Source organism: Typopeltis vanoorti, chromosome 2 (assembly GCF_054136105.1).
Source record: "Typopeltis vanoorti isolate ZY-2024b chromosome 2, IOZ_Tvanoo_1.0, whole genome shotgun sequence".
NCBI lineage: Eukaryota > Metazoa > Arthropoda > Arachnida > Uropygi > Thelyphonidae > Typopeltis > Typopeltis vanoorti.
Genome location: NC_143550.1, coordinates 33357904 through 33637723, shown reverse-complemented (window position 1 = coordinate 33637723; position 279820 = coordinate 33357904). Strand labels below are relative to the sequence as shown.

Sequence of the window (279820 nt, the reverse complement as noted above, 5' to 3'; positions counted from 1 at the left end):
TTTGGCATAGATTCCACAAGGTGTTGAATTACATCTACAGTATACCAGACATTCACAAAATAGTCCTTTAACCAGCTCAGATTGGATGGAAGAGAACTTTGCTTCTGGATCTGTTTTTCTAACATGTCCCATACATTCTCAATGGAGTTCAGAGTTGGGCTATGTGATGGCCATGGAAGGTGATAGAAGTCGCTGTCATGCTCACTGAACCACTGCTGAACACTTCATGCATGATGGACAGCAGCATTGTTGTTCATGAAACAACTGTCACCTGCTGGATAAAAAGTCAACATTGCAGGATGGACTTGATCAGTAACAATGTTTAGGTATTCCATGGAGGAGGCACCTGAGTTTCCAGCAATATCAGGGCACCCATTCTGTACCACCCAAACATGCCCTACACCCTGATGCCACTTCAAGAACCTGGAGTTGTGTTTCCATGGGACGCTTAACAAACTCTCTGCCTATGGTCTGTACAGGTGTATTGTGACTCATCAGACTACATGACTTTGTTCCCAGTCACGGTGTTCCTGACACCACTGCAGGCGAACTTTCGGTTCTTTGCAGAAAGTGTTTTCCAAATCATATGCAACTGCCAATACTGATCCTCTTCAATTCTCCGCACATAATTCAGTGAGATGTGGGTTGGGAACAGCCTTAATTAAATGCTTTGGTCCATTACTTCCCATGGGAAGTTCTTAGTACCAAGTTACACCTCTTAGATAAGCAGTGCAGGTTAATTTTCCACTGATTAGACACCTGGAGGATATCTCACCTTTTTGAGAAACCAGTCAGCTCTGCTGTTTTCAAAATTGTGGCTCCAGCCAAATCAATTACTGACCAGCAGTTCTTAAATAGTTGCCTAGAACATGGTGATACATGTGTCCAAGTATTTTGCACTTATGCTGTGTGACGTTTACATACATCCGCATAAAGCTTTCTAATTCAGTGGCTGGTATGTCTACCATGGAGTACAGATGACAGTTGAACAACGTGGGGTTGGGGGGAGGGGGGGGTCGATGTTCCTAATATGCAGATTTTCAACTGCAAAGTTGAAAATCTGCATATAACTTTTGCCTTCCCAAAAACTTAACATAAACAGTTGATATAACATTACTGATAACATAAACAGTTGAAACACATATTTTGTATGCTATATGTATTATATACTGTATTCTTACAATATAGTAAGCTAGAGAAAAGAAAATGTTATTAAGATAATCATAAAGAAGAGAAAATACATTTATAGTACTGTACTGTATTATCCTTGGGTTATTGGTCCCATGCTACCAAACGCATCCCCAGGTTGCAGATAGTGGAATGGCCTCTGGATACAGAGGTTAGCTGTGAATATGCAGCTGCTTATTCACAGCTAACCTCTCAGTGGCATGGTTATCTCTATAAAAAGCCACACATTTCCACTGACAGGGATGCGACATGGCGAGATGTAACCGCCATTCAATAAGTTACAGCCCACTGGAAGTTGGGGCAGCAACAACTTTCATCCTGATAAGCAAATAATCATCATAAGTGACAACAGCGTAAAGGATACTGTGGTAGGCAGATAATCATGCAGATTGAGAAATGGCTAGCACACTGAGCCTCTCTAGAAGGCTATTGCTGGACAAGGAAGGCAAGGGGATACCACCTTGTTCTATTTTTCCCTAGTAAGATAGCAGTATGGATGGACATTCTAAAAGGTAATAAAGTGTACAATAGCTCAATACTTATGCACAGCAAGGGAAGAAGCAAGGCTTCCCAGGTCATAAACCAGTGAAATCCTTGTACATTCATTGGGACGTGGAATGTGAGAACCCTCCTACAAATTGGAATATTTGAAGAGAGAAATTGATAGATTAAAAATAACCATATTGGGAATTAGTGAAATGAGATGGAATGGAACTGGGGACTTTTGGAGTGATGATTACAGAATCATTTATTCAGGTGATGAGGAAGCAAAAAATGGAGTCGCGGTGGTTCTCAATAAGGAATGGAGAAGAAGAGTAATCAACTCGGTAGAATGTAGTAGCAGATTGATAATGGTAAAACTAGAAGCAAAATTTTATTAATAATATTATACTAATATTATATTAGTCTACTAATATACTAATATAATACAACAAATATTATAATAATACAAGTGTACATGCCTACTAGCGACCACAGTGATGAAGAAGTTGAGAGAGTGTATGTAGATATTGAGAATCTAATCAAACTCACCAAAAAAGGAAAATAATCTTATTGTCATGGGTGATTGAAATGCAGTCATTGGTGAAGGCAGAGATGGTAGGTGGGAAAATACAGACTTGGATGCTGAAATGAAACAGGAGATAGATTTGGAGTTCTGCCATTAATTCAATCTGATCATTACTATACCTGGTATGAGGTACCAAAAAGAAGAAGGTATACTTGGAAAATGCCAGGGGATATAGGAAGATACCAAATAGATTATATTATGACAAGAAATAGATTTAAAAATCAAGTAAAATCACGCAAAAGTTACCCAGCAGCTGATATTGACAGTGACCACAATTTGGTTTTATTGAAATGTAATCTGAAATTTAAAAAGCTGTCACAACCAAGCAAAAGGCCCAAATGGAAGATAAATACCTGAAAACAGAGGGAAAAACCATAGAAACTATAAACAGCAAACTGATGAAAGCATTAAAACTGGAGAGAGAGAGAGGGAAAAGAAAAACAAAGAGGGAAAAATGGACTCATTTGAAGGATACAATCATCAAAGCTGCCAATGACTGCATAGGATCAAGGAACAAGCAAATAAAAAAAGCCATGGATCACCCAAGACATTCTAGATCTAATAGATGAAAGAAGGAAATACAAAACCCACCTAAAGGAAGAAAGCAAAGATAAATATAAACATATTAAAAAAAAACATGATAAATAGAAAGTGTAAAGAAGAAGAACAATGGTATACAGAGAAATGTAAAGAAATAGAAGATCTAACAAAGCCTGGGAGAATCAATAAAGCTTATAACATAAAAGGAATAAGCCAGCAAAACAAGATAAGAAGCAATTATAAAAAAATAAACAGGGGAACATACTTATAGATAAGGAAGAAATTTCGGAAAGATTTAAAGTGTTATTTAATTTATATTCTTATATACATTGTCAATTCCTTAAGTGATTTAGTCAAGAAGCCCTAATAGAAACAGCCAGCAATTAAACAAAAACCGCAATAGCAAAAATACATAGAGGTGTAAGACGGGTGCTCTCTTTCACCCATATTATTTAATCTCTACATTGAAGATGCAATAAATAAATTGAAAGAACTAATAGAAACTGGAATTGATATTAACTGGCTACAGTTCGTAGATGATATAGCAGTTAGAGCTGATAACGAAGGCAAACTGAAAGCCACCATGACAAAGATGGAAGAAATTTTCACACAGTAGAGCCTAAAAATTAATTATAAGAAAACAAAACTATGAATTACAAGTAAAGCAAATCCAATGAAAATAAACCTGGAAATAAATAATAACCTAATACAACAGGTATCCTCTTTTAAATATCTTGGAAGTCTTATCACAGAAGATGGAAGAAACCAATCAGATATTAACCACGCTACCGGCCAAGACGTCAAAGTTATCATGGATGCAAAGAGCATATTAAAATTATAATACCATTGATATTACATTGAAATATATGATGGATATGAAGCATATGAGGATATGTATTTGATCCATAACGGCCAGTGAGGTGGTTAATGCACAAATAATCTTACCCAAAGAAGCATTCTACAACAGAAGAAATATTTTTACCAGTAAAGGACTTAGCAGCTAGCTCAAAAAAAGGCTAGTGAAAAATATGGAGCATTGCATTATATGGTTGTGAGGCCTGGACTAACAAAACAAGACATCAAAAAGTTGGGGGCATTTGAATTTTGGTGCTGGAGAAAGATGATGAAAATTAGTTGGACAGAAAGGAAAAGTAATGAAGAAGTTCTAAATATAGTTAATGAAGAGCTGTCAATGAAACACATCAATAAGAGAAGAAAAAACCTAATTGGACACCATCTGAGGCATGGTGCACTGATTACAGAAATAATGGAGAGGACTGTAGAAGGAAAGAGGCCACGAATTTATATATGAAATATTTTTTTCATATAATATTATATAGATGAAATTAATGAATATATGAAGTTATTTATATGTGAAACCAAGAATTTCGTATATAAATAACACAATGATGCTAACCGGCACTAAGAGTTATGAAGAGATAAAAAGGCAGTCACAAGACAAGGTGTTATGATGTGCTGCTATAATTACCAATCTTCGGATTGATGCACCAAAGAAGAAGACTGTATTATCGATACTGCAAGTTTGCATCGTCTGTCTGTCAGTACCTACATCAATATTGTCTTATGCTATACATATTATTAACAGACATCAAAAATTAAAAGATGTGAAAAAGAAATTGATATTTATTTACGGATATAATGATTCATGCATTGATAACAAGGCTGAAGAGAGTCAGGCGCACTCAGTGTAACTTTATAGAAGTGCATTGTAATTTCTGTCTGACTTTTTGCTTTTTCATTTCTCTAAAAATGTTTCTATACAGTACCAATTCTTCCACCGTTTGCTTTAGTTTTAAGGATGCTTGCAACACTTGAGCTGATTGCAATAGCAACAGCAGGTGGCTACGAAATTATTACAGTAATACAGTATATCCTACAGTTAATTTTATGCAGTTATGATTTAATACTGCATCTTTACATTTGTTTACATTTCTCTTGACTGCGAATGGCACCATGTACGGACTGAAGGTACTTACGCACACAAGTAAGTTGTGATAATTTTAACTTTTTATAATAGATTTGTGTATATTTTATGGTATTAAATGTTAAAATAGACTAGCATCTACATATATTTTATGCGTTCATGACACACCTAACTCTTAATTTTTTCGACATTTCTAGGCTATGCGGTTCATCTGATTTTTTTTTTTCAAATTGTCACATATCTTTAAACATTTTCCAATATATTTAATTGAAAAAAATCCACTTATTAGTGGACTTGAGCATTTCAAACCCTCGTTGTTCAAGGGTCAACTGTATATTTAATAATATGCATTATAGGTAGGAATGTGCTGAATATTTGGTTTTGCTTCTGCTGATTAGGTGTGTTTGTCAAATATTTAGCTTTCACCAAATCAGTAGAAAGATTTGGTATTTGGCGAGTCAGAACAGAAAAGTTTTTGTCATAGGCTTCATAATTAATGTGACTAGTTGGGAAAGCTTCCTATTATTGTGCTTGACTGCATACAAAGTCTTGTCATTTACAATAGGCACTTTCTTGGGTGTTTTTATTTTAGTCTATATTATGCAGTCTTAAAAGTTGTTTATATTATGAAATATTAAAATCTCTGTCTTAAAATATTTAAAAAAAAAGTACAGAGTTTGGCTATGAGTAATAAAATAAGCAATATTTTGAATTTTTGCAATTTATATGTAGATTCAAAATTTGCAAAATTAAAATATGCAGACATCAGAATATCTGGGTGATACAGAAAAAAAGGAAGTAGTGTGCACACACCTATGTAATCATGTAAAAATACAATGAATCTGGAAAACAAAACAATGAAATTGCAATATCAAATCACAAATGCGAAAATTGAATAATCTTTAAAAAAAAATAAAATAAAGTAATGTAGATGACATATAGACAAAATCTTTGCATTATACTGTAGCTGAAGTGGGCTAACAGGCCATACTAAACCATTCAAAATAGATTTCCGAGACTAATTTAGCAAACAAATTCTGCAGTACAGTTTTTCAGCACTAGCCACAAGTAATTCATCAAAAGAATTTTTTTTTGAAGACAGAAATATTTATGAAGAAACCAGAATTAAACTACTCCCAGAAACACTGAAAAATTCCTTTTCTACATTATATTTTTTTGCAAATTCGTTTTGATTATTAAATTCAGAATGATTTTCTATTTCACAATTTAAAATATAAAAGTTGTCATATTTTTATTTGGTTATTAAAAAATAAGTGCAATATTTTTTCTGATTTTTATCCTATATTATTTGTCTAAGTAAATGTTCCCTATAAATACAGTTGACAGTTTTATCATCATCATCAAATTACTGCCATGTATCCTCAAGAGGTGTACAGGATATGATAGTACTACATGAAAAAAATTACATCATTACTAACTTCCTATCTACAATTTTCCTCCAAATCAGTCTGTTACTTGTCAAGACTCCAACATTATCAGATCTTATGTTTCTATCGTCTAAGGCAGCGCTTCCCAAACTGTGGGCCGCGACCCCCTTGGGGGCCTTAGGTTTTGTTGAGGGGGGCCGTGATATAATGAAACAAATTTAAAATGTTTTAAGACTAAGTTAGATTTTTTTTTTATTTTAAAGAAACGTATTCAACTTTTATTATTTATTATTTCTTTTTTGTTATTTTTTATATTTTAATGGAAAAATTCACACATTGGTGTTGGTTCACAAACTTTGCTTCCTGCGTATTTCGTCGCTTAATGAATATTACTAAACATTGCTTATTCGTGTGTTTCATTTCACAGCAGTGGTTAATTGTATTTACTTCGAATGCTCTCCAGGGAAGCTCTAAATCTTCCTGTCACTTTCATCATGCGTTCGTAATCAGGGACTGTTGATATTGACTTTATATACATATCAAAACTCGTTTTATATTATCACTGTCATCCGAGATAGTTTTCTGTTACCAATAAAAGTTTCGCATATACTTAACACATGAAAAAAAGCTTAAACAAGTTCATGTGGAGAGATAGTAACTCACTTGCATTGGTAAACAACACCCCTCCCTAATAGTCACTATACTGCAGAGGCAATAAAAACAAGTACTTTTATTATGCCAGTGAATAAGGTATGAGAAGTCTGTGTAATATATTTCTCAACAAATAGTGCAATTAGAAACAACTGGGATAAAAACGCACTAATTAATAAATCACGTCCCCTCATACAGAAACTGTGCTGTATAGACTGAAACAAAACCATATGTTGCATGGGCAAACACAGTAACTAACTAAAAACTATTGTTATTAATTAGATGTGTGTGAGTTCGATTTCCCAAGGCAGCAATAAAATTCAACCGAACGTGTTAAAATTCGTAAAAGTGTTAAAACTAAGTAATATATATATATATATAATGAATGTTATGGCAGTTTCACATATGGAATTTGGTTGAAGAGAGTTAGCATTTCAACTCAATTGTCAGCTATGCTTTTATCTTTCGGTTGCACGATCGTTTGTTAATACCGCACCAATCATATGCATGTTTTAATAACCTGCCTTTGCTGTCTGTTTCGCGTTAGGCTTAATTACCATAAAGGGAGAAAAGTGAAAAGTCACAAAAGAGAAAAATGTTCCTGGTCCGGAGATTCCCTTATTCAGGTAATATTCACTAATTTCATGTTATCAGTCTGTGGTGATATTATTTGATCTAGTCTACGTTAAAAAATTTAACTCTGAGATGGATAAGTGGCTGATAAAAAAAATAATAAAAAAATCCCGCAAACAATCAGAAGACGCAGAAACAGACTTAAAAAAAACACGACAGTATTTCATATTTTCCAGAACAGCCCGCATTGTCTTCAGAACCAAACGGTAAGAGGCAAAAAATGTAATATATGCATTTGATTTTTGCAATATTCGCTGTGTATGTTTTGTATTGAATATATATACAATAAATATTATAATAATATATCTCTCTATTACGATTTTTTTTCGAGGGGGGGGCAGTGAAATATTTTAATTTTTGCAAAAGGGGCCCTGACATCCAGAAGTTTGGGAAGCACTGGTCTAAGGCACTTTGTACCGTAATCAATACACCTATATCTTGATCTTCCTCCGGGTCGGTTTCCTGCCAACCTGGCAGAGAACACTTGTTTTGCTAATCTTTCCTCGCCCATTCTGTTTAAGTGACCATACCACCTGAGATTAGCTCTGCTAATGAATTCCTGGATGTTGACAATGTCAAGTTCTTTCCTAATATCCTCGTTTTTAATATGATATTGCCATCGATGCCATCTGTTCACGCCTATAATCTTTCTCAGGCCTCTCATATCTGTGGTCTCTAGTCTTTGGTTAAGTGTTTTACTTCTGACTCAGATCCATCAGTTAAAACTGGTTTGAACGCTGTCTTGTATATATACAGCTAATTTAGTGTTCCGACTAATTTCTCTCTTATTCCATATGAATTTATTCAATTGACTTCCTACCATACCAGATTTGTTGATTCTGTTGTCTATTTCTATATTTAATTTACCATCTTCAGTAAAAATTGTGCCTAAGTAGCTGAAATGTTTCACTTGTTCCACAGGTTCTCCATTCACAACACAGTTGACATTTTCAATGATTCTGCCTATTTTCATTCTCTTTGTCTTTTTATTGCTGACCTTCATACCATATCTATTACAACAGCTATTGAATTTAGTCAGAGAATCTTGCAGACTTGTAGTGGATTTATTTAGAAGTATAACATCTGCATAAAGCAAAGCGCTGACATTAACATCTCCAATTTTGATATCATGTTTAATACCACTTTCCTTCATAATATGATCCATATAGATAATGAATAACAGAGGGGATAATGTACATCCTTGTCTCACACCAAATTTAACATTAAACCATCTTCCTGTACTTCCTTCAATTCTAACTGCTGACTTACAACTCAAATAAAGACTAAGTATTGCTTAATATAATGCCACCATTGACACCATATAACTGTAGCGTATTGAATAGTTTCTCTCTTGGTACCTTGTCATATGCCTTTTCCAAATCGACAAAACTTAAATACAGATCTCTATTATATTCTCATGCTTTCTCGACTATTTGTCATAAAGTGGGGGTGCTTAAGAGTCAAAGCTGTATAACCGAGAGGAGACCTCCACATAGCCTTTAAAGGAATGTGGAGAACCCACCAGTTCTTCTGACCTAATGTCCAATCCTCACCTTCTCATGGTGCACCCTGTTGGGTATCTACTTGGATACTGAACAAACGAGGATGGGCTGGCAATTTGGGATTTAGCCGACCAAATTGGATATTATGGATCCATTCATATTTTATAGCTATATCTAGAAAGAAACTTAAAAGTTTTGAAAATTTTATCAAAGAACTCTGTTGTTGTTGCTATAAGTCATCCAGTCATTTTCAACTCTTGGCGATTCCTGCGAACAAAGGTTTTCCATTCCACTCGGCCTCTTGTCCTTTTTTTTTTGTCCATCCAACTCTTTTATGATCTTCATTTTCTTCTCATTCCCTTAATCCACCCCAACATTAACTGGCTTTTCCAATGATTTCCAGTAATATGACCAAAGTACATCAACTTCTGTTTAGCAATCATCGCCTCCAAGTAGCATTCTGTCTTTATATTCTCTAAAACCTTTTTTATTGGTCATTCTTGCAGTCCATGGGATTCTGAATTATCTCTTCCACACCCATAATTCAAATAAAAAAATTATCTTTCTGTCATGCTTCTTAATAATCCAGCTTTCACATCCATACATCACTTCTGGAAATACCATTGGTTTGACAATTCTAGCTTTCATGGCCTTACTCACACTTCTATCTTTCGTAATTTTTTCAGATTTAACACTGCCTTTTTTCCCATGAATATCCTTCTTTTAATTCATCTTCACACTTACCATCATTTCTGATTCTGGACTCCAGTAAATCATAACTTTCAACAATTTCTATTTTATCTCGCTCTATTATAAATTCATTTAAATTGCCAGAAGCCATCACTTTTGTTTTTCTGATGTTTAAATTAAGCCTAGCTTTGTTACCTTCTGTCTTAACCAATAGAATCATCTGCTCTAGATCTTCCTTAGTTTCTGCTATGAGGGTTGTATCAACTGCATATCTTAAATTATTTATTATTTTGCCATCAATCTTAATTCTTGCTGATCTTTGTCTAAATCAGCCATTCTCATAACATATTCACTATAAATATTGAAAAGGTAGGGTGACTTGATCCACTCAAACACTGTCTGTTTCTCCAACAGAAGAAGCTTCTTGGCTGTCAGCTCTTATCAAGAGAATTAGATGTTCAGGTATTCCCATTGATCTCATTATAATCCGGAGTCTTGTGATCCATGCAGTCAAAAGCTTTATTTTAAAACAGATGAATACTTCCTTTTGAAATTTTCTTGTTCTTTCCATAATACATCTTATGTTTGTTATTTGATCTCTGGTTCCTCTAATTCTAAAGTCTGCCTGTTCTTGTGGCATTTCTCTATTCGCATATAGCTCCAACCTTTGTGGCATCACTTTCAGCATAACTTTACTTGCATATGAAATTAAAGTGATATCTCTATAATTCTCACAATCTCTGGGATCTGATGTTTTTGGAATTGGGATGAATACTGATGTTTTCCAATCTCTAAGTCAGTATATTTTCTTCCAAACCTGTTGACAAATTTCAGTGAATATATTCAACTACTTCATCCCCACCTGCTCTCAATAATTCCACTGACACACCATCAGCTCCAGGAGCTTCTCCTTTTGGCAGCTGTTCCATTGCTAATATCACTTCACTTTTCATTATCATAGGTTCCTTAACAAATTCTCACTCAATATTATTATCTTTCTTGTACAATTGTACAAATTCTCTACATACTCTTTCCATCTTTTTTTTCATTGCTGCTGCTTCTTCCATCAGACATTTCCCATAATTACTTTTTATGATTTCTAATCTAGAGATAAACATCCATATAACATCATTTATTTTTCTAAACAGATCTCTTATTCTACCCACAATATTACTTTTTTCAGTTTCCTTGCACATTTTGTTTACATGTTTGCTCTTGTCTTTGGAAATCTGTACTCAGTTGTCTAACCCTTTCTTTGTTTCTCTGAAGTTTCATTTTCTTCTTTCCTCTGCTATTTGAATAGCTTCTTCTAAGAACCATTTACAATCTTTCTTTCTTGTTGCTTTTTTAGTCTTCTTTGTTGCTTCTATAACTGTACATTTTGTTTCTTCCCATAGTTCCAATTTTCTTCCTGTCTTCTGCAAACTTTTGAATCTCTTTCTGACTTCTACTTTAAATGTTTCATTTATAGGATTTAAATCAAATCTGATATTGTCCTTTTGTTTCTTCTTAGCCCTTAATTTCAATTTAACTTCAACTATCAATAATTCATGATCTGTCCGTCTGCACCAGGGTGTTTTTGCTGCTTGGCACTTCTCCACCTTTTGCTGGCAACAATATAATCTATCTGATTTCTGTATTCTCCATTAGGTGAAGTCCATGTGTATGATCTTCTTTTGTGTTGCTGAAAGCAAGTGTTTGCAATAAAGCAACTGTTCTCAACACAAAACTCGAATAGCTCCTTTCTCCTGCTTCATTCCTCAGTCCTAAATAGAGATTTCAGAAAGGAGGAACTTTCTCAAATGGCAATCCATCAGCAGAAGTCCTGAGACAGTCCAAATGATGGGAGTTTGCTTAGTAGGCCTTTGTGCCAGACCCGGTCAAAGGCTTTAGAGATATCAAGGGCAACTACTTAGGATTCACCGAATTTCTCCGGCGATGGGTGATGTATGAGAGTAGAACTCCTGTTGATCGTTTTTGGCAGAATTTGTACTGGTGGTCGCTTAAAAGTTGGGTACCTTCGAGGTAAAGTAGGAGTTGAGAGTTTATGGTTTTCTCCATTAGATAGGACTGAAGTGAGTGAGATAGGGCAGTAGATGGTACGATTTATCTCCTTTTTAGGAATGGGTTGAATGTGGGCCAGTTTCTAGGCTTTGGGATATATACCAGTGGAGTAAGAGAGTTCGTACAGACGGCATAGGATAGGAGTCAGTTCTGTTGCACAGACTTTCAGGACAATTGGGGGAATGCCATCAGGGCCAGGAGACTTTTTTGTGTCTAATTTAGACAACAGGTTATGATATCTTTTTGGCAAATGGATACAGGGGGCATTGCATGTCGGACAGTAGGAATGACTGGAGGGCATTTGCCATTGTCAGCTATATGTGCATTGGAGGCAAAGTGTGAGGCCAGGCGGTTAGCTTCTTTTGTAGGTGATGTTGCAATTGAGCCATCTAGGTATGATAGAGGTGGGAGTAGTGTAGGGCAAAAGTTACAACCGATTGCCTTGGCAAGAGACCAAAAGGCATGGCTGCTATTTGGACAGGCTACAAGTTTCCTGCCCATTCAAATTTCTGTTTTAGAAGCATTGATATTTTTCTTGCATCTGTTTCGGGCTTCAGTATAGATGTTGAAGGAGGATGGGGTTCATGATTTGAGCCAATTATGGTATGCCTGATTTTTCATTTGTACTGCATTGGCACATCATTTGGAGAACCAGGGTTTAATTTGGGGATGGCAGTTCAGAGTTGTGGGAAATGTATGTTTTCATGCCAGTGGAGATTACTTTGGTGATACGTTCGGTGCATATGTTTGGACTGCAAGACCGGAAACAATAATCCAACCATGTGAATGAAGCATAGTAGTCTCGGAGGCTGTCCCATTTGGCACTGTTATAATGCCAAACTACTCTTGTGTGGGAGTGACTGTGTAAGTGTTATTGCATGGGGGAGATGAGCACTATGTTGTGGTCAGAATTACCCAGGGGGCTCACTACATTCACTAAATATTTGGAGGGATCATTAGTAAGGAAGAGATCTAGGATATTTGGGGAGTGGTTCTGGTATTCTGGTCAGCTTTTGAACAATTTGTGTAAGGTCATTGGTGATGGCATATTTCAGCATCTCTGCCTGCAGGATCTGTACAACTGGAAGAGGATAGCCAACTGGTGTTATGGACATTAAAATCACTCAGGAGGATGGTTTCGCTGTTTGGATAGTGGGACTTGAGAAAATCAACTTTTAGGAGGAAATGAAAGAGCTCAGAATGATTGGTGGCATTAGGAGAGGGATAGAGATAGCAGATGAATTTCGACCCTCTTTAGCCAAAGAGGGTCGAAGTTGGGCGATTCTAGGTTAGGTGTTCTCTGGCAGGGTATGTCAGAGCAGATATATCCTTTCGACCCTTGGGTCAAAAGGAGTTAAATAGTGTATAGGTCAGAGAGGTTGAGATGGATAGTGCTGGGGGAAGGTGAGATTTGAGTTTCTTTTAAAAAGAGTAGGTGGGGTTTGGCACACTGCGGATGGTGGTGGACACTATTAAGGTTGAAATAGGCCACGGATGTTGGTGAAGTGGATATGAAAGGTTCTGTGACTGCAAGGGTCTTGCACGTTTCCCATGCAGTGCCTGCATACTGGTCTCCTTGGTGGCTACTAGTGGCATCACTTGGTTTTTGCACTAGTTTGGTTTGTTTGTAGTATCATCCAACTGTTGTCTCCATTTTGGCGCTTTTCCTCCTGTTCCTCGGAGCTGGCATCTTTGTTCTCTCGGGGCAAAGGTTAGATCAGGTCGGGCATGTATGCACGACCGGGAGCAAATCCTTTAGCTTGTTTTTTATCGCCATTATAAATTTGGATGTGTTTGTTGGTGTGTCACTTTCACGAGACGTGGAAAGTTCGTTCTGTCCTTTCTTTTGTTTATGGGTCTAAAATGATGGTATTTAATGATATTTTTGGGATTAAAATTGTATTCTCCTGCTAGTTTGCCGACATCTTTTAAGGATTAATCGTTTTCCGTCCGGAAGTTTAGGATAACACCGTTGAGTCTCTTTATTTTAGGCCTCAAATGACTCGTTTACCGGCGATACGATTAATTCATGAAGTTCGTTAGCTGGTATGGGTGCGATTGGGCACTGGTTGCCTAGTATCTCAAGCTTAGTTTCCAACTTTCTGATTTTGGAGGAGAAAGTATCTATCATAGGATTAAGCTGTTGTTCGAGGCTTTCAACTCTCCTGCCTAGGTTTAGTTGCTGTTTTACGGAAGGGGGGCACATCATACAGAAGGAGGGCTGGTTGAGATGGGTAAAAAGCTTTATCGGCGATTCATCTATTTTCGTGCAGGATGAGGTGAATTGAAGTATGCAACCAGTTGCAACAGAAATTGCACATATCTTTTTTTTCTTTCTTTAACTTTAACTTCAGTTTCACAGCTGCAGCACTTCGTGATGTCATTTGGTTTTTTGGCAATCGGCGACACTATGCTGACAGGAATGGAGGTAATCTTCCATTGTTGGCCTTTGTTGCAGCCATCTTTACTTCGCAAGGTAGGCATAACGCTTTTACATGGCTGTTTTTTAATTGTAAAAAACAGCTGATTTAATGGACTAAAGGTACTTATGAGTTGTGCTGAAATAATCAGCTCCTTAGTACCTCTGCTAGTTTTACGCTTAATGCTAATTTTGCACACACACAAAAAAAAAACCACCTGTAATTACAATGAAATGTGGAGCACAAGTTTAACGTAACTTATTCACAGGCGCCACCTATCTAGTTGTGGTATAGTTCTTTATTACACACATATATAGTTCTTTATTACACACATATACATATATAATTACAATGAAATGTGGAGCACAAGTTTAACGTAACTTATTCACAGGCGCCACCTATCTAGTTGTGGTATAGTTCTTTATTACACACACACATACATATATATATATATATATATATATATATATAGTACACAGCCTTGGTGCACCTTTTGGAAAACAGGATTAGTTAGGCAAAGGAAATTCAACAATGAATGAGGAACATGCTTCAGTATAATAAGGATTACTTCAGTGGTGTACATGCTTGGGTCAGAAGCAGAGCTGGGTTTAAGGTTGCTGTGGTCCCTGAGATAGAGGGAGGGCCTTTCACAAGAATAAAGAGCCAAAAGCAGGAGACCTGCATTGTATTTTGGTCTCTTGCCAAAGCACTTCAACCAGGGGAATGAGGCATATGCCACAAAGGTCATCCCACTAAGCATTCTTATAATGCCAGACAGTTCTTGGTTGAGAGCAGCTATGGGTGTTCTTTGGTGGAAGAAGAGATAATCACAATGTTGAGATCTGAATTACCCAAAAAAGATACAACTTTCAAGTATACTTGCAGGAATCACTAGTGAGGAAGAGGTTTAGGGTGTTTGGGTCATGTGATAGTTTTGTGAACAATATCAGGCCAATTGTTATACCTGCTTGGTCTGTGTATTTGGAAAAGGAAAGCCAGCTGATATTGTGAATATCAAAATCTCTAAGGAAGATAAACTCACTGTTAGGAAAGTTGCATTGAAGCCTCTCCATTAAAGACAAACTCCCTCTCAGTTTCTGTATATTATTATTATACAAGCACCTCCATGGAGTTCAAAGACTCATCGTGGTAGACTCAAATTATCCACACAATCTATCATACCTCTCCTCGAACCCTTACAACTGATTCTGGCAATCCATTCCAATCATTCACAACTCTCCAAGCAAAAAATCTAGACCTCGCACCCCTACTAATCACACCTTTATTCAACTTCCTGGGATGACTCCTTGTTCTGGTCCCTCTAGCCAAGTGCTGAAACATTTCCTATAAAACCCTTCAAGCAGCTTATCAATCCACTTTTCTATCAATCAACTTCTGCAATCCACATACTCTCAATCTATCCTCATAGAGAACATTCCACAGACCATTCAACTTTTAGTAACTTGCCTCTGAATTCTCTCCACCACTTCCTCATCCCCCCAAGAAACCCAGAGGACCATACTTTAGCAGAGTAATCCAAATGTGGGCATATCAAGGCCTTATAAAGAGGAATAACAAATTCCTTATCTCTACTTGTTAATGTGTTCTTCAGTACCCAAGTAATCTTATGGGGCTACCTTAGCAATATGTCCTCTAAACTTCTAAACTCTGTTTACCACCACTCCAAAATCTCTAGCTTCATCTATTTCCTGGAGTACAGTGCCATCAATGTGAATATAGTTGCTTCTTCCTGAAAGTTGACTTGCTATAGACCGACAAAACAACTACCATCTGAATAGAAGAACATTAAAAAAAATGCATCTGTAGTCATGACTATAGTAATGGCCTTGCAGACTCATGCTTCACCACAGTAAATTTTGAAGAGAGAAACTGTTTTTAGAATCTTCTGCTGCTTTTAAAAATCAGCCTAATTTGAATAGATATGGCTGTATAAAACTTTCCAAAATGTTAGAAACACCAATACTTCGAGATATCAGTTTACATCCCACACTGCTGACAGGTGTCCATAGAGGGTGCTCTGAAAAGTTCTTGGCCTAGCAATGAAAAAACGGATTTATAATTTCAAAATTATTTTTATTTTTCAACATAACCTCCCATCAGACTAATACATTTATTCTAGCACCATTATCCCATTCCTGTAGTGGTTCTCAGTAAGATCTGCAAAATTCCCCTCTACATTTGCAATCACCTTGATTCGAAGAAAAACGCCGACTAGCGAGAAAGAGTTTTAGTTTTGGGAAGAGATAGAAGTCAGAGGGAGCCAAATCTAGGGAATAGGGTGGATGTTCTGCCAATTCATAGTGCAGATCCCTTAATTTTCCCATTGCCAAAACATGTTTTGGGGCAGGTGCATTGAACTGATGAAAGATGATTTTTTTTCTTTTGCAAGCCGGGTCTTTTCTCATGAAGTTTTTCATCTAGTCTTGTTAAAAGATTGGAATAATATTTCCCTGTTATTGTTTTACCCTTTTCAAGATAATTAATAAACAAAATGCCGATGCCATGACCTTTCCTGCTGATGGAACTGAGTTTGTCTTCTTTGGCACTGAACAACCGACTTCTGTCCACTGTTTTGACTGCTGTTTGGATTCTGGTGTGTAATGGTGAATCCAAGTCTTATCCATAGTAATACATCAATGCACAAAATCAGTTTTATTCTTGTTAAAATGCTCCAAGCACTGTTCAGAGATTTTCATGCAAGTGCATTTTTGATCTGCTGTGAGCAACAGAACCCATTTTGTGCAAAGCTTTTTCATTTGCAATTCTTCATTCAAAATATATTCTACACGTTCTTTTGAAATGCCTATAGTCTGAGCAGTTTCACGCACTTTGACTCACTGGTCATCCAATACTATGTTGTGCACTTGATCAATGATTTCTGATGTTACACTTTTTGGACGTCCTTCACATGGATCATCTTCAAGGCTGGTGCAGCCATGTTTAAACTCAGCAGCCTATTTCTTAATTGTCGAAAACAAAGGAGAAGAGTGCTCATAAACGTTTATGAACTTCGAATGAATTTCTTTTGGCGTAAAACCTCCTTTTACAAAGAATTTTATAACCTCACGATACTCAATTTTATTCATTTCAAGGGATACGGACAACACTTTTGCTTCAGACAGCTGTATAAAACAAAGTACTTAATAGAATGACGTGAAATTTCACCTGGATGCTTATGACAGATGTACCCACCAAGGAAAAAAAAATCTTGCTGATTGCTGATAGTGATGCCATCTATGGTCGAGGCCGCGAACTTCTCAGACTACCCTCGTCGTTAGGATTCTAATCTTTTGTCTACATATTAGTTTTGTGTGTGTGTTACATATTTCATTTTGTACTCCCTGGCAAAGTCTCTGTAACTGAGATGAAATATTGGAAGCATTAAATACTATTTTTAATTGTTTCCTAACCTTCCATTGAACTTTTACGACAATGAAGCATTTAAGCCTTAAAAAAAAAACAGATACATGACACACTGTTCTATTTGTCCAGTTTCTTCCAAATGTGCCAAAATCATGTCATATGCAAACACAGCTATTTGTCCTTTCTGATCATAACCATATATATGACACCATTCATCACCACAACGAACAGCAACATAGATAACTTGTCACAGCCCATTATTATAAATTAAAGTTTCCAAGAAATTATATTCTTGGTTTCATCCTTTATCCAAGTGTAAACAAACAAAGTTTGTGCGTGAAGTAACTTCATGACTGGGCTGCTGGTATATAGAGGCTAATGACTTCACATCAATTGCTTTAATATTCCATAATGAAAGGCACATATCCTTACAAAAATATATAATGCTATGCATTATGGGAAGGGCCACTATCCAGAGTAGTATCAAACCTTTATTGAGGTCTCATTGGTGGAAGCCAGACACAGAAGAGATACCAAGGTTGAAGTAATGAAGTCATATATACAAGTACTCAAAAGGTGTCACACTGTATTACTAAAATACTCTGGATTAGAGATAAAATTACACTTGGCTATAGTATAAATTAAAGATGCCAAGAAATTATATTCCCACTGATAAGACCTCAATAGAGGTCAAAACCATTTTATGTAGCCGCCCTTCCTATAATGCATAGCATTATACGTGTCTGTAAGGATATGTTCTTTGCATTATGGGATACTAAGGTAATTGGTGTGAACTTCTTAGCTTCTATATACAACTAGCCCAGTTGTGAAGTTACTTCACACACAAACTTTGCTTACACTTGGATAAAAGACGAAACCAAGAATATAATTTCTTGGCATCTTTAATTTATAGTATAACCAAGTAAAAAAAAAAAAAACTTTTACCCAAAGTCCATTATTAAGTGTAAACCACTCGATTACTGAATATATTTTTACATCGCAGTTGCATATATATTCTTTATCATGATTTTTTTTCTGTGCTCTTTTCCAAATTCCCAGACTCTACAACCCTTTTCTAAAACCAAACTGCTCTTATACCTTGTTGTTTTATTTAGTTGCCATTTTCCTTTAATAAATCTTTGCACAGTTATAATATTATCATTCCTCTGTAGTCTCCCTTCCTGAACCTCCTTTATGTACTGGAACGATAATACCTTTCATTCCATCAGTATGCTTTATCTTCCTCAATACTTTTTCTCTCTTTCAGCAATCACAAGATATGCATCTCCCTTTGTTAAAAAAAAAACTTGGTTCTTTACTGCTTATATTCTTCATTAGTCCATTTGCTTTTTTGTTCTCATTAATATCTTTTTCCATCTTGTGTAAATTCAGCCCAGCTGTTTATCTTTTCTTCTTTATTTGTATTTATTTTTTATATTACACTTTTTTCCAATTATTAACAATCCTATCAGCATTTCATGTCTTCATGAACTACCAAAATGTTTTTTCTGACCCGACTGCTTTTACTCCCTTGTTTCACCAATTTTTTTTTCCTTTTCTGCTTGTTCTTCCACACAACTCCATGATAATACAATATTTCATTATGATTTCTTAGAGGAAGAGTAATTTAGTAAGTCATCAAGGTGCATAATTTTTTAGTTTCTTTATTATTCATCATCATGAATAAAATAAAGACACACACACACACACAAAGCAAAAATGTGTATAATTTTCTGTCATCATTTTTATCTGCCTTTAATTTATTTTAAGAGGCATTTTCTCAATAAAATTAACACAAAGAATTACATGTAGATTGTAGAGATGGTCCATAACATTAAGTTCACAAATCCTTGGATAACCCTCGACAAAATGAATCTATGGAAATCAAAACAATTATGCACCACACAAATCACCTGTAAGTCAGCATCGATCTTAACTAATGGAAATCTTGATGAGAATAAAGTTATTGGAAGAGCACCTCAAGGTAGCTTTTCACAAATATGTTAAGCCAACCATTATTAAAAAAAATCAACTTCACATAATGAAATGTTTCCTTGTACTTAGAGGAAGTAAAATATATCAGTAAAAGCAAAACAGCACCATACTTCGATGAAATAAATGAGGTATTCAGAATTCATAATTTATTTTAACAGTATAACAACACCCAGCCAACTAAATTATTTAAAAAAATGTTTATTAATTGGCTTATGTTTCGCTTGATTTCTATTCGAGTGAGAAATTCAGAAGTAGTGGTTGGGTGGCAATAAATCTAACAAAATTATTATTCAGGCCTCCATGGAGTCAAAAGACTTATCGTGGGAGGTCCTTCCTAAGAACATAAAGTCTGTCATACCACTCCTTAAACTCATTGACCGTTCTCGCCCTCACCACTCCATCAGGCAATGCATTCCACAGCTTAACCACCCTCCACGCAAAGAAACCACTCCTCACCCTCTTGCTCACAGTTTCCTTTCGTAAATTCCAGGGATGGCCTCTTGTCATCACTCCTTCCTGCTGTTCAACCAAGCGAAAGAACTCCCTCTGTCAACCCTGTAACCACCTCTCTCAACAGTTTAAAAGTCTCAATCATATCACCTCTCCTCCTCCTATCCACCAAACTCTGCAGTCCACATTCCCTCAGCCGATCCTCATAACTATCCTTGTACAATCCTGAAACCATCTTTGTCATCTGTCTTTGTATCCTTTCCACAGTTAATTTATCCCCTTCAAATCCTGGGGACCAAATTGGAGAACAATAGTCCAAGTGTAGTCTGATCAGAGACTTATACAACAGAATGATAACCCTCTTATCTCTGCAAGTCAATGCCCTTCTCATAATTGCAGCAATCCTCTGTGTTACCTTCACCACCTTTGCAATATGTCCCCTAAACTTCAGGTTTCTATCAATCATCAACTCCAGATCTCTTGTCTCCCCTACTTCCTCCAGTATAACCCCTCCCATAGAGTATGCAGCATCCCATCGATGTTTCCCAAACCTCAAGACCTTACATTTTGCTGCGTTAAACTGACATCCCCATTCATTTGCCCATCTATCTAGCTTATTCAAATCCTCTTGCAGGGCTACCACATCTGTCTGCACTATCACTAATAATCCTTCCCAGCTTCGCATCATCCGCAAACAGCTGAATATCCCCTTGCAATCCACTGGCAATGTCATTGATATAAAGGTTAAACAATATCGGTCCTAGTACTGAGCCCTGTGGGACCCCACTTGTAATCCTCTGTCTCCCTGAAACTGCTCCACCATACACAACTCTCTGATACCTATCAGACAGCCAATCCTGAATCCAGTTGACCAATCTGACATTCAGACCCATGTGCTACAACTTAAATATCAGCTTATCATGTGGCACCCTGTCAAATGCCTTTGCTAAGTCTAAGAAAATTGCAGTATTTGCCTTTCCCTCATCTAATGTTCTTGTAACTTTATTATAAAAGGCTAGCATATTGCTAAAACAAGAGCGCCCTTTCACAAATCCATGTTGACTCTCACAGATAACATTACCCTCATCTGCCCAATGCTGTATACGGTCCCTCACTACTTTCTCCAAGATCTTAACAACTACTGATGACACACAGACTGGCCTAAAATTAGACCCTTCCAGTCTGTTACCACCCTTATGCAATGGCACTATCTTACCTTCCTTCCATTCCCTGGACACTTGCCGAAACCAGACTTTCATTGAAAAGCCAGGTTAAAGGCACTGTCAGTTCCCTAGCACATTCTCTCAAAACTCTTGGTGAAATACCATCCAGTCCCAAAGTTTTACTGACATCCAGAGTACTCAGTATCTGAAACACACACTCTTCCTGTACCTCTAAATCTTGAACCGGCCCTATCCCTCTAGCATTAAAACTGACTCCTCTAGGATGAAATATTCCAATAAAGTGTTCATTGAACAATTCCACTATGTCCTCTGCATCACTCACTCTATTCCCATTTTTATCCCACAATATCATTCTTCCACAGTCATTTCTCCTCCTACTGGCCACATAGCTAAAAAATTCCCTAGGATTTTCTTTGAATCTTAGGGCCAATCTCCTTTCATATTCCAGTTTCGCTTTCCTTACCACACTAGTCATTCTTCTGGCCTGTGTCTTATATTCTTCATGCATCCTCTCTTCACCTGTCTCCTTGTATCTCTTCCATAGCCTCTTTTTCACATGCAGTTCCTGTTTAATATTGTGTATCATCCACTTTACTCCAAATTGTGTCCTCTTCTTCACTCGTGGTATACAACTTGCTGCTAACAAATATTCTTTCACAATTTCCCACACACTAATGATATCCCGGCCTTCCAATTCCTCCCTCCATGAAACTTCCCGAAGTTGACTGAATGATTCACTTACCTTCAAAAAACTGGAGTTATGTCTGAAAAATAGAAAACAAAATATTCCATAACAAAGAATTACATTGCTAATTATCATGTATATAAACTAGAATAAAAATCTGCTAAATAGGAGAGGAGAGAGATAAGTAGCTGAGATGATGTGGGATAGATAAAATGACTTTATTACTATACCAGTGGTGACTACAAGCAAACTCATCAAAATAACGGCATATGTCCCACTCAATAGGCACAAAAAAAAAAAAAAAACTAAATTTTTAACTCAGCTTAAAAGATCTAAGAAAATAAGTTAGACCTAATGGAATAAAAGAGGAATACCCATTCTCACCATATCTGTTCAAACCTATTCATAAAAGAAAAACTTAGAGGGCAAACACTCAGCTAAAACAAGACAGTACTATCATTCTCAATAGTGAACACTTGATGGCATTCAGAAAATATGCTTGCAAAGAATCAAATGGCACACACTGAAATAAATTCAAAAATAATATAGCTGCAAATTAAATACTCCCTTTTGCAGAATATGCCAGTTTTTGTTTGTCACCAATATGTAACCTGTATGGATGCAGAAGCTGGGCTGAGTGGTAAAAGCATCTTTAGTATTATGACTTTCAAATTACACAAGGATAAAAACTGGTATATTCAACAATGACATGCACTTACAGGATCATAGTCTAATTAATATCCTATTGTAATAACATGATGCATAGGAATGTAAGATAATTAAATAAAAATATTTAAAAAAAATTGTTTTATTAAATCTTATTTTTACCTTAATATAATTAGACCATGACACATGTACGTGCAAACTGTACATGTTGAATATATACCAGTTTCTATCCTGATTTGAAACTTATACTGAAGATGTCCTTGCTACTAGGGAAAAAAATTTATAGTAATAAAAATACATAAGTTAAATCCATTTCATATTATTTATTATATCAATGTATGGATGTCCAGTTGACTGAGTGGGAAATTTTGATCAGCTGATGTGTGATGACCAGCTTGTGGAAGCCTGGAGTGGCTTGAAAATGTTTTATTTCACTTAGTTATCTATCTAGGTCACAAAAAATAAACCTCCAGAACCCACCCAAGCTACTAATGTTGCTACTATAGGTTTATGTCCTTTTATGGGTTGTGGTTGCATATATAAATAAAAAAAATTATATATATATATATATATACACACCCATATCGCTGTTCAAATTGATACAGCAAGAAGGGGGGGGGGGGAGGATCTTAGAGGTGAAACAGTTGAAAAAGAGCAGGAATACTATTCAGAAACAAGGTGGAAGTTCTGGGTAGAATTTTGCAAATGGTAGAGCAAATGCAATGAAGGCTATGAAACCAGATGAAAAACCTTTATAAAGGTTCTCTGCAATCTAAACAATTCAATGAAAGGTTTCCATAGCTCTTTCCAAACCTTGCATTGAAAAGAGCCATACGACTCAGCAGATGCTACTGTAGACTCAACCCAACCTTCATAAGGACAGGAGATGAGTGAATGTTCTTATCACAACCACATAACCATGATGTCTATTCCATGGTTCATTGTCTTCTAGTTATAACATTGAAAACTCAAGTTTCTTCCAGGAGAAAACTTATCTGCACTGCATTGCCAGTACCATAGGCGGTAGTTTTAAAAAAAAAAAAAGGCAACTAGAATTAAATTTGTTTCTTCTGGTGATCCAGCATCAAGGAAATGGCATGGTTCTGTCAATCCATATGAACTATATGATCTGAATCTTCATAACTTATTTATCATCATCATACGTATCAAGGATTTAGGCCTGTTCCGGCCTTAGAAGTCATCGTTTAAGAGGACGTCCTGGTTTTCTTTTTCCTAATGGTTTGTACTTTAAGGCTTGTTTTGGTAATCTTTCTGTTTTCATTGTATCACAATGAAATTTATTATTTATTAAAACTTATTATTTATATCACAAAGAATAACTCCACTTTCTTCAAGCAATGTTTTTAATAAAAGCACAAAATAAATGTTTAGCGACATTAAAGTACAAGTATATATGTGTTAAAAAATACTTTCAACAATACAAAGATGTTTTTATAACATCACAAAGAATAACTCCACTTTCCTCAAGCAATGTTTTTAATAAAAGCACAAAATAAATGTTTAGCGACATTAAAGTACAAGTATATATGTGTTAAAAAATACTTTCAACAATACAAAGATGTTTTTATAACAAAAGCTTTGAATATACATTTTGGTTTCACAGTGATGCTTTTACATTGTTTTTCATTTCATTTAAATAAAATAGTAACATTTATAAAGATTAAAAAAAATCCCTATTACATGATAACAGAAAAAGGAAAAGTACAACTTGTACAATACGGTGTGAAAACAAAAGTTTACATTAGGCACAATGATATGAACTGCGCTCTCTCCCTCATTTGTGCATAAGCATATATATATATATACACACACATAGACTATGTAAAAGTGAGCATCCTGGTATTATAAACTATTTCATAGATCAGGTCCAAGAGCCTACATGCCCTTACAATTATAGATGCTATCCTCCCATTAGAAATCAAGTAATAATACTAGGCACATCTGAACACATTTATGATACAGTGCTCAAAATCTTAATGAATTTTATTGTTCTATAAGAGAATAATCTAAAGTTCAGTATGATGATATTGCTAGCAATGAGATGACTCTATAACAGTTTGTTAATAATAAATCACATACAAGAATACAAATACAGCTAATGACTGCCACAAAATTAAAAGTCTCGACCAGGGAGCTTGTAACCCTTTCTCATAAAGAAGCTGAAATTTGTTCAAAAGTAATCCCTTGTCACACTGAGAACTCCTATCAACAATGGAAATTATAAGCAGTGTGTTTTTTATATATATAGTACATTTTTCTCAATCAAATCTATATTTAAAAAAGGTTCATTAATCAGATTTTCATCACCCTACTTGAACTGGAAGCCAGGACTTGAAAGTTCAAGTTTGCAATCTCTCACTGAATTAACACAAAATAATACTTTTATATGAAACAAATAATCAGCATGTAAAATGAGAAAAAATGTATTACAATAATAAATACAGCAGTGGTGTATAGTCTAACTGGCTTCTCTTTCCAACATAAAAAGGAAAGGAAATTCTGTCCAATTTGATTTAGAGAATGTTATTTTCTCTGATTTTGACAGCTGTTCTTTTTGCAATGCAGCTGAATTAGAATGATTTTAAATCTCTTATTAAAAGTTAAAGTATATAATTTAAAAATTAGCTACTGATGCAAGCATTGCTGAAAGAGTGGTGAGTGAGAAAAACAGCAAATGAGCTCATTAAAGCAAGGTTTAATGAGCTCTGTGTTGCATGTGACAGGGGAACCTTGCATAATGAATACAGTCCATGGAAGTCTGATGATAAAGGTTAAAATTTGCATGCATAAAGAGAAGAGAAAAAAAAATTAATTTCTACCAAATATAAATTATGTTCATATTTATATATATGTATGAATGCTAGTTGATTTTGGTTTTAATATGAAATAAAAATGATTGAATTTGTAAATTACATAAACATTTTGACTTCTCTGAGACAAAGGATGAATAAACTAAATGACTATGATCACAAATCTTAATTGGATGGAATTAAATCTAACACAAGACATCACAGAAGAAATGTATTTTGATAATGACAAAACATCATTAAACAATTGCAGAAATCCAAATTGATTGACTAAATGGAGAGAATTATGAATGTCAGTATGGCATTTTTTTATATATATATATAAAAGTTATCAGATCTATCTAATCGTTAGACCTGATAACTTGTGGCATAACTAAAAACAAAACTACACAATCACAGTAATAAACTTTAATGGAAATAACAGTCCATCAATGTGTAGAAACAAGTAAAAGAACAGGAATACAAGGTACAACAATTGGTTTACCAATTAAAAATAGTTGCTGCAAACTAGAAATTAATATTTTAATTTTAAAAGTTTGGGAGTTTCTCATTTGATGTAAACATAAAAAACAGTTAATATTAATTTCTAGCTTGCAGCAACTGTTTTTAATTGGTAAATTGATTGTTATATGTACCTGTATGCTTATTGTTTTTACACTGATGATGTACTATTATTTTCAGTACAAAATATTTGTACTTTCATTAAAGCTTATTACTGTAGTTACATGTAATTTTGTTTTCAGGTCTATGATGATTTTAGTTACACAGCATGAGACCACATTCCACTTGCTGAAACTTCGTGTGGTTTTCTAGAATGAGATATCTCTGGTACTAAATATACTGTCAGTTTACCTTTCATGGGCAGGGATGACCTGCAGTTGAATGGATTTGGCATTAAGAGTCTGGAAAAAATTACTGTGGTAAGACCTAATGCATAGAGTCAGGTAAACTAGATCATCATGGTGAAAATGTGTGTGAAAGTTCAGCTATGGTAGGCAAACATGGTAAAGATATGAATGGCATTGGTAGAGGGGTGGAAATGTCCACTTTTGGTTTGGATCTATTGGGTGTATCTGAGAAAGAAAGTTGTCCAACAGGACCAAGCCGACTGTCGATCTAAATAAAAGAAAAAGCCAGGTGGTAGTTTGTTATGACTACACATCAACAAAAAAAAGCAACAAATGGGTTGAGTTTGTTGCATCCTAAGATTGTTGGCATCAGTGAAACCTAGCAATCTGAATCAGACATAACTGAGAATCAAGCATAAATGGTGTATTTTTAGAAATGATAGGAGGAAAAGTACTACTAATGAGATCAGACAACTTGAGTCCAGTTAGGGCAGAAATGCATGAAAGCAATAGTAGTAGTAGTAGTAATGTCCCATATAGCAGTAAATTTGAGGATATCTGGGTGTGAAGGTAACTAGAGTGGAATGTTGCTATAGACTTGTGGGTTTGGTTTGCTGGGGACATTGAAATATGCCAGCAAATTACCCTGATGGATACTAAACAAGTGATCATTATAGTTATTCAAACATTGATTAGATAGAAACCTCATGATAAAAATGAAGGAGAATTTACTGAGCGGTTGCAAGACAACTTTCTTCAAGCAGCATGTAAAAGAAGGAAATCTAGGTCAAAGTGTTAGATCTGATCATAGTCAGAAGCGGGGGAGGGGGTCTCAGTCAAGAATATGACAATTTTACCACCAGCTAGTGACAGTGGTCATGCCATACTTTACTGGGATGTAGCTTATTATACAGCTCTTCCCATTAGGACAGGTTACATACTGAACCACAAAGCTGAAAATTGACCAACTCAGGAGAGTACTATCTCTGGTCCCATGGTGTCCAAATGTGATAAAGATATGAATGACACTGATGCATGTGGTAAAGAGATGGAAATTTATACTTTTTTTGTTTTTTTTTTTTTGTTTGGACCTTTCGAGGTTATCTGGAGAGGGAAAAGAGAAAGTTGATATGTATATTATATTATATATAAAAATAATATACACCTTTATATGATAGGAAAGATATCAGCAGTGCATGGCTGACATCTTTGAGAGAGAGCTTAAATGAAGCAGTATCTGAATATCCCTAGAGTTCAGAGAAATAGGATGGGAATGAAATGCATGTACAATCTTATTAAGCAAGAGATGCATACAAAATTATATGGAAGAAATATTGTGAGAAGAGGAAGAATTATGAAATATTATAAAGCACATCAAAAATGAGGATATTAAGAAAACACTTGTCATTGTTAGCATTCAGGAATGTGTTAGTAGAGCTAATCTCAGGTGGTATGGTCACTTAAACAGAATGGAAGAGGAAAGATTAGCAAAATAAGTGTTATTTGCCAGAGCACCTTAAAAGACAAATGTAAGATCTGATAATATTGGAGTCTTGACAGATAACAGATTAATTTGGAGAAAAATCATTGAACGGAAGTTAGTGTAGCTTTTTCATAATTATCTTACCCCCCCCCGAGGGTACATACATATAACGAATTTGATGATGATAATGAGGCATGTGCCAGAAAAGTTATGAAGATTGTGTGGAAAGCTAAATCAGAGTATGACAAGAATTAGCTATACAGGTTAAAAGCAATTCAAAAGAATTTTCTCATTATGCCACGAGTAAAAATGAACATGGAAGAGTAACTTTACTGAATGAAGATGGTACTCTGGTGTTGGATGAGATTCTTCAATTAATGAGTATTCAACTTTGTTAAGATTAAGATATATCAAACAGGAATATGTAACATGGTGCACAGTCCTACTAGTACATTGAATGAAGAGGTGAATGAGACTGAAGAACTGTTGCATAACCTGGATAAGAATTTGCCCAGATTTCTGCCAAATTGGCTAGGCCTTTGACTTGCACGTATAATTTCAATTTCAGCTCTGGAAAGAGACCACACAAATGGAAAGAATGTATGATAGTCCTGTTGTACAAGAATTGTAAAAAAACTGTGTCTAACTACTGACATCAGTGTATCTTTGGTGTGACAGTGAAGATTTTAGAGTGGTTGGTAAGAATGTGCGTATAGAAATGGGTCATTGTGGTTGGTAAGAATTTGCATATAGAAATGGGTTGACAGCCAAGCTATACCTGCAAGGAACTGCATAGGTTTACTAAAGGGAGGTCATGTTTAGTAATTTGCTCATATTTTATAGCAATGTTAAAACTGAGTTGGATAAAGGGAATGGATACACTATGATACTGTTTGATTTGGCAAAGGCAATTGATAGGATATCACATGAAAGCCTGTTGCATAAACTGGAGAAGATGGGATTAGAATATAGACCTGACACGGATAAGAGAATGGTTAACAAGTATCAAAAAGTAATATATGGTGGGAATGAATCTGTCAGATTTTAAGTCGAGTTTATTTATTTATTCGTATGAAGCTTTCTCCCTCATCCCAATTGGGGCAATTTGAGCCCCCTCATAGGGGGTTAAATATTTATGGCTGTAGATCCTCGTGTGTTCACGGGGCCGGTTTGCCTGCTTGCGGGATGAAAAAACCCTGCTGTCCACGCCCAAGACCGGCTACTTGGCTATGGCTGAGGAAGATCCTTAAGCTCCTCACATCGGTGATGGGAATCGAACCTAGGACACTCCTTCCCCAGGCGTATGGTTGCAAAGCGCATACCCACTAGGCTAACTGCACTGACTTAAGTTGAGTGTATACCATAGGGATCAGTCCTTGTACCACTGTTTAATCTATACATTAATGACACGTTAGGAAGGATCTAACACATACTCAATTGTTTGCTGATGGATTTGGGCAAACAATTGAGTATGTGTTAGTGGTTGTCAATTCAGTGTTAGTAAGTGTAAAGTTATACACTTTGGCATAATAAGATTACCAACAGCATATTATATTAGCAGGGTTATGCTACAAAAAACTGATGGGGCTAGAGATCTTGGCAGTATGTGGATAAGAATTTAAAGTTCACATCCAACATTGCAAAGAGGATAATTGTGATGTTTGAACAAACCTTGACATGTAAGGATATGGAAGTCATTTTTCCTCTTCATAAGACCTCAACCTGGACAACTGTGTGCAGATTTGATTTCTGTGTTCCAAGTGGATAGAGATACTGTGGAAAGGGTGCAAAGAAGAGGTACAAAGATTGTATCGGATTGCATTATTAGATTATCATCAGTTAACAGGACAGTGATGAGCCAGATTTTTCTAGCTCTTATGAGGGTTTGCAAAGTTTGGTAAATTTCCAATAGACGATGACACAGTTCATTCGTTCATACCAGTGTCGGCATGTATTATCTTTTTCATGACCCCTGGCAAAATTTTAGCCACACGCGATGCATAGTTCTTGTTTGGCAAGCATTTAAAATGACTGTGTTTGCATTTTTCATAAAAATGGAGAAATATCGTGCACACATGAAAAATCTGTGTGCACGATAGTCGACTGTCAATCAAAAACGCATGCTAAAAGACATTTCAACGCAATGTTTGGTGATGTTTAATCGCAATTCACATTAATTTTTGCATCGATTCATGACTGAAACTTAGATCCACCACTACATACCTGAGTCCAAGCAGCAGTCAAACCAGAACAATGCCTGGTGAAAGAGCACCAAAAAAGCAAAGACCGTTTTTGTGAGCCGGGAAGGTGATGGCCACTGTTTTTTGGGAGTCCAAAGAAAGAATTATCATGATAGACTATTTGGGAAAGGGTAAGACAATAACAGGAGTCTATTATGCATCATTGTTGGATCATTTAAAAAGAACTAAAGAAGAACTGAAGAAAAAACGGCCAAGATTTGCACACATAAAAGTGGTCTTCATCAAGACAATGCACCGTCCCACACATCAGCAGTCGCAATGGCAGAATTGCACAAATTGAGATTCGAATTGGTTCCACATCCACTGTATTCACCTGACTTGGCTCTGTGTGACTTCTTGTTCCCCGAGCTTAAAAATTTTGCTCGGTGAAAAAAAAAATTTCTTCGAATGATGATGTCATCAAGGCTGTCAATGACTATTTTGCACAATTTGACAAATCCTGCTTTTTTAGATAGAATGAAAAAAATTGGAAACTCGCTGGACCAAATGTGTAGACTTCGGTGGAGATTATGTTGAGAAATAAAGGTGATTTTTTCCAAAAAAAATGTTTTTTTACTAAACTTTTCAAACAATTCTTATACTCCCGAGTGACGCAGTTTGCCTCTTGAAGTGGTGAGTGCATCTTAAACTTATTCATAAAGTTTAAGGGAAGATACGACAGCACGTCTGAGTGATGTAACATTCCTCAACTCCCTGAAGGTTTCAGAAAATGATAAATATATATATATATATATGTGTGTGTGCATGGAGGATTCAGACTAAGACTCTCTGCAGAGCATCAAATTTAATGGTAATGAGTTTCTTCTCATTCGGCCCACCTGCCCACAATGTTGAACAACCTGTGGTGTATGGGATTGCTATTATTAAAAAAAAAAAAAAAACCGAGTTTGACAGGATGCAGAAGGTTGAGCAGCAGTGTGTTCCTTTTTTAGTGGCATCCTTCATCAAAATACAAGCTTGCTCACCAGCAATCAGGATTGAGAGAACTAACACCAGAGCAGGATGAAAAATAATACCTACTGCCTTATAAATTCCTAATGTACCTTACCTTCTTTTATATGACACAAATATTAAATTAGTTTTGCTGCAAGATTTCGACAATTGTCAAAGAATGTCTACATTCAACAGTTGTCATTGAATTCCAATTCAGAAGAAAAACTTGCAGAAATACGTCAAATACTCTACACTATACATGGTGAACTAATGATATCAGCAATGTTAGCAACAATAAAAATAGAATATACTTTGCTTCTCAAAATGGGAACTGTGAATATTGTAATATTCAACCATTTTGTATTTTCATATTAAATTAAAGGTCATAAGGTATTACAAACACATATACACAAATTATATCACTTCTATACATGAACGGCCACAAGGCAAATAAATGCTGTGTATAAGCTATGATGTTACGTGCTGACCTATTTTGGTTAGTTTTTTCTTATTTACTAATTTTTTAAAAAATAAAGTTTTTATGAAAGTTCTTGCTATGAAATGAACAGAACCAAGATAAATGTCAGGAAAATTTGAATAGACTTTTTACTTGGGCAAAGGAGTGGAGTTGTAGTTTTAATATCAATAAGTGCAAGGTGTTGCATTTTGGAGTGAAGAAATATAATATAAGGCTGTGTACTATATCGATGGTGCTGTGCTACAGGAAGTGGATGAGATTAGAGATTTGGTAGTGATGGTTGACAGTAGACTAAAGTTTAGAGAGCATACTGCTAGAGTTACAAAGGCTGCACATCGTAATGCTGCTATGAAAAGAAGTACTCTAACATGTAGGGATAAGGAAGTGACTGTGTCACTGTACAGTATAAGGCACTAGTCATGCTCAAATCTGGTCACCTGGTTTTCAATGTGATGTGGAGACATTGGAGAGGGTTCAGAGGCAAGTGACTAAGACAATATCAAGACTTTGGAATGCTGGCTATGGAGAGAGGTTGAAGAAATGTGGATTAGAGTTTGGTGGATAGGAGGAAAAGAGGTGATATGATAGAAACATTTAAGTTAGTGAGAGGATTTTATCAGATTAATCCAGAGGGGATTATAAAAAGAGTAGAAGGTGAGAGGAGAAGAACCAGAGGTTATCCCTAGAAGTTATGTAAAAGTGTGGTGAAGAAGGGTGTGAGGAGTAGAAAAGGCTGCGGGTTCGAATCCCACCGTGGGCATGGATGTTTGTGATTGTATGTGGAAATGCTAGTGGTGGTCGGTGGTAGATGCCGTTGGTGTAGTTGGGGTCAGTTGGTGGATTGAGAGTTGTAGACGAGTCTTTGGACTCCCTGGAAGCGTGAAAATAATGTTTTCATTTTTTTTTTTCCAATTATATTTCCTAAGCCATTTTTTTTATTGCATGTTTCCTGAAAATTACAAAATAGAGTGTTTTCATTTGTCTTAATTGTTCCAGATAAAAATGCAGCTCTTGGAAACATGTTTTGTCCATATCACTCAAAGTACAAATTACCTTTCCAACTTTATATGCAATTTCCAACTTTATATGCAATGTTAGCTTCATGACACATGAAGTGAAAATAACACTGAAAGCTATATTTATGTTAACACAGTAAATATTATTGGTTATTAAAATCAAATATTCAAACTAAATCACTCGGTCCATCTTCAGCAAAATCAAAACCAACAGGTGAGTTTAAATAGGTTAGAAAACTTTAAAATTCATTAACAATTCAAGGCAGTTATTGCATTCTAGAAATCATATATATATCATCATCATCATCAGTTGCATCAGTCTTGGGACTGGTAGCTCAGCAGCAATTTCCTCCATTCTGCTCTGTCATTGGCTTTCTTCTTAACCTCCTGGTAACTCCTCAAACCCATGCTGTCTTTGACTTGGTCAAGAAAGCTTTTCCTTGGTCTGTCTCTTCTTCTTTCCCTCTCTATTTTGCCTTCGGTTATTCTTTTCACCTATCCCTTCTAATTTTGATCGATTTTATTAGAGTTTTGTTTTGTTAATCTCTCTCAGGACTTGTTGGTTTGATTTTTTTTCTGTCCATTTTATTTTGTTCATGCGATGCCAGCACCACATTTCAAAAGCCTCCAATTTTCTTACATCTTCTCTGCCTAGAATCCAGGTTTCACATCCATACAGTGCAATGCTCCATATCAGTGTCTTTACTAAACTGTTCAGGTGAAAACTTATAGAATGAGGCTTTAAAAAAAATTACTTAATTACAGTTGCTTAGCAAGAATTTTTTAAACTCTTGGCATAAACAAACCATCAAAATAGTTGGGCCTTGGAACTCTCCCTCAATAAGCATTCAATACTTTAAAATAATGGAATTACTTAACCCCCCCCCCCCCAACCAGTTAGGATGTCTATAGACATCCAGCTAAATCTGGATATGATTCTGTAACACCTATTGAATAACATGGATAAGAAGTGCAATTTGGTCTCACTATTTCATCCACATTGGCTGGTAGGGAGGGAGACCTTCCAAGATAACTGGAAGGAGACCTTCATAACACCTTTAAGAAGTGACTGGTCTTCTAACCTAATGTCCTATCCTCACATTCACATGGTGTGTCCCATTAGTAGATATACACTGTCTACTCAATGAATGAGAATGAGCTGGCCATTTAGGATTTCATCATCGACAACCATGGGTCCAGTGCCCGTAGGTGTCTGCTGCCACCTTGATATGATTCTTCCATTGCATTCTATTTTGTGCAAGATGACTCAGTTTGTGTATAGAGTTTCTGCACCATTTGACGATGTCATCGCCCCATTCTCTGTTTGGTCTTCCTTTTTTGTTCTTTCCTTCAATCATTCCAAACAGCAATGTTTTTAATTTTCTCTCATCATTCATTCTACATATATGGCCAAATAGATGTAGTTTCCTTTTGTTTATTTTCTGGATCAGGTTTTCTTTTGGTTGTACTTGTCTGTAGATTTCCTCATTGTTCACTTTCTGTATCCAGTTTATTCTCAAGATCTTTCTATAGCACTTCCTCTCAAATGTCAATATCCTCCTTTCAGATTCTCTCAGGAGTACCTCGCATCCATAGAGCATGCTGCTGAAATTCTAATTTTTATCTCTTTTTTTGGGGGGGGGGGAGGGGTCCAAGTCATGCATCATGTAGCATCCAAGATATGTGAAGTGTTCCACATTTTCCAGTTGAAATCTGTCTATTGTAACTGTTCAGTAACTCCTGTTGTCTGAATATCATTGTTTTAGTTTTTTCAAAGTTGACATTTAGTCCATATCTTTTTCCTTCTGTGTATAGTGTTTGCAATGTCTTTTCCAGCTTTGCTGCATCTTCTTCAATCAGGACGATGTCATCTGCAAAGCAGAGGTAGTTTATTCTCATGCCATTTATTGAAATGCCTCCACCTTCTTTAATCTTATCTAATGTTCTTCCCAGATGTGTGATAATGATTGGTGATATTGGGTCCCCTTGTCTTGTGCCTTGACTAGTGGCAAACCAATCTCCAATCAGTTTAGGATTTAGCCAACCAAATTGTACTCTCTATTGGCCACAAATACACATGGCGGACAACATGAGATTTCATGCCAGCCGGGGTGTTCTCCATTTAAACATAGTTCCTGCAAGGAATCAAGACAAAAAAAAAGTGAAAAGTCATCTACTGGAACAAACTCTAATTCAACATCTAAAAAAGAACAAACCTAAAGTCAGAAGAACTGAAAGAAGAAGACCCAGATCCCAGTGCAGTGATGTAGATAGAGCTTTTGCCACCCAGGGCGGTCCCCGAGTTTGCCACCCCTCTCAATACACACCAAAAACACTACAAAAAGTGAAAATGACACAGGGAAATAAATTAAAACACTATGTTTATTTTTGAAGTAAAAGTTTAATTCCAACATTCTAAAATATTATTTTTCTTGCTTTCCTTCCCCCCCCAACCCCCAACCTACGGCACTGTCTCAGTGTCAATATTGATTCAGTTAGAAATGCCTTAGAAGACCAAAATGTTAGATGCTAATATTAGAGTGCTGACAAGAAATAAACTAATTTGGTGGAAATTGTTTATAGGAAATCAGTAATCATGTAGTATTGTCATGGTAGCCTATGTATATGTACTACAACACCTTTCTTTCTTGTTTGCACCCCATGAGAGTGCAAATCAGAAAATTGAAATTGATGATTCTTAAAATACCATCTGTGGATGAGTCTTCTAGCTTTCCAAATTATCCTATGTTTAGATTCAATGCCAAACTATAGCAGACATGCAAATTGAATCATAACCAATGTTTTCTCTAAGCTGTGTTTCATGTGTGGCCATCCCACACCATGCACAAGACTCAGTCTCCCATTCACTGTCAAAGATGATGCACTTACAAGCTGATCTACTGCTTTGTTACAACTACGACAACAATAAAGTAACAAAGCAGTAGATCAGTAATACATGACTTTTAAAAGTTTTAAGTGTGGTCCTGCCAACATGTCAAAGCATACTATATAGCTCATCACACAATAATCATAACAACATGAAGAAATTTATAGCCACAGGAATTTGTAAGTTATTGTGGCTGAATGACTCAGCTGAAACAGAGATCATGATAACTCTTCAACTGTTAATAGTATTCCTATCCTAGCTTATGACCTTATGTAATAAAGAGTTCAGGTTGAATTCATCATCATCAAATTCCTAACATGTACCCTCAAGGGGTGTACAGGATATGATAGAACTACATGAAAAATTTACATCATTACTAACTTCCTATCTACAATTTTCCTCCAAATCAGTCTGTTACTTGTCAAGACTCCAACATCATCAGATCTTATGTTTCCATCATCTAAGGCACTTTGTACCGTATCAATACAGCTATATCAGGATCTTCCTCTGGGTCGGTTTCCTGCCAACCTGGCAGAGAACACTTGTTTTGCTAATCTTTCCTCGCCCATTCTGTTTAAGTGACCATACCACCTGAGATTAGCTCTGCTAACGCATTCCTGGATGCTGACAGTGTCAAGTTCTTTCCTAATATTCTCGTTTTTAATATGATATTGCCATTGATGCCATCTGTTCACACCTCTAATCTTTCTCAGGACTCTCATATCTGCGGTCTCTAGTCTTTGGTCAAGTGTTTTACTTCTGACCCAGCTCTCAGATCCATCAGTTAAAACTGGTTTGAACACTGTCTTGTATATATACAGCTAATTTAGTGTTCTGACTAATTTCTCTCTTATTCCATATGAATTTATTCAATTGACTTCCTACCATACCAGATTTGTTGATTCTGTTGTCAATTTCCATATTTAATTTACCATCTTCAGTAAAAATCGTGCCTAAATAGCTGAAATGCTTTACTTATTCCACCGGTTCCCTGTTCACAACACAGTTGACATTTTCAACAATTCTTCCTATTTTCATTGTCTTTGTCTTTTTAATGCTGACCTTCATACCATATACCATATCTATTACAACAGTTATTCAATTTGGTCAGGGAATCTTGCAAACTTTTAGTGGATTTATTTAGAAGTATAACATCATCCACATAAAGCAAAGAGCTGACATTAGCATCTCCAATTCAGATATCATGTTTAATACCACTTTCCTAAATAATGTGATCCATATAGATAATGAATAACAGAGTGGATAATGTACATCCTTGTCTCACACCAGATTTAACATTAAACCATCTTCTTGTACCTTCTTCAAATCTAACTGCTGACTTACAACTCAAATAAAAGACTAAGTATTGCATGATATAATGCCCCATTCACACCATATAACCGTGGCATATTGAATAGCTTCTCTCTTGACACCTTGTCATATGCCTTTTCCAGACTGACAAAACTTAAATACAGATCTTTGTTATATTCCTATGCTTTATCAACTATTTGTCGTAAAGTGAAGATCTGATCCTGACAGCCTCTATTTCGCCTGAATCCAGCTTGTTCTTCACCAAGCTTTTCTTCCACAATTCTTCTCAACCGTTTCTCAAGTATACTTGCATAGATCTTGCCAGGAACACTCAGTAGGGAAAGAGCTCTACATTAAGTTTTATTTCCCTTTTTTATATATGGGTACTATTAGAGGTCTACTCCAATCATCGGAAATTCGTCCCTCTGTCCAGGCTTTCTGAACCATGCAGTGTAGCCACTGTAAAACTTTTATACCACCATACTTCAGCATTTCTGGTCGAATATTATCTACTCCTGCTGCCTTTCCACATTTTAAGCCTTTGATGGCTTTTTCTACTTCAAGTATGGATGTGTATTCCTGACTGCATGCCTGTCGAGTGTTATTTGCCACTGTGCTATCACTGCTTGTTTCATTTAGCAATTTTTCGAAGTAATTACTCCATACTTCAAGGATATCTTTTTCTTCTGTTTTCATGTCACCTTTATCATCTCTAACTCCTTTTACAGCATTCATTCCTCCATTTCTAATCTTCTTCAACAACCTCCAGAATATTTTACCACCTTCTTGATATTTATTTTCTATGTTCTTGCCAAAGTCTACCCATGACTTTTGTTTAGCTTTCTTAAATTTGTCTCTGTATTCTCTAAGAGCACAAGCTGACTTATTTGCCAGGAACTTTTGATATGCTTTCTTCTTTTCCTTCACTGCCTCTTTAACTTCCTGTGTCCACCATGGAGTTCTGATTTTTCTATCCTTGCAGACAACCTCATCACATGCCTCTCTGGCTGAATCAATCAGGATTTTCTTTAAGGCTTGGCACTGAATCTGCAAGGTTTGGTTCCTGTTCTCAAACTCTCATTTTTTCTTCAATAATCTTTGTGTATTTTAGTCTACAGTTCACATCTGAGAGCTGCTCAACTTTTATTTGCTTTAAAACTTTCTTACATGTTATTCTTTTCAATATGAAATTCAATTTTATCCTGCTCAAGACTAAATAGTGATCACTTCCAATTTCAAATCTTCTGTACGCTCGGGTGTCCTGCACCAGGGAGAAAACATCACTATCAACAATAACATAGTCAATGAGACTTTTCTTATTCCTTGCCTCTTCTCTCCATGTGAATTTGTGCATATTTTTATGTTGGAACATGGTGTTAGTAATAACCAGTCCATGTCCTGAGCAGAAATCCAATAGGTATTTGCCATTATTATTAGCTTTGCTCTTTTCTCCAAATTTTCCCAAAATATTTTGGTATGTCCGACAATCATTTTTTCCTACTTTGCTATTTAGATCCCCAACAAGGACCAACTTTTCCCTTTTCATTGTGTCAGTTGATTTTTCTAAAGCATCAAAAAATTCCTCCACTTCTACCTTAGTAGAATCTTCTGTGGGAACATAGGCACAAATAAGTCTCATTGTCCAGTTCCCCATTCTCATATTTGCCCACATTACTCTACTTGAGACTGACTGCCATTCAAGAAGATTAGCCTCGTATTTTGTGTTGAATACTATGGCTACTCCTTCTTTTCCTTGATTGTCATTGTCTGAATATAACATTTTGTATTTATTGCTCAGAAAGATCTCACCAGTTTTTGTCTTTTTTGTTTCAGTCACCCCTATTATGTCGATCTGGTACTTATCTAATTCTTCAGCTAGCTCCATTTTTTTACCATTCAGGCTTCTTATGTTGATAATACCGATCTTTAACTCTGGTGATGTTCAGTTGGGGGTGTGCTTTCAGATTTGTACCAGTATAAAGAATGTTTTTTTTTTTTTTTTTGGAATAATTATAAAATTATCTGTCATCCTGATGCATTCACAACCTTGTTTTAATAACCCATCAACTTACAAAGCTGAAAAGTTGTTAATTAAAAACAAGGCATTTGTTTACAAAAAAAAACCCTTCAGATTTAGTTTTGTTTTCTTAAAGAGCAATGCTAAAGATTGTTTGGGGATGAATAACGTAATCTCATGAAAACAGACACTTTTAGAATTTCAGAAATAACAGTATATATAGTCCCGTGATACTTCAAATATTAAGTGCTATTTACATTTTGTAATGTTTTCTTTTTAATAAGGTGAAAGAAATAGTTGAATAAAAGAAACTGTTGAACTATCACATTAAGAGTAGCAATTATCTATAAACTGGATCTTTAATATCTTAGATTCTTCTAAGATAAGTATTTTGCATTCCTGAACCAAAAAATGTTACAACTGCTTAATTATAACACATTTAATTTTGAGTAAGTGTGATGTAAATACATGACTGATGATAATAGTTCCTTGAACCATATAAAAATATAATGACCAACCGTTCACCAGTAGGGATTTTTGGGGGGCTCAAGATCCGGCAATTCAAGACCAGTATATGTCGTGAACATAAAATATTAGATAAAAATATCTCATGAACATGTAAGAGAACTCACCTTTGTTACTAGTGTACACACATATATAGGAAAGGAAAAGCAAGCAAGAAAACTTTTTTTTTCTTTTTTTTTTTATAGAAAAATAAATTCAATCACTTAATTTCATCATTCATTACAATTACACAATGCACACTATAAATACAAGAATCACTGATGTTATTATAAAAGTCTCTTATATAATTCCCAAAGCAGCTTTTAATACACTGGAAAGTTGCTGTATTAATTTGATATAAATAGCACATCATAGTGTAAAGTTTTTTTGGCCTTTTCATAGCTTGTTATAACGAGAACACCGATTTGTGTTATTGTTATCTTTTGTTTAGTTACTGCGACTTTAATACTTCTTTTTTCAATGAATACTTCTTTGCACTTTTTAAAATATTTTTCTAAAGAGTTTTTTATGACTCTAACTCACCAAAAGTTTTTGTAAACTTACAGTAGTACATAGTATTGTCACTGAGTAAAGGATTTTTCTATTTTTTGATAATTTTTGTGTTATTTATTTTTTACGGTCTACAAACCATGCTCTAATGACCAAACATGGAACTTTTCAAGCCACTTCATGCCTCCAGTAAGTGGGGAGGTAGTCTCACCAATGGGCAATGAAATTCATCATTAGATTGTCTTTAGATGGGATCTAAAGACAATCACAAACATCCATGTGAATGGTGGGATTTGAACCCAGTCTGTTGGCTGGAGAGCAGATATGCTAACCACTCGGCCAACCATAGCATATGTTTTGTGTTTCTTTCCAAAACATTATCCCTACTTTACAATTAAAAATGTAACAATGAAATTCTAATATATTAGTAGGTTAAAATGTATAACAGCATGCAATATTTTGTAATTAAATTATAATGTTTTACTTATGATATTAATGTTTCTGATACCTTGCAAATTATTAAATGCAGTGATATGTGATATGAAATGGTGAATAATGGCTTGAATCATTAAATTATAGAAAACAACCTGCTCGTTTTTTCATTTTAAACGTATTTGCATAATTTCATACCTGCATATTTGTGCAATTTCACAAGTGCAGTTACCAGATTATGGAAAAAAAAAAAAAAATTTAGAAGAAACCTCAAAATAGAGCTAATTAGAAACATTAGTTTTATGGAAACCCTACATGTGATTTAGTCCTCCACCTCCTTCCCTTTAGATGCCATATGTCAACATTTTAGTTATATATTTGCCTTACCAGTTTTAAATTTGCCTGCCTTACTAGCCATGTGGATAGCATCTTTGCTCTCAACTAGGATATGGGTTCAATGCATAGATATTAGTGAACGTCTTTAAAGTGGAGGGAATTTCACTGTATGGCTTACTGAAAACCTGAAACAGCCAGTGCTTCAGGTTTTCAGTAAGTTTTTAGTTCTACAGTTTTCAACTGTGGAACTAAAAAAGTTCCACAGTTGATCTCCAGGGCAAGTTTTCCAGATATATCTAATCACACCCATGTACAACTTTACATGAGTGGGATTCATATATATATTGAATGTAATCTCTATATGTAGAGATGATATTCAACATAAAAAAAATGGATGAAAGATAGCTTTGTGTGTGTGTGTGTGTGTGTGTGTGTGTGTATGGTAATAAAATTCATAGATCTGATATTTATAGGAAATGATCAGTCATATACAGACATGCATAATTTTAACATGCAAAATTCCTTTCCCAATCTCCCAAAGTGTCCCCATGTTTTATAAGTTACTGTATTCAATTTTAGTTAAAAATATACAAACTAAATTCTACAAAATGGCAGCTTATGGGAATTATGGACTAAGAGAATGAATTTATAATCAGTTGGTCTGTTGATAAAATAACAAATATGCATTTTCCGTAATAACCGATTTATGAATTTCACTGTTCATGTCAATAACAACTGACTGTGTGCCATCATATTTTCTCCATTCCTGCTGACTATTATGACGAACATATGACACATAATGTCCACAAGAAACAGACTCATCACCCAAATGGACAATGACTGCTACTAATTCATAATGCTGTTCATCAGCCTGCTGTCTTGAATAGTTCTCTAATTTATTAAATACAGGAACAGAAAATGAGAACTGCTCTAAATTCACTGGCTTACAGTTTTTTGTAACTTTGTTGTTATTAATGCTGAAACGTAACAACTGTATTATAAAGTACCTGGGAACTTGGCTGAAAAATGTCCTCTTAAGTAACTTCCTATAACGTGTTTGAGGTAAACCATATTGTCCAGGCAATGTCCATATGTGTTCTCTTTGATTTAGAGGAATAATAGGTGATAAGAACTTATCTCCAGAATCTGAAAGGTTTAAATTCATGACTGAAAGAGGTGTAGAAGTTCTAATAAAGCTATGCTTAGTGTTTAACGGTGTTGCACTTAATTCTAAAACAGGAGAAGTTGCAACTCTGAAAGAAGATTTCACTAAAGGACTACTAACTCTTCTGTGTGTTGTTTTACACATACACATAAGTTCTCCAACCCCATCAAGCACCTCTACTTGTAAGAATTCATCCATGAAAGATTGCAAAGATGCTGAAGGGGCAGTTGCAGGAATAGGCAGAGTCAGAATAGTAAAAGTCTGAACATGTGCATTTGTGAAATAACAACTGCTACACTGATGTATAAGAACTGTTTGTCCCATGAAAGAGTTACTGATTGGTGACATATTGCTTCTCTCATAAGACAACCACTGAAGATTAGAAAATTGTAATAGATTCCTCAGATCACTATCAGAAAGATATGAAAGAGGATTTTCAAGTTTACCCTGCCAAGCTTGATTATTACATTCCCAAGGTGAAACTTGGTTATGATCAACGATTAGTCTGCTAGTCCATCTGCGACTAACAAACAAACTAGTATCTCTACGTACATTCAAACATTGATGAAGAGTGTTAAGTAGCATAAAACAAAATTCTGCTGCATCTTGTTGCTGCTGTTTCTTTCCAGCTTTTGCAATTAATGTTGGAATCATGACACTGCAACTTTCCTGAAATTGCAGCAGGACACCGTGATTATTTTCATCTCTTAATTGAAGCAATTCCCGAAAAAGGTGCAAGAAGTGCAGTTCTTGTGACAATAATGGCAACCTGTTTAGTGCTGTATCGTTCAGACACTCAGATAAAGTTGCAACTAGTTTGGGCTCTTTTGTGAAACAATATACAACAGTGTTCAGAAAGCATAAGTTTTCTCCTGAGCTATCAGAACTAATACAGATTTGATCACAACAGGATGTTAAATTCCTCACAGTTGATTGTATAAAATGCGTAACTATTTCTACAAAAGCAGAGAGATAATATTTTAAAAATAAATAGATTGCAAGACACAAATTTTTTTGTGGTTTAGAATTATATACTGCTACTGGCTCAGCACTTGTTTCAGAATTTGTGCAGGGATTTCCTTCAGAAGCTGAACAGGAAATTTTCTTTTCTGTACTATTATGCAACATTTCTGATTCACTCACAAGCAATTTTATCTTCTCATCTGATGTTGATGAATGAACTGCATATTCTTGTGGGAAATAGTCCCAGTGACTAAACGTTTCAGCCCAGCAGCTGAAATTTTTGTAGATATAATCTACAAATAATTCAAAACTGTCCTGCACTCTTTGAAGTAAAGGATTTATAACAGTTCCCAAAATCACAAGGATGGATTCAGCAACTGAACATATTATAAAAACTTTACTGAACATATGATTCAGAGCATTTCCAAGTATTATTGATGAATTAAACCATATCAAAAATATATAGTTACAGCTTGTTTTGTTTATAACAACTACCAGTTGTTTTATTTTCCCAGTAATAAGTTCGAACACTTCTTTAGATGATAATCCAGTGCTGTAAAAGTAAGCCCAGAAGGACAGAAGCAACCATATACATGGAATAGTATTTTTCCATACCAATGCAATAACACATCCAATAAACAAGAGCTGGGCCTCTGAATACCATATATATTGGCAATCTGCTTCGCTCCTGTAATAGGGAAAAAAAAAAAATTAACTATTGCCATGTAAATCTATACTTAATAAACTTTATTTTAAAATTAAAATTCTCAAAGTTTTTTTTTGACAAAAATATAATATATACACAACCCAAAAAGTTACTGGCCTTCCCTGAATTGCAGTTACTTCCATGCTGGATATAAAGCAGTTATGAAGATGTCTGACAACGTTTGTAGAGTCAGTCCTCAACTTATGACAGGATTTGGTTCTCATGATTTTGTCATAAGTTGGATCACTATATGAATCATAAGGATATGTTGACAATTAATATAACTGCAGCTAAAACGTGTATCTGTTTTGTTATATTCTTTAGCTAATTTTTCTCTTTGTTTGTACTGAAACAATACACTGTGCAAATTATATTATAAAATTTCTGTAAAGTACTGTACTGTATCATAATAAATAATGAAATACAAGTGTACAATTATTCTGTGCATTTACCAATAAAATAATCATATGGAAATGCATGAAGCAACAGTAATTTTCAAAGGCTCTGCTTTATTAATTGGAGAGTCCATTGGAGGAGGCAGGAGAAGCTGGGTAATCAACAAATAATTCTTCAAATTCAGGAAATAAAGCATTCTGAGGATGGTTCACCTCAACACACACTGCAAGGTAAAAGAGGGAAAAAGGAAAATGAGAATGGTTCACTAGCTGCAGAACTAAGGAAGGGTCTGGGCTCTTTTTCAGGGGATGAGATGACAGTAGGAGCAGGCTTCTTTAAAAATTTGTACATTGCATCCAACTTAATCTCCACAGGTTTCCTTTTCTTTTTCTGCATAACCTTCTCTATAGTAAGCAACTTCAGCTTCCATCATTCTGTCTAAATTGCTAAATACTATTCAGGGCATACTATTTCTTAGATACTATGCCCTGAAGACAGCAGTAACACACTGATCAATGAGTTGTAGAAGTAGGGTAGTATTTGGTGTATATGTTAATTGGATGGCCATTCTAAGTACAAGTGGTCAAAAATACAGTCAAAGAGCGACTGTATTTACTGTATTTGTTTAGTTCACTCCTAAAGAGGATTAGAATAACAAGGAAAAGCATCAGTGCTCAAGCTTGAAGACAGTCCTTACTGTGCTTACGTATCATATGCAACTATCCTAACAAATGAGGATGAGACACTTCAGTCTGCCCCAGGACATCTGTAGGTGGATTGCCAGTTTTCTGCCTGGACACACACTGTGTGTGATGGTGGATGCTGGGATCCCACAAGGTTCTGTCCTCTCACCAACCCTGTTCCAATTGGAATCATTTACCACGTAATATGGGTTACGAAAGCCAAGACAATTAGTGATTCCAATTGAAATCACTAGGGCAGAAAGGGTTAAAGAGTGCTGAAGCACTTCAACACCACCAAATTTAAATCAGAACGACTGCCTCTCTATCACCAAGATTTGGGAGTGTCTCATCCTCATAAATGGCAAGCAATAGTGCATTCATCCCTCCCATCTTTTAAATCATATTTATTTATTTCATGTGCAAAGTACAGAAAATGTAAGAGCATACATATAAATGATTAACAGTATACATTTAAAGAAATATGCATTAAAAAAATAGGGATTAAAAGAGGCAAAGAATAAGAAAAGTCTCATTGACTAAGTTATTGTTGATAGTGATGTTTTCTCCCTGGTGCAGGACACGAGAGTGTACATAGGATTTGAAATTGGAAGTGATCACTATTTAGTCTTCAGCAGGATAAAATTGAATTTTATATATTGAAAAGAATGACATGTAAGAAAGTTTTAAAGCGAATAAAAGTTGAGCAGCTCTCAGATGTGAACTGTAGACTAAAATACACAAAGATTATTGAAGGAAAAATGAAAGAGTTTGAGGACAGGAACCAAACTTTGGAGATTCAGTGGCAAGCCTTGAAGAAAACCCTGATTGATTCAGCTAGAGAGGCATGTGGTGAAGTTGTCTGCAAGGATAGAAAAATTAGAACTCCATGGTGGACACAGGTAGTTAAAGAGACAGTGTAGGAAAAGAAGAAAGCATATCAAAAGTTCCTGGCAAATAAGTCAGTTTGTGCTCTTAGAGAATACAGAGACAAATGTAAGAAAATTAAACAGTGTGTAAAACTAGCTAAACAAAAGTCATGGGAGGACTTTGGCAAGAACATAGAAAATAAATATCAAGAAGGTGGCAAAATATTCTGTTGAAGAAGCTTAGGAATGGAGGAAAGAGTGCTGTATTAGAGATGATAAAGGTGACATGAAAACGGGATAAAAAGATATTCTTGAAGTATGGTGTAATTACTTTGAAAATTTACTAAATGAAACAAGCAGTGATGACAGCACAGTGATAAAAAAACACTGACCAGGCATGCAGTCAGGAATACATATCCATACTTGAAGCAGAAAATGCCATCGAAGGCTTGAAATGTGGAAAGGCAGCAAGAGTAGATCATATTTGACTAGAAATGCTGAAGTATGGTGGTATAAAAGTCTTACAGTGGCTGCACTGCATAGTTCAGAATGCCTGAACAGAGGGACGAATTCCAGATGATTGGAGTAGAGCTCTCATAGTATCCATATATAAAATGGGAAATAAAACTGAATGTGAGAATTACAGAGTTATATCCCTACTGAGTGTTCCTGGTAAGATATATACAAGTATACTTGAGAAACAATTGAGAAGAATAGCGGAATAAAAGCTTGGTGAAGAACAAGCTTGATTCAGGTCAAATAGAGGCTGTCAGGATCAGATCTTCACTTTACGACAAATAGTCAAGAAAGCATGGGAATATAACAAAGATCTGTATTTAAGTTTTGTCGATTTGGAAAAGGCATACGACAAGGTGCCAAGAGAGAAACTATTCAATACGCTACAGTTATATGGTGTCAATGGTGGCATTATATTAAGCAATACTTAGTCTTTATTTGAGTTGTAAGTCAGCAGTTAGAATTGAAGGAAGTACGGGAAGATGGTTTAAGGTTAAATCTGGTGTGAGACAAGGATGAACATTATCCCCTCTGTTATTCATTATCTATATGGATCACATTATGAAGGAAAGTGGTATTAAACATGATATCAAAATTGGAGATGTTAATGTCAGCTCTTTGCTTTATGCGGATGTTATACTTCTAAATAAATCCACTACAAGTCTGCAAGATTCTCTGACTAAATTCAATAGCTGTTGTAATAGATATGGTATGAAGGTCAGCAATAAAAAGACAAAGAGAATGAAAATAGGCAGAATCATTGAAAATGTCAACTGTGTTGTGAATGGAGAACCTGTTGAACAAGTGAAACATTTCAGCTACTTAGGCACGATTTTTACTGAAGATGGTAAATTAAATATAGAAATAGACAACAGAATCAACAAATCTGGTATGGTAGGAAGTCAATTGAATAAATTCATATGGAATAAGAGAGAAATTAGTCAGAACACTAAATTAGCTGTATATATATACAAGACAGTATTCAAACCAGTTTTAACTGATGGATCTGAGAGCTGGGTCAGAAGTAAAACACTTGACCAAAGACTAGAGACCGCAGATATGAGAGTCCTGAGAAAGATTAGAGGTGTGAACAGATGGCATCAATGGCAATATCATATTAAAAACGAGAATATTAGGAAAGAACTTGACACTGTCAACATCCAGGAATGCGTTAGCAGAGCTAATCTCAGGTGGTATGGTCACTTAAACAGAATGGGCGAGGAAAGATTAGCAAAACAAGTGTTCACTGCCAGGTTGGCAGGAAACCGACCCAGAGGAAGATCAAGATATAGGTGTATTGATACGGTACAAAGTGCCTTAGACGATAGAAACATAAGATCTGATGTTGGAGTCTTGACAAGTAACAGACTGATTTGGAGGAAAATTGTAGATAGGAAGTTAGTAATGATGTAATTTTTTTCATGTAGTGCTATCATATCCTGTACACCCCTTGAGAGTACATGGCAGGAATTTCATGATGATGATGATGATTAAAAGGCAAAAATGCCACTTGCATAAAATTTTAAGCAAAAAAACATAAAATGTCAATTTCATTCATCCAGTGACTAATATACTTTAAAGCTAAGTAAAGGGGATAAAAATCTCTTATTGTTTTTCAGCCAGTATGCGAAACTCTAAGATCAAAGACTACGATTAACCTCTCATACAGCTTCAGTATTGTGCATATGAGATTTGTTATCTAATTTGTTACCTAAATTTAATTTTTATTTTGATCACTTCATTTTAATTTTGGCTAAAATTATAATCTTATTTTATTTTGTAACTGTTCATTCTGGCATATGGCTCAACTTTGTGATTTAGCTGATGCAGTGATGATGACCAGTTAGTTTCTGGTTGAAATATTTGCAATTATAAAAATTGCAAAATTGCATTTCTTCTTGTGAAAACATCAAATGCATTCTGAATGGAGAACATACAGAACAAATAAAGCATTTCAGGTACTTAGGCACAATTTTTACAAGATTGCAAATTAAATATGGAAATGTAAAATTAGCAAAGTTGGTATGCTAGGAAGTGAATAAATTTATATGGAACTAGGGGGCTCTGCCCCCTGGCGCCCAACCTCCCCATGTTCCAGACCGGTAGACCAGTTCTCCTTGAATTCTGATGACTCGAATTATGAAGACTCGAAAGGGGTTCCTCTCCCCCGGAGCTTAACCCACCCCCCCCCGAGTTCAGGACTAGTAGGTCAGTTTTTGAATTCTGATTACTCGAATTTCGAAGAGGAGGGGGGTTCTACCCCCGGCACCTATGCCCCCGAGTTCCAGACCGGTAGACCAGTTCTCCTTGAATTCTGATGACTCAAATTTCGAAGACTCGAGGGGGATATCCCCCCCCCCGAGTTCTGGACTGGTAGGCCGGTTCTCCTTGAATTCTGATGACTCTAAAGGGGTTCCTCCCCCCCGGCACCCAACCCTCCTGAGTTCCGGACTGGTAGGCCGGTTCTCCCCTAAGTTTTTGAAATTATTTCAAATAACTTGAAAAAAAAACTTGACAGAAAAATGTTACACAAAAAGGCTTATTATTTTATATATATAGGGTAGATAAAAGAGAGAAATTTGTCCAAACACTAAACGAGCTGCATACAAGACAATGTGTAAACCAATTTTAACTTATGGATCCAAGAGCTGGGTTAAAAACAACACTTGATCAAAGACTGGAGACCCAGATACGAGTTCTGAGAAAGATAGCGGAATGAACAGATGGCAATATCATATTAAAAATGAAGATAAGTTGACATTGTTAGCATTCAGGAACATGTCAGAAGAGTTAATCTCTGGTGATATGGTCATGAAAGGTTAACTAAACAAGTCTTTTTTGCAGGAATGGCTGGAAAAAGACCCAGAGGAAGACCAGGGTCTAGGTGAATTGATGCATTGAAATGTGTCTTAGAAGACAGAAATATAAGATCTGATAATACTGGAGCCTTGACTGATAACAGATTAATTTGGAGGAAAGTTTTGATAGGAACTTAGTAATATTCTAACTAATGTTTTCATGTAGTACTATTCTATACATCCCTTGAGGGTACATATCAGGAATTCAATGATGAAGTATCTTATCCATTTGTAGATTTCTGTTTTATTCATGTTATATCTATGATTGTATAATTCTTTTTTCAGTTTCTTCTGATATATTTTTTTGTTGGCTACTAATGTAATGTTATTTATCTTTTCATGATTTGCTTTATCCCAGTTCATCTTGCTAATTTTATCCTTTATTTATTTTTCTCCTGTTACATGAGATCATGAAAAACACGAAGATATTATGAAAGAATTAAACCAAGAACCAGTAATAGAAAAAATTAAAAAATATAAACATAAATGGATGGAACACGTTCAAAGAATGAAAACAGAAAGATTACCAAAACAAGCCTTAAAGTACAAGCCATTAGGAAAAAGAAAACCAGGACGTCCTCTTAAACGATTCAACGATGACTTCTAAGGCCGGAACAGGCAATGCTAGGCCTAAATCCTTGATATGCATGATGATGATGACGATGATGATGAAATATAGTCCATTTCACTTTTTGTCAATTTCCAGTTTGTTTACAGCATTCAACTGGTATACATGGTACTATATCTGAAGTATACCAATTGCACTTTCAGTCATGCAACCAGCAAATTGCTATCCCAACTGACTATATCTGTTTTTACAGCTGAAGAATATGAAGATAATTGTTGAAAATGAATACAGTCACTCTTTCTAGGAATGGATAAAACACCTTCTCTGAAATTTAGTTTTTCATCACATGGAGATAGTGACTACCATTACTTTCTCCAACCACTACAAATTTCTGAGAGCCCTTTGGAAGACTGAAAATTTTGCTGAGGAATCTCCCAGTCTATATTCTCATTCCTCAATTTCTCCTCACACATCCTACATTACAAGAGTTTATAACACGATAGTTATGCTTCTGTATGAAAAATAAAAATACATTAGAAAAATTATTTTTGGAATACCAACAGATAAGTATAGTTTTCCTCAAAGATGACATAAGATGCTCTAATGTAAAGTGGCAAGCAGGCAGGGCAGTGTATATAGGAAGGTTAGCTCTCGAGGCCAGAGGTACTTGGTGCATATTTCTGCTGTTGTTTTTTTCATGATTTTGGGTTTTTTTTTTGTTTATGTTAGAGTGGTGATTTGTTTGTTTCCATGACTATAAATCAGTCTAGCTCTCGAGCACCGAAATACGTACGTTCTTCTATTTTTCTTCTCATGATCATACTGGTGTCAATGGTACCAGTGTTATTTCTTCTCTTTCTGTTCCCTGTGTTGAGATTCCCATGGATGTAGAGGATATTGCCATTATTTCTTCCATTCCATGTTGTTCTCCTGCTTTCCTTGACACGTGTTATTACTCACATGAAAATCTCGAGATGTTGGTTATCATCTGCTTGCTTTCTTTTATTTTATAAGTGACTGTGGCATCCAGATAATATTTTTTTTTGTTTTTTGATTTTTTTTATTTTATCAGGTTTATTTGTATGTAGATACAAATGTAGGGTAAAAGTATGTAGAGTAATATTTTTTGTGTTTTTTATTTGTATATAGATTTTTAACCCTTTTATTTCTAGTGGTTTTGGTGAATAACCACCTTTTTGAAGTTGGTTTCCTAGTTTCTCAGCATACTTCTTGGTAATCAAAGGGTTAAATGATGCTGCATTGTTTGTATTATTGCTTCATGTGTATAATATGTAATATATGACATTTTTTGTTGTTTTTATTTCATTTGCTTCTTTTTTTGATATTTTCAAAATAATTATTTCTAGCCTTCTGCATGGTGGCACACTGGTTTTTATTTTAGTCTAGTGCATCAGCATACAAAAGACTAAAATAAAATGTCACTAACAAACTCTCCACTAACGTCATGTGGTTTAGCTTACATCTCAGCTATCAGGAAGCAGTCTGCTGTCATATAGTTTTACTAGTGTTTGCATCTTTGATCAGCCATGCAACTTTAGCACTTTACTCTTTAATGGACACAATATTCATCTGGGCATGCATTTTATCTAAGTTCAAATTACAGCAGTCTTATTACACTATTGACAGAAAGTTCAACATTTTAGTTCAGAATCATCACTTTTAAAGACTTAAATATTTCAGAATTTTCCTTGAATCACTGAGTTGAAATGGGAATTCTTTATTTTGATGCTCAGTCCATGATGCTAGAATCAAGTTTTTTCCTCTAATCACTGGATGAATAACAAACTTGAACCGTTTTTATATGCATGACACACCACTATGAAATTATCTGAACCTCAACTGCTCAGGCTGCATAACAATTTCTAAGTTTTGGGAAATGATCGCTATTAAATTGTTCATAATTTTTTAAAATATTATTTAATTTTTTTTTCTATGCAACTTTTACAAATGTTCCTTTGAACTCTAATACTGTAATCATATACTTTAGATGCAACTGAAATATGAGCTAGCATATGCATGCTTTATGACTCATTATTTTGATTCATGTTTTGAATACAGTTAACAGTCTGTCTTCCTGGTGATGTTCATGTAATGCTGGCTGCAATATGTTGGAGTTTTTGAATAAATGCTATATATCTTCTGTTACATGTGTAAGCTGCGATAGTTTGAACAAAAGTATAGCCTAATCAGTATTGGGAAAGGTGGTAAAAATACTGGAAGAGCAGAAATCAGGAATGGGTGGTCTGAAAAGTTTTCGGCCTAACAATGAAAAAACGAATTCATAATTTAAAAATTATTTTTATTTTTCAACGAAATCTCATTTAAGACTAATACATTTATTCCAGCGCCATTATCCTGTCCCTGTAGCGGTTCTCAGTAAGATCTGCAAAATACCCCTCTACATCTGTAATCACCTCTTGATTCGAAGAAAAACACTGACCAGAGAGGAAGAGTTTTAGTTTTGGGAAGAGACGGAAGTCAGAAGGAGCCAAATCTGGGGAATAGGGTGGATGTTTCAACAGTTTCAATAGTACAGATCCCTTAATTTTCCCATTGCCAAAACACCTTTGTGGGTAGGTGCATTGTCCTGACGAAAGATGATTTTTATCTTCTGCAAACCAGGTCTTTTTTTACAAATTTTTTCATCTAGTCTGGTTAAAAAATTGAAATAATATTCCTCAGTTATTGTTTTATCCTTTTCAAGATAATTAATAAACAAAATGCTTTTAGCATTCCAAAACACCGATGCCATGACCTTTCCGGCTGATGGAACCAACTTTGTCTTCTTTGGCGCTGAACAAATGGCTTCTGTCCACTATGTGTGTGTGTAATGGTGAATCCATGTCTCATCCATAGTAATAAATTGAAGCACAAAATCTGTTTTATTCTTGTTAAAACACTCCAAGCACTGTTCAGAGATTTTCATGCGAGTGCATTTTTGATCTGCTGTAAGCAAGCAAGGCACCCATCTTGCGCAAAGCTTTTTCATTTGCAATTCTTCATGCAAAATATATCCTATATGTTCTTTTGAAATGCCTATAATCTCAGCAATTTCATGTACTCTGACTCACCAGTTATCCAATACCATATCATGCACTTCATCAGTGATTTCTGGTGTTACACTTTTTGGACTTCCTTCATGTGGATCATGAAGGCCAATACGGCCACGTTTAAACTCATCAGCCCATTTCTTAATTGTCGAAAATGAACGAGAATGAGAAGAGTGCCCACAAACTTTTATGAACTTCAAATGAATTTCTTTTGATGTTAAACCTTCTTTTACAAATAATTTTATAACTGCACGATACTCAATTTTATCCATTTCAAGGGATGCAGACAACACTTTTGCTTCAGACAGTTATATAAAACAAACTACTTGATAGAATGACTTGCAATTTCACATGGATGCTCATGACAAATGTACCAACTTAGAAAAAAAAAATTTTGCTGATAGTGTCACCATCTATGGTTGAGGCTGAGAACTTTTCAGATCACCCTCGTATGTTCTACTAAATTATTTTTCAATTGTGATATCCACAATTCTTTTATATATCATTAAAATATCATAAATCATTAAAATACATAGCCATGTAGTTTTATCAATCATACTGATTCTTACATTCTCTTTTCTTCATTCAAAGCATTTCAAATTTAATAGTTTAAGTAAATGGATTAAATATTGTTATATCGCTCTCTAAATTAGATATGAAATTATTCCAGCTTTCCTCTGTCTTTTCCTGACATCTCTTTTAGTTATGGCTTTCTTTCTGTTATATTCAATCTTATCTTCAATTGATCTGGTTGATAAATACTTCTCTGAAATTATTCTTTTTATAATCCTAGAAATATCTTCATCTTACAATCTAAGACCTCTTTTACAATGTCGTCTGTTCTTTTTGCTACAGCTTTCAAATGTTGCTATTTGAACATAACCACAAATGTTTAAACATACTTATTTGATCGATTCACTAATTTGCTTATTTTCTGGTAATTTTTTTAAATTGCTAATGAAAAAGCCACTTCAAAATCTTTTAAGAAACTGATTATTAAATACTGATTGTTTGCTATGGGCATTCTCCTAGCTGACGAAAACAAAGCTATTTTGGCAATACGCTAAATCACGAACTTTGGTCAATTCTACATGCCGTCTTGTGCACTGCGGCAAATAAAGAATTCGAGAAAATATGGAGTCGACATATCAACAAGTTTGATAAATTAAAAAAGAATTCGACTTCCAAACCAAAACTACCAACCAACACTGTAGTTAACCTTTCTTCGGTTATTTTGAAGCCTAACGCACTCAATGCTCACAACTTCACTATTGCTCCTAGGAAAATACCAGATGGGGAATTGATGATCCAGATTGAATGCAGGATTCGCCACCTTCCAAACCACATTGCCAACAATATTAGACTGGAAGTAGCCTGTGTTCTCACAAAAGCAAGACCACCAAAAACAAAGATATCCAATAGTGAATAGAAGTCTCTACAGGAAATGAAGAAAAACAAAAAATAGTAATCACCAAAGTGGATAAGGGGAACAGCACCATGGTACTCAACCATACTGACTACACAGGTAAGCTTAATGCTTTACTATTAGATCGGGTTACTTACCTCTCTATTAAATACAATCCCACCTCACAAATTAGAAAGCTCCATAGGCTCCTTAAGAAGGTCACTTCTTGGCCTGTGGAGATTACTAACAAGCTAAAACAGTATAACTCTAGACCCCCCCCCCGTATATATGGGCTCCCAAAAATACATAAAAAAAATGTGCCATCACATTCCATAGCGGATGGCACTGATTCCCCCACGTACAAATTAGTTAAGCATTTAGCCAAAGCGCTCACACATAATACTGGCAACACACCATCACACACAAAAAACTCAGCCCACTTCAAAGCCAGTGTAGAAAACCTTATACTCCAACATACTGACATAATGGTCAGTTTTGACGTCTCCTCCTCATTCACAAATGTCCCACTCAAGGAAACCTTAGAGCAAATCCAAGCAAAATTTCCTCCTGATATCTCAGACCTATTTCAGTTAACAATGAACTCAGAATATTTCGTTTGGCAGGAAAAATTCTACAGACAGACAGAGGGGACAGCCATGGGTTCACCACTTTCCCCACCCTTGGCCAACTTCTTTATGGAGACTTTTGAAGAGAAAGCCTTAAACTCTGCCCCACAAAAACCTACCATATGGCTTCGCTACGTTGATGATGTGTTCGCTATTTGGCCACATGGTTCGGATACACTCCTCTCCTTCTTAACACACTTAAACAACCAACACCCCCAAAATCAAGTTCACCCTGGAAAACGAGGAACCTGATGGAATCTTGGTTTTCTCAGTTTAGAGAAAACCCACCCATACAGGCAGATACATTCATCAACAACCCCCCCCCCCCCCACCACCACCACAACAATATGGAGTTATTAAGACACTATTCAACATGGCTAAACTAATCTGTTCAAATGAGAAAGCCCTAACCACTGAACTAAATCGCATCCTTAACACTTTCTCAGCCAATGGCTACCCCACCCTTCACAACAAAGATTACTCTAAATCCATCACCATTCCATTTCCATACATCCGGGGCACCTCGGGAAAAAATGAACAAAATCCTTAAAAAACATGACAACCTCTTGTTACAAACCATATAGAAAATTGGCATCCCTTATCTGCTCCAGTAAAGACCAGCCACTTCCCCTAGACCTACCTGGTGTATACCAGGTTCCTTGCAGCTGTAAATTGTCCTATTCTGGCCAAACAGGCAGGACAGCAAATATCAGAATCTCAGAATAGAAGGACTACATCCAATTTCACCAATACAGCCACTCTGGGCTTGCAGACCATGCTCTGGATACTCACCACAGAATAAGGTGGAAGAAAGCCGCAATAATACACCGCAGCAAGTTCAAATATGAAAGACTATTCATGGAATCAGCATCGACCCTTAGGTACATGCCAAACCTCAACAAATTTAGATGCATGAGACTGCCCCAAATTTGGGAAACATACATCAGGAGAACTTCAGCCCAACGGCCAAGAATATCTAATATAGCCCACTAGGGGGGGCACCATCAGGACTTTAGGAAAAACGGTAGCTTTCCTCACTTTGTTCCTCATTTGCTGTGTGTAGTGCTTGCATGCATGTGTCTTTATCTTAAGTTCCCCTGAAGATGGCAACATGACATTGCCGAAATATTGGAAGTACAGGGTGTTCGGGATAAATTTGACAGTTTCGTAAGGAAAAAGAAAATCTTCTTTGTATCTATTAAATTTAATGAATTGACAAAAAAACATTACAGGCAGAGTTAATTACAATACTATCAACAAGATTTACTCAAAATAACCACCATTAGCATCGATCACAGCTTCAATTCTGCTTCGGAACCTCGAACAAGCTGATGCTACAGTCTCCCTGGGAAGGGCCGCAAAAACTGTTTTAATTTTATCCATTAACTGGGCTTTTGTATTACTGGAAGTGCGATTGGTGTCTTTTTCAACTGCGCCCCATACAAAATAATCCATGGGGTTAAGGTCTGGGGAGTTTGGAGGCCAAACATTTGGACTGGTGAAGTCGTAGAAATTTTCAGATAACCATTTTTGACTTTTCCCAGAGGTGTGGCAAGGGGCCGAATCCTGCTGCCATACATACGGCCTACCATTGGCTACCCTTGTTATCCAGGGCTTGACTACAGTTAGCAACTCCACGAACAAAGCCCGAATTCCAATGCCAGGGTTCTTCAACACCTGTTCCTGCAGATTTGCGAGGAATTCTGCTGTACGAACGCAATCAGATCGTCTGCTAGGGATCTTTCTTCTTGCTACATCCTCGTAGTCACCATTGCAAGTCTCTAGTTCATGCCTGATTGTTTTTACTGTATTCAGGGAGCATTGGGCAGCAGTCGTAATATCCTTATTTTGATGGCGGGCACGAATCATCATGATACAGGTTATTCTCTTCCATGATTCAGGTGGGTTCCAGCTATCCATCCTTTCTGACATCTTGTATATGAATGAAGAAGGGTCCAAACTTTTAAATGAAGAGAAGTGTGTGTTAATACATGTAACTTACGGAAAAATATAATTAATTATAAATATGTCAAATTTATCCCGAACACCCTGTAGTGTTCGGGATAAATTTAAAGTTAAATTTAAAGTTTGTTTTAATTTATATTCTAGTATACGCTGTCAATCAGCGTATAAGCCTTTCTACAAGAATTTAAGAAACTGGCTTTGAAGCAGTCCTTTTTTTTGGTTTCTACATTTGCTATTCTCAACCATTCATAAAGGAAATGAAATTAATGAGAGTAATAGTAAGTGGTCCGCATGGTTATCCTAGTGGCTATGCGTTTCACAACCATATGCCTGGGGAAGGAGTATCCTAGGTTCGATTCTCATCGACAATCCAACAAGATTAAGGATCTTCCTCAGCCATGGCTAAGATAGCCAGTACTGGGCGTGGACAACAGGGTGTTTTCCACCAGTTTATCTGGGGTTTTTCATCCCGCAAGCAGGCAAACCAGCCCTGTGAACACACAGGCTACAGTCAAATGATATAGTAAGGCGAGGAAGGCAACGGGAAACCACCTTGCTCATAATCATTTCCCTAGTATGGTAGCTTATAGCTATCCCCACTAGCTATATGGCTGAGGGAATAGAACAGAAAGAGGTCAGTTTCCAATTCAAAGCTTCCTAAATCAAATTTTGCTAATTTATCATTTATTATTATATACAAGTAAACTGCTACTTACAAACTTTCATGGCACAATTAGTCTGTGCAATGTTCGAAAATTTCATGGACAAATAAATTGCAACTCCACATTTGTGTAAGAAACATGGACCCCGAACTTATGAACATTTTACATTGCTTGAAGGTAACCGATACTGATGACAGCTGAAGCCTATCAACCAAAAAAGAAGTTAAAGAGAATTTAGGTCTGGGAGAGACCTAAATTCCCTTGTGAGATAGATGCCAATACTAAATATATGTTGGTTGCTGCCATAGATAGACTACAAGACCCACAAGAAGATGTGAAGGCCATGTATTAACACAGTGTTTCCTAATCTGGGGTCTGCAGGATAGTTTATTTTCATTAAACTTAATTTTATCATGTTGCTCACACCTGGCCTAATTCATATGTTCATATTCTTCCGAATATCTCCATTTATAACAGTATTGCATTGTCATAAATGACACATTTAGTGTTGTAAAATTGTAATTTATTAAGTATAGTTTCTGGGAAAATTCCCATGTTACTCCTCTTAAACACTATTAATATAATTACGGCTATTATAGCCTGTTTTTGTTTAGGAGTATCCCTTATTTTAATACATTGGCTAACATTACTCAAAAAGGGGTATATATATATTTTTAGGGCATTATGGGTGAGTATAGGCCCAAATCGACAAGGCTATAATCATAGACAAACAAGACAACGAAATAATGCTTAAAATATCCGAAACTATTGCCATAAAATGCGATGAAAATTATATCAACGTCCACCACCCCTACCTAACTTCTGAATGTTGGACGATCCAGAACTTACAAATTAAGCCACGCCTCCAGCCATGTAGTGACCACAAATGACCTAATTTGGCAGATGCAACTTGCAGCCTTGACATAGCCCTACACTCATTCCCACAAGGTTCCGATGAAGGTCAGATGACGTCTGAAACAGTCCACACCCCGTTAACCCGTCCCAGTTTCCACATAGGGATATTCTTCCAATTCGTTCCCCCCCCCCCCCCACAAAAAATGTGACCCTAAACAAAATAATACATATATATATATATTTATATATATATATTTGCTGATGACGGTGCGCTCTATTCCTCCTTTTCAATCAACAAATCTTGTAGTGCTCAAGTGCAGGCATACACCGAAGTTACGCAGTAGGTGGGACCAACAAAAAGCACACAAGTTGAATTCACGTAATTCAGAGTATAATTTTGCATGTAATTTATATATACAAACATACAAAATATTAGTTAATTGGGACCAAAGGTTTACAAAAACACTCATTTCAAAAAATATTTATATTTTTTAAAAATATAATCATAATTGTAGTTTTTCGTACATAAAAAAAAAGAAAGTTATTTCGATGTCGATGGTTTCATAAAATCTAATAGATTCATCTGACGGCATAATGTCTTTTTCTTGTCACGCAAAATTTCTTCATAGCAAGCTAATGATTTTTTTATTCCTTGCCTTGTGGCTACAATTCGTTCCTCGTTAGAATCTATGTCCTCCAAAATCTGTAAACCTTTCTTTTATGATTGTTCTTACTGTGGATTCCTGTAGATCAAACTTCTTTGCTAGCTCACAAATTTTCATTCCGCCTTCAAACTCCTTAATAATGTTGAGTTTTGTTTCCAAAGTCAATGATTTCTTTTCTTGCTATCTGTAGAAGAATCGAACTTTCTTCTTTTGGACGACATTATTATTTTTTTATGTGATAAAATTTTTATCAAGAACATAACATTAAACAATCGCAAGGTTTGTATACTATAAAATTCGTGTATGAATGGAGACCGTGCGAAACATGTCAGTGCTTGTTCACAGCATGTGTGACAGGCGCCAGAAAGATACGACAAGTGGTGAGGCGTGAAGCGGGATGGGAATATGTATATATAAGAAACAGCGTAACTCCGGATTCGCATGATTAGGGGTATGACTGTATTGGAATCTTCAAGATCTTATGACCAGTGACCCGAACTCAGCATTCCTAACTATATCTCAGTGGGACAAGGACAACCTTGTAAACTTCAATGCCACCAAAACTCCTGTGCCAACTAATTAGGAGATTGCTTGGTTCAGTGCCATTCAGTAATATGTGATTTCCAGCTTAAGTTGCTATTTTTAATCTGAAGTTGGTTACAGTATTCGTGTTTTCTATCTCCATACATGCCCATAATTGTACACCTTATCATGAACTGTACACATAACTTTTGCAGATTTGGGTGCAATGGAAAGATTGGCAAGAATTTTTTCTTTGTTCTTCAACACTTCACTTTACAATTCTGATTACTTTACAATTCCAGTTATGTAGGAATATATGGATGGAAAAATTAGTTTTACAGGTGTATTTTTGAATTTAAAAATGATACATTTTTTTGTTTTTCCAGCATTACAAGTGGGTTTGTTCACATAAAACCAATTTGTTACTATTTGCAAATCTGTGTTGACCATATATTGCAGTACAGTAACGAGGGTATGAAGCGCTGTGGCAAGTTTCTAAGTTGCCCTCCCCACACACCCAAAAATGAATAAAATTTTGAAAAATTTAAATGTAGCAAGCTAAATTTTACCAAATGCAAGATGTTAAATACAGGTAACCCTCGTATAACGTGGATGTTAGGTTCCGCAGAAATGCCGTGTTATATAAATCGCATTATGCGAGTCTCAGATCACATAGAAAAAGTATGGTTACGTTCCAAAATCGTTTTTTTTTTAAAATTATATAAACAACGACATATCCAACAAAAATATATTTTTATTTAATTCAAGTAATTCATGTAAGTTAAGAAAACATATAAACTATGAAACAAATACATAGTATACATACATACATCTTCAAGGCCCACCTTTCCTAATTGGGTTGTGGGGACAATAGCTGCAAGAGGAACTTCCAATGGTCACGATCCTCTACCACCAAGCTCAGGTGTTTGGTGAGATTCTCAAATGTGTCCACCCAAGGTTTTGGATATAATCTATCCAGTGAGTCCTTGGCCTTCCACACTCTGGCTTGGCAAAGAGGGACTGCTGAGGGAGTCTCTCTTGTAGCATTCTGACCAGGTGCCCATACCAATGTAACTGTGATCTCTCAACACGGAGAAGCAGCGGTCGAGTATTGACCGTTTATCGAGGGTTTCCCGAATTGCAGAGCTTCTGACTCTGTTGAGTCTTGTCAGCCCCGCAATCCACTCGAAGGAACCTCATTTCAGCCGCTTCAATTCGTGTCCGCATTCTTTCGGTCATTACCCAACTCTCATGACCATAGGTGAGGATGGAGACATAGACTGTATTGAAGACAGCCAGCTTGGCCTTCTGGCTTAATTCCCGCTTCAATACTACCGAACGGCCAAGCTCCTGCAATATTGAGCTTGCTAAGCCAATTCGAGTATCTAGCTCTACATCCGACTTTCCATCATTCGTGAATATGGACCCAAGGTATTTAAACTTCTCCACCTGCCTCATTGGGACTCCACTTACATGTAGAGTGCACTGGGATGGTTGTCTTGAGACCACAAATGTTTCAGTTTTGGCCACACTGATCTTCATTCCGGCATCTGCACAAACAGCTACAAACCTATCCAGAGTCCGCTGGAGGTCATCTGTGGAAGAGCTAAGCAGAACTGGGTCATCTGCAAAAAGCAGACGTCCAATGCTACATCTTTCCATTCTGACATACTCACTGCCTCAGCTGTACCTATCAATCCAGTCCATAAATATTATGAAAAGGAGGGATGACAGAACACACCCTTGGCGGAGGCCAATGGAGAGTGTGAAAGGTTCAGACTTTGTGCTGTTTACCCTGACACAAAATTCTGGGCATTCATACAGGGACTTGATGGCAGCTAATAGTTGGCCATCCACTCCATACCCCTGTACTACTTGCCAAAGCTTATCCCAAGGAACCTGGTCATATGCCTTCTCCAAGTCCACAAAACATGTGTAGACATTCTTGGCATATTTCCAAGATTTCTCAAAGACTTGCCTTAAAGTGAAGATTTGGTCACTTGTGCTTCTACCAGGACGAAAGCCACATTGTTCTTCCTGGAACTTTGACTCAACTATGCTCCTGCACCGTCTTTCCAAGCACCTAGCATACACTTTCCCAGGTAGGCTGAGCAGAGATACCACAATAGTTACTGCAATCCTCCTGGTCTGCCTTCTTGAAGACTGGTATTATTATGCCTGCCTGCCATTGCTTTGGTGCTCGCCCAGATATCCAAGCAACCTGACACACTCGAGTCAGCCAGAGAACACCATCTCGATTTAAGGCTTTTAGCATTTTGGGCTGAATTTCATCGCTGTCAGTAGCCTTCCCCGATTTTATTGCCCCGATTTTTATCAGAGGCCTCAACTGCCCTTGCTGTGCACGATTTCCTCCCTCGAAGGCGGCAGATGGTCTTCCAGAATACTTTGTTTGCATTTGCAAAGGATGAGTCTAATTTTTCTCCAAAGGATTCCCAAGCCTTCTGCTTTGCTGCCTTTACTGCCTCAGCATACCGCAAATGCATCTCAGGTGACCTGACCCTAAGCCATGTTAGGGTCAGGTCCTCGAATGCGGCGGATGGTCTTCCAGAATACTTTGTTTGCATTTGCATAGGATGAGTCTAATTTTTCTCCAAAGGATTCCCAAGCCTTCTGCTTTGCTGTCTTTACTGCCTCAGCAGCAGCTTTTCATGCCTCAGCATACTGCAAATGCATCTCAGGTGACCTGACCCTAAGCCATGTTAGGGTCAGGTCCTCGAATGCGGCGGATGGTCTTCCAGAATACTTTGTTTGCATTTGCATAGGATGAGTCTAATTTTTCTCCAAAGGATTCCCAAGCCTTCTGCTTTGCTGTCTTTACTGCCTCAGCAGCAGCTTTTCATGCCTCAGCATACTGCAAATGCATCTCAGGTGACCTGACCCTAAGCCATGTTAGGTAGGACTCCTTTTTTGCCCGGACAGTTTTTTGGACTTCTTGGTTCCACCAAGGTGTCCTTTTCTCACTGCTCATTACCACACCAAGCCGCTTTCTGCCGAAAGTGCAGAGAGTGCAGAGGCAGTGACAGCTGTTCTGAACAGCTTCCACTCCTCCTCAACATATGCAGTATGCTTGGTAATCTCTTTGAACCTGGAGGAAATGTCATCTGCAAAATTCTTCCTCACAGCCTCATTTTCCAATGCCTCCCATTTCACGCAGTATAGCTGCTTAGGCCTACCAGCATTAATGGTAGCATCTGGTTTCTGAAGCCATAGAGTGCACACAACAAGGTAGTGATCAGTTGACAGTTCTGCCCCTCTCCTCTTTCATACATAGTATAAAAGCATAAAAATTACAAATTGTATTTAAAACTCATTGCACATAATGCATAAATGTTTTAGACAAAATAAAATAGTGCATATTTTAATCTTTCATAGCACGAGGATTTAAGGATTGGTTAATAAACACTGATTTTGTCATGTAATCACCTGATGCATTACTACAAAACAGTTTATCTTTGGAAACTTTGAATCCAGGAGCTGATCTTTCATTTTTCGAAATATAGCTGCGTTTTTGGACTTTTTCCAAAATATAACTCGGATTCATCCACATTGAACACCTGGTCTGCACTATAAATGTTTATAAACTTTGAGAGTTTTTTGTTTAATAAGATTTTCATCCATAGGAATTTTCTTTTGAGGTGCAAAAGAAAATTCCTATGGATTTTCTTTTGAGGTGCAATCTTCTATCGAAATCATTAGAGATTTCTCCATTTTCCCATTAGAATATCGCGTACACGAGCAACGCACTTTGCACTTATCGTTGACTCAGCAATAAACACTTTCTCGGATTTTATTGTCGATTTTGTTTAATTGTTCAAATTGTTGATTGATTTAAATTCAAAGTCCCTGTAAAACTCCTCGTTTTTCTCTATTTTTCAACCGATCCAAGATTTTGAATATTTTTATTCAAGAGAAAATAATTTTGTTTTCAATGTTGGTTTTTCCCTTTTGTTGCAGTTTGTGGCCATTACTATAAAAATAATTTATTACACAAAAAAGCAAGCATTACATATTGTATGTAACTCACCAGAAAATAAAGTGCTCAGCTTGAGATGAACACACTTATGATTTTTAATGCACTTTCCTGGCAGAAACGAGGACAATTTTCAACAATAAACGTTTTATACGGTAAACAATTGAGATATAAGGGGGACCGGAAAGTAATCAAGTTTTTGAACTACATTTTTAATATAAATTTTATTAAAGAACAAATTAACATTATTCAATTCTATAATCGGCATCGTTAATTATAACCTTATTACAATGATCTACTAAGTTTAGAATTCTTTTTTGAAAAAATTTTTTTCTTTGGAGGCAAAAAATGATATCAAACTCCTCTGAACATCATCTTGCAAACGGAAGGTTTTATTTCTTATGCTGTGTTCTAAGGACCTGAATAAGTGATAGTCACTAGGGGCAATATCCGGCGAATATGGAAGATGGGGTAGAAGTTCCCATCCTAATTGCCTAATTTTTTTCTTGAGTCATTCTTGCAGAATGTGGTTTTGCATTATCTTGTTGCAAAATTACCCCTTTTTGATTGACAAGCACAGGAAGTTTGATTAACAATGCTTGATGTAGTTGCTTTAATTGTTCACAGTAGATGGCTGCTGTGATAGTCTTACCTTGTTCCATGAGTTCGTAATGAATAATTCCATGAATATCCCACCAAATGCACAACAGAACCCTTTGTGGATGAAGTCCATCTTTAGGTGTTGGAATTGGAGTTTGATTTGGAGAAAGCCACTGTTTTTTGCGTTTATTATTCTTATACAGCATCCATTTTTTGTCACCAGTTATGATTATGACTCATTCCAAAAGGGGTCATTTTATTGCCTGGTCAACAATGAATTGCAAATCACCCATCTCTGTGCTTTATTGTTTTCTAACAGTTCATGCAGTACCCATACACCCTGTTTAAGAACCTTGCCACTCTTATGTAAGTGCTCTTGGACAGTTGACCATGATGAATTAAGTTTCTCTGCTAATTCTTGTATGGTTTGTTTTGGATCTGATTCAACGAGAGTCTTAAGAGCATCGTGATCTAGAGTAAGAGGTCTTCCAGGTCGACGATGATCAGAGAGATCAAAATTTTTTTCTGCAAATCTCTAAACCATCGCTGACATTTGTTAACCTTCAATACATCTCCATAAGTTGAGCAAATGATTTTGGTAGCCTCGGTACCATTCTTTCCTTGGTGAAACAAAAACAGCATACAATGACGTAAATGGTGCTCTTCAACTTTAAAGTCTGCAATATTAAAAAAAAATCTAAAATTTTAAAAAAAAAAAACAGATTTTTTAAATAGAAAAGTAATGCTAATATTTAAATGAAAATCAAATTTAATAATTTATGTGTTATTTAAGAAAAAACAATTAGCTAAAAATGACCTATTAAAAATAATTGACTACTTTCCGGTCCTCCTTATACATGAATTCTAAAGGGTATTTCCTCTAATATAAATTCACTACTTATAATTACATGCGGGATACAGGCAGACACAAATTTAACGAAGATAAAATTTGATTTTTAAGTCGTGCGGTGAAAAACATACGAAAAGATAAAGGGTTACTACAATTTATAGACTGTGTTTTTATCGGAATTGTCTTGTGTAAGTACTGCGTTCAACAAGGATTACTACAATTTTAGACAGCGTTATATCAAAAGCACGTTATATGAGGGTTACCTGTACTTACTATTAACCCCATCAAAATGAGTTGCAGTGTCTTGCAGAATTTGGGTGTCTAAAGCGTTGTATTGACAAAATTTAAAAATACAATATAAAATACCAGACTTTTATATCTATTTATTTATTTTTATTTTTTATGCTTTGCACCCCAAATCTAGTTGCGCCTGTAGCGGGTGCCTCTTTCACCGCGCTCTCGTTACAACACTGATATTTTGCATTTCATTTACAGAATTTGCAGTGAATACAATGTGCTATCATCTGCAAAAGTGTTTACTTTAATTGATAAGTGTAGGTCACAGAAGTCGTTGATGTAATTTATAAATAGTACTGGCCCAAGCACAAAACCTAGGGGAATACCACATTTTAATCGAATTATTAGTTTTGTGACCACATTTTTATTAAAAGACTGCTTTTTAAAACTAAACAAGTACTAAAAAAATTTCTTTTTAGTACTCACAACAAAACAATGAACTTATCAAGAATATACCAAATTGGTCTGAGGAACTAAAAAGAAATTTACAAAAAGAAACAAGTACTACAAACAAGAACAAGTACTATTATAATTACAGCTATTTTGCCTGCTTCAGTTTAGGAGTGCCCCTTACTAAAAAGGGGCTGTGGTGGTATTTTTGTAGGAGACTATGAAGACTATGAAGCAGGCAAAGAAGCAGGCTAAGAAGACTATGAAGCAGGCAAAATAGCTGTAATTATAATAGTTTATTAAGAGGAGTAACATGGAAGTTTTCCCAGAAATAATATACAAGAACAAGTACTACAAGTATTAAAAAGCAGAATTTTATCAACTGCTTGATATTTTTAATATGTTGCAGAGAGAATGAAATTGTTCCCAAGTTCATAAAAATCAAACGTGCATTAAAATCCAATAAGGCCAACAGAATACACAAAAGAACGGAATTAGCTATATTGAGAGAAAGAAATGCAGCTACTAGAGCAGAATTGTCCAAGATTAACCAAGATACATGTAATATACACAACAAACTTGCCACATCACTGCCATCCGAACTGTGGAATAACGTAGACACTATCATATACAATAAAGCTACAATGGTGTCCAAAAAGAAAAAACGCAGCCTAATTAAAAATTTCAATTCCTTTCTAAAAGAAAAAGAAACGCAAAGGAAACATCTAGATCATTCCAAAGTAGTAATTAACCTCTCCTCAAAAGTTCCAACAAAAGATGAAACAAATCTTCTTATGAAAGGCTTTAATGTAATGCCACAACAAGTCCCGAAAATTGATATCATAGCCCAAATTGAAAAAGGAATAAGAAATGTACCAGGAGATATAACAGATCTGATCCACATTCAAAGCACAGCATTACTATTAAATTGCAAATTACCACCAAAATACCTACAAAAAACAGAATTCACACCCTTAATAAACCCAAATCAGGCAAAAACATCGCCATAATAAAAGCAGGCAAAGGAAATGCAACAGTGATTTTAAACTCAGAAGATTATAACGAAAAAATGAAAAGCATTCTTGAAGATTCCAACACCTACACAGCATTAGACAAAGACCCCACTTGACAAACTCGCAACAAAACCAATGAACTTATCAAGAATATACCATATTGGTCTGAGGAACTAAAAAGAAATCTACAATCAAAACACCCACTAGTTCCTAGAATATATGGAGTGTTCCCAAAATTCATAAACGAGATATACCACTAAGACCGATAGTAGATGGAAGGGACTCTCCTACCTCATATCTGGCAAAGCACCTTACAAACTTGATTTTACCACATATAGGAAAAACACCATCGTTCATTAAGAAAAGAGACTTCATAGAGAAAGTAAAAGATATACACATTGATCTTTCAGACATATTAACGAGTTTAGATGTGGTCAGCCTTTTCACAAAGATTCCAAGAAATGAAACAGAAAATAAGCATCCTAGAAAATCTTTTCCCACAGGACATTGTACAGCTCTATGAACATTGCATAAAAAACATGTTCTTCCTTTATTAAGACAAACTTTGGGAACCAAAAGAAGGACTAGCAATGGGTTCACCCCTCTCACCAGCTCTAGCAAACCTCTATATGGAAAATTTTGAAAATAATGCTCTACAAAACTAGCACATCAAACCAAAAATTTGGCTCTGCTATGTGGACGATATCTTCATCATTTGACTAGGAACAGCACTAGAACTGACTGCATTTAAAGACTATCTTAATAACTTACATCCTAACATAAAATTTACTCTGGAACTAGAAGAAAATAAAAAACTTCCTTTCCTATACATCTTTATAGAAATAAATGAAAGAAAAAAACAGATAATCGTTCTCCATTTATAGAAAGCCAACAAACACAGGAAGAATCCTTCATGCTACTTCACACCACCACTACCACCCCATGCAAAAAATAGGCCTCATAAAAGCCTTAAGAGATAAAGCATACAGCATTCCAAGTACAGAAGAAAAGCGGAAAGAAGAAATACAATACTTAACACAGATCCTACAACTGAATGGTTTCAAAACTAAGACAATTAAGAAAATTCTCAATACAGTACCTACAAAAAACTTAAATAAACAAGACATCAAGAACGCGGTCACCCTTCCTTATATCAAGAATGTAACAGACAGTTTCAAGTGGCAGGAAAAGTGACTTTCCTGCCATCTTGAAAAAATATCAAAATCTCTTCATCCTCTGAAACCTCCATATCACCAAATGAAAAAACCAGGAGTTTATAATATTCACTGTTCCTGTGGCATCTGCTACGTGGGCCAGACGGGGAGATCAGGAGAAATCCACATGAGCAAACATCAAAAGGACGTACAAAAAAATAGAGAACATAAGTCTGGTTTGGCATTTAACACAGCTTCCACCGGTCATGATGTACTCTGGGACAGAACAAACATGTCCTACATTGATAAAAACTGTTTCACAAGAAAATTCAAAGAGGCAGCAAATATGATTAAAATTCCTATGCAATGCAACAAAAATCAAGGTATGGTCAGCATTTATTAAAACTTTACCCAGTTCAGAACTCAGACAAAGTGAAAGTGAACCGACATCAAATAGTATTGTTTCCAGCTAACACGTATTATCGGTTGTATAGATCTGTTATTCGGTTTTTTAACGAACTTTTTTGATGTTCATAATACCAACAACAAATGAACTTGTTTTTTCGCAATTTCTTATAGTTTGTGCTTTAAACTGTTAGTTCTCTTTACCCCTGAAGATGTCAGTTTGACGATTAACGAAACTTGTCGGGTTCGTTTTTTAGTACATGTTTAGTTTTAAAAAACAGTCTTTTTTAATAAAATTGTGGTCACAAAACCGTAATAATTCGATTGAACTTCTTAACCACAGAAACCTCCGCATGATTAACACCACATTTTACCTGAACGAAACTGCTATAACTTTTGTTGATTTTTACTGCTTGTGATCGAGACATTAAATAACTCTTAAACTAGTCATGTGCACTCATTTCAATTCTTTCTTGTCATGCCTCTTTCCACCTTTATATATATACTGGGGGGGGGCTCTGTCCCCTGCCGCCCAACCCTCCCCGAGTTCCGGGCTGGTAAGCCGGTTCTCCACCATTGTTTTGAAACATCCAACAAATTGTTGTCTCATTAAGACAAACACATTGTTTGACATTTCAAAACAGTGAAGAGACAAAAAAAAAAAACGTTTCAAATTTTGGCTTATCTTTTTATATATATAGAATAGATATATATATATACAGGGTGTTCGGGATAAATTTGACAGTTTCGTAAGGAAAAAGAAAATCTTCTTTGTATCTATTAAATTTAATGAATTGACAAAAAAACATTACAGGCAGAGTTAATTACAATACTATCAACAAGATTTACTCAAAATAACCACCATTAGCATCGATCACAGCTTCAATTCTGCTTCGGAACCTCGAACAAGCTGATGCTACAGTCTCCCTGGGAAGGGCCGCAAAAACTGTTTTAATTTTATCCATTAACTGGGCTTTTGTATTACTGGAAGTGCGATTGGTGTCTTTTTCAACTGCGCCCCATACAAAATAATCCATGGGGTTAAGGTCTGGGGAGTTTGGAGGCCAAACATTTGGACTGGTGAAGTCGTAGAAATTTTCAGACAACCATTTTTGACTTTTCCCAGAGGTGTGGCAAGGGGCCGAATCCTGCTGCCATACATACGGCCTACCATTGGCTACCCTTGTTATCCAGGGCTTGACTACAGTTAGCAACTCCACGAACAAAGCCCGAATTCCAATGCCAGGGTTCTTCAACACCTGTTCCTGCAGATTTGCGAGGAATTCTGCTGTACGAACGCAATCAGATCGTCTGCTAGGGATCTTTCTTCTTGCTACATCCTCGTAGTCACCATTGCAAGTCTCTAGTTCATGCCTGATTGTTTTTACTGTATTCAGGGAGCATTGGGCCGCAGTCGTAATATCCTTATTTTGATGGCGGGCACGAATCATCATGATACAAGTTATTCTCTTCCATGATTCAGGTGGGTTCCAGCTATCCATCCTTTCTGACATCTTGTATATGAATGAAGAAGGGTCCAAACTTTTAAATGAAGAGAAGTGTGTGTTAATACATGTAACTTACGGAAAAATATAATTAATTATAAATATGTCAAATTTATCCCGAACACCCTGTATATATATATATATATATAGAGAGAGAGAGAGAGAGAGAGAGATAAAGGTGGAGAGAGGCATGACAAGAAAGAATTGTAATTCATATACTACGAGATAATTACCTGAAACAGCATGAAATGGACAGGATCAAGGGGTTTGAAGGTACTATCTGGTAATAGCTTCAGAAGATATAGTCTATATATTGAGAAATATGGAATTATCTGTCATGAAGGGTTTTAAAATGTTGAACTATAAAGCTGGTAATTATGATAGACTTAGGAGGCATCCTGGAGCAGTGTTATGGCTTGAGAAGTTACAAAAAAAGAATGTCAATAGGGAATGGAAAATGGTTAGAGACTTGAGAGAAGCAGTATCAGACAGCATACCCATGGGCAGAAGCATAAACCAAATGAGATTAAGTGGATGAGTAAAGATATAAGCAAGAAGTGAAAAAAAAAATGAAGTGGAGGGAATATACAAAAAAAGTGATCAGCATACTCACGAGCAGTGCAAAGTGCAGACAAGAGGAATCACTAGTGTGGTAAGAAAGGCCAAATCAGATTATGGGAGAAAATTAACTAAGCAAGCCAAAGTAAATCCAAGTTTTTCTTTACGTTGAAAATCAGAGGAAGAATGACTAGACTATTAAAGGATCATTTTAATGAATGCTGATGGTAGAAAGGTGACAGAGGCAAAAGAAATAGTTCAGTTGTTTAGTCATCACTTTGTCAAGGTATTTGCAGTTGCTGATGTAAGAGATTGATTTCACAATTAAGGTAGATGAACAGTATGTACTCAGCCAATGTGCCAACACAAAAAAAAAGTAAGACAGTTCCATTACATAAAGGTGGCTCCAAGACAGAAGTAGCAAATTACAAACCAATTAACATATCAGGAGTGATGATATTGGACAAGTTGATTAACTTCCCTACCGGCCAATGTGGATGAAATAGTGACACCAAATTGCACTTCTTATCAATGTTATTCAATGGGTTTTAGAGCTTCGTATCCAGATTTATCTCGACATGTATAGACGCCGTGGCTGGTTGGGGGGTTAAAGGTAAAATCCATCAGAAGGTAGACAGGAATACAATACTTTATGGCAGGCAGCAGCATGGCTTTGTAAAAGGTAGGCCCTCACTTAGTAATTTATTAACATTTTATAACAGAGTGACAGCAGAATTAGAGAATTAGCAGATTAGCAGAATTACGTTGTGCCCTTTGATTGGAAAAGGCCCAAGTATGATTCTCGTTGTGACAAGAGGAATCTTTATAGGGATTTTTCAATTGAAGATGAGTTAACTGATCTCATACAGAGGTAGGAGGGTTTTTCCTCCCGAAAACTTGGGTTTCTTTTCATCCCATACAGAAAAATCAGTCCTTCAGAACACACGCAATTTACAGACAAAAACCACTAGTGGTGGTGGTGGTGAGCAGTGGATGGCATTGATGTAGATGATGATGGTAGTAGAAGTTTGATATAGTGGCGGAGAGTTATAGAGTAGGTGTCCTCCCTCGATGAGTCTTGGGACTGCTTGGAGGTGTCACAAAATAAAAGATAAATATACACCATGATACTGCTGGATTTCACAAAGACATCTAACAGAATACCACATGGGATACTAAGGTAATTGATGTGAAGTCATTAGCCTCTATATATGAGTTGCCTGGTCATGAAGTTACTTCATGTGCAAACTTTATATTTAAGGAATTTAAGAGATAAGACAGACTGAATGAATGAGTGAATAAAAAAAATAAATAAAACAAAATAAAGACAGTAAGTTCTCATACAGTCAAAACAATTACTTTAAATTTTTCAGGAAATGACAACGTATACTAAAATATTAATTAAAAAACTTTAATCATTACCTTCCACTATTTCGGCAATGTTACGTTACCATCTTCTGGAAACATAAAACTATGATATGTGCACGCAGGCACTAACAGCAAGCAAAAAGGCTCATTTTGCTTGTTAGTACCTGCATGCACATATCATAGTTTTATGTTCCCAGAAGATGGCAATATAACACTGCCGAAATAGTGGAAAGTATTGATTAAAGTTTTTTAATTAATATTTTAGTATATGTTGTAATTTCCTGAAATATTTGAAGTCATGTGCCAACATATAAGTTTATCTACAAGAATTACAGTTATGTAAAAGTATAGAATTTTCAACTGAATGTTTTGTATAGTGTTTGATGTTATCCCTCAGAGTTGAATTTAAAGAGAACAAAAGAGCTCTTATACAATAATTCTAGAATGGCCATATAGTTATTCTCTATATTTAATAAGAATTTGAAATCTAAATATATATATATATATAATAGTAGAAACTGTAATCTTACAGAGAATATAATCTCCTTAGAGATAATGAAGTACTTTATATATGGAATACAGAGAAAATATAATCTCCTCAGCGAGATAGTGATGTACTTTATATATAGAATTTGTATTTGTTGTACATATTTGCAGTAAATATTTTATTATTTTTATAACTGAATTTCATTCCTTGAATATGCACAACATATTAATTTTTGAAATTAATGCACCATCACAGATATGAATATGAAACATTCTAACCAACTAAAATAATAAAAAAAAATAATATATATATAATACTATCTGCAACTGACTTTAATATAGAGGTTGGATATTGGTGGGGATTACATAATTGAACAGTGGAGTGACAGTATAACATAACTACACAACTGATTTTCAAATATAATAATAACTAGTGCAAGAAGGAAATCTCTGGACATTAAGTAACAGTGTAGTTGTAAGGACATGAGAATTATATTTTTGTTTTTTCACCACTGTCATGGAGAGTTGTGAATAAGTGGAATAGGTTTCCAGACTCAGTTGCAAGTGTATTATCATTTATGAATGATTTCAAAGCAAAACACTGTTCATATTTGGTAATATGCTAGATCTCTCAAAATGAGCGCCTACAAACTCCAAAGAGGTCTCTCTTTTTTTTTTTTTTTTTTGCATAATCTCAACATTATCAGTAATGATGCATCTCACCTTTATAACAATTTTACTATTCAGTCCTACCATCACTATTTTCAAGATAATATCTTGTCACTATTCTTGCTACCTACCAAGTCATTGGTACCAAATGCCCTAAGTGTTTAATGTGCTTCAGCTCTCATCATAACCAAACTGCACTGCACCAATATCTTGAAATGCCTGTTCATATGAGTTGGAATCTTCTTCCTGGAAACTTTATTTTCTTCTCCCAAAATAGAGAAACTGACTGGGCAACATGTACACAAATGATCAATAAAATACACACGCTTAGTCTTAGTGCATCATGTAAAAATGATGAGCAGTTTATATTCATATAATGCTAAATAATACCTCTTTTGTTAGCAAAAAGTCCTCTGACATACAAAAAAATAAGATAAAAAAAAAAGGTGTAGTCTAGAGTAAAAGATAAGCCATATCTACAACACAATGATAAAGAATGCTTTTATTTTCCAGCACAAGTACCTAAAACTAATTGTAAGCTTTTAAAAGAACAAAATTTCAAATGTTGTATTATAGCATTATGCACATATCTATTTGAGAAAATGGTGCACAATGTGTACCATTTTCTCAAATTACAGGCAATAAACTACCATGGATCAAACTACAAAAGTCTCATCATTGGAGGTCCCCAGTGTTATATACAATGTTAATTAACCTGTGCTTTAAACTCATACAGATTTCTGTACCACTCTCAAGCAGTGCATTCCACTCACCAACTATTCCCCATGCAAAGATCTTGCTCCCTGCTCTCACCATCCTTACAGTTTCTGGGAATGATCTCTTTTCTTCCCCCATTCATTGAAAAACCTTTTCCACATTAATCTGATAACAACCCCTTACTACCTTAATTGTATCAATCATATCCCTTTTCTACTCCCAAAACTGTGAAAATAGCATTCTTTCGATCTATTTTCATATCCAACATTCAATTGACCAAAAACCATATTGATCAATCTTCTCTGGATTTTCTACTCATCCTCATGAAACCTTCGTCAAGTTAAATAGAAAATGGAATCCTTTAATCAAATTATACTTAACAATTCTCAAAAAGGTACAGTGCTAAAGTAATAAATATTACACATTTAATATCTGACTATGAAAACATTGAGTAACAGTGGGTTGCAGCAAGTGATGGATAAGCATAGGAGTGATATGATACAGACATATAAATTGATGAGATGGTTTTATAGTTACATAAAGGAGAAAATTTTCAAAACAAGGTTGGAAGGCAAAGAACATGAGGTCATTAATGGAAATTTGAAAATATGCAGTGAGGAGCAATTTTCCTCATGCAAATAGTGAGCAAGTGAAATATGTTGCCAGTGTGTGTGTGTGTGTGTGCACGTTGAGTGCAACATCTGAAAAGGAGTTGAATTAATGGCATTTTGTGTGCGTGACTGATTGTCCCTAAGAGCTGTTTATGTTGGTTTAGATTTTATGTGTAAATGTGTTGTGCATTATCTGATGTTGTGGCCAGTGGGTCTTTAGCTCAATGAGATGCCAGTGTGGTAGTAACAATGTCAGCAGCAATGTTCATTGTTAGATTTCCATGGCGAAGATGCTTTTTTTTGTTGTTACGATATTTTTTGTAATGACTAAAGTACTGTTACTTATTACTCTACAAACAAATCCTGGAGTCAAGACTCATGAGAAATATTAGTTTCACCACTGGTTTCAGTAGTGATGCTAACTTCAAAGCTGCATCACATCTCCCACACGGAATACATTTGTAGTAATTTAGTCTGTTTACAGCTTCACTTTCTAAATTAAAATGATGAAAAATGTAGCTCTTTTCTTTTAGAAAAGTATCACTGTCAAAAACAAAAAGAATTTCTATTAATTTCTCCAAAAACTTTCCCTAAGAACTTCGGCCCGGACTGTACGTTTACAACCAGTGAGAAACAAATGCTGTCATTTCTGAACCACGTGTTTCAGAATCGCTCTCACATTTGAAAATTAATAATAATAAAAAACAAATTATGAGCTTGTAATACAACAGAAAAACTAAATAAATATCACATATTTCATTTGTCATTTTCGAAAGGTGCACGATCATATTATACTACTGTTCGAAATAGCCGAAGCATATAATAATAGACGCGGTTATTTTAAACAATAATTATATTCCATTGCTTACCTTGCTCGTTGTAAAGCACATTTTGCCCAAAAATCGAGTAATAAATACACAATGTATTCAAATAAAATCTGGTGAATCAATCCGAAACTATTCTTCAAAACAGAGAGAACCATAATCAAACAATGTATACAATGGTCAAGGAGTTAGCAAAATTACATTCTAAGGCACTGCCTGCAGGATAATAACTACGTGTTGTCTCACATTCACTTTTGATAAAAGAATATTCTCTGAAAATAGAGTTACTTATCGAAAGCATACAAATAATTAAAACCATTACACCTTTCAAATAAAAAAAATCAAAACAAGAAACACGTTAAAAAAACAAACAAAAGCACTACTATCCACACAAAACAAACTTAGAATTTCCATATTACATAACATTGTTGACTACAGAGGATCACGGGATACATTTTGAGAGAACCATAAAAATGATAGATTTATTATTAAAATTAAGGGGATATTAAATCCCACAATGTTTTAAAACCGAATAAGAAACTCAAAGATATGAATTATATCGCCGAAATGAAGCCTATTGGCTCTTTATATATTTAAGATAGATTTATTTATTTATTTTTATATTGAATTAGTTATTTAATAAATATTTATTTTCTTTGAGCCCGACTTTTCAGAAGCCAAACAAAAATAAGGAAATTATTCACAAATAAATTTTGAAAAATAAGATCCCCATGCGTCAATGTTTATTTGAGGGACGGATGGAACTGTTGAAAGTTTATTTTTCACTTGGTTAGACTATAATAAATTTAGTTTAATCCTTTATACAAGTGTGAGCAAACAAAGTTTGCGCCTGAAAATATCTTCAGAACTGAATATGGTGTCCGACTGAAGAGACCTCAATAAGGATCGAAACTAGTCTGGGTAGTGGCCAATCCCTTAATACATAACATTATACATATCCGCAAAGAGATGTGTTTTGCATTATGGTAGATACTGCGATAGGAGTGTTGTTAGCTTGGTCCACCTTTGCTACGAGTTTTCCGGTGTTGTACTACCTTACCCCAGTAAGGTAGTACAACACCATATTCAGTCGCGAAGATATTTTCTTCGGGAAATATTTTCTTCAGGCGCAAACTTTGTTTGCTCACACTTGGATAAAGGATTAAACTAAATTTATTATAGTCTAACCAAGTGAAAAATAAACTTTCGACATCTTTCTCTAAATCCAGAGTAACTTAAAAAAAAGGTAGCACACCTTTTGGCAACTCCTATAGGTAAAGATGATCTAGCGATTGCTTCTGCCCGGTATCTCCACTTGGACCTGGCTCCCATTGAAGAGACTTCAATAAAGGTTGAAAATAGTCTGGATAGTGGCCAATTCCTTAATGCATGACATTATACACATCCACAAGATGTGTTTTCCATTATGGGAGATACTGGGGTGAGAGTGTTGTTAGCTTGGTCCACCTTTGCTACGAGTTTCCCGGTGTTCAGGGGAAAACTTTGTTTGGTACTCATACTTGGATAAAGGATTAAACTAAATTTATTATGGATGGGACTGTATAAAGAAGATGGTCTGCATTTAAATGGTTTTGGTGTGAGTCAGCTGGAGAGATTGTTTCTGGTAGGAGAGGTAATGACTTTAATAAATGGATCTGAGGTGGTGCAAGGTGATATGGAAGAGCAGAAAAGAAGGGTAGGGAGGCTTACAAACAGAGAGGTGAATATCTGGAATGAAGTAAATGACAGAATGGAAGCACAACACAAACAGCATTTAATGGGGATTGGATGGGGAGACACTTTATGGAACATGTAGATGCTGGATTCAGATGTGAATGTGTGATTAGGCAAAAAAGAATCGAGATGCCCTGGGATGGGATGGGAGAGTTTGGGTATGAGGAAAGTTTAGAATTAGTGAAAATATAGAGGAAGGGAAGGTATTGAAGAGTCACATCCGAGAAGTGATGTTCTTAGGACTTGTAGAACCAGACATAATTTCTTATGTTTGTTTACTAATGGCAGAAGTATTCGAAATAAGGAGAATGAAATGTTGCATTGATTGAGTTTATTCACCCCAAAATTGTTGGTATTTTGGGGAGAATGACATGGTTAGATGAGGATAATATCGTGACAAGTAAAGAGATGAAAGGATATGATATATATTTCGTGAAGAGACAAGTAAAAAGAGTATTGCTATGTTAGCAGATGAGTTGTGCCCATCTAAGGTAGATTTTCAAGGTGCAAGTAGTGGCCACAGTTTTCAGCCTGTATGGTGTGAAGTGGAAGGGAACAGGGTGAAATATTTAGTTGTGTGTTGCTATAGACCTGGTAACATGGAGGTAATGAGAAGGAAATGTATAGACAAATTAGCCTGGCTAGGCAAGAAACGAGTGATCATTATATGTGACTTTAATTATGGTAATATAGACTCGAATCAGAGACTGCATCTTGGGACAAAAAATGAATTTCTGGAGTTTTTAAGACAGTTAACTTGACAGTATTCATTCCTCGTATTAGTTCTCGTATAACCTCTGTTACGAGGGTATACGAGGATCAAGGGTATTTGATTTGATAATCTAATCAGATGATGCTATTAAAAATGGGGTATCAAATTTTCCACCTGTTAGTGAGAGTTACCATGAGACGATCAATTCCAAGGTGCCCAGTCTTTTGAGTCTGTTAGAAAGGGATATGAGTGGAATTCTAAGGCTGGTAATTATGAAAAGCTCAGGAAACAGCTTGCGGCAAGAAATTGGAAAGAGGACCTACATGGAAAGGATATCAATGTTGCTTCGGCCCTATTACTATTTGGTGGGAGCAATCTCAGAATGTATTTCAAAGATCAAGAGCAGGAGTGGAATAGATGACTCGACAGGTAAGATGTGCAGTCTGGAAGAAGAAGGTATTAGGAAGAAACACAAGATGAGTGGTTATAACAACCTGTTGCAAGTACAAATAGGCAGGCGAAGAAGGTGACTCGCTTGATAAGAATAGCAAAATGCAGTGTGAGCAGTAGTTAGCTAATGAGGCTAAAAAACTTCTAGGGAATTTTTTTGTTATGTGACCAGTAGAAGAAAGAATCATTATGGAAGGATGGCATTGATTGGCGAAAAACAGAGGAATGATAACCGCTGCAGAGGATATAGTTGAGGTATTTAGTGAGCAATTTAAAATGCTATTTCATTTCTGCGAATGTGACATCTTGCAGAACTTGAATGCAGTGTTAAAGGAGGAAGAAGTAAGTGAGCAGGAAGTATATGAGGAATTGAATAAACATGATGTGAATAAGGCTATAAGACTTAATACTATACCACTTGTTTTGAGGGAATGTTCCTGGTAGTTAACATCGGCTTTTACATATTTTTTAAACATGAGTCTTGCACTCGGCAAAGTTCCAAGTTCTAAAGGATCGATAAAATGGTAAAATTGTACTGATTGATAAGGGAGGTGATAAGACTAGGGCCTTGAATTATAGGCCAGTCTCTGTGTCTGGAGTTGTGGTTAAAGTGTTAGAGAGATTAATTAGGACCAAGATTCAGAATTCATTTGACAAGTAGACAACAGAAAAATTCTCTTTGGTGACCAGCATGGGCTTATTAAAGGAATAGCAATCTCCTCACTATTATAAGTAACATCGCTCATTGAAAGAAATGCTAATGCTGTGAAGCATTTAATTTTCGTGCTGAGTTCAACAGCTGTTTGATAGCGTAACTTCAAAACAATGGTAACAATTTTGCGATAAAGATTTTGTACCATAAACACCTGTTATAGTTGTTGATGTAAATATGTTAGAAAAAGCGTTGATAGTTGCTTTCTCGAAGTCAACCATTAATGTTTCAGGATCTAATGATGAACATAAGCTCTTTAAGGCACTGAATAATCTGCTGTAAGTTAATTCTGATTTGCCAGGAAGCTAAGCAAAAAGCCGTCATGGAATCATTAGGGGTCTCATGCCAGTCCCAAGGTTGGATATGGGAGGAGGGTCGTGCAGATGAGTGTCGATGCTCTGACCGTGAAGAAAAAACACGATTGTTATCTGATGCCTATATACGATCAACAACTACAACATGCCGGCTCGGATGTCGGCCGGATCAACAAGGTCCATGATACCAATCGAGAGATTAGGGCTTGGATCGAAAAGTGGGATACCGAAAGGAAACAAAAATTGAAACTAACAGAACTATTATCAGTAGGAACATGGAATGTATGCACACTTTGGATGTCAAGAAAACTAGAATTACTTCGCGTAGAAATTAAGAAATATCGATGTGATATACTAGGATGACTGGCAGAGTTGCGCTGGACATCAGCAGGAAAGGTAAATAGATGCGAAGTCATATGATCATGTCATGACATCAAGCAGGAGTTGGTTTCCTTCTTAACAACAACAACAAAATAAAAACTAGAAAGGCACTGTTAGGCTACAAACCAGTTAATGAACGAATCGTAGCAGAAAGATTTCAAGCAAAACATTTAATATAACAACAGTCCAGATATATGCATCCACATCTGACAGCACAGATGAGGATATTGACTTATTTTGCAAATATCTGACAGTGACAATAGAAACAATACCAAAGCAAGATGCACTAATTATTGAAGTCGAATGCCAAATCGGAGTACATAATGATGGTTGGGAAAGAGTCATAGGAAAATATGGTTCGGAGAAAGAAATGAACGAGGTGAAAAAAAAAGTTAGAATTTGCTGTGGACCACGAGATGATGATCTGTAACAAAAGATTCCAGCAAAAGGAGTTTAGAAAATGGACGTGACGATCAAATGATGACAAAATCAAGTACATGATTGATATGATTATGATTAAAGGAAGATGGATAACGTCAGTACAGCAGCGTCAAACTTTTTAAGGTGCGGATATTGACTCGGATCATAGTTTAGTGATTGCAAATATCAAGTTGAAATTAAAACGAAATTACAAATCCCATCATCAGAAACGAAGAAAACAAGAATAAGTGAAGCAGAAATCGAAAGAAAATACAGAACAATGTTAGAGGAGAAATTTAAAGTGTGGACAAAAAAAAATCCGATTCTAAGAGTGAAAGGAGTAATGAAGGCGATGAAGATGCAGTTGAAGAAACATTACCAGAAGAAGAAGAGAAGATCAAGAAAAAATGGATTAGACAAGAAACACCGAAGTTAGTACAGGAGAAAAGAATGCTGAAGATAAGAAGGGATACATTAGAACAAAAAGAGGAGCAATATAGAAGAAAGTGTAATGAGGCGAAAAAAGCAGTCTGCCAGATAAGATGAAATGGTTAGAAGGCCAATGCAATAATATAGAACAGTAATATGGAGAGCATAAAACTAGGAAGGTGTATAAAATGTTTAGAACCATTATTAGAAGGTGTCAACCAAAACAGATCACAATTAAATATGAAAAAGGCAAAGTATTGATGAATAAAGGTAAATCTGTATAGCAATGGACGAGATACTGTCGTGACTTATGTGTAAAAAAACTGGATTTAAATAGCTTTGGGAAACTGACTGAAGAATTGAAACAGATATCACAACCAGGTAATGAGTATGATATGGAATCGCGGACCTTGTTGATCCGGGCGACGTCCGAGCAGGCACGTTGTAGCCGTTGGTGGTATAGGCATCAGATAACAATAGCGTTTTTTGTTTACGGTCAGAGCATCGACACTCATCTGCCCGATCCTCCTCCTTTATCCAGGCTTGGGACTAGCATGAGACTCCCTAAGGATTCCATAGCGGCTTTTTGTTGCTTCCTGGCAAATCAGAATTAACTTACAGTAGATTATTCAGTGCCTTAGAGGGCTTACGTTCATCATTAGATCCCGAAACATTAATGGTTGACTTCGAGAAAGCAACTATCAACGCTTTTTCTAACATATTTACATCACCAATTATAACAGTTTGATTATTTCATATGGCACAAGATCTTTATCGCAAAATTGTTGCCATTGTTTTGAAGATACTATCAAACAACTGTTGAATTCAACACCAAAATTAAATGCTTCACAGCATTAGCGTTTTTTCCAGTGAGCGATGTTACTGATGGATTTGTTAAATTCACGATCCGCAGCAAAAGCTTAATCATTTATGCATAATCTCTTTTAATTTGCACAATTTTTAAATGATATCCTTATGCTCTGTATCATTGACATTCACCTTAATAAAAATTTGCCTTTTTAATGATTTTATAATACCTTTATCATCCATTGATTATTTACCCAAAATAATGCAAAATGTCTTGCAACGAAAATGTTTGCGGCGAATTTTCCTAGAAACGCATTGGATAAGGATGATGCATACAAAGTGACATACTCTATTTAAATTTTGCAAAGGCCTTCGATAAATTGTCACATGCAAGCTGGTAATTAAATCGAACGTATGGGCTAAACAGTAGATTAGTTTGCGAGATTCGAAATTGGTTGCATGATAGGTATCAGCACGTTGTCTATGGAGGAGCAATATCCCAGAACTTCCCATCTGAACATCGAGTGGTCACTTTGTGACATTATGTCACAAAGTATGACATTTTTGTCGCGTTCCTTCTGACACATGTTGTCTAAGACATTCGTCCCTCTAAAATTCCAATAACTGGGTTTTTTCCTTATTATCATAGCCTACTTTCTCTATCCAATCTATATTGCTATAACTCAAATCACCCATAACAATTATTTGCTTTTCACTCACCAAGCCAATTTGACTGAACACTTCCTGTTCATCATTCTCTTCATCCTTTGGCCTATGTGTATAGTGAATGATGAATGGTCTACAACGAGAAAAACTTTAATAAGGCCATTTACGAAGATGCAGCACCGTCACCAGATTAGATCGTTCCCTGAGGCAAATAATTAAATATCGCCCTTGATGGATTATAAGACTAAAATATAAGAAAATCTCCAATTGATATTTTCTTTTTATTACTAGAGAAACAGTAATACAAAAGACTTGTATAATAATATAAACAAACAGCATAATATATACCTGTTTCAGACAAAATATTTGGATAGACTATAAAAGTTTATAAAATTCAAATCGTAGGATACTTTATGGGTTGTTTCCTTAAGTATCTAATAAGTGGGTTCTAAAATGTTTAGCTTTATTATGTATGAGTATAATTTTTATAAAATAAATAAATAAATCAGCTAACGCCTTTTATTCTCTTTATAGGGAGTAGGCGAGGCCTTTATATCCTATCTAGCTTTTGGAGACTAAGTGGACAGTTCAATCTCAACCGGTAGCCAATCAGAGATAGCTAGCCCATGTCTGTCACTAATTATATTCAGCCACCAATGAAGATGCCAGAAAACAAGTACTGCCATCTCTTGGTACATAACCCTAACAGGATATGTTACTGTCTGAAATAATGTGGGTGCTACGGTCGATTTTCTTGAGTTTACGGGATGAAAAACCCGAGTTGCGGAAGAACAAACCCGCTTGCCCGTGCCAGAGATCGACTAAATTGGGATTTTTTTTTTATTATTGAAATATAATAATAATAATAAAATTATTTACATAAATAAAAATTTATTTATGCATTGGCAGTTAAATATAGCACATATTTAACTGCCAATGGGAAATGGCGCCTTATTTTATTTTAATTTACGGCGTTTACCTTGTTGCTGTAATACGGCACCGACCGCAATATGGCTGAACCAGCTTCCTTCTTAACTGGCGCCTTGAGGCAGGCTGCCTCTGTGTTACATCCTGTCGACAGTATTGCGAGGATGAGTTAACAGGTCTCATGTGGTGGGAGAGGAGTTTCCACAGAACATAGGCAATTAGCACACGCGATACACCAGACTAATAGATTAGATGCTTTGGCTGAAATTCAAACAATCCTGACTAAATGCATTTGTTATGCAAATGAAAAATTACAAAAACCTCATACTACGTTAATAGTGAATACTTCCATCCTCCATTAAAATTTCTAGATTTTAGATCACCGATGAGAAAGGTGAAAGTGCATAAATTTCAAAAGTGTGAGAGTTTTCTTCTAAACCATAAGTATGACAGAAAAAAATAGGCAAAGAGCATTTTTATAATGACAGTGACCTTGGGATAACAATATACCTCATGTGGTCAGTTTCATAATTTTTTTTCAGGAAAATTCCAATTGATATTGCACAACAGATATACTTAATCAACCAAATGTCACGTAATACCAATACGAAATGTTTTATTCATGATGTGAAAAAACAAAGAAGAGCATTAAGAGGTAATGCCAAGGGAGAACGTTGCAGATGGATCTGATAGTTCTGTGGTCGGAAGATTCACTGCAGTGTTGTTGAGTGTCAAGTTGAGCATTTTTGGCAAACGATATTGCGGAATATTTATTTCTTTTATACAAAAACAAATAAATAAATTCTCTGTCACCAGTTATTCCCAAAAGTGAGTAGTCGGGCAAGTTAACTTTTAATGGCTGGAGAGACATCAATCTCCATTTCTAATTATTCGTTTATTTATTTTGCTCCTGATATTATAGTAATGTTCGTTTGCTGCATACAGTCAATGAAGAAAGAGACTTTGAAGAGGCTTAATGGTAGAAAGAAAGTTAAAGTTATGCCGACGTTGTTTATGCAGTGCAGTTATTACATCGAATTATAGCAATATTTAAGAAACACTAACTTCTAGGTTTAAAGAAAATTTAAGCGCGAAACAAAAAAAAAAAAAAAAAAAAAACTAAAAGGCGAGGCCGTTTAGTCCTATCTAACTTTTGGAGAGTGAGAGTAGGCAGTTCATTCACAACTGGAATCCAATCAAGGATAGCTGGCCCAAGGCTATCACAAATTTTAAGCAGCCAGTAGTGCTACCATCTCGTAGTCACTAATCCAAACACAATAGTTTTAATATATCAAATAGTGTGAGTTCTACAGTCGATTTGATTGAGTTTACAAGCCAAAAAACCCGAGTTTCTGGGGAAAAAAACCCGTTTGCCTGTGCCAGAGATCGACTAACTCGGGAACCGGTCGAGTAATGGCTTAGAAAATGTTTCTTTATTCGGTGATTAGATTTTAACCCAAGTCTTTTTACGTGTCATCAACCGCCATGGAGTGCAAACGCCATTTCTACTGAACTACACACGTTTTAGACGTTCAAGAAAAGATTCTCTTTTGCTTTGACGATCCTAGTGTTACGATAGAGAATTATGTGATATGAAGTTTTTTTTAATAAACTTTAATAATGTTTATTAACGTTCAGGAAAAAAATTATTAAAGTTTATATTCAAAAAAAAATTTAGATGATATAATTCTCTATCGTAACATTCGCATCGTCAAAGCAGAGTATCACAAGATAAAGAAATCATGAACAAATTCGGATCACCTAAATAACCTGGTTTAAAATTGAAATTCTCATCCTTTCTTAATTCATTATGTCAGTCGCCATTTTAAATGTTCATTGCTAAGATAACTATTTCTCAAATGCAAGAAAATTAAAACTTTTCTGCATAAACTACCTTGTTTAATGAATAAATTTAAAAGGATAATAGTTCCATATTTTTAATTATATTTCTCATAAATTCGCACATTTTATAACAAAGTTCAATTTTTTTATCACCATTTAACCATTTCAAAAACTCTATCCGTTTGTTTTTAATTTAGTTATCTTTTATTGAAATTTAAAAAAAAAAGATGGCATTTTAGAGTACTGAAATGGTGGTAAAACTTTATAAGAAAATGAGCGAATTAATGAGAAAAACATTTCACAACAACAACAATTCTTTGTTATTCATTTATTGAAGATGGTACTTTAAGCAGGTAAATATTTAATATTCGGTTAATAGTAGATATTTTATATTAATTTAAACATAGATCGTTCCCTGTATACAGTATATTCAAATATATCTCAACTCAACACTAATCGACCTGAAAGAATTTCAAGGACACGAAACTTCTATCTAGATCAGTGTTTCTCAAACTTCAGATACCGTGTACTCCATATAATTTTCACTATTACCAAGTACCCCCTTATCAAAATAATAAAAACATCGTCATCATGCATATCAAGGATTTAGGCCTAGCATGGCCTGTTCCGACCTTAGAAGTCATCGTTGAATCGTTTAAGAGGACGTCCTGGTTTTCTTTTTCCTAATGGCTTGTACTTGAAGGCTTGTTTTGGTAATCTTTCTGTTTTCATTCTTTGAACGTGTTCCATCCATTTATGTTTATATTTTTTAATTTTTTCTATTACTGCTTCTTGGTTTAATTCTTTCATAATTTCTTCGTTTCTTTTGTGATCAAATAGGGTATACTTTGCAGTTTATCTCATAAACTTCATTTCTGCTGTTATTAATCTTTGTTTGTCTTTTTGATAGAATAATAAAATCAGCTAACGCCTTTTTATTCCCGTATACGGGGAGTAGGCGAGGCCATTTAGCCCTATCTAACTTTTGGAGACTGAGTGGGCAGTTCAATCTCCACTGGTACCAATCAGAGATAGATGGCCCAAAGCTATCACTAATTAAGCGGTACACAATGAAGAGAGACGGCTCGAATGTGCCGCCATCTCGTGGTCCCTAACCCTAACACAAGATATTTAATGTCAGAAATAATGTGAGTTCTACAGTCGATTTTTTTGAGTTTACAGGACGAAAAACCCGAGTTTCGGGGAGAAAAAACCTGTTTGCCTGTGCCAGAGATCGACTAACTCGGGAACCAGTCGAAAAAAGGCTTAGAAAAATTTCCTCTAGTTGCCGACTAGACTCGAAACCAAGTCTTCCTTCGTGAGGCCAAGCGCTGTGGTGTGCAAACGCCACATCCACTGAGCTACACAGGCTCTTTTGTTAGAATAATAAAATTAGTAATTTTTAAAAATTTAAAATTTTTTAAAATAAATAATAAAATGTAATAATAATTTTTGGTAGAATAATAAAAAAATAGTAAATAAATAACTAAAGTATATTTCATTGTAAATGTCTATTCTATTGTATTTGAATTTAGATGTACACGTAAATGAAAAAAATATGATTTCTTTCAAACAGAATGAAATTTATAAAGTTACTACAAATTTTTACTTAATTTAAATATTTTATCATCAAAGAGAGGAGTGAAAGTGCTTATGGTGTAATAAAATTTCAGAAAATGTGGCTCTATAGTTGTTAATTTCAATCTGAAATGCGGTTCCTCTTCTTCGTCTTAAGATCTACAAGAGCCAAAAATCCAACTTCCTACAGATGTGAACTGGGAAATGGAAAACATTAATCTTAGAGCTTTTAGCCAAAATTATGATAAAGTATTCTCGTTGTATTTATTTTTTAGGATACCATCATTCTAAAAGTTGTTCTTCATCTATTGGCAACAGACCCTTTGGCATAGATTTGTTGATATTTAAAGGGTATCTTATCCGCGCAATATTAATGTCCAATTCACGGAAATTCTTTTCTAGATTCATTTGTAAGATTCGTAAATGCTGCATGATAGTAATTTTCAGATCATCATTATTTTGTTCATTTCAACTTAAAGTAATTCATGAAGACATGGAAACGCGTCATATTCTCCATTACCAACCCGCTTTTGCTAATGTGGAGTTCACTTCATCTTGTATATGAAATATAGAAATTTCTTGTAAAGACATAGAGCACGACCTTCAATATAGTTTATGATTTGTACAGTTTCATCCAGAACTTTTCTTAGTTCTGTGAACATCATATGTGTGCCAAAACCTCCCTTTGTATGCAGCAGAGTGTCGATTTTGCATCTGGTGCAGCAGCTTGAATCCTCGACATCGGTGCGTCCGTGTTTATTCCAATATAACTTTTTCCAATCGAGTTTTTTTTTTTTTTTGCGTAAATAAACATTATTTATATTGTTGCATGTCTATTCTCCTGTTGTATGATCTTGCAAGGGTTGGCAAAAAAAAAAAAGTTGTCATGAAGTTTTTGATTTTTTTTTCCCGTACCTAACGAACACTAACAAGATTTTCAAAATTTGTAATGTCAGTGGATTCATCGACCTGCAACGCATAATAAAGGCTGTAACGTATATCGGATAACAATGTTTGTTTTATATTTTCAGCCATTTCAGTGATTCTTCGATGAACAGTACTATTCGAAAGGCAAATCCGATCAAAAGACCTTTTTGCATTATCTTGATCATAATTTCTGCTATTATTTTTGCTGCAGGCCAGCGGCGGCTCGTACATAAACGCTGCGACACTGCAGCACCCCCAAGGAAAAAATGAAAAAATTAAATTTTGTTTGTGTTTATAAATAATAACAATGCTTACAACATTATATAAAGGCAATACAACATGTTTAAGGTTACAGCTTATGTTTTGACATTGATTGAATAGTTAATAATTGCAATTGTTCGATTAACGCTTTAGATTACGAAACAAATGCACTGTGATTTAACGCAGTGCCGGAATTATCACGTTCTGCAAATTGCAGCTCGACTCGCCGATATTCATTTACATTTGCCATTGCACTTAATAAGTGAATCCGACACTGCTCGTTTGAGCAGTGTCGGATTCACTGCTCGTGTTCGTGGTGAGAGTGAAATATTTTTGGTAAATCTTATTTTATTCTGTTAAAATAACATAATTATTTATTTATTATAGATACAAAGCTGAATTATGACGAGTGCCACTGTTGAAAACAAGGCCGTTTACCTTTAGGTGCATGAGGCACAAGCTGGGGCCTTACTCTCTATGGGGGCCACATTTTAAAACCTTACTCCTCACAAAGAACAATAAAAAAACAGCATAGTTATAGTTGCGAAATAAAATACTTATTTTTAAATATTAAATTCATAATATAAAAACTAGAGGCCGCTGAAAAATTTATGAGGCCTCCCACTTACATTTGAAATGCATTGTTCTTTCTTTGGAATATAAAACTAACAGGAACTCCTGTATTCCATAAAATTCATGAATGTAAGCATACCATTTCTTTGCTAGATGTATATGCACGTCCAGCAAACCTGGATAATATTCTGTCCATCTGTTGAAAGAACATGGAAAAGAAGTGCCGTTTGACCGTCATGTCCATTTGAAGGAGCAATAATCCTTCACGCTGAAAAGAACACTTAACTAGATTACCTGGCGTACATAGTAGCTACGTTCAGTTGCCTACAGCAAGAAACGCAGTTGCTTGCCGTTTGCTCGGTAACCGGAATCTAAGTTATATTAGATTAAATACCTATGAGTTATATTCATTTTGCTGCTTGCTTTTATCGTATAATTATAGTTTTAATGCCAGCGCAAAATAAGAAATCCTTTCATACTTTCTTCACTTCATATTGTATCACTTTGGAAGATCAATGTCACTATCGATTTTTTTGCTAATTATTTTAATCCTAATACATTTTAAAATTCTCCCAGAACTTGATTGAAGATAATTATTTTTGTCAAATAATTATTTTATAAATTTATGAAAATCCGAATCTAAAAATGACCTCCATCTGTTCCAAATTAAGTTTTCTTTTCTTTTTTTTTATTCATAATCTTAGTTCGAAGGTTAGTTCACAGATTGCGCGAAGGTCGAATTTTTAAATTTTGCTTTATAGAGAATCATACGTAAATCTTGAATCATATCATGTAATGCATAATTTTTATAACGTAATCTGTAGGTTTTTGCATTTCAATTTTCTTGGTTTCCCCCTAATCACGCACCAAATCAAAATAAACGGCAGTTATGAAGTCAACTGTTAGTTACATATTTTTGGCTAATTTCAATATTATGCGACAGTTTTGAAGCAGCGATATTTTCCCTACAGTTCATCATTTGAAACATGTGTAGGTGCATGCGTCAAAATGAAATTTTATTTCCAAAATTTTCATAACAGAATTAATTCGCCTTTAATGGCTAACTCCCCACTCCCAAAATTATCACCACACACACACACACACAAATACTGCTAGATAACATGTGCGCACTTTCTTTTTGTTTGAATTCGTTATTTTTCCAAAGTAATTGTACCAGAGAACTTTTAATATTCCGATACCGAAATTAAATTGTGATTATTATAAATTAGCAAATTTTGTATATTTTGTATATTTTTTTCATTTATATTATTTCCAGATAAGTATAAATCGTTAAATTATGTAATATTGAGGAAATTAATATTTACAAAAACAGCTTCATCCTACCAAAGCAATATCAGAATAAAATGTTTTGAACATCTGTAAAGCAATCAGAAAGGTGAAAAATATAATAACAAAATAAAATAAAATAAATTTCTGTGTGTATTCGGCTATTGTTAGGGACTTTTTAGTGCCTTTACTAGACGTGTTCATTTCTTACTTTCTCAATAATTTTCGTTAGCTTACTGACTGTTACTCGAGAAGAAAGGAATAGGTCTATAACCCCCCCCCCCCGCAAAAAAAAAACACATAAATGATTATGTAATACATATGCGCCTTTTTTTTAAATAATTTTTTGATAATAAAAATGAAACCGATCACTATAAATTAAGAAATCATTTTGGTATAACTGTTGTATCAGCCTGTAAAAGATATGTCAGTATTTCTGTGTTAGGATGTCTGTAATCAACAATGGAAAACGAAACAAGATATTCTTGATGTATTCTGCATTACAGCTAAGCAATTTAGTGTGATTTCTGGGGAAACTTTCTCTCTTGTCTTTCTCAACAGCAGTGAGAATAATCTAAGTTTTGCCTTTCCTCCAGCTAAGAGGATTATTATAGAGTATTTAGAAGTAGTAGTAATATTTAGAATTAAAAAAAGAAATAAATAAATAATAAAAATAACACTACTGAAATTTCAGCAGATCGCTGAACAAATGATTTCAAATTGCAAAGAAATAGTACAGAATTAGAAGCTGCGACAGCACAACAATATTATTGGTTTATTTTATTTTATTTATTTATTATTTTATTTTATTTTTTTGTCAAAATGGTAAACTGAAGTAACAAATTTTGAATACTGTCTGAAAGCTTTCAAACCAGTAGAAATTTAAAGTAGTTATGTAATTGAATTCCAGGAGAGGAAAAGGGAAGTAGATGCAGTAGAAAATCTTCAAAATGACAAATTTTGAATTATTTCGTATAGAATATCCTTTCATACTTTTTTTTTTTTTTCATATTATTTTTTCAGCATATCTATTGTGGTTATACTGGATATTATAGTAATGCGGATCCTAAAATAAATCAATAAAATAAAATAAATCTGTTGCAGTTTTAAGCAAAAGACAAAGGCGAAGAGTCTGATAAAATACCATTGGATATAAATTTTTGATATTAAAGACTCACAATCGGAACCCCGAGTAATGCAGTTTAACATCATTTGTTGTTCATAAAAAAAAAAAAAAAAAAAATTCTAAAATTGAAATGTGCGCATTTCAATTTTAGGAACGCTCATTTTCAGTGTTGAAACGAATAAAAAATTATTTAAGAAGCAACTTGCATCAAAATAAAACAAGTGAACTGTCGTTATTATGCATTGAATCAGGTATAATGGACTCGATTAATTACGATGATATTATAGATATATTTGCTAAAACCAAAGCCAGAAAAAAAAACTTTTAGTTATTATTATTTTTAATTTAAATTTGACCTGATTTTTTTAAATACTTTTTTAAAATGCAAATATATGTATACCAATGTTGTATTGTATTATTAAAATCAGTTATTATGGAAATGTTGACTTTTATTTTCAATAAACTAAAAAAAAAAAAAAATACTTATTTTTTTAGTTTATTGAGGCCTCATAATGATATTGCGCCCAGGGCCTCCAAAAGTATAAATGCGGCCCTGGTTGAAAATATGAAAAGAATTATATTTTTTCAATGATCGTTGCACGAAACAAATGCACTGCGATCTAACGCAGTGTCCCAATTATCGCGTTCGGCCAATTGTAGCCAGACTCGCCAATATTCATTTGCACTTGTCATTGCATGTAACAAGTGAATCCGTAGCGACACAGCTCAAACGAGAATTGTCGCTACGGATAAATTGTATGCATGCGCGAGTTATTTCTGTGAGATACGAAACTTTTATTATTGGTGTTCGTTAGTGGTGAGGGTGAAATATTTCTAATAAAACAATTTTTTAATATCGTCCAGGACAATATACTGGACAATAAAACAAATAGACAAACAAAAATTAATAACAGCAGAAATGAAGTTTATGAGATAAACTGCAAAGTATACCCTATTTGATCACAAAAGAAACGAAGAAATTATGAAAGAATTAACCCAAGAACCAGTAATAAAAAATTAAAAAATATAAACATAGATGGATGGAACACGTTCAAAGAATGAAAACAGAAAGATTACCAAAACACGCCTTAAAGTACAAGCCATTAGGAAAAAGAAAACCAGGACGTCCTCTTAAATGATGACTTCTAAGGCCGGAACAGGCCATGCTAGGCCTAAATCCTTGATACGTATGATGATGATGATGATGATTTTTTAATATGTAAATTTATTTATTAATAAATTAGTTACTGATTAGGAAAAAAAAAATTTTTTTTTATTTTGTATATGCAGCACCCGCACTTAAAATTTTCATCGGACGCCACTGCGGCTTGACCAAAGTTTCACCAATTAATGAAATAAAGAGCCAAAAGCGCCCAAAGGTATTGAATTATATACCTGGGTATTGTTCCACCCAGGTATTTGCTTACGCTTGGACTCGCCGAGCTTTTATAGTTTGCTATATTCGGCACGAAACTCTTTGATTTCTATCTTAGAGTTTCTTATTCGGCTTTGAAATAATGTGGGATTAAATATCCCCTTAATTTAAATAATTTTTACATCGCCGAAGTGAAGCCTTTTGGCTCTTTATTTCATTAATTTATTTGTGCACCTCTTTGACAACTCGTAATGAAAAGTACTAAAGCCATTATCGCTACAATCTTGGTATTTTTTGGTCTACCAACTTACTGATGAGACCTCAATAAAGGTTGAACCGGTGCGGGGCGGATCTGGCTTTGAGAGGTTCCACTTGGAGGTAGGTTTTTGCCTGTCTCTGAGTGGGGCCACCGCTGAGATTATGGCTCGCTTGGTGGTGGGGTGAGCTGCCACTGGGTAGAGCCACTGCTGAGAAGTTCTTCTCGGTGACGGGGTGAGCCTGTCATTACAAGCAACGCTGAGTTGGGCGATCTTTTGGGATCGTCTTATTTTTAGAGCCCGCTTCACCTATACATAAAGTTGAAACCGGTCTGGGTAGTGACCTATCTCCCTTAATGTAAAACAACATACATCTTCTATGGGAAGTTTTACATTAGGCTAATACTAAGAACAGTATTAGCTTTAGTCACCTTTACCACGAGTTGCCCGGTATTGTACCACCCAGGTATTTGCTTACGCTTGGACTCGCCGAACTTTATAGCTTGCTATATTCGGCATGAAACTCTTTGATTTCTATCTTAGAGTTTCTTATTGGGCCTTTGAAATAATGTGGGATTAAATATCCCCTTAATTTAAATAAGTTATCGACATCATTTTTTGAGATTCTTTTAGATTTTTTAGTTTATCTTGAAAATTTTCTACAGGTTTGTCCTTGTATTCATTATGTTTAGATTCAAAATGGTGATTTAAATTAGATGGTTTCATGCTTTCATGTCTTTTTAAAGTTTCACCAAAAACGACACATAATGGAATAGGTTCCCGTACCTCTTCATTTCCCATCCATAAAATTCGACATTTTAAGTAATTCATATTGTACTTGCGAAGTTATTTCATCTTCTTCCTAGTTGGTTCGTAAGAGATGCCCGACGACACACCTTTATCAATTTCATTTGATTCAGATATTATCATTATCAACGTCTTCTTGTTGCTTACAGCTACTTGTATCTGCTATATTGCTCTCTTTTGTGCATTTCATAAAGTCTTTAACCAATGATCCATACTTAAGAATCTGAAAGCTAAAAAAAATTATAATATTTATTACATGTATTATAACTTCCGTGCATTATTAAAGCAATTATATTGCTGTAAAAGTATTACAAACCTATTAATTGTTATTTAAACTAACAACAAATTTTTAATATGATAAAATAATGAGCCACATTGATTAACATCTGCTTCACTGTCTTAATTACATCTACTAATGATTTATGTAATTAATTTTTTATCAGGCGATATCGTACCTTCTTCGCGTTGTTGCATGTTTGCAACATACGTTCATATACGAAGCTGAACGAAGATTCACGAGTGGTTGCCCTCGAATTTGCAAATTATTCAATTGAAACAATTATCACAATTTGAGTAGGAGAATTCATACATAATATATAATTTATTGTGAAATATATATTAAAAAAAATTTCCCCTTAATAATGATTCCATGCGTTAATGATGCATAGACGAAAACTACCCTTGAAGATCTTTCACGTACCCCTGGGGATAAACACTGATCTTTGAGAAACACTGATCAAAGTGTGGTACGTGAATCTGATACTCATAATCCTTATATGAGTATATTTTCTCGTGACAGGCCGGAATTCAACTGGCAAATCTCCATACAAGCTTTTTCTTTTGTCAGTTGACCTTATAATTAAACAATATTGGCCCTAAAACTGACAACTTTCATACACCAATAGCCAATTTTCTCTTCTAAGGTCACCCCCCCCCCTACAAGTGGAATTAGATCTGAGTCGACAGTAGCGCCAAATTGCAATGGTGGTCTTTTCGAACGATATTAATGGGTATATCTCTTTACCGTGCTTTATCTGATTCCATTCCACAATTATAAATAAATTAAATGTGTTACCTTACTTTTCGGAAACCAGTCTTACTGTCTGTATTTTGATTTTGTATTTCTGTTTCTATAGATATTTCTACTGCACGTGAAATCACTTTAATCAGAGATTAAAGTATTGTTTTTTTTTGTTGTTGTTGTTCTTTTCGATATCTGGTGGAGACAACAATTGCATTATAGCAATTGTTGTAATATTGTTTGATGCAAACAGACATCAAAACGGGAAAGACACGTCACAACAGAAATGCTTAGTGGAGTAATCAGCATCTTATTTAGCAAACAATAACAGGCTGACAATGACGACACAATGTATTGTGTCGGCATTGTCAGCCAATTACTACTTCCCGAAACATATGCAGGTTTCGGGAAGTAGTAGTTGAGTGGTAGTGGTGGTCAGCGGAGAACGTTTTCCAGTAGAGAAACAGGAGTTTCTTGTAATGAAATCAGCGCAATAGAAAATGGTTTGGAAAGAGACAGTGGGTGGCGAGGAGTGGTAATTATATTCGAAGAATTAAAGAAAGTAGGAAAGAAATGAAAATTGTCCTAATAAAACCGTAATGGTGGTTGTGTATGCTCGAGTGCAAATACCACACTCGAGAATACTTAGGGACGGACTAAGATAATTTTGGGAATAATGCTCCTAAGTTTTTTTAAACATATGTATTCTCTCATTGTAAGTATAAGTATTTTTCAAATTATTAAAAATTCCATAACTTCTACTTATCATTTTTATTTACTTAGATATAATACATAAAAAAGCAACAAATAAAATTAATTACAAACAAAAATTATTGATTTTAGATTGTAATTTTAATTTAATCGGTTACAATTTAGATATAATTTTTTCTTAATTTTAAATCTGAGAAAGCTTTTATTCTTTCACTGATGGATATTTTCTGAGCAACAGCAATTTCGATAGATAACAAGGCTAAAGAATTTAATCTCTCACTACCCCATTGTCGATCGCAAATATGTTTTGATAAGTTTTAAATTGGAAGAGCCTGTGTATCACAACGAATTCAAATACACATACATAAAATAATATCAGAATCCCTAACCTGCGGAGTTTCAGAAAAATAGAAGATAATATTCTGACAGTTAGATGCATATATGAACACTACCAGGCAACACAACAACCATGCCTGTTGGTTGAAGAGTTCAAGACTCATAATCATAAAACTGTCTGCACCTGTTAAAATTGACTGCTCGGTCAGACAGGGAGACCGCTTATCTATGATCCTATTAGCTCTTGCCTTAGAGCCGGTGATACGAGCGATATCGGGACATCCCGGCATAACGGGTACTCATATAGGAGAAGAAGGTAAAACAAAAATACTAGCCTATGCCGACGATGTTACGTTAACGCTAACCACAGCCGAGTCCTTCACGATTGCTTGTAATGTATTTAAATCTTTTGAAAAGGCATCCGCATTAAAACTCAACTTTCATAAATGTCACGCGATGTTCGTCGGCAGGTGGGCAAATAAGCCAACCGTGCCGAACCAAATTAAAATCAATGAACACCTCCCTCTTTTAGGAATCACCATAGGGGACCAAACCCATCATAAAAAACAACGGGAAGTAGCCCATAACAAAATTGTAAACAAAATTTTACAAATGAGACCCAGACAATTATCAATTAGAAGCAGGGCAAAAATATGTACCCAGTTCATACTGTCAAAAATATGGTACCTTGTAGCCATCTTTAACTACAATGGCAATGAAGTTGACAAAATACACAGAAAATGAGGTAAGAAAATTAGTCCAAAAACTCCCTATGAAGTTTTACTAAGAACTCGTTGAAATATCCGTTTCGATATATTATGCAATAACAAAAATGTTTCGATATATTATACAATAATATAATTATTGAAAAAGATTAGAAATAATATAATATATAATATAAAAGTCGACACCAAAGTGACTATCACAATGGAAGTAGAGCTCTAAGAGTGTCCATTTTAGCTCACAAAAGAAATAGCGTGTTTAATATCATTATTGGCTCATTTCCCAGAAATGACAGCGCTTATTGACATAGAGAATTAGATTAAATTTTTCTTATCAGTGAATCTTGTTATCAGAATTCTATTTTATTTATTTAATCAGCAAAGCATTCATATTATTCTGTTAGTAGTCCTTGTGTCATGTTACGATCTAGAGTCAACATATGCTGTCTTTCTGAAAGTATTTTCCATCGAGAAATACAAGGGAGAATTTTTTCGCGGGGGGGGGGGAGGATAATATTCCAATATGGAACTATCTGTTCTTTCCCTATGTTAGTATAATGGCATGTAATTCTCTTTATATACTTCATTCAGTGAATGAAATTATTTAAATCAAGTATTGATCCTAACGAACTTGTTTAATCTGTCTTTCATATGATCGTCGAAATTCTCTCAGTTTTCAACGTTACGGTAAAGAATCTGTTACTTTTAGAAGTCTCATCTACGACAAACTTTCAGAAACAATTTCTGTTGTATTTCATTCTTACTCATAAAGACAATAAACTTGACCAAATTCCAGATTGTCGATGTTTTCAACTAAACAATACGCTGTTCATTATGCTTCACTTATAACTCGGACTTAATAATCTCCTCGTCTTATGTGAAGTAAAAACATGCACACTCAACCATAATGAGTGATGACAGATGAAGTGGGACGTCTACAGGTTAGACACTTTAAAATGGGTTGGAAGAGTTTGATTTGTACAAGAAATTTAAAGACCAAAAAAGCCTTTTAGTTGCTCGATGATAGACGCAGCAGTCAAGCAACAACTCGTAGAAAAATATGAAAATGTTAAATAGGTTAAAAAAAATCGGTTTGCTTTAGACAGGTTTCAACTTCGCTGATCTATATTTAAGTTTACATAAAGAAATAAGGCTTAATGTTGTAGAAAGTTTGAACAAGCGGAAGGTTCTGAGAAGACTGAAAGAAAACAGCGAAAATTTTGTTTTAATCTTTGTATGAATATTCAGAACTTAGTGTAGATTTGAAATTTCCAAATAAGGAGTGCTAAATATTTTAATATATATATCGACGATGTTGTTCCAACAGATTTCACCGCACCAAATGAAGAAAAAAAACTATATGTGGCCAATAAAAACGAATTTTTATTCATTTCCCATAAAAACATCCGGATATTTACCATAAAAAATGGCTCTTCTATACCAACTGAGCTACAGAGGCAACAATGAGAATGCAGGATGCCAGTTTGTATCATGATAGAATTTTCTATCTTCTGTCGTAATGATTTCATAAAATCATCTCTTGATGAGTCCTTAACTCCTTGAAGGTCTCAGATAATAAAATAAAATTAGTAGTGTATCAAACATGCTTCTATTATATTATTGAAAAAAAAAAAAGATCACATTTTATTCAGCACTGAAGTTAATTTAAACGTGTGATGTGGCGCCATCTCTTGACTTTCAGAAAATATATTAAATATTCGGTCATAAATAGTATTAAAAGAAACCGATGCAGATACATTTAATATTTTATCTGTGTTAATATAATAAAGAGAAATATGACATTAATAGGCTGTTTTAATCTCAAGCAACTGCTTGTCTTTCAGACGACAAAAATCTAAAAAATAAAAACCTCGCTACACGCGAAAAAAAAAAAAAACATCTCAAATTTTATTCAAAACCTCGAAGCTCAGTATTCTTTGAAAAGGATGGTCCCTCATTTAATACACACACATTGATGTAAGCAGCTAGTCAAAATATTTTGTCCCCTTTTCTACTTAAATATTTTTGCCGTAATTTGGTTATTTTAAAATGCATTGATGCATAAGTTAGGAATTGATCTTATAGGAAGGAACAAAACTGAATTTTTTTTCAACGATTAGGAATTATTAGGCATATTAATTAAAATAATCTAAATAATTAAACGAATACATTTTTTTTTATAAATTAGATAACTTAAGTTCCAAATGGATGGCATTGTACGTTGCTGTTCAAACAAAATGAAATACTTTAAAATGGAACACGTGCACCAAGATATTAAAATAAAAAATAAAATAAAAAAATTCACAGCAACAAAAATTATATAGAATTTTGTTCAAAAACTCCAACGTTGCGAGAACATCATAAGGGAAACAAGCCGATAACTATTTTTTTTTTTTTTTTTTTAATCTAAGCAACGTTTATACCATTGTTCTTTTGGACTCGGATAGTGTAATCACACACTTTACTTCATCAGCAACCGAGACACGAGTTAGCATACACGTGCTTTATGACTCATTCTTATAATTCATGTTTTGAATATAGTTACCGGTTTGTCCTTGATGTTCACATAATTAAATGATATAAATGGGAGTGTTTGAATAAAATTCTGTATATTTTTGTTACATGCATAAGTCGTGAAAGCTTTTTAAAATATTAAACCAAATTAAATATAATAAATTTATGCACCAAGTATCCAGTTTAATGAAAGTTGTCAGCGACAATCCGATCAAATGAAAATGGAAAACAAAAATAAAAAAATCGGTTAAAAATAATATTCGTTTTAAAATTCGTACATTTCATTTCAGTAAATATCGTGTATTTCATTATTTTTATTTATTATTATTTTTAGTAATTTCAGATAGCAACGTGGAACCAAGAATGTTTGTAATAGCCAATGGAATGATGAACTCAGTAAATAAACTATTACTTAATAACACGACCCCCCCCCCCCCATTTTAACAGCACGCCGCCTGCGAGAGATGCATATATATCATCCAATACAGTAATCGGGTTAATGTTGCCTAAAATTCATCGACTATTCAATTTTTTAAAATCTTTTAAAGGCTGCTGATAACATGATGGGGCCTTTAAAATGCAGAATTTTTTTGGCTCTAAAATACAGGAACCTTTGACAAAATTTGCAGAGGGAATGAGCTGTCCTCTCTACAAATATTTCAGAGGGGGACAGCTCTAACTAGCTGCGGTTTTGAATCCCACTCATTTACATTGAATGGGTCAATATTTCGTATTTGTTTGTAAATGTCTTTAGGTGGGAGATGAATTTCTTCTCCAGGTGTGAGGCAACTCCTCTCCTTATTGGACGCCTGAAGTAGCCTAAAAAAATTATATGTTTGGACTGTAGAATACGAAGGTTTCGCCGATTATGTAAAAAATAAAATTTAAAAACATGCATAAAATAAATCAATAAAAAAAGGTAGATTTCGACTTTGTATGAAATCTTGAGCTTAAATGAAAATTGGAGAGCTGATAGAATTAGAAACATATAGGCTACCAGAAAGAAGCAATAGAGAGGGGGGGGGGGGAAATGGACTGTCAGCGATGTCTGTAATATCTTCTTCAAAATTCTAACTCCATTCAACGGAAGTTTTGGGGAATCTCCTCAGATAGGAGAGAAGTATTTCACATACGAGAGCTGATTAAGGATTTTTTAAAGATCAACAGTTTGATTGAGGAAATGTCTCAAACTCAAGAGTTTAGTTTTTCTGGATGCCAATATAGTTATCGCTCATATTTGTCTTGGTTAAACCAAGAAAGAAAGAAAATCTCTTCTTGATTGTAATAAATGGAACGGAAAATGAGTGGATTTAATCCTTCCAAGCAGAATTGAATTTAGGATTAAGAATTTAAAGAATTGAGAATTATATTTGCTAGATCATCCTTTATATATACTTTATATGTAACGGTTTTAATCCTTCTCCCTCTTTCTCACTCTCGATGTAGTGTCATAGTGTTTGTTAATGCAGAGTCAAGTTAAAAAGAAACTGTATATGCTTAAACTGAAGTGGATAATTGGTTTGTATCAATGAAAACAGTGGTTGCTAAGCTCCGTCTAGAAATCTCTTGTGGTGGATTGACACCATTACGTTGTATTGAGTTAGGATAGAAGCAGTATACAGAATGCGCTTGTCTCATAGAATGCAAACTGCAGTGAGGCCTCTTGAAAAGGCTGTCTAAAGTTCCCAAAGATGCTTTAAGAAATAAGAAGCCGAGTTCCAAATTTCGTGATCCTCGTTGTTTCCAAACATAGTAGTTATTAACACAAAAATCTACGGATTTCTTTGATATTTTGAAAAGATATCTAAGAGGAGTATGTCAACAAAAATCTACGCACCAAACATGCGTGACTAGCAGTATGGGTAAGGTTGAAACCTTCAAGTCAGTTGTCACCAACTTCACGTCGTGTGCTCGGTTTCTCTTTCAAATATTTTTGATTAATGAAATAAACACTTTAAAATGGAGGGAGAATCTGACACTAGTCGGATTGTCCGACTAGTGTCATGACTAGACAAAGTCATGACAATAGTCGTATGACTAGACAAAGGTCAACGAGCGGTTTTGACATCAAAATTGAAACCTTACTTGAAAAAGAAGAAAATGAAAACTAACCGAGATTCACACGTGCTAAGTAAAATTTGTGGACACCGTGCATCGCATTTGGATCATAGCACAATGTTACGGTGAACATTTTGCTTCGATGAAAGTCGGCGAAGAATCAAAGTTTATCAAAAAAGTGACAGGCCATCGACAGTTACGGGCGAAATATCATCGACAGCTTGCTGGAAGCAAATATCTGAACTCTTCCCCCTCCCCCGAGTATATTTTCAAAAGTCTAACAGAAATTTTAAGAAGAAAAGAATTGGTGTCAAGTGAGTCCCACGCCAACTAACAGAAGAAAGACCAGCAAATTAGCTCTCGTAAGAGAAGTACTGAATTGCTGCATCGTTATTAGACCGAAGAGGAACAGATTTTTGAACAGGGTTGTTGATATAGACAGAATATCTCATCTCATTTTCCTTTTCCCTCGCGGTGTGGTTTATTGATCATAGGAGCTAAACTCTTCACAGGATAAGGTGGTCAGCTCTACGCCCCAGTGTATCCTTTGTCAGTAGTGGTGTTGAGTTCTCAAGGCAGGTTTGCTTGCTTTCCCAGGCATATGGATGCGAGGCACATAGCCACTCGGCTAACTGTGCAGATAGACAAAATATGGGCAAGTTATTTTGAGCCACAACTGAAATCTAAGTTACACAATTCTCGAAAGTCTGCAGCAAAATACTTGACATACTCGCCGCTGGAGCCTTCATTTCACATGACTGCCGAGGCCGCATGTTTAATGTGGGGGTACTGATGTTATAAAAAAAATAAATTAATAAGAGTGGCAAGGACGCCCTTTGCTTTACTTTTCTTGGGTCTTTTTTTACTGTCTTTTCTTCCAAACCACGATCACTATGTACTAACACCTTGCTTCCTTGTTTGCCATGAACATCCAAAGGGAAAAAAAAGGGGGGATCCTAGTAGTCTTGCACTATTTTAGCTTCTGCTTCAGCAAAGTGGGCAGTTCTGAATGGCCTGGCCAGGTTCAGCTAGTGAGCTTGCCTGCAAAGGTCAATAGACCCGTCTTATCAAACACAAACCGAAACCGTTTACTCAGGAATACAACACAGCAAAATTAGGCAGCATTGATAAGGCAGAATAAAGATATGTAAATGCATTTTGTTAATGAAATATTTGATTTGACAACAGTGGGCAGAATTTTCGAAATCACCCTCGCATGTCATTGAACAAGGCATAAGTTCTATATTTCAGAAATGTTCGGGATCTGGAAGTATAATTCATTTTTATGTTGAAAGAAACCCCGATGGTAACAAAAAATCAGCAGAAATAATCAAAAAAAATTTGTATTTTAAGTTTTATCTTAATAGGGGAAAAAGTAAGATAGTAAATATCGTGAGAACATTTTTTTTAAAAAAAAAAAAAAAAAGAAAAATCATTCATAGCGTACAAAAAATATCGAAACATTTAGGAGCTTTTTTATTCTTCAATAAAATTTCTATGGTCTGTTTCTCCTCTAAAAATAGATATTCTAAACAACACGATACCAAAACACAGCTTTCTATTCAGTGAAAACTTTGCTTTTCATTCACTGCATGCCATAAAGTTTCTTAATCGTTTTTGCAGAGGAAGTAAAGAAAGTTCAAAGGCTTGCAACATCTCTTGGGAGCAAAAGGAAAATACAGCGACTGTGCTGTAAAAGTGGGACAATGCATCTAAATGTACTGATCATGGAAGAAATATACCTTCTGTCAAATTCGCAGAACTTGGGAAGATACTGAAGATACTGATTTTTTTTTTTTTTGAAACACCGTACGCATGTTATCTGCACTGCGTTTTAAATAAGTTGAAAAATAGAGACTTAATATGTTACAACGATTATCATATTTGACCATACAGATACTGATTTCCCAAAGTATTGCAAATATTGTATCTGCTCCTGTTATTTTTACATGAAAGTTGTAGATAAATATGGAATTTGCTTTACTTTATATTGAAGTTTTGATATTTTAAAAATCGCTATTCTTATGTAGAGTGCAACTTTAACATATATTTTCAACTGTTAATATATCTACGTGAAAATATGACGGCTTTCGCAAAAAAGTAACTATTCAACCAAAAAAATCTGCTTTTTGGAGTGATAAAAAATAAATAAATTGGAGTGTCATCACTTCAAATTTAAAAATCTCCCGAAGACTGATCAAAAATTATTTACTTTTGAAGCTAAGGTTCTTGTAATAAGCAATGTTGAAATAAAAGGCTTTCAATCTAGAGATCTGAAAAGAGGACAGCGCTTTAAAATCATTTCAGTTCTATATTATTAAAACATACGCATCTTCATTCAGATCTTTTCATCAAGTGACAGTAATTGCGAACACTGTAGATAATCTCGCCAGGATATTTCCTCATAAAATATTCGCTCAAGTGAATCTCGATTCTATCATCCCCCCACCATAGTAAGTCATCTCGTAACCATACTATCTAAATTAAAAATTCAACTATATGGAATAATCTCAGATGAAATCTGAGAAGCGCCTTCTATACATAGAAAGCGCTTCAAAATTGTCGTAATGTCGATAAACGTGAACAAGGGAAATTGGGACCGTCCATCTGGAATTTCAGCCCGTGAAATTTTAACTGGAAAATTTAGGGAAAAGAGTTCACAAGCTATACATTCTTTGACTCTAATTGCTTGCTGTGAAAATTTCGATGAAATGGTTGCCCAAGATCGAACCATTTTAGAGAAAAAATGTGACTGGTGAAAAATCCGTGTTTCCGGCACTACCCTGAAATAAAACGGCAAAGCATGAATGGCGATTGCCGATGTCTCCAAGACGAATAAAGGTTTCGACAGCAGAAATCTCTAGTCAAAATAATGCGGACTGCTTTCTTCGACGTTCATGGAATTGTTCATAAGGACCTGGTTCCGAAGGGCGAAACGGTTAAAAGTCAGTACCATCTTGGCGTCACGCAACATCTGAATCAACACATCAGATGAATGCGACGGGAGTAGTACCAAGCAAACAGCTGCGTATTGCTGAACGACAATGCACCTACACATTGTGCACTATAGGCGAAAGTTTGTCGCTTCCAAATTCATTGCATTGTTCAAAGGATTCAGCACCGGCGGACTTTTGTTTCTGTAATTGAAAACGAAATTCAAAGGACATTGTTTTGACACATTAGAGGTCATCCAGAAGAGTGTGACCACAGTGCTCAATGCTCAACCGTTATATGCTTCTACTGGTATTTCGAAAATTTGTATGAACGATGTAAATATTGTATTGAGCTAGGAGGAGATTATATTGAAACAAATAGATTCATCTTGTAATTGCTCTTTAACACTGGGTAGACCTCCCTATGATAACGTTAGCTGCTAACTAACGGCTTATAATATAAAATTTATTTATTTTTCTTCAGAAAATGATCGAAAGTGTGACGAATCTGGATGCCAAAGTCTTCACTGATGAAATACCTTTTGTTTTGAGGGTTCATTGGCGTAACTATCGCGAAATTCCATAATGCGAGGAGGGGATATAATGCTCTCAAGAGATTCTACTTGGTTTTTCCATCGTATTTATCTGGCAACTTGGAAATTGTTCATAACTAGTTCTAAAAAATTAGTTTCATTTTATCGTTTTTTTTTTATCTTACTTATCCTTTAGACTGTTTTTCATATGACATGACATTTCTATTACATAAAGTTTAATTCTACCTGAAAACCCCATTGACTAAATGATTACCCAAAGCAAACACTTTGGTACCAATGATAAGCCGAGTCAAATAATCCTGAAGTAAGTATGGTTTGTTTAAAGCCATTTCGGTCCTGCAATAATAAGCATGGCAGTTTCATAGAAAATAATGTGTTTTCACACTTAAAAAACATCAAACAATCCCATCATAGTGGGATTCGAATAAATAATTTGGTGGTTGCAAAACGGAGATTCCTATCCACTCAGCTATTTAGGAGTTGAATTTTATTTCTGAGCATTTGGCTGTGTTTATCTTAAAGACCTTTCGGATAGGTTTCCATTTTGATAGTCTTTTTCAGTTGTGTTACCAGTTTCTTAACTAGTTCTACATTAGAACCAGTTTCGCATCTACATTAGATGCGAAAGAAAACGAATTTTTAATCTTCAAGCCTTAATAATCCAGGAATGGATTGATGAAAATGAGATACTGTACAGAGGACAGCATGGCTTTGTGAAGGGTAGATCATGCCTCAGTAACTTGCTCAAGTTTTATAACAAGGTGACGGCTGAACTGGATAAGGGAAATGGGTTTACAGTGATACTGCTGGACCTGGCAAAGGCGTTTGACAGGATACCACATGGAATTCTAATCCGTAAATTACAACATATGGGAATGGATATAGGGTTGGTGAGATGGATAGCTGGGTGGTTGATGGAGAGATATCAAAGAGTAGTTTATTCAGGAGTAGAGTCCAAAAAACGGCCTGTGACTAGTGGTGTGCCACAGGGTTCTGTTGTTGGACCACTGCTGTTTAATCTGTTCATTAACGATATAGGGAAGGGTCTAAGTGGGACAGTTCATTTGTTCGCTGATGATGCAAAGTTGGGTAGGGCGATAGTGAATGCAAAAGATGTCAAAGTCTTGCAAGATGACTTAGATAGATTGGAGTTCTGGACTAAGGAGAATGGATGTCAATTTAATGTGACAAAATGTAAGGTTATGCATTTTGGAGTGAAAAGATTAGCAGCAGTATACCACATTGGTGGAACTGTACTCCAAGAGATTGATGAGGCCAGGGACTTGGAAGTTTTGGTGGATAGGGAGATGAAGTTTAGGGGGCACATTGCGAAAGTAGCTAAATCAGCTCATCAACTCACTTGGTTGTTGAAAAATACCTTGACGAGCAGAGAAAAACAAGTTATTGTACTTCTGTACCGAGCCCTGATAAGACCTCATCTCGACTACTGTGCCCAGATTTGGTCACCTCGGTTCCTTCTTGATGGGGAGGAGGTTGAGAGGATCCAGAGGCGAGTGACTAAGATGATAGCAGGTCTATGGAATGAACCATATGAGAACAGGTTGAAGATTTGTGGGTTGCAGAAACTAGTTGATAGGCGGAAAAGGGGAGACATGATTGAGACATTCAAATTGCTAAAAGGATTCTATAGGATTAATTCAGATGATATTTTTGAGATCAGGACTGGTGGTGGGAGAATTAGGGGACACCCATGGAAGCTGGGCAAGAGCGTGGTTAGCAGGGGTGTTAGAGCTGGGTTCTTTACTTTTAGAGTGGTAAATGAGTGGAATAAGCTGCCAGAGTCTGTTGTGGGTGCTATGACAGTGAGCGAGTTCAAGGCAAGGTATGATAGATACTGTGAGAATGTTGAACAGCTGCGTGAACATGATGTTTAGGGCCTCCCTCGATGAGTCTAAGGACTCCTGGAGTAGCCCGTGGTAATAATAATAATAATAATAATAATAATAATAATAATAATAATAATAATAATAATAATAGGGGCGCTCGTTCAGCCATATTGCTGTAGGCGCCGTCGCCGCGTAGCAAGTGCAGAAAGCAGTTTTTCTAAGCTTAAACTGATTATAAACTATTTGCGGACAGCAATGATCCAAGAAAGATTGGTTGGTCTGGCAACTATATCGATAGAGGCGGACATAGCTTATAATTTAAATTTAGAAGAGCTTATAAAAAGTTTTATTGTGCGATATCCCGTTGAGCAAACATTTAATTAATATTATTATGTAATCGTTTTGCATTAATGTTTCTCTTGTAATAAAAACAAAATAGCAATTGGGGGATTTTCTTATATTTTTGTTTTTTCCATCGGGGGGGGGGGAATTTAATTGTTTGCCTCAGGGCGCGATTTAATCTGGTGATCGCCCTGGCTTTGTATCATTTAGTAACGTAGGGTTAGGAGTAGATTAATAGACAAAAATACTACGTTGTAGATATTATATGATGTAACGAAGATGGACTGTCATTGTTACCGTGAATTACATAGTGCACACTGTGTAGTCTCCTCCTAAAAGTCCGCGGATTCATAGCTGGAGGTTTTACGTAATGCTATCAATAATAAAAACTATTTTATATTAATTAATGCAATTTCACCAACAGAGGCCGTAAAAGTCACTCTCTGCTAAATAAGCGCCCTACCTTAAATTAGACATCGGATGTTTGACGTTTACTTGTGGTCGTGTTGGTTATAGTTGCTATATATATATTTTTTAAATTTATTCATCTTCTCTTCATATTACTTGTAAGTTCAAAACTTTAATATAATTATTGTGTGAAAAATTAGAACTATTAGTTATGGTCATTCCAAATGATGAAGATTCCTCTGAATCTGTGCACCCGAATGTTGTTCCAAGAAAGACAGTTGCTTGGACTCCTTATCATGTGTCAACTTTCATTGTCACGTTTTTCAGGTAAGGGAAAGAACGTGTGGAATGAATTGCTTCAGCCTTTTCATTATAAGGAAACGGAACTTATTTTGTTAGGCTTTTAAAAACAAAATATGCAAAACCCTTTTAAGACTGGTGTTTTCTTATTGTTTATCCATTTGAAGTTATTTCCGGATTCTGACCGGAATTAAAATTTCGGGTTGTTACAAATTTTTAGGCCACCCAAGTTTTTGTTTCAATAGAGCCATTTGCAGGGAAATAAAGGGACACAACTTTATAATATGTAATTTGTCGAAATTATGTATAGTAGTAAATCTGCCGGATGGAATTTAATAAATATTTGAAGCTTAGGATGTGCATTAGATGACCATGCGATTCAATTTTGATTTCAGATTTTTGTAGGCAAAATGGTTGATTGTAATTGATAGTTCTACCCCGACGGAATGGAATTAACTTAAATCTAGCGGTTAGGATCAAAAATACTATTTTCCGAATCGTTTCAGTTTTGGTTTCAATCCGACCATTTGTAGTGGCAAAATAAAATTACATTAGCGCAAGGACAGGCAAGAAAATTAGGAAATGACAATCATAAAAAGTTTTATATAGTTATAACCTTGTGCGGTAATATTCGTTATCAGCTGGGAGAGATGTTTTTTGCATGTCCTTTTTTTTTTTTTTTAAACAAATGACTGCATACTTAATTTTTTGCCATTGGAAACTTTGATTCAAAATTTTGATAGTGTTAAAGATCAAATTTCACTCTTACCACAATTCAACAATTCATATCTGTTGAACAACAACAAAATGCTTTAAAAGTGTTTTGCTGAAAAACGACTAAGGAAACAAAATAAACAGTCATAAATAGGGTGTTTTTTAATTGCATACTTGTAAGGTCACAACAGTGGTTGGCATATGTATTGTAGATAAATCTGAGGTTTAAATAGACATTAGGTTTTGATAATCAGGTTATCAACAAAACCACATGACATACACAGCCAATCATGTGATCACATTATAGAAAGAGTTAGGAAATATTGAAGAATTAGGTAATTATTCAAAATAAATCAGTATGAAGAATTTAATCAAAAATTTCAGAAAAAATTGAGGAATAATTTTATAAATTATTCCTCATTAATTAAATAAATTGAATTTAAAAAATTATAAATTAAATGCATGTGAAACATCAATACACTAACCAAAACCCACAAAGTCAGGTACAAAAAAACTACCACAACCTGTCCACATTGAGAGTGAGAGAGAGATCTCATTTCACATCCACTTGCCTTTTTTGATAAAACAGCTCTTCATGCAAGTTCAGATTTTTCTTCTCAGGATGATTTACATCTAACCTTTTGTGACAGAAACACATCACATTTGTAGCCTCCACACCCTCTAAAACACTTGATACCATTTTCAATTTAAGAAGCCACTTCTGATCAGTATAGTTAACACTATATAATTTCAAAACTTATCCAACTGTAAAATACTGTGTCACATTTGGGAGGATGCAACAAAATCATCCAAAAATGTTTGAGGGCATCCATTTATTCATTTAATAGGTGATCTCTCTAAAACATACTTTATCAAGTTTCTCATAAATATCCTGTTTTTGCCGTATGCATTTTCTGTAGATATTTTCAATAGGTACTACTGCTCCAATCAGCTGGCTACCCTCATTTCTCTGTTTGCCTTCAACCATGTAAAAACATTTGGTCAAAATCCATGCAATATTCAGCATCAAATTTAATGAATGATTTCTCTTCCTTTTCTTACTTCTCTATCTGTTTTTTAAATGGCTCCTTCACACTGTTTTCCCCAAGGACTATTACATTCAGCCAACAAGAAACATTGATAGGTTCATTTTTCTCTTCAACCTCATACGTATAGATTTTTCAGCCTGTCACATATGAAAGTAATGTTTAAAAAAAAAAAAAAACTGTTAGGTTAATTATTTTTTAATGCTGTATATACCACCCCAAAATCAATACATTAGCAACAAAATATGTACCCCAATCTTCAGTATGAAACCAAGCACAAAGAAATACCAACTGATGAGCCAGTCACACTTTAAAGTATTGGTCCAGAAAAAAAAAAAAATGACTGCAAGGCCAATACAGTTTGATATTTCACTACTGCAGTTTCTCATACCATATTCAACACCACCTTTAAGAATACTCAAACTTAATCAAAGCAGCGAGAAAGTTACTTTTCTTTTTTTTACTTTTCAAACTCGGTATCTCAGGAGTGATGATAAAAGTATTGGAAAGGTTGGTCAAGAATGGGTGAATAAGAATATGATACTCTGTGACAAGCAACATGGTGAAGGGGGATTGGTCATGCCCTAGTAATTTATTAACTTGTTATATATCAGTGATAGTGGAGTTGAATGATGGGAATGGCTACATAATGATTGCTGGATTTTGCAAAGGCATTTGACAAAATACCACATGAAACTGTTATACGGATTAGAACAGATGAGGATGGATGTGAGGGTGCATGATGGAAGATACCAAAAAGTTGTGGAGAAGTAGGATCTAGGAGAATGTAGGGGACCATTGGTGTGCCTCAAAGTTCTGTGCTAAGGCTACTATTTAATTTGTACATAAATGACATAAGAAGTAATCTGAAGAGAAATATTCAATTAATCCAATTGCTGATGATGCAATTCACTTAATTGAATATTAGTTCTTACTAGAATATTGAATATTAATTGAATTATTAGTATTGAATATTGAATAATAGTTAATCAAGGGAATGTGGAGAGCTTGCAGGATGATTTACATAGGCCGTCAATAAGTACAAAAGACAATGGGTGTCAGTTTAAATGTGGGGAAATGTAAAGTTTTGCATTTTGGAATAAATAGATTACAAGCTGTGCACCACATCGAATGGAACTTTACTCCAGGAAATGGATTATGTTAAGAATTTGGGGGTGATAGTAGTAGATAGTGACTGGCTTGTTGCTTGCAGGATGGGGGGAAGGCAGACCCAGTTTTCAGGAGGAAAAAATCCTCATGTTGTAGATGGGATTCAAACAGTTTTTTTTTCCCAACCAAAGGGCATTGCGACAGTAACAAAGAAAATTGATTGCTAGTATGATGTTAAGTCACTTTAGTTTCTCCTAAGACAGAAAATGTTTATAAGAGAAGGAAATAAAGTATATTTTTGGGTTGGGTATATTTTGGGTATATTTTTAAGTTTTTTTTTTTCTTTTACTTAAGTGTAATAATAAAATGTAGAATTTGGGTTTTTATATTCATTTTACATTTTTATGTTCGTTTATATTCATTTTACAAAATATTTGTATATCCATCCACTTGTTTGATCTTACTCAGAATCCTTGTTGACTAGTGTTTTCACTAGTCAACAAGGATTTCTGTTTACAAGAAATTTAAGAGCATATGCATATATAATGTAAATGTCAGTAAGCATACAAAATTTCTTCCACATTAGTTTTACTTAATGTATATTATGTGAAAAATTATAGTCATTGTTCGAAATAGCAATATACTACTGTAATTTAAATAGGTATGTTTTTTTTTTTTTTTTTTTTAATCTGTTGTTCTGTAGTATCTGATCATCCCAGGTTTATTTGCCCATTGGTATCAGTATATATTATCAGAATTTTTTTTGCTTAACAGAAACAAACTGTTATCACTTTATGAACCTTTGAATTATTTTTTGAGATAATGTTCCATAAATTTGATTCCCTGAACTTTGATACATAAATGATATACTGGTAGTATTAAGTCATTAATATATGGATAACATTTTGTGAGTATTTGCAAAGAAATGACAAATGAGGGGAAATGAATTTTTGGATTCATAGTTTGCAGAAATTTGAAACCATTTTAACACCAGTCACATCAGTTTCATTATTATTATTATTTAATATTAAATATTCTTTATGTATTTTCATTACATTCAGCAACTTACATTATGAAATGGCAGCTATCATGTGCTTCATCTGTCTTTAACGTGATCTCTGCTATTAAAATGTTCCCAAATTCTTGCATATTTGTGAATCCAAAAATTCAATTTCTTTCAGAAGAAAAAGTAACGGTTTAGAAAATCTTATAGAACTTATTATATGAGCAAGATCCTATTCACCATCCTAAATTTTGTAACAATAAACTAACACCAAAAATACTAAAAAGCAATTTTTTTCATCATTAGAATAATAAAGAAATTATCATACATAATGTTTTTTTATGATTGTATATTTTGCATGAGCAGGTTTTTAGCATGCAGAATTGTGAGACTGTGGTGTCTGCAGAGAATTTCAGTGTGTTTAAGGTGTGGTATGATGGGCTATATGTTTGTATGACAAAAGGACCATGTAGATGAGTCTTTGACTCCATGGGGTCTTGAGATAATAATAAGGGGATTGAGTTCATTGCTTTATTGGCTATGATATGGCCTAAGATCATTGGAATTAGTGAAACCTGGCTATCAGAATCAGATATGATAGCTGGGATTGAGTGTAAGGGATATATACTATTAGGAATATATTAGGAGAGGAGGAGTGCTACTACTAATGATATCACAAGAAAATGATGGTAATAATGTCCCATGTAGCAGTGACTTTGAGTCTATCTGAAGTGAAGTGGAGGTTAACAATGAAATATATGGTGGTGTGTTGCTACAGACCTGGTGGCTCAGTTGCAGGGGATAAAGAAATGCATTGCCAATTTAGCTTTCTGGTTACCAAACGAGTGATCATTATGGGTAACTTTAATATTCCAAACATTGATTTTGGGTAACTTTAATATTCCAAACATTGATTTTGGGTAACTTTAATATTCCAAACATTGATTGGGTAGAAGAGAAATCTCATGATAAGAAGGAAGAGGAATTTATTGAATTGTTGTGAGACAACTTTCTCAAGTAGCATGTGAAGGAAGGAACTCGAGGACAAAGAGTTGGATTTGTTCATAGCATCAGAGGAGGTCTCTGTTAAGAATATAGCTATTTTACCACCAGTTGGTGACAGCGATCATGCTGTGCGAAAGCAAAGTATCTAATTGTATTGATGTTCCCATTAGAACAGGTTTCATGCTGAACTACAAAGTTGGAAATTATGATCAGCTTAGGAGAATACTATCTATGGTCCCAATGTATCAGTTACTGAATGGGAAAAATGTCAGCAATGCATGGAAATCAAATCATAGGAAAAAGATGATGTGGAAAGAATATCGGGAGAATAAGAGCGAGAGGAGTTGTGAAATATATAAAGCTCAGGCCAGAAAGTATTGTGAGGATAGCTAAATTGGAGTACAAAAAGAAAGATGCAAGCTAAAGGAAATCCAAAAGAATTTTATCATTATGCTGCAAGCAAAAGAATGAATGAATGAATGTGAAAGAATAACTATATTGAATGCAGATGGTATTCGATTGTCAGAAGCTAATGAGATTGTTAAGTGCTCACTTTGCTAAGATATATCAACCAGGTGTATGTAACATGGTGCATAGTGCTACTGTTACATTAGATTAATGAAGAGTTATGCGCATGAAAATGAGGTTGCAGAGATATATCTGATATACTGAGATGGAATTGCAAGAAGTCAACTGCACATGCTACTCACAGTGGACAACCTGCCAAACTCACAATGTGACTGTAGGGTACTACAAAGGATATGTAAAAACTGCTATATATTGGCTGACATGGTGAATGCAGAGTTCTGGGCATCAGCTGGAACATGAATCCGCACCAAAACATTCAGAACCAAGGCTCACAACATGGGTTTCCATGGTAGGACTGCAATATGCAAGTCCCACATTATCCAAACCAACATGCAGCATTATCTTCAGTGGTGCAAAGAGTATGTGCAGTGGGATATCAGAGCTTGGAAAGCTGTGTTAGGGAGGGACAAATCATGCTACACCCTCTAATCAGCAGATGGATGTGGCAGATGCTTGGCGAGCATCTCTTACTAGAGTGCATAATCCCAACGATGAAATTCAGAGGTAGTGGTATGATGGTATGTCCTGTTCTTCCTTGCCTGGTCTTGGAGCTGTTTGTGGTGCCACAACTCAGAGAGGTATCTGAACATTCTGGTCAGTGCAGTGCTTCCTACTTTTTGTCATTTTTTGTGGAATTGACCATTGTCTTTTTCAGCAAGATAGTGCAGTGTCATAAGGCTGATGTAACTGCATGGTTTGTGGACATGAAAATGTCATCACACTTGACTGGCCTCCACAGAACCTTGATCTCAACCCTATTGAACATCTGTGGGATGAACTGGAGTGCTGGGTGAGGTCAAGGGACATCTGCCCTACAACAGTCCAGGGCCCATTACACATCTACAGGAAGAATTGTCCAAAATTCCCATTGATCACTCTCCTACACTTGTGAAAAGTATGCCCTGTAGAATTGCTGTAGTCATCACAGCAAAAGGAGGTCCTACATCTTATTAAGGTGGACACCATGGCTGTTTGCTCATCACACTATGGTGTCCATTGACTTCTTTCCAAGCAGTGCAATTGGCCACTCCCCATAATGTTGCACAGTAATTGTTGACTTATGGATAAGTGATTTGTTTTAGTATATATTTCATGATATCATTATTTGTTATAAGAAGTATTAATTTTGTGTATGATTGTGTGATTTAGGTTTTGTTTTTGCTAGATTTTGTAAAGTGTACATTGCATAAAATAGCATTGTTCCTGCCACTGATGTAAACAGGAGCAGTGTCAGCCGATGTCAGTGTTCATGAAATCTCTCAGGTAGGAGAGATTTCGTGTGATGTAGTGTGTGCTCAATGTATCGTTTACCAAGACATAATGGTTGTGGTATGAGAGTGAGAATGGAGAGAGGGTGTATTGAAAGTGTATCATGAGTGAGTGCCAGAAATGTGAGACACATATTGGAAGTTGGAAAATGAAGCAACAACTATTAATGTCGCAAGGCATAAAATTGAGTGTTGTAGAGAATGCAGTTGAGGAAGTGAGTGATAGTGAAAGAAATAAATGAGAGTATGGAAGAGGTGGATGAAAGTTATGAGAGAAAATGAATGCCAGTGAGAAAATAATTTTAGGCATGAAAGCAAAGTTGATCAAGATGAGGCAAGAGATGAAGCTCATGTGGAGTGAAGTAAGAATTATAGATACACATGCAAAAGTGAGGAAACACTGTAATAAAAAGTGGCCATGTTAAAGTGGCTTTGTATAGGTATTCAATTATTACAGTCATGATGAATGAGAAGGTGCATAAGATTTGTTTTCCTGGAGGTAGAATGAAGGGAGCAATTGAAGCATTGGATATGAGTAATAATAATAATTATTATTCAGGCCTCCATGGAGTCAAAAAGACTCATCGTGAGAGATCCTTCCCGGGAAAAACACAGTCTATCATACCACTCATTGACCATTCTTGCTCTCGCCACTCTATCAGGTCAATCACCACTATCATAAGTGAGCAGAAGAGTTGGTAGTGGCAGTAGAAACAGATGATTTGCTTGGTAACAAGAAGAATGTAAGAATGGATATCAGGGGATATCCATTGAAGAGAGAGAAAGATAACAGCGTGGTAGGAAAGGGAGTCAGCAAGCAAAGATTATGAAAATTATACTAGTGGAGCTGTGTGAGGAGAAAGGAGTGAATTTCGGGAAACATTTAAGTCTGGGGAGGGGGTTTAGGATTGGTGATGATAGAGATGAATGGCTGGGTGGGTATAGAAGAGTCACATCTGGAGAAGTAGTTAGTGGAACTTGTTATAGAACCAGAGTTGAGCTGCTGTTTGTTTACAAATGCCACAAGTAAATAAGGAGGCATGAAATTGTTGCTTTTGTAGACTTCATTTGCCCAAAATTTGTTGGGAATAAGTGAGATGTCATTGGATGAGAATGACATCATGAATAGAGATTAAGAGATATGATGTTTTTTTGTGAAAACAGACAAGGCAGAAAGGAAGATCTGCTGTTAATTGAATCAGAGGAGTTATGCCCATCCAAGGTGGAGATAGAGGGTTTACAGGATGAAATATTCATTTGGGTGTTTTTGTAGAACTGTAAGGCATTCAGAAGGAAATAAATAATAAGCTTAGCATGATAAATAAGAAAATGGTAATTCATTATGGGTGATTTTAGTTATGGTGATATAGATTGGAATGGAGAGACAGTGTCTGAGCTCAAAGAGAATCACTTTCTTGAGTTTTGAGAGATAATTACCTTAGGTGGTATATAACAGAAGGCAAGCAAAGATCAGGGATCTTGGATTTCATTATCTCGCAGCATAATATTGTAAATAGGATATCAAATCTTCCTCCAGTTGGTGAAAGTGACCATGAATTTGGGTGGTAACCAGTAATGGCTTCTGTGAAAGGGATATATGAGAAAGTATGAAGTTGGGATTATGACAAATTTAAATTACTTGCTGCTTTATCATGGAATGAGGAATTGGATAGAAAGATCAGGAGGTTAAATAAGATATGTGTGTAATGGATGAATGAAGAAGTGAAGCATACAATTTGGAAAAAGACATTATGGAAGCAGCACAAGTTGTGTTAATGAGTTGTATGAGGAGAACAAATAGCAGATGAGAAAGTGATTTGCTTGGTAAAAGTTGCAAAAGTGGAGTATGCATAACAGTTAGCTAATGAGGCCAAAAAAAAAAAAAAATCTCGGAACTCTTTCAATACGTGGCCAGTATAAGAAAGAATGATATTAGCTAGTGAAGATGAAAATGATAACCACTGAGGATGATATAGTTGAAATGTTAAATGAACAAAGGAGCCACTGATAGTATGTGAACAGAAAGCATATGAGGAATATATACTTTCAATTAAAGATTCATCTGTTTATCTGGAGTTGTTAATAGTTAGTTAGAGAAGTTAGTGAAAACCAAGATTCAGAATTAGATTGAATAGCAGCATTTTCCTTTTAATGGACTGCATGGATTTGCTAAAGGAAGATCATGCTTTAGCAATCTACTTGCTTATTATAGTAAGGTAACAAATGCATTGGACAAGGGAGATGTATACACATTGATATATTTAGATTTCGAAAAGGCCCTTGATAGATTGCTATGTGATAAGCTGATGATTAATCAGGAACAGTTTGGGTTGGATAGTTGATGAGTATGCTGGATTGGAGATTGCCTATCTGATAGATATCAGCACGTTATGTGTGTAAGGACAGGGAGGTGTGATATTCCAGAAGTCATTAGTGATGTTCCCCAAGGATCTGTTTTAATTAAACAGGCTGATAATAGCAGTTTTCTTTTTGGACAGCACGGTTTAACTTATATGTTAATATTAGGAATGGCTCAAATGGTGATATGCATTTGTTTGCAGATAATACGAAGTTGGAAAGAACTATGAGAAGTAGAACAGATATTGTAGCTTTGCAAGAGGAGGACTTGAATAGATAGGGTGAATTGGACACATGAGCAGTTTACTTTTCAGTGTTGCAAATTGTGAGGTTTTAAAATTTAGGAAACAGAAATGGAATGCATATTTTAAGATTGGGGGAGTATCTTGGAGAAGGTGGAGGAGACGATGGATCTGGGGGGGGGGTGATGGCAGGACCTAAAAATTGTGAGGGCAGCACACTGGATTATGGTAGTGATGCAGAAGACACATATACAAGTAGGGATGTTATGATTCCATGTTTTAAGCCTGTGAGAGGCTACATATGCATTATTATGCACAGATTTGGTCATCTGGTTTTTCAGAAAGATAAAGAGATGTTGGAAAGGGTCCAGAGAGATGATTGACTATGATGATTTCTAGTCTCTAGAATAATGAGTATAAAAACAGATTGAGGGAGTGCAAATTGCAGAGGTCATGTCTCCTTCCCCTTCTATCTAGTGGTTAGGAGTAGGAAGTGGAGAGACATAATTGCATGTAAGTTGGTAAAGGGTTATTACCAGATTTATGTGGATGAGGTTTTTCATAGAATGAGTTGTTCTCCACTGTTATCTTAGAGAAGATAACAGTGGAAGACCCTGGAATCTGTATAAGGAGGCAAAGAGGTTTTTTGAATGGAGAATGGTAGGTGATTGGAATGCACTGCTGGATAGTGGTGAGTGCAGAGACAGTGAATGCATTTAAGGCATGGTATGATGAGTTGTGTGTGTCAGAATTGAACCTGCAGTGATGAGTCATCTCCACAGTGAGCTGATGATAATATTAAACCAAAATTTTTAATAAATGGCTGTGACACCTTTATCATTCAAGCATTCACCATTTACAGAACACTGCTTCTTCTTTGCAAGAAGTAATTACTTCTATTCCCTTTTCCACAATTCAAGGAATATCAGAATATGTTCTGAAATTCTCAACTTTTAACATTCCTGTTGTATTTCATCTGATCCAGAAAATTTCTACCTTTTTTTCTATAACATCAGGCATCTTCTATTAAATTATCTTTTGTCTACCAGATTCCTTGCTCTTGTGGCCTGTCATATTTTGGACAGTGTAGATCTGCCTCTGTTTATTGTGAAGAACATAAAATGTTCAAGTTTTATAAACCTTGACCAGTCAGATGTTATAGAACATGCCATTTCCACTATACATAGGACCTTGGGGAAAACACAAATATTGCTTAATTGTGGATTCTTTATGGAATGTCTTTATGAAGAAAGCTATGAATTACTACATTGCCCTAATTTAATGGCCTACATCTCTCTCTTGTGTGAAATACTGCTGCTACCTGCTAATTTGTCATTTGTGTATGTGGGATTTGGAAATGTATGCGAGTACAAATACAACCTTTGTGGGTTGCAGAAATTGGTTGATAGGCAGAAAAGGGGTAATATGATTAAGACATTCAAATTACTGAAGGGTTTCTATAAGATTAATTCAGAAGATATTTTTGAGAATAGGACTGGTGGTGGGAGGACTAGGGGCCATACATGGAAGCTGGGCAAGAGTGTGGTTAGCATGGGTGTTAGAGCTAGGTTTTTTACTTGGAGAGTGATGAATGAGTGGAATAAGCTGCCAGAGTCTGTTGTGGGTGCCATGACTGTGAATGAGTTCAAGGCGAGGTATGATAGATACTGTGTTGAATGTCGAATAGTTGTTCTTGACATGATGTTAGGGCCTCCCTCGATGAGTCTGTCGACTCCTTGGAATTGTCTGTAATAATAATAATAATAATAAATAGTTTATTTAATTCTCCTCTGAGATAGGCAATTTTTTATTTATTATTTTTGTAGAACTAATTTGTGTATTTAATATATTATAAGGCCAGAACAGGCCACTCTAGGCCTAAATCTTTGACAAGCATGATGATGATGAATATATTATTGTGTTTTAGTGTATTTGATGTATTTTCTATTGCTAATTTAGGATAATGTGATAAAATGGCTCTGAAAACCTGTCAGAACATTAGACTGGTGTCAAAAGTATGGACTAATATATACACCAGAGACAAAAAACTTTGCTCCACTGAAAAAAAAGCATTGCAACGTGGATATTGACTATAATATTGAAGGTTGAGAAAATAATTAGATTGAAATTTCTAGGTTAAACAAATTATTAATTAACCCAGAAGTTAGAATAAGTTGAGAAATGTTTGGGAAAACTGTAGGAATTAATAACTCCCTGGTTGTTATTCTGTTCTTTTTTTTGTACTGATGATGTCCATTTACATGATGAAAATTTTACTATTAAATATTAAAGTTCACATAAGTCATCCATTTTATTTAACATAAGTTTGCTTGCATTCTTATTTTAAAACATCTATTAGTGATCTGTTCTTGACCACTATTCTTCAACCTGTTTGTTAATGATGTTTCATGTGGTTGATGGGATATTTCATTTTACTCATGATAGTAAAGTTGAGAGTGTTATAAGGTTGATTGTATTTGATAAGGCTGTTTTGGATTTATGGCAAAAGCAGCTAAGGCTATGAAGCTAGTATATTATGTCTGTAAATTCTGATTGGAAAAATTCCCCGTGTAAAACCCCTTTTGGGGTTTGATACGGGGAGTATAAAAAATACGGGAGTACAAATAACGATGCCAAATGTCATCTTTTTTTAGTAAGATTTAAATTGGCTTTTAACTTGGATGAGTGCAGTGAAATTGCATTTTAATAAGCACACTGTGCTTATTAAAATGCAATGTGACTTATTAATGTGACACTTAAGAATGCAGAAGTGTGAGGCTGTTTACTGTGCTGGTGGTGGGTTTGTGCTCCAGGTAGTGAATGAAATTTGGAATCTTGGGTCAGAAAAGGCTGAAGAAAGTGTTCAAAGACCATTCTGCATTACTGCTGATAAAGGAAAATATTGACAAGTGGGGATAAGAAGGTTGCACCTCTGTACAAAGCCATGATCAAACCAGTGCTTTCACATTTGGTTACCTGGTTTCCATTATAACGGACCCTCTATAGCATGAAAAACATCCTACAGAGGGTCCAGGTACAATTGACTGAGGTATTTGACCAAATATTTCAGTCCTGAGATAATATCAGGACTGAAATATTTGGTTATGAGGAACAGTTGAAGAAATGTAAATTGCACAGTTTAGTGGACAGATGGAAATGTGGTCACACAAAGAGACATTTTAATTGATGAGAGGATGTTATGATAATAATATGAAGTGATTAATATGCAATGCTAGAATGTGTTGCAAATATTGTGTGCGAATGAGTTGAAGGTTCCATAGATACATTGCTTGTTTGGTGAGCCCTGAGTATGTTGACTGCATGGAGGTTTATTAACAATAAATTTGTCATGGCATTTGACTAAAGACTGGTTCAGATTCATTTCAGATGATATTATCTGCATACAACAATTAACTCAGCCGAATTCTTCTATTTGAATATCAGGTTTAATATTACTTACACTGATGTTGGTACATATAGATTTTAAATAACAGGAGTGTTAGGGTCACACTATCTTCTTGATATTAAATTAATTCACCTTTCTGTTCATCCTACATTTCTAACTAGCAGTTTCACCTCAAGTATGGAGACATATTACACTGTATAGGGTTCCATTTACTCTGTATTCTTATCACTGACAGTTGTCTCCTTTAATTACCTTGTGAGCATTTTTAAAATCAAGAAAGTGTAGAGTTTTATATTTCCATAATTTTTCATCTGTTTGCCTTAAGACAAAATCTGGTCTTGACAACCACTATATTGTCAATTTTTCTTAGCTTTTTCTCAAGTTGAATGAATCTTTCCTAAATGCTCAGTAGAGAGCCTTCTCTGCAATTCTGACATTCAGGAGAGATATGTCCCGTCAGATATAATTCATGGCATGAGAGAGAAATCCATTTATGGTCTTATTCAGTTTAAGGTAAGTTTTCCAGTCACATACAGAAGTAGCAGGAATTTTTTTCTTCCAGAAACTTATGTTTTTCATACATATAGGCAAACTGACCAGAGACCATACAATTTACAGACAAAAATACACTATCTACCAATTAATGTTTAGACACTTCAGCAATTTACAATCGATACCAGCAGGCAAATCCTAATATAAGGTATGTCCACCTATGGCTTTGATTACCTCCTTCACCCTTTGAGGGAGGCTTTCCAATAATGTGCAGCAGACATCAGGTGGGATTTGTCTCGATTCCATCATCAAAGCAGCACTGGGTTCAGCAACAGATCAAAGACTTGCTGCTCTGGACCTCAATTTATGTTCCAATTTGTCCCACAGGTGTTCAATGGTGTTGAGGTCAGGACTGCTCAGGCCAGGGCAGTCGTTTAACACCCATCTCTTCACACCATTCCATAACAGCTGCAGTTTTGTGGCATGGGGCATTGTTTTCTTGTTGGTAACACAGGTCCATTCCATAAAATCTCCACAGTGTAGGCAGCACCTAATTATCCAGAATATCAAGGTAATGAGCTGCCTTCATGGAACAACCAGTGGTCCCACTCCAAAACAGTTGAATGCACCCCATACCATTATTCCTCCACTACCAAACTTGACTATATTTACCACAGTGTGTTATAACAAGCATTCACCACGCTGCCTCCACACCCACATCCTTGACATCAGACTGGAAACAAATGAACCTTGATTCATTGCTCCAGAGTACTTGTTTTTCCAAGTACTCTGGAGTCAGTGGTCTGTGGTCAGTTGTCCACTTCACATGCTCTATGTACCAGGCCAGACAAGCTGCCTTGTTTGTTGTTGTGATGTTCGGCTTGTGTGCCACTGCTCTTCGGTGGAAATCCAGTAAATGGAGTTCTTTTTATACAGTATTAGTGCCCACCATGGTGTTACTGACACTCTGGAACTCAAGACGGATGGTATGTACCAGTTGTAGTCTGTTTTTGCATGCCACCCGTTTTAACATCCTCCTGTGTCCCTGTCAGTCATTTTTGTCAGCTGCCCTGGGTGTTTTCCTGTACTAGTGATGCCAGAATGTCTCCGTTTGTTGATCACATTGCCAACCATTGTTTTTGGATTCTCCAGTTGAGTGGTAATGGCATGTATAGACATATCCAATGTGACAGCCCATGATGACGCCTCTTTCAAAGTCACAGAGTTCACGTGGTGTTGTCATAACTACAAATGTCTTGTTTAATACATTCACTTTTACAAGTTTTGTTGGGTGAGAAATGTGTTTCTGTTATGCTAAGTTATTCAGTATGCTAATTATGTACTCTGTATTATTCAAAGTGTATTGTGACATAAGAATTGTAATAATGGCAGATATTTGTGTGATGCAGAGTTTAATTGCAAAACTCGGAATCGGACATTTGCATTGGCTGAGAAAAATTTGTGTAAGAGCTCTCATCAGTAAGACAAAAAAAAAGGAGAGAATTTGGCATGAAAGTACAAGATATTGATGGTAAAGTAAGGATGTTGCTACTTGGAAACAAGAAGAGGAGAGCAGAGCAAGACAAGATAGTTACTCTACGAAGTTATGTTTAAAGAATGTTGGAGAACCTATTGGAGTTACCTTCCAAGGATAAGGAACTGTACAGCAAATGTATGCTGAATTAAAGGCTTGAATACATAGTTGAATACATTAGTCTTTGCACCACCTTGTGCAATGGGATTACCATACATTCTTTCCACTCCTGTGGAATCTTCTCTCTTCTGAAACTCAAATTATATAGCCAGGTTAAAGGAATAGCTAGTTCAGCTGAACACTCTTTTAGCACCTGTGCTGATATCCCATCAGTCCCTATTGGTGAATTATTATTCAGTTTGTGCAACAGCTCGGTGAAGTAGCAGTGAGTGCAATGTTGTATACGTCAGGTTGATAACATTTAGCAAAACAGACTCTCATTAGTTGAACAGCCTCTTCTGCATCTGTCCCCCTTGCACCATCTACATTCAATGGAGTTATTCTTTCATATTCATTCTTTCTTTTACTTGCAGCATAATGACAGAATTCTTTGGGATTCCTGTGTAGAGGCTTAAGTGCTGTGAGGACATTATGTTGGAGGTTTAATGGATTTTTTACAACACTCAAAAAGAATTAAAATAGAATTTAATACTTCCTATATTTCGTCCTAGTCACTAGGACATCTACGGGGATTACAAAAACAATTAATGTAACATGCACACAAAAACTTACAATACTAAGCCCAACCATGTGGGTTTACAATACTTACAATGCTAAGCCCAACCATGTGGGCTTAGTATTGTAAGTTTTTGTGTGCATGTTACATTAATTGTTTTTGTAATCCCCGTAGATGTCCTAGTGACTAGGACGAAATATAGGAAGTATTAAATTCTATTTTAATTCTTTTTGAGTGTTGTAAAAAAATTCATTAAACCTCCAACATAAAGAATTCTTTGGGGTTCTCTTTAGTTTGCAGGGCCCATTTCTTTTCCTACTCAGACCTAGCTTTTTGTACAACATTTGTGACTTTTCTGGGCTGCTGCTTATAATTTTCATAACGGACATCATCCTTATTCACACTATTCTTTCCATATCATCCTTTTCTTATGAATCTCTTTCTTGATTAGATTACACATCCATTTTTCTCCTACTCTATTTTACTTCTTGGACACATTGTGATATTGCATCATTAAAGTATATTTTATTTTATTTTTAAATGCTTCCCAAGCGCTGTCAATATTCTTCTCATCCAGCAAACAATATCATTGTGCTGAACTCAGTATACTTCTGAGTTTATCATAATTTCCTGCTTTGTAGTTCAGCATGTAACATTTTCTGAATGAAACATTCATAAACTCAGCCACTTCCCAAGTGAGTACCACATGATTACTGCCACCAATTGGAGGCAGAATAGTTAAGTTTGTAACTTAAACACCCTCTGACACTATAATCAAATCTGACACTCTTTTACCTCAAGTTACTTCTGTCACATGCTGCTTAAGAAAGTTGTCACACAACTGCTCAATAAATTCAGTTTCATTCTTCTTATGAGATTTTCTGCTACCCAATCAATATTTGGATAATTCAAGTGCCCCATTATGATTATTGTCTTTATTTGGTGATGCATTTTTTCATCAGGTCTATGACAACACCCCACTATGTATTTGATCTTCATAGATTCCATCTCGCACTAGATGGAGTCAAACTCACTGTCACATGAAAAATTGTTACTAGTATTAGAATCATAGGTTTCAACACTAACTGGATTCAAGTCATCCGATATCATTAGCAGCATGCTCCCTCTTCTCCTGTCCTTCCTAAAAAATACTGTAATGCACTTTATATCAGTTAGTATGTTTGCTTCTGATAGCCAGGCTTCACTAATGCCTACAGTCTGAGGTACCATCGTATTGTCCATTCATGTACAGATATAATCAAGTTCCTGCATGGGTTTTTTTTTTTTTTTTTTGTGTACTTTTGTCTGTAGTCTGTGCAACACAGTTGGACAACTTGCAGATCTCTGTTATTGTCTGTCTTATTTATAATATTTACTTATTTATATATTAATCTTTGCAGTTGCAAAAGATTAATATAAATATAATATAATCATCCTTCAGACTCACTCCAAACATCCAGAGATTTGCACCAATTCCTTCTACACTGGCTATGCTTTGAGTTGTTTGCCATCATATTCATTTGAAAGCATCTTCATAAACTATCACAGTTATTCAGTGAAATAGTCTGTCTTCATTAATTGCTAGTGGATCTGTTCTATGAAAGTTTCATCCATCATTATTTTATGGAATCTATAGTCAGCTTTTGTTTAAGGCAAATGTCAGTTTTTATACTTATGACTTAGGGTGTCATTGATTATTCATAATATCACAGTATAAACAACACCAAGTAAGTAGTTTTTATGGGTGTTTTTGTTTCTGCAAGCATTGTATAATATAATAAATATCATTATATAAGTAATTATTCACACAAAATTCATTTAGCATTTTCTTTTATATTTTAATATGTGAAGATATAGAATATGAATATCTTCTTTTATTCACTTTTCCCAAGCTACGCATTCTTTCACGTGACCAGAAAGACATTTAGTAACGTGAAAACAACAATTTCTGATGTGTGGAGTCCAACCAATACTTCCTTTCCAGATATATATGATGATGTAAGTGTCTCTTTCCTTTTTTTTAAAATTTATTTATTTTTTTAAAAAATATATTCTCATAGCATGTGAGATCTTCAGATATTATTATTTGTTCTTTACTTCAGTACACATCCAATATTTTTATGAATGCATTAAGTACTGTTAGATAACCTTGTGGTCTGATTTTATTATTTGAAAAATGTTTCATGTAGCATTTTGTTTTCCTTATGTTATTTGATGTAACAAACTAGAATTAGTTTACATTTGAGAACTTCGTTCTTATACCAAATATTTTTGGCCAGTTTCATCCACAGAAGTTTGAGAACATATATATATTTAGTACTCATAGTACTTGGGTATTAGTACTATTGTATGTCCAAGGGTTAAATATCAAATAGCTCCGATAGCTAAATGGCAGTATTAAATTGGATAACGAAAATTATCTACCTCTTCCTACTCATTTTTAGATATCTAATGATATGGTGTATCCAAACCTCACAAGGGCAATGTGATACAAGTCATCTATTTCCATGTACAAGTGGTGTAGTCATAAAGATATTTCATGCACAAAATTTGCTTATGCTTGAATAAAGGATTAAACAAGAATATAATTTCTTGTCTAGTATAATAAGCCAACAGTCTGTTGGTAGCAAAGTAAAGGAAAATATAGGAAGTTTGATTGTTTAAACTTCCTACCACTTTTTGGTTTTACTTATGGCCAGATATTTGCTCCATCTGGTATGTGGAGTTATTAGACCCTTGAGAAAAGTGAGACCTGCCCTTTTATTAGGGCAGGTCTCATTTTTATGCTCTTATACTGAAAATTAAATTTAGTGTGAGATTCAGCCATTTTAAATGTTATTATATTGCTATCTCCACAGAGTTAAAAGACTTATTGTGAGAGATCAGTACTAACCTTTTATATGCACAATGCCTATTCATACCTATCCTTAAACTCATTTGCTGTGGGAACATGCACTACTACTTCTGGCTTACTTCTGACAGTTCATCCCATTCATTCACCAGTCCCCAAGTACAAAATCTATTCCTTCACACCCTTACTAATAACATTCTTACATAACCCTCCAGGAGTGACCTGTAGTTTTTTATTTGTCATGTACTGAAATATTTCTTTGGTGTCAATCTTATAGAACCCCTTTAATAATTTATAAGTTTCTGTCATGTCTTTTCTTTTTCATCTGTCAACTGAATTTTGCAACCTATATACCTTCAGTCTATCCTCATAGGAAGCATTCCATAAACCTGTTATTAGCTTGATCACTTATCTCTGGATCCTCTCCACCAGCTTCCTGATCCCCAACAAATCCATGTGACCAAATCTGTGCATAATAGTGAAAATGTAGCCAAATCATAGCCTTATAAAGAGGTTTAATAACATCTCTATCCTCATTTGTTAATGTTTTTCAACATTCAAGTAATCCTTTGAACTATTTTGCCAACTTTTGCAATATGCCTTCAGAATTTCAACTTTGTCGACAATTATCCTAAAATTTATCTATCCTCATCAATTTCTTGCAATCCAGTACCAAATAATGATGTGTTGTATGTAATCTTTGCAACCTGAAGTACATAACCTTACATTTTGCAACATTAGGTTGACAACTATTATCCTTCACTCACAGTGTCAATTTATTTAAATCATCCTGCTTGATGGATATCTACATCACCATTATCAGCTATTATCCTTCCCAGTTTTGCACTTTTAGCAAACTGAATATCCCTTCCCCTCCCAAATCATTCCGTATATCATTAATGTACAAATTAAAGACTAGTGACTCTAATATAGCTTTTAAGCACTTTACTTGCCACCCTTAATTCTCTTGGATTCCAATCTACCATATACTACTCTAGTGTCTGTTGGTCAATCCCTATCCAGTCTGCTAGCTTCATGTCCATTCCCACTTGCTTCAACTTATATAATAGTTTTCTCATGCTGTATTTTGTCAAATGTCTTTGAAAGTGTCTAGCAGTATTATGTAGCCATTTCCCTTATCTAATTCTGCTATCATGCTATTATAAAAATGTGAGTAAATTACTAAGGCAGGGCTTACCTTTTACAGAGCTGGTACTGTCCACCACAGAGTATTGTATTACTATCTCCCCACTCTTGATTTCTACCTTTAACTAACTTTTCCAATACTTTAACTGATTGGTTTCTAATCTGCTACTTCTTTCTTGGGGCTACCTTTATATAATGAAACTGTCATACCTTCTTTCCACTCTCTTGGAACACATTGATATTTTTCAATATGCTGAGCACCTCCAGTTCATCTATCCCAGTTCTCACATCAGTCTGTCACAGCAACAATTGCAAAATGATTTCTTAGTAATGCTAATATTTCTTCTTCTTCTGTCACTTTCATATCATCAGCACCAAGTAAATTTATCCTTCTGTAATCATTCTTTCTCTTGCTTATTACATAGCGAAAAAAATTCTTTTGAATTTACTTTAGCATCTTAGCTAATTTTCTCTCAAAATCAGATTTAGCCTTCCTGAACATACTGGTTATACTTTGTAATGCTCATGTGCTTGCTGATTACCTTTTTTGTTTCTATGCCTTCCACAGGTTTTTTTATTTTATTTTATTTAAAAAAAAAATTTTTTTTATTTTTAGCTCTTGCTTTTATATTGCTACTCTTCTACTTAATCTCTGTTTGGTTTATCCTCCTGATCCTGGGTATGCAGTCTGATACTACCTCTTTCAAACAATCCCTGACCACTTCCCATGTACTACTGACATTCATTCTTATGACATGACGCTATGCTCTGAAAAGTTTTCTGTGGTTTATATCTGAAGGTAGATAAGGTTGGGTAGGGGATCTACTGTGGAGTAATAGTTGTAGAATCCATGTTGATGGCCTGCGGGTGGTAAAGAAGTTATTATTATTATTATTACTACATCCTCCATGAAGTCAGCAGACTCATCATGAGAGGTTCACTTAACTGACAACATATTTATCACATTAAATTGTAAACTCCTTAACACACTCTGCATTTATCAAAGACAGAATTTATTGGAATCATCCTGATAGCTTGCCAGCACAGCACATCAGGATGATTGCAATAAATTGTAAACTCCTTAACACACTCTGCATTTATCAAAGACAGAATTTATTGGAATCATCCTGATAGCTTGCCAGCACTGAAAGACTGCATAATGCAGAATCTGTGTTCTGCCATTGCACACATTGTGCAAAGGATGCATTTTGTGGCATGCCGAGAAGGGCAGCATCCGTGAATGCATGATGGAAGTGAATGAAAATCTGTTATGTTTTGTTGCTTATCTGCTTCTTACGTAAACACACAGAAAAATTACTACATCACATTACCCCTGGTGGTGAATTTTGGAGATACTTGTTTTTTTCCTTCTCAGATATCACTTCCACATGATGCACAATTATTCCTGCAAAGTTTTGCAGCATTTGGATCACTGGGTAGTGCTCCATAAGGCCTTACTTAAACAGGGATACTCTATTTCGATCATGCTGTACTATATATTGCATGGCATCATATACACCAGTTATATGCTGATGAAGTGCTCATTCAATAATTCCATTGAATCCTTTGTAATGGTTCACTCTGTTGCCATGACTATCTACAGTGTCAACCTGCCATAATTATTAGTTGGTTAATGACTTTCATAATTACTTTCAAGAACTGAAGACAGTGGAATGAGAGTTTGATAGCTGACTTATCTCCATTTTTTTACGGATAAGCCGGATAAATGATTGCTTCCATAATGTTGCATAGATATGCGTATATATGATACTCTGTAAGTGTTAATTCAGAAACACAAGGTTCATATCACAATACATGAGATATGATTAGAACGAAGAGACTTCTAAGTATTCAAATTATTAAGGCATGCAGTGAGGTGTGTATAGTAAAGTAGGAGGTGATTTTCCTTGATTGTTTAAATAAGAGTTGTAGGACAAGACTGGTGATAAGTTATCAACCTTAATTTTAGGTTATGTCCAGATGTGCTCTGGATATGAGAGGTTGAAGGACAAACGTTGCACCCAGTAGTTTTAGTAAGGAACTAGAAGGTTAAACTGTAATAAGCCTGCTTTAGAATTTTTAACAGATGATGTGGTTTCTGTTGTGTAATAAGCACAAAGCTGGGATTTTTTATTTGAGCTTTTATTGAATTTTTATCTTTGAATGCTTTGGCACACTTGAGAATCAATGCTTGGATTAATGGTCAGGGATTTAGTGCAGAATGAAGAATTGAGGCTCTTGTTCTGGCAAGAATTATTTTAGTTACTTGTTCTTAGCAGTTGTTACTTAGTTTAGGAGAATGGAAACAGTAATCAGACCACGAAAAAAAGCATCAAATGTACTGGAAGACTAAGGAAAGGTGAACACTTGAGAATCAGTGCTTAGATAATGGTCGGAGGATTTTGTGCATAATGAAGAATTGAGGCTCTTGTTCCAGCAAGAATTATTTCAGGTTCTGAGCAGTTTTTATTTAGTTTAGGAGAATGGAAACACTAATTAGACCATGAAAAAAAAAAGCATCAAAATACTGGAAGACTAAGGAAAAGTGAATGAGATTATGGTTGCCAAGAGGATAGCTAACATATGCCATGGAAAGGGAAAGGGAAAAAAAAATGATAAGAATTTTGCAGAATTTTGGTAGGCATTTGAACAATTTGTATTTGATCAAGACTGACAGCAATTAATTCAGTCATGTTGTTTTTTGCTTGATCAATCAGGCAAGAGAAAGTGTTTGATTATGAACATCGAAGTGCCTGAGTAAAATATTATTGCTATTTGGGGTTAATTAGTTAGTTATGAAATCAACCTTCAAGATAATCATAGAGGTTAGCTACTCTCATGCATAGGTTTCAGGATTTTTTTTCATCTTGTAAAAGGGGAAAATCAGTGTGAGAGAGAGAGACATAATTAACAGACAAAAATACTGTATAGTGCAGAGGCGAATTCTCCATGCTTGCTGCACAAGCTCATTAATTGAGAAATAAGTAATATTTATTTGTTAATAAATGCATGCATTTATAAGCATTCCATTTAGGCTTTTCTTTTTTTAGCTTGTGCGGCAATAATTGAGCTTTACGTTGTATATCGAAGGCCGATGCTTGCTTGTCTAGTCAAAGCTACCTTGGCTTGCTCGGTTCTAGGAGCTTCCAGGTCCTTGCTGCAGCACTGTGATTTCATGCGCTTGCATAGCCATTTCTGCTCCATTCACGTCATCTTAAATACAGGCCATACGCAGTCAAAGTAGCTCTAGCCAGTGAGCTTCAGCCGGCCTTTACAAGTGTGCATGTTGCTTGGGAAAATTAAGTTACAACCAACTTTTTATGATGATGTTATTGACTAGTTCATAAAGAAGAACCGTAGGGTAGAATTTGTATTCAAGTAGCTAAATTAAAAAAGATAAAATATCATTTGTAAAATAAATGTTGTATTTGTATGATTAAATGTACATAAATTTCTAAATATATAGTTTTAAATGGTCAGTAATTCATTATTCCGCTTATCAGACTTCAATCACACCTCTCACTCCTTGAATGATAACAAGAGCAAGCGTGAATTTCAAGACCAGCATTCGCCCCTGGTATAGTGAGTAGCAGATGGTAGATCATGTAGTGTATGTGTAGACATTGGTCTCCTGTGATGAATCCCAAGACTCCATGGAGGTATCCATTACATTATCATGTAATAATAGTATTACATGATAATAGCAAACTCACTTTTGTTTGTGAAGTCTATAAATGTTCATTGCATTCTTGATTTCAAACCAAAGAGCATTTTCTGTACCATGGAGGCTTTGTCATCACTTAGTTTAGAATTTGACAGGTCAGGGCAGTTACCACTTAAGTCACAAATGTGACTTAAAGTCTTTAGATCAGTTTCTTTTCAGTTATGCTTAGTTTTATTTATATTGTGTATCTTCACTGATACATAGTATAAGATCACAAATTAATTGCAAAACATCCTAGAAATACTTGTTATTATGGAATTGATTGATTACTGGAATATATTAGTCCTGAAATTTTTGGATATATTTTGCTGTGCTGAAAAAAGTTTTAATTGAAAAGAAATTTGCCTTGTATATATTGATGCATGACTATATTATTTTTATATCTGAAATAGCAATGGAATGGTCACCATTTTTATGAATCAAGTGATGATGCGTCTTACTTTCTTGGCACTTTGGATACAATATTCATGGTTTCATATGCAGTGGTAAGTTCAGTAAGCTTAATTAAATTTTTATTCTCTCGTATCGTCTTATTACTATAAATGTTTTATGCTGTATATGAGGTGTAACAAGTTCAAAAATATTGGAAGTTCTGGACCAGTAGGTTCGGCTGAATAGCTTGATTTCCAGTCTTGATAGCTACCTTTTTTATGCCCTATTAGGCGCCTCACTTCATTGTGCCAGTAGTGTGGCTTCTGTCAACATGAATTATCATTACCAATATAAATCAAAGGAACACCAATCAAGCGAAAGACCCGGGAGGAGATGAGCAGAAGATTTTTTAAACCCTTGAAAACATTACAGGCAAACAGTTGCCTAATATGGGAAGCCAAGAAGAATAAAAGCATTTGCACATGCATAATCAGTTGTCATACCTACCGAAACATATATCCACTGTTTTTGTCAGGGATTAGGATGAACTAAAGTCAGCTACTGTAATGACAAAGCTCCACAGAACTGAAAATAGGCATCAGCAACAATTACAGGAAAATTAATCGAAAGACAATTCATCGAAAAAGCAATCCACCAAATAAACAATTCATTGAATGGCAATTTATCGAATGCAATTCATCGAAAAAACAATTCGCCGAAAATTTTTCGATGAATTATGAAAGAATTCATCGAAAAGTCATTTTTCTTGCAAAGTATTGCTTAAAAATGTTCGATAACAATACGGAATCTGTACAATGTTGTCTGTATCATGAGTAATGTTACATTACTCATGATACAGACAACATGAACGTGATCATTGAAACATAATAATTATTTTCTTGCATTTTAGAACATTTAATGTAAGTGTACATACTGCTTCATTGTGCAGATAGCATTTTATCTGTAGAGAAGACATTTCATTCTACAAAATTTTGTCACAATAACTATAGTCCGACTGAAATTTTAAATTTTGTCCAGCCAGAGCAGAATTGCTAATGTAATTTCAGAACTTTTTATGGAAATGTTATGATAAAAGTGATCCATTTGGAACTAAAACTGAACCGTGCAGACAGCTTCTTGTACTGAAAACTTCTGCGAATTCTGCTAAGTCAGCGAGTTATTGTGATACATAATTTCGATACTTTTCTTTGTAGCCGAATATAGCTGAACTGAAAACTGGAACAGTTTGACAATTTTTTGTAAAAGTTTCAAATACCGAATCCGAGTAAAATTTGTCCATTAATAAATGTACTGCCAAGTCAGCGAGTTATTGTAATACATAATTTTGACACTTTTCTTTGTAACCCCGAATATCGCTGAACTGAAAACTGGAACAGTTCGACAATTTTTTGTAAAAGTTTCAAATACCGAATCAGAGTAAAATTTGTCCATTAATAAATGTACGAGGCACATGATTTTTATCAGTCCTCTTCAACTGAAGGTAAGTTAGTAAGCCTAATACGGAGATGACTAGGCTTTACCTCCTGGAAATAGGAAATCAGTCCCACGAACACACACATATATGGACAGGAAACACAATAAGAATCCATATTGTTCTATAATTAATCCTTAGTAAAGTAGCATTACTATACCAATAATCGTTATATTGAGGAGGATGAGGGAAAATAGTATTAATCATTAACATTACTACTAATAATAATCATAAATTGATTCTTTGATGTAAAGATGTGATTAGCCTAGTGGCTTGGCGCTTCGCAACCATATGCTTGGGGAAGGAGAGTCCTAGGTTCGAATCCCGTCGACGACGTGTGGAGCTTAAGGATCTTCCTCAGCCATAGCCAAGTTAGCCGGTCTTGGGCGTGGACAGCAGGGTTTTTTCTGCCAATTTATCTGGGATTTTTCATCCCTCAAGCAGGCAAACCGGACCCGTGAACACACAGGCTACAGTAATAAATATATGGTAATGGGAACCACCTTGCGTCACTATCTCCCTAGTAATCAGCTGCAACCCTCTCAAGAGAGGAAGCCACAGGATCAGAATCAGAAGGGGAGGATTAGGCTAAGAATACTGATGAGTATGTGCGTGGGTATATTTCTGGGTTTTGAGGAGGTGATCGGTGCAGTTTATTTTAAAAAAAAAATAAATAAAAATAAAAAGTTAAAATATTCTCTAGGAAAATAATAAAATAGGAATGATGAACGAAGAGTTGTAAAGAAACAAACCTATAAACCTTTTTGAAGCACACTCATCTGTTGTTATATTTAGATGAGCAGCGGTGGGAAGCTTATTCGACTTCTGAAGGATGCCAGTGGTCAGCGGACCACAGTTAGAAAATACGGTGCTCAAGGAAATTGGAGTTGGGTTGAGTTGTTTTGAATTAAGGCCGAAGCAGCTGGTCTTAAATCACTGCGTGTGTTTTCCTATTCGGTTCGCTTGTTTTTTAACGAACAAGCGCCCTTATTTTCAACGAACGAGGGCCCTTATTAAGCCGTGCCATATCGGCACGGCTTAATAAGGCAATCATTCAGCATATTGCAGTAGGCACTGTTGCTACGCTAACAATTCCTGTTAGCATAGCAATTGTGGAAAGAAGTTCTTCCAAGCTTAAACTGATTAAAAATTATTTGCGAACAGCAATGACCCAAGGAAGATTGGTTGGTCTAGCAACTATATCGACAGAGGTGAACATGGCTTATAATTTAAATTTAGAAGAGCTTATAAACAATTTCATTGTGCGATATCCCCATAGAGCAAACGTTTAATTAATATTATTATGTAATTGTTTTGCATCAGTGTTTCTCTTGTAATAAAAACAAAATAGTAATTGGAGATTTTCTTATCTTTTTGTCTTATAATCCATCAGGGGTGATATTTAATTGTTTGCCTCTGGATGCAATCTAATCTGGCGATGGCCTGGCACCTCTCAGGAGTACAAGTAATTGAGGAAGGGCCGTTGCTCTACAACTCCCCATCTCCACCACTTCATCCACCAACTATGCAGAATGCCATGTACTTATTTTTGTCTGTAAGTGGGTTGAAAAACTCTAGTTTCCATGAGAAAAACTACAGCCACGGTATGAGATGGACTAACTCAGCTTTAGTTGAAAACGCTCATATAAAGTTCCTCTATCATGACGAGAATCAAACTCAGATCATTTCCTATCGAAAAGCGCAATTCTGCCATGTGTACTTTACATATATTCAAGAATGTGTACAAGCATAATATCTAGAAGAGAGTCGTCCGTTTTTACTAATGCGAAGTTATATCATAAAACTCATTTACTCACTGATAATTTTGTTTATACTTCTGCCTCTTTGACAATCAAAAATTAATACTGTTTGTTTTTAGAGAAATGAAACTTCTAATAAAAACATTTGAGATTCAGTATTGTGTTTGTTTTAGGAATTTGCTAACAGTTAGGATTCTATGACAACTAATTAACTCATAACAGTGTTCTCAGACTTTCCTTGTCAGCAACAGCATCTGGGCAGAAATTCAGACATTCACATAATAAATGGTGTTTAACTCATACATGTAAATGAGGGAAAAAAAGTGAAACGTTCATTGCTAATAAGTAAATAACACCTGTGTAATGTAATGGAAGAAAAATCATGAGTTTGCTAATAAAAGATTTCAAAAACTATATTTTCCCCACTTCTAAATAACGTTGATTAGGTGATAATATAGTGCAGTCAACAGTAACAAAATTCCACAAAAAGCAGTTGTCTTTTTATGAAACTGACTTAGATTTACTTCTCGATGTACTGTATTTGTTTAAATGCAAACACCATGAATTTTGGCAAACGCGATTGTTAAGTGAGAAGTGCAAGCGTTCAGAAATGTATCGGTGGTAATTGATGCAATTTTCCTACAAGTTGTGCCAATATTAATTACAGTTTACTTATATTAAATTCAAACTTTTACAAGAAAACATTGTCCATTCCATCAAACGTTAAATTTTAAAAGCTGAATATTGGAATTGTTTTTACTCATTCCATGTTTTGAAATGTGTGCTTCTATCACTTTCAGTCAATTGACTAATTATATATTATGTAAGACATTCATTTGGCTCATTGGATTTACTTTACCACCACTACCTTCCACGGTTCTTCCTGTACAAACAATGTAGACATCTTGTACTTGTAATTCATATCTGAACTACAACTGTTCTTGAAGGTAATAAACAATGTGCGCTGCCATTTGCTTTTACAGACTGCAAAGTGGGGGATATAATGTTTATTCTTATTATTTCCGGTAGCCGTAGTGTTATTCTCTTTGCTTCTAAGTTCTTAGCAGTACACTTCTGCTACATAAACTGAACATACGTATTCGAATCACTTATCTGTTTGCAGTTTTTGCTTTCTTGAAATTTTTTTTTTTTTTTAAATTCCTTATTAGGTTACTTTTAAGTCATGTTAATTCTTGTTCTTCTTCATATCATGGATTTTGGGCCAATTCGTCTTTTCCGGTCTCATCCATGCCATTGCTTTCTTTGTCTTCCCATTCTTTTTTTTTTTTTTTTTTTCATTTATTTTATATCCATATAGTGATGATGAATGGTCCTCCTTATGGTCTTTCATGTGTGCCTTTTTAAATTTTTGACTCAATAGATTTCATGTTTTAACAACATGAAACATTTTAGCTTTCTGAAAATATTAGAATATTTGCAGAACAGTATAATTTATACTTTTTTCATCTCTTCTGATTTTAGACAATGTCAATTTTCAGTTGATTTTTTCCCATTCTATCTCTCTCCCAAGTAAGTTTTCTTCTCTTTTGAGATTTACTGTTTTTATAATGAATGTGAAAATCACAACTGTATTCTGTAATTATGAACCTCCCATGATAACAACTTATTACTAACTGCTGGTCTGTTGCAGAGCAGGACTGAAATTCATAGATTGATGTATTTGATATGAATGTATCATGTCTTTTCATTGGAAAGAAATTGAACTAGAAGAGGAACATTAAAAGAAGCTTTTCATGTGGAAGTCAGTTAGGCAGTCTCAGTGTTTTTACAACTTATACTTCTTTTTTTTTATTCTATATAACATGACAGACATAATTTCTCATTGCTTAATCATTTTGGAATAATCTAAACCATCAATCAACCGATCATCCTATCGACAGGAATTGTGTTACTTTTTTTCCCCTTCTGAATACCACTATTATATTTTTTGTAAAATTAATGAATTAATGGTTCCCTTTATGTCAAATTAATCTTGATGTATAAGTCTTGCATATTTCTGCAGTAAAATATAATGTTAGGGAATGAAAAAAAACAAGTAAAAAAAAAAAAAAATATATATATATACAGGGTGTTCGGGATAAATTTGACATATTTATAATTAATTATATTTTTCCGTAAGTTACATGTATTAACACACACTTCTCTTCATTTAAAAGTTTGGACCCTTCTTCATTCATATACAAGATGTCAGAAAGGATGGATAGCTGGAACCCACCTGAATCATGGAAGAGAATAACTTGTATCATGATGATTCGTGCCCGCCATCAAAATAAGGATATTACGACTGCTGCCCAATGCTCCCTGAATACAGTAAAAACAATCAGGCATGAACTAGAGACTTGCAATGGTGACTACGAGGATGTAGCAAGAAGAAAGATCCCTAGCAGACGATCTGATTGCGTTCGTACAGCAGAATTCCTCGCAAATCTGCAGGAACAGGTGTTGAAGAACCCTGGCATTGGAATTCGGGCTTTGTTCATGGAGTTGCTAACTGTAGTCAAGCCCTGGATAACAAGGGTAGCCAATGGTAGGCCGTATGTATGGCAGCAGGATTCGGCCCCTTGCCACACCTCTGGGAAAAGTCAAAAATGGTTGTCTGAAAATTTCTACGACTTCACCAGTCCAAATGTTTGGCCTCCAAACTCCCCAGACCTTAACCCCATGGATTATTTTGTATGGGGCGCAGTTGAAAAAGACACCAATCGCACTTCCAGTAATACAAAAGCCCAGTTAATGGATAAAATTAAAACAGTTTTTGCGGCCCTTCCCAGGGAGATTGTAGCATCAGCTTGTTCGAGGTTCCGAAGCAGAATTGAAGCTGTGATCGATGCTAATGGTGGTTATTTTGAGTAAATCTTGTTGATAGTATTGTAATTAACTCTGCCTGTAATGTTTTTTTGTCAATTCATTAAATTTAATAGATACAAAGAAGATTTTCTTTTTCCTTACGAAACTGTCAAATTTATCCCGAACACCCTGTATATATATACATACATACATACACACAGGTTGTCTCAAAATTAGTTATTGTATTTTTCAGACGATAAGACGCACCCCAGATTTATAAGACAATTTAAAAAATATATATATTATTATCATAACTTGTACCAGCAGCATTCAGTTCATCTTCACTCCTCTTGTGACTGTCACTTTTTGTATTATTGTCTGAACTGTTATCACTCTTCAAAAACTAAGTGATCTTCAGTACCATCCATCGTGTTACTTATGCCGCATTTTTTAAAAGACTTATTGTCTTCGTCTCATCCGTTCAAAACCGCATACGCTCGCTTCTAACTACTATTGACACCGGTAAAGTTTTGGTATGTAACATGGGGATTCCCACATATGCAGCGAGACATGTGTTTGGCTTGCATCGAAAACGTGGAAATCCAAGACTTACCCAGTATCAACTTACCTTTGGACTATAAAATGCACCCCAATTCTAAGCCAATTTCACTGTGTAAAAAAAAAAGGTGCATGTTATGGCCTGAAAAATATAGTATCTATGAAATCGGACAAATCTATTAAAAACTGACATAATTTCATGTTATTACCTAATTATGATACGAAAACAGATAGATTTATAAATTATAAGTCAAATCTTTATTGAGAACTTTCAACACGTGCTCTGTCTGTATCCTTGCAAATTTCAAATCTATCTATCTATCTATCCTTAGCGTTGCGAAACACATTTTGAAGCATTTCAGGAGTCAAATCTCTATTGAGAACTTTCAGCATGTGCTCTGTCTGTATCCCTGCAAATTTCGCGTCTTTCCTTAGCATTGCAAAAAACATTTTTGAAGCATTTCAGGAGTTATTGTCCTGCATTGCCAACTGAATGCATTCTTTAAGTTCAGCTAAACTATTGATCCTTTGGCGATAAACCTTTTGTTTTTATGAAATCCCATGCAAAGAAATCCAGGGGGTGTCTAATCCAGATAACGCAGAGGCTAAGGTCCTTCAGGTCCAATCCACCTATTCAGAAGGTCTGTTGAGGTATTCTCGGACAGTTAGTGTATAATGACATGATGTTCCATCTTTTTGAAACACACTATCAAGAATGCCATCATCAAGAAACTGTGGTTCGAGAAACTGCTGAAGCATATCAAAATAAATGGTACCTGTTAGAGATGCTTCCTGAAAGAATGGGCCATAAATTTTGGATTTAGTCATTCCAAGTCCCATGTTAACTTTTGGAGATTCTCCTTGCCATTCTATGACTTCAAATGGTTTTTCATTGGACCAGATACGACAGTTGTGTCGATTGACTTTACCACACATGTGGAAAGTCGCCTCATCACTGAATAAGATGTTATCCAATAAATCTGTTTTTGAACTGATCCATAAATTCTGCACACCTTTCTGCTCAATTTGGATAATCCTCTTCATTTAGGGCATGTAGTACCTGAATGTGATAAGCCTTTTTCCATCAGTGTCAAACGCAAGATTCTATGAGCTGTTGTTATGTTTTGAATATGTTATTAGGGTCAGGGTTGTGAAAGGAGATGAAAATAAATTTGACATAATTTAGAAATTTTTACATTTATGACGCATATTAAACATGAGTTTTTAAAAAATTCTTCCAATTTCACTGAAATAGCTGATTCTGGGACACCATGTACGCACACACAAAGTTATATACTTCATGTGTGTGTGTGTGTGTGTGTGTGTGTGTGTGTGTGTGTGTGTGTGTATACACACACATACACGTGAAGTATATAATAATATTTTGAAATTTGAGCACTTTTTTTTTTGTCAACTTCCTGTTTCTCTGACACTTGCATCGTGATTTGTATTCCATGAGACTTAAGGATGGCTAATTGCTGTTAAAAAGCAGATCTTCAAAGTCAGCATCAGAGGATGAATGAAAATGACTACATTGTACTTAGTTATTATTTTAGAGTTTAGTCTGACAGAAGATCCATTTACAAATATCTATTAACTCATCAATTTCCTGATATGTACTCTCAAGGGGTGTACGGTACCATCTGAATTTTTTTGTAAGCAAGCACTGTGTGACATAAGAGACATAGTTTTATGTGTTGGTTTTCCAAAGCTGACTGATAATTCTGAAGAATCGTATATTCAAACAATATGCTATTGTTTGTTGACATTTTGAGTAATTTAAAACATGATATATATTCTATATAGTTGACAAGATAATTGAAAAAAGCTGCTGACAATTATTTACTACTACTACTACTACTACTTATCTTCTTCGTGCCTCATGGCACATAAGACAGAGATCCATTTCTTTCAGATACCTCTGTCGTGAGCCACCAGTTCGACTACTCTCCAGGCTTTTCAGCCAGCCATTCTTCTTTTCTTTTCTGTCATTCTTTGTCAAGGTAATTTAGGGCTTCTCTTTTCCTTTTAAGATCCATGTCAAGGCCACTCTAGGAATTTCTCTGCTGTTCATTCTCAGTATGTGTCCAGTCCATTTCCATCTGTTTTATTATTTCATTGGTGATGTTTTTTTTTTTGCTCCGTCTTATATAAACCATCATTTGTTATATGTTGTGAGGCCAACATATTTTTAATTTATGCAGACATTTGATTTGACAATTATTTAATTTAGCTTCCTGTTTTTTGGTCAACTTCCATGTCTCTAATTTGTATAATACAGCCTTAATTTACTATTGAATTACTATTGAAGATCCTTATTTTGGTTTTATTATGATATTTTGAAGATTTCCACATATTATTTAATTTTCTGAAAGCAGTATTAGCTTTTGTCAGTCTTTTCAGTATTGTATCTACATTTGCTCCCAAGTATATGAAATTCTTAACTTCTTGTATAGCTTGTTGATTGATTGTGATCTGTTTGTGGCATATGCTGTTTAATTTAAGCATGTTATCAAATAAAGTTATAAAATAGATTTTTTTTTTTTTTTAATTTTGAACATGCAATTTTTTTTTTTTAACAAGCTATGAAAAAAAACATTAGTGCAATAATCAGTTATGGACCTCATTCCACAGATGTTCAACCTTAACATTATAACCAGTGAAATCTCTACTGCGTATAAATGAATTTTCTAGATTTTGCAAAATGCTTTGAACTTAGTTTATTTACTTCATTGTGACTTTATAAAGATTGAGCCAGCCATCTCCCAGTGTTGTAAACATCACTATACAGTCATTTCTCATTTAGTGAACTTCTAAAGACAAAATAATTGTATGTTATAGGGGATAGTTTACTCTGTTTGATTTCATTTAGCATAACATTGATTATGGAGCTTTGGCTAGGAGTCTTTGTTAGTTTGTTGTTATAATAATGGAATTATTATAACAATGTTTGTTATAGTGAGTTCACTGACTATAACAAATTAAAAAATAGTCTTAGCCTCAGCCCTAGAGAATATTCTAATGGAAATTCTCTGATTCTCACTCTTAGTTTGTTTCTCTATCAAAGAATACATCCTCTGTCCAAAAGGAAACCGAACTTTTGATAGAAAATAAAACACAGGCCAATTATAATTATTCAAATAATTTATTTCAATCAATATACTTTCCCTCAACTTCGATACAGTGCTTGGCATGGTCAATTAATTCGTTAAATGAGTTTTTTTATATCGGTTTTTGGGATACTGTTGAGGGTCGTGGTTACTGCCGCTTGAATGTTTTCAGTGGTGTCGTATCACTTTCCTTTCATCGGCAAATGAAGTTGGGGGAAGAGAAAGAAGTCGCAGGGTGCTAAATCAGGTGACTACAGTGCGTGATCTAACACACAAACTTATTTTTTGCACAGAAACTGTCTCACAATGTTCGAATAATGAGATGGTGCATTATCGTGCAAAAGTGACCAGCTGCCTGCATCACGATATTCATGCTGTCTGCAACTAATTCTCGCTATCAATTGCTTCAAAACTTCGAGATAAAACAAAACTCACCATTGACCATTTGGCCAGGCAGAATGAATTTTTTGTGGATAATGCCCTTAGAATCGTAGAACCAAATCAGCATTGTCTTTACTTTTGACTTCTCCAAGCGACTTTTTTTTGGATGCCTCTCTTCTGGGTGGTCTCCACTCAGCACTTTGGTGCTTTGTTTCAGGCTCATACTCAAAACGCCACGTTTTGTCACCAGTAAAGATCGTTTCAAGGAAGTTCTGAGTCCTTACTAGCGGTTTTAATGAGGTTCTTGCAGAGTTCAATTCGATACATTTTTTTTGTCGTCGGTCAACTTGTGGAGAACAAATCGGGAATTCAACTTGTGGAGAACAAATCGGGAATTCAATTTACGAAGGCCCAAACTCTCAGTCAAAATGTTGCGCACAGTTGATTTTGGAATCCCAGATTCATCTTCAATCAATCTCATGGATGATTTTGGATTTTCTTTATGAAATCATGCACTTTTTTGGATGTTAGCTTCGCTCAGTCGAGTTTTTGGACAGCCTGGCTTTTTGTCATCCTCAAGCATCTCACAACCATTTTGAAATCGCTTAAACCACTCGTAAACTTGAGTACGGGATAAGCATTCATCATGTATGTTTTTTGAAGCATTTGATGCTTGTCGGTAAAACTATTATCAAGTTTAACACAAAAGTCAATCGCATCTTTCTGTTTGAAACTCATTTTCTGACCATTCATCAAAACACTCTTGGCACTATAACTCTGCTTCTAATGTCAATTGTCATAAACAGTTGACACAATACTAATGAAGGTTGCCGCTTTCAACAACAAAAAAATACAGCAGGTGGCACCACTAGTTTCTTCTATTTTCGAAATCGCTTAAACCACTCGTAAACTTGAGTATGGGATAGTTCGGTTTCTTCTTGAACAGAGGGTGTATATTGTAGTTGAATTTACTATTTAAAAAAAAAAAAAGAAAAAGATAATATAATTTTATATATATATATATTTAAAAAGATATGTTTATATATTTTTTCTTTTTTTTAGGGTTTGTATATCAGTGGTTTTGCAGGTGATAGATTTGATCTGAGGAAAGTTCTTGCATTTGGAATGTGTTCTTCAGCTGTAACAGTAATAATTTCAACTTTTTATAATAGCAACTAGTGACGTTATTATTATTATTTTTTTTTTTTTACTTATGACATATCTATAAGAACTTACACAGCTTACCTGATCCTCAAAAAAAACTACTGGACATTTAATTTTTAAACTCCATTTTAAACTGAATGTAACTTCTTATTGAGTATAGTTTTCTTACTTGTTCACTATAATTTTTGTCGCAGATTTTTAGCATTGGCCAGATCGACAATCCACTGCATGCATCAGTGTATTGTCATTAAGTTCCTAAATGACATCAAAATATCTGTGGTAATTTGTCAGAACCTATGCAATGTTTACATTGTGTAAAACTCTTAATATCTGCCATGTCATATGGTGAGTTAGCAGAATACAGGATCAGCTTGATTAGATGGCTCTCAGATACCAAAAATGTGGAAATCAGAAAAGGTGGATGAATGGATTTTTCAAGAGTTCTGTGTAATACTGAAAAATTTTCTCTGAGACTTAAGTGTTTCAAGTATGGTGTCTAGTGATGTGATAGGGAGACTAACATTCTGGAAAATTTGTGCAAGAGGTACCATTATTACTTATGAAAGAATTAGAAGATTTGAAACTTGATTTGCTCAGATCTTTTAGGTACCATTGCAAGCATTGTACCATTACACTCATTCCTCGTCTTTCAATGCCTGACATGTCACTGTGATCTAGAATCTGAATGCTCCCAAAAATGGAAGCAAAATTGTCTCTGTGAACACCCACCTATCGATGTGTATGTGCACACATACACACAAACAGCTTTCAAAGTAAAATGGAAAACCATTAGAAACTGTCATCATTTAGGATAGTGTGTGGACAGCATGTTGACCAAGGGTTAAATTAGTTGAGGCTATCGACAAGGATAAGTGTTGTAAGAATTTGAAAAAAAAAAAAAAAGACAACCTGAAGTCATCATGATACAAAATTCATGCTGTCAAGCAGGCTGCCCACAAAATTTCCAACTTTGTACACTCATGCTACATTTAACTTGACTTATAATGACATATATTTGGTACCCTGAAGATAGTCATCTATATGGACATCAAACTAATTCAAAAATCAACACTGTGCATTTGTTCAAATGTGTTTTGATGCCTGGGTTCGAAGCAGGACAGGTTTATCCAGAATTGAGGTAGATACATAGAAGACTAAAGTAATTAGTATCCTTGAATACATCATCATCATCAAATTCCTGCTATGTACCCTCAAGGGGTGTACAGGACATGATAGTACTACATGAAAAAAATTACATCATTACTAACTTCCTATCTACAATTTTCCTCCAAATCAGTCTGTTACTTGTCAAGATTCCAACATTATCAGATCTTATATTTCTATCGTCTAAGGCACTTTGTACCATATCAATCCACCTATATCTTGGTCTTCCTCTGGGTCGTTTTGCTGGCAGAGAACACTTGTTTTGCTAATCTTTCCTTGCCCATTCTGTTTAAGTGACCATACCACCTGAGATTAGCTCTGCTAACGCATTCCTGGATGCTGACAATGTCACGTTCTTTCCTAATATCCTCGTTTTTAATATGATATTGCCATTGATGCCATCTGTTCATGCCCATAATCTTTCTCAGGACTCTCATATCTGTGGTCTCTAGTCTTTGGTCAAGTGTTTTACTTCTGACCCAGCTCTCAGATCCATAAGTTAAAACTGGTTTGAACACTGTCTTGTATACAGCTAATTTAGTGTTCAGACTAATTTCTCTCTTATTCCATATTAATTTATTCAATTGACTTCCCACCATACCAGCTTTTCTGATTCTGTTGTCTATTTCTATATTTAATTTACCATCTTCAGTAAAAATCGTGCCTAAATAACTGAAATGTTTTACTTGTTCCACAGGTTCTCCATTCACAACGCAGTTGACATTTTCAATGATTTTGCCTATTTTCATTGTCTTTGTCTTTTTATTGCTGACCTTCATACCATATCTATTGCAACAGTTATTCAATTTAGTCAGAGAATCTTGCAGACTTGTAGTGGATTTATTTAGAAGTATAACATCATCCGCATAAAGCAAATAGCTGACATTAACATCTCCAAGTTTGATATCATGTTTAATACCACTTTCCTTCATAATGTGATCCATATAGATAATGAATAACAGAGGGGATAATGGACATCCTTGTCTCACACTAGATTTAACATTAAACCATCTTCCTGTACTTCCTTCAATTCTAACTGCTGACTTACAACTCAAATAAAGACTAAGTATTGCTTGATATAATGCCCCATTGACACCATATAACTGTAGCGTATTGAATAGCTTCTCTCTTGGCACCTTGTCATATGCTTTTTCCAAATCAACAAAACTTAAATACAGATCTTTGTTATATTCCCATGCTTTCTTGACTATTTGTCGTAAAGTGAAGATCTGATCCTGACAGCCTCTATTTGGCCTGAATCCAGCTTGTTCTTCACCAAGCTTTTCTTCCACAATTCTTCTCAACCATTTCTCAAGTATACTTGCATAGATCTTCCCAGGAACACTCAGTAGGGAAATACCTCTGTAATTCTCACATGCAGTTTTATTTCCCTTTTTTATATATGGGTACTATTGAGAGCTCTACTCCAATCATCAGGAATTCGTCCCTCTGTCCAGGGCTTCTGAACTATGCAGTGGAGCCACTGTAAGACTCTCACACCACCATACTTCAGCATTTCTGGTCGAATATCATCGACTCCTGCTGCCTTTCCACATTTCAAGTCTTTGATGGCTTTTTCAACTTCAAGTATGGATATGTATTCCTAACTGCATGCCTGGTCAGCGTTTTTTACCACTGTGCTGTCATTACTGCTTGTTTCATTTAGCAGTTTTTCAAAGTAATTACTCCATACTTCAAGGATATCTTTTTCTCCCGTTTTCTTGTCACCTTTATCATCTCTAACTCCTTTTACAGCACACTTTCCTTCATTCCTAAGCTTCTTCAACAACCTCCAGAATATTTTGCCACCTTCTTGATATTTATTTTCTATATTCTTGCCAAAGTCCTCCCATGACTTTTGTTTAGCTAGTTTTACACAGTGTTTAGCATTCTTGCATTTGTCTCTATATTCTCTAAGAGCACAAGCTGACTTATTTGACAGGAACTTTTGATATGCTTTCTTCTTTTCCTTCACTGCCTCTTTAACTTCCTGTGTCCACCAGGGGGTTCTGATTTTTTTATCCTTACAGACAACCTCACCACATGCCTCTCTGGCAGAATTAATCAATGTTTTCTTCAGAGTTTGCCACTGAATCTCCAAGGTTTGATTCCTGTTCTCAAACTCTTTCATTTTTTCTTCAATAATCTTTGTGTATTTTAGTCTACAGCTCACATCTGAGAGCTGCTCAACTTTTATTTGCTTTAAAACTTTCTTACATGTTATTCTTTTCAATATGAAATTCAATTTTATCCTGCTCAAGACTAAATAGTGATCACTTCCAATTTCAAATCCGCTGTACACTCTGGTGTCCTGCACCAGGGAGAAAACATCACTATCAACAATAACATAGTCAATGAGACTTTTCTTATTTCTAGCCTCTTCTCTCCATGTGAATTTGTGCACATTTTTATGTTGGAACATGGTGTTAGTAATAACCAGTCCATGTCCTGAGCAGAAATCCAACAGATATTTGCCATTATTATTAGCTTTGCTCTTTTCTCCAAATTTTCCCAAAATATTTTTGTATGTCTCACAATCATTTCCTACTCTGCCATTTAGATCCCCAACAAGGACCAACTTTTCATTTTTCATTGTGACAGTGGCTTTTTCTAAAGCCTCAAAAAATTTCTTTACTTCTACTTTAGTAGAAGCTTCTGTGGGACCATAGGCACAAATAAGTCTCATTGTCCAGTTCCCCATTCTCATATTTGTCCACATTACTCTACTTGAGACTGACTGCCATTCAAGAAGATTAGCCTCGTATTTTGTGTTGAATACTATGGCTACTCCTTCTTTTCTTTGATTGTCATTGCCTGAATATAACATTTTGTATTTATTGCTCAGAAAGATCTCACCAGTTTTGGTCTTTTTTGTTTCATTCACCCCTATTATGTCGATCTGGTACTTATCTAATTCCTCAGCTAGCTCCATTTCTTTGCCATTCAGGCTTCTTACATTGATAGTACCGATCTTTAACTCTGATGATGTTGAGTTGGGGTTTGTTTTCAGATTTGTTCCGGTAGCTGACTTTTCGCTGTTCACCCTGGTTCGCTGGCAAAAACAACGGGGGCCTTGTTTAACTGGGCGACGCCCCATCCGGCATGAAATTTTGTTATGTTGTACCATCATTTTTTTTTATTTTGGTTTAACCAATAAGAAAACAATTTGGTCGGCTAAATCCCAAATTGCAAGCATCCTCGTTTGTTCACTATCCAAGTAGATACCCAACAGGGTGCACCAAGAGAAGGCGAGGATTGAACATTAGGTCAGAAGCCCTGGTCGGTTCTCCGCATTCCTTTAAAGGCTATGTGGAGGTCTCCTCTCAGTTATACAGCTTTGACCCTTAAGCACCCCATCCTTGAATACCTGTATATGAAATTTAATTATCTAAATTATCTGGTTTTATCAATGGACAGACCTTTCAACTTGCATTGCCATATGTTCATTAAGCTTTTATCATCTTTATTCTAACAAGCAATTTTTCATACAGTTGAATTTTTTTTTTTTATGTTAGAAATGAACGAAAACTAATTAAAAAAAAGTTTAATTGTTAATATGCTTAATGTTAATAGGTTCCTTTTTATTTGCGTGACTTAAACTTATTTCTAATATTACTTTTAAGTTTTAAGGAATAAGAGAGAAATTATTCGGAACACTAAATTAGCTGTATACAAGACAGTGTTCAAACCAGTTTTAACTTATGGATCTGAGAGCTGGGTCAGAAGTAAAACACTTGACCAAAGACTAGACCGCAGATATGAGAGTCCTGAGAAAGATTATGGGCATGAACTGATGGCATCAATGGCAATATCACATTAAAAATGAGGATATTAGGAAAGAACTTGACATTGTCAGCATCCAGGAATGTGTTAGCAGAGCTAATCTCAGGTGGTATGGTCACTTAAATAGAATGGGAGAGGAAAGATTAGCAAAACAAGTGTTCTCTTCCAGGTTGGCAGGAAAACGACCCAGAGGAAGACCAAGATATAGGTGGATTGATATGGTACAAAGTGCCTTAGACGATAGAAATATAAGATCTGATAATGTTGGAGTCTTGACAAGTAACAGACTGATTTGGAGGAAAATTGTAGATAGGAAGTTAGTAATGATATAATTTTTTCATGTAGTACTGTCATATCCTGTACACCCCTTGAGGGTACATGGCAGAAATTTGATGATGATGACTTTTAAGTTTCTTCTCTGTACAGTGACTTCTTTATATTGAGAGAGAATAGACAAAGCAGTTTATCATTTTCTGAAAAGAATAAGAAATAGATATAATAGTTTATTACTAATACTCTGTATATAACAGTATAATGTTTAAATCCATAATCCACTGGCTGTTCACTATAGCAAACAAGAGAAACAGTCCATTATTATACAAAGTTCAGTATAATAAATTTAGGCAAAAAAAAAAAAAAAATCCTATTTCCCAATAAATTTGCAAGAAAATATTGGCATGGGAACCATTAAACCCCCCTTTCCCCAGTTATTCAGAGTCTCACGTATTAGTAGTTGGAAGTTGTATATGTTGAGCTCTGAATATGTGACTATTAAACTTATTTCTTTCTCATGTTGTATGATATTTATTATTATTTCTGTAAAAAAGGAAAATAAACCCTCCAGAAACCTTGTTTTTTTGACAGGAGTGAATATGATATATTGTAAATCCACATTAAGACTGGTGCAAACGTTAAAATTTAGTTAGTTGTAGCAACAAAAATGGGAGGGTTAGAGAAGGATTCAACTAGTATGCAACAATATACAGGATTGGCTGCAGATTCTCATTTCAGAATACATGTTTCATTCAGCATGCATCATTTCAGAATACATGTCATTGCTTGAAGAAAAGCGCTAAAAAGAAACAATAATACATACACATTGGTGTTTTATAGCAAAGTAGGTGAGGTCTTAGGATGAGACCTCACCAGGAGCTGATAACCATATCATCTTTCTGTAGATTTGGAGAGGAAACGAATAGAAGTACAGTAAATAGTAAGTGGCACACTTGCTCTCCAGGCGAGAGATTATTTTCATCAATCAGTATTAGAAACCCACTCTGCTTATTAGAGGTCTGAAGTGGTTTGAATAAATGCCATGTTTGGTCTCTAGTGCAGTGTTTTCAGTTTATCTTATCATTTAGTTGATTCAGATATTAATGTACTATAAGATTTGCAACCTTTCTTGAATTGGATTCACATTAAAAAAAAAAAAAAAACATTCAAGAAATGATGAAAAAAAATAGAGAAAACTAGAAATGCATGAAATTGTAAAAATTAACCAGTAGAAAATCCTATCCTACATGGTGGCTACTGAATTGAGCAGTAGGTCAGTTGGTTATGTAAATCATTCAGAGGAGAAGAATGAGTAGTTGATTGCCAGCCAGCATAACTTGATAGTTTTATCTGCAAGAATGTAAAGGAAGAAAATACATTATCGTTTAGGGGATTACTATGGAAATATGCTTTCGAAGCACAAAAGAGAACAATACTCGTTTGTTGGACATGGAAATTAATTCTTTATTTGAAAAGTAAAGTAATTTATTGGATGATGAAACCACATAGATATTTTAAGTCCTGCTTATGAAAAAGAAGTAGTTTGGGTGCTTAATTTCACTATATATATATATATATCAATGCCATTGTCAGACATTGGAGACTCATAGTTTGTGAAAATATCCCATTACAAAGCAATGACCATCTTGGCACATTGTTATGTGCAAGTGATCAGGTATTCTATTCCTGGATGATATGTGTGATGAATAGTCTGTGCACCATTTCAACCTTTATTTATTTAATAGTATTGATTCATAATGCAGCATAATTAGAAAATAATTAATATTTATTAACTTATTTGCTGATATTTCATTGGTATTGTATCCAACATCTTCAAAGCACAAAAACAGTTTGTCACAGTACGTGAAATACCAACAATTTGGTCTAACATTGGAACTAGTTTAAAAAAAAAAAATTGACAGTCAACACAAGGAACTAAAGTCCTAACTGGCACCATCTTTTGTTGGGTAAATAGAGAGAGAAAACAAGTATTAATTTGATCTTAAAATGACTGTCTCCCAAATTTTCAGTAAATTGATACAGCCATACCTGTTAAAGTTTGGAGTATGTTTTAAAACTGCTGATTCATTCCAAAAGCAGTCTCTTTGACTTATGACTTTTGTGTAGCACTTGTTTTCTTCCATTTGGTCTCGTGTGAAGGGGAGAGGAGATATCCAAGTCATGGTCTGCTAGTCCCAACTTGCCATAACAGTAGTGCCGAATGTATTTTTTATGTTCTCCAAGGAAGATGCCAACAGTTCTTCCTGCCTGTCTATAGTAAGCCAGGTTACAAGTACAGGACAATTCATATACTTCTGGATGGATTAAGAAGAGAGTTTGTCCTTAAGTGAGCAGATGAGAGTTACCAATTTGACATATGGTTTTAAGTATGATATGTAGCTGATATTTATTGAGCATTCTAGATATTTTTTCAGATGTACCTTGAATGTATGGGATTGTAACAGTTTTTCTGTAGTCTTGTGTAATAGGCAATGGAGGGAGAGTTCCCTGGAGCGTTTAGTATTTTGTCTATTCTTTGTGAATTATAGCCATTGCCTGATAAAGTTTGATGCAAGTGAGTGAGTGAGTTCAGTGGTAAGAGTATTGTCATCAGAACAAATGGCTTTGGCTCTGTGAGTTTTTTTTTTTTAGGATACCATATTGTGCAGGATTATGTGAATGTTTGTGCAAATATTTCCATGTATGTGTAGGTTTTCTATAAACAGAAAAAGATAATTAAACATCAGGATGGCATGTTTAGGAAAGGCAGATTTAGCTTCCTTTTCCATTGTAAGTGGATTTTATGGTGTTGGCTGTTTAAATGCATTAAAAATATATCTAATGTGTCTAGACCATGTGGCCAAATAGCAAACACATCATTAACATAACACAGCCAAACGACTGGTTTGAGATTATAGCTAGGTTTTCTAAGGGTTCTATGTAGAAATTGGCTAAAGTGGTAAGCCCATTGCTGTCCCATCTTTTTTGTATATTTTCCCTTTGCATGCAAAATAATCTGCATGTACTGTAAATTTAAGTAATTCAAATATATCTGGGAGAAATGTGAATTTAGCAAATCAATGGTTTCAATTAATGGTGCATTAGTAAAGAGTGAAGTAATATCAGAACTAATCATTATATCTGAACTTTCTTAATATATGGTTTTTTAATATACTTTTTAGGTGAACAGAATTTTTAACATAGGAGAAAAAATTATTTGTTACGGGGACTAGTAATTTAGCTAAATATTTAGTAAGTTTGTATGTGGGATTATTTATGTTATCCACAATTGGACATAGGGGTGTACATTATTTGTGAATTTCAGGTGCTTCATATATACTGCCAACACATAAGCCTTTGTACTCATTTCAACCTTATTGCTTGCAGAAAAATTTGATATGAAATTATCAACTGTAAAAATCAGAATTATACATTTCAAGGAAGGGAACCAATTCAAAGTAGTCATCCAGTTGTACCCTTGATATGTAAATTGTGACAGCAGATGAAGAAAATTCCCATGAACATATCTTTAAAAAGATCTGTATAAGAAGAAAAAAAAAATAGCTTCATCTGAAAAGAAAACAAATGAAGTTTAGCTGTTAGTAATATAACAGTTACAATAGAAATTATGAATATTGAATTGCCTTTACCACAAATATTCACTTTTAGCCTTCTAAAGATATATATATAATAGAGCAAGTTTTATGATGAAAGTCTCAACGCTATGTGCTTATCAAATAAAATTTTTAAATAATGAAAATTCTGTACTGGGGTGCTTAAGGGTCAAAGCTGTATAACTGAGAGGAGACCTCCACATAGCCTTTAAAGGAATGCGGAGAACCGACCAGGGCTTCTGACCTAATGTCCAATCCTCACCTTCTCGTGGTGCACCCTGTTGGGTATCTACTTTGATACTGAACGAACGAGGATGGGCTGGCAATTTGGGATTTAGCCGACCAAATTGTATTCTTATTGGTTAAACCAAAATAAAAAATGATGGTACAACATGACAAAATTTCATGCCGGCTGGGGCGTCGCCCGGTTAAACAAGGCCCCCGTTGTTTTCGCCAGGGAACCAGGGCGAACAGCGAAAAGTCAGCTACTGGAACAAATCTGAAAACAAACCCCAACTCAACATCACCAGAGTTAATGATCGGTACTATCAACGTAAGAAGCCTGAATGGCAAAGAAATGGAGCTAGCTGAGGAATTAGATAAGTACCAGATCGACATAATAGGGGTGACTGAAACAAAAAAGACCAAAACTGGTGAGATCTTTCTGAGCAATAAATACAAAATGTTATATTCAGGCAATAACAATCAAGGAAAAGAAGGAGTAGCCATAGTATTCAACACAAAATACGAGGCTAATCTTCTTGAATGGCAGTCAGTCTCAAGTAGAGTAATGTGGGCAAATATGAGAATGGGGAACTGGACAATGAGACTTATTTGTGCTTATGGTCCCACAGAAGGTTCTACTAAGGTAGAAGTGGAGGAATTTTTTGAGGCTTTAGAAAAAGCAACTGACACAATGAAAAAGGAAAAGTTGGTCCTTGTTGGGGATCTAAATAGTAGAGTAGGAAATGATTGTGAGACATACAAAAATATTTTGGGAAAATTTGGAGAAAAGAGCAAAGCTAATAATAATGGCAAATATCTGTTGGATTTCTGCTCAGGACATGGACTGGTTATTACTAACACCATGTTCCAACATAAAAATGTGCACAAATTCACATGGAGAGAAGAGGCTAGGAATAAGAAAAGTCTCATTGACTATGTTATTGTTGGTAGTGATGTTTTCTCCCTGGTGCAGGACACCAGAGTGTACAGAGGATTTGAAATTGGAAGTGATCACTATTTAGTCTTGAGCAGGATAAAATTGAATTTCATATTGAAAAGAATAACATGTAAGAAAGTTTTAAAGCGAATAAAAGTTGAGCAGCTCTCAGATGTAAACTGTAGACTAAAATACAGAAATATTATTGAAAAGAAAATGAAAGAGTTTGAGAACAGGAATCAAACCTTGGAGATTCAGTGGCAAACTCTGAAGGAAACATTGACTGATTCTGCCAGAGAGGCATGTGGTGAGGTTGTTTGCAAAGAAAAAAAAATCAGAACTCCCTGGTGGACACAGGAAGTTAAAGAGGCAGTGAAGGAAAAGAAGAAAGCATATCAAAAGTTCCTGGCAAATAAGTCAGCTTTTACTCTTACAGAATACAGAGACAAATGTAAGAAAGCTAAACAGTGTGTAAAACTAGCTAAACAAAAGTCATGGGAGGACTTTGGCAAGAATATAGAAAATAAATATCAAGAAGGTGGCAAAATATTCTGGAGGTTGTTGAACAAGCTTAGGAATGGAGGAAAGAGTGCTGTAAAAGGAATTAGAGATGATAAAGGTGAAATGAAAACAGGAGAAAAAGATATCCTTGAAGTATGGAGTAATTACTTTGAAAAACTGTTAAATGAAACAAGCAGTGATGACAGCACAGTGATAAAAAACACTGACCAGGCATGCAGTCAGGAATACATATCTATACTTGAAGTAGAAAAAGCCATCAAAGGCTTGAATTGTGGAAAGGCAGCAGGAGTAGATGATATTCGACCAGAAATGCTGAAGTATGGTGGTATAAGAGTCTTACAGTGGTTGCACTGCATAGTTCAGAAAGCCTGGACAGAGGGACGAATTCCCGATGATTGGAGTAGAGCTCTCATAGTACCCATATATAAAAAGGGAAATAAAACTGAATGTGAGAATTACAGAGGTATTTCCCTACTGAGTGTTCCTGGGAAGATCTATGCAAGTATACTTGAGAAACGGTTGAGAAGAATTGTGGAAGAAAAGCTTGGTGAAGAACAAGCTGGATTCAGGCCAAATAGAGGCTGTCAGGATCAGATCTTCACTTTACGACAAATAGTCGAGAAAGCATGGGAATATAACAAAGATCTGTATTTAAGTTTTGTCGATTTGGAAAAGGCATATGACAAGGTGCCAAGAGAGAATCTATTCAATACGCTGCAGTTATATGGTGTCAATGGGGCATTATATCAAGCAATACTTAGTCTTTATTTGAGTTGTAAGTCAGCAGTTAGAATTGAAGGAAGTACAGGAAGATGGTTTAATGTTAAATCTGGTGTGAGACAAGGATGTACATTATCCCCTCTGTTATTCATTATCTATATGGATCACATTATGAAGGAATGTGGTATTAAACCTGATATCAAAATTGGAGATGTTAATGTCAGCTCTTTGCTTTATGCGGATGATGTTATACTTCTAAATAAATCCGCTACAAGTCTGCAAGATTCTCTGACTAAATTGAATAGCTGTTGTAATAGATATGGTATGAAGGTCAGCAATAAAAAGACAAAGACAATGAAAATAGGCAGAATCATTGAAAATGTCAACTGTGTTGTGAATGGAGAACCTGTGGAACAAGTAAAACATTTCAGCTACTTAGGCACAATTTTTACTGAAGATGGTAAACTAAATATAGAAATAGACAACAGAATCAGCAAAGCTGGTATCGTGGGAAGTCAATTGAATAAATTCATATGGAATAAGAAAGAAATTAGTCGGAACACTAAATTAGCTGTATACAAGACTGTGTTCAAACCAATTTTAACTTATGGATCTGAGAGCTGGGTCAGAAGTAAAACACTTGACCAAAGACTAGAGACCGCAGATATGAGAGTACTGAGAAAGATTAGAGGTGTGAACAGATGGCATCAATGGCAATATCATATTAAAAATGAGGATATTAGGAAAGAACTTGACATTGTCAGCATCCAGGAATGCGTTAGCAGAGCTAATCTCAGATGGTATGGTCACTTAAATAGAATGGGAGAGGAAAGATTAGCAAAACAAGTGTTCTCTGCCAGGTTGGCAGGAAAACGACCCAGAGGAAGACCAAGATATAGGTGGATTGATACGGTACAAAGTGCCTTAGACGATAGAAATATAAGATCTGATAATGTTGGAGTCTTGACAAGTAATAGACTGATTTGGAGGAAAATTGTAGATAGGAAGTTAGTAATGATGTAATTTTTTCATGTAGTACTGTCATATCCTGTACACCCCTTGAGGGTACATGGCAGGAATTTGATGATGATGATGAAATTCTGTACTTCACTTATAATACATAAAATTACCACAATTGTCTAGTCAGTGAACAAAAGATTCAAAATAAATCTTTCTCGTTTCAGGACTAAATTATTAACTAGATACTGAAATGTTCATTTCAGTATCTTTTCACAAAAAAACACCTCATCTTAAACACCACAATAGTAAACGTGTGCAATCTATATGGTCAACAACAAATCTCATCCATCCATCTATCTCTTCATTGGATATCAACTGATGCCATGTGGTCGCTCAGATGCTCGTTGATGTTCCACACCAGTCCTTGCTATGTGATTCTGTTGTATGCTTTTCTGGAGGCCTCAACTCTTGTAACTTTACTTTCTATTACCTTTCTGAGAAGGGCTCCTTCCATCCTTTCCATAACTTTCTTCTGTCATTATCATTAAGGAGCCTTAAATTCTACTGATCCTTTTTAGCACTTATCCATTTGTCCACCTTTCAGTATGGTATCCCCAACAGCCTTCTGTAACACATCTCAAAAGCAGTTATCCTTTTCCTCTCAGACTTCCTTAGGTTCTAAGTCTCACATCCATAAGTCACTGTTGAAGAAACAGCTGCATCCAAAATCTTCAATTTTGTTCTTGTAGATAGATCCATCTGTCCAGATTTTAGAAAAGTCTGACTGTTGTTTTAGCCATTCCTGATTTTCTTCTGAACACAATTCTTCACATTAATAATGGATCCCAGATGCTCAAACTTGCTGACTTCCTCAATTCTTTCTCCATTAAGGTACACATTTGTTTCTCAAGAGCTGCCTTGTTTGTATTTCCCTTGAGAACCATAATCTTTGTCTTGCTAGGATTGAGTTGTAGTCCTCTGTTCTTACTGATCTCATTAACTTTGTCAAAATTTCTCCTAGTTCTTCCTTGTTACTGATCAATCTATTACCTATCCTAATTCCTGACATAAGCTCATCCAGTGCTTTATACGTGATGTCCTCAGCATATATATTAAACAAGTGAGGAAAAAGTAAACATCCTTGCCTAACTTCCTTTCCAACGGATCTGATCTTAGGTGCCCTTACCTTTCCTAAAACCTGCTGGTCCCTCAGGCATCTTTGCCTCAACTTTGGCCTCGGTCCTATTTAGAATGAGCTTTAATAAAATCTTGCTTTCATGAGATAATATTAAACTAATAGTTCTATTGTTTTTTCAATCCTTTATATCTCCCATCTTATGTAGTAGTATGAAAACAGACTTCTTTCAGTCTCTAGGTCAAGATCTTGTGTCCCATATCCTTGTAATTATTTGATTACAAATCAAAAACATTTGATTTGAAAAGACATGAAGATAATGTTCTTGTGTATGAGCCAATTTTAAGTATTGATGTGGGTAGATTTGAAAATCAAAATTGAATAATGCAACTTATTTGTGCTCAGGAGTGTCATATGAAACTATGGACACAAGTTTTGAGCCACCAGACAGGGGAAGCTAACATAAAGGAAAAACTAGTTCTTCTTAGAGATCTAAACAGCAGGCATAGGGAATGAACCTCAAATATCTGGAAATGTTAAATGTTTAGGGAATAATTGGAGAAAAGTGCAATGCTGATAATACTGCTAAGCAGTTGCTAGATTTCTATTCAGGATATGTTCGTTTACTAAACTGTCTCATCATGATGATCAAAAATTTATCTGGTGAGAAAACACAAAAAATAAGAATATCTTAATTTATTATTATTTTTTTTAAGGTTGATAGGAAGTGATTATTATTTAGACCTGCTCAGGTCTAAATAATAATCACTTCCTAACAATTAAAAATTAATGATTACTAATTTTTAAATTAATAAAAATGAGTATCACCTTGAAAAGAAAAATATATGCTTGAAAGTTTTAAAAAAGTATCAGTTGGTCAGCTTTTAAGCATGAACTTGTAGAATCATATACCAATATTTTTGGAGAAAAAGTAAAATAGTTTTGAAATCAAGTGCCAAAATTAGAGGCCCAGTGTTAAAATCTGAATCATGGATCGATTCAGCTAGGTAAGTGTGTGATGAAATTATCTGCAAGAATAAGAAAAATCAGATCTTGTTAATCATACAAAAATTGTAAAGTAGCAGTCTTGGAAAAGAAGGAATCATACTGAAAGTTCCTGTTAAGTAAGTCAGTATCTGTGTCAGAGAATATAGATAACAATGTAGAAAGTGACAAGTAGCTGAACAAAATTCATGTGAAAATTTGAATAAGTGTGCTATAGGTCTTTGAGAGTCTTTAGTTAAATAATTGCTTCGACAAATTTGTATGAAGCTCAGCAGTGAAAAAAAAAATCAAATCAAAAGACTGAAAATAAACTGAAACATCAACTGCATTCTCAGAAGTGAACTTAAGGAACAAGTTACACCTTTTAGCTATTTAAACACAATATTTACTGAAGATGGCTAATTAATTACGGAAGCAGAAAATAGAATAAGTTATGCTGATATGATGAAAGCCAGTTAAATCAATTTATATGGAATAAGAGAGAAATCAGCTTGCACTGTACAAAACAATGTTCAAACCTCTTCACATATGGATTAGAGAGTTAGATTGGAAATAACCTATATTTTAAATGTGTTGCTAACAGTCATTAAAATAGATAAAAAATGCCGATTACTTGGAAGCTTAATTTTAGTAAAAAAAATTAATAATTTAATAACAAATGCTATTTGATAAGCATAACACCAATATTATCAGAGTAAACACATGACTAAACACACAATTAAAGAATAGTAAAATGACGTCCACAGTAATGAGTCATGTTTGTAGCTGGTATAAATTGGAGCAATTTATACTGGAACTACATCCAGGTGAAATGGCTGTGGGAAGGGAACTGATGGAGTTTGAAAGCAGCATTGTGATAGGATGCCATGTTTCAGACCTATCTGTTTTGCAAATTATGGACAAATTGGACCATCCCAGGTCAACAATCATCAGTGATACCATACTGAGATAAAAGTGCAGGGAGTGAGCTACAAGTGCTTCCCACAGTGGACGACTCACCATACTCTCTGAACATTGAGCATAGGGTGCTATGAAGAATATGTAAAAACCACCATTTGTGGACTGAAAACATTGAATGCGGAGTTCCGAGCACTGACTGGAACTTGAATTGGCACAAAAACATTCAGAACTGAGACTCACAACATAGATTTCCATTGTAGGCTGCAGTATACAAGCTCCACATTATCTGAACCAACATGCAGCATCGTCTTTGGTGGTGCAAAGAGCATGTATAGTGGGATGTGAAAACTTGGAAAACTGTGCTGTGGAGTAATGAAATGCACTATGCTCTCTACTTAGCAGATGCACGGTTGTGTGGCAGATGTCTATCAAACATCTCTTTACCAGATAACTCCAACTATGAAGTTCTGATGTGGTGGGGTGATGGTATGGTCCTGTTTTTTCTGGTTTGGCCTTGGACCTCTGTTTGTGGTGCCATTGTCGTGACGTTCTATTTTCATTTGTGTTCTAATCTGCCATCTTGCTTCAAGTCACTCTTATTAATAAAACAACTAATTGCAAATTGATCACCGATCCAAAAGTAGGGAAATTTATAATTATACTGCGCCACCCTATTTTTAGATTAGTCTATATAAAACAGTAGGATCAATTCTTAATTAAGTTAGCAGTCTTCTCATTTAGGCCGAATTATTTACTATTCTAGTTGGGGCACCCGCAAGATTCGAATTTTTTATGAACGGTGCAATAAAAGGGAATTCAGGCAAACACAATATTTAGATTAATAAAATAAAACATTTAATATATGATATATAACAAATACAAGAATTCTACTTTTAAATGAAACAATACAAATAACTTAATACATCTTGCTAAGTCACTCATTCCAATTCAATGTTCTAAACTTTAACATACAATTCACAGCTTCAAAATTACAAGCTTTCTTAACTCAAGTTAATAAAACAAAACTTCTCATTTGATCAGTCTGCACATATCTATCAGTTGTACTTAATGTTTAAATTCACAGCAGGCACTAATCAAGGTAGACAATATTCCAAGCAATCTTATTTCGGACCTTGAACTTCGAAGATACGTTATAGTTAATGTTAGAATAAACAAACATGTATGACTACTCTTACCAGATACAATCTTTAATACATCAATTTATTGTGAGCACACTTATGAATTAACTTATTTAAGCTAACGGAACACATTAAATAAAATTCTCCAACGCTTTAACTGAACTACTGTTAATCGCGCTTCACTACTCTAAACAACAGCAATAAGGTACTGATATCTTTCCTTGTTTACTTTTCTCCAACTAGTTAAATTCATTATAATTCTTCTCAGGGCAACATAGAATTAAGACGTAATCCTAGACTAACTGGAACTAATCAGAATTTCCCATTGAATGTCCAGTTCTTTATTTATCCGATTATGACATCAATTTTCCTCTACAACAACAGCTGATCTCACTTGCAGCTGAGTATATGATTCACTACGTTTTTGCTCACTTCTCAACACTATTCTCATGAATTTCTGCCCTAAAGAATTTATAATTTTCCTTCACTTTGCTTGTATCCTACCTTCCTTCAGGTTCCGCAAAACTCTCTCCTTTTCTCTAATTAATTCTTATTGCCTTTCTTTCTTCTTTTGGTTCCAAGGTCACGCACTCTTCGACTCGTGCTTGTTTATTTCATGCGTCTCCATGACAACCAATGAACGCAAACATTTCGCTAATGTAATACAACGCTCTACTACTACATAAGTGATTACATAACGTTAAATTTTTACAAATAAGAATAAACAGAATATTTGAGCTACTTAATCAGCTTTTTCATTACGTATACAATTATTTATAATAACACTTTTTGTTACTTTATATATATATTTTAGTTATCATAAATTTCTACACATATTAATTAATAAATTAATAGTAGGTTTAGTTTAGATTAAATATTTAAATAGTAATCCTTAATTAAGGAACAATAAATAATTTTTATAGAAATCATGATTAATATATAATAAGCAATGTTAAATGTGAATGAAAAAAATAAATTACACAACATAGTTTCATTCACAATTTAACACCATAAACATTTGGATTCTGAGAGGTATCTGGACATTCTGAACAGTGCAGTGCTTCCTACTTTATAGCATTTCTACAGAACTGACCAATATCACTTTCTGCAAAACAGTGCACCATGTCATAAAGCTGCTGCTGTAACTGCATGGGTTGTGAACATGAAGGTCACTACACTTGGTTGGTCTGCACAGAACCCTGAATATTCTTCCTGCACACACAGAACCAGTGTGTGCAGGAAGAATGGTCGAAAATTCCCATTGATCACTATCATATGCTTGTGGACATTATTCTCCATAGTGATTGCTGATATCACTGCAGGTCCTGTATCTTATTAAAGTGGGTGCCATGATTAAAAAAAAACATACATTTTGTTCATCACACTATAGTGTCCATTGACTTCTTTCCAAGTAGTGTATATATATAAATAAACATTGAATGTTTAATCTTTTGAATACTATCCCTTAAGTGTGAGAAAGAGACAGGGAATCTTTTGTATTCAGATTTGCTTTTACATAAAGTCTCAGATTCTTTGAATATTCTCCATAAATTTCCATAATTAAAGAAACTGTAGTGATCAATTTTTTTGCCACCAGTTACAGTGATTATGCCAATATCACTGTGGATATTCAAAGTTCTTAGAAACTAATGCAATTCATTTTTTTTATTCCTGACCTAAACAGATTGACTAGTTTGGCCATGTAGTTAGCATGAACAAGGATTTTTATATACACCAGGAAGAAGCCAAGGATGCACTATCTCTTTGAAAAGAAAAAAGAGTCTGGTTTCCAGACAGTAGAGAAGAAAGTTGAAATGTTTAATTTTTGTAGCACTTTTTTTTTTCTTCTCCCAGAAACATCTGAAACTTCACGTTTCAGAGAATGTGGATCGCATTTACAGAGCTATGCTAGATAGAAAACGCATCATTATAACTGAAATGGTATCAAATACAAGGTGCAGAAACATAATAGTAACTTCAGAATGAATCATACTGGCCACTGAACTAGAAAGTTTTATTTAATACCCTGGTGGACCTCTTTTAGCTCAAATTACAGTACATATGTGGTTTGGCATAGATTCCACAAGGTGCTGGATTGCATTTACATCCACAACATACCAGGTGTTCACCAGTTAGTCCTTTAACCAGCTCAGATTTCATCGAAGAGGATTTTGCCCTTGGACATGTTTTCCAACATGTTCCATACATTTGTATTGTAGTTCAGATCTGGGCTTTGTGGTGGACAGACAAGTCTTGTCTTGCAGGTCCTGTATCTTTGTGGTGGAAGTCGCTGTCATGCTTGCTGAACCACTACTAAACAATTCTTATGTGATGGACAGCATTATCATCCATGAAACAACTGTCATACTGGATAAAAAGTCAACATTGCAGGATCGAATTGCTTGGCAACATTTTCAGATATTCCTTCGAGGACACCTGACCTTCCAGCAATATCAAGGGACCTGTTTCTTACCAACAGAATGTATTCCACACCATGACACCACCTCCAGAGCCAGAATACATAAAGAAAGTTTTACTATATCAGGAGAAAATTTCTTCATTTATTCTAGAACATAAAAATCCACACCTTTGAACAATTAAAATCTAGCAAACTTAAATAAAATCGGTTTAATAAAGCTGGTCTTTCACCTTCCCCATTATAGTTTTTATTAATGCAGTTTGCTTTTCTTTCAGGTTTTCTTGTTTGGTACAGTAAGTGAATGGTGGCATGTATATAACATTGCTTGGTATGTAGTATTTTGGATTTTGACTGGATTATTTCAATCAACAGGATGGCCTACTGTAGTTGCTATTGTTGGAAATTGGTTTGGAAAATCCAGGTAAGTATTCTTTTTTTTTTTTTTCAAGTGGTTTTACCTTTCATTTATTGTGTTTATTCACAAATTCTTGAAATAATCAGTATCCGTTTATTATCTGTGGGTCCATTAACTCATCATATATTCAGATCAACCTTTACATTAAGGTAATTCAGACCTTTAGCTGTGCTTCCCCCCTCCCCCACTAGATCTGTGTGTTGCATATCCTTACCACTATAATTCTAATTAAATCTGTGAAGTGGCTGTGAAAATTCTCTTCTCCAGGAATATTTAAAATATTATGACTTAACTGAGAGTTTTCCAGGCATAATATTTTTTTACAAGATAAAATTTGACGAAGAATAACATTCTTATTATTAAATATGAATTTATGCATCAAATTTTCCCACTTGTGTTTTTTGAGGAAATAGGTCAATTCTAATTAATGAAATATTTCAACAATGGGTAAACTGATAGCTGTAGAAAGCTGCCCTTATGTACCTTAACTACAGAATTGGGTAAATAGAGATAGCAGTATAAATCAGGTAGAATAGATTAATAGGAGGAAAGAAAAGGGAATAGATAAATAGGAAGAGAGGAAAGGGACTGAATATCATAGAAGTTGTTAAGCTCAAAAAGAAGAAAGCAAAGATTTTTGCTAGCTTGGCAATGGAGAAGTGAGAAAGAAAGAAATGAGCCATCTTTTCAATGTTGTCATGGGAACACCTCAGAATTTTCTGAGTAATAAAGAGCATCAATTAATACTTACAACTGATATTGATATTATTGAATCAATTGATAACTGCAGGTATTATCTGGGAGGGGATGTTAAAATATGAATTTCTGTCTGTGGCATGCTTCGAAACTGTACAAGTGAATCCTGCAGTGGTAATTGTATGTCCTGTCACAGATGCAGAGTGATTGTCATTTGCTAGCCTGGTTGGCCAAGTGGTTAGTGTATCCACTCTCCAGCCAAAAGGCTGTGGGTTCAAATCCCACCAAGGACATGAATATTTGTGATCATCTGTGAAAATATTAGTGGTGGTAGTGGGCAGTTGATGGCATTGGTGTAGATGATGCAGTTCGCTGTAATAGATGGATTGAGTGGTGGAGTCTTGTAGAGTAGGTGCCCTCCCTTGATGAGTCTTTGGACTTCTCGGAGGTGTCACATAATAATAATAATATGCAAGCAAGTGCTGTATCTTTTTTATCATTTTTATTTTACTACATGTACTACTACAGCAATTCATGCCTTGGCATTTGTGAATACATACAGTTAGTATTCATAGCTAAAATTTTGCACAGAAGTATTACTTTGCATGTTATATAACTGAGCAAAGTTTGAGACCAGGTTTCCATGTAGCAGAGTAAGTTTCCCTGATAGAAGTTGAGTAAGCGCATTGTAAACCAGGAAGTAATTTTTTATATACAGAAGCATGATCACAAGGAATGCATTATTGTCAGAGATATTCTGATATCAAATTAAATTAAAAGTAGTACAGTAGATATATAACAAACTAGTTGAATTCCTGTAAGAAATTTATGGAGGTTTATGTCAGGTGTAGCTGTTGCTGTGCCTGTGTCTTCTTATTGTCATTGTCAGTGCACATTTCACTCCAAAAGATACAGCACTTGCTTGCATATTATTATTATTATTACATGACACCTCCAAGGAGTCCAAAGACTCATCAAGGGAGGGCATCTACTCTACAACTCTCCGTTTCCAATCCCACCACATTCCATTTCTCATTCCCTTGTTGTTTACTTTTATTCACAGTTCACAGATTGCTCTTCATACTTATTCTTATTTTCATGCTATAAAATATCTTATAAACTTTATTTGCTCCTCTTGGCAACTTATGCATATCAGATACACAATCTCTCATATTGGATATACATAAGACTGTGGTTTAGAGGAATGCTGTTTTGAAGAACACAAATGCATGAAATGAAAGAGGGGGAAAGACAAATGAGTTTAAGTTTGAAGCTGGACAGTAAAGGGTTATTGACCTGCAGCTTATGTTCTTACAGTCTTGGAAGAAAGTGATGAAATATTGGTGTCCACTTGACCAGAACATTGTTCATGAAAAATAGCCATAGAAGGGATAGCAGAAATGGAATGTCTGTGAGAGAGTAATTGGAGTGAATCTGTGAGAAAGGGGTTATCAGTATTTAAAGGGCAGACAGATTTGGAATATGTATAAGGATAATAGTAGTATCGAGAAGTGGTATCTTGAGCAGAAAGATGCCCCTTTTGTGACTGTGAAGGCTATAGATATGTGTTTATGTCAGAAAAGACTGATGGATATGTCAGCCCAAGAAGGGAAATCTGATTTTGCCTGGAGATCCAGGTACTATTAAGGAACGTTTTGGTCAATTTCAACTGCAAAAGTTTGGAACTTGTATCATATAGAATATTATAGGTAAGAAAAGAGTTAGATCATCATTGTGATGGAACCCCATGCCTGGTACTGATAACGTAATTTTTTCAAGCTACTTCAAGCTTTCAATAAGCAGAGTGTTAGTCCCACACTGGACAACAAAAACTATTTACCACCTAGACCGATGAACATCTATGCCATAGTGGGATTTGAACCTACAAGGTGTTGGTTGGACAGTCGGGATGCTATATATTCAGACAAGCCAGCATTAAGATATTTCTTGTAATAAAGAAGACTGTACTTTTGAGTTTTGGTATAATTTAAGTTGACAGTCTGTCCACTCTTTCATGTAGTTAACTGCCACAAGTGTCCATGACCACTTTCTTGTCATCATCTAACTGTTCATCCTTTCTTCACTGAGGATGAAAACTGTTAGGTCCAAGCTACTTACTAAGTATTTGTGTCCTAAAAACTTAGCTGTTATGGTTTGTGGTTCCCACATTGTACACCATGGCATACAGTTTGGGAACTACTGGTTTAAGACATTGGTTATGGAAGATCTTGAAGCTTGTAATGTTAGAACACTACAAAGTTTATCAAATGTGGAGAAGAAATGGTGTGTAGTAGTATCAACCAAATGATGGGCAGGATTTGAGATTGGTGAGAGAAGGCAATGTATTTGTAAGAGGAAAGATAGATGAAAGTTTGGAGACCTGGAGCATTCAGGTTATTGGTAGGAAAATATGAAGAAAGATAGCCACCCATCTACCATAAGTAGTCACAGTACATGATGACTGGCATAGAGAAAACTGATCCCAATTACAAATGACAGAATAGGCCATATATTGTAAAGTTGGTCTCTATACTAGATTGATTTGAATATTGTGGAAATTTCAGTAGCAACTGCACCATTTTTTTAAACCTTTCCATGACATGCATCCAGAAGTAGGTAATGTAAGCAAGATTATTTGGTTAAAGATTGAGTGTCGAAATCCATACTGTTAGTCTGATTGATTTTAGGCCTACAGGTTGAAGCGCTTAACAGTTAATGATTTCCTTCAGTCCGTGGTTACTTTCTTTTATTTTATAAACAAATGTATAGCATCAATACTTGCATGTCTTGATGAAAGAGCACGTTTTTGTGTGCTAATCTTGGCCGTTTTTTTCTTCAGCTCTTCTTTTAATGACGCATAATAGACTCCATCCAACAATGACGCATAATAGACTCCTGTTATTGTCTTACCCTTTTCCTTGGGAATCCCAAAAAAACAGTTGCCATCAACTTCCCAGTTGACAAAACAGTTTTTGCTTTTTTCAGTGCCCTTTCACTGGACATTATCGACTATTTTGACTGCTGCTTGGACTCAGGTGTGTAGTGGTGGATCCAAGTTTCGTCTTCAGTCACGAATCGACACAAAAAATCCTGCAAATTGTGATTAAACATTGCTAAACACTGCCTTGAAATGCTTTTTGCATGCGTTTTTGATCGACAGTCAACAATCATGACACCCATCTCGCACACAGCTTTTTCACGTGCAATGTTTCGTGCAGGATATTATACACCCATTCAGTTGAGATGCCTACAAGCTCAGCAATTTCACGCACGCTCACTCGGCGGTCTTTCATAATGATACAAGGGATTTTGTCGATCATTTCCTTTGTGGTACCTCTGTCGGGTGTCTGGAGTGCACTTCATCTTTGATGGACTTACGACCACATTTAAATTCATTTATCTAATTAAAAGAAACACGTATTAACCACAGTGAAAATTATTTAATTGTAAATATTTCATCCTAAGTATCTTAGGACATCATCAGTACAGTAGTTTTAAACAATAATAGGAATAACATACAGTTAGGGTGCATGATTACATTAGAATCTCATTAAACGTGCATAATGTGCTACAGTAGTACAAAAAAAAAAAAAAAAAAAAATCTGATATAGTTAAATTGTTCAAGTTTGTTATTGCATCAGGTTACTTCACCTGGAAAGGTCAAATTTACAAGCAAGAAGAAGGAACAGTAATGGGATCGCCTTTATCACCAAACCTAGCAAACTTGTTTCTAGAACACCTTGAGGAAAAAATATTCACTTTTGAACCCAAACCAAAAAATTTGGTTAAGATATGTCGACGACGTATTTGCAGTCTGGGATCATCCCGAACATGAATTACAACTGTTTCTAGATAAAATTAACCTTCTTCATCATCACATCAACTTTACGTTAGAAAAAGAATCTCCACAGGGTATCTCCTTTTTGGATTTATACATCCAAAGAAAAGAAGACGGTTCCATCGCCATGTCTTTCGCAAGCCTACGTTTTCAGGTCACTACATTCACAATTCTTCTGCTCATCATCCATCTCAGAAATCTGGCATTATTAAATCGTAGTTTCCAGAGCACACAAATTCTGCTCCTCTGAAGAATCTTTAAACCAGGAATTAGAAGTAATCAAAAATATAGCTATCCTAAATGGATATAATCCTAAAACAACTCAAAAAAATCATCAGTAGTCACTTCTCCACACATCAAACCAGACAGGAAGAAGTCCATAGGATTCCCATACCTTACGTTAAAGGCATCTCAGAACGTCTTTCTAAAATTATGAAGAAATACAATTTTGCCACTACTTACAAACCTATCAACCAAATTTACAACTTGTTACCTTCTCCTAAGGACAAACTCTCACCTCTGATGTTGCCTGGCGTTTATGAGATTCCATGCTCATGCAAATGATCTTACTTTGGACAGACAGGTAGGTCTGTTCAGAAACGCATCTCGGAACAGCAAGACCACATGCGTCTTTTTAAACCGCAGAAATCTGGCCTCTCTGAACACGGAATTGAAAATCCAAACCATAGAATCCATTGGGAAATGTCTAAACTTTTGCATATATCTTTATATAAACATGAATGTTTATACAAAGAAAGTTCTGAAGCTCTACTACACAGATTAAACTTAAACCGCAACGACGTTCTTACTATTCCTAAAGTATGGGAAATTGTCATACAAAATGGTTTTTTTTTTTTTTTTCTTACTACTGTAGCACGTTATGCACGTTTAATGAGATTCTATTGTAATCATGCGCCCTGACTGTGTGTTATTCCTATTATTGTTTAAAACTACTGTACTGATGATGTCCTAAGATACTTAGGATGAAATATTTACAATTAAATAATTTTCACTGTGGTTAATACGTGTGTTTCTTTTAATTATGATTGCACCGCAGGTTTCGTTATTTAAAAAAAAAAATCATTTATCTAAAAATAAATAGTCTTTAATGCTGGTGCAGAGTCCCCATGAACTGCATCTAACTTGGCTTTGATCTGCATGGCTGTCCACTTCTTCAAATAAAAGTGTTTTATCACTACACAAAACTCGTTTTTTCTGCATTTTTATAAAAAAATGCGAACATGGTCATTTTAAATGTTCAAACGAGAACTACATGTCACACATAGCTAAAATTTTGCCAGGGGTCATGAAAAAGATGATACGTGTCGAAAGTGGTATGAATAAGTGAATGGTGGAGCAGAGATGCCGCATCTTGTGCTCTGCTGGCTCAGTCACAATCAGGGAGCACTGATACTGGGTCCAACTCTTGGTATGTCTAAAGTCTTCTTGTAGTATAGGACTAATGAAGGCATCCCTACAGATTGGGGAGGAAGATGATTCTAGCTTGTCTAATCTATTAAACATTAGGCGAGTAACAAGCTGCCTGAGCGACAGAACTCTGAGTCCACCATCCTTCATCCTAGCATGAAATATGCGATATATGAAAATATGGGTGTCCGGTGGCAATCGAAGCCGTGATCTAACAGCAGAATGGACATCCCTGACCATTCGGGATGGTACTGAGACATACCTCCTGCCCAGTACCAATTTATGGTAAAAGTGGGGTAGTAAATAATAGGTTAGAATAAAGAGCCTCTGCTGGGGCTTAAGATGAGCCTTCCTCAAAGATGTAAGCGCAGCTTCTAAGGCTGAAGGGACAGAAGACCTCCCCTTTGGAGTGAACATTATACCTAGGTATCTCCACTTCTCTAGGCTGGTCAAAGGATGCAATGGCCTCCCGTGCATAGAAATGCTGCGTTCTCGACCTTAAGCTTCTTGTCGTGACCAGAAGGGACAAGGGCTAGTGAGCTAGACTTCTCAGCATTAATCTTTATGCCTCTAACATGAAAGAAGTAAACTGCCTGGTCGAGGAGCTCCTGCAAAAGCCTATATTAGTGGAGGCTATAAGAATGAGGTTGTCTGCAAAGGCCATATCATTAAAGGAAGAAGCACCTAGAGAGTAACCAATATGGTTAGGAAGGGAGCGAAGAAACTCATCTATGATACTATTAAAGAAGAGAGGAGACAGAGGATCTTCCTGGTGAGCACCCCGCACTGCGTGAATCACGGTTGCCTGGGATCCTGTCATGATAGTTATAGAGCTACCAGAGTAAAGCTTTAAGGTATAGGATAGAAAGCATCTCCCTTCCTGCTATCCATTGACAGGTGTCCAGAACTCAAAGGATAGTAGGAAGGGAGATGCTATCAAAGGCCTTCTGGAGGTCCAGTGATGCCATATAGAGAGGCTCCAGTCGGCGTCAGGAATCAGAGCGGAGGGAGGAGAGAAGATAGATGTTCTCAGTGCAGCCATCCGAAGGGACAAAGGCTCTCTGCCGATAATCATGTTGGATGAACTTTTTCAATCTTTGGACTAAAATCTTATGAAAAAGTGACAGGAGAGATGGTGATGGGCCTATATTCAGCTGCAGTGAATGAAGTTTCTTTCTTAGGAATGAATATCATCCTGGATGCATGAAAATAAGGCAGGATGACTTTGGTGGAGAGAAGAACATTTAGTAGGTCCTGTAGAATGGGTAATAGAACCTTGCGTAGCCTAGAAACGGTGAAACCGCCTGGTCCCGAGGCAGATGCTGTAGGTGGAAAAGCTGATTTGATTTCTTCTAGAGATGTCGGGCTATATAAGTCTGATGCAGGGATGGATCGCAGTGTCACTGTCTTGTCACAGTCTGGGAGATGTAGAGGTGGAGTGGAGAAGATGGAGCTCCAATACTTCACGAATTTTCATGTTGCTCTTCCAGAAGTGGAGGGGGAAGTGCTTCCTAGGATAGCTTTAGCGCATATCCCTGTTTTTCTTGTAGAGGGCCTGCATTGCTGGGTAGACTCTCTTCCTCTGTTTTCTTTTGGACACTATATTCATAGGGCAGGGCAGAGGCCGATGTTGACGTGGCTCTTGGTGCTCGGAGAATTCTTTCTTGAGGTATTTTTCCAACTTATAGGAGACATCCTGTCCAGAAAGGTGGGTATGGATGAATTAAATTTTGCAAACTCTCATCCCCAGTATACCACTTTTTGATATCTGTCAGCCATCTTCTTATCCACACCAATATTTTATAACTCAAACCGATAGTTTCCAATTCATGCAACAGTTCATGCTGTATTTTGTCAAAAGCCTTAGCAAAATCCAAAAGTATCATGGTGTATCCATTCCCCTTGTCGAGTTCAGTGGTTATGTTGTTATAGAATGTGACCAAGTCTCTAAAACATGACCTTCCCTTAGTAAACCCATGTTGTTTATTGCAAAGTAGAGATTCACTGTCAACCCATTTCTGAATTCGAGCCTTAATCAATTTTTCCAAAATCTTTACCAGCACTCCTGAGATACTAATTGGTTGATAGTTAGATACATCAGTCTTTGAACCACCCTTATGTGGAATTACCATGCATTCTTTCCATTCCTTCAGAATCTTACCTGTTCTGAGACTCATTTAAACAGCCTGGTCAAAGGAATAGCCAGTTCAGCTGAACAATCTTTTAGCACACTAATCAGTCTCTATTGCTGAATTCTTATTCAGTTTGTGCAACAGCTCTAATACCTCGTTCTCATACACCTGTATTTCTTCATCCAATGAAGAGGTAGCAGTGAGCTGAATGTCGCGTACACCAGGTTGATAGCTTTTAACAAAATGTGCACTCATTGGTTGAACAACCTCTTCTGCATCTGTAACCCTCATGCCACTACATTTAGAAGAGTTATTATTTCATATTCATTCCTTCTTTCTTTTACTGCAGTATATCAATTTTAGATAATATACCAGCTGATAGCCTAGTTGCTTCAGCCATAATTCCAACTAAATCAGAATTTCCTTGTCCACTCTTTCATTTAAGATTGTCTTGCAAAAACTGAAATCATCCAAACAATTGATTTATTTATCCAGCTTTGCACCATCATCAGAAATTTTGCAACTAAGATTTGGGCCTAAAATCATAGGTGAATCTATTGATTAGCAAGGACCAAAATATCAAATCCAAGGGTACTAATCCATTCCTGATTACCTGACTTAGGATTACTTCTAAACACAGTTCCGTCATCTACCTGTGAATCATCTTCCTGCCCAACTCATTAGGTAATTAGTAACTGTAACTATGTGGAATATTCCATAAGTAATTGCTGTGTGTGTGTGTACACACCACATGGAGTTTGAATGACCTTGAAATATGTAGTTTGTGATTTTTTATATCAATATATGTATTTTATATATTTTATATCACATATGCAAGAGGCTGCAAAGCCTATAGCAAATAAATGCCAGTGTTCCTAAATGTTGCTAAAAGTTGTGTTTCTCATGTTATATTTACATGCTTATACAAGTTTGTTAAAGCATGTAAAACGGTATGCAGTAATCAGATTTTTAATTCATAAAAGTGTAATTGTTATTGAAATTCATCGTCAGTTATAAAGGGTTTTTATGGTGAAGCAGCCATAGATGTTGATACTGTAAGTTGTCATGGTACAAAGAACAAACATTGATGGCAGAGTTGATGGATCAGAAAAGTAGACATAATTGCAACTGATGATTTCCATAAGTAGAAAGCCAAGCTGTTAATCAGAAAAATTGGCAAATAAATCCGAGATTGCTGCCACTTGAGTTTAATGATGGATTAACATGAACCAAGGGCTGTAATCAGGTGTATGGATGTTGAGTACTGTATCAATTGACTAGTAAAACAGAAGAGAACTTGAAGTTTGTTGCTGCAGCATTACCTCTTTCCAGAATTGTGACTGGAGGACAAATGGCAGATCCACCATTATGACTACAGTGAAAATTCGGTCTCTGGAATATCATCACCCAATCTCACTGATGCCAAAAAAAAAAAAAGTTCAGAACTCAACCACTTGCCAGAAAGTGCATACTGACTGTCTTTTGAGACAGCCAAGCCATCATTCACTGAGAAGAGAAACAATAAAGTTTGTAAAGACATAATGAAGACATTTAGAACGTTTAAACAAAGAATTATTCAGGGTTGTGAGAAACCGCCATTGCTTTTGCAACATATGAGGCCACATTATGTTTGAGATTTAATGGAGAAAGCACACTTCAAGAGATTTATTTCATATCCAAACACAAGTGATACATTAATAAATGATTGGTACAACATTATTTACAGCTAATTAGGATATATTATAAATGAGAATAGCTTAAATTTTAAAGGGCATAATAAGTAAAATTTAAAGGGAATGGTAAACTGTATACAAGTTATATACAATAAATAAAGTCAAATGTTCCTCCAGTATCTTGCGCAATTAACTGCTCTTTCTATGCAAGATGTAAGGTCCTCTTGATGCAGGGTGACTGAAGAAGGGGGACAAGAAAGAAAGTGTGTTCCATGAACTGGGTTGTCTCACACTAAGTTATCAGCCCAATGAGGAAGCCCCATTTAATGAGATTTTGTTTGCGGTCTCTTATCGTTCATAGCCTAAGGCTTTTCTAGGTGTTCCAGTCCAAGTGGGCACCAGGTGAAAGATGTTTAGCTATTGGGATACCAGTATTACTCTCAGGGTACAGTGTATGCCATTGTTGAAGCCTTGTCTCTGGAGGGTTTTTTGGGTGGTTCAACAGTTACTAGAAAGCTATCTCGAGATCTTAGTGTTTGGGGCACTGGAGTCTGGCCAAATAGTGGGGTCCTCATCATTCATTTGTCTGCTTCTTTAGTCAACTGAGAATGCATATCTTTGGATTGAAGGGGGGGGGGCAATACTGACCAAAGTATATAGGTCTCATAATATGTTGGTTTCAGGCATCCTGTTATTAAGTGGCAAATTTAGTGTTGGGTCCAGTTTTTCAAAATCGCAGGATTTGGCCCATACAGGGTAGGCATATTCATCAGGTGAATAGCAAAGGACTAAGGTAGAAGATCTCAGTGTACCAGGCTTTGCACCCCATTTGGAGGAAGTAAGCTTTCTTAGTATATTGTCACTTGCATTAACTTTTGCATTTGTTTTTTCTGTGTGTTTTATATGAAAGAGTGCGATAGAGAATCGCACCAAGGTAGACTGGGTTCCAGGAATGTTCTATATGGGATCCTTCCCAAGAAATGTGTACTTGTTGGCTTCCATATTGTTAAGGTGGAATTAGGCCAGTCGGGGTAATTTATTAGCTAAATATATTTAGCTAATAAATTACTATGCCAATATTTTGTCTTGGTTACCAAGTCATCTTAATGGGCATAGAGAAATACACTTACATGCTGGCATACTAGCAGAAGGCAAACAGATTATTAAAGGTAGCATCCTACAGCCTTAGCTGATACCCTCTGTGAGTGCAATGGTGGAAACTTGTTAACAATCTCAAAATAACAGCCTTCCGTATTTTAGGCAAAGTGAGACAACTGATTTTGTTCAGATTTTGTGAATGTTATATATCTGCCATGGAATTATAACATTTACTAAATCTTAACAAATTTGCCTGTTATCTATTTCTTTGTGCCCATGAAGATGCCTTGGTGACCAAAGCAAAATATTAGTTTAATAATTTATTAGCTAAATATAAATTTATTTATTATTATCTCTAGTTGTGTGTGCGTGTGTGTTTTCTCCATTAAAGATCAGTATGAGCACTAATCAACTTCCAAGTGTTGATACCAGATGTGAGTCACACATACACAAGCACATTTACTTAAGTAGCTCTTGAAGAGATCTGATTTATAGCTATGGAAAATCCTATCTACAACCCAAACTTGCTCCATGGACTTAGTTATTTTGTAAATTGAAGGCACATCTCAAGAGCACATCACATTCCTCATTTTGAAAATGAAGAAAAACAGAGGTGAGAAAATGGTTCCAAAAATAATCTGAATAGTTTTACTCTAACAGCTTAGAAAAACATTGTTACGAGAAAATGTATTGAAAGAGAGGAAGGGAGGGAGATTATGTTATAATCTCTCAATCTAAGAAATAAGGATAAAAATAAAGGCATCAAACTTTTTTTTGTATATTAACCTCACACATGAGAAGTCAGAAAACCTATAATACATTTTGTAGACAAGTGATTCAGGAGAAAGAAGGATCTATTACTGTATTTCTTGCAAAGGTGCAGTGTTGTTTTCATTGTGAATGACTATTCTAAAGAACAGAGACAGATAGAAGAAGGGAAGAAAATAGATGAGAAGTTGGTTTGATATGGATCTTGACTGGTGACTGCTCATATTCTTGCATGATTAGATTAGCAGAGGAGTGGTAGACTAGTTCAGTAGAGTAAAGCATTTGAAAGTACCCATATTGAGGTACCGCTTTCATTTCATTGATATATTTCTTCTGAGTAGGAAGCTGTTACAAGAGAGGATTACTGTTAGAACATCCCTCATATTTGTCACTTGTTAATCATCAGGTTCTAATGTGAAATTGCATCCAAATGAATACATATCCTAAAGAATTATTCCAGTTAAAAAATTTTTTTTAAAAATGTTCTTATTACTTTTTTTAATGGTAATCTCATTCATTAGAAGTTATATTTCCTATATATACATTAGTACTATGGATGGGCAGAAAATTGATAAGGTGGGATTTGAAAACCTGCAAATAGAACTGTTTAGAACTTTAATAACTGATATAAAACTATTTCAAAAGACAGCAATAGAAGGAATGAACAAAGAGCTGTTCATCCTATAGTATATTTAGTATTATAGATGGGCAGAAAGTTGATAAGAAAGAAGAAACTTATTAATATTGGATTTGAAAACTTGTAAATTTTTCAAGTTTATTTTCAAGTTTCAATTGGATTTGAAAACTTGTAAATTGTACTGTTTAGAACATTAATAAGTGATTAAAATTTTTTCAGAAGACAGCAATAGAGGAGTGAATGATTTTCTTGTGAGCTTGAACTGCAAAGAGGTGTTGACTAGCTGTTGCACATGTAAGATTTTAAAGAACTGAGAATTATCAGTGCCAATTCTGAAACAGAGATTATGGAAATGTTTATAAAAAAAAATACAAGTAGCAGAAGCTGTACCTCCATTGTGGTAAAATGGGCCTATCAGACTATGCACCTCAGTCATGTCACAGAATCAGTTGGAAAGGCACCTACACTGCACCAAAACCTCATTCAAAAGTTCAAAGAAGGTTGTCAGATGCTAAAACATCATGTGAATCTAAACAAGAATGATGGATTAGTAATTCCAAGAATATGAATGACCCATCTGCAACCTATCCACAACATGATGGCAGAACCCCAACACAAGAAAACCTTAATATAAAGAGGACTGTAGAGATGTGTTTAACATAGTTTCACCATAAAACTTTATTTCTGTTTAGATTTTTTTATCATCTGTATAGTATTATACTTATGTATAAAAATTATTTTTTTAAAGTAATTTATATTTATGTATAATTTTTTATTTATTTTATTTATTATTATTTTTTTTCACCAGAGGTCAGGCCCAGGTAAACGATTAACAAAGCAATTAGATTAATCCTACTTTTGTGTAGTGGCATGTAGCTTGTGTCCTGTGCATAAGTACATTTACTTGATGATGACCTCAATGCAGAGGTCGAAACATAGAGTGCTATTTTCATAATTAGAAGAAAAGTAATTACCTCCAACGTGTTTTTGTTTCCATAAATTCTTCACAATGAATGCTGATCCCAATCTTAGAAGAAAGAATAGTCATATTTACTGTTTGCAAGACTTGTCTATATTTAGACTAAAAGGCAACAAATAAAAGAAAAGTATTTTTTCTTATGTAAGATAAAGAAAACTGGTATTTTGTGAAGCAATGCCCTATTTTTTTTCATTTATACTAACAAATCTTCACCTGTGTATTGTTTGAATAAAATTTAAATGTGAAGTATTTAAAGGTAACCAGGTGATTATTTATAATGTTATACTGTGCACTTCAAAAATTAAAAGAACTCAGTAGACTGTATCCAGTTAAAAGTCTTTTCATCTCTCATAGGTAATATGCATGCATATTAATATGCCTTGTTAGTTTTTATTTAATACACATCAGAATAAAAAGTAGCATAATTTATAGCTGTGATATTTCAGACAGTTTTTCTTATTAATGATTCTGCATTAATCACTACCTTCTAATGTAAACAATTTGTCATTATGTACTATATTTTCAAAACTTTTTTTGTACATAGAAACAGTTCTTCATATGATTTCAGTTCATTAAATTTATTCTTTCTCAATTCTGTTGTAAATCTGTTTATTTTTCTTATTGTTTATGTAGTCGAGGTTTAGTAATGGGAGTTTGGGGAGCTTCACCATCTATTGGAAATATTATCGGTGCCTATACTGCTGCTAATGTTTTACATTATGGCTATCAGGTGAGTTGATATGAATAACTATCATATTTATCCAAATTTAAACTGGGTTTGTTCTCAGAAATGATATGAAAATCTTTATAAAGTCATATAAGTAGGAAAAGTATATAGAAGTTTCAGGTGGGAGCCCACTCATCATAAAATATTAATACCAGAATCACTTAGGTTTAAAATTTTTATTTGTAAAATTTTTGGTTTAGTTTCATAGCCATTGTCAATACAGTTACAGGAAAACTCTAAAAAAGAACAATTTAACTGAAAGTACATGATATTATGTGCACAATAGGCTGCAGGAGAATAGCTCCATATGCATTAATAGATGTTCAAAATAAATTAATTTAGTTAATTATTTTTAAATATGAGCAAAATTTAATTACAATTAAGGAACACACGAATGGTGAGTATTAGTTAATCTAACTTGCCTAAAACTTTCTCAATTTTGGAAAATTACTTTTGTTCAGGTTCAGGTTGTGAATGAATGAGTGCCTCACAGCTTTCTTTGTAGAGTCTTTCCAGAAGAATGTTACACACAAAAGTTACTTTTTTGCTTTGTTCTACTTAATCCTCTGTTTTGCAGATAAAATGTGGCTTGCTAAACCAGATTTGTTGGGTTTTTTTAAGAGAAATTCATTCTTGATGTTCTTCAAGACCAATTTGTGCAGATCGACCAGTTTGTCCATAATAGCTTATGCTATTATGGACAAACTGGCACACTTGGATAAAGGATTAAACTAAATTTATTATATTCTTCTTAATACAACCATCATTTAATGATATGAAACAGCTACCTCTCACTACACTGAACTCACAGAGACTTAGAAAATAGTCGGTTATACAATTGACTAACTACAGTAAAAACCATTATATTTCGCCACACACACACACACACAAAACTAGTGAGAAGTTCTCTCTACCATGCCCAATGCTAAAGTAAATGCACTATAGCAAACTAACTGCTATAACAAATTAATTACTCCTGTGATGCACAAGTTTCCTATAGTGAGAGTCAACTACATAGAATGGAGCAGCCTATATACATAAATAGACTAGTCAGAGATGCTTGAAATTCAAATTTTGTTTATCCTTGGGTAAAGAATTAAAATAAGAATATAATTTCCTATTAAACATAATATAATGAATATCACTATATAACTGCTGTTATATAATTATCTCATTGCAGATAATTATATAATTCCCTCAAACCAATGCCACAGCATTGGTTTGAGAGAAAATTTCTTTACACAGAGAGAAAGAATTGTAATATATACTACTGGATGTTTGTAAAGTCCAGTGGTATTTTTATATATTTTAATTTAAATTAATTTAATTTAATTTAAATTGGATTTAAATATATTTTTAAGAAGAATAAATATAGTGTTTGGGTATACTAAATAAATCCCAAGACAAATAAACTATTATTTTATTCTAAGTTAAAGACATCGTTTTTCCATCAACCCACATATTAGTACAAACTTGAAGACACACACAAAGTAATGTCCACCTGCTGCAGAGATTAATTAGATTCATAGTTACAAGGTTTGTTCCAGGAAATTCCCAAACTTTTGAATTATATTATAGTGCTAACAAAGCTACTAGCTGCATGCTTCATATACTGCAATCTAGCAGCAACATTGGGAAATAGCCTAGCGAAAACTGCAATGCGATATTTTGCTTAGTTATCGTACTATGTCTGTTTGTGTCAACACATGTTCAGTGCATCTGGCGAATTGTTGTGCTTAAAATGAACAATTTTCATGATCAATGAGTTTGTGGGAAGTTTTACATCAAGTTGGGAAAATCTTTCATGGAGACATGTGAAATGTTAAAAAAAACAGCATTTGGAAATGAGGCTTAAGGCTGGACTCAAACGTATGAGTGGTGGAAACGTTTCAAAGATGGTTGAACTTCAGTTGACGATGATCTCCATTCAGGACAACCACCAACATCGAAAATTGATAAAAATGTTGCAAAAGTCCGTGAAGTCATCCATTCTAACTGCTGTTTAACTGCTTGTGGGGTAGCTGAAGAAGTAAACATTTCAAAAACTGCATGTCATGTGATTCTTGTGCAAAATTTAGGCATGCATTACATTGCAGCCAAATTTCTGCCTTGCTTTCTGACTGACAGTCAAAAATAAAATTAGAGCTGATGTGAGCCAAGAGCTTTTTAGTCGACGAGGATGAAAACTTTTCAAAAAACATTTGGGGATGAGATGCAGGTTTATGGCTAAGACATGGAAACTAAATCCCAATCGTCACAGTGGGTGTCAAAAGGGTCACCACAACCCAAAAAAAAAGGCGAGACTAGTATGGTCAAACATCAAAGAGATGACAGTTTTTTTCAATTCTGAGGGCATTGCTCCCCATGAATTTCTTCCAAAAGGCAAGATAATGAACAAGGAGTATTATCTTAAGGTAATGTAACATCTTAGTGAGGCTATCAAAAAAGGCCTGATGCTTGGAGGGAAAACCAATGGATGCTTCATCATGATAACATGCCCACATCATTCTAATCCATCAATTTTTGGCAAAACATGAAACAACAGTTGTTCCACAGCCCACTTACTCACCTAACTTTGCCCCAGCAGACTTTGTTTTAATATTTCCCAAATTGAAACTGACATTGAAAAGCTAACATTGAGTCGACTGACAAAAAGGATGGACAAAACACTGGCAACAGTGTATACAAAGTGGAGGAGAGTACTTTGACAGTGACAAGGTTGAATAGTTAGAAAGGAAAATATTTTATTTAAAATTCAGGAATTCCTTGGACAAACCTCGAAATTTCTGCAAAACAAGTTTTAAAGCTAAGAAACACCAAATCTTAGCATCCAATAAGTTCAGCATCAATGAGCATTCTGGTCCCTTATTTTTAAGACCTTTTAAAGAGTTGAATTTCTTTAAGGAAAATATAGTTGACCGATTAATCATTTTTATATCCTATTTTTGATGATAATGGATTTTCAAAGCAGAAAAGGTGTGATAATAACATTTACGTAATTAACAAGCTTTTAATATGAGCAACTGTCCCACCATTCAAATGAATCTATACTGATACTAAAAATATATAAAAAGAATATACTTTTTAAAAAAACATGCATGTAAAAGAAACTAAATACTATGATTCTAGATTTCTTAAAATTATTTCCACATAGCTCAAAGATTAACAGCAAGAGCAAAAGCTTTATGTATAAGAAGCTGACCACCCCTTCACCAACAACCCCCGATAAGGCTACAAATTAAATGTCTCTAACATTATTGATTAAATATTATTAGAACTACTGACAGAAGAACATGTCTGAATATTCTTGAATGGAAAAATGATTACATATGTTACATTTTTTAAAGTTATTTATATGGATTTCTTTTAAAATTTATTTAGTATGGAACCAAACAATGAAGCTGAGTTAACATGAGATTGAAAATGCAAAATGTGCAGAACCAAATGTAGGTACACAGAATATGAAACAAACAAATAAAATAAAAAATTGTAAACCAAAAAATTAAATAAAATAAACAAATAAATAAAGAACAAAACAAAAACTTTATTACACATGGACAGCCAGCAATAATGACTAAATCTCTCTCTCTCTTTTAACTTGCTTGGTTATCTCATATTATTTTCACTTTTATAAAGTGAAAATAAAGTGCGATTTCATTGCACTTGAATCTAAACTTGATTTCTGTATATGTTTTTCATATAATTTCCAAATCAAAAATCTGTCACATATTCCCATTTGATGCACTTTCAAAACCCCAGGAAATTGTTATTTATTCCAGTGAACCTTTTAAATAGGGCTGTCCAACTGGCAGCCTGCAGCCTACAAAGCAATTTCTTGTGGCCCACGACGCCTCAAGGAAAGATTAAAAAAGGATGGCTGCCTTATATAAAAAAAACAGAAATACTATATTTACTCGAATATAACTCGCACCCCTGATTTTATTTTACATAAAAAGAAATTAAAAAGTTTTGCATATATGTCGCACATGAAAATGAAGTTTAACCACTTTCACGTCAGGACAATAACTCACTCCCCGCAGAAAACAACATGCCCTCCCCAACTGCCACTATATTGCAGATGAAAGAAAAACAAGTTTTATTGAACAACTGAATAAAGTACAGAGACATTTGCTGTCTATGTAATATCTTTCTCACCATGTGTAATATATTTCTTTAGTGCAATTAGAGACAACTGAGATAAAAACGGTACTAACTAATGAATCACATGTCCCCCTCCCACATTAACAATGCTGTTTATACTCAAGCAAAACCATATGTTGCACCAGCAAACATAGTATCTAACAAAAACTATTGTTTTTAGTTAGATGTGTGCGAGTGCACCCACTAACTCAAACACAGAGCTGCAATAAAATTCATAAATGTGTTAAAACTAAGACATTAGAGTGAATGTTGTTATGGCAGTTTCAGATATTATGGAATTCGGTTAAAGAGAATTAGCGTTTCAACTCAAAAATTGTCAGCTTTGTGTTTTGGTAACACAATCATCTGTTAATACAACACAAATCATATGCACATCTTTATAGCTTCTCTATTTCTATTGGCCTACCATTGCTGTCTATTTCAAGTTCTGCTTTCACTTCTCATTAGTCATTAGTGAAGGGTTGTTCATTACCTATCTAAAATCTTGTAAATCACTTGTAATTTTTACTTGAAATAATGGGAAAGAAGATGACACTATTTGGTTAGTTGACTTTGACAATGCGCACAAGGAAACTGCTCTTAAGGCCGGAAGGTGATAACGAATAGGAGATTCTTGGTAACTCATCCCCATTTTCTGTTTTTTCCTGAAAACTTTAGTTTCAAAAATTCCTGCATATATCTCACACCGATTTTTTTAGCTTTCATTTGGGGGGGGGCTGCGAGTTATATTCGAGTAAATACTGTATTGATTTATTCGTTTTCATACGACATTTATAGTTGCACACAGCATACGTGCTCATATGAATCTAGGTTATGAGTTTATAATTGCCTGCTACAGTCAATCAGTGATCTTTGAAGCACATGTCAGTGCACCGAACACGATTCAACGACAACCTAGCAGTGAGAGAATCCCTTTTTTTTATTATTTTTATTTGCAATAGTATCATGCACTGGTCTACTGTTTTGTGCATTTTTATTCAGACATTTTTATAAAAATTGTTATTAATAATATATTTATTCACCCAGGTAATGTCGCTTTCTAAGACAACAAGAAAAAGAAAAATTGCTGATGAGGGAGAAAATTTCAAGAAAAATGGGAATTGAATAACTTCTGCATTAAAACAAAGGACAAAATTGTGTGCATTATTTGTAATGAAAAAATTAAGCTGTAGTTTATCCAACCTTCAAAACAACTCTTCAATTAAACAATCCTTGTATGTCAAAGAATATAATATAAAAAGGCTCTACGATAAAATTCACAAAGGACAATATTCACGCTTTGAGGGAAGAAAAATTAAAAAGTATGAAGAATTCACTTCAAAGTTAACAACAAATATTTTCAAAAATTATGCAAGCCAATGAATCAGCAGTGAGAGCCAGAATAACCGAAATGGTAGATAATCTGTGTGACCAGTTACAAGAAATATCCACAAACGTACAATGCTTTTCAATTGCACTTGAAGAAAGTTTCGATATTCACGACGTGGCTCAAGTTGCTCTGTTTCTTTAGGCTTGCGACGACAATATGAATGTTATGGAAGAGTTCTTGGAAATGATTCCCATCCATGGAATCACTACAGGGGAAAACATTTTGATATTGTGTGGAGCATTTTGGAAAAATATCAACTTCCTCTGAACAGGCTCATAGCAGTGACAACCAGTGGTGCTCCAGCAATGACAGGCAAAAATAAAGGTTTTGTATCAAGACTTGCAGTAAAGTTAAAGGAAATGTATCCAGACATTTCAAAACTGCAATCTTTCCACTACATTTCATCAGCAGGTCCTGTTCTCCGAAGTATTGGAAATGAGCAGTGTACTCAAGCCTGTGACAAATACTGTGAACTTCATCCAATCCAGTGGTCTCAATCACCGTCAGTTTGCACAATTTCTTAAAGACTTGGAGCGTGAATTTGAAGGGCTACCTTATTACACAGAGATTCGTTGGATATCTTGTCATAAGATTCTAAAAAGCTTTTTACTTTTAGAGGAGATCAAATTGTTCCTAGAAATGAAAAATGTTGCATGATGTTGCATTTCTTAATGATCAGACATGGGTACTAGATCTAGCATTCTTAGTTGATATTACAGGACATTTGAATGATTTAAATGTCAGACTTCAGGGGAAAGATCAGTTAATACAGTTTAAAACAAAGGACTGCTCATAATATGATGCACTGGCAAGTTTTAGATGTAAATTAGTTTTGTTTCAAAATCATTTAAGAGAATATTCTAAATTACTTTCCTATGTGTGAACATCTGAACAATAAGAATCAAAGTTTTACCTTTTCTCAATATTGTCCCAAACTAGAAAAGATTAAAGAAGAATTTGATAGGCGATTTAAGGATTTTAAGGAGTAAGAAGAAGTTTCTTCGTATTTTACAGATTCTTTTTCCTTTAAATTTCAAAAAAGCTTCTATCTGTATTCAAATGGAACTTACTGATTTCCAAAATGATTCCATTCTAAAAGTGAGATACCAAGAAGTTGGTGTTCCAAAAATACACAGTTATTCATCATCATCATCATCATCAAATTCCTGCCATGTACCCTCAAGGGGTGTACAGGATATGATAGTACTACATGAAAAATTTACATCATTACTAACTTCCTATCTACAATTTTCCTCCAAATCAGTCTGTTACTTGTCAAGACTCCAACATTTTAGGTCAAAAATATCCAGAAATAAAAAAGTTTGCAGCAAATGCTTTGTTATTTTGGAAACACCTATTTATGTGAACAATTGTTTTCATGTATGAAAGGTAACAAAACAGCCCACAGATCAAGATTAACAGACATCAATCTTTCTGCCATAATGAAGGTCGTATGCTCACAATCTTTAAGTCCAAATTTTGGCAAGTTGGTTAACAATAAATATTGTCAAGTGTCAGGGAAAAAAAAAATACTACAATTAAATTACTTAAAATTACTATAATTATATTATGCAAGTATATATATATATATATATATATATATATATATATATATATATATATATTTTTTTTTAACCTGAAAATATTATCATTTTTCCCAAAAATATTTTCATTAACATTTAAAAAATTCCCCAAAATATAGACTCCCCCCCCCCCCTTTCAACATCTTTCAAAGATGTTGAAAGTTTATTTTTCACTTGGTTAGAATATAATAAATTTAGTTTAATTCTTTATCCAAGTGTGAGCAAACAAAGTTTGCGCCTGAAAGTACTTTCAACATCTTTCTCTAAATCCAGAGTAATTTATTAAAAAGGTGGCACACCATTTGGCAACTCCTATAGGTAGAGATGACCTCGCTAACGCTTCTGGCTGGTATCTCCACTTGGGCCTGGCTCCCACTGAAGAGACCTCAATAAAGGTCGAAACTAGTCTGGGTAGTGGCCTTTTCCTTAATGCATAACACTATACATATCCGCAAGGAGATGTGTTTTGCATTAATGGAGATACTGAGATAGGAGTGTTGGTAGCTTGCTCCACCTTTGCAATGAGTTGGCCTGGTGTTGCACCACCTTACCCCAGTCCTGAAGATACTTTCAGGCGCAAACTTTGTTTGCTCACACTTGGATAAAGGATTAAACTAAATTTATTATATTCTAACCAAGTGAAAAATAAACTTTCAACATTTAAGAAGAATATATTTTATTCTTTCAACATATTGTATGTTGAAGTTTCGTGCCAAGAAGGTGTGTGCGCTCTTTATTATTTTTTTTATTCTTGTTTTTTTTGTATCATTAATGATATACAATAATCTGCTGTTTATCCAACCTTCAAAACAACTCTTCAATTAAACAACCCTTGTATGTCAACTGGCTTCTCTGTAGAGCACCATGTAATAGTACTTCAGTTAACTGAACTCGCCATCCTGGTAATTGAAAGGGCAGATAATTGGTAGATTACTGTATGTACAGTATACATCATAATATTTTATAAGCATTTCATGTATTTATAACTTCTTTTTTTTTTTTTTTTTTTTTTAACAGTATGCTTTTCTAGTTCCAGCTGCAATGACATTTGCTGGAGGTATCATTGTATATTTCAGCATTATTCCACACCCTCGTGATGTTGGTGAGTTGTGTTTTTAATTTATTATGCATAATGGCTTTTCCTTATCATATTAATATGAGAATTAACTGATTTAATTCCCATATTATATGGGAATATCATTGACATATACACTAGACCTTTTAATGGTCTGTTAATATGTTAATAGACCATTAAAAAGAAACAGATATATACAGTGCGATTATAATTAAAGTTCACATTTTGAAAGGCAGTAACTGGGTAACTACTCAGTGGAACGATTTCGCACAAATACAATTGTTAGTTCTAAATTTTGCCACTGGGGATGATACATGGCACTGTGGTACATGTAAATTATGTATGATACTCCTGTTATGCAGTGAAATGCTGCGATTGTAACATTTATGGAAACGACAAACGTCCCCAATGATGCATGCTTCAAAAGAAACTTCTGTAAAAGCAGGTAGCTGCGGAATGCTTCAGTTCATTGCCTATGAGCAAACGTGTTAAAGCACAATTTTGACATTTCCGAAGAATCATGCACTTCTCACGAAGTTGTTTTACAAATAACAGCTGTACCTTGATAACATTTTCAAAGTTTAGAACATTAACGGGATTAAAAACGGATCCTATTGACTGCAAATGATTTAACCCTTTAACTGCTGATTTTATATTCTATTGATATAGTCCCATGTGCTGAATTAATTTTACAAAAAAATTTATAAATAAAATCAATTAAAATTCTTACTGAAGTAAGAAGTCCGGACAGCATCATACATTCTTGAGGTGTCCAAACAATCAAGGGGTGTCCACTTGATTATGCAAATTACACATGTTAATTTATGTAGAAATTAATCAAAATATATAAAGAGCACTATTATTTACAACACAGTTATTACTAAGCCTACCAAGTGCCAGGGTATGAAAATCCTAAAAATTTAGCATGGAATGATATTTTTCAAAACAGGGCTATACACAGAGTCCAACATCACATTTGGTGCACATATACTGGCTCTCATGCCGCTTCTTCTGCTCAAGAGTAGTATTGGAACAGAAATAACAAACTCGAGCTACATTCTTCTTGTTCTTCTTCTCAGTAGAGGGTACAAGAGAAAGGAAATGCCTTTCTTTGAGATGCAGTGGTTGATCTCCAGGTGATGGACGTCCTTTTAACCTCCCTGTTGTTCTGGGGGATATGGTATTTTTGAATTATTTCCCTGATAAGCATGAGTTGGTAGTCTGCTAAGTTTGTGTTTTTTCCAAATTTTACATTATAGAGACAGTGAGAATTTAGAGTAAGGTCATATCCAGAAGGTGGAAAAATAGTTTTTTGTAATAGCTAGAAAAATGTAAAGTTCTTGAGGGGTGGTGTATTTCCACTGCTTTAGTCGTGAAGATGGTGTAGATGGTCTATTATTTGTGTTGAAGGTATGAAACTTGTTTGTTTTGTCAGCTATTGTTGTCATTAGTTCTATGGTAAAAAATTGTTCAAAAATATCTAAAGCTGAAGAATAATCAGTCATATTACCTGTGATTATTCCTGAATTACTGCTATCAAATTCATGTACACTTGGAGTAAATGCATCATCACACCACTTGAACAATACATCTTCGGTACGCATTCGTTTACGCAAGTTTGTATCGAGACTTTTGTCACTATCTTGCTTGCTTGTAACACTTACATCACCAGGATCTTCTTCATCTGAAGTACACAATTCACTTAACTCAGACAATTCTTCTCCCGACTCATTTGTTAACAATTCGTCAATTTGATCATCAGTAAGATAACGCGGATATTTACCGGTGATGCCATATTGTGACATCACTGAAATCCCTGCAGTCACGTGGTTTATGCATCGTGCTGCATATGATTAGTTGCACCAGTTCAAATTTTTCTCTTTAAATGTCATACAAGGACTGAAACCCAAATCAAATAAACTTCAGTTGGTTGGCAATAGATGGAGGAACCTACCCACGAAGTTTGAATATCTTGCGACGATTCTTTCCATACTAAAAAATTGTCTGAATATGGGAGGTGTGCCAACCATACATATACGGGCTCAGCAAAGCAGGGGTGTATTTCCGAGCCCGTAATAATACGTTCTCAGCAGTTAAAAGGTTAAGCAAAATGATCTAGAAATTTGAAGAGAAGTTCCTTACATGTCAAATCTGGCAGAGGATGAAAGCCCATTGAACAGCAGACAGTAGAGGAAGTAGCCACAGCTTTAGAGGAAGAAAGGTGGCATATATCATAGAAAGGAGTAGCACATAGTGTATTGTACAGTCTTGAGACAAACCCTTAGGTACGGTTGACAAAGTCTTAAGGCAAATTTTCCACTGTTATCCTCACAAGATTTCCCACATTCAGCAACTGCTCAATCCTGACCAGGGTGCACGAGAAACATTTTCTAGGCTGATGAAGCTCACTTTCATCTGGACACTGCTGTGAATATGCGCAACTGCAACCGTAAACCCACACATTATGCGACTTCATTCCTTGAAGGTCACCATTTGGTGGTTTTACAGTGGAATTTATTATTGGACCTTTCTTTTTCAAGCAGCTTGGTCCTGCTGGTCTTGTTATCTACACTGTTAATGGTCAGCAATATGTATCTCCTTAGCCAATCATTTCAACAGCATCAGTACCCAGATATAACAGTTTTTATGCAGGATGATACCTCTCCTCACATTGCCATCCCTATCTGAAGCAACTGCTTGACACATTTTACCAAGGACAGAATCATCAACTACCATTTCTGTACGATGTGACCAGTGTGCTCGCTGGATCTGAATCTGCTAGTTGTGGGTGTGGGGACATCTCAACGATTGTGCATCATTTCCACATAGACAACTTAGTGGACCTCAAGACAAGCATTACATGCAATATCCACAACATTTCAAGTGAAACTATGTTCTGTGGTTGAACATGCAATTTTGTGATTTCTGCACATTGCTGATAATGGAGGACAGCATATTGAACATGTTGTTGTGTAACCATTTTGAATTACCCTCTGCGGTAATGCAGTGTCATGTATCATCCTAGTGGCAACATTTAGAACTAATATTGAATTTTGATCAAAATAAAATTCCATGACTGCACACATGTTAAATATGAAATCATTCTGCTGAGTTGTTACTTAGTTACATCCTTTTGAAATGTGATCTTTAATTATAATCACCTTGTATATTATTTCCCAAATTGTCCAGTCATATTGGAAAATTCATGGTGGGCAGACCAGCGGTAAAATGGGACAATGAGATAAGATGTTATGGACATTTATGGTGGAGAGATGCACAAGATCTGCATGGAGAGACATTCGTCTAATAGTGGACTGATGAAAGCTATTGATAATGATGATGATTGGAAAGTTAATTTGCTGGTCAGAGTGTTGAATAATTAAGAGAGAGAGAGAGAGAGAACTGCATTTGTGCATTTGTAATTGTTTTGTTGACATGTAGTAAAATACATGTCAGCAAAACATAATATTGTATTATATCATTAAAAACTAGTATAATACAGCATTATGTTCTGCTTTCATTAACTGCACTAAACACAGAGTGGCACTTTCAGGATTTCTCATGTGGATGGAAAGAACTACTTGACAATTTAGGGACTGTTGAAAAGAAAAGATGCAAAAATATTGACTTTTACTAAATGCCTTTCTAGCTTTATTTTAATTTCAAAAACCTGAAAAATTACTTTTCTAGGCCATGTGAAGCATGTTAAGAATGGATACTCAAAGGGACAGAGAATGAATGTTAAGAATGGGACAGTTGTGGAAAAGATGTTATTTTTTCATATTAAATGTTACTGTGCACTATCAGCATATTAATAAGTCCTGATTTTCGATTTGTGTGCCTAATAATTAATGAGCAGGTACAATCCTCTGAATAGGATGGTTGATATACAGATATAAAGAAAATAAGACTACAATTCATGTGGCTAAGTAGTTAACTATTTTTTACTCTTTTTTGAAAAAATCTTTATATATTAATGCTAATCCCACCCACAAAAATTTGAAATTTATAGCACTTTTTTTATTTTATGTAAGTGGGCTAAGAATTAGGTAATCCAGAAACTCAGCTCTAGAGACCCAACATGTTACTCTTCAAACCATTTCAGGTGTCCAGTAAGCAGGATGGTGGTCTTGTCCCACAAGAACATATAACACCTAAGTATGACAAGCCATAATCAAGCAAACTTAAATTGGAGGTGGGTTTAGGGTTTTCATGGAAACTCAAGTCTTTTACTTTGCAGAATGCCTTAATCAAGATACCGTCCTTAAACATTAGAGTTGAGCTAACCATCTTATGTTATCAAAAATTGAGTTTATGAAAGTTCTTTAGTTAGGTTTAAAAGGCAATCATCTCTAGTATATTAATTAGTGATAGTGTGTATTGATTATGTTTTTTTTTTTTCTTCCAGTTGGTTTTCTTTTTACATTATATATATATGTTTCTCCATTAGGGCTTCCTGATCCTGATGGAGACTCTGAAGATTTGGAGCCACTTATTAGAAAAGAAGAATCTTCTGTTGTTGAGAGTGGGAATGACAAAGAATTCATCATAAAACCAAAAGCAATAAAATTTTTAGATGCTTTCCGCTTGCCAGGAGTTCTGCCTGTAATTTAATTTAATTACTCCACTTTTTTAAAAAAACTTAAGTTTTTTAATTACTCCATATTTATATTTATGCAAACATTTTATATCTGTTTATTATATAAAAAATTATAGAGATAACCACTCATCGAGTTGACATCTGTATTAATGTCATCATCAGAAATACCATATACGTCTGAACCGGGGGCGAATATTCTGGATATGCTAGGTGTGCAGTGCTCATCCATGAAATATCAGTATCACCGATACTATATTTTTGCATTTATTCCTGTTAAAAACTCCCTTAATTGTTTGCAGACTTTGCGTGATTCCTAAAATTAAACACAATATACTAATGCTTCATTGCCCTCTTCATGAGGATAATGAAGTATTAGTGCTTCATGAAGAGGGCACTTTTTAACATGTAAACATTGCATCACATTCGCATTAATAGCCTGGGTATGCTTTCAAAATGCATACGCCTTTGAGCCCTTTGAAAAGATGTAAAGAGAGTGCAGCAGATCAAATTCTTAGCGTTTTTAGTATTTTTAAACTGCTCAGAAGGCAAGGCTGGGTGAGCTCACCTAGCAGCTGTGATTGCTTGTGCTAACCAATCCAGTTGAAAGTTGTCACGAGTTGAGTGCTTTCTGTATCTGATAGCTATATTACGAACAACTGTTACACATGTTTTCTGGAACTGAAAATTTGAAAGTGGATGTTAGGAGAAAAAACCTAAATGTTTCTCTTGCTTGTGCAGTATAGCATCTGTTGAGGTTGCAAAATCTTGTAACGGTATAGAGACATTTTTATTCTAGTCTTCGGAAACAACAGACAGTAAAAAATATCTATTCCTGATTAAAAATGAATATTCTGTGTATTATAAGCTGTTGTTGATCTACAGAAAAAAATGCCAGCATATATGAGATTGATAAGAAGACAAATGAAACCGCTGATACTAAAAAAAAAAAAAAAAAAAAAAAAAAAAAAAAAAAAAAAAAAAACCTAATGAATGTAGGATTCTTGAAAGTGTGGATAATTCCAATAATGATTTAATGTTATGTACACTGAGTCTCAGTAAACAAAAGAAAATTCTTGGAAATCAGAGCGAAATATACACAAACCAGAGAAATACACATAACACGGGCAACAAATTTTACAAAATGATTTGCTGCTCCATCAAACCATATTTATTCTTGCCATACTCTCCGTCTCCTCGTAAGTTTTTTTTTTTAATTATGCCATCATAAATTCATTTATTCATGTCTAGACTTTATAGGATCGTGCTATTCGTTCTACCCAGCAACTTATAGGACACACATATCACAAATGTTAATTTTTAATAATCCGTTTACCATTAATGAAAGTATTTCTACTCACACTTATTCTTTCCTTTCATTTTCTATTTTTAAATGTCTTATAAATGATGGTTCACATATTTTCATCTTTGAGTAATTCAAATATACCAACCAAATATAGCATTCTCCTCCATTGTTGTTTTCTAATAAATCCTAAAACAGATTGTTCCCCCCTCACTCTACTCAGAAGTATTCAAAGTTATCCTGCAATTAATTACATTGGACCAATTAAGACGAGTGCTGATGCACCATGCACTCTCAAAACTTTCATACGTCGATAAAATTATACAAATTATAATCGTAAAAGTGAGTGAGATATACCTTACACCCTCGACTATGGGACGTTTTTTCTGTCATAGAATTTAAAATTTTATTATGGGTTGGCCTGTTTCTGCCCACGCTGGGGTAGTCATAGAACACTTGTTTTATTGCAGCAATAAAGCATGTGTTCCTGTTTTTTGTTAATCTTTTTCTGATTTGTGAAAAATATGTTCATTACTGTTGTGAACAGCAACCAGTTTGTTTGCCCTCTGTGTCTAATGAGTCACTGAGTGAAGTGTGAATTGTAAATTTATAGTGAAACAAATTTAAACAGAAAAATACACTTTTAAAAGGTAAGTGTATGTAATTTAATATTATTTTACTTGTTAGTTTTATGATTTTTTTTGCTTTTAAACTGAAATAATTCAATTTAGGATTTTGGAATTAATTAATTAGTTGATTTTTAATAAAATATGCCAGTCATTTTTTTTATATATGAAATTGTGCTAAAAACTGTATTAATTCTGAATACTTTTTTCCAAGAATTAAAGATCGTTAAAATTGATGTAAAATGAAAATAATGTATTTATAGTTTACATCGACAAATAATTACTTTAAAAAAATGCTAAAGGACGTTTATTGATGTAATTATTTAATTACATTAGTAATAATAAAAATTTATTGATGTAATTATTTGTCTCCAAGTTTGCCCCACCTTAAATTTTCTGTGGACGCTCATGCATACAGACAAATTGCGCGAAATTTGTAGCACGGGTTGCATAATGACAGCACACCCAACTGAAATGGGCACGTGATGCCACTGGTCTGAACATTAACCCACATAAAGATTTACTATAACTACCACCTTGCTCTTTTGGTCTTCCATTGACTCCAGCCTGATCTCGGAAGATAGGGAAAGAAGAGGGTGGGGAAAAAATAAATAAAAATGAAGTAAATAAATAACACAACTTCTTTAATTTGAAACTACATCAACAGCTATCAACTAAGACTTGTTTTTCTAGTGTCCTCTTCTTATGGATCTTGTGATTATTAAGCAAGAGATCCATAAAAACAGGCTGATATGGAAGGAATATTGTGAGAATTAGGGTGTGAAATGTTATGAAATATATAATGCAGGCCAGCAAAATCAGAAAAAAATTGTACAGTAAGGCTAAGTTTGGAGCTTGAAAAGAAATGAGCTGTGCAGGCTAAATACAACCCAAAAGAATTTTATTATTATGCTTTCAGTAAAATTATTCTTTCTTTTACTTGCAGTATAATGATAAAATTCTTTGGGTTGCCTTTAGCCAATGTAGCTAATTTCTTTTTGCTCTCCAACTTAGCTATCTCTTCATCCAATGTATTGCAGGTACTGTGCATCACGTTATATATACCTGGTTGATAGATCTCAACCAGGTATATATAATAATTGTTCAGATGATGAGTGTTCAGCAAAGGGAGCACTCATCATTTGAACCAATCTCATCTGCTTCCAGTGGTACCCTTGTGCCAGAAGCAGATGCAATTGCTCAAATGATGAGTGCTCACTTTGCTAAACTCTATATATAACTTGGTGCACAGTTCCTATGCTACAGATGAAGAGATAGAGGTGCATGAGGAGGAGGAGCTAGAGCTTGTTGTATAATCTGGATAAAAATTTGGCTATAGGGACAGATGGTATGTCAGCACGTATGTCAAAAGAATGTTTGGCCAGACTGGCTAGGCTTTTGACATATTTGCATGATTTGAGTCTCAGCTCATGAAAGACACAGGAATGGAAAAAATGTATGATAATCCCATTGCATAAGGGTGGTGATGTATATAACTGTTAACCTATCAGCATCTGTGGAGTGGTTATGAAGATTTTATAGAAGTTGGTAAGAACTAGCATACAGAAATGGGCTGACAAAACAAGCTGTACTTTGAAAGGAACAGCATGAGTTTACTAAAGGAAGATCATGTCTGAGCAATTTGCTCTTATTTTATAATAATGTTACAGCTGACTTGGATAAATGGAATGGATACACTTGATACTGTTAGTCTTTGCTGAGACATTTGATAGGATATCACATAAAAGGAAGTTGCATAAACTGAAGAATAATATGGGATTAGAATATAAGCTATTAGATTCGATAAGTCTGTGGCTGGTGGATAGGTATCAGAAAGTTTTTTTTGGGTGGGGGAAGAGGGGTGAATCTGCCAGATTTAAGGTGACCTATGGTATACCCCCAGGAATCAGTCTTTTGGAGCATTTTTGTTTAATGTGTATATTACTGATATTAAGAAAAAACGGACAGACGATGAGCAGTTTTTTGCTCATCGTCTGTCATAATGTAAAGATAGGAAGGGCAATCAGGGATGGTACTTGATATACAGAAAAACAGAGAAAGGGTTAGATAATCGAGTGCAGATTTCCAGAGAAAGGCCAAGAAAGATAAGGAAAAAACATCTAAGCAAAAGGTGCAAGAAAATTGAAGAAAGCAACAACATTATGGGTAGAATAAGAGATTTGTTTAGAAAATTAAATGATGTTACAGGGAAGTTTATCCCAAAATTTAGAGTTGTAAACAGTAATTTGGGAAAATGTCCTATGGAAGAAGCAGCAGTGAAAAAAAAAAAAGATGGAAAGAGTATGTAGAAGATTTGTACAAGAAGGATAATAATATTGAAGGAAAATTGAAAGGAGAATTTGTTGAGGAACCTGATAATGAACAACAAAGTGATATCAGCAATGGAGCAACTGCCAAAAGGCAAAGTTCCTGCAGCTGATGGAGTGTTATTAGAATTACTGAAAACAGCTGGGGATTAAGTAGTGAATATCATCATCATCATCAAATTCCTAACATGTACCTTCAAGGGGGGGGGGGGGTGCACAGAATATCATAGTATACTACATGAAAAACTTGCATCGTTATTAACTTCCTATCTACAATTTTCCCCAAAATCAATGTTACCTGTCAAGTCTCCAACATTATCAGATCTTATATTTCTATCTTCTAAGGCACTTTTTACTGTGTCAATCTACCTACATCTTTGTCTTCCATTGGGTCTTTTCCTGGCAACCTGCTAGAGAACACTTGTTTTTCTAATCTTTCTTTATTTTTCACTTGGTCAAACTATAATAAATTTAGTTTAATCCTTTATCCAAGTGTGAGCAAACAAAGTTTGCGCCTGAAAGTATCTTCAGGACTGGGGTAAAGTGGTACAACACCAGGCAACTCCTTGCAAAGGTGGAGCAAGCTACCAACACTCCTATCTCAGTATCTCCCATAATGCAAAACACATCTCCTTGTGGATATGTATAATGTTATGCATTAAGGGAAGAGCCACTACCCAGACTAGTTTCGACCTTTATTGAGGTCTCTTCAGTGGGAGCCAGGCCCAAGTGGAGATATCAAAGCAGAAGCATTAGCAAAGTCATCTCCTCCTATAGGAGCTGCCAAACGTTGGCATTTGTTATTGCTGACCTTCATACCATATCTATTACAACAGTTATTCAATTTAGTCAGGGAATCTTGCAAACTTGTATCAGATTTATTTAGAAGTATAACATCATCTGGTAAAGTAAAGAGCAGAGATTAACATCTCCAAATTTGGTATAAGGTTTAATACCACTTTCCTTCATAATGTGATCCATATAGATAATGAATAATAGAGGGGATAATGTACATCCTTGTTTGACATTTGACACCAGATTTAACATCAAACCATCTTCTTGTGCTTTCTTCAATTCTAACCCCTGACTTACAACTAAAATAAAGACTAAGTATTGCTTGATATAATGAACCATTGACACCACATAACTGTAGCCTTTTGAATAGCTTTTCTCTTGGCACCTTGTCATATGCCTTTTCCAGATCTACAAAACTTAAATACAGATCTCTGTTATATTCACCTTAATTTCTCAAATATTTGTCATATAGTGAAAATCTGATCCTGACAGCCTTTATTTGGCCTGAATCCAGCTTGTTCTTCACCAAGCTTACTTCCACAATCCTTCTCAACCATTTCTCAAGTATGCTTCCATGAATCTTACCAGTAACATTCAGTAGGGAAATACCTCCTGTAATTCTTGCATTCAGTTTTATTTCCCTTTTTATATATGGGTATTATGAGCTCTACTCCAATCATCTGGAATTCGTCCCTCTATCCAGGCCTTCTGAACTATGCAGTGCAACCACTGTAAGACTTTTATACCTCCATACATGAGCATTTCTGGTTGAATATCATCTACTCCAGCTTCCTTTCCACATTTCACACTTTTGGTGGCTTTTTCTACTTCAACTATGGATATGTATTCCTGATTGCATACTTGTTGGGTGTGTTCTTTACCACTGTGCTGTCACTGACTGTTTCATTTAGCATTCTAATTTCTTTTACAGCACTCTCTTTCCTCCATTTCTGAGCTTTTGCAACAGCCAGCAGAATATCTTGCTACCTTCTTGATATTTATATTTTATGTTCTTAATGTCTTCCCATGACTTTTGTTTAGCTAGTTTTACACAGTGTTTAGCTTTCTTACATTTGTCTCTGTATCCTCTAAGAGTACAAGCTGACTCGTTTTCCCCAGGAATGTTTGATATGCTTTCTTCTTTTCTTTCACTGCCTCTTTAACTTCCTGTATCCACTGTGGAATTCTGGTTTTTTCATACAATGACGGCACACAAGATAAGTGATGTGAAGTAATATAGTCTCTATATACGAGTTGCCCAAGCGTGAAATTGCTTCACTTGCAAACTTTGTTTGCTTACACTTGGAGAATGGATTAAACCAAGAATATAATTTCTTGGCATATTTAATTTATAGTATAACCAAGTAAAAAAAAACTTTCAACATCTGTCTCTAATACTGAGAATTTTAGTAATAAGGGGTGACACCTTTTGGTTATTTATATATGGAAATTTGACTTCTGCATTACTTCAACCTTGGTATCACTTCTGGGTCTGGCTTCCACTGATGAGACCTTAATAAAGATTGAATGGAAAAAGTAGAGATCTGTTCTGGACCATGGAGACTTCCACCAAATTTTCTGTTGATCTTTTCAACTAAATTCCAGACTCTCTGTTCGGATTGGAATAATGTTATCTTGAATTGGTATATGTGGTTAAAATTCAAACAAGCAGTAAAGCAGAATATGATGAAATGGAGAAAGGAACAGGCTTTCCTCAAAAGGAAAAAGTTGAAAGACCTGTATAAAGAGAGAAAAAAACCAACACAATGGTATAGAATGTAGCAACATGATTAGAAACATTAACATAGAGATAGAACCGGAAAGACAGAAACAAGTAGAAGAAAGAAATTTTAAGATAAGAATACAGCAGCACTTAGTAGATAGCCCTTCTGCTGCATTCTTCAATTGACAATTCACAAAATTTTGCAAAGAAAGGACTATCACTCAAATCTACGTTGATGGAGAAGACAGGTCCACCACTCAAGACATCCTTGACTCCTCTCAAAAACACTACAAAAATCTGTTTGAAGACAATAGTACTGTTTGAAATTATAACTCTTGGAACATTAATGACTTTTCTGTTCATATCCAAGATGGGCTTGACAGACCCATTACAGCATCTGAAGTTACCACAACCTATAAAAAATGCCAGACAAGAAAATCCCCAGGACCTGATGGTCTAGTGATAGAGCTTTATTGTGAGGACTGGGATTTTATTCTTCCCATTCTAGTTGCACTGTTTAATTCCTTTCTCTCATCTGGACATATACCAAGTGAATTTGTAGTAAGCCATGCTGTCCTCATTCCTAAACCTCATAGAGATCACACCTAAATTAACAGTTGGAGACCTATTTCTTTATCTAATGACTACAACATATTTTTCCACATTATCAATAACAGGTTCAAAGTGGGAATGAGATAAACATAATTAAAAGCACACAGGTGTATGGAGTACCAGGTCGAGTGGTAGAATTTAATCTTTTTCTGCTATGTGATCTAATCTGCTTAGTTAACACGAAAAAGCAGTTGCTGGCATTGCTATCAGTAGACCTTATTCAAGCCTTTGATCATGTCTGGCTTCCCTTTCTATTCCACATCCTCCAGCAAATTGGTGTAAGTAAAAAAACTGCTATCCGTTATCAAAGGAGCCTGTACCAATTCAACTACCTCACCCCCCCCCCCCCCCCTCCCAATTCAACCATTTCTCGTGGTTGAGAAGGATTGTGTCGCTGTCTCTGTCCAGGCCTTCTGAACTATGCAGTGCATCCACTGCGAGACTTGTACCTCCATACTTGAGCATTTCTGGTTGAATATCATCTACTCCTGCTGCCTTTCCACATTTCAGGCTTTTGATGGCTTTTTCTACTTCAAGTATGGATATGTATTACTTAAATAAAAGAGCCCCTTTGGTGATGTAACATTACTTAAATGAAGGAAATAATGTGGGATTTAATATCCCCTTCATTTAAATAATGGATATGTATTCCTGATTGCATACCTGTTGGGTGTTCTTTACCACTGTGCTGTCACTGATTGTTTCATTTAACAATTTTTTGAAGTAATTACTCCATATATCAGGGATATCTTTTTCTCCAGTTTTCATATTATTTTTATCATCTCTAATTCCTTCTACAGCATTCTTTCCTTCGTTTCTCAGCTTTTTCAACATCCTCCAGAATATCTTGCCACCTTCCTGATATTTATTTTCAATGTTTTTACCAAAGTCTTCCCATGACTTTTGTTTATCTAGTTTTACAGGGTTTAGCTTTTTTACATTTGTTTCTCTAAAATACAGTCACACCCCTAGTTACATAAGTAATGCATTCCGTAAACCTTTACGTAACTCAAATTGTAGATAAGTTGAAATAATCAGTATAATGGTATCTGTTTCTGTGTCACATCATCGATTCAGTGAGACGACAATTTCTCCATCTCTGATATCGGGCCCAGCCTCTTCTTGTTAATAATTGTGCCCTTCAATGCTACTGCACCTTTCGTGCTTTCAACAATGCAAACTTTATCCATCACTATTGTATTCACTGTCAAAATAGGTCGATTTATTTCCTGAGCTATTGTTGATAGAATATTCCCACCTTCATACATATGAATTATTTTCAACTTTTCTTCTAAAGTAATTGCAGACTTTTGTTTTTTAGATTTATTACCAGCACATTCGGTTTTGTATTTGATTCCATTTTAAGGGTAAAAAAAAACGACAAAACTAGCAGTAATAACAAGTAATTGAGCTAACCGTGCAAGGCATCTACTACTGTACTGCAATAAGGCTGTCAAAGACACACCTGATCAAAGCCGCAAATGTGTCCATATGCACTAGTAGATTTATTACATAGCTGCAAATTTATGTAAGTCGCATGTTACGTAACTTGGGGTCCTACTGTACTCTAAAAAAAAAAAAAAAAAAAAAAAAAACTCAAAAATATATTCTGTTTTGTCCAGTCTGCAGCTACCAAAATTTACTTGCTCTGTACGAGTGAATAGGCATTTTTGTAGAGCCCTGTATATGTGGGTGTGTATATGAAAAAAATAATAATACATTAAAATCATCCATGCATTTTTTATTTGCCCAAATGGGACACAGAAACCAGACTTGATTATTTAAAAAATAAATTGTTAACTCTTTTTTTTGAAATTGGTTGGCATCCAGTCTCTACAAATTTCAAAATATTAGTGTTATGTCATGTTTCAAATCTGACTGGTATTATTGCTTGAGTTCCTAAGTGAATATTTTCTTTAAAAAAAAAAAAATAAATAAAGAAAGAAACTAAGTGAAGTTTTAAGGTTAAAAAAAAATTCTTCCAGACTAGGAAATGTGCCTTATTTGTGCCAAGTTAGTTCATCATCATCATCATCAAATTCCTGCAATGTACCCTCAAGGGGTGTACAGGATATGACAGTACTACATGAAAAATTTACATCATTACTAACTTCCTATCTACAATTTTCCTCCAAATCAGTCTGTTGCTTGTCAAGACTCCAACATTATCAGATCTTATACTTCTATCGTCTAAGGCACTTTGTACCGTATCAATACACCTATATCTTGATCTTCCTCTGGGTCGGTTTCCTGCCAACCTGGCAGTGAACACTTGTTTTGCTAATCTTTCCTCGCCCATTCTGTTTAAGTGACCATACCACCTGAGATTAGCTCTGCTAACGCATTCCTGGATGTTGACAGTGTCAAGTTCTTTCCTAATATCCTCATTTTTAATATGATATTGCCGTTGATGCCATCTGTTCACGCCTCTAATCTTTCTCAGGACTCTCATATCTGCGGTCTCTAGTCTTTGGTCAAGTGTTTTACTTCTGACCCAGCTCTCAGATCCATAAGTTAAAACTGGTTTGAACACTATCTTGTATACAGCTAATTTAGTGTTCCGACTAATTTCTCTCTTATTCCATATTAATTTATTCAACTGACTTCCCACCATACCAGCTTTGCTGATTCTGTTGTCTATTTCTATATTTAATTTACCATCTTCAGTAAAAATCGTACCTAAGTAGCTGAAATGTTTTACTTGTTCCACAGGTTCTCCATTCACAACACAGTTGACATTTTCAATGATTCTGCCTATTTTCCTTGTCTTTGTCTTTTTAATGCTGACCTTCATACCATATCTATTACAACAGTTATTCAACTTAGTCAGGGAATCTTGCAAACTTGTAGTGGATTTATTTAGAAGTATAACATCATCTGCATAAAGCAAAGAGCTGACATTAGCATCTCCAATTCTGATATCATGTTTAATACCACTTTCCTTCATAATGTGATCCATATAGATAATGAATAACAGAGGGGATAATGTACATCCTTGTCTTACACCAGATTTAACATTTAACCATCTCCATGCACTTCCTTGAATTCTAACTGCTGACTTCCAACTCAAATACAGTCTAAGTATTGCTTGATATAATGCCCCATTGACACCATATAACTGTAGTGTATTGAATAGCTTCTCTCTTGGCACCTTGTCATATGTACAAAATAACATAATGAGTGATCCTGGTAAGATTTATATAATTTCTCCATCTCTAATAATCGGGATAAGGCTGTCAAAGACGCACCTGATCAAAGCCACAAATGTGTCCATACGCGCTAGTAGATTTATTACCTAACTGCGAATTTACATAAGTCGCGTGTTACATAACTCAGGGTCCTACTGTACTCTAAATAAAAAAAAAAAAAAAACTCAAAAATATATTCTGTTTTGAGTACCAGTCTGCAGCTACCAAGATCTACTTGCTATGTACAAGTGGATGAACATTTTTGTAGAGCCCTGTATATGTGGTTGTGTATATGAAAAAAAATATATGTGAAAAAAATAATAATACATTAAAATCATCCATTCATTTTTTATTTGCCCAAATGACACACAGAAACCAGACTTGACTTCACAAGTATACTTGTGAAATGATTGAGAAGGATTGCAGAAGGAAAGCTTTGTGAAGAACAAACTGGATTCAGGCCAAATTTTTACTATGCAGGAAGCAATTACCCATGACGCTACACACTAAATATATCCTATAAATGTATTTTTTGTTTTGTTAATTACATGTTCTCTGGCTGTCTGCCTGTTTTATTAGTGGAATAACTCCTGAAAAGTGTTCAAGAGAAATGCCCTACTTAACCAGAATAAAGACCTTTCAGTTTGATTACAGTCAAAGTAGACAGTCTTTACTGTGATTCACTACTGGAACTATTTCTAAGCCATTCTTAGATTATTCTGGAGTAACTAACTTGGCGGGATGCTTAAGGGTCAAAGCTGTATAACTGAGAGGAGACCTCCACATAGCCTTAAGAGGAATGTGGAGAACCGACCAGGGCTTCTGACCTAATGTCCAATCCTCACCTTCTCGTGGTGCACCTGTTGGGTATCTACTTTGATACTGAACGAACGAGGATGGGCTGGCAATTTGGGATTTAGCCAACCAAACTGTATTCTTATTGGTTAAACCAAAATAAAAAAAAATGATGGTACAACATGACAAAATTTCATTCCGGCTGGGGCGTCGCCCGGTTAAACAAGGCCCACCGTTGTTTTCGCCAGGGAACCAGGGCGAACAGCAAAAAGTCAGCTACTGGAACAAATCTGAAAACAAACCCCAACTCAACATCACCAGAGTTAAAGATCGGTACTATCAAAGTAAGAAGCCTGAATAGCAAAGAAATGGAGCTAGCTGAGGAGTTCGATAAGTACCAGATTGACATAATAGGGGTGACTGAAACAAAAAAGACCAAAACTGGTGAGATCTTTCTGAGCAATAAATACAAAATGTTATATTCAGGCAATGACAATCAAGGAAAAGAAGGAGTAGCCATAGTATTCAACACAAAATACGAGGCTAATCTTCTTGAATGGCAGTCAGTCTCAAGTAGAGTAATGTGGACAAATATGAGAATGGGGAACTGGACAATGAGACTTATTTGTGCCTATGGTCCCACAGATGCTTCTACTAAGGTAGAAGTAAAGAAATTTTTTGAGGCTTTAGAAAAAGCCACTGTCACAATGAAAAATGAAAAGTTGGTCCTTGTTGGGGATCTAAATGGCAGAGTAGGAAATGATTGTGAGACATACAAAAATATTTTGGGAAAATTTGGAGAAAAGAGCAAAGCTAATAATAATGGCAAATATCTGTTGGATTTCTGCTCAGGACATGGACTGGTTATTACTAACACCATGTTCCAACATAAAAATGTGCACAAATTCACATGGAGAGAAGAGGCTAGGAATAAGAAAAGTCTCATTGACTATGTTATTGTTGATAGTGATGTTTTCTCCCTGGTGCAGGACACCAGAGTGTACAGAGGATTTGAAATTGGAAGCGATCACTATTTAGTCTTGAGCAGGATAAAATTGAATTTCATATTGAAAAGAATAACATGTAAGAAAGTTTTAAAGCGAATAAACGTTGAGCAGCTCTCAGATGTGAACTGTAGACTAAAATACACAAAGATTATTGAAAAGAAAATGAAAGAGTCTGAGAACAGGAATCAAACCTTGGGGATTCAGTGGCAAACTCTGAAGAAAACATTGATTGATTCTGCCAGAGAGGCATGTGGTGAGGTTGTGTGCAAGGATAAAAAAATCAGAACTCCCTGGTGGACACAGCAAGTTAAAGAGGCAGTGAAGGAAAAGAAGAAAGCATATCAAAAGTTCCTGTCAAATAAGTCAGCTTGTGCTCTTAGAGAATACAGAGACAAATGTAAGAAAGCTAAACAGTGTGTAAAACTAGCTAAACAAAAGTCATGGGAGGACTTTGGCAAGAATATAGAAAATAAATATCAAGAAGGTGGCGAAATATTCTGGAGGTTGTTGAAGAAGCTTAGGAATGAAGGAAAGTGTGCTGTAAAAGCAGTTAGAGATGATAAAGGTGACATGAAAACAGGAAAAAAAGAAATCCTTGAAGTATGGAGTAATTACTTTGAAAAACTGCTAAATGAAACAAGCAGTGATGACAGCACAGTGATAAAAAAACACTGACCAGGCATGCCATCAGGAATACTTATCCATACTTGAAGTAGAAAAAGCCATCGAAGGCTTGAAATGTGGAAAGGCAGCAAGAGTAGATGATATTCGACCAGAAATGCTGAAGTATGGTGGTATAAATGTCTTACAGTGGCTGCACTGCATAGTTCAGAAAGCCTGGACAGAGGGACGAATTCCCGATGATTGGAGTAGAGCTCTCATAGTACCCATATATAAAAAGTGAAATAAAACTGAATGTGAGAATTACAGAGGTATTTCCCTTCTGAGTGTTCCTGGCAAGATCTATGCAAGTATACTTGAGAAACGGTTGAGAAGAATTGTGGAAGAAAAGCTTGGTGAAGAATAAGCTGGATTCAGGCCAAATAGAGGCTGTCAGGATCAGATCTTCACTTTACGACAAATAGTCAAGAAAGCATGGGAATATAACAAAGATCTGTATTTAAGTTTTGTCGATTTAGAAAAGGCATACGACAAGGTGCCAAGAGAGAAGCTATTCAAAATGCTGCAGTTATATGGTGTCAGTGGGGCATTATATCAAGCAATACTTAGTCTTTATTTGAGTTGTGAGTCTGCAGTTAGAATTGAAGGAAGTACAGGAAGATGGTTTAATGTTAAATCTGGTAGGAGAGGAGTTTGGAATAGTTTGTTGTAATCAGATTATTTGTTACAGTGCAAGTTGACTATACTGTTTGTGATACAGAACATCTAAATTACAAAAATAAAATAAATATACAAGGCGTTAGCTGATTTTTTTTTTTTTTTTTTTTTTTTTTTTTTTTTTTTTTTTTTTTTTTTTTAATTATATGTATTTTGTTCCATTACAGTATGCACTGTCTTATGCTTGCCTGAAGTTGGTAAACTATTCATTCTTTTTCTGGCTACCTTTTTACCTTCACAATAAATATGGATGGGAAGAATCAAAAGCTGATGAAATTTCCATATGGTATGATGTGGGTGGAATTGTTGGTTAGTATATATACCTTAATAATGAATATATATTGTCTATAAATTTCATAATTTTTCACAAAGAAATATCCATTTAAAAAAGAATACTAGTTTGGCAGTATCTCAGATACCAAATTTTTAATAGTTTTAGTATTTTTAACATGACAGTCATATTCTGTTACTTATATGGATGGTTTCTATAATGCATTCTTTCTACTTTGTGATGCTTATTTAACAGTAAAAGATCAGTTATAGCTTTATAAATCAAATGCTAGCACATGAATTTTCATTTTGTAGTGGATTGCTGTAAGGCATTGATGCTCAGAAGGAAGAGTTTAAGATAGTATTCATCTAACACATTTCTGGACTTAACAACTGTGATTTTATTCTTGATGCTACTTGCTTGACATTTTCATTTACTTTTTTTTTTTTTTTGGATGAGAGTTGCTTTTTTTTCTTCCAGATCTTTCCATTAGCTTACATAAGAATATTTGTATTATGAGCAATTGCATTATCTTCTGCAGATTGCCACCTTAAAAGCATATCCTCCCTATTTGAGGGGAAAGTACCACCTAGACATCTAGGTGGTCATTGTCTCTCATCACCTGGTGATGGCATCACTCTGCTTTTTGAAGGTGTTAACTGCCATATTTGTTACTATTGCTTATGGCACTTTTTTCTTCCAGATCTCTCCATTAATTTACATCAAAATATCTGCATTATGAGCAATTGGGTTATCTCCTGTGGATTGCCTTAAAAGCATATTTTTTCTAATTGGGGGGGGGGTGCCAACTAGACCTCTAGGTAGTCATTGTCTTTCTTCACTTGGAAATACTACCACCCTGCTTTTTGGAGGTGTTAAGTGGATACTGTCGTGTTTCATCTCCAGAGTAGGATCTTCGGTTTCTGTCCCCCTTTTTTTTTCCCCATATGCAGTGTGCAGGTTATACCCTGCTGCGTATGTCAACACTGTTATTATTGAGTTAGGGAACCAGTATCTCTTTCATTTGAGGGTACAGCAGTAAAACAGTTTTCCTCATGCTGGCCATCATATAGTATATGGGATCAAATCCACTGGCAACACATTGTAGGCTTTCTTATCAGCTGGTGCTTCCTTATCTTACTACTGTTGCTTACTCTGCCAGGTTGTGCTTGGAGGATGTCTGAGTGTGCAGTGTGTGTATATAGCAGTGTGCAGGAAGCACTGTTTCCTTCTTTATATCAATGACGTTCTCTCTCTCTGACTTGAAATCCTATTCATAGTTTTGCTGATGTACTCTCTATCCCTTTTCAAGAAACCCAGTGTTATTCAAATGGGGAAAGCTTCAAGAACCACCATAACTAATGATTAAACTTAAAGCCAATCTCCTCACAATTCTCAAGTGGGGTGAATACAACTTAATAAAGTTCAGTATAAACAACTCCCTTACATCAGCTGTCTGTCTGTCTTAAGTTTCTTCCATCAACTCCACCATATAAGATAGTCGTATAAATATTATATATCTGCAGATGTCAAAATATCTGCCATAAAAATAACAAAAAATTCAACAAAACAGTGCAAAAAAATAAAAGCACTCCCTCCACAATATAACATTAAAATTTCTTCTTCATTTTGCCAGTATATGAAACATAAACATTAATAATATACACTACCACCTACAGACATCAAAGCCCAATTTTCTATTCCTAACTGAGTCCCAACTGCTATCTTCCATGATTACAGTCCACATCAACTGTCCCAATGAATGAAAGTCCTAATTCCAGTAAGGATTATTTTGGTTATCAGATGTCATCTCAGTTGGTAATGTTGTAGTGCCAAAGGATATAATGCCAAGATTGGCTGGAAGGATAATCTATAGAAAAGGAGTTTAGGATAAGATTATGGTCAGAGTTTCCAAGAGCAGAGCAAATGTACACAGTATATATGCAGGGAGAGCTGGTTACGAAAAGGTTCAGAGTGTTGAAAGAATGATGACAATTCTTTGATATTCTGGTTGGTAGGCTAATTATTTGTGATAGATCATGACTGATGGCAAATGATTTCAACTTTCCTTTTGGCTTAATCTGTTCAGTTAGATCAGGCATGGGCAACCTTTCCTAGTTCGGGGGCTAAATTATCATTCTGTCTCCGCGTCAAGGGCAGGACCAAATTATTAAATAAAATGAATTAAAACAAGTTGCTACTTCATATTTCATTTATTAATATAATGCTTTGGTATAATAGGGGTGACTGAAACAAAAAAAGACAAACTGGTGAGATCTTTCTGAGCAATAAATACAAAATGTTATATTGAGGCAATGACAATCAAGGAAAAGAAGGAGTAGCCATTGTATTCAACACTAAATACGAGGCTAATCTTCTTGAATGGCAGGCAGTCTCAAGTAGAGTGATTTGGGCAAATATCAGAATGGGGAACTGGACAATGAGACTTATTTGTGCCTATGGTCCCACAGAAGGTTCTATTAAGATAGAAGGGAGGAATTTTTTGATGCTTTAGAAAAAGCAACTGACACAACAAAAAAGGAAAAGTTGGTATTTGTTGGAGATCTGAATAGCAGAGTAGGAAATGATTGTCAGACATACAAAAATATTTTGGGAAAATTTGGAGAAAAGCTAATAATAATGGCAAATATCTATTGGATTTCTGCTCAGGACATGGACTGGTTATTACTAACACCATGTTCCAACATAAAAATGTGCACAAATTCACATGGAGAGAAGAGGCAAGGAATAAGAAAAGTCTCATTGACTATGGTTTTGTTGATAGTGATGTTTTCTCCTTGGTGCAGGACACCAGAGTGTATAGAGGATTTGAAATTGGAAGCGATCACTATTTAGTCTTGAGCAGGATAAAATTGAATTTCATATTGAAGAGAATAACATGTAAGAAAGTTTTAAAGTGAATAAAAGTTGAGCAGCTCTCAGATGTGAACTGTAGACTAACATACACAAAGATTATTGAAGAAAAAATGAAAGAGTTTGAGAACAGGAACCAAACCTTGGAGATTCAGTGGTAAGCCTTGAAGAAAACTCTGATTGATTCAGCCAGAGAGGCATGTGGTGAGATTTTCTGCAAGTATAGAAAAATCAGAACTCCATGGTGGACATAGGAAGTTAAAGAGGCAGTGAAGGAAAAGAAGAAATCATATCAAAAGTTCCTGGCAAATAAGTCAGCTTGTGCTCTTTTAGAATGCAGAGACAAATGTAAGAAAGCTAAACAAAAGTCATGGGAGGACTTTGGCAAGAACATAGAAAATAAATATCAAGAAGGTGGCAAAATATTTTGGAGGTTGTTGAAGAAGCTTAGAAATGGAGAAAAAAGAGTACTGTAAAAGGAGTTATAGATGATAAAGGTGACATGAAAACGGGAGAAAAAGATATCCTTGAAATATGGAATAATTACTTCGAAAAATTGCTAAATGAAACAAGCAATGATAGCACAGTGGTAAAAAATACTCAACAGGAATACATATCCATATTTGAAGTAGAAAAAGCCATCAAAGGCTTGAAATGTGGAAAGGCAGCAGGAGTAGATGATATTCAACCAGAAATGCCGAAGTACGGTGGTATAGCATTTTGCCTTACAGTGGCTGCACTGCATAGTTCAGAAAGCCTGGACAGAGGGACGAATTCCCGATGATTGGAGTAGAGCTCTAATAGTGTCCATATATAAAAAGAGAAATAAAACTGAATGTGAGAATTACAGAGGTATTTCCCTACTGAGTGTTCCTGGCAAGATCTATGCAAGTATACTTGAGAAATGGTTGAGAAGAATTGTGGAAGAAAAGCTTGGTGAAGAACAAGCTGGATTCAGGCCAAATAGAGGCTGTTGGGATCAGATCTTCACTTTACGACAAATAGTCGAGAAAGCATGGGAATATAACAAAGATCTGTATTTAAGTTTTGTTGATCTGGAAAAGGCATATGACAAGGTGCCAAGAGAAAAGCTATTCAATACGCTACAGTTATATGGTATCAATGGGGCATTATATCAAATATGGAAATAGATGTATTTGAGTTGTAAGTCGGCAGTTAGAATTGAAGGATGTACAGGAAGATGGTTTAATGTTAAATCTGGTGTTGAGACAAGGATGTACATTATCCCGTCTGTTATTCATTATCTATATGGATCACATTATGAAGGAAAGTGGTATTAAACATGATATCAGAATTGGAGATGTTAATGTCAGCTCTTTGCTTTATGCGGATGATGTTATATTTCTGAATCAATCCGCTACAAGTTTGCAAGATTCCCTGACTAAATTGAATAACTGTTGTAATAGGTATGGTATGAAAGTCAGCATTGAAAAGACAAAGACAATGAAATTAGGTAGAATTGTTGAAAATGTCAACTGTGTTGTGAACGGGGAACCTGTGGAACAAGTAAAACATTTCAGCTATTTAGGCACGATTTTTAGTGAAGATGGTAAATTAAATATAGAAATAGACAACAGAATCAACAAAGCTGGTATGGTAGGAAGTCAATTGAATAAATTCATATGGAATAAGAGAGAAATTGTCATTTACAAACAAGTTAAACAGCTGGGGCCAAAGAACAGAGTCCCGGGGCATGTTACTGGTTACCCTTCTTTCTTGAGACACTGCTCCATCATACCCAACCTGCTGGTATCATTTAGAGAGCCAATCTCTGATCTATCTAACCAATATACTATCTGTTGCCATCCTCTGCAGCTTGTATATCAGCTTATCAAGGGTAATCTATCAAATGCTTTTGTAATGTCCAAGAATATCACTGTATATGATTTTCCTTTATCTAACACACCCATTACCCTATCATAAAATGCAAATAAATTGCTAAACAGAACCTACCCTTTACAAATCCATGTTGACCATCATAAAGAATGCTATGTCCTTCAACCCAGTCCTGTATTCTATTCCTAACCAATCTCTCCAACACCTTGACCATGACTTCAGTTATACAGGCTAATCTGTAATTGGAAAAACCTGTCATAGAACCATGCTTGTTGATTGGTACTATTTGGCCTTTTTTCCACTCCTTGAGAACCCTACCAACTGCAGGGGGTTTCATTAAAGAACAAGGTCAAAGGCATAGCCAACTGTTCTGCACATTCCTTAAGAATATGTGGTGATATGTCATCCATTCCCACCTGATTAACATCTAACCCACCCAACTCCTGATGCATTTCCAATTCTTGTAATACGTGCCTTCCTGCACATCATTTGCTCCAGTATGATATTAGCTGATAAAGTGCTTGTTCAATAATTTCACTATGTAATCTTCCTGCTTTGTCTTAATCTTATATCTTATAGGCTTTAAAATGTTGTGAAATGTCAACCTGGTTGGCCGAGTAGTTAGCATATCCACTCTCCAGCCAAACGACTGTGAGTTCGAATCCCACTGTAGGCATGGATGTTTGTGACTGTCTGTGAAAAATACCAGTGGTGGTGATGTACGGTAGATGGCATTGGTGTAGTTGTTGGAGACAGAGCTGTAGAACAGGTGCCCTCCCTCGATGAGTCTTTGGACTCCCTGGAGGTATCACATAATAATAATTATAATGTCAACTGCCTTAATTGTCAGCTGCCGCCATTTGTTATGTTGTACTATATTTTATTTGCTCACACGCTGTAGGCTAATAAATTTATTTGTTTTCCAACTGTGCCAGTTAGACTATATATTGAGTGTGAGATTGTAAGATTCTAAGCTGAAGACAAAGCAGATATTGTTCTTATTCCCCTCTAACTTTAATTTTTACTTGATCAGTCGTGGCTTGAACTAAATCACTTTATTAAGATAGATAGACAACTTTTCGTTACTCAATCGCATGCAGGTTTGAATTTTTGGAGAATGCATTGACAAAATCAGTCCAATGTATTGTTCACAAACCATTTAATTAAATCAAGAATTCTTATTGCACTGTTCGATCATTTATACAGTTTTTGTATTTGTACAGCACATTTATACAGTAAAATCACAATTCTTAATTACAAATGTTTCTAAATTAGGTTTAGTTCTACATTTCTACTTAAAAAAAAAACCAAAATACAATTTAATACATCCTACTATTCATTCTTATACAATGCGATGTAAAGCACACATTGAATGAGTCTAAATCAATATTAACTTACTCTACCTCATACAATACTTTTCTTACTGTTATAATTATTAACTTACACAATCTTATCGTAATTATTTACGTCGTCACAGTTGATTTACGAAAGGAGACACACTTGATGTGAATTTATTTGGAATTATTACATATCTAGGTACTTACAATGAGTTGCATTGTAAGTCTTTACAATACTCTCATTCATGACTGTCCATTACACAATTCTTTTGTTCACACGATGGTGTTCGCTTTCCTTCTGCTGGCTCGTTCTTGATCTCCTGCTGAATTTCTTCTTTGAGTTGTTGATAATTCTGTTAATAACACCTTATTAACAACTACCTCTTATGAAGTTATCACCACATCCAAAACATTAAAGCCTCTAGTTGCTTCGGTCACATGCTGCTTAAAATATTTATCTCTTAGAAATTTAACAACCTTGCTTTCCTTGTTCCCATACTCTGTTCTCCTTCCATTCTATTTTCTTGTAATTAAAGTCTCCCATCAGGATCACCTTCTTTTTACATGCCAAATTAATTTGCCTAAACATCTCGCAATTAGTATTCTCTGCATTCCCTGGTCTATAACAGCATCCTATATTTCAGTTATTGCTGAAAGGATTGCGGTCTTTTTCAATATATCCTCTGAACTTCAACTCTCTGTTTGCCATCATCCCTAAGCCTTGTCAATTTCCTACAGTCCAGTATTATCAATGTGATACATATGCAACCTTTTCAACATGAAGTGCATAACCTTGCACTTTGTAATATTAAATTGGTAATCACTATCCTTTGCCCACACTGTCAATGTATTTACATTATAGTTCAAAATAAATCCTATCTTGACAGAGAATTCCACATGTTTAGAAACTTCCCAGAAGAACACTGTGTGGTCACTCCTACCAAGGCAGAGTGTCTATTTTGGTTATGGATATACACTACTGGGAAAGAAGTCAATGGACAACCCCATGGGCAAGGTGTATCTTGCCATGCAATGAGTCACATGTTTATAGATAATGCTCCTAAGTCAGTGCAGCTGTGTCCAGGTGAAATGGCTGCAAGAAAGGAACTGATGGAGTTCGAAAGAGGCATTATGATAGGATGCCATGTTGGAAGTCTATCTGTTCAGTAAATTGTTGATAAATTGGATCATCCCAGGTCAACAGTCAGTTATATCATATTGAGATCAAAGCACAGGAAGTCAACTGCAAGTACTACCTGCAGTGGATGACCAACTGCACTCACTAAATGTGAATGTAGGACAATATATAAAAACTGCCATTTGTTGCCCAACATGTTGAATGCAGAGTTCCGGGCTTAAACTGGAACATGAATCTGAAAAAAAAAGTGTATACAGTGAGACATGGAAGCTTGGAAAGCTGTGTTATGGAGTGACAAATCATACTACACCATCTAATGAGCAGATGGATGGGTGTGGGTGTGGCATATGCTAATTGAACATCTCTTACCTGAGTGTGTAACCCCAATCATGAAATTCAGAGGTAGCAGTGTGATGTTATGGTCTCCTGGTTTGGTCACCATAGCTCAGTCCTTATAGATGAAGCCCTTTGGTCAGAAAGATCTGAGTTCGATTCTCATCAGTGATGTGAGGAACCTTTATCTGGTCTCTTTCAACGAAAGGTGAGTTAGCCAGGCTCATATAGAGATAGGGTTTTTTTCCTGGAAACTTAGGTTTTTCATCCTCCAGAAAATGATCTGGCAAACTGGCTCTGTGAACACACGCATCTACAAACATAGGACATGCTGGGAGGCATAGGGCCAACCACCTTATCCTTGAGACAGTTATGGCTGCGAGAATAAGAAACCTTGACACCGTAAAAGGTAGAAGAGGAGGAGGATTAAGAAAGAAAGAAAAACTGATGTGCATGAGAAAAATGGACCTGGTTTAGCATGATGGATTTTGTAAGATGTAGTGTATATTCTATGTATTCATTGTCAAGAGTGAATGGGTTATGGTATGAGAGCAAATATTGATAATATAAGGAAAGATAGTGAAAGTGTTCTGGAGAATGTGGAAGTAGAGAATATTAGTGCACACAAAATATGAATAAGAGCAGAAGTGGCTGAAACTAACAATGAGGTGACAGTAACGAGTGAAATAGCATGCTTATGCGACATCTTTCACAAGACAAAACAGGAACAGAGCAACTGGAGAAATGATTGCCATGTGGTTCTGCAGGCAGAAGAATGAAAGAAAAAGTGAATGGGGAAGTATGAAAGTGTAAGAAACCGGAAATAAAGAGAGGATATTATATGGGGATTCAATGATAAGAGATATACTAAGTGAGAAAGTGATGAAACATTTAGCAGGTGCAAAGGATGAAGAATGCTAATAAACTTTTAATTCGCAAAAGGGAGAAGTGAAAGAGCTGATTTTTATGGCAAGAACTAATGATTTGAAAGGAAAGACATAAGCAATGAGAGGGAATATGCAACTGTAGTTGAAAGAAGCAAAAATGAAGAACAAGGAAATAAAGATTGTGAGTCTGCCGCCTTGGTATGATAGGACAGAGTAGAGAAGAAAAGCCATGATTGCTAATGAGTCAATTAGAAGACTGTGCAGAAAGACTGGGCAGTTTATTGATGTATAAAGTGAATTTGATGGACAAAAGAACTTGTAGATTCTTGAAGGACATTTAAATGGAATTGGAGTTAGATGTTTGGAGAATGTTTAATGAGAGATTGGAAGTGCAAAACCAGGGAAACTAGAGATTGGGGGGGGGGGGGGGTGCATTCAAGAATATATTTGGACATCCTTGGGATAAACAAGCATGGTACAGAAATGATTTATGCAATGCTGAACATGATCTCAGCTTTCTGATTTGAATGGTAATGACATAACACAACGGTAATTGTGGATACAGGGGGGGGGATGTTGAAATGCATGTACACGAATGCCAGAGGTATCAGAAATAAGGGAGAGTAATTTTTGGCATTGATCAGCTTGACTTGGTCAGAAATTATAGGCATCAGTGAGACCTGGTTGACAGAAAATTATAGCTACAGGGATAGAATGTAAAGAGTATTGCATTTTCAGGAAAGACAGAGGGAACAGGACAGGATTTGGGTACGGCTAGTGATAAATAAAACCAACTAAAGTTAAAGAAGATGTTAGGTGTGGGAGAGATAATTCATTAGTGACTTTCCGATGTGAGACAGAGGCTAATAGGATAAAATATATTGTTGGTTGCTGCTATAGACCAGGGGGTGCACAGGAATATGCAGATGCTATGCATCAGCAGATTTACACAATAAGTACAAGCTGATCAATTATTATGGGAGACTTCAACTAAGGGGACATAGACTGGAGTGAGGAAAAGGGGCATGGCAAGATGGAAGTGGAATTTATACAGTTCCTAAGAGATAATTACCTGAAACAACATGTTATACCAAGCAGGTTATCTTGCTTTCCAAGGAATATATATCCTGCTTGGAAAGAAGTCAACAGGCACCACAGTATGAGGAACAAACAGCAATGACACCCACCTAATAAGAAGAAAGACCTCCTTTCATTGTGATAGCTGCAGCAATCCTACATGACAAACTTTCCAAAAAGCATACAATAGCAATAAATGTGAATATTGGACCATTCTTTGAGTAGGCATGTAATGTGGTCCTGGAATGTTATGGAGCAGATGTCCCTTGATCTCACCCAATGCTCCACTTTATCCCACAGATATTCAATAGGGTTGAGATAAAGGATCCGTGAAAGCAGTCAAGTGTGGTGGCATTCATGTCCACAACCCATAGAGTTGCAGCAGCAACTTTATGACATTGTGCATTGTCTTTTTTATTATTATTATTTCGGGCGACTCCAGGAGTCCTTAGACATCGAGGGAGGCCCTAAACATCATGTCCACCTAACTATGCGATTACATTCTCACAGTATCTATCATATCTTGTCTTGAACTCGTTCACCGTCATAGCACCCACAACAGACTCTGGCAGCTTATTCCACTCATTTACCACTCTAAAAGTAAAGAACCCAGCTCTAACACCCCTGCTAACCACACTCTTGCCCAGCTTCCATAGGTGTCCCCTAGTTCTCCCACCACCAGTCCTGATCTCAAAAATATCCTCTGAATTAATCCTATAGAATCCCTTTAGCAATTTGAATGTCTCAATCATATCTCCCCTCCTCCGCCTATCAACTAGTTTCTGCAACCCACAAATCTTCAACCTGTTCTCATATGGTTCATTCCATAGACCTGTTATCATCTTAGTCACTCGCCTCTGGATCCTCTCCACCTCCTCCCCATCAAGAAGGAACCGAGGTGACCAAATCTGGGCACAGTAGTCGAGATGAGGTCTTATCAATGCTCAGTACAGAGGTACAATAACTTGTTTGTCTCTGCTCGTCAAGGTATTTTTCAACAACCAAGTGAGTTGATGAGCTGATTTAGCTACTTTTGCAGTGTGCCCCCTAAACTTCATCTCCCTATCCACCAACACTCCCAAGTCCCTGGCCTCATCAATCTCTTGGAGTACAGTTCCACCAATGTGGTATACTGCTGCTAATCTTTTCACCCCAAAATGCATAACCTTACATTTTGTCACATTAAATTGACATCCATTCTCCTTAGCCCAAACTCCAATCTATCTAAGTCATCCTGCAAGACTTTGACATCTTCTGCATTCACTATTGCCCTACCCAACTTTGCATCATTAGCGAACAAATGAATTGTTCCGCTTAGATCCTTCCCTATATCGTTAACGAACAGATTAAACAGCAGTGGTCCAAGAACAGAACCCTGCGGCACACCACTAGTCACAGGCCGTCTTTTGGACTCTACTCCTGAATAAACTACTCTCTGATATCTCTCCATCAACCAACCACCTATCCACCTCACCAACCCTATATCCATTCCCATATGTTGTAGTTTACGGATTAGTATTCCATGTGGTATCCTGTCAAACGCCTTTGCCAGGTCCAGCAGTATCACTGTAAACCCATTTCCCTTATCCAGTTCAGCCGTCACCTTGTTATAAAACTTGAGCAAGTTACTGAAGCATGATCTACCCTTCACAAAGCCATGCTGTCCCCTGTACAGTATCTTGTTTTCATCAATCCATTCCTGTATTTTTCCCTTGACTACTTTCTCTAAGACCTTGACAATGACTCCTGATATGCTGATCGGTCGGTAATTTGCAACCGTAGTCTTGGATCCTCCTTTATGCAGTGAAACTATTTTCCCCTCTTTCCACACCTTCGGGACTAAGCCAGACCTGAGACTCAGATTAAACAACATGGTCTTGGTGAAAGAAAATTGTCAGTTCTGTAGAAATGCCACAAAATAAAAAGCATTACATTCCAGTTTGTTCAGATACCTCTTGGAGTTATAGTCTCCTGGTTCTTTCATGGTGCTGACATGCATGGTGGCTCATGCATGTCAGCACCATGAAAAAATGCTTTCCAAATGATATTTCGTATTAAATTTCTGAAACACACCACACACTCATTGGGTGATGAATCACTCAACTTGATAATCTAAAGAAGCGTTTCCCAAACTTTTCCGACGACGGAACGCTTCACAAATCCTGAAATTTTCACGAACACCTTGGTTATTTAGTAATGTATCAATTAATAATTAATTGTTAATTCAGCTGATTTTTTAGTATTAATTGATTGCTTATTAATTAATAATTAATTTAACATAAACATCATTAAATTAATTTGTGCTGATTTTCATTGACATATCCCATTCTTATCACCAAAAATTTATAATATTATAAGTACCTATGAGTGAATGCAGACTTTTGCTCCTGTGTGCTGGTAGTTTTCCCCTCCTTTTGTACATCCTGGAGATCGCTTTGTAGGCTGGTGGTGGATGACTCACTATCTGTTGCGTCACGAACACCTTCAATAAGAGATTTCTTAATACTAAAATTAAATAAAGTCCCTCGTCTCTTATTCATATTAAAATTTAAATCTTCAGGCCTATTACTTTTAAAAAATCACGGCACTACAGTTTTGAAACTTTCACCCTACAATACGAACTTGCGAAGAAAGTATTCAGTATTACTAAATTTGAGAACCGGATACAGACTACCTTAATCTTCAATTTTAGTGGAAAAATTTTCTTTATACTTCCTTGCTGATTGGTCACTAACATTTGCAACACAGATTTTATTTCTTTCAGTTTTGAGAACAGAGGACACGCCACCCATTGTTGTAATCGGCTTGCAAGCAATTTTTATGATCGTTCATAAACAGCGGTATTCTCTTTTCCCCGTTGTTGAAAGATTTCGATGTGTGAAAATTGATGAAAATTCATGAATATTTCCTTGTTTAAAAATATGCCGCTTGGTCACTGACATTTGCTACACAGATGTCATTTCATTCAGTTTTGAAACAGAAGATACATCACCCATTGTTGTAATCCACTTGCAGGCAATTTTTATGACCGGTCATAAACAGCGGTATTCCCTTTCCCAAATGTTGAAAGGTTTCGATGTGTGAAAATTAACGATAATTCATGAATACTTCCATGTTTAAAAATACACGACTTGGTCACTAGGCACCACATTTGCTACACAGATGTTATTAGGTGTTCTGGGTCTGAGCTTTTCGACATATTCACAATATTATTCTCCTCAGAATATTTCCACTATAAAATATTTATTCATGAAAAATACTTAGAAAACTAAAATGACAAATTCCAGGAGAACTTCTCGCGGAACACTTGTTCACTTTCTGCAGAATATAGTTTGGGAAACCCTGGTCTAAAGTAAGATCTAACCAAATTTAATTCATCAGATATTATCTTTCTAGCACACACACCACTTGACCTGTTAACAGTTAGCTGATTATTGTAAGTTCAGCCTTGTTTTGAATTTTCCTAAATTGTTATCATCAATGATGTATTGTTTTATTCTGTCCAAATTTTGATTCGTATGATCAGTAACTATTGTTTAATTGTCTTTGGGAATGTGGCAATGTTAACATGCTGCTGTTGAAGCTTTGGTAAAGATATTTGTAGAGACTTCGATTGCAAGTTTTCCCTCATTACTATTGTTGATATACAGTTACTATTTAAAACCATCTGCTCTAACAGTTTCCGAAAAATACTGCGTGATGTAAAATTTAATGTTGTGAAGATGATTTCATAGAAAAAAATTTTTCCAAAACGAAGATGTTCATGTTTATAGTGCATGAAAGCAGTGCATACAGTGATGTCTAAGTGGCAATTATTACAACTGCTTTTCCTTAGCTTACTCCATGGCAAGTCATTGATTTTCAGTTGTTTTTTTTATTAATATCTCATGATACTCTGAACATTTATTTTTGTAGGATCACGAGAGGATTAAGAACATGAAAAAAAAAAAAAGGCACTAGTGTCCATTAGTGGGAGAAGGGTTAGATAAACTGGGAGGCCACATTTTTTGGGGGACTTAAATTTGCTGTATTTCAAACCAGCATCCTATGAAAACAAGCTAAAAAACACACACACTGGAAAATACTTATGTGAACAATCATTTAATCACTATCATCATCTATCCCAACAATATAGTATACTCCAAAATACAAAGCCAGGACTATGTTCCAATGATGCAACTCTTGCTACAGAATTCAGCTATCTTCATTCATTTAATCCAGTGACTATAATATCTATACAATAGAAAACACAGCACATTACTATCACAGTGCTACTTACAAGTCATTGCAAGTCTTTTATACTATCAGACTGTAGTAATGAAGCTCATCAAATTTCAGTGTCATCATTAATTTACAAATAAATTTTGGAGACAATTGTTTGAAGACATATTCCAGTAGCAGCTTTAAACCCTTCATTTTATCCACCATTAAGGGTGATATAATAGGATGCTAGTTACTTGAAAAAATTATCTGTATATTGTAGTGTGACAAGTTGTTTGTGATTTCAAGATGCTGATTCGAAATTGAGTGGAATGTTATTAGTTCAATCAGTGTATTATTCATTTTGTTCTTGAGGTTTTGTGTTTAATGCTACTATACTTAAGACAAGTAAAATCCACTGTCTGAACTTAATATATGTTTGATTCATATTAAACATGCTATCAGAATTGTACATGTCCTAATTATAGGAAATGTATTTGTATGCGTATTTATTTATTTATTTATTTTTTAATCTCTAGGTAGTATCATTGGAGGATATGTATCTGTAAGTATTACTAAGCAGCCTGTAAAAAGGTGAAATGTGATTAGTTTATTTTAAGTGCATCATATAATCTTATCAGTCCTTACATTCAGTAATAACTTAAGATTGAATTAGTTTCCCTTGCTAAAAATAATATGCATTTATGAAATTTGATCGAGTAGGTTAGAGCAGTGGTTCTCAAACTTTTTACCTTTGAGCCCCACCTAACAAAAGAGAACTGTCAGCCTCCCCCCAACTGGTTTTATTTATCAAATTAGAAGTCATACTAAGTTTGATGTTTTATTCAGTTTATTTTGTGTTTTCTACATACTATTTAACAGTGTTTGACACAAAATAATTAAAGTATCACAATATTAGGCCTACAATAAAAATTAGTTTTAACACTTGCAATTAACCAAAATATGTATTGAAATGAAACAATATTTAACTAACAAGTATTTAATTTTTCTCTGTAAAAATAATAAAACATTTAAATGTCAAAGTCTAATGATGTGATTGATGGGCCTGCTTTTGAGAACAAAGTTATCAAAACGTGGGGTAATATCAGAAATGGCCACTTTAAGTCCTTTAGCAATATTTAGTCTTGAACGATACTTTGAGAGCTGGGTCAGAAGTAAAACACTTGACCAAAGACTAGAGACCGCAGATATGAGAGTCCTGAGAAAGATTAGAAGCGTGAACAGATGGCATCAATGGCAATATCATATTAAAAATGAGGATATTAGGAAAGAACTTGACATTGTCAGCATCCAGGAATGCGTTAGCAGAGCTAATCTCAGATGGTATGGTCACTTAAATAGAATGGGAGAGGAAAGATTAGCAAAACAAGTGTTCTCTGCCAGGTTGGCAGGAAAACGACCCAGAGGAAGACCAAGATATAGGTGGATTGATACGGTACAAAGTGCCTTAGACGATAGAAATATAAGATCTGATAATGTTGGAGTCTTGACAAGTAACAGACTGATTTGGAGGAAAATTGTAGATAGGAGGTTGGTAATGATGTAATTTTTTCATGTAGTACTGTCATATCCTGTACACCCCTTGAGGGTACATGGCAGGAATTTGATGATGATGATGATGATGATGACGATACTTTGACTTCATAGCTTCCAAAGCAGAAAAGCCTTTTTCGCATAAATAAGTTGTTGCGAAATGAATAAGGATCTTCAATGCTTTTTGGCTCAAAGTTAGGAATTCCTTGCTGATATGTATCCAGAATTCTACAAAGACAATTCCTTAAATTTACTTTTCAGTGAAGTATCACTAGGGAGATTGATGAGTTGTTCTTGCTCATTTACGTTCAGAGATGATGGCCCAGGTGCATTTTCGAATGGGTTTTTAATCCATTTAATTAGAATTCATCAAAATCATCACAATAGTATTTTTTGAAATGAACTTTCAACATTATGAGATGAAGTAGGCAGCTTTTTATCACTATTGGAAGCACTGGATTATCAGTGTCTTGTACCATTGACACTAGAGTGGGGAACATGTCTAGCGTGTCACTTTCCATACTGTGTCTCCAGAGCTCTAAATTTCTCATGAATGCCTTAACTTAGTCATTCCAAGAAAGTGCAGTTGCCTCATTCCTTTGAAGTGACGTGTTGAAAATATTCAGTTTCTTAAATATATCGGTGAGGTAAGTCATTTTCAAAAAAAAATCCTTATTGCTGAAACCGTCTCCCAGTGAGTGGTTTTCCCCCATTTAAAAAACAAAGCACCTCATGTCTTAACTCAAACATTCTCTTTAATACCTTGCCTCTTGAAAGCCATCAAGCATTACTAAAAAACAACAAAGCAGTGTGTTCGGCACCCATTTCTTCACACAGCATTTTAAAAAGTCTAGACTTCAGAGGATGATGTCAGAGACTTCAGGGGTGCTTAAGGGTCAAAGCTGTATAACTGACAGGAGACCTCCACATAGCCTTTAAAGGAATGCAGAGAACTGACCAAAGCTTCTGACCTAATGTCCAATCCTCACCTTCTCATGGTGCACCCTGTTGAGTATCTATCTGGATACTGAACGAATGAGGAAGGGCTGACAATTTGGGATTTAGCCGACCAAATTGTAATTCTTATTGGCTTAAACCAAATTACAAAATGATGGTACAATATGACAAAATTTCATGCCGACTGGGGCGTTGCCCGGTTAAACAAGGCCCCCATTGTTTTTACCAGGGCAAACAGCGAAAAGTCAGCTACTGGAACAAATCTGAAAAAGCACCCCAACTCAACATCAACAGAGTTAAGGATTGGTACCTATCAATATAAGAAGCCTGAATGGCAAAGAAATGGAGCTAGCTGAGGAATTAGATAAGTACCAGATCAACATAATAGGGGTGACTGAAACAAAAAAGACAAAAACTGGTGAGATCTTTTTGAGCAATAAATACAAAATGTTATATTCAGGCAATCACAATCAAGGAAAAGGAGTAGCCATTGTATTTAACACTAAATACGAAGCTAATTGAATGGCAGGCAGTCTCAAGTAGTGATATGGGCAAATATGAGAATGGGGAACTGGACAGTGACACTTATTTGTGCCTATGGTCAGACAGAAGGTTCTACTAAAGTAGAAGTGGAGGAATTTTTTGAGGATTTAGAGAAAGCATCTGACACAATGAAAAAGGAAAAGTTGTGGATCTAAATAGCAGAGTAGGAAATGATTGTCAGACATCCCAAAATATTTTGGGAAAATTTGGAGCAAAGCTAATAATAATGGTAAATATTTGTTGGATTTCTGCTCAGGACATGGACTGGTTATTATTAACACTATGTTCCAAAATAAAAATGTGCACAAATTCACATGGAGAGAAGAGACAAGAAATAAGAAAAGTCTCATTGACTATGTTATTGTTGATAGCAATGTTTTCTTCTTTTTGCAGGACACCAGAGTGTACAGAGAATTTGAAATTGAAAGTGATCACTATTTAGTCTTGAGCAGGATAAAATTGAATTTCATATTGAAAAGAATACAAAAGTTTTTATTCTTTTCAATATTCAATTGTAAGAAAGTTTTAAAGCGAATAAAAGTTGAGCAGCTCTCAGATGTGAACTGTAGACTAAAATACACAAAGATTATTGAAGAAAAAATGAAAGAGTTTGAGAACAGGAACCAAACTTGAGAGATTCACTGGCAATCCCTGAAGAAAACCTTGATCGATTCATCCAGAGAGGCATATGGTGAAGTTGTCTGCAAGGATAGAAAACTCAGAACTCCATGGTGGACACAGGAAATTAAAGAGGCAGTGAAGGGAAAGAAGAAAGCATATCAAAAGTTCTTGGCAAATAAGTCGGCTTGTGCTCTTAGAGAATACAGAGACAAATGTAAGAAAGCTAAACACTGTGTAAAACTAGCTAAACAAAAGTCATGGGAGGACTTTGGCAAGAATATAGAAAATAAATATCAAGAAGGTGGCAAAATATTTTGGACGTTGTTGAAGAAGCTTAGAAATGGAGGAAAGAACTAAATGAAACAAGCAGTGATGACAGCACAGTGATAAAAAAAAAAACACTGACCAGGCATGCCGTCAGGAATACATATCCATACTCGAAGTTGAAAAAGCCATCAAAGACTTGAAATGTGGAAAGGCAGCAGGAGTAGATGATATTTGACTAGAAATGCTGAAGTATGGTGGTATAAAAGTCTTACAGTGGCTGCACTGCTTAGTTCAGAAAGCCTGGACAGAGGGACGAATTCCCGATGATTGGAGTAGAGCTCTAATAGTACTCGTATATAAAAAGGGAAATAAAACTGAATGTGAGAATTACAGAGGTATTTCCCTACTGAGTGTTCCTGGTAAGATATATGCAAATATACTTGAGAAACTCTTGTGGAGAATTGTAGAAGAAAACTTGGTGAAGAACAAGCTGGATTCAGACCAAATAGAGGCTGTCAGGATCAGATCTTCACTTTACGACAAATAGTGGAGAAATCATGGGAATATAAGAAAGATATCTATTTCAGTTTTGTAGATCTGGAAAAGGCATATGACAAGGTGCCAAGAGAGAAGCTATTCAATATGCTACAGTTATATGGTGTCAATGGGGCATTATATCAAACAATACTTAGTCTTTATTTGAGTTGTGAGTCAGCAGTTAGAATTGAAGGAAGTACAGGAAGATGGTTTAATGTTAAATCTGGTGTGAGACAAGGATGTACATTATCCCATCTGTTATTCATTATCTATATGGATCACATTATGAAGGAAAGTGGTATTAAACACGATGTCAAAATTGGAGATGCTAATGTCAGTTCGTTGCTTTATGCAGATAATGTTATACTTCTAAATAAATCTGCTAAAAGTTTGCCAGATTCCCTGACTAAATTGAATAACTGTTGTAATAGATATGGTATATGGTATGAAGGTCAGCATTAAAAAGATAAAGACAGTGAAAATAGGTAGAATTGTTGAACATATCAACTGCATTGTGAACGGAGGACCTGTGGAACAAGTAAAACATTTCACCTACTTCGGCACGATTTTTAGTGAAGATGGTAAATTAAATATAGAAATAGACAACAGAATCAATAAAGCTGGTATAGTAGGAAGTCGATTGAATAAATTCATATGGAATAGGAGAGAAATTAGTCTGAACACTAAATTAGCTCTATACAAGACAGTGTTCAAACCAGTTTTAACTTATGGATCTGAGAGCTGGGTCAGAAGTGAAACACTTGACCAAAGACTAGAGACCACAGATATGAGAATCCTGAGAGAGAGAGATTAGAGGTGTGACCAAATGGCATCAATGGCAATATCATATTAAAAACAAGGATATTATTAAAGAACTTGACGTTGTCAGCATCCAAGAATGCTTTAGCAGAGCTAATCTCAAGTGGTATGGTCATTTAAACAGAATGGGTGCGAAAAGATTGTCAAAACAAGTGTTCTCTGCCAGGTTGGCAGAAAAATGACCCAGAGGAAGACCAAGATATTGGTGGATTGATACGGTACAAAGTGCCTTAGACGATGGAAATATAAAATCTGAAAATATTGGAGTCTTGACAAGTAACAGACTAATCTGGAGGAAAATTGTAGATAGGAAGTTAGTAATGATGTAAATTTTTCATGTAGTACTATCATATCCTGTACACACCCCTTGAGAGTACATGGCAGGAATTTGATGATGATGACTTCATAGGTTTTATTTTGATAACATTGATGGTTTTTACAATCATCTGCAACACATCATGAATAGGTGGACTGAGTTTTTTAGCTGTCAGAGCCTCCCAATGTAATTAACTGCTTTGGGAGCACCAGTTTTAATTTTTGCTTGTAATCCAGCACAGACTCCAGACATTGAACGAGCTCCATCTGTACATATACCAGTGCACTTATCCATTGATATATCATTTACATTAAAGAAAGCATTAATCATGTCAAAAAGACTTTCAGCTGTTGTTGTTTTTAAGATAGGCTCACAGAAAAGCAATTTTTCTTGTATATTACACTCATCAACAAAACGAATGTATGCAATCAAATGAGCATCTTTATAAATATCAGTCGCTTCATCCACTTGAAGTGCAAAGCAGTTGTTATGCAACTTTTCAATTAACTGCTGACGTAAATCATCAGAAATATCTGAAATTCTTCTACAAACTGTGTCATTAGAGAGGGGAATATTATTTTTCAATGGGGTGCTTAAGGGTCAAAGCTGTATAACTGAGAGGAGACCTCCACATAGCCTTTAAAGGAATGCGGAGAACTGACCAGGGCTTCTGACCTAATGTCCAATCCTCACCTTCTCGTGGTGCACCTGTTGGGTATCTACTTGGATACTGAACGGACGAGGATGGGCTGGCAATTTCGGATTTAGCCGACCAAATTGTATTCTTATTGGTTAAACCAAAATATAGAATGATGGTACAACATGACAAAATTTCATGCCGGCTGGGGCGTCGCCCGGTTAAACGAGTCCCCCGTTGTTTTCGCCAGGGAACCAGGGCGTACAGCGAAAAGTCAGCTACTGGAACAAATCTGAAAATAAACCCCAACTCAACATCACCAGAGTTAAAGATCGGTACTATCAAAGTAAGAAGCCTGAATAGCAAAGAAATGGAGCTAGCTGAGGAGTTCGATAAGTACCAGATCGACATAATAGGGGTGACTGAAACAAAAAAGACCAAAACTGGTGAGATCTTTCTGAGCAATAAATACAAAATGTTATATTCAGGCAATGACAATCAAGGAAAAGAAGGAGTAGCCATAGTATTCAACACAAAATACGAGGCTAATCTTCTTGAATGGCAGTCAGTCTCAAGTAGAGTAATGTGGACAAATATGAGAATGAGGAATTGGACAATGAGACTTATTTGTGCCAATGGTCCCACAGAAGGTTCTACTTAGGTAGAAGTGGAGGAATTTTTTCAGGCTTTAGAAAACGCAACTGACACAATGAAAAATGAAAAGTTGGTCCTTGTTGGGAATCTAAATGGCAGAGTAGGAAATGATTGTGAGACATACAAAAATATTTTGGGAAAATTTGGAGAAAAGAGCAAAGCTAATAATAATGGCAAATATCTGTTGGATTTCTGCTCAGGACATGGACTGGTTATTACTAACACCATGTTCCAACATAAAAATGTGCACAAATTCACATGGAGAGAAGAGGCTAGGAATAAGAAAAGTCTCATTGACTATGTTATTGTTGATAGTGATGTTTTCTCCCTGGTGCAGGACACCAGAGTGTACAGCGGATTTGAAATTGGAAGTGATCACTATTTAGTCTTGAGCAGGATAAAATTGAATTTCATATTGAAAAGAATAACATGTAAGAAAGTTTTAAAGCAAATAAAAGTTGAGCAGCTCTCAGATGTGAGCTGTAGACTAAAATACACAAAGATTATTGAAGAAAAAATGAAAGAGTTTGAGAACAGGAATCAAACCCTGGAGATTCAGTGGCAAACTCTGAAGAAAGCATTGATTGATTCTGCCAGAGAGGCATGTGGTGAGGTTGTCTGTAAGGATAAAAAAATCAGAACTCCCTGGTGGACACAGGAAGTTAAAGAGGCAGTGAAGGAAAAGAAGAAAGCATACCTAAAGTTCCTGTCAAATAAGTCAGCTTGTGCTCTTAGAGAATATAGAGACAAATGCAAGAATGCTAAACACTGTGTAAAACTAGCTAAACAAAAGTCATGGGAGGACTTTGGCAAGAATATAGAAAATAAATATCAAGAAGGTGGCAAAATATTCTGGAGGTTGTTGAAGAAGCTTAAGAATGGAGGAAAGAGTGCTATAAAAGGAATTAGAGATGATAAAGGTGACATGAAAACGGGAGAAAAAGATATTCATGAAGTATGGAGTAATTACTTTGAAAAACTGCTAAATGAAACAAGCAGTGATGACAGCACAGTGGTAAAAAACATTGACCAGGCATGCAGTCAAGAATACATATCCATACTTGAAGTAGAAAAAGCCATCAAAGGCTTGAAATGTGGAAAGGCAGCAGGAGTAGATGATATTCGAACTGAAATGCTAAAGTATGGTGGTATAAGAATCTTACAGTGGCTACACTGCATAGTTCAGAAAGCCTGGACAGAGGGACGAATTCCCGATGATTGGAGTAGAGCTCTCATAGTACCCATATATAAAAAGGGAAATAAAACTGAATGTGAGAATTACAGAGGTATTTCCTTACTGAGTGTTCCTGGCAAGATCTATGCAAGTATACTTGAGAAACGGTTGAGAAAAATTGTGGAAGAAAAGCTTGGTGAAGAACAAGTTGGATTCAGGCCAAATAGAGGCTGTCAGTATCAGATCTTCACTTTACGACAAATAGTCGAGAAAGCATGGGAATATAACAAAGATCTGTATTTAAGTTTTGTGCGATCTGGAAAAGGCATATGACAAGGTGCCAAGAGAGAAGCTATTCAATACGCTGCAATTATATGGTGTCAATGAGGCATTATATCAAGCAATACTTAGTCTTTATTTGAGTTGTAAGTCAGCAGTTAGAATTGAAGGAAGTACAGGAAGATTGTTTAATGTTAAATCTGGTGTGAGACAAGGATGTACCTTATCCCCTCTGTTATTCATTATCTATATGGATCACATTATGAAGGAAAGTCGTATTAAACATGATATCAGAATTGGAGATGTTAATGTCAGCTCTTTGCTTTATGCAGATAATGTTATACATCTAAATAAATCCGCTACAAGTCTGCAAGATTCTCTGACTAAATTGAATAGCTGTTGTAATATATATGGTATGAAGGTTAGCAATAAAAAGACAAAGACAATGAAAATAGGCAGAATCATTGAAAATGTCAACTGTGTTGTGAATGGAGAACCTGTGGAACATGTAAAACATTTCAGCTATTTAGGCACGGTTTTTAGTGAAGATGGTAAATTAAATATAGAAATAGACAAGAGAATCAGCAAAGCTGGTATGGTGGGAAGTCAATTGAATAAATTCATATGGAATATGAGAGAAATTAGTCTGAACACTAAATTAGCTGTATACAAGACAGCTCTCAGATCTGTCTTGTATACATTATTTAAAACTGGTTCAAACCAGTTTTAAATTATAGATCTGAGAGCTGGGTCAGAAGTAAAACACTTGACCAAAACTAGAGACCACAGATATGAGAGTCCTGAGAAAGATTATAGGCGTGAACAGATGGCATCAATGGCAGTATCATATTAAAAACGAGGATATTAGGAAAGAACTTGGCATTGTCAGCATCCAGGAATGCGTTAGCAGAGCTAATCTCAGGTGGTATGGTCACTTAAACAGAATGGGCGAGGAAAGATTAGCAAAACAAGTGTTCTCTGCCAGGTTGTCAGGAAACCGACCCGGAGGAAGACCCTGATATAGGTGTATTGATAAGGTACAAAGTGCCTTAGATGATAGAAACATAAGATCTGATAATGTTGGAGTGTTGACAAGTAACAGGCTGATTTGGAGGAAAATTGTAGATAGGAAATTAATAATGATGTAATTTTTTTCATGTAGTTCTATCATATCCTGTACACCCCTTGAGGGTACATGGCAGGAATTTGATGATGATGATGATATTTTTCAATTGTTGTGCAGAAGAGTCACCCAACATTGTTGATACCATGTCAGTCGTTGCTGGGAAAATAAGTGTTTGTGCAATTGTGCTGATTTTATACCTCTTAAAGTTGACTTTATTATGAACACTTGATCATGAAGCGTTTCCTGAATAGTGATATAAATGAAGATACCAGTGCTCCTTCAACTAGTGGTGGGAAAGAAACTACTCTGTGGAAAAACACGTAGCACTCAATTAGATTATTACAGATGCCATTTAATTTGAAAGGAACTATTTCTTTCAAGATGCTCTCTAGGGATCGGATAAAAATGAAAATAATTCAAAGAAGTCTGGCTGAATGTGGTCTTATAATCATTATCTTCCACATCTTTGGCAAATTAATTCAACCATACTTGTGGTTAGGGAGGTGCTTCATGGTTGATGCTGATTCTGAAAATATTCTCTCAATCTTGTAGAAACTTCTGTGAATCACAGTTGTCTTCTTCCATCTAATCATATGTTCAAGATATCTAGAGTATGGTCTTCAACTCCTGACTTACCATAAAGATGATTACAAATGTAGATTTTATGTTTTTCAAGGTGGATTTGTTAACTGACAAACAGTTTGTCCAAAATAAGCTAAGTTGCTTGCGCAATAAACTTTATAATCCTCAGAATGTGCAAGAGGATGAAGCTGATACTTTAGGAGAATGGGTGAAGGTTGTTAGCTGGAGATGGGGGGAGGGAGATTTGAAAGTGGCATGGAGATTATATTTACAAATAAACTTTAGCTTTTCTTTTTTAGATGTAACCTGAATATTAGGAATGGGGATAGTTTTGCTACAGTCTTGTGTGAGATTGGGACATACAGCATTTTGTCAAGTTGTGGCAATTAACTAAACTCTTGCAAATGTTCTAGTTCATTGGTAGGAGCTGTATATCATTCTCTGTAGGTAAAGTGCATTCTTGGACTTTGGCTGTTTAAATTGCTAAAAATGTATCTAAGGCATATCATGAGACCAAACAGCAAACACATTATCGTCTGTATAGCACAACTAAATGGTTGATTTTTGCATAGCTTTATTGAGTGCTTGGTTTTTAGAAATTCCATGTAGAAATTAATACCCTCTTTCATTCCTGTAGTTAATTTCTGTATGGAATTTGTAAAAAACCAAGCACTCTGCATAACTACTCATAACCAACAACTTCTTTACACTATGTAGATGAGTTTGCTGTTAGCCTCGTGACCTAGACACGTTAGATATATTTTTAGTACATTTAATTGATTTCATCCAAAAATACACTTCACTATAGAAAAAGAAACTAACATCTGTCTTCCCTTACAACTAGCTACCAAATGGCTCATTATCCTTGTCTGTTTATATAGGAACTCCCCACACATACACTAATATACTTACATAAACAATTGCACAATGACCCATCCCATTAATGTACGCTTTGAAACACATATGGAACTAGGGCTAGTTATTTGAATTACACAGTTCTTGTTGCTGAACTGAGGTTCCTTCATAACACTTTTAGCCAATGCTAAAATGCTTAAATAATAAACAAAATACAAAATAGTCAAATTAATGCAGCTAGCAAGTCTGGCTACATTAATTTGCCAAAGATCTGAGAGACAGTCATTCTATATCTGATTTATCATGATTTCTATGAATTAACTTTGTTTTTGGCAGCCCCTAGAGAGTGTGGCATTAGTTTCTTTTGATTGTAATTTGTGCTTTGAAGATGCAGGTTAAAAATACAATGAAATATTAGTAATTTCAGTAAATTATTTATTTTCTTCTGGTGGTGTTTATATCGTGAAGCACTGTTATGAATATGGAATAGAATGTCTTTCTGCACATGAGGTAGAATGGTTTTTTTCCCCTCTTAGGGAAAAGAGAGTTCAGCACAAGATAGAAATGAGGAAAGATTGGTGATTGAAAGATTAGTAGGAAGAAGTTACTATAAAGAAGAGCAGAAAGAAAGTTTTTCTATTAAAAGCAGATAAGGTTTTTTTTTTGGTTCAAGGATGCTCATCTTCATCCTGAACACTCATAAATGCCACTTAGTAAATAATTTTCTCACTTCTGAGCATTCTTAGAAAGCTGTATAATATAGAATATTATGAGCAATACTCCTCATATTTTTTGAGCACACTGCCTCTGCATACATCATATGTCAAATAGTTTGCCATGATAACTGTGCACCTGTTTAACTTGGTACCACAGAAAGAACTTTTTATTTCTGTTATGAATTGCAGCAGCTCATTTCAACCACTGTGCCCATTACCAGAGAAATATGCCAAAACTGAGCATGCTGTACTGCCAGTAATTGATTTCCTCATGGAAACCTTAGTGCCGAACTGAACTTTAAACATCAGGTGCACCATTTGGTGTGTGTACATATATATACATGTGTGTCACTTTCCAGATGGAATTCACCAATTCCCTCATTAGCTTTACAGATCTGTAGTAATCTCCCCCCATTACCATGCATCTTCCTCTCCATACATTGACAAATTTACAAATACAGTATTTATTATTGTATTATTATTTTTTATAGAATAGATTATCAGAAGATTATATATACATTTATGTGATTGAATTATTTGCACATACTGTCATATTTTTTAGGACAAAATTGGTGCACGATCCCCTGTTGTTGGTTTTTTGTTATTGTTGTCTCCTGTGTCTCTTCTCCTTTATTATAGTAAGTAAATATTTAATATTTTTTCATGATTGAATTATTTGCACATACTGCCATATTTTTAGGACAAAATTTGTGCACGATCCCCTGTTGTTGGTTTTTTGTTATTGCTGTCTCCTGTGTCTCTTCTTCTTTATTATATTAAGTAAATATTTAATATTTCTACAGCTTCACAGTTAGGGATCAACAGAATGTAACAGTAGTATGTGATACAACTTGTACTGGCTATATTACTTTCCAGATTTAAAATGGAAATTATTAATCATGTTCTCCAGAGAGTCCACTGACTTATAGAGGAAATTGTTTTTGCTATTTTCCTTGATGATGAAAAGAGCAAAAAAAGAATTATTCATTGCTAAAACTATAGTTTTCTTGTTAAAGAGGAAAACAGCACAATGAAAGAATTAAATACAGATTTAATATTTAATGATTCCAATGTTTCCTATTTATTTATTATTTATTTTTTATTTTATTTATTTGTGTGTATGATCACAATCATATATTATCCCAGATGGTGTCCCTCTATGATAGAAATTAAATAGTGGAACCATTAAGTCTGAATGTGAGCTGTAACCGAAACCTAAGCTTAAATGCATAATTCTTGCTAAAGAATTTTCATTGATATGTCATTTGCTGATTTGTGAGTGCTGTTTTCAGAAAGGAATTCAAAGTTCAGGATATAATTAATGCTTAGAAATTCACTTTGAGAATAACTGAAAAATAGTTACACATAGCATTTTCCAAACATCAGTATTTTGTTGCCGAAAATTCATGCAGATATTTGATGTTAGTATGACTTTGTTTAATTAGAAAAAAAGTATATTTGGAAAGGTCCAAATATATTTGTTTTCCTAATTAAGAAAATTATGTAATTATTTTAATTACAATTGACTTATAAATATATATAGAAATATTCTACTGAAATTAAATTGTGGTATCAATCAGTTTGTCCTTTACTTCTCTGAGAGTGTCATTTGAGAATTCCATTTTACTCTCATTTGAGAGAGCTAACATGTTGAGAGAAGGAAAGCAAAGTTTATCTGTACTGGCTTTAGTATATGTCTTTTTATCTTGATTTGTTCTTATTTGAGTGTTGTTTTTGACTCATAGTGGACTATTCCCCTGTGATCAAAGAAACACTAGCATGATCTTGAACTGCAAACACGACATGCGTGCTGTTTTCAGACATTGTGAACTTAGGGGGGGGGTTTCCACTGCATGGTGTGGCATTTTGTTTTGGAATCGTACTGGAAGCACCAGGTTTCATCACTTGAAATTATTTTCAAAAACATGCTTATCTGCAGAAAGATCAGTTGCAACTTGAAGCTGCTGCTGCTTTTGTTTGTCTGTCAAGATCCGAGGCTCAAACTTCGCAGAAATCTTTTGCATACCCAGTTCTTTAGTTAAAATTACCTTGATTGTTTCTCGATTCATTTGCAATTCATCAGCCATTAATTGCACACTTAATCATCTGTCTTCTTCAAGTGTTGTCATGGAACTTTTTTCTTTCTTTTGCTGCTCTGGAACATTTATTTATTCAAGCCAGTCCAATCCTTAATGTCTTCAAACCACATTCTCCTAGGTCTACCTCTCCCTCTTTTTCCATCCACTTTCCCTTCTAATTAGATGTCCAAAATATTTCATTCTTTAATTATTTTCATTAATGTTCTTTTAATTTTTGCTTTCTTTAAAACATCTTCATTTTCTCCATCCATGATATTTTCAACATTCTTGTGATAGTTCACATTTCGAAAGCTTCTCATTTTTTCTCTGCTTCTTTATTTAGAGTCCATGTTTCACTGTTGTAGAGACTTGACCAGATATAGTATTTTATTAATCTTTTCCTTGTGTCTATGTTAATGTCTCTGGATGTTAGAACAGTTTTCATATCAATAAAGGCTTTTCTTGTTATCACTATTCTTCTTTTTATTTCTTTAAGGGAATTTTCTCCATCGGTAAACATTTGCCCCAAATATATAAAAGACTGAACCTGTTCAATTTTCTTTTTGTTAATTTCTTTTTTTAATTTCTTATTTATTGGTTCTTTTGATATAATCATGCACTTTGTTTTTTTAGGTTAATAATTAATCCCATGTCTAAGCTTCTGTTGTAAATTTCTGTGACTAAGTTTTGATGATCATCTTCAATTCAGCTATAAGGACTGCATCATCTGCATATCTGAAGTTGTTGAAGTTCCTACTCCCTGACTTTACACCCTTCAATTCTGAAATATCTTTAAAAACTTGCTCACTATATATATTATACAGTAAGGGTGATAAGACACATCCTTGTCTTTTTAATTTCAAAGTTTTTCTTGCTATCTCTATTCAGTCAGAATATGCATTTTTATATCTTATTGAGGCTATTTGATTCCAATATATATTTGTAATTATACGTAAATCTTTTCCTTTTAACCCATTATTCTGTAGGATATGTATTAATTTCTTGTGATCTATTGAATCAAATGCTTCGGTGTAATCAATAAAACAAAGATATGCTTTTCTGGTTATCGAGGCTTCTTTCACATAATGTTTTCAAATTGAAAATTCCTTCTCTTGTACCCTTTGTCTTTTTGAAAACCTGATTGAGTGTCTTCTATTTCTATTGACCAAGTGCCTTTTATTCTTTCTAGGATTATTCTCAGTAGTAATTTTGTAACATGGCTTGTTAAACTTATTAGTCTATATTCTGAGCATTCAAAAGTTCTTGGAATTTTGGGAATAGTGACAAAGATGGATTTCCTTAGATCATCAGGGATGTATCCTGTATCATAGATGTTATGAAAAATGACTTTTAGGTCATTAAGTGTGTTTCATTTACTTTCTTTAACAATTCAATAAGGATCTGGTCAGGGCCTGGTGTTTTACCTGTTTTCATTTGACTTAGAGCATATTCTATTCATATGTAATTGGTCCATATTCTGTATGTCTGGTGCATCTGTGCAATCAGAGTCAGAAGATTATTAAATATTCATTTAATGCTAATTGAATTATGTTAAATTAACTATTCCTTCATTAATAAAATAAATTTGTATCCAATTGGCTACTAAGCCTGACTGTCCAATCCTCAACAAACAAACAAATTGCATTTTTGAATCCTGCATGAGTGTAGATGTTTATGAATTCAGCTAGATGATTTCCATCATCTCATTTTTCTAGCTCCATCCTGCTTAATGGAGACATTTAATAATGAATATTTAAATCATCTGTCAGACCATACCAATTCTCATACTGTTCACATTTGCATCCATCATTTCTGTTTTTGGCTGCCTACTTCTGGGATCATTGTTCACATCTTCTCACCCACCTTTGAATCTCTTATGCCACTCAAAGACACTTGACTTTTCCAAAGCATCCACACCATATGCCACTTTCAACAGTTCCACCATTTCAGTAGCAGTTTTGCCCATTCTCATACAAAATTTGATGTTAACATGCTGCTCCAAATTTTGATCATTTTTACATCAAAGTTTACACTCAGATCTTTTTTGCAATAGCCAACTAGCAAATGACTATTGGCTTGAGGTTTATGCATGCATTAGTTAAAACATGTGCAAAGATGATTACTCATGACTTTAATCAAATCACCACATGGGTGACACTATGTGGCTGTTCTAGGAATTAAATTGTCGCACCTTATACAAAGAAACATGTTACACTACAGTCTACATGGTATGCTAAAGTTAAATTAATTTGGTCAATCATTAAAATGACTGGCCTGACCTCTGGTGAAAAAAACCTAACTACATCAACACTACAGCAGGACTGTAGTGTTGATGTAGTAAGGATTTTTTCTGTTCTGTTTTTGTCTGCTTCTGTTCATCCATCAAGATCGGAGAACACAAACTCTGCCAAAATCTTTCACATCTCCAATTCTTCAGTTAAAATTACCCTGACTGTTTCTTGATTCATTTTCAACTCGTCACACACTTAATCGTCTGTCAGACCGTACCACATCTCGCACTCCGTTCATATTTGCATCCATCATTTTTGTTTTTGGCTGCCCACTTCTGAGATCATCGTTCACTTCTTTCCCACCTTGAATCTCTTATACCACTCAAAAACTTTTTCAAAGCATCCACACCATATGCCACTTTCAACAGCTTTAAATTTACATTCACATTCAACCCACTTAAGTTCTTCCAATTTTCCAGCATACACTGAGCAATATTTTCAATGCTTATTGGCTGCTATCCATACTGTTTTGTTCTAATTTATGCCTGTACTTATAAGAGTAATTATGTGAGAGCATGTTGCTCTCTAGCTTAATTTATTTTTTGTAACCAAATGGATAATAATAATAACAAGAATGTAGTGTTGATGTAAGGTTTTTTTCGACCAGAGGTCAGGCCAGTAGTTTTAATGTTTGACCAAATTAATGTAACTTTAGCATACCATGTAGATGTAGTGTAGCTTGTTTCTTTGTACATATGTGCATACACCAGATGGTGATCTTAATGTGAAGGTTGAAACATCGAGTGATTATTTTGGTTTATGTTAAACTGAAGTTTTTACTTTAACACGGTAGTTGTTTCCATAATTTGTATAATGAATTTTGATAACCGTGTAACCATGGAGGAAAGGGTTACTTTTATTCTCTTGAACTATTTGTGCAGAAATGGACATGGAGAAAATTTAAAAAATCAATGAAAAGAAAAATCGTATTTTTTTTGTGGAGATAAAGTTTATCATTATTGTCAATTTCTTGATATGTATCCTCAACGGATGTTCAGGCTACTGTGACAGCACTACATGATTAAATTTATATTATTATTAATCTCTTATCCACAATTTTCCTCCAAATTAGTCTATTACTTATCAGCACTTCAATATTGTCAAATCTAACATTTTGTGCTTCTAAGGCACTTCTGACTGAATTAATCCACCTAGGTCTTTCTCTGGGTCTCTTTCCTTTTTTCTTTTCTTTTTTGATGCTATCTGTTTCACTCCTCTAATTTTTCTCAGAACTCTCATATCTGTAGTCTCTAGTCTCATCAAGGGCTTTATTCTAATTACCTCTCAGATCTATAACTTAAAACTGGTTTGAACACTGTATTACTGCTAGTTTGGTGTTTTGGATAATTTCTCTTATTCCATATAAATTTATTCAGCTGGCTACCCACCATGTCTGCTTTGTTTATTTGTCTATTTCTAAATTTAACTTGCATCTTCACTAAAAACTGTGCCTAGATAGCTGAAATATTTTACTTGTTCTTTAGGCTCTCCATTCAGAATGAAGTCGATATGTTCGATGTTTCTGCCTATTTTCATAATTTTGGTCATTTTATTGAGATTTCCATGCCAAATTTGTTAAAGCTGCTATTCAGTTTAGAGAATCCTGGAGACTTGCGCTAAATGTTAGACTTGGTGCCTACTTTATTTTCTCTAAGTAAACTCTGTTATAGATCCCCCCCCCATAGATTCCTTGTAATTTTGTTCTCTCATGCTTCGGACAAATGGGATCTTCTATTGGGAAGAAGCTGCAAGTACGTCAGTCCTACATTCCATATTATAAAAACTCCAGAAGTTGGTCTTGCTTGGCAAGGAGTCCACATTGACCATGGTATCTTCTGGTTCAAGACTTCTCTTTTATCAATGCTATTTTAAATTTGGGCACTTATTCAAAGAATGCTAAAGCATTAAGGCATTGCCCTGACTTGAACTGGAATGATTGTTTCCTTTCCAAAAATTTGGGAAGGTCTGATCTTTATTGTAAACAATAACTACCTTTGTTTTAAAAATCATACTGTTTATCCTTAACAACCGTATATCTGTTGGACAGTACCACTCTAGCATGCAGCTTATTTCTTTTGAAATCCACTTGTTACTCTAGCTGTTCTAAATTGACAGTTGCACTGAAGATTATCTTCAAGTTTCAGATTGAAATATTTGTTACCATATATAACTTTGGGTCTACATGTTTTTATATTGTGTTTTTCTGTCACAAGTGCTTCTAAAAACTTGGTTATCGATTTCTATGATTTCTTTAGTCCACTTGTAATAAAAAATATGCTGTAGTAAATAACTTTTTTTTCATCTTCTGTCACAGTCATATAATTGTATTAAATTTTTAATATCTTTAGCATTTTAAAATGTGACAATAACTTTTTAAAAACATTCATCATAATATTTTTAATATTATTTTTTTTTTTTTTTTTATAAGTTGCTCCTAGTGATATAGTAGTGAATGCCGTCTTTATGAGCATAGCAGGATTCTTTGTTGGAGGAGCATCAAATCTTATAAGTACTGCAATTTCAGCAGATCTAGGTCGACAGAAAGAGCTGAGAGGAAATAGTGAAGCTCTGTCTACTGTGACAGGAATTATTGATGGTACTGGAAGTGCAGGAGCAGCTATAGGCCAGGTATAGTTCTAATTGGTGTATTTTTAGAAAGAAACACCTCTTTTTACAGTTCAACCATTTCACTTTTATATTTTACTTATAATGAAACTTCAGAATAAAATTTTTAGTTATTAATATAATTACGGCTATTATAGCCTGTTTTTGTTTAGGAATGTCCCTTATTTTAATACATTGGCTAACATTACTCAAAAAAGGGTATATATATATATTTTTTTTTAGGGCATTATGGATGAGTATAGAAGGCAATATGGCAGAATAAAAGAGGTGGAAAAAATTTTGTACATACCTTGTTTTTGGTTCTATGATGCCTTCCAATTCCAAGATCTTTCTGAAGGTTGTTTATAAATGGGGGGGAAGCGTTTTGATGCGGGGAAATAAATAAAAATGCCGCGTCAAAACACACCCCCATATTCCCCCCTCTCTCTCTCTTCCCTCCCATCCCCGTTTTATAAACAACCTTCAGCAAGATCTTGGAATTGGAAGGCATCATAGAACCAAAAACAAGGTATGTACAAAATTTTTTCCACCTCTTTTATTCTGCCATATTGCCTTCTATATTCACCCATAATGCCCTAAAAATATATATATACCCCCTTTTTGAGTAATGTTAGCCAATGTATTAAAATAAGGGACACTCCTAAACAAAAACAGGTTATAATAGCCGTAATTATATTAATAGTGTTTAAGAGGAGTAACATTGGAATTTTCCCAGAAACTATACTTAAAATTTTTAGTTTTCTATCTATTCTTTCATTTTTTTCTAGCTTCTGATTCCTGTGATTGAAAAGAAGTTAAGTTGGAAATTTGTTTTTTATCTTTTTATGCTTATGGTGAGTGAATATTCTGTTTTTGTATTTTGTTTTTAATGGCTTATATAAGTAATTGAAATGAAGAAATATGTGTATAGCTCAAAGTAAGCATTTTACTTGATCATTAATTTGGTTTAGCCTCTTTAGTACAGTGGTTAACGATGTCTTTTGGTTGGAAAGATTTGGATACGATACAAGAAACTTTTATAAGATTTTCAACTGAAGGTGAATTGATAAGGAAAAAACTCCACATCCTCATATGGATGTGGAGTTTTTTCCTCACAGAAAATAATTTTTCATCCCACAACACAGAAAACCAGCCAGAAGAACAGTGCAATTAAGCCAGTCCTTGCAGATCTCATTAACCTCATTGTTGCAGTAAGTCCTGTCTCATCTTCCTTTTTCCTGTTAAGTTTAGCCTGTCACAGTCAATAACTTGGCTTCTTTGAAACCTGATTACTGCTCATGATAAAGTAGTCAATCTTATTTGCATTGTCTTCTATGTCTATAAATTGCATATGTTCTTCTAGCTGAATTTGCTGTTTTATGGCATGAAAAACCAAGTTTCTGGAAGGAACATCCCTTACACATTCATATGAAACTGGCTAACTTACTTTTAATTGAAAAGCTTTGATAAAGGTTCTTTACTAGATGGGATTCAAAGCCAGGTCTTACCAACCAGATGACATTGTTGATACCAACTGGGCCATGGAAACTCAGTTAGGTTTCTATGAAGCCAAATTACCTGGCAATAACAGGCCATTGAGCATAATGTGCTCAATGGCATGTTATGAAATTAATAGATGAAAACTTCTTTTCATCTATCACTAAACTGATGATCATTGCAAAATATGAATTATATTTTAAATGCATTTATTATATGCCAAGAAAGATGATATATAAAAAATGCATTCAAATTATGGTATGGTACAATAAAAAAAAAAAAAAAAAAGAAAAAAAAAGCAGTACTGAACTTCGACTGCATGCACATTAATAGAAGAGCACATCTAGAGTCTCTGCCATTACATTTAGCTGTAGCAATAGTGTTGACATTGAAAGGAAAGAAGTTTATTTTTGAGCATTATTTTCGTTCATACAGAGTTCGTAGAACAAATGGTCCAAGCCTATGACATATAAATAAAGATATGAAGAAATTATATTCTTCGTTGGATCCTTTATTCTAGTGTAAGCAAACAAAGTTTGCTCATGAAGTAATATCATGGCAGGGCAACTCATATATAGAGGCTAATGACTTCACATCAATTGCCTCAATCATTGGCTTCTATACAGGTTGCCATGTCAGGAAGTTACTTCATGCAGAAACTTTGTTTTCTTACACTTGGATAAAGGATGAAGCCAAGAATATAATTTTTTCTTAGCATCTTTAATTTATAATATAATCAAGTGGAAAAACTTTCAAAGCCTATGACATGTTTGTGAGCAGTTTGTTCATCGTTTCCATAAGCATACCCCAAGCAATAGTGTCGTCATTGCCTTAATTGAGAGATTCCGACATAGCACAGTGTTCTGCCACTATGCAAAAGGCATTTAGGGAGACCTTGAACTGTTAGCACAAAGGAGAATCACAGGCATGTATGCTGAGAACCAGTGTTACAGTCTCCTAAACACAGTCAATGCCAAACAGCAGTAAAACTTAGGATACCCAAGGCAGCACTGTAGAAAATTCTTAAGGAGCTAGGTATACCTTTTCGTGCATCATTGAGGTGGGTCAGTGTTTAACAGCAATGGATTATGCTGCACAATAGACATTAGCCAGCATGCACAGGAATACTGTGCATGCTGGCTAATGTCTATGGAGATCCATCCTTCCTCCATGTTTGGATCTTGGATGCAGCTTATTTCCATCTAATCGGTCATGTAAACAGGCAAACCTACAGATTTCTTGATTTCTCGAGAACTGAATTTGTGAGAAACCTCTTCACAGCAAGAAGGTCACTGCATGGTGGGTGGTTTCCAGCCATGGCATAACAGACCCTGCTTTGCTGAAGAGGGTGGTGTAACTATCACCTTGCATAGTGAATGCTACATCGTGAATGTGTTGGTTCTGTTCACTCAGGATTTGCATGCAAAAAGCATTCCATTTTGTGCACATATATTCCAACAGGACAGATCAACCTGTCACACATCATGTGGTTCTAGTGCCTATTTATCAGAACACTTCCTCAGGAGGCTTATTTCGAGGTTCACAGAATTCCATACCCTTCACTTTGTCCTGATCTCACATTGCTTGATGCCTTTGTTTGGTGTATTGAGGGAATGGGTATTCCACCATGACCTGCTTTCAAACCTTGATAAACTAAGGGATAAAATTACACATGTCCAGTAGATGTCCCAACCGTTGTTCTCCAAGATGACAGAACCTTCGCATGTGCAAGGAACCTGTCTTGAAAAACAAGGTGCCAATTTTGAGCACATAATCTACTGTCATTAATGCTTTATTAGACCGAGATTCTACTGATATATGTGGATTCACATATCATCTGATGTAAACATATTTCTTTGTTAATAACCCATTTATTCCATAACTGTATAATTCATATTTTGACTATTAAAATATCTGTTAAGTTATGTAATTTAAATAAATTCCTATCCTTTTAACATTTTTAACACTTGTTTTTATGTGTAGAATTTCTTCAGCCATGATGGTTTGTGTGTTTTAAATTGATTAATATATATCATAAAATGATGACTTTTTTTAAGTAAGTCATTATTTTATGATGTATCTCTCTCACACACACACACACACACACGTTTTTATGTGTAGAATTTCTTCAGCCATGATGGTTTGTGTGTTTTAAATTGATTAATATATATCATAAAATGATTACTTTTTTTAAGTAAGTCATTATTTTATGATGTATCTCTCTCTCTCTCACACACACACACACACACACACACACACACACGCAGGCCACTAAAACCTTTATGGAGATGTATGTAATCATCACTTACACTGGTCAGTAATCATCAGTAGTATTGATCACAATAGGAAAAACAAAGGATCTTTCAGAGTTCGATAAAGGGCTTATTGTGGGTGCCGATCTGGCTGGAGCCAGGATTTTGAAAACAGCAGAGCTGACTGGTTTCTCATAAGGTGAGATATCCCAGGTGTTTAATCAGTGGAAAAAATAACCCACATTATTTGTCTGTCAGGAATGAGATCACAGTCATCTGAGTATGGACAAACAACTTTTGTGCAGCAATTGACCGAAACATTGAATGAAGGCTCTTCTTGACCCATATCTCACTCAACTATGCACAGGGAATTGAAGAACATCGCATTAGAAGTCGCATGGCTATATGGAAACTACCGATTTCTGCGAAGAACTGAAAAGTTTGTCTGCAGTATTGTCAGGAACACAATGACTGGATTGGAAGACTTGAAAAAAGTCATGTGGTCACCGGTCATGGTAGGTACACCTTGTTCTTGTACCAGAATCAGGCAGGCAGTTTGGCGGGAGTCCAATGGAGTAATGAACCCAACTTGCCTCATATAGTATTTGAATGGTAAACACAATTGAAGGTTCTGGAGGTGGTATCATGGTGTGGGACATGTTTTATTGGTATAAAATGGGTCACCCAGATATTGCTGGAAGGTCAGGTGTCTTCCACGGAATATCTAAACATTATTGCTGATCAAGTCCATCTCGCAATGTTTACTTTTATCTAGCAGATTATAGTTGTTTAATGGATGACACTGCTACTGTCCATCGTGTAATAATTGTTCAGCAGTGGTTCAACGAGCATGACAGCAACTTCCATCATCTTCCCTATCCACCACAAAGCCCTGATCTGAATCCCATTAAGAATGTATGAAACATGTTAGAAAAACAGATAGGGAGCAAAGTCATTCTCTTCCATCAAATCTGAGCCAGGTAAATTAAATTAACTTTTCACAGCTTACTCATGTAACAGAAATTATATAGAAATTATTCAAAAACTTCAGTATTTGAATCAGATGAATCACGATAATGAGTCATAGATCATACGTATATTAGCTCGTATCTTGGTCACAGCTGAAGTATATGTTATTATACTATTAGAGTTCAAAGGTAATCAAATAGTGTAATAGCATAATTTATTAATTAAAAAGATAACTTATGAACAGTAATAGTGATCACTTCACAAAACTTGGGTATTCTGATCGGTTCAGATTTGGACAATTTCATAGTATTTTACACATTTCAAGGAAAAGATGATCGTATTTGCACTTGCTGGAATGGAGTTTTATCTCGTTCCTAAGAACTCTGTGCCTGTTGTCTATGATGTGAGAAGCAAGGCCAAACATTGTTGATTCCAAAAATGTAATATAGTCATTACATTTTCACATTATATTTTTCAGTTCTAATCAAGGTTCTGCCTTGATTAGAACTGAAAATAGGAAAATTTCAAAATAGGAATGATGACATGAGCAGGATACTTGATGGTAGGAAGGAATACAGTTTCTGAGCTGGTTTGAAGGAAGCATGTAGATTGCATTTATGAAGAATCCTTGCTATTTGTTCTGAGGAAGTTCCTTTACGGTGAGATATTGAAATTCTTTTCACATCGTATTTTAGTCTGGTAGAAGGATAATTGTCAATTTTTTAAATGGTAGGTTTGTTGTATTCATTACATATCAGATTGCTTGTAATTTTATTTAGTTCATCTAACGAAAGGGGATGTGCTTAAGGGTCAAAGCTGTATAACTGAGAGGAGACCTCCACATAGCCTTTAAAGGAATGCGGAGAACCGACCAGGGCTTCTGACCTAATGTCCAATCCTCACCTTCTCGTGGTGCACCCTGTTGGGTATCTACTTGGACTCTGAACGGATGAGGATGGGCTGGCAATTTCGGATTTAGCCGACCAAATTGTATTCTTATTGGTTAAACCAAAATATAGAATGATGGTACAACATGACAAAATTTCATGCCAGCTGGGGCATCGCCCAGTTAAACAAGGCCCCCGTTGTTTTCGCCAGGGAACCAGGGCGAACAGCGAAAAGTCAGCTACTGGAACAAATCTGAAAATAAACCCCAACTCAACATCACCAGAGTTAAAGATCGGTACTATCAACGTAAGAAGCCTGAATAGCAAAGAAATGGAGCTAGCTGAGGAATTAGATAAGTACCAGATCGACATAATAGGGGTGACTGAAACAAAAAAAGACCAAAACTGGTGAGATCTTTCTGAGCAATAAATACAAAATGTTATATTCAGGCAATGACAATCAAGGAAAAGAAGGAGTAGCCATAGTATTCAACACAAAATACGAGGCTAATCTTCTTGAATGGCAGTCAGTCTCAAGTAGAGTATTGTGGGCAAATATGAGAATGGGGAACTGGACAATGAGACTTATTTGTACCTATGGTCCCACAGAAGGTTCTACTAAGGTAGAAGTGGAGGAATTTTTTGAGACTTTAGAAAAAGCAGCTGACACAATGAAAAATGAAAAGTTGGTCCTTGTTGGGGATCTAAATAGCAGAGTAGGAAATGATTGTGAGACATACAAAAAAATTTTGGGAAAATTTGGAGAAAAGAGCAAAGCTAATAATAATGGCAAATATCTGTTGGATTTCTGCTCAGGACATGGACCGGTTATTACTAACACCATGTTCCAACATAAAAATGTGCACAAATTCACATGGAGAGAAGAGGCTAGGAATAAGAAAAGTCTCATTGACTATGTTATTGTTGATAGTGATGTTTTCTCCCTGGTGCAGGACACCAGAGTGTACAGCGGATTTGAAATTGGAAGTGATCACTATTTAGTCTTGAGCAGGATAAAATTGAATTTCATATTGAAAAGAATAACATGTAAGAAAGTTTTAAAGCGAATAAAAGTTGAGCAGCTCTCAGATGTGAGCTGTAGACTAAAATACACAAAAATTATTGAACAAAAAATGAGTTTGAGAACAGGAATCAAACCTTGGAGATTCAGTGGCAAACTCTGAAGAAAACATTGATTGATTCTGCCAGAGAGGCATGTGGTGAGGTTGTCTGTAAGGATAAAAAAATCAGAACTCCCTTGTGGACACAGGAAGTTAAAGAGGCAGTGAAGGAAAAGAAGAAAGCATACCAAAAGTTCCTGTCAAATAAGTCAGCTTGTGCTCTTAGAGAATATAGAGACAAATGCAAGAATGCTAAACACTGTGTAAAACTAGCTAAACAAAAGTCATGGGAGGACTTTGGCAAGAATATAGAAAATAAATATCAAGAAGGTGGCAAAATATTCTGGAGGTTGTTGAAGAAGCTTAAGAATGGAGGAAAGAGTGCTATAAAAGGAATTAGAGATGGTAAAGGTGACATGAAAACGGGAGAAAAAGATATCCTTGAAGTATGGAGTAATTACTTTGAAAAACTGCTAAATGAAACAAGCAGTGATGACAGCACAGTGGTAAAAAAACACTGACCAGGCATACCATCAGGAATACATATCCATACTTGAAGTAGAAAAAGCCATCAAAGGCTTGAAATGTGGAAAGGCAGCAAGAGTAGATGATATTCGACCAGAAATGCTGAAGTATGGTGGTATAAATGTCTTACAGTGGCTGCACTGCATAGTTCAGAAAGCCTGGACAGAGGGACGAATTCCCAATGATTGGAGTAGAGCTCTCATAGTACCCATATATAAAAAGTGAAATAAAACTGAATGTGAGAATTACAGAGGTATTTCCCTTCTGAGTGTTCCTGGCAAGATCTATGCAAGTATACTTGAGAAACGGTTGAGAAGAATTGTGGAAGAAAAGCTTGGTGAAGAACAAGCTGGATTCAGGCCAAATAGAGGCTGTCAGGATCAGATCTTCACTTTACGACAAATAGTCGAGAAAGCATGGGAATATAACAAAGATCTGTATTTAAGTTTTGTCGATCTGGAAAAGGCATATGACAAAGTGCCAAGAGAGAAACTATTCAATATGCTGCAGTTATATGGTGTAGATGGGGCATTATATCAAGCAATACTTAGTCTTTATTTAAGTTGTAAGTCAGCAGTTAGAATTGAAGGAAGTACAGGAAGATGGTTTAATGTTAAATCTAGTGTGAGACAAGGGTGTACATTATCCCCTCTGTTATTCATTATCTATATGGATCACATTATGAAGGAAAGTGGTATTAAATATGATATCAAAATTGGAGATGTTAATGTCAGCTCTTTGCTTTATGCGAATGATGTTATACTTCTAAATAAATTCGCTACAAGTCTGCAAGATTCTCTGACTAAATTGAATAGCTGTTGTAATAGATATGGTATGAAGGTCAGCAATAAAAAGACCAAGACAGTGAAAATAGGCAGAATCATTGAAAATGTCAACTGTGTGGTGAATTCAGAACCTGTGGAACAAGTAAAAAATTTCAACTATTTAGGCACGATTTTTACTATAGATGGTAAATTAAATATAGAAATAGACAACAGAATCAGCAAAGCTGGAATGGTGGGAAGTCAATTGAATAATTTCATATGGAATATGAGAGAAATTAGTCGGAACACTAAATTAGCTGTATACAAGACAGTGTTCAAACCAGTTTTAACTTATGGATCTGAGAGCTTTGTCAGAAGTAAAACACTTGACCAAAGACTAGAGACCTCAGATATGAGAGTCCTGAGAAAGATTATAGGCATGAACAGATGGCATCAATGGCAGTATCATATTAAAAACGAGGATATTAGGAAATAACTTGGCATTGTCAGCATTCAGGAATGCGTTAGCAGAGCTAATCTCAGGTGGTATGGTCACTTAAACAGAATGGGCGAGGAAAGATTAGCAAAACAAGTGTTCTCTGCCAGGTTGGCAGCAAAACGACCCAGAGGAAGACCAAGATATAGGTGGATTGATACGGTACAACGTGCTTTAGACGATAGAAATATAAGATCTGATAATGTTGGAGTGTTGACAAGTAACAGACTGATTTGGAGGAAAATTGTAGATAGGAAATTAATAATGATGTAATTTTTTTCATGTAGTACTATCATATCCTGTACACCCCTTGAGGGTACATGGCAGGAATTTGATGATGATGAACAAAAGGGGATCAGAAGAACAGAACATATGAGCTCTATATACAAGACTCTTGATGATACTTATTTTTTGTGATGAATGATGACGGGAAGATGGGAAATCTGAATTGAAACTTAAATCATTATTTTTTTAGTTTTCCCATCCCTGCTGCTGACTATGAGTCATCTTTAAATATTGCACAGTTGAAAAGAAATAAAATGTCTTGCTTAAACATCAAAGGAACAATAATTCCTCAAAAATAATGTGTATATTATATTATTTATGTATTTAATTTCTTGTACATGCATTTTAATTGATTGGTATTAATGCAGATCTTGAAAGTATTTTGAGCAATGTTTGTTTCTCTTTTAGACTGTTCTCACCTTATTGTGCATCATTAAGATTGTATACCATGATCTTCAGGATCTCTATAGGCGACGAAAAACTAGAACAGTATTAGCCAGAAATTTATTAGTTAATGCTGAAATAGGAAGCTCCAGTGAATGCCATAGTAGTTAACTCTAACTCATAATTAAATTTTTAAACTGTAAAGAATTTTTTAAATTATTGTCTGGACATGCGTTTTCTACATTTTGTATATATATATATAAGTGTGTTTATAACTCCTCACTCTCTCTCTCACGCATACAATATAAGATGTATATTCTCATGGGGAACATATTCTCTTATAGTAGAACTGAAGAATAAAATTTTCTTATTTTACTTTTGTTTAATCGCTATCACTTTTTTTTATGAATTACGTTGTAACGTAAAAATTATTTTTGGACGAAATGAAAACAAAGTAGTGAAAAAAATTCTACAGTATAAATTCAAAATGTATGAATATTTCCTTGAAAGCTTGTTTCAGTATGATAAACCCACTAGGTTACAGGGATATTTGGATCTTTCTGGATGAATAATTTGGCCACAAGTTAATTGAGACCTGAGTTCAATTACTATTTTAGACAAGAAGTTTGCTACACCTTTTTTCCCTCCAGAAGTTTGCATAATTTCACTCGATGTCATCAGATGTCAATATGACCACACTGTACCTCGGTGTGGTGCCTCATGAATTCTTGCCAGATTTTTTCTTGAGTCCTCGACTCACTGAAGACCAGTCACTCCAGACAAACCATCTATTCTTAATCTACTACTCCCCTCCCACCCACCCCTTTTGTTTTTTTTCTTCTTTTTTTTGGAACTTTACTCTTTCTTACTGTCTGGAGAAGTCAACCTTCATTCTTTCTATTTGTCCAGGTGTGGTTGTTCAAGTTAATCAGTTTTAGACAGATATGGAAACATTTTTCTCTTATGATATCCCCACTCACCCACACGCATACACAGACGCAACATAAATACTAACAGTGCTGCACAGAAAACATGCATTATCATATAGAGACTGTGTAGACTATATGCTAATCAGTTTCATATTCAAAATTCTGTATTAAATTAAGCAGTAACAAAGTATTAACTTAATACATGAAAAGGAAGAAGATTATGACTTAATTTGTTAATTATATTGATTTCTAATGAATAATTAAAACTATTTGCTTACAATATAAAAGACAGCACAAAGCACTTTTTGGCAATAGGGCAGACCTTTTTTTAACAAGGTTTAAGAGTTAAATTTACTAAGGTTTAAAAAGAAGAATATTAATTAACATAACTGTGTCTTGAAGATATAAATGTTGAAAACTTGACTAAAGACTTCATTAGAGCTTATATGGTATGCAGTTTTGAGTGGTAGGTACTAACAAATGAGTGTAGGAAAAACATGATGAAACAAGAATAAAGCCAATGACGAAAAAGTTAGTACTGAAAAGATGAATTTGTAACTTTTTGGATTTTAAAGGACTGAGAATGAAACAAAACCTATTTTTATATATATATATATATATATATATATATATATATCCATATCCATGTATATATTGTTGCTATATATACAGCAACAAGCATGACAGGTGCTGGCCATTTTGTTACTTCAAAAACGTCATCAGATGAATAATGCAGAAAACTGACCGAGTTAGCCATGTTGCCATTTTGCATAAAGTGGCAAAATTGATCAAACTCGGGAGTTTGATCAATTCAAGAGTATTTGGGAATTGGGCTGGTTTGTGAGAATACATGGTCTTTTTTGTGTGCATAGCATCGTGTGATTCTTATTGCTAGCGATTTAGAACAGCATAATTTAGATTCTTTTTTTTAAAATAGATAATGATGACCTTTTCTATTTCAGTGGTATGTTTAGATTGCATTGCATGCAAGGATATTTCAGTGCTAGGATTTTGGTTGTTTCTGGTATGTTTTTGTTTCCACTTTAAATTGCATACCATCTCAGTTCTCAGTCTTTGAGACACAGGTATGTTAATTAATATTGTCCTTTTTTTGAATCTTACTAAATATAGCTCTTAAGCTTTGTTGTTTTTTTTTTAAAAAAAAAAGGTCTGTTTCCTTGCCAAAAATTGCTTAGCAGTTTCTTTTATATTGTAAATATTTTTGGAGCACATCATGAATTTCAGTAATCTCAAGTATTAACTATTTGTTTGTTTAATTTTTGTTCTCTCATTTGCCTGTATATGAATGGACTTCTGTTACATCCTTTATATATGTTTATGTAGGATTCAAAATGCAAGTTGATATTCCAGCAAGGCTAAATCATACTTCTTTCAATTGAATGACCTACATTTAGGGAATTAATTGGTAACATACAAATTTTATTTATTTTTTATTTTTTAACTGTAAACATTTGTTAAATATATATAATCATTGTTAGATTTCTGGTATGTACCCCTAAGGGCACATATCAGGAATATAGTGTGCAACAGGGGTTCCCAAACTTTTTCAATCATGTACCACTGTAGTGATTATTATGCTACTGTCTTTGCATAATTTATGGAGAGAGAGAGGAGTTGACTGTTTAGATTTATTTTAGAAAGCGAAGCTCAAGAAAGGATGTTTGCTATGTCAGGCCTGATATTATTGATGCTGGCAGGAGGTAAGTTGTGAGTACCACATTCTATATGCAGCATGAAGTCTAAGGATGGAACTTGGAGTTATTACAAAGTTGTGGTGGTGGCCGAAGCTAAGAAAGTCAATGACTGTTTCATCAAGTCTTCTGACAAAAGGTTTACAGCAATTTGAAATGGCTGACTCTGTGGCTGAGGAAAAAAAAATACACAGATTGTTATATTTCTTAATGTTTCTCCTTTATTTTTAGAAATTCTTTACGGCTTAATTTATCTGATATATTAGACAGGAAAGACCAAGTTCAGGATAAAGAATGGACAACAGTTCTGCTTGGAGAGAGTTAACCCCTTAACACACTCAACCGAGTTAACTCTGGTCCAAGAAACTGAATTTTTTCTGCGCACCCGATTTAATATGTGTGACTGTGAATTTTGGTTTCACTTATCAGTACAACCGAATATACACACTAGACAATTTTGTGCCTATTTCCTTTCAGCCGAGAAAAGTTGCCAACGGTGTGTATCAGCTATTTTGTTTGCGTTTGCACATTTTTTGTCCACTATTGCCTGCTGTATCATCACCTGTGAATGTCAATTCTTTGTTTTGCAATTGCGCCACTAGAGCACCTTTTACATCGAGGCCGTTTATATTTTATAACATTTGTTTGTTATTTATTTTTATGTTATATTTATTACCCTATCATGGATAATGATCAAGACTGGTTATTTAGTTCAGAAGATGAAAGCGGGAAATGCTTCGAGGCCATAAAACCATTTCTACATTTTTCAAATAATGATGAATTTGATCCAGCAAATCACCCTCGCCCAAAGGAAATTGGCAGAAAAATGACCGCTTTCTGATTTTTAATTGGTGCTTTAAGGGGTTAATGCAGTGTTAATATCATATGGAGTAACATGTGCACTGATTTTCTTGCTGTAAAGCAAAACTAGTGATACAAAACTAGTCTGTAGATACAAAGAGATTTAGATGAGTGAAATTTAATATTCAGCTTAACACATATAAGAATAATTTCAGTGTCCCTACGTCTTTTCAAGAAGGCTAGCAGTTGGGTTCCCTTGACTTTGACCTCTCACCCAATGCAGCTAAGGCTAGCCAACAGCACCCATACAGGTTGGGTGTCCTTCACAGGTTTTCAGGCTTTCAGTCTAATCTTTCCACTCATTGTTTTGTTCAAATGTGTGTGTTTTTGCAGTTTTAATATTGTTTTGCTGATGATGGCTCAATGACTGAGATGAAATATAGGAGTCATTAAACATGTTGTTTAGAAATGACTTTTGAAAAAGATATTTGTTGTATGATTGAGTGTATAGTAAAACTTTGGTCTTCCAATCCATGTTTAGCCTAAATCCAGCTTGTTCTTCTCTTCTTTCCCATTCAACTAATTTGAATTTTTTGCAGATACACTTGCATGAACATTTCCTTACTTGCACGAACATTTCCTTGAACACACTAAGGAAATATTTATATAATCTTCATATTGTTTTATCTCCATTTTTAGATGTATTTACAAAATGCACCTATTAGATTTGCTTTGTTTATGCATTTATGCACACACATTTTTCTAAGATTCTGCATGTTTAAAGTTTATTGAAATTTAGTATTCAGAATTCTTATCAAAATTTATTGAGCTTTTTATGAAACATCCGTTTGTTTCAAAATGAATGTTTGAGTTCCTTTGATAAACAAAGTTTCTACTTACTGTATTGTTTAGCTTTGAGTGCTATGGTCATAAATGGGTAAAATCTCTCATTTATTAAAATAAATAGCACCTGCTAGATAGAATATTTTGAAATTGTAATGCAGTAATATGAATAATTCAGCACAGGCTAGGTGGAATTTAATGAAATTTGGTATTGAGAATATCAAATAAACTTTAACCAAATCATTTCAATTTTGGTTTCATTCGCACTAGTGATTAAGCAAAAAAAGCAGTTATAGTCTGTCCACACACAACTATGGGCAGACTATAATTGTCACCAACACATGAAATCATGTGCTTTATACTTAAAATTTTCCAACTGTTATACAAGTAAAATAGTTATCACTTTAAAAACTAGAAATGTTCATAAAAGAAAAGCTAATTTTCTGACATGTAATAATAAACACTCATCCCACAAAACGCATTGGTTACCCTATTATCGGAATAGATTTGCCTTCTGCCGTGCATAGTATTGAGGGGTCTCGAATCTGTGGTTGAACTGTATATGCTTAGAGTACATATGTGAAAAAACATTTGAAGCTTCGTAAATACCTATAACTTTTAACACTATTTCATTATTCTTTGAATAATGATGTGTTCACAAAAGTCATATCTTACAAAAATGATGGAAATGTTGACAACTGGAAATTCAGCACTGAACGATTTTTAACTATGCTACATGTAAACATTTCTAAGGACTAAGAGCTTGTGTGTATTTCATCATATTGGGACTCCTATTAAGATTGGTTTAATGACTTTTTTGGAAGAATTCTAGTTTTACTGGCAAAACAATTTGAAATGATGATAATATTACCCCTTTCCTCTTTTCTAAATTCCTATTTAGTTTTGATGGAATTTAATGAAAATTATATTTTAAGTTTACTATTAAAACTTCAGTTCAGTTTGATCATTTCAAGCAAAACAAAATAATATGTACACAACACATATTCCAAAAACTTTTTGGCATATGTATTATAGATGCAACTGTTAAGATAATGAATTGTAGCACTGTACAAAAATTCCCTAATGAAGCACACCTCTTTTACGATTCTCTGCAGTCATTCTTTAATTGTCATAAATTAGTGTGATGAGCTCTTCACCAGTCATCTGTAATTCAAATTTCTAATCTAGCAGGCTACATCACTTTTTTATTATTATTAATTAATTTATTTATTATTTTTTTGTAATTGCTCGGAATATCCTTTATATTCATTATTTTATATCAGCTTTAATGTTTAGAGAATCTTTGCATGGTGTTCATTCCTCTCAGTGAAATTGTGTTTACTGGATTTCACTACAGAAACTTTATTTGAATCCCATCCAAAAGGCTGTAACCCTATAGTGCACTGCACTGAACTGAGCAGACTAATGGTTAAATAATTCAGCTCCTCTCCTGAAACCAAACATGTACTTTTTCAAGCTACTTCAGACTAAGCAGTGATATGATCTCGCATTGGAAAATGAAATTTATCTACTACCTGAAGACATTCACAGATATCCATGCCCACAGTGGCACACTAAAGCCTGCAGCCTGTTGGTTGGAGAGTGGGTAAGCTGATCCCTGGTGTACTCCAGGAATCAGGCTTTGGTTCATTGTTATTAAATTTTTACATTTAATGACATCGGGAAAGATTTGACAGGAGACATACAACTATCTGCTGATGATGCAAAGATAGGCAGAGTAATCAGGAATGCAACTGAAATGCAGTACTTGTAGAATGATTTGAATAGGCTGGAATTGTGGGCATATGAAAATGGCTATCAGTTAGTAAATGTTAAGTTATGCATTCTGGTGTGATGAGATATCCAGTGGCATATGATGTTGGCTAGTAGATAGGAAGTTAAAGTTCAAAAATCATATAGCAAAACTTACAAATACAACTTTCAGGATAGTTGCAATACCAAAATAAACACTGACATGTAAAAATAAAGTCATTTTGACTCTTTATGAGGCTTTGATACAATCTCATCTGTACTGTGTGCAGATCTGGTCTGCTGGTTTCCAAGGTGATGCAGATACAGTGGAGAGAATGCAAAGCACACTGTTAAAGATAATAGTATTATGGAACGTAGATTATGAAGAGAGATTGGGCATTTCTTGATGCAGGTTCTAACAGACAAGTTATATGATAGACCTACTGTTCAACCACAGATGCAAAAACCTTAGCTGGCACAGTCCTAAGAAGAGTCAATTCATGTTGAAGGAGAGAATGGAATAAGGTGATGTACGAATTTGTCACCAACATGTGAAATTTTCCAACTGTTGTAGAAGCAAAATAGTTATCACTTTAAAAACTAATATTTCCATAAAAGAAATCTAATTTTCTTGACATATAATAATAAACACTCGTCATTGATTACCATCTTATCGGAATGAATTCGCCTTCTTCTGCCATGTGCAGAAGTGTCAAGGGGTCTCACATCTGTGGGCGGAATTACTACCTATGGCAGATACAAGCATCAGGGTGCTTAAGGGTCAAAGCTGTATAACTGAGAGGAGACCTCCACATCGCCTTTAAAGGAATGCGGAGAGCCGACCAGGGCTTCTGACCTAATGTTCAATCCTCACCTTCTCATGGTGCACCCTGTTGGGTATCTACCTGAATACTGAACGAACGAGGATGGGCTGGCAATTTGAGATTTAGCTGACCAAATTGTAATTCTTATTGGCTTAAACTATAAAATTATGGTACAACATGACAAAATTTCATGCCGGCTAGGGCGTCGCGTGGTTAAACAAGACCCCCGTGGTTTTCACCATGGTGAATAGCGAAAAGTCAGCTACTGGAACAAATCTGAAAAAACACCCCAACTCTACATCACCAGAGTTAAAGAGCGGTACTATCAGCATAAGCCTGAATGGCAAAGAAATGGAGCTGGCTGAGGAATTAGATAAGTACCAGATCAACATAATAGGGGGTGACTGAAACAAAAAAGACAAAAACTAGTGAGATTTTTCTGAGCAATAAATACAAAATGTTATATTCAGGCAATGACAATCAAAAAAAGAAGGAGTAGCCATTGTATTCAACACTAAATACGAGGCTAGTCTTCTTGAATGTCAGGCAGTCTCAAGTAGAGTGATATAGGCAAATATCAGAATGGGGAACTGGACAATGAGACTTATTTGTGCCTATGGTCCCACAGAAGATTCTACTAAGGTAGAAGTGGGGGAATTTTTTAATGCTTTAGAGAAAGCATCTGACACAATGAAAAAGGAAAAGTTGGTCCTTGTTGGGAATCTAAATAGCAGAGTAGGAAATGATTGTCAGACATACAAAAATATATTGGGAAAATTTGGAGAAAAGAGCAAAGCTAATAATAATGGCAGATACCTTTTGGATTTCTGCTCAGGACACGGACTAGTTATTACTAACACCATGTTCCAACATAAAAATGTGCACAAATTCACATGGAGAGAAGAGGCAAGAAATAAGAAAAGTCTCATTGACTGTGTTATTGTTGATAGTGATGTTTTCTCTATTGTGCAGGACACCAGAGTCTACAAAGGATTTGAAATTGGAAGTGATCATTATTTAGTCTTGAGCAGGATAAAATTGAATTTCATATTGAAAAGAATAACATGTAAGAAAGTTTTAAAGCGAATAAAAGTTGAGCAGCTCTCAGATGTGAGCTGTAGACTAAAATACACAAAGATTATTGAAGAAAAAATGAAAGAGTTTGAGAACAGGAATCAAACCCTGGAGAGTTTGATTCCTTTTGTAGTACGATTCAGTGGCAAGCCTTGAAGAAAACCTTGATTAATTCAGCCACAGAGGCATGTGGTGAGGTTGTCTGCAAGATAAAAAAATTAGAACTCCATGGTGGACACAGGAAGTTAAAGAGGCAGTGAAGGAAAAGAAAAAATCATATCAAAAGTTCCTGTCAAATAAGTCAGCTTGTGCTCTTAGAGAATACAGAGACAAATGTAAGATAGCTGAACACTGTGTAAAACTAGCTAAACAAAAGTCATGGGAGGACTTTGGCAAGAACATAGAAAATAAATATCAAGAAGGTGGCAAAATATTTTGGAGGTTATTGAAGAAGCTTAGAAATGGAGGAAAGAGTACTGTAAAAAGAGTTAGAGATGATAAAGGTTACTTGAAAAAGGGAGAAAATGATATCCTTGAAGTATGGAGTAATTACTTAGAGAAATTACTAAATGAAACAAGCAGTGATAGTACAGTAGTAAAAAACACTCAACAGGCATACAGTCAGGAATACATATCCATACTTGAAGTAGAAAAAGTCATCAAAGGCTTAAAATGTGGAAAGGCAGCCAGAGTAGATGATATTCGAACACAAATGCTGAAGTATGGTGGTATAAAAGTCTTGCAGTGGTTGCACTGCATAGTTCAGAAGGCATGGACAGAGGGACGAATTCCCGATGATTGGAGTAGAGCTGTTATATTACCGATATATAAAAGGGAAATAAAACTGAACGTGAGAATTACAGAGGTATTTACCTGCTGAGTGTTCCTGGTAAGATATATGCATATATACTTGAGAAACATTTAAGAAGAATTGTAGAAGAAAAGCTTGGTGAAAAACAAGCTGGAATCCAGACAAATAGAGGCCGTCTGCATCAGATCTTCACTTTACGACAAATAGTGGAGAAATCATGGGAACATAATAAAGATCTCTATTTGAGTTTTGTAGATCTGGAAAAGGCATATGATAACGTGCCAAGAGAGAAGCTATGCAGTACGCTACAGTTATATGGTGTCAATGGAGCATTTTATCAAGCAATACTTAGTCTTTATTTGAGTTGTAAGTCAGCAGTTAGAATTGAAGTTAGTGCAGGAAGATGGTTTAATGTTAAATCTGGTGTGAGACAAGGATGTACATTATCCCCTCTGTTATTCATTATGTATATGTTTTAGGAAAGGTACAGGCACCAGAGATCAGATCCTTTGCGTTAGACAGATAATAGAAAAATATAAAGAATTCAGACTCCCTCTGGTAATGTGTTACTTAGACTACTCTAAAGCTTTTGACTATGTTGAGCATGTGAAACTGTGGGAAGTAATGAAAAGAATGGGTTTTCCTCAACACACTATCAGGTTGATAGCCAACTTGTATAAGGAGCAAGAAGCCACAGTAAGAACAGGTGTTGGATTGACTGACTGGCTTCAAGTTGGAAAAGGAGTTAGACAAGGATGTTTACTTTCTCCTCACTTGTTTAGTATATATGCAGAGGACATCATGCGTGAAGCATTGGATGAGCTCAGGACAGGAATTACGATAGGAGGTAGATTGATCAGTAATCTGAGGTACACTGATGATACAGTACTCCTTTGTAATGACATGGAAGAACTAGGACTAATTCTTGACAAAGTTAACAAGATCAGTAATAACAGAGGACTTCAACTCAATTCTAGCAAGACAAAGATCATGGTTCTCAAAGGAAAACCAAACAGAGAAGCATTTGAGAAACAAATTTATCTTAATTGAGAAAGAATTGAGTAAGTCAGCAAGTTTGAGTACCTGGGATCCATTATTAATGTGAAAAATTGCTGTTCAGAAGATGTCAGAAAAAGGTTAAGAATGGATAAAACAACAGTCAGAGACCTGTCTAAAATCTGGAAGGATGGATCTATCTCCATGGGAACAAAGTTGAGGATTTTAGATGCAGTTGTTTTTCCAATAGCGACTTATGGATGCGAGACTTGGAACCTAAAGAAGTCAGATAAGAAGCGGATATCTGCTTTTGAGATGTGGTGTTACAGAAGGCTGTTGAGGATATCATACACTGAAAGGCGTACAAATGAATGGGTGTTAGAAAAGATTAGTAGAACTTTAAGGCTCCTTAAGGATATTGACAGAAGAAAGTTAAAATATTTTGGGCACATAGAAAGGATGGAAGGAGGACTTCTCAGAACAGTAATAGAAGGTAAAGTTCCTGGAAAAAGAGGCAGGTGTAGACCATCAATGAGGTGGATGGATGGCATGTGTGGAGTGACTGATCTTCAGAGAGTTGAGGCTGCCAGAAGGGCAAATAACAGGACTACATGGCAAGGCCTAGTGTGGAACATCATCGAGCATCGGAGTGACCATACGGCATCTGTAGATGCCCAGTGAACACAGAGAGAGAGAGAGAGAGAGAGATATGGATCGCATTATGAAGGAAAGTAGTATTAAACATGATATCAAAATTGGAGATGTTGATGTCAGCTCTTTGCTTTATGCGGAAGATGTTATACTTCTAAATAAATCCACTACGAGTCTGCAAGATTCCTTGACTAAATTGAATAACTGTTGTAATAGATATGGTATGAAGGTCAGCAATAAAAAGACAAAGACAATGAAAATAGGCAGAATTGTTAAAAATTTCAACTGCATTGTGAACGGAGAATCTGTGGAATAAGTAAAACATTTCACCTAATTGGGCACGATTTTTAGTGAAGATGGTAAATTAAATATGAAAATAGACAACAGAATCAGCAAAGCTGGTATGGTGGGAAGTCAATTGAATAAATTCATATGGAATAAGAGAGAAATTAGTTGAACACTAAATTAGCTGTATACAAGACAGTGTTCAAACCAGTTTTAACTTATGGATCTGAGAGCTGGGTCAGAAGTAAAACACTTGACCAAAGACTAGAGACTGCAGATATGAGAGTCCTGAGAAAGATTAGAGGCATGAACAGATGGGATCAATGGCAATATCATATTAAAAATGAGTATATTATGAAAGAACTTGACGTTGTCAGCATCCAGAAATGCGTTAGCAGAGCTAATCTCAGGTGGTATGGTCATTTAAACAGAATGGGCAAGGAAAGATTGTTATAACAAGTGTTCTCTGCCAGGTTGGCAGGAAAACGACCCAGAGGAAGACCAACATATAGGTGGTTTGATAGGGAGGGTACAAAGTGCCTTAGACAACAGAAATATAAGATCTGATAATATTGGAGTCTTGACAAGTAACATACTGATCTGGAAGAAAATTGTAGATAGGAAGTTAGTAACGATGTAAATTTTTTGTAGTACTATCATATCCTGTACAACCCTTGACGGTAAATGGCAGAAATTTGATGATGATGAGTACAAGCATCTGAAAGGGTCACAAGATACCAGTAGAGAGAATTTTTCATTTTATTGAAGGGATGGGGAGACGACAAGAAGGCATCCATGGTGAGAGTGGGTGAGAGCTAGAATTTTTCTCTCATAGAGTGGTGCGTGACTGGAATGGCTTGCCTTTTGGAAGTTGTGAGTGCAGATAGCATGAATGAATTGAAAAGAATGTATGTATGTATGATGTGGTGTGAGAGTGATATATGGCCTTCCTAGATGAGTATAATAATGTTTTCATAAATGAAATCCTTTAACTGTCTTTTGATTATGTCATTTCAATATGTACATGTAACTTGCATTATATGTGAGGGGATGCATCCTCAAGAATCAGTCCATAAAATGGGATCCTCAAAACATGAGATAATAAGTTGCATTCTCAGATGCATAAGATTCCAATTATTCAAGATTAATTTAATTGAAAATGTACCTATTTTTATACATATTAAGGCATAAGAGTAGTAAATAACATATTCAGTACATATAAAACAAATAACTATTAAAATAGTTTTTTTTTTTTACTCTCAATTAATACATTAGAACCACATCTTAATCACACCTTCTTTAGCTGGTATGCTGAAGTTGAAGACTCATAGGAGACTGAAGGCTAATTTTTCAAGAATCTCAATTGAAACCTGAATTACAATTTTCAACTTCTTATTATTAACCTCTCGTATAACCTTCTGCTATTTTTGTTTTGAAGAAAAATTCATGAAATGCTTAGTGGCAATGTCATCTGTAGCTGCAGCCTTTCCAGTCATGTTGAGATTGTGGAACCATATCGACTTTTATAAGGATCAAACAACCAACAACTTCCAGCAAAAGAAGTTTGTTGCTTTTCATCTTTCATCAGATCTTCATACAGATATTTTGTTCTCTCATATGGCTGCCCCAGACAAATGCATGTTTTTCTGGTTTTGATGCTCAATCCACCTAGCAAGCATCCTTTGTTTTCTCAATAGCATGGCCGAGATTTTGTTACTCTTGTCGCAGACGATTGAGTGCTGTTGCAAATTGTATCAGTGATTCTACATTATTACTTAGTCCTGGGGCCCTTTTGAATATCAATGCTAAGTTCACCTCTATAAACCAATTAAGAACTTCCAACTTTACCTTTAAATTGGATTTCCTAGGCCTTTTTCTTCACATTCTTCTTTTCATTCTGAGTTTCTTTGTTTTTTCTCTTGCCAGACTTGCTCAACACAACCAGAAGTTATTTTCAGATAAAGCCAATATTGCACAGACCGATATAAGGCAGTAAGGACGCAGAATGGACACTGAGCACAATCAATGGGGGTGTGGAGTGGAAACAGATACATGCACGAAAGCACTGTCGGTGCCAAGTTATTTTGCGCCCTAGGTAAAGTTTACAAGTGTGCCCCTTATTTCACAAGTTGGAAATATTTAAAATGAAATTTTAAATATAAAAAATAAAAATTATTTTCGCATGCTTTATTAATAATATACAAAGTAATATACAATATGTATAATATATGAAAATCAAATTTTAATTTTTTCTTGCCTTCATTTTTCCAGGAATTTCCTGGTAGAATGAATTGCATTCATTCTACCAGGAAATGGTAGAAAATTTTGCAAAATTTTCTACCATTTCCTTTAAATCTAGTGTAGAAGCTAGCTTGTGTTCAATTGAAACTGTTGCCAAATCTATTAACCTGCTTTTGTATTTGTAACTGAATTTTAAATAGCAGTAAGTTCAAATCATTTAGATAAGGAACAGAAAAGAACCAAGAGTTAAATAGTAAAATAACGTGATGTGTGAGGGATAAGGAAAAAGAATCGATACCTAAATCATATATCACTATTTAATTTTGATATTTTAATAAAGTATGAATAAAGCATAGCTTGAAGTTTTGGGTCCTTATTCTTATTATTCTATGTTTATCTGAAAATTTTTATTTATTTTTTTAAATTTTACATTGATACATTTAGGAAAAAGAAAAATGTAACTTTTTATTGTTAAATTAAAGATACCAAGAAATTATATACTTGGTTTAATCCTTTATCCAAATGTAAGCAAACAAGTTTGCATGTGAACTATTTTAAGGACTTGGGCAACTCGTATATAGACACTTATAACTTTACATCACTTGCCTTAGTATCCCATAATGCAAAGCACATATCCTTATGGGTATGTATAATGCTATACATTATGGGAAGAGTTACTATCCAGACCGATTTCAACCTTTATTGCAGTCTCACCAGTGGGAGCCAGAGGTGATGCTAAGTCCTTATAAGGACTGGATTAAAGGGGTGAGGCAAGAATGCTTTTCATCTTCCCAGTTATATGTAGAGGACAGTGTAAGGATAAGGTGTTATTGAGCTATTAAAGCTCTGATCATGGCAGGAGGATAACAGTAATAGCCAAGCCTCAGTTAGAACTTCATTGGCTACAGCATTGCCATCCATTACTCTCCAAGGGTATTAATCACCACATCTCACAGTCAATACTCTATCAACCCTCCTCCAGGTGATACTAAGATTAAAGTAGTGAAGAAGTCATATTTTCATATACAAGTTGCCAAAAGGTGTCGCACCTTATTATTAAAATACTCTGGATTAGAGATAGTTATTGGAAGTTTTTCAACTTGGTTATACTATAAATTAAAGCTACCAAGGAATTATATACTTGGTTTAATCCTTCAACCTTGGTATCACCTCTGGGTCTGGCTCCCACTGATGAGACCTCAATAAAGGTCGAAATTAGTCTTGGTAGTGACCCTTCCCACAATGTATACTGTTATACATACCCTTAGGAATATGTGCTTTGCATTATGGGATACTAAGGCAAGTGATGTGAAGTTATAAGCTTCTGTATACGAGTTGCCCCATTCCTGAAAATAGTTCAGGCACAAACTTGTTTGCTTACACTTGGATAAAGGATTAAACCAGGTATATAATTCCTTGGTATCTTTAATTTATAGTATAACCAAGTGGAAAAATTTCCAACAACTTTTTTTATTGTTAAGTTACAGCTAATGGTACACAACATTTTGTTTGCTTTCTTGCATCCCTGTTCCTTGATTTGAGCAATATCCTCTTACTCTAGATTAGCATGTAACTACAATTTCACAGCAAACTTTCACCGAAAGATAAATTGTTTCCACCACCACCACCTTCTAGAATACTCATAGTGTGTTATGTTATAGTAACTAAAAGTTTGAATTTGCAATTTTCATGCAATATCAATCAGAATTTGCTTGTTAGATGATTTCTTTCTGTAACATAGGTAAACTGGCCCATACATTGGATATGCATGACATATCGTTGGCATCTTAGCTTATTAAAGATCTGGGTCAATCAAATCAACCTTTCAGTACATTGAATAGGTGTGTGTGAGATTTTGAAAATGATAAGACTTCTTATTTATTTCTTATTATTTACATTATTCATCTCAAGTTGGGATTGAAATAAATAAAAAGACAAGGTTATATTGCTTGTACTACCTGCTGTTATTGGCAGTTGCCAGCGATTTTGTACAATTGCAAAATTCATTTTATCTCATGACATGCTGTGGGGAACTGCAATATATTGTATTTTTAAGTATATTAAATGATTTAGAGTTTTGTTGTGTGTAGGGAGGGGGGAGGTTTTATATGTTCTTTTTGTTTGAATATAATTTCTTAGGCAGAGAAAGATTAAACATTATTTAAATAATACATATTTATGTGTGTGTGGTATTTAACAAGAATAATTAAGTCTCATTTAGTGATGGCTCATGGCTTGAATTTGTGGGGGTGCTGCAACTTTTGAAATATACAGGTAATCCTCGTATAACGCGGATGTTAGGTTACACAGAAATGCTGCGTTATATAAATCGCGTTATGCGAAAATCAGATCACATAGAAAAAGTAGAGTTATGTTCCAAAATCGTTTTTTTTTTTTTTTTAATTGTATGTAAACTTTATTGTCCATAATGCAGAAATATTTTAGGCAAAATAAAATAAAGTGCATAATTTAATTGTAATCACTATTCAAAATGAACATTTCTTAGATGTTCTTTATTTACGAGTGGCCAGATGTTTCATCACTGGAAATCTTTTGGATGTCATTTGTATAATTCTCATTGCACTGCTGGGTTTAGTTATCAAGAAGTCAGTAATAAGACCTTGCTTACCAGTATGCTGCAATTTTTTTATTAAATTCATAATATCGAGCTAAACAAATATCCAATTGTCTCATGAATTTTCCAGAGCACTCCATTGAGGAATCATTATTCATAAAATATCTTCCTAACTTTCTTGCCAAGTCCAATCCTTCTGTTAATTTCTTTAAACTGAATTCTTTAACGGAATCATCGCAATCAGAATCTTCGGCAGAACTTACCCCGCCACTTGGTTCAACATTATCTATTAATTGTACCAGTTCCTCCTAATTTAAATCTATTTCTCCATCAATTAATTCACTAATTTCGTTTTCAACGATGTCGCAAAAACCCTCTACATGGCCATTAATATAAAAATTGCAACTCTTTATACGGTAAACAATTGACGAGCATGCATACTGAAGGGTATTTCCTCTAATATGAATTCGCTGCTTATAACTACATGCGCGATATGGGCAGATGCAAATTTAACGAAGATAAAATTTGATTTTTAAGTCACGGTGAAAAATATATGAAAAGATAGAGAGTCACTACAATTTGTAGGCCTTGTTTTTATCGAAACTGCGTTGTATAAGTACCGCGTTGAACAAGGGTTACTACAATTTGTAGACTTATATCGAAACCGCGTTGTATAAGTACTGCGTTATACGAGGGTTACCTGTACATACACACTGTAAGTACAGTGTTTAGATAAAATATAAAAATTATGATAAAAATGAAACATGAAAAAATATTGTTTATTATCTATAAAATTATACAGTTTGGTATAATTCAAAATTACTTAAAAATAAAATATATTCTTGTTTTATTTCATGAAAAAATTGTTTATTATCGATAAAATCTGTTATCATAACCCCAGTAATGTTCTGAAATAAAAATTATAACAAATGTTATGTCTTTAATTGTAATGGCCAAATATTCAAAGAGACGGAGTAAACACGATAAGCACTACGAACACTACTACTTGCGCAAACTGCATATAAACAACAGTGGAACTGCATGACGGACAGTGCTACATTACGCTAATAGCTCGCGTCACGAGGTGTCACGAATAATAATAATATATAGCACAACATTTTAAGACTGAAAAACTATACAAAATTTTCTGTAATATCCTAAAAAGAATTATTACTATAAGCTGTATAACTGAGGGGAGACCTCCACATAGCCTTTAAAGGAATGCGGAGAAACGACCAGGGCTTCTGACCTGTCCAATCCTAACCTCGTGGTGCACACTGTTGGGTATCTACTTGGATACTGAACAAATGAGGATGGGCTGGCAATTTGGGATTTAGCCGACCAAATTGTATTATTGGTTAAACTAAAATAAAAAAGAACGGTACGACATCACAAAATTTCATGTTGGCTGGGGCGTTGCCGGTTAAACAAGGCCCCCCCGTTGTTTTCGCCAGGGAACCAGGGCAAACAGTGAAAAGTCAGCTACTGGAACAAATCTGAAAACAAACCCTAACTCAACATCACCAGAGTTAAAGATCGGTACTATCAACATAAGAAGCCTGAATGGCAAAGAAATGGAGCTAGTTGAGGAATTAGATAAGTACCAGATCGACATAATAGGGGTGACTGAAACAAAAAAGACAAAAACTAGTGAGATTTTTTTGAGCAATAAATACAAAATGTTATATTTAGGCAATGACAATCAAGAAAAAGAAGGAGTAGCCATTGCATTCAACACTAAATACGAGGCTGATCATCTTGAATGGCAGGCAGTCTCAAGTAGAGTGATATGGGCAAATATCAGAAAGGGGAACTGAACAATGAGACTTATTTGTGCCTATGGTCCCACAGAAGGGTCTACTAAGGTAGAAGTGGAGGAAGTTTTTAATGCTTTAGAGAAAGCATCTGACACAATGAAAAAGGAAAAGTTCGTCTTTGTTGGGAATCTAAATAGCAGATTAGGAAATGATTGTCAGACATACAAAAATATATTGGGAAAATTTGGTGAAAAGAGCAAAGCTAATAATAATGGCAAATATTTGTTGGATTTCTGCTCAGGACATGGACTGGTTATTATTAACACTGTGTTCCAACATAAAAATGTGCACAAATTCACATGGAGAGAAGAGGCTAGGAATAAGAAAAGTTTCATTGACTATGTTATTGTTGATAGTGATGTTTTCTCCCTGGTGCAGGACACCAGAGTGTACAGAGGATTTGAAATTGGAAGTGATCACTATTTAGTCTTGAGCAGGATAAAATTGAATTTCATATTGAAAAGAATAACATGTAAGAAAGTTTTAAAGCGAATAAAAGTTGAGCAGCTCTCAGATGTGAACTGTAAACTAAAATACACTGAAGAAAAAATGAAAGTTTGAGAACAGGAATCAAACCTTGGAGATTCAGTGGCAAGCCTTGAAGAAAACCTTGATCGATTCAGCCAGAGAGGCATCGGTGAGATTGTCTGCAAGTATAGAAAAATCAGGACTCCATGGTGGACACAGGAAGTTAAAGAGGCAGTGAAGGAAAAGAAATCATATCAAAAGTTCCTGCAAATAAGTCAGCTTGTGCTCTTTTAGAATGCAGAGACAAATGTAAGAAAGCTTAACACTGTGTAAAACTAGCTAAACAAAAGTCATGGGAGGACTTTGGCAAGAATATAGAAAATATCAAGAAGGTGATAAAATAATCTGGTGGTTGTTGAAGCTTAGAAATGGAGGAAAGAGTGCTGTAAAAGGAGTTAGAGATGATAAAGGTGACATGAAAACAGGAGAAAAAGATGTCCTTGGAGTATGGAGTAATTACTTTGAAAAACTGCTAAATGAAATAAATGAAACAAGCAGTGATGACAGCACAGTGGTAAAAAACACTGACCAGGCATGCAGTCAGGAATACATATCCATACTTGAAGTAGGAAAAGCCATCAAAGGCTTGAAATGTGGAAAGGCAGGAGGAGTAGATGTTCGACCAGAAATGCTGAAGTATGGTGGTATAAGTCTTACAGTGGTTGCACTGCATAGTTCAGAAAGCCTGTGCAGAGGGACGAATTCCCGATGATTGGAGTAGAGCTCTCATAGTACCCATATATAAAAAGGGAAATAAAACTGAATGTGAGAATTACAGAGGTATTTCCCTACAAGATCTAGCAAGTATACTTGAGAAGTGTGGAAGAAAAGCTTGGTGAAGAACATAAAAAGGGAAATAAAACTGAATGTGAGAATTACAGAGGTATTTCCCTACAAGATCTAGCAAGTATACTTGAGAAATGGTTGAGAAGTGTGGAAGAAAAGCTTGGTGAAGAACAAGCTGGATTCAGGTCAAATAGAGGATGTCAGGATCATATCTTCGCTTTACGACAAATAGTCGAGAAAACATGGGAATATAACAGATCTGTATTTAAGTTTTGTCGATTTGGATTATGTGATTGTCGGTTATGTGGTGTTAATGGGACATTATATCAAGCAATGCTTAGGCTTTATCTGAGTTGTAAGTCAGCAGTTAGAATTGAAGTACAGGAAGATGGTTTAATGTTAAATCTGGTGTGAGACAAGGATGCAGATTATCCCCTCTATTATTCATTATCTATATGGATCACATTATGAAGGAAAGTAGTATGAAATATGATATCAAAATTGGAGATGTTAATGTCAGCTCTTTGCTTTATGCGGATGATGTTATACTTCTAAATAAATAAAACCGCTACAAGTTTGCAAGATTCTCTAACTAAATTGAATAGTTGTTGTAATAGATATGGTAAGAAGGTCAGCATTACAAAGACAATGAAAATAGGCAGAATCATTGAAAATGTTAACTGTGTTGTGAATGGAGAACCTGTGGAACAAGTAAAATATTTCAACTACTTAGGCACGATTTTTAGTGAAGATGGTAAATTAAATATGGAAATAAACAACAGAATCAACAGAGCTGGTATGGTAGGAAGTCAATTGAATAAATTCATATGGAATAAGAGAGAAATTAGTTGAACACTAAATTAGCTGTATACAAGACAGTGTTCAAACCAGTTTTAACTTATTGATCTGAGAGCTGGGTCAGAAGTAAAACACTTGGCCAAAGACTAGAGATCGCAGATATGAGAGTCCTGAGAAAGATTATAGGCGTGAACAGATGGCATCAATGGCAATATCATTAAAAACGAGGATATTAGGAAAGAACTTGACATTGTCAACATCCAGGAATGCGTTAGCAGAGCTAATCTCAGGTGGTATTGTCACTGAAACAGAATAGGCGAGGAAAGATTGTTAAAACAGTGTTCTCTTCCAGGTTGGCAGCAAAACGACCCAGAGGAAGACTAAGTTATAGGTGGATTTATACGGTACAAAGTGCCTTATACGATAGAAATATAAGATCTGGTAATGTTGGAGTCTTGACAAGTAACAGACTGAATTGGAGGAAAATTGTTGATAGGAAGTTAGTAATGATGAAATTTTTTTTCTTGTACTATCATATTCTGTACACCCCTTGAGGGTACATGGCAGGAATTTGATGATGATGATTATATACTGTTTGAAAATGTGTTTTTCAAACAGTATATAAACTTTACTTTATGTTTTTTTTTCATTAATTATTCTGTGGTTGCGGAAAGTAGGAACAGAAATAAAAGCTTTAAAAAGCTTTATGTAAAGTCGGTATTTAAAATATAATATTCATTATGAAAATACTTCCTGTATAATGGTACCCCCCCCACCCACACACACGCACCCCTAGGTCTTCCTATTATTACCTATGAATTATTCCTAATGTTCTATGTTATTTCCATCTTAAGATTATGACTGTTAGGATTTTTTTGATTTTCAAAACAAACCTGTTTGAAAACAGACACAATTGATAAAGATAAACCATCATACTCCATGTCGTTATTTACTCTATTCCAAGTAATACATCCATATTCCAGGATAAGCATAGGCAATTCCTTGGCCTATGCCTATCCTGGAAATTATATTATAGTATGTGTATGAAATTGCCACTATTATTAATAAATGCTATTACTATCATTTATGCCAATTTTTAAAAATAACAGTTTTTATTACTTGGTGTGGGTCTACACAGGGCATGGGCACGGGCACACTGGGTGGTTGCCCTATGCTGCCGTATTGTTCATGAATGAGAGATCTTGTGGCAGAGTGTATAAATTAGTCGTCTTGCTGGAACACTGAGCAAAGAAATAGAACTGGAGATAGTGCATGATATATCAACTAAATAATTTTCATATTATAGATAAATAAAATTTTAAAAAATATTTTTTTCCAGATGGATAACCCTTTGAGCAGAAATGAAGCGTACTTTTTTATGAGTGGAGCACAGAAGAGGAAAAGATGGGAGGGTAGGGTCTCCAGTGCATTGCTTTGCCCAGGGGCCTACAATCCTGTTAATGGCCTAAGTGAAAGTGAAAACAATATCATCTTTGGTGTCTAGTCAGATTTTCTGATTGCCTATATAATTTCGAACCCCTGCTCTTTAGATATAAGACCCATAGTACTAATGAGCTGTACATTTACAATATTTTTTGGTAGGATTCTAACATTCCTGTACACACACACAGCTCAGAAAGAAGTCAACAGATACCCCCATGGGCAAGATGCATCGTGTCACGTGATTGTAGTCAGAATAAATTGGAGGAATATGATGCTCCCAAGTCAGTGCCACTGTGTCTCAGTGAAATGACTGCGAGAAGGCAGCTGACAGAGTTGGAAAGATAGGATGTCATGTTGCAGGCCTGTCTTGCAAATTGTGACAAATTGGGCCATTTTAGGTCAACAATCAGTGATTCGGAACAGAAGATTACTGCATCAGCTATGGTATGAAGATGCATTCCTGTGTGGATTGCAAAGTCTGGTTGAAATGAGAATCAGAAGGGATGAGATTAAGCTACTAAAGACATTCTCTAAGATTGATACAAAAGAGATTTTCGGTATGTGATGAGTAAAGAGATAACTAGAGGCAGCACTGGAAGTTGTGTAAGAGTGCACAGACTAGATTTTTTCCTTGGAGAATATAGTGATATAATTAGATATCTAATTAAATTGTTGACTCTTGTAATTTTTTTTCTGTATTTGGCTTAAACTTTTGACCATAAAAACAATTTTCCTTTTTTTTTTTATTTTATTTTAAGCTAAAATTTTGAACCTAAGATGGATTGTTAATTTTTGATCGCTTTGTGATCAAAAATTAACCATCCATTCTTTGTGATCAAAAATTGTTTCATTTCACATACTGTATCTAGTAAGAGGTGTAATCATTTTGAGTAGCTGAAATGTGATATATGAGATTGTGCAATTTGCTAAATCATCCTCTTGTGTTATCAATATCCGACTTCTTTCACCTCTGACCTCCAGATAGTTCAAGAGATTAAACAAAATAAATAAATTTCTAGCCTGAAGCTGTAATGCTGGGAAATTCAGAATCGGATCCTTTCTGAGTGGGTGTTCAAACAAAACATCCTTTCTCTTGGGTGTTTTGTTCGATTTTTTATCATATCAAATGAAATTCCTATGTTGTGGTCAAAGAGGTACCTACGATAAAAAAAAGTTTTTTGTAAAGTTTTATTCACTCAGTTTTAATTTCTTTTATCTCTGTTCTTGTAATTAGAGCAATCAGCAATTCTCTAAAATAATTGGCTTAAGAACTGCCCGACCTGAAATGGAATGGATAATTCATTTACTTTTTTAATCATAATGAAAAAAAAAAAACATGTTTAAGATACATTAACGAATTAGAATATGGAATTTGTATATCTAGAAAACATCACGTAAAGCACTGCATGGTGTTTTATGTGATGTCCTGTGCTGTCCAGAGTGCTCCTGGTGCACTTGGAAATCTCCGAAAGAGAGAGAGAGAGTGTGTGATTTTCCTGCCGTGTATCCATATCTGCAGTAGGTCTCCAAGGTGAACAGCCTTTAATCGATAGAGTAATACACCCTCTGTCCAAAAACGTTTGATAGAAAATAAGACACAGGTCAATTATAATTATTCAAATCATTTATTTCAATTAATATACTCTTCCTCGGCACAGTCAATTAATTCGTTAAATGAGTTTGATATATCGGTTTTTCGATACTGTTGAGGGTCGTGGTTACTGCTGCTTGAACGTTTTCAATGGTGTGGTATCGCTTTCTTTTCATCGGTAAATGAAGTCGGGGAAGAGAAAAGTCAGGATGCTAAATCAGGTGAATACGGCGAGTGATCCAACACAAACTTGGTTTTTGTGTTGGATCACTCAAAATTTTGCTCAAAAATTGTCTCACAATGTTCGAAAGATGAGATGGTGCATTATCGTGCAAAAGTGACCAGCTGCCTGCATCACGACATTCGTGTCGTACGCGACGAATTCTCGCTATCAATTGCTTCAAAACATACCACTGAAGCTTTGGCCAGGCAGAATGAATTGTTTGTGGATAATGCCCTTGGAATCATAGAAACATAACATCGTCTTTACTTTTGACTTCTCCAAGCGACTTTTTCGGTTTACACGAATACTGAGTTTCCACTCAGTATTCGTGTAAACGTGGTGACGAAACGACACCACGTTTCGTCACCAGTAACGATCGTTTCAAGGAAGTGTGAGTCCTTAAGAGCGGTTTTAAGGAGGTCCTTGCAATGTTCAATTCGATACATTTTTTGATCGTCGGTCAACTTGGGAACAAATCGCGAAGTTAATTACGAAGGGCCAAACTCTCGGTCAAAATGTTGTGCACAGTTGATTTGGGAATCCCCAATTCATGTTTAGTCAATCTCACTGACGATTTCGGGTTTTCTTTGATGAAATCACGCACTTTTTGGATGTTACTTAGCTCAGTCCATTTTTTTGGACGGCTCAGCTTTTCGTCGTCCTCAAGTGTCTCACGACCACTTTGAAATCGCTTAAGCCACTCGTAAACTTGAGTACGGGATAAGTATTCATCACCGTATGGTTTTCGAAGCATTTGATGCGTTTCGGTAAAACATTTACCAAGTTTCACACAAAAGTCAATCGCAGCTCTGTTTGAAACTCATTTTCCGATCGATCGTCAAAACAGTCACTCTCGGCACTATAACTTTGCTTCTAATGAAAGAAATGTCAAACAGTTGATACAAGACTAATGAAGGTTGCCGCTTTCAACAACAAAATGATACAACAGGTGGCGTCACTAGTTTCTATTTTCGAAAAGTTCGGTTTCTTTTTTTGGACAGAGGGTGTATAGGTAAGGGAAGTCAGCAAGATGCATCTAACCTTGGGACAAGAATTGGCTCTGAGGACTGGGCCGCTCTGCTGGGGTTTGAAATGGGTGTGATACTGCATCAGGATTGGGTGAAATTGTCCAGTAATAGAACAGTTCAGCCCGGACTTGCATCAAAATGCCTTAGCTGATCGCCGTGATGAATGCCCCCTCCCCCGGCATAACTTTTTTTTTTGACGCGCAGGCGAGTCAGAACTGGCATGGAACATGGGAATCCGTCTAACTAAAACAAAGCAATGCGATGGGCGTTGAGAGATGTTGCCACTATGTCCATTGTTGAAAATGTTTAGTGACAGAATATCAATCAAGATCGTGGGTAATTTGAAGGAGCGAGCATGACTCGCATTGAATGCACATGCTATAAGATATTAGATGGAGCTTTGGTTCTGCTACTCGAATAAGCTAGCCAATTTATAAAAAGTCCTTTCTGAAGAGAGAAGGATTGGCATGCATTCTTAAATGGATGATTTAGTAAGGAAAGCTCGAGTGACTCTATCTCGAAACAGGAGTGGTGACTCACTCTAGTGTACTCTGTGCTTGTGATGGTGTACATTGGAAGCTTTTTTTTTGAGCACCTACTGTTCAAGATATTTTGCTGTACCTCAACGTGCACAATCTTAGAGATTAACTTTTTGATTCTCTAACGACTTCACGAGACGGTGGACAATAATAGTCGACTCTACTAGTTGTCAAGTTCTCGAGTAGATTTGGACGGGAATATGTTAGTATATATATATATATATATATCGTAAAATAACGTAGGTTAAGATGTAATCATAAGTCATGTGTTTGCTCAAATCCATTATCAGATGCAGGTGCAATATTCTTTCCGAATCCCCCTGCAGCCCTAATCTGGCGTTAACGAGGGCCCAAATTTTATGCTGCACATAGTGATTGCTTGGACTGAACGTCTTTTGGTACAGGCTTCACGTGCATTGAGAACTGAATGCCTTTAGGATTTAAATGCGAGATCATGACTGAACGCCTCTAAATCAAAATCCCATCCAGTCACTGCAACATAACTTCGTGCCTCGCCCGTTGAAAGACAGCACTAGCCGGAGTTGCTTTCGTACTGTTACGGTACGATATCCCTGGCAATAAAGGCGCTAGAACGGAATATTAAGACAGCCATTGAGACTGCGTCCGCTGATTTCTACAGTGCATCATTCAGATGTTAAGTGCGGGGTCTCCAAATCGTCAGCAGGCAACCTAGATATCGGTGTCGTATTGAGATTTATTCTCCGCATAATATTAAGCGTAGTAGTCATTTATGTTTGTTTTAAGTGAGCATGATTGGGGGGGTGGGGAAGACGGAGAATGCACTAACATACCTAAGAGAAATTCTGCGTTAAACTGCACTTGTAGATGTAAAAAGGTGCCATTCTTTGTGATCACGGTTCACAAACTTCAAGGTTTTCAAGAGATTCCACTACACAATTAACTAATGCGCCATCTATCGAATATAATTTCCTTATTTCATAATGTACTATGAAATATAAGGAAATTATCATAAATATATCACAAAATCAAGTTTAATTATTTTCTTAACTCATAGTTTTCCAATAAACTTTTTGATGCATATATTGAATACTTATTTTAAATATAAGCATCCACTGTTTGCAAAATGGTATCCCTTGTTCGAGTCATTACATGCTGTGTTTATTACTTCAGGAAGAGTCTGTACAGTTTATTATTCTAAGTAAATATAGTAGTGTCATTATCATCAGATTCTTGGGACGTTTTGCGCTGAGAACAATTTTTAAATTTACGTAACCTGAAATAAGTATTGCTCATGGTTTTACAATAAGATCTTACTAAACTACGCTGTAATGTGAACCTTTGTATCACCATACGGTGTATCAGTGGTGATGCAGTGACTACTCTATTCGGAAGACCTGCATGCATACTCAAAAGGTGTGGTACAATTGTTGGTGCCAGTATCTCATAAATGTCCTCTTCTGGGCTTTTTGCGCACAATAGCGTTTAGGATGCAGCAGGTGTAATGTAATAACCACACAACTTCAAACTAAGGATTGTCCTGTGGACGGAAACAGCACGTTGATGTAAGAGAAGAAAGGCACAAATGAAAAGAATGGGTGGACCACTCAAATCACAGCTCAGTACGCCAATGGTAGTCAGAACATCTCAAGAGTGCACAGTTCGTTGCACGCTTTCACGGATACAGTATAGGAGCAGACGACCATCTCGAGTGTCCCAGTGCTGTCGGCTAAGCACAGGTAGATGTGGCTTCAGTGGCTACGTGATCACTGATCAACACTGGACAGATGAAAACTAGAAACATGTCTCCTGGTTTGTACTATGCTGATGGTGGAACTAGAATACGGTGGCAACAAGATGAGTCCATGAACTCTTCTGACCAGGTAGCAATAGCTCAGGCTGGTGACCTCGGTATAATGGTGTGGAGAATGGTTTCTTGGCACACGTTAGGTCTTCTGATACCAGTTGAACACTGCCTATATGCCACAGCCTAGATTAACGTCGTCGATGATGTTTACCCATTCATGGCTGCAGTTTGCTCATTATCAAACGGTACATCCAGCAAGACAACGCACCATACCACAAAGCGCATAGCATGCTGAAATATAGTTCGAGGAACATGACAGCAAGTTTACCTGTGACCAGTTTTCAGTCCTGAACGCAGTAGAGCATCTCTGGGATGATGTGAAGGCAGCATTATGCAGCCGCAACGCATGCCATCCAGTATGCAATAACTGGACGATGCCATTTTGACAGCGTGACGAAACATTCCACAGCAACATTTTAGAGACAGGTGAATCAATGCTACTGAGAATACAGGCCGTTCTTAAGACAAAAATGGGTTCCACTCGTTAATAAATGCTGTTCATAATAAATGGCCATTCAGTGTATATGTTATGCCTTCATAGCATTGTTGCTAAAAATACACAAAACAACCTGAGTTCTAACGTCCTTTCTTATTCATCCAACTGAGTAGACATGCTTTTATCCCTAATATACGAAAATTAGTTGGCAGCCAAACTCCTACCTTTATATTGACGGTGCCAACTATAACTTCACTCCCGGTACTTGTATGCTAGAAGCTTTGTAAATAAATAAGGCCTGTACGATTGGCACCCAATTCTTCTGATTTTAATCCAATCAAACATTTGTGAGATCATGTGGAACGCAACATCCGAGTGACAGCACCAGTGCCTTGTTTAGTCGCTCACCTCTGGGACGTGATGCTGTCTAGTTGGACCTGAATGCTTTAGGACACCACCTTCCGTCGTCTAGTGGAATCGATGCCAAGGTGGGCATTTTCTTGGCCGGAGGCCCAACACACTACGAGATAGGTAATCATAACATTCACGCATCCAACATTAGATAATTATATTCTTTCTTTTGTGCATCTCTGTGAATTAAAGAGATGAATGAATATCAAAGTAATATGTTTATCATATCATATAAAGAAACAGTTTCAGCGTTATAGTGTCAGTAGCTCAATCCGTTAGCCTGTCACATCCGGCATGTTTGAAGACTTGGTTTGTCAATATCAATATCTTGAGTACCTTTGCTGAGATATAAGAATCTCTGCTTTGTGCTCCCAGAAGGCGGCTTGCATGGCAAACGTAAAAACTGATGGATAATAATGACACACTTTTCTCCTGATTTTTATTGCTGCAATTAATATAACACAAATAGAACAGGAAATTTTGAAGTGCAAACAAGAGAAATGGGCAGAGCTTTGCAGTAACCTGGATCCAAGAAAAGACAGCCAACACTGGAACATTATTAGAATCCTAGACAATATCAAAAAAGAGAACTAACAGAAAACAAACTTCATAAATGCTGGGAAACAAGCTATTACAGATCACGAAATTGCAAACACACTGCCAAAAACCTATTCAAACAACTCCAAACTTCAGTATAACAGAGAGGACAAGACCCCCAATAAACTCGCAAGTAAAATACTAAAACAAGCAAGAACATACCAAACTAATGACATCTCCTAAGAATTTGCACTAAGTGAACTAAATTCATCAATCGAGAAAACTGCAATAATAAATCTCCTGGAAATGAGCTTATCTTTGGTCATATGGTCAAACACCTTGGCAAAAATGCCAAAGAACAACTTCTGGACATTCTCAATACCTCTTGGCGAACAGGCAAACTTCCAAAAGAATGGAAAAAATCAGTCATTGTACCCATCCTGAAACCTGACAGAAATGCTGCAGAATATCAAAGTTATAGACCTATCGCATTAAGCAGCATATTTTGTAAAATTATTGAAAGAATCATACACTTCAGGCTTATGCACTGGCTGACAAAAAATAAAAATCAACCACTACCAAACTGCCTATAGAACCAGTCATTCGACAACAGATCAATTATTCTACTTCTGCCAAACAATAATAGACTCATTTCAGGAAACACCAACAAAAAAGACAACTGCCTTATTCCTTGATATGACTGCTGCTTTCGATCGTGTTTGGATCAAAAAATTAAAGAAACAGTACATGATATTGGAATTAGAGGAAACTTTTTAATCTGGATTGCTGATTTCATTAGAGGAAGAAAGATCAAAGTCAGAATCAATGCAGCGATATCAAAAGAGAAGAGAACCTGGGCTGGTGTTCCCAAGGGCTCAGTACTCAGTCCCTTACTATTCCTTCTATATGTCAATAACATTCATCCCTACCTTACAGAAGACACAAAAATAACTTGCTATGCAGATGATATAGCCATCTGGCACACTAGTGCTAAAATCAAAGAATCAGAGGAGATTCTAAACAAATCCATGAAGGGATTAGAAAAATGGTCAGATGAACTTAAACTCAAAATCAACCCAGACAAAACAAAACTAAGCACTTTTAGTACAGATAGGAAAAATAGACATTCCTACAATCCCAAAGTCATGATCATCAACAAGCTAATTGAAAAAATCACAAATCCAAAATACTTTGGTATTATGCTTGATCATGAATTACGTTTCGTACAACACATCTCTAACACTTCCAACAGAGCTCTGAAAAAATTAAATATACTGAAAAGGCCTTGTGGAACAAATTGGGGTGCAAAGCCAAAAATCCTCAAAACTACTTACACTACACTAATAAGGCCAATAATGGAATATGCAGCACCTATCTGGTCACTTTCGGCATCATCGGTAAAGAAAAAATTAGACAAAATACAAACAAAAGCACCCAAGATTATCATTGGTGAAGTCTCATCCAATAACATCAGAGCCCAACAGGAATGTGGACTTGACCTGCTGGAGGACAGACGAAAATTTGCCACCATAAAATTCATAAATAATATCGGAAGTTACAAAAGCGATCATATCTCCCTAAAAACTTATGAACATTGGAACCAAAAATACAGATTTCACAGATCAACTTTACAATATGATGACACTATCAGGAAAGAAATAGGTCTTGATCAGCTAAATGCCCACATAAACAAAGAACCTCTATCTTCCAGTCCTTTACCTTCAAATACCTCCATAAATCTAAACCTTACCAATCTGTACAAAAAAGAACCAAAAGAAATGCTCAAAGAAAGAGGCCTAAATACTATCAACCTTCTTTCATCCTCCAAACAGGTTATTTGTTATACCGATGGATCGTCAGACACCAATATGATTAATGGAGGCGCTGATGTTCCCCTTCTACTCCCGAAAGGGAAAACTTTCAATAAAAGTTGGATCTGGGAGAATCGCTTCCAATTTTACCAGCGAACTCTATGCAATAAATGAAGCACTAGAAGCCTACTTAAAACTATCATCATCATCTCAACAATCTGAAGGAATTATAATTTACAGTGACTCAAGATCAGCTATGGAGGCAATCAAAAATGGCAATACCAAGCTCACACAAGACATCCATGAACTCTTAAATCAACTAAAGTGTTTAGGAAAAAGTTGCATTTTACAATGGATTCCTGCTCATGTAGGCGTTGATTACAATGAAGCAGCTGATAAATTAGCAAAAGAGGCCAGAGAACTCAACCAAGAATCTCACATGATAACTCTTGCTGATGCCAATGCACTAGCACAAGCTAAACTAATTCCACTGAAATCAGTGATACAACATCAAATTCCCGAAATCAGTGCTGACAGAAAAACCTCCACTACGATAGCAAGACTACGAACAGGACATTATAGAGGAATAAAGATCAATATAGATGATACGAGAACATATAGAAACTGTAACAACTGCCCCAATACTGAACTGACACCCACTCACATCTTTACCTGTCCAGCAATTAGCAGCCTTGCAAGAAATAGATCCTAATCCTGAACAACAGCTCTATACAAACAAAATCATCGACATAGCCAAAGCAGTACAAGGAGCATACGGAAACATCTAAGACTCTTCCAAGGTCAAGACAACAACAACAACAATATAACACAACCTTGTGTTTAGTTTGTGTCTGCTGTGAACTACAGTTTAATGATTAGTATTTTTTAACGCTATAAATTATCATATCGCAAAGAAAAAAATCATAGTGAAAATGACACCCTTCAAAATTAGAAAATGACACCGAAAATTGAAACGCTGTAGAATTGTATTACTGTATTTTGAATTAATAAAAACTAAATTTTCAAAGATCTGCTTTATTACCAACACAATGTTTATATACAGTAATGGACTATATACACAGTTGTTTATCATACGTGTTATAAATTTATACATAATTAGATCTAGTGACAACGACATGCTCTCATTTTTTCTTTATTTCAGATGTGTAGAATAACGAACAAAGGAATCATCCGTTGCAGCGTCTTTTCAATTCTGTTTAGTTGAACTATTCAGCAACTATCTTTGATTTGGTTTCATAATTACAGGTAAGATGAAAAAGAGTTTGTCAATCATGTGCGTTCCACGGCCAGTCTTCCTGTTTTATTGTAAGAAGAAAAAACCCTACTATCACTATCTGAGACTGTCTAACTCAGTCTTAGTTGAAATACTCCGGAAATGTTCCTCCCTTCATTGAAACAATTTGAACTAAAGTGTTTTCATAAGGGATGCTTGTTTCTTCCAACAGCACCATGGAGGAGACGTTTTGGCTTCATAATCTTACGACTGATTTCAATGAAACGCTGTTATCAAGGAGATGCATTTCGCCAATAGTTCTGGCGGGTGTTGTCCACAGATTGAGTACCATCTTCTTTGTCTATCTCTTAGTCTTCATTCTGCCTTCTCCAGGTATCCATTCCATGGTAACCTATAGGAAGAAAGGAAATTTTGATTATCAACCGGATCCCTTGGATGGGATTACCCATAGGAAGAGACATCAGTACGAAGCAGTCAGTGCACCGTTCCCTCCCCTCCTAACGAGTAACTATCTGCTGCACGCGTGTCCCGATCGACATCCTCACTGTCCAAGTACCCTGCCTTATATTTTGTCCCAAACTCGGCGTTTTCCTTTAGCATCCGCCTCGCAGCTATCCTAACCCATTCGATGAGCTTTCTGTGTGGTGGATGGCCCAGGTTTCAGTTATGCATCCCTCAGTGTAGAAATAACGAAGTGGTCCTCATTATTTCACCTTATATACTCGCCACAGCAGTGTGCTGCTCAGTTAGAATCGAACGAACGCAGTCATCACTCTTCCTTCCTAAAATACTTCTGTGACACCAACCCAAAAATGAAAATCTTCATTTGTGTCTATTTCACCAAAACGTACTTTATTCGAGGACACTTATTTGATCCAATCACTGACATCTCGTAGACGGATGTGAATATGGTTGAAAATGAAAAGATTTTTTGCTGCTGCACCATTGAATATCGAATGTTATGCGTTGAGATTAAACGTGGCAATAGCATTAACAGTTGATGAATATTGTTGGCATTGTAATGTTAATAGAAGATGCTACTATTAGTAAACTGAGTGCAAAATTTTCAATTTTCACAAAACAATGAACAGAAGAGTGTTCTTTAATAGTGAAATGTAGGCTACCATTGCAATACATGAACATATCCAACTAGTGATGAAAAGCAAATGCAAACTTTATTCTGCTAGGTTTTTTTAAAATTATTTTTAAGGTTCTCTCGTAATCTCTTACATGACACTAGATCGATGGTGGTAACCTATAGCTCAATTTTTGGTGTACAATTAGAGAAATTTTTCCTAAGCTTCATTTTTTTCCAGTATTCTTTTTACCCGAATTATTCGAGTTTTAAAAAATTAACTAGTTTCTCTCACCGAAACTCTGGTTTTAACGTCAGACCTGCAATTCCGAAAAATTTATTGTAGAATTTACACGATTTCAAACAATAATATACTAGCTAAGATTAGGAACCCAAAACAGGCGCCTTTAGGATGACATTTGTCTCTCGCATTCTTGACATTCTTACATCTACACGAATAGACGTGAATTCTAGTAGACGTGAATTAAATTATCGATAACAAAGGGTGGACTAGACTCGGAATTACGAGGGAAAACAACTAATGCTACGAGACCATTCTATTATCATATGTTTACTTCGTGTATTCTCCAACCAGTTTGACTGTGCTGCAAGATAGAAACAGATAACTCAATAAAAATAAAACAATGCTTCTAAGAGCGGGGTGGGGAGAACCCACCACTTCCGTATGAAACTGTTTAACTGACTTCCGGTTGAAAAATCGTTATAAGGTTCGTCACTTTTCCAGGCGATCGAAGCAGGGAATTAAATGGAGTAAAATACAAACATGTATCATAGTACAAAAGATTTCTGTCTCCTGTTTGATGACTTTACTAATCCTTATTGTTGATCAATTTTTTTTTTCTCATTTTACTTACCAGAGTAGGAAAATATTTTAATTGTCCTGTGCTCTGACTTACAGATGACGCTTTTTTTGTCGGGAAAATTTTTATTTTTTATTTTTTTTAAATTATTACTATAGTGTGCGCATGCAAATACGACTGCCAAAAGCAACATAGCTGGAATGTTTTCTTGGCAATCTAAAATGTTTTATGCTTCTTATCGGTAAACTCTCGTAGTTTATTTTGAAACAGTACGGCACATGTCCAACTTGTGTTTCATAATAAATTAAAGGTCTTCAGCCCCCAAATTCCACGCTGAATCTTTTAAATATAACAGCATTTACCTGCAATTTGTATATTCAAATTTTCAATAAAATAAATACATTTCAATAAAAAATGAAATAAATAATTTTTGATTAAATTCAGAGGCACTTTAAAGACACGCGCCGAAGGCTCGGAATAAAATGACCATGAAATCAATGACAGACTCTGGAGGACGACAGTAGCACTTTTCTGTGATTACTGCTGATGGGAAAATGCGGCATGTGCGCCAAAATTTGTATAGGGTTCTGTAGAACATGAGCTACTTCCAGGAAAATTATGTGATTAGAAACGGGATCTCTCTATAGTAGCCTAGCTGTCTTCAACCTGATGAAAGCGCTTTCAAGCCGTCTCGTGCTTACCGAAAATACACTGCTTACAGCCCATACCGAAAATACACTGCTTGAAAACAAGTCAACGGACACTTTTTGTTCCTCACGATATGGTGTCCGTTGACTTGCTTTCAAGCAGTGTATTTTCGGTATGGACAACCCAAAATCCTACCTTAATAAGATGTAGGATCTTTCTTTGCTGTGACTGCAGCAATCCTACGTGGCATAATTTCCACAAGTGTACGATAGCTATCAATGGTGATTTGGGACCATTCTTCCTGTAGGCATGTAATGAGTTGTTCCTGGACTGTTGTGGAGCAGGTGTGCCTTGACCTCACCCGATGCTCTAGTTCGTATCTCAGATGTTCATTACGGTTAAGATCAGAGCTCTGTGGAGGTCAGTCAAGTGTGGTGACGTTCATGTCCACAAACCACGCAGTTGCAGCAGCCTTATAACACAGTGCATTGTCTTGCTGTAAGAGAAAACGATCAATTCCGAAGAAACACCACAAAGTAGATAACATTGCATTGTCTAGAATGTTCAGATACCCCTCGGAGTTCAATGTTTGTAGCACCACAAACAGAGGGCTAAGGTCGAACCAGGAACAGGACCATACTATTACACCGCCACCTTCGAATGTCATAGTTGGGGTTATTTACTCTGCTAAGAGATATCCATCTGGAATTCGCCACACTAACACCCTTCCTTCTGCTCGGTAGAAGGTGTAGTGTTATTCGTCGCTCCATAACACAGCTTTCCAAGCTTCCATCCCACTGTACACATTCTTTACTCCGCTGAAGATGATGCTGCATGTTGATTTAGGTAATGTGGGGCTTGCATATTGCAGTGCTATAATGGAAATCCATATTGTGAGCCTCGTTAATGAATGATTTCCTAAAGATTCGTGTTATAGTCGATGCCTGGGACTTCGCACTCAACGTGTCCGCCGAATGGTGGTTATTACATATTATCCTTCTGCAATTTCATTTCAGTGTTGTATCACTAATTGTTGATCTGAGATGGCCCATTTGCTGAAAAGAGAGGCCTGAAACATGGCATTCTATCACAACGCCTCTTTTAAACTCAGTCAGTTCCCTTTTTTGCAGTCATTTCACCCAGACATAGTTGCACTGACTTGCGAACATCATTTCCCTCCAATTTATATCCGCTACAAACACCTTACTCGTTACATTGCACGATGCACCTTTCCCATGGGTATTCCTTTTACTTCTTTCCAAGCAGTGTACTTTTTATGTTCTTTTCTTACTTAGGTGTTTGATGTTCTGTTTTTTCTTACCACGCGCTATCCTCTCGTAGCAGTAATCACTGAACATCGTGTGGAGTATGACTTTCGCCCTCCATGCACGTTTATCTATTTTAATATTGATCTCATGCATGAGTGGTCGAAGGACCTATAATCACTGTGTTGTGTGTGTGTGAGGTGCGGTTGAGGACTCAGATAGGAGTTGATTGTCTTTTTGAAGAGTTGCAGTTTATAGTTGTTTGGAAATGCTTCTTGCGGAAGGCTGTTTCAGAAGACGAAAGTAGATGGAATAAAAGAAAGAATGTAAAGCAGCTTCGGTTTGTAGTTGCACAGTAAAGGAGTGCTTGGCAGCTGCTGATTTTGTATTAACAGGTGCAACAGAAATTGCAGAATGATGGTCGCTATTTCAGTGTAGCAAGATCATTGAAGTACCTGTAGAATTAACCCTGAGCCGAAATACCGTCTGTGAGGTAGAGGTTGAGGTGAATCTGCAAGAGAAGGATCGTCGATGAGTCGAATTGTTCTCTGGACAGAGTCAAGAAATTAGAGAGAAGTTTTAGGTTTTACCCTCCTCTTTTCCCCAAACCATGTGAGCATTATTCTAAGCATGGGCAGATTTCTATATACAGTATGTTCGAGAGTTGGTTGGATGTTTACATCTTGAATGAAAGAGAATGCTTAGAGATGATTGAGAAGAAGCTACTACTGATGTGATTTTTTTTTTTTTTTTTTTGTGCGAGGAGAGAATGGAGCTGAATGTTAGTCCAAACAGAGAAATCTGATCTTCTCTTATGAATTTTGTGGTACTCAAAGTAAGGGAACGTGAGCTGAGATCTCTTTTGTGTGAAAAGAGGCAAGACTGCTTTGGTGATGACATGTGCTATTCTCTAGGTCATTCCTAATCTTTGCTGTGCGTGCGTGCGTGTGTGTGTGCGTGTGTGTGTGTGTGTGCGTGCGTGCGTGTGTGCGTGCGTGTGTGCGCGCTCGCGCGTATCTTCAAATGACCTTTGATAACCTTAGCTGGCGAAACGTCAGCGTATGCATATTTAATTTAGTTAGTAAATTATTTATTTTAATTTCAGTTCTTTGCAATTTTCACCCCAGAAATTTCAACATGAATCAGCATTTATCTGATGGTCCATTATGTTGTGCTTCAATGTAATAATTTCCTTGTCACTTGATAGAGCGAGATTAGGATTTGGGCCATTGTTGTTAAGTTGATATTTGATAATATTTGCCTTCTTGACTGAAAACAAAATGTACACATGCTGCCATAATGAAATACATAGTTAATGAATTCTCTTGTGAGAATTTATTAACCATATGTTTGTAGTGCGGGTACATTATACGCTCGGCCAAACAGCCCAACTGTTTAGCCAACAGTTCCGACTGTAAATATTTCTGATTGCAGTTTATTTTCGAACTATTCACACGATAATTAACTACGAGTATGCATTTCACTTTGGAAGCCTGCACCTATACATTTTTTTTTCTTTCACTCAAGTAGACAAATATCAATTTTAAAATTTCTTCGTTTCATGAAATACAAGTATTGAAAAATAAGGTGAAGATTACTTGTCTGTTGAAAAATTCCCGTCTGTGCAGATGGAAATTTTGCTTTAAGCTAATTTACACCATGACCGGATTTTCGTAATTTTACCATCGCCGTACCTGTATAGTAAAGAGAATTTGAAGGCTATTATTGTTTTACAGGGATAGTGCGACTACATAATTACTCAGAAGTGCATATATAGTCTCACACTGCCCCTGTAAAACAATAATAGTCTTCGAAATCTCTTTACTATGCAGGAAAAGCGGACTCAGTTCCAAAATATATGGGAATCCTATAATTGAAAGCACATGATCGGAATTAGTTTAGGTTAAAAAAAAAATCACACCTGGACAAGTGTGTAGAAAAATAGTGAAAGGTTAATATTTTAAGAAATAAACAGAAATTCGGGAACTCACCTACAGTAAAATGCAAAATATTAATTTCGCTTTATACAGAATACAAATATTATAAAAGGTTAAATGAAATCTAATAAGCTATATTTTCTAATTTATTTCTGGTTTTGAATTCGTAATTTCATGTATGTGTGATATTACAATATTATTTCAAGTTTCTTCCGAAATTTTCTTTGCATTTTCTGGCAAAGAAATTTTCTGTGATGAATTTTTCTTGCGAAGAATATGCTATGAATCCGCTATGAATTTTCCCTGTGAGCAATTTTCCTGTGATGAACTGTCGGCGAAAAATCTTCATCGGTTTTCAGAAACAGAAAATTCAGTTTGTAAACAGTGAAACAACATCAAATGAAGCCATCATTTCATACCCTTGAAGATGAAGATCTTTAATTTTTTTTTCTTTGAAAATTTACAAATATACCACTTTAAGAAATTCTACAGCTTTTATAAATAGATTTCCCTGTTGACATGGTCAATTTATTCAAGTTTACTATTAATGTCAGCTATTTTACTTGGAGTAATAAATTATTTCAGCAGATCGAAGGTACTGCGATGGGTAGGCTTGTATCACTTGGTTTGGCTGATTATTTTATGGAGCATTTAGAGGATCGGATTTCTAACAACATTTCTCCTCAACTTTGCATTTGGCTACGTTTTGTGGTGACATCTTGGCAATCTAGTCTCACTCTGAAACAGAACTACTTCAGCTTCTGAATAAAATTAACTCCTTATACAGTATACTTGCATGAAGTTCACTGTTCATTGTTATATTTACGTTGATTCAGTGTTTATTCCACATTGCAGACATTGCAATCTTTCATTTTTGGATACTTTAGTACATTGTAACTCCGCTGGTACTATTGAATTTTCTGTTTACAGGAAGACATTCTTTACAGGCAGATATATCCACTTATCTTCGCCTCATCATCCTTTCCAAAAAAATAGGTATTATCAAAAGCTTTGTACACAGAGTATGCACATTTGGTTCTTCGGAGTCTCTTCTATTAGAAGAATTAAATAAAATAAAACTTACTCTATTATTTAATGGATACAGCAAGACTTGGATATAGAAAATACTTGATAATTATTATCCCTCTTCCACATTGCAGTCTGATGTTAAATGGATCAGCATACCCTACCTTAAAGGAACATCTGAACAAATAGCAAGGACCCTTCGCAGATATAATTTGTACACCACCTTCAAACCGGCCTGGTAGTTGCCATCTTTCTTACCATTTTTATCAAAGATACATTATCACCTTTTTATTTGCCTGGCGTTTATCAAATATCCTGTTCTTTTAATCTTTGATACTTTGGACAGACTGGCCATTCTGCTACTATTACAATAGAAGAATATCAAGATTATATAAGGTTTTTGTATTCTGAAGGTTCGGGCTTTGCTTCTCATGTCATCGACACTAGACACAGTTCGCTGGAACCGTACCAAGATACTGCACTACAGTAGGTTTCAATTTGATTTTCTATTTTTTAAATCGTGTGAAGCCCTACACCATCGTCCTAATCTTAATCGGACAGACTTTGCCTGTTTTTATAAATTTTGGGAAGTCGCTGTTAATTGTTTAGAATTTTTTTTAATTTCATATTTTTATTTATTTTTTAAAATTAATTATGCATCTATCCCCACGTCTCTGAATTCCAATAG

The 279820-nt window shown here is 35.4% G+C and overlaps 2 protein-coding genes across 2 annotated transcripts; one reads left to right on the top strand and one right to left on the bottom strand.

The window, feature by feature from the left end:
- Nucleotides 1–39248: 39248 nt before the first annotated feature.
- On the bottom strand, nucleotides 39249–74610 carry LOC150108911 (uncharacterized). The gene is made up of 2 exons (XM_090410933.1): nucleotides 74274–74610; nucleotides 39249–43114 (listed from the first exon to the last, which is right to left on the bottom strand). Exons 1-2 carry the CDS (start codon nucleotides 74384–74386, stop codon nucleotides 40951–40953), a joined length of 2277 nt encoding a protein of 758 aa, XP_090267059.1. The 5' UTR covers nucleotides 74387–74610; the 3' UTR covers nucleotides 39249–40950.
- Nucleotides 74611–105332: 30722 nt separating this feature from the next.
- Nucleotides 105333–242192, top strand: LOC150108910 (sugar phosphate exchanger 3-like). The gene is made up of 14 exons (XM_090404226.1): nucleotides 105333–105586; nucleotides 122894–122999; nucleotides 129115–129207; nucleotides 140266–140349; nucleotides 159439–159584; nucleotides 173461–173557; nucleotides 181685–181769; nucleotides 186193–186347; nucleotides 200221–200362; nucleotides 214567–214592; nucleotides 226227–226302; nucleotides 232462–232661; nucleotides 233426–233491; nucleotides 241842–242192. Exons 1-14 carry the CDS (start codon nucleotides 105471–105473, stop codon nucleotides 241986–241988), a joined length of 1539 nt encoding a protein of 512 aa, XP_090260352.1. The 5' UTR covers nucleotides 105333–105470; the 3' UTR covers nucleotides 241989–242192.
- Nucleotides 242193–279820: the final 37628 nt, after the last annotated feature.

Coding starts and splice junctions, on each gene's coding strand:
- LOC150108911 (XM_090410933.1), bottom strand. CDS start 74,386: ATGGTTCTCTCTGTTTTGAAGAATAGTTTCGGATTGATTCACCAGATT. Junction 43,115..74,273: donor TGTGCTTTACAACGAGCAAG/GTAAGCAATGGA, acceptor TCCCTATTACAG/GAGCGAAGCAGATTGCCAAT.
- LOC150108910 (XM_090404226.1), top strand. CDS start 105,471: ATGGTCATTCCAAATGATGAAGATTCCTCTGAATCTGTGCACCCGAAT. Junction 173,558..181,684: donor TTTTACATTATGGCTATCAG/GTGAGTTGATAT, acceptor TTTTTTTAACAG/TATGCTTTTCTAGTTCCAGC. Junction 181,770..186,192: donor TCCACACCCTCGTGATGTTG/GTGAGTTGTGTT, acceptor TTTCTCCATTAG/GGCTTCCTGATCCTGATGGA.